Source organism: Syngnathus leptorhynchus, chromosome 2, assembly GCF_054491065.1.
Source record: "Syngnathus leptorhynchus isolate UIUO chromosome 2, UIUO_Slep, whole genome shotgun sequence".
NCBI lineage: Eukaryota > Metazoa > Chordata > Actinopteri > Syngnathiformes > Syngnathidae > Syngnathus > Syngnathus leptorhynchus.
In genome coordinates, this window is record NC_141196.1 from 10625099 (window position 1) to 10892757 (window position 267659).

General features: G+C 40.7%; 11 protein-coding genes and 1 long non-coding RNA gene across 25 annotated transcripts in view; 4 read left to right on the forward strand and 8 right to left on the reverse strand.

The window, feature by feature from the left end:
• The window catches only part of qdpra (quinoid dihydropteridine reductase a), a 10704-nt gene extending 7543 nt beyond the window's left edge, over positions 1–3161 (reverse strand). For all 4 annotated transcript variants that reach the window (XM_085905699.1, XM_085905701.1, XM_085905700.1 and 1 more), the window contains exons 1-4: positions 2979–3161; positions 2769–2861; positions 2033–2129; positions 1142–1282 (exon numbers count right to left, since the gene is read on the reverse strand). In XM_085905699.1, coding sequence (XP_085761825.1) covers positions 1142–1282; positions 2033–2129; positions 2769–2861; positions 2979–3062 — 415 coding nt within the window. In that variant the 5' untranslated portion in view covers positions 3063–3161. The remainder of the gene's footprint in view (positions 1–1141; positions 1283–2032; positions 2130–2768; positions 2862–2978) is intronic.
• A 17799-nt stretch (positions 3162–20960) lies between these two features.
• fstl5 (follistatin-like 5) lies at positions 20961–83141 on the forward strand. The gene is made up of 15 exons (XM_085906096.1): positions 20961–21089; positions 27345–27375; positions 33052–33300; positions 45322–45521; positions 47179–47299; positions 54437–54603; positions 59978–60098; positions 66640–66801; positions 67530–67664; positions 72837–72863; positions 73031–73149; positions 75055–75204; positions 77011–77118; positions 77369–77493; positions 81081–83141. The coding sequence occupies exons 1-15, from the start codon at positions 20961–20963 to the stop codon at positions 81781–81783; spliced, it is 2547 nt and encodes an 848-aa protein (XP_085762222.1). The 3' UTR covers positions 81784–83141.
• Positions 83142–105750: 22609 nt separating this feature from the next.
• Positions 105751–109744, reverse strand: LOC147060694 (uncharacterized). Its single transcript, XR_015065481.1, has 4 exons — positions 109547–109744; positions 108862–108921; positions 108727–108766; positions 105751–108534 (listed from the first exon to the last, which is right to left on the reverse strand). It is a non-coding gene; the product is annotated as an uncharacterized LOC147060694 (long non-coding RNA).
• Positions 109745–111743: 1999 nt separating this feature from the next.
• Positions 111744–179833, reverse strand: rapgef2b (Rap guanine nucleotide exchange factor 2b). Of its 7 annotated transcripts, none has more exons than XM_085904887.1 (31): positions 179328–179833; positions 179157–179261; positions 160893–160963; positions 159894–159950; positions 155780–155863; positions 149062–149137; positions 147473–147640; positions 131923–132054; positions 126954–127131; positions 124844–124980; positions 123579–123737; positions 122867–123019; positions 122621–122785; positions 122424–122531; positions 122141–122344; positions 120913–121021; positions 120354–120636; positions 119977–120134; positions 119873–119887; positions 118975–119215; positions 118176–118562; positions 117758–117969; positions 117556–117679; positions 117283–117306; positions 115939–116162; positions 115622–115789; positions 115359–115511; positions 114667–114859; positions 114035–114528; positions 113530–113942; positions 111744–112731 (listed from the first exon to the last, which is right to left on the reverse strand). In XM_085904887.1, exons 2-30 carry the CDS (start codon positions 179229–179231, stop codon positions 113572–113574), a joined length of 4923 nt encoding a protein of 1640 aa, XP_085761013.1. In that variant the 5' UTR covers positions 179232–179261; positions 179328–179833; the 3' UTR covers positions 111744–112731; positions 113530–113571. The 7 variants fall into 7 exon arrangements, with proteins under 7 accessions (XP_085761013.1, XP_085761017.1, XP_085761016.1 ...); XM_085904891.1 differs by having other exon boundaries at positions 113643–113942; positions 179328–179832; XM_085904890.1 differs by lacking the exon at positions 117283–117306.
• A 308-nt stretch (positions 179834–180141) lies between these two features.
• spmip2 (sperm microtubule inner protein 2) lies at positions 180142–182839 on the forward strand. The gene is made up of 5 exons (XM_085904899.1): positions 180142–180158; positions 180892–181079; positions 181389–181615; positions 181832–181890; positions 182526–182839. The coding sequence occupies exons 2-5, from the start codon at positions 181034–181036 to the stop codon at positions 182602–182604; spliced, it is 411 nt and encodes a 136-aa protein (XP_085761025.1). The 5' UTR covers positions 180142–180158; positions 180892–181033; the 3' UTR covers positions 182605–182839.
• Positions 181936–192706, reverse strand: etfdh (electron transfer flavoprotein dehydrogenase). 3 transcript variants are annotated; one of them, XR_015063666.1, is made up of 15 exons: positions 192467–192706; positions 191082–191240; positions 190350–190579; positions 189779–189860; positions 189563–189681; positions 189371–189448; positions 189152–189298; positions 188643–188783; positions 188402–188545; positions 187485–187659; positions 187073–187255; positions 186775–186996; positions 186425–186621; positions 183633–183978; positions 181936–182185 (listed from the first exon to the last, which is right to left on the reverse strand). XR_015063666.1 is itself a non-coding variant. In XM_085904897.1 (14 exons), exons 1-13 carry the CDS (start codon positions 192495–192497, stop codon positions 186458–186460), a joined length of 1875 nt encoding a protein of 624 aa, XP_085761023.1. In that variant the 5' UTR covers positions 192498–192706; the 3' UTR covers positions 181936–183978; positions 186425–186457. The 3 variants fall into 3 exon arrangements, 2 of the variants coding, with proteins under 2 accessions (XP_085761023.1, XP_085761022.1); XM_085904897.1 differs by having other exon boundaries at positions 181936–183978; XM_085904896.1 differs by lacking the exons at positions 181936–182185; positions 183633–183978 and having other exon boundaries at positions 184200–186621; positions 192467–192705.
• On the forward strand, positions 182870–186136 carry ppid (peptidylprolyl isomerase D). The gene is made up of 10 exons (XM_085904898.1): positions 182870–183056; positions 183688–183828; positions 183912–184018; positions 184307–184495; positions 184580–184702; positions 184888–184994; positions 185067–185223; positions 185304–185390; positions 185461–185503; positions 185826–186136. The coding sequence occupies exons 1-10, from the start codon at positions 182972–182974 to the stop codon at positions 185912–185914; spliced, it is 1128 nt and encodes a 375-aa protein (XP_085761024.1). The 5' UTR covers positions 182870–182971; the 3' UTR covers positions 185915–186136.
• Positions 192707–195573: 2867 nt separating the features above from the next.
• On the reverse strand, positions 195574–217002 carry rxfp1 (relaxin family peptide receptor 1). Its single transcript, XM_085905590.1, has 18 exons — positions 216910–217002; positions 212869–213009; positions 204809–204892; positions 204538–204643; positions 204270–204341; positions 203573–203644; positions 202630–202701; positions 202465–202536; positions 202310–202378; positions 201914–201985; positions 201527–201598; positions 201363–201434; positions 200972–201043; positions 200573–200644; positions 199861–200090; positions 197497–197907; positions 196603–196821; positions 195574–196001 (listed from the first exon to the last, which is right to left on the reverse strand). Exons 1-18 carry the CDS (start codon positions 216992–216994, stop codon positions 195703–195705), a joined length of 2292 nt encoding a protein of 763 aa, XP_085761716.1. The 5' UTR covers positions 216995–217002; the 3' UTR covers positions 195574–195702.
• Positions 217003–225042: 8040 nt separating this feature from the next.
• On the reverse strand, positions 225043–233326 carry LOC147060700 (transmembrane protein 144-like). Its single transcript, XM_085906484.1, has 12 exons — positions 233137–233326; positions 232895–233056; positions 232384–232506; positions 231298–231397; positions 231147–231227; positions 230558–230636; positions 229903–229982; positions 228775–228893; positions 228592–228711; positions 226917–227014; positions 225669–225722; positions 225043–225233 (listed from the first exon to the last, which is right to left on the reverse strand). The coding sequence occupies exons 1-12, from the start codon at positions 233213–233215 to the stop codon at positions 225150–225152; spliced, it is 1179 nt and encodes a 392-aa protein (XP_085762610.1). The 5' UTR covers positions 233216–233326; the 3' UTR covers positions 225043–225149.
• Positions 233327–235115: 1789 nt separating this feature from the next.
• On the forward strand, positions 235116–240909 carry gask1b (golgi associated kinase 1B). The gene is made up of 4 exons (XM_085905737.1): positions 235116–235874; positions 237175–237371; positions 239310–239536; positions 239974–240909. Exons 1-4 carry the CDS (start codon positions 235187–235189, stop codon positions 240179–240181), a joined length of 1320 nt encoding a protein of 439 aa, XP_085761863.1. The 5' UTR covers positions 235116–235186; the 3' UTR covers positions 240182–240909.
• Positions 240910–252749: 11840 nt separating this feature from the next.
• Positions 252750–256979, reverse strand: LOC147060702 (homeodomain-interacting protein kinase 1-like). 2 transcript variants are annotated; one of them, XM_085905505.1, is made up of 8 exons: positions 256753–256979; positions 256361–256552; positions 256116–256297; positions 255224–255347; positions 255029–255142; positions 254869–254955; positions 254556–254749; positions 252750–254424 (listed from the first exon to the last, which is right to left on the reverse strand). In XM_085905505.1, exons 1-8 carry the CDS (start codon positions 256954–256956, stop codon positions 253962–253964), a joined length of 1560 nt encoding a protein of 519 aa, XP_085761631.1. In that variant the 5' UTR covers positions 256957–256979; the 3' UTR covers positions 252750–253961. The 2 variants fall into 2 exon arrangements, with proteins under 2 accessions (XP_085761631.1, XP_085761632.1); XM_085905506.1 differs by having other exon boundaries at positions 254319–254424; positions 254517–254749.
• A 6666-nt stretch (positions 256980–263645) lies between these two features.
• Positions 263646–267659, reverse strand: part of gria2b (glutamate receptor, ionotropic, AMPA 2b) — a 29130-nt gene continuing 25116 nt past the window's right edge. The window contains exons 13-14 of one of the 2 annotated variants that reach the window (XM_085903055.1): positions 266585–266719; positions 263646–265254 (exon numbers count right to left, since the gene is read on the reverse strand). In XM_085903055.1, the coding sequence (XP_085759181.1) occupies positions 265090–265254; positions 266585–266719 (300 nt within the window). In that variant the 3' untranslated portion in view covers positions 263646–265089. Of the gene's footprint in view, positions 265255–266473; positions 266720–267659 lie in introns of those variants that run through there. The other variant, XM_085903044.1, reaches the window with a different exon arrangement.

Sequence of the window (267659 nt, forward strand, 5' to 3'; positions counted from 1 at the left end):
GGATGAGAATGCTTTCTAGCTGCAGCATCTGGCTGCACTAAAGTAGTGGCTTTCCAAAGAATTCCAAGAATTCCCGTCTGGCACGGTCGCGCCAATAAAGAACGGACCAATGAGAACGAGGGGAGTTTTCCTCCATGCTTCTTACCAACGTGAAGCCAAGCTAGAACGGATGCAACGGACTTGAGGTCACCCTGGGAACGCGGACTTCTGCTACTATCAGACAGGGTGCAGATTCAATCTCCTTGCTCTATTGACGATGACCTAATGAGCTCGTTTGTTTTTACAGTACAATCTATTTTAATGGCCAATAGCGTAATGGTGTCCAATGTTTCAATAAAGCGACAAGGGGAGTGTGGTTGGCAGAGTGCAGAAAAGTATTAGACTACAGAATACATATTTTTAAACACAATCTTACTTTTCAGACGCTATGCAAATAAGGTAGTCGAGGCTAGGAGAATTTATCTTCAACTCTATGAGGGTTAATCAATTTTCAATGCTATATTAATTACGTTATTTTAGTTTTACACTTAACATTATACTCAGAGTAACTATAGTTCTGTATCCGTTAACCTGATTTGTTTTAATTGCTGTAATTGTGCCTTTTCCTGAAAATAATTTCTTTTGGCTTCTGACTGGCTAAAACGTTCTGAGCTTCAATTGGAGCGCCACTTGACAGTCCATGCTCGTGGGCACAGAGTAATGTTTACGCTATATTTTTCATGTATACAATTTTTCAATAACTTCAGTTCAAAAGATTATTCTATACATTCCAAAAGTTTGCAGCAGAATCTCCCCACATGAACTCCAGCCTGCTTCTTTCTAAATATTGACTCGCCCTCCCTTTGCCAGTGATCGAAGCAAAGCGATTGGGTCGTGGCCAGGTCAGCGTGCTGGCTGACGGACAAACGGGCGTATCAGAGTATCGACTTTCTGTTTACGAAGGAAGGAATTGTCCATTTCTTCTCCCTTGCTCAGATCCATTTTATCGGCACATCTTCCGATAGGAGAGTCGATTCCCTGCAGTGCTTTCTATTATACGCATCATCTGTATTGACAGGCCGAGGGACAACACGCACAGATCAATAGACTCACGTGGATGAGAACGGGTAAACACACACAAACACACAAAAGTAGACCTCACCTCCGGTTCCTGACAGAGCGGCTTTGGCCCCTGCCAAAGTTAACAGACCTCCTGGCTTAAGGTGCACGGCCGCCAGGTGGCTGGAGATGGTGGAGGTCCACACACTCTGTTTCCACATTAGATCTGTGTTTTTGTACATATCTGAAGTGGAGAAAAAAAAAAAAAAAAAAACACAAATATGATGCCGTCAGAACAGACAAACAATATCTCAAAGGTGTGTCCAAGGGAAATGTTTGTATTTTAGAAGTGCGGTCCCAGGAAGATGGAAGAAATATCCACCGACACCAGTTTCATTGATGGAAATTGGGTCAACATGTCGATCCTAATAGCACATGCAATACAATAAAACATTATTTATATGCCGCATTTCACAACAGCTGTAGCTGTAACAAAGTGTTTTACACATAACATAATGGTTAAACCACAAAGACAGTGAAAAAATGCAAATAATGTAGTCGAGGCGAAATTCAAAGTAAGTAGTAAGTAGTATAGTAACTTAGTAAAGTAGAACAGGCACGCCCTTGGCCAGTGCTAGGCTACCGGTAGACCTTCCTGGTGGAGCCTGTAATTCTGACTTTTTGGAAAAAAAAGATGCGTTTTGGTATAGTAGGGCACCCAGAGGATGGTTGTTGTCGTTGCTAGCCCATGTCAGAGCTTCTTTAAAAGTCTTGTTGGGTCTCCATAGTGCTTGCCCACCCGTCGAGTGTGATTAATTTGCAGTAATTCTTGACCCAAATTCATCACAGATTTGGTTTTAAGACACCTAGGATCCACATTTAATTCTAGGGAAATGTCATGTACTTTAGTACTTTAACATGTACTAAAACTCACAAAAATTCTGAACCAGATTTTATTTGGTTTCAGTTTTGCTTGTTCAAAGCAACCTCTTACCTTTGGAACTACAGTTTCCTCCTGCCCATCCACCGGCGACGCACAAAATGGCGTCCACCTTCTGCTCTCCAAGCAGGCGCGCCACATCTAATGTGACCTAAGAATAAATCAGTGTTCTATTTTTTAATCTGTTGAGACATCAAAAACACATTATGCTCTCCAGGGCTAGACAGAAGGAGATTAGTAACTTTTTTTTTTTTCTGTAAATCTGTGTCAGCTGATAACGCTGGGTCACAAGGCATCTGATCAACAAAGGATGTTTTTCAAAGCAGTGAATTCACTGTTTGATTTGTTCACATGTGAATTTTAGCAGTAATGAACATTACTACTTATTCTAGTTCTATATACTGTACTATCTTTCATTATGAACAATTGAGGGTTTGCTTTTTTGCTGTATTTGACCAAACAACGTATTGAAAGAAAATAGAAGCAGGCGAAGCCTGATCAGGCGAGTTAAAAAAAAAAAAAACCCAAAAAACCACACACACACACACAGACGCACGCTCCTCACATGAACGCAACAAACGACCAGAAAAAAAAAAACATACATTCTCTAGGTAACTTGAACGCAACGCCTGCCGGTAACTCGAACGCAACCATGGCAGCCCCCCTCCTCCCCTCCAAACTAATAGGATGTTACCATTTACGATCAATTTAATATTTTCCGTAGAAGTGTATGATATTTATAGATGTATAAACTAAAAGAATCGTCTCTACGATGACTGTCATCACCCACCTGGCCAGCCTGCTCGCAGAAAGAGTCTGTCAACTTGACAATGACGTTTTCGTTGGCCTCCTCGTTAGCACCCATGTCGATATTGGCAACCCACTATGTTAAAAGAGGGGAAAACGTTTACAAATTGATTTGAATTCGGTGAACCGTGGGCTAGCTTTATAGTTAGCCGCGTTAGCGTGTTCTGCTAGCAACCCATTCACTGGTACTCACCCATCCTTTGGATTTGAAATGCTGGACACACTTGGATCCCAGTGCGCCTCTCCCACCGTAAACTATCACTTTATTAGCCGCCATGCGTCCACCTGTTGGAGTAGCCAAGGAGTGAGCCGGGGCAGAGGCAGGCAGCTGGCAAAGAGGGAAAGCGGAAAGAGGAGAGGAGGCGGCTCCCTAAGACGGCAACAGGTTGGTGGAGCAGAATCGAGGATGCGTTCACGAAACACTGTTACTTTTGCTTTCGTACGCTTTACAATTACCGTGTATGCACGCACAAACTAAAACGAGTGGTTTTATATCAAGTAGAGTAATCAAATGATGATAAGAGAAAAAAGGTTATCCGGTGCTTAACTGTTGCCGAGTAGCAATCCAGAAAGATCAAGTTGTAGTTTAAAGAGACCACCTCAGAAAAAGGACGTAAAATAACATATTTTCCAAACAGTGCAACTGAGCAAATGGGGGCCTCCTGGATGGTAAGTTTTATGCCAAAGAACCCTTTACACTGGAAACAAAATCACAGAAAATGACTATTTTGTTGCTGTTTTCAACCCTGTTTTTGTTGTTGTTGCGTTAGGATCGTGGATCTTTGATACATGCATTAAAAACCCGTCCGTCCGTCCGTCCATCCATCCATCCATCCATCCATCCATCCATCCATCCATCCATCCAAGTGTGTGTGTTTTAATTATGATAAATGATCAAAGGATTTTCTTTGGGGGGGGGTGTCCACAAAAGCCTGTGAGTATTGTATTTATTTTATTTCATTTTTTGTGCTTGTCTCAGTCTCATTTCCATTCAGCGGGCACTGCATAGTGGTGGTGAGATGCTGATGACATAGCTGAGATCAGCATCATTGTTGTCATTACCTGCACAACGTCAATGCTATATGCTACACGTCCATGAATTATACACACCATTGTGTATGCAAGGCTCTGATGTATGTATGACACTGCATAAGCACACTGCTTTGAATACAAAGGAATGGAAAGAACCTGCTGTTAAAGCTGGAAAGTGAATTTTAATTTGAGCACAAACATTTCCGACTTCTAATGCATTGGGAATTATTCTCCCCATAGACCGTTCGTTTTTGAGCTTGGGCTGTTTTCTCCTCCAGAACAGATGAGCAGTAGGTAGGTGTGTGCAATCCAGAAACGAGACACTCATTAAAGTGTCTGCCGGCTGCACCAGAAGGAGGCGAAGGGACATGGGTGACACGACACGGTGACACGGTGACACCGTCAGCCTGTCAACAAACATGAAGTTAGCCTTGACACCGCCCACAACAGGAACCCCAAGTTTGCATTAATGAAGACAGCGGCAGACTGCTTGTTATGCCCCTGGTCGTAGGAGTGGTGACACCTGTCGCAACATTAGGTCCACTTGCACAGTCTAATGGGATCCATCACAAGACTGCTGTCAAAAAAAGATGTCCTTGGTTTGTTACTATGGCTTTAGAGCATTGATGTCAAATTCATTTTCTTCGGATGACACATGGTAGTTATGTTTTTTTGTTTTTTTCAGAGGGCCGTATGAAAAACATACAGTATCGGTGATAGAAAGGATAGGTTTTTATTCATTTTTAGTAAGAGCAAGATCTGGTATTGGTCTGATGTTAGGTAAACACGGAGAAGACCGTGTTTAATTGTGGATAGTTCTCCCAATACTTTATTCCATAAATCCATATTTTCCATAAATAGCTTTAAATGGAATTTTTCTTTGCAGCTCTTGAAATGGGTTAACCTTTGTGAACACTAGATGTCCTCATGGGTCTTTACTAAAAGTCTTTGCCAGTGGGAAAAGCAAAGTCCTGAACACGTCAGAGACGCTGCTTTCACGCATGTTTAATGTGGGCTCAAGCAACAAGATTAATTGTTATGCATAATATATTAGGACCCTATTAAATCAGCATCATTTATAAAATTGTTTTTTTTTTTAAAGGATTAATTTGGGGCATTTGTTGATGTGACAACACAATTTCGCAGCCTGATCACGCCAATAATTAGAAATACTGCACCGGTAGTGTAGATGTTTGAAAATGATGATAAGTACTCAAGTGATGCTGTAACAAATTATTGAGGAGAAACGATGAATAAGCACATAATAGTTTGGGTTATGGTTTTATTTTAATTTGGGCAAATTAAACAAAAATAAAATCTAAATAATTCCCGATTTTTTTTATTGTGTTTCTACATATCTAAGTTGATGAATTTTGACTTATGTCCGTAATGTGGAAAAAGCATATATGAATAAGTTACATTTTCTTGATAAAAATCAAAAATGGATATAGCTGCTCCAAAGAGCATGTCAGACATGGGGGGGTCTAGAACAGCAATGCCTTCTGGATAGACAACCCTGTCCCAAAATTTGTCAGAAGTATGATTCAAAAACAAACACAGCATGATTAAAAAACAAACACAGCATTTGAAATTGATAAGGCCTGATTCAAAACCAATGACACCACAACGATCACACCCATAAACTGGTGTTAGAGGTGTCTTTCAAATCCAACAACGTCTTTGGCAGAGATACAAAACCATGGCTTCAATTTAGTGTCAGAAGCGAAATTTGAAACCAATAAAATATTTGGCATAAACCCGGGAGCAATAGATACGTACATTCCGTAAGAATAAAACAATTCTTGTTCGTACATTCATTTTCAAAAAATGAGTCACTTTTCTGAACTTTTGAACAAATCATCCTTGAATCATCAGTCCCACTTTGAGTGAACAAGTGGTTTGATTGGCTCATTGTGGTCATATAGTCGTCCTGAATATAGATGGGTCCAGTCTGTTACAGCAACCAATATGATCTGTAACAGCAAATGGCCACGTAAGACGTTGAATAGGTCCAGACCGCAGACCACCATTTGAATATACCCAGGACTATGCCCCTGACCCAAAAAGGGATTTGAAACCACTGACTTTAGCATAGACTACAACCCAACCCAGTATTTCTGTCAGAAGTGGGACTCAAAACCCAGCAATAGCTTCGGTAAAGATTACGGCCCTACAAATATGAGTGAACGTGAGCCTGTTTCGATTAGTAAGCTGCTCCCCAAGGTGTTGGTCACAGGAGGGTGCCATTGTGATTAAATGGAGATTGGCGGTAAATTGCAGGTAATCAGCAGCATCTGTGCGGGTGACTATTGGGGTCTTGCTTTTCCCCGTGTGTGCAGGGAAACAATAAAAAAAAACTCATTTGCAAAGGATCAAGAATTGGAATTGTTCCACGTTCCCGTGAGGCGGCACCCCTGATCCCGGAGAGAAAGTAATGTCTATGCCTTAACACAGCTTGGTGAATAAAATAAAATAAAATAAAAACAATGCGCTAATTCTAAAGACCCTCACTCTAACCAGCCTGATTCCGAACCTCTACCCTATAAAATGCTTGACTCACACATGTAATGAAGGATCAGAGAGAAAGTGAGTGAGATGCTGAAAGACGACTAAGAGTTTGCTGACATGTTTTAAAGGCTTCTTTGACTTTTGAGTTTTGTTTTTTTTTTTTCTTTTTTCATAAAGCGTTTGTTCAACTCTGTCGAGGCAGGTTGGCAGTGGGACGACTGATCCTCGGTATTAGAAATAGAAAGAAAGACATTTTTCTGGTAAGAGAATGTTCCATCTTCTAATATATGTTGAAAAAAACCTTGACATTTTCAAGTATAAACAAAAAACATCTGATGCAATAAGTGCTGAATGCTTGATTTATTTCTCCAAATGCCGGAATGTAAATGGGAAAATGACACACTGCCAACAATCTTTGATGGTTGACCGTGAAGCTTTATACAAGTTCTGCTTTTATCCTGGATAGTTTTCAACAACTCTTGGCACCTTCACCTTGAATTCTAACTTGTTGTAATATGTAACTTGAACACAAACTAGAGCTGCAAGTAGCTATAAAAGGGTCCTAACAATTCTAGTCACTTTGGGATACCGGCAAATTGGTGCAGGCACAAAGGACAATAACCCTCTAAAATAGAAAAGCTTTTGCCAGGCCTGATGTGTGTGCAAAGTTTGATGAGTTTTCACCCAAGTTTAGACCCTCTCAAACAGAATCTTTTTTTTTTTTGCAGACAGCACGTCGCCACGGCAACAGCGTGTGACACTATAGAAAGGATTCTCTAAGTTTTCACCTGAAACATATTCAGATGAAACACCCGGGTTTAAGATGGTTGGAAAAGTTTTCTAGAAGGAGTTTGCTCAAATATGACCTTTCTAAAAGGCCCCAAATGATTCCAAAGTCAACCTCCCAAAGTGCCCATATGTTAAGCACCTTAACCACTCCAACCCATCGCCCCAACCTTCACAGACCTTCATCATAATTATTCTGGTCTTCTCCAAAGCCAAATAGTTTGACACTATTGGCAATTTCATGGTATAAAAGATAATGTAACCTAATGCTCTGAGTTCTCACTGGAGTTGTGTTGTCTTATGTTCTTTTGTTGTTAAACATCAACATGACTTTCCAGTTTAGGAATTATGGGACTATATTAGTTTAAGAATGGGCATCCCAATATCTCATCCTGACCTGCATCATCAAGACATTTCTTCTCTGTCACACGTCTAAATGTCAATATTTACACAACACTCTCTGAAAACAACATTAGCACAACCTGCGCCAGCCCACCGGGGATGCTAATACAAACCGGATGAGGCTTGTCATCACGCAGTCATTTGCTATGAAAGATAACCCTCGCCCTCAGGCCCCCCGCTGAGGCAAAGTCCGTGCCGAAGCTGCCATGTTCGTTTGCTTTGCATAATGAGATCTGATGGCAATATGGACAGAATGCAGGCATGCATATCAATGCTAGTTGGAAAGGGCCGCTGAGACGGCGCTCCAGTGCCGAGGATAATCCCGACGTGTGTCATCATCTCAACCATTAGCTCTCAGACGTGCAAGCATTAACGATATTAGTTTAAAAAATAGAAATAAAATACATAAATAAAATATGCTGTACAAATATAACTCAAGCACTAACCCCGATCGTAACGACCACAACGGTAATTTAACGCAACCTTAATCTGAAACCCTCCAATAACATGTCAAACTCGAATCCTGAAAAGCCTCACCACATTTCTATCGATTTCTTCATTCTGTACACCCATTCGTAATCCTACAAGGGGTGTAACAAGAAACAATTTCAATTGGAAAGTCGAGTTTGATTTGACAAATCCAAACATTACATTTTCAAATCATTGCGCCCTTTAATCTTATCTTGTATTGAGAATCGTATCGAACCATCTTTTGTGGGGTTGCAGAATCAAATCCTACCCCTTCAACTCATAACTACTTTAAGATCATTTTAATCTGAACAACCCTAACTTTATCCCTAACCACCCATCTTTAATTCTATTCATCCTAACCGTTCTTCCCCAACTACCATAACTGATTAATAAAATCCATTTATTATTTTAGCTGTCTTTATTTGACTTTATGTTCCAGTACTTTGAATGCAACTGTGGTTGTTTTTAAAGTGCTCTATTAATAATGTTGAGTTGAATTGAGTTAGCTAGCTAGCTACGCCCACATCCCACACATGCATCTTAACATCAATAGTACCATCAGAAATGTCACGCTAATGTCCACAGCACCTTGATCATCATCTCGTACCAACGCTACAGTTAGCAGAGCTCATTAAATGTTCACCCCCTGTTGACTTTTTTTCAAAATAACCCATACGTCTTTTACGTCAAAGTAAAGTTTCTCTTTGGGTTTGTTTCTCTCCCGCTGTGATCAGTCCAAGTACACTCCCTTCGGGAAACACCGTCTTGTATGACTAAGCGCACTTCACAAGGTTACAGTGCTCATTTTTCCAACATGGATCAGCGTTGATGTGCGTTGTGCTTTTGTCCTTCTGGAAGATGTTTTTGATCACAGTCAGGGGTAGCTCAGATGTTCACTTTTAATCACAGCAAAGTTCAATCAAAAAATAGTCAGCTTCATTCTTTAGTGTGTGCTGGTGAAGATTTTCACTCAAATTTCAATCCCTATTTGGAAACCGTAACCCTGTCTCTAAGTCTTACCTTGATCAGCCAACTTTGGAAATTACTATTATATAAATCTTTATTTCGAACCATAACCATGACCCAGGTTTATACCCTTAATTTGAAACCCTAACCCTTGTTTGAAACACTAACCCTTTCTTTAAATTCTTCTTGAAACCCAATTTCTGAATGATTTAAAGGCCGATCCATATTTGGAACCTCAACTCAGATTTAAGACGGGATTTACAAAGCCTAACTCTGTTTTGATACTCTATTTTGGAAACCATAACTAATATGAAACCCTTTTTACTCTTTAAAACCTTAATCTATGCATGAAACACGTTTTTAAACACGTAAACAGAAGGTTTCAAAACCTAACTTAAAACCCTAACCCTGCCTTGAAACCATACTTCAAAAGGCTAATATTGACTCAAAAACCTATCTTGAAACCCGACTTTGAAACTCTAACCCTAGATGAAAACCATAATCCTGAAACCCTAGAAGTAGCTCATTTAAAAGCCTAATCTTTCCTTGAAGCCCTAATTCTAAAGTTACACCCTGACCTACGACCCCAATTTTGTCCTGAGATGCTCCTGGAAAGCCTTCCTCTGCCTTGAAACCAAAACTCCTTGCTTGAAACGCTAAACTTGCCACAGGAGGCTTGTAATGCTAATTTGTGGAATGACTTTGGCACGCATGTTAAGTAAAAAGCAGTGTGCGCCAGTGTCGCCAAGTTTTGTTTTCAGTACTTTATGGCATGAATGTAGTGGTGCTTGATACGAGAGCACAGACAAAGGCTTTCAGATCAATGGCTGCTGCATTATGGATGCCCTGGTGAGTTATTCCATTAGCGCTACTTCTCACTCGTCCACAAAGAAGGAAACACTCTCAAATGCAAAAAACTCAGCTGCATTGGAACATTTCAGTGGAGGAAACCAAAGTATATTTAGAGACACACCAAAGAGCTGAGGTTGGAAGTGACAACAGCTGAAAATGTAACCCTTTCTTGAAACCATAACCTGACGTTCTAATCCTGTCTTCAAATTCTAATTTAAATTTCGCGATTTCCAACTGAAATGTGTTTACTTTGAAACACTAGTCTTGGCCATGAAACCTTAATTTGAAACCCTAAAGCTTTCTTGAGACCATAATTTAAAATCTCACCTTGACGTACTTCCTCTGGTTTACAGCTCTACACCTGTTTTGAAACCTTACTTTCACACCATATCTTGAAACCTGGACTTTGTCTTGAAACCCTTTCTTGGACCCCCAATCTGGTGTAAAATCATGCTTTAAACCCATATCTAGAAAACATAACCTTATCTTGAAACAAAGACTTCAAACTCTAATCCTGTCTCGAAACCCTAATTTGAAATCATATGTTAAAGCCTAATCCGTTTTTCAGATTCTACATGTCTTGAAACCTTAGTTTGAAATCATACGTTAAAGCCTAATCCGGTCTTCAGATTCTAGATGTCTTGAAATTCTAATTTGAAAACATAAACCTTATTTGAAACCCCCACCTTATCTTGAATCTATGATCAAAACCGTGATTTCTTTCTTCACATCCATACAGTGAATTTAGCCTATCTTGAATCCTTAAACTTGCCTTGAAACATGAATTTAGTCTTAAAACTAACCAGATACAAAAGCACAATTTAAAACCTTACCTTTCACCCCTACTCTGTTTTACCCGGGGATTGGCTCAGTCCTTTTTGTAACCATCACTGTCTTAGCTTTTCCACCCTATTCGGGTTATATTTGACCCAGCAGTTTTAACAGAACCCTGTCTTGAAACAACCTTCGTGAAACACAATGGATTTAAATCCTAATAAAAAGTGACACGCAAGACTGCTCACAGTAAAATCTTCACCTCCCATTACACTCACCTGCACGCACGCACGCACACGCGCATTTACACACACGGACACACTAAATGTCAGCGTCAACTTTGCATAACATCTCCTCCAATTAGCATTCGGTACATTAACGCTTCACTTGATGAATTAGCAACGTACGACATGTACTTGCCGTTGGTTTATAAGCCCGGATGCCACCGCGCCATCTTCTTCACACGTGCACGGAATGTCAAGGGAGCGTCTTCTCCTGTTCATCCTTTTCCGTGTTTGTCCTACATCAGCTGCATTCATTTACGAAGAAGCGCATACAACAATAGCCAGTCTGTCAGCCACTTGTTTTCTACATAGGTGAAGTCTTAAAGTAAGACGCTTTTGTTTGGACTTTATTCTCATAGCTTTGAATTTTTCCACTACATCACAGATATCAAATTTAAGGCCTCGGGAGCCAGATCTGGCCCAGTGTAGCTATTATTTTGAAAGCAGATCATGTCAACTTCCGTGATCATTGTTAAAATCTGGTCAAAATTTCTAAATTGGCAATATAAACGTTTAGATTTTGCAATATTCTTGTGCCCTTTTTTTTTTACAGTAATTGGAACAATAATTGACAAACGATTATGTCTGATTTCAAAATTAGCAGTACATCACTTTGTTGTGTATATGTAACAATACGAGACGATGAAACATTTATTTACTGTCGCCGTCATAAAAGCTCTCTGGAGGAAGCCGTAACTACAAAATGGCCCGCAATAAGTGTTCGATACCCCTGTGCTAACATTTTTAGTGTGAGCCTGCCTACTCTTGTTCTCACTGGCTCAATTTGTAGACACAATTTACTATTTTGCTTCCACTTCACATCTATTTTGTGGCTACAATCTAATTTGTTTCAAGTCATGTTTGGAGCTGTGTGATTTTCAGCCAATAATCCAACTGTTTCATTTCTCTCTCTCGCAGCATCCCGCTCAAGGACAGTTTGCCTGATCCACTTGTGTCGCCTACTCCGGATTGGCTCCTGTTCCCCTCATCCATCCATCCCTCCCTCCCTGCCTCCCTCTCCCCGCGTGACTCGGCGCAAACCCGCTGGTGGGGGTGTGCACGCGAGCGGAGGTGAGCTCGCCGTCTCCCTGTTTGCTGGGGCACACGCGAGCAGTGCGCGGCCAAGGTGAGATCGCACAACCGTGCTGCTTCTCATTGGGAGCTGTCCATCCACTACTACGCTACACGAGTCTCTGTTACACCGCTACATTACTGGGAATTACCGGTTGGATTGTTGGAAGCGCTCACTTGCACTTCTTTTTGAATTTTGCGCGTGTGGATTATTTTTTTTTTTATTCTCCACGCGTGGATACACACACACACACACACACAGGTAAAGACATGATTATTTTTGTTTTACTAGTTTGCAGTCTCAGAAGTGAGTTATATCTGTGTTCAATAATCGGACACGTCTGATATATGTGGAACCTCTGCCTTCATTTATCAACCAAATACTTTGTGGGTGTCTGTGTGTGATGGTGGGGGTGGGTCGGCGCTGTAATCCTTGAGTGACACCGTTTTGGCGCACAGGAATTAAGACTTTTGTTTTTATCTTGTTGGGGGGGGGGGGGGGGGGGGGGTTGGGGATATGTCCTCTGTGCGTGTTTGTGTCAGTGCGTGTGCGCATACATGTGTATGAGTGTGTTTTAAGGGGTCACTTGATTGTTTTGATGATGTCGTTCTGGGAGTGTTTTAATCATTGCAGCAGATGGTAGTTGAAGTGTGTGTGTGTGTGTGTGTGTGTGTGTGTGTGTGTGTGTGTGTGTGTGTGTGTGTGTGTGTGCGTGTGTGTGTGCGTGTGTGTGTGTGTGTGTGTGTGTGTGCGTGCGTGCGTGCGTGTGTGTGTGTGTGTGGTTTAAAGCAGATTAACTTCTTATAGACAACATAAACCCTGAGTCCTACTGGGGTCATAATGAACTATATACAGTGGTGCCTGGAGATATAAGATTAATTTGGTTCGTGACTATGCTTAACATAAAAATTTAGATCTCAAATCATCTTTTCCCATTGAATTGAATAGAGATGTTTTTAACCTGTTTCGGTACCCCCAAAATGAACTTTGTAATTTTTTTTGTTTGTTTAAAAATAAAAAAGGGATAAGAGTACTCTACCAATATATTTTGTAAAAACATATAATCACGACATAATTAGAAATTTAAAGAATTAAATACAAAATAGTGCATTATGATTAAATCATCGTGGCGGCGACTCGAGTGTGCGACTCAGACATCAGGTGACAGCGTAACACAGTCATGCAGACAAAATGGTTTCAATGATGCCTGAGAGTTTTTATATCATCTGCCTACATGTGTTGCTGCACCATTTGTGTTAAAACATGTGTTATGCATGGTTTGATTACATTAAGCTATTAACAACTGTGATAAGGCAAAGCAATGGGATTGTTTATTTATCTCAAATGTATTCTCCGTTAATTAGAGGCTCTTTAAATGGTGGCAGATGTGTGCTGACTCCCATATGTTTTGTATGCAGTATATACTATATCTAAAATCACAAACCTGACATTTAACAGTTATGTAAATATATTCACTGTAAATCATGTGAGACAGGCAGTTACTGTCAATTGCAATGCAGTACAGTAATGTGGTAGGTCTAAGTGTTCATAAAACTAATACTATTGCAATCATAAGATTATGAATTATTAACACGGTGCCTATATTGGTACATATGGGAAACAAGTACCACAAGTGATTCTCGTAATTAACTTTGAGAGAATTGTTACAGTTAGTATAGTTAGCGTCTGCTATTTGGCACAGTAGTTTATCACGGCCCTTGTTGCATTTCCACACACATCTGGCATTTGATGGCGCATGTTTGAGCAGCAGCGAATAGCAATTGATGACCTACCCAACCTGATCTTTTAAGCCTTCTTACATCTGCCAAAACAAAAAACAAACAAAAAAAAGAGCCCCAAGATGGAGGAGGAGTTCACCCATCCTTAACATGGAAAACGCTCCTTGTTCGGCCGTCTCTATTAAACAAGCTTTTGGCAATAACAATCCAACAATCCACTCAGAGTTCCATCTCGGCGTGGCGCGAGGAAGGTCACGCTTCAGAAATTCTTTTGAAGACAAAAAGCCTCAGACTAGGATTGATCCTCCAAACAAGAGTGAGCAGGAAATACAATCTAAAAACATACCAGTGAGAGCAGTGCTAGTTATGAATGAGCAGTAAACATGCAACACTTCATTCTGCTTTTTTGTTTGCCTCCAGAAGCAAATGCACAAAAGCTTATTCAGATTTCGAGCATTTTGGCTAGTCTTTCAAGAGTCACAGAATATTTTGTTCTGTGGCATTGGCAATGTAAGCAACACATCTACTATAAGGAAGTTTATGTTTTATATGTCTTTAGTAATCAGCACAAACATAGATTGGCTTCACAAAAAGCCCTGACTAAAAGACAAGAAAGTGGGTGACAAAGGTTTCTGGCTTTTGAGTGATCCCATCCTATTAATACAATATTTACATGCTAATTATCCAATTAAAGATGTTTGATGATCTTCTGTGTCCAGGTAAAAGGACTGAAGGGACAATTCTTCCACCAAATAGTGTGTAAACACAACTCTGCGGGCCTATTAAAAAGTGCACAAAGTTGCACCGCTGGAGTCGTTTCAGATGTAATGAGTGCGGCGTTGCCTCCCTTATGAGCGCGCGTGCCAATGCTGGCAGCTCGGGCAGGCCAATGTGTGGATTTTGCCAATCCAAAAGTGGAAGAAGTGTAATTAAAGCTGCCTGCAGTGATACATTTCCATTTCAACTGTTATTGTTTCTTTTTTTGGTCAGGTGCTTGGAGAGTCAAGTTAGTATTAGAGTTTCACGTTTTATGGCGAGTCATCAAAATTTGCCACTATGCTCTGTTTGAACTAAATCTTTGCAAATTTGCAACACTCAACCGTCACATACGTGTGGTTGATCACTGGGACAAATGTATCCTGAGAGACCTCGACAAATGTGAAAAAATTGCACAATGTGGCAGCTTTCATCCAAAAGGCAAACTTCTTGTGTCTTTCAGTGTATGGCCTCTTGATACTTTTTTTGTTGATCTCCTCATGATAGATGTACTCACCAAATTGCCTATTACTAAGTGAAACTGACTTTTTTTTTTTATCTGGTTTTTTTTTATCCCTGAGTAGAAAGTTTATTAGAGTTTTGTGTTATATGGCAAGATGACAATTTTTTTTTCCCACCTAACCCTAACCCACATCCAATGACCAAAACTAACAGTCTGTCTTAAAAAAATGACCCTCAATTGGTTGGTGGACTCCCTGTGTCCTTTTGGGCCCGACTTCTTCAGAATGTTTTGTGTGCCTTAAGTCATGCTATAGCAGACATGCCTCCACAATGCCATATTGAGGAGCTGAATTTTCAAAACATTCCAAAAGTGCTATCTGAGTTTTTGATGACAGCAATGTGGTGATTTATGATAATGACAAAGAAATGAAGCAATTTCAAGAGGGCCATCTTACATAGTTTAATTGTTGACATTTTCACGACACAACCGCATTATGTGTTTTATGTATCTTTAGGTCACCGGGACTAGTAATCCAATTGTCACCCTAAAAGCTTTTTAAATTGAACATTCTTGTTGTTTCCTTATTTTTTATTTTTACTTTTTATGGCGCATCCATACAATTTTCATTTCACGGCAGAGTAAGCAGAAAATGCTCCGTGGAGAATGTTGCTGTTGGACCACATTTCCTCTCATGACTAATAAATCTTTCAGAAAGCGCTCGAACAGCTTGAAACTGCAGGCTGATGGTAAACAACATCTTTTGTTTTGGTAATAACTACAAAAAACTGACACATGAATGTGGGCTGAGGTTTGGAACAGACCCACACTTTTGCTGTTGTCCAGCAATTTAAGCCACCTGACCAGAAGGAACCCCTTGCACAACTTAATGAGATTCAATACGGACGCTGTATGAAAAATGTATTGCTGTATCATGGTTCCCTGCCTTAGACCTCATGGATCACATCCTGGTTGCTGTAGACTTGGTTTGTAATGTGGCCTAAGCTGACCTATTTTTGCAAACAAAACTCAAGTATAGTGGCCTCAGAGGGCTGAAAAAGATCACCGTTGGTTGAAGAGTTCTGTGCGCCATAGCAAATTGGCTACAAATATTTGGCAACTCACTTGTGATTTCTTCAACCTGTCCCAGATCTTTTAAGAGGTGCACTACCTTTGACACCCCCAGGGAATCACTGACCCTCATTTTTTGAGGAACTGTCAGGCTTTACAACATCCTTGTGCCATGTTTGGACTGAACACACACAGAGCATTGCTGTGCTAACACACCGCAGAGAAGAATACACCTTGAATCATCAGCCCGTGTATTATAGCTTTCAGCTACCTGGCAGGGGAGTCACACAAGGGGTTCTTGCATGCATATGTGGGTTTGATGAACGAGACCACCTGCACCGTCCTCCCCACTGCCCCAGGTCTCTCGCTCCTGCTTTTTTCCACTTTCTCCTATGTCTCAGCTGTCTCATTTTGTACATTTGTTGAATTACCTAGGGAAAAAGTGAAAGTTGTTTTTAGTTTGTCCCTCTTTTGTTGTTTTATGATACATATATATTGATATATTTATTCTTCTTCTTATTATTATTATATCCATTTTCTGTACCGCTTGTCCCCAACGGGGGTCAAATGTCCATAATACGTCCCCTAATCCAACAAGCTTCAGTGGTCCAAGTGAGGTCATGTCTCCCTCCCTTGCACACAATGTCTGTGTCATCATTGAGTCTTCAGAGGAAGATGGTGAGTGTAAATGAGAATGTGGTCAGGGTAACCAGAGTTCACATCGCTCAATAAGCACTGCACTAATGAGCCTCAGATGACTTTGGAAATGGACGGGCGGCTTTGTTCTCAGCAGGACAATAGTGTGTGTACCACAGTTTGAACACCCCAAAATTAAAAAAAAGGTGTCGCTTTTCATTTCATGAAGTTCAAACAAATATGTACAAGCAATGGACAGTTATGTTTTTGAGTTTTATTTTTGTGAGATCGACAGTCACAACATGGCCAGGATCAACCTTGACCAGACTTACCTGAACTTAGACCACTGGCTCTCACTTTTTACATCAAATCCTACCTAAAACTACTTCACTTAAAGTACCACCAAATATGATCAAAATAATCTAACATTATGCGCAGTTTCAATATCATGTCAAAAAGACTGTACTTAAATGTCAAACAATAAGACATACAAATTTATGTAAAAAAGTAAAAAAATTGTCCTAAATATATTTCTAAAAAATTCATTTAAAATATATTGCACTCTAGTTGAATATGATTTAGTTGTACTTAACAAATGCATTGTACTGGATTTAAAAAAACTAAAGTTTGCACTTCAGTTATATTTGATTGAGTGATCTTTTCGCTTACCACTAGAGGTAGCCCGCATTGCCTCACACTTTAAGAATTAGTGCACTAGACTCTCAGTGATACCAACTCTAATATGCAAGTATTTGGGCATGGGCCAAAAATAAACATTGGACGGCAATTTTATTAAAATAAAACATTCCCTGAGCTCTAATTGGAAAGAATTGGCACACAGATGCTACTCTGTGGCGTACAGAAGAAAATAGGTTCCACTGAAAAAAGGACAGTAGCAGTTTGGATCGGATATTATTACAGATTAATCTCGTGCTGACATTTTAAATTAATCTCTTCAAATTTGAACAAGATTCCTTTGAGCCTGAGCCCGCTTTGTGCAAAGAAAAATTGGCTGGGTAGCAGCACTCAGAAGTTTTTGAAAATTCAAGCCCCTGGAGCAAGTTTCACTGACATTTAATAGGCATGTCAATCAGACGGAAACGCACAAATTAGTCTCAAGAAGCCATTCTGCTTTGAAATGGCCATATTAGTGTCATTTTGACAATTTCCAGCGATCCTTCACAGAAACCCGCCGTGAGAAAATGTATCCTATTGCTGCCAAATTTTAACATTGCTGTGTACAGGCAATATGTTAAATCGACATAGGGAGGCAGTTTTTGTCCTAACGTGGACATGAAATCTAAGGCATGTCTAATGAGTAGAGCCACAAAATGTTTCAAAAAGCAATAATTGAGCAGACAGGAAGTCCTCCATTTTAGTTTGAAGCAAATTATTTAGTGTTGTTTTGCCATTTCCAGGTGTCCTTCAAAGTATTTTTTCCAATTGCGACCAAATTGTTGAACCACGTATACTAGACCGATGGAAACCAAAACATTGTGAAGCATTAATGTTTTTGTGATTACATCTGGGCAGAGTAGGGCAACCAAATTTATAACTCCTGCTATCATATTCTGAGAGTCTTTTCAAAATTAAAATTGAGCCGCCATAGCCAGGTTCATTTGGTGTGACAAAATTTGGTAGACATGTGTATCATGAGTAAACTCACAAACAAGTCTGAAGAATACCTCAAAAGGTGAAAGGAGTCCACCATGCAGTTTGACGTGGCCATCTTAGTCTTAGTTTTCCCATGTCCAGGCTCTTAAAGTCAAATGTATCCAAGAGATTTTGTCCAGTTAGTAATTTGAACCATGTATGATGGACAATCCAAAATTGCTTAGAATTTTTGTCATTGTGTGTGCAATGGATGGCAGCCAGTTTACAACTTTGGGTAACACACTTTGGAATTCTTCAGCCTCTAAAGCCCATTTCACAAAGCAACATGAAATTTGGTAGGCGTGTCTGTCATGAATAAACCCGCAAAAAAAAACCAATGGGTTGAAGCAGTCAAGGCTAACGATAGTCAATTCTGCTTATTTCCAGGAATCCATCACAGATGAACTTGTCCGAAATACTTTGTTATCAAATGAACGAAATCACATCGACTAGAAAGAAGAATGAACTAAACTGTGAATCCTTTGAATTTTCTTCATTGTGTCTGTAAAAAATGTCGCCAAAGCAGTTCGGAATGAGTTACGTAAAGCTCACAGATGCAGAGAGATGACAAAAGTCTGATGACATTTCACCCACAACTTTCTTCTGAGGAGAAAGAAAAAACAAATGTTGGAAGTCCAAACTGTATTACCTTTGTGGCAAACTTTAAAGGATCTACTTTAGTAAACTATTTGTGAATATGTGTGTGTTTGTGTGCATATCAGCCCAAGAGCGGCGTCATTAATAAGTCATTTAACACAAAGAGATTGATTGGCCCGCTGCCAGGAGACGATACGGATGGGGAAAAAGTAATCCGGCTCACTTTTATCTCCTCTATTGCGGCTCCAGCGAGGCGGAGAAGAAGCAGCTGCATGCGCCACTCCCGACGGGGTGGGATGCACCTCAACGGCGGGAAATAGAACGAGACCGGTGTTTGATAAAGGTGCAAGTCGGTCAGGCGAGCAGAGAACTTTCCCAACATTTTTCCGCAAGCCATCCCCAGAAAACTTTGTATTATTGTTCTGTTTGTGAAGATAAGAAGGCAAATGAGTTGGAAAAAACATTTAAAATCAGAATTACTACTAATGTATTTGACTACATATTGATATTGCATATTTCAAAATCAAAGCACATAAATGACAATAAACTGTGTGTGAATATTATATCAACTGTATTATGATTTAAACATTATTTTTATTTAAACTGATTAATATTTTAACATTGTTTTTATATTAACTTAATGATATTTAAACATTATTTTTATTTAAACTTAATTATTTTGCATAAAAATGACACAACATCACTCATGTCCAAACATTTAGTTGTTTTAATTCTTACAACTAGAAAAGGGTCCTTTTTTAGAAACCTCGTTTATCGTTCCAGGTTGTGGTTTTGCAGCAATTGTAGGCAAAACATTGTTTTTCTTTTCTGACAGCAAACATTTGAAAATGTTGGATTTCAAACGGTAATTCCCAGTTAGCAGCGTACTATCACAGCACCTTTGAACACTCCCAACAGAGACGCAACTTAATAACTAGTGCTGTGAAGGTTTTAAGACTCCAAAGAAGCAAGTTTGCTTGCTTCATTTATTACCTTTTTAGTTGTTGTTGCTTAATTGCCTTTATTCCTTAATTCTGTGCTAATTAGCAGCCACATAGTAAGCATGTCACTTCCATTCGTCGGGCATGCAGGAACAGGCGAGGGCGGAGATGCTATCTGGCTTTTTTAAGCATACGATCGAGAGCTTAAGTGCTAACACCAATGAGAAGTGTGTGTGTGTGTGTGTGTGTGTGTGTGTGTGTGTGTGTGTGTGTGTGTGTGTGTGTGTGTGTGTGTGTGTGTGTGTGTGTGTGTGTGTGTGTGTGTGTGTGTGTGTGTGTGTGTGAGCGTATGCTCCTATGTAGCTTTCATCGAAATTGAGATGAGATGTTCAAATGTTGTTTGGAAATTTAAATTTTGCTACTCTTGGCAAGGGTGATAGAAAAAGTTGGCAAAAGTCGCAATAATAATAATAACTCTTCCTAGCCTACAATAAGCATGATTAAGGCAACAATATCACAATTTCTGTCATCAATTTCAGCTATCATCAGATTTCAAGTCCATTTTGGAGTAAATGTGGACAAAATCAGTTATTTCACTCTAAGGGTGCATGCTATTTGATTTTTCGAATAAGAAATCTATGCCTCAGCTCCTTAAAGGTTTGGAAACACTCATTTGACAGATGTGCGGCCCTAAGTTGTTCAGGTTTTCATTAAAAGCTGCTGGCAGAGGTTGGCAAAAAATGCACAAGTGTTAGAAAATATTATCTCTCGCCACCAGTGAGTCTGACTGATTAGCAATATGACCTGATATTCGTTTCCCACCGTTAACACACTTTAGTTTTACACTTGTTGCAACATTATTTTGCCTCGGCGCGATGACTAATGGAGCGGTTCTCCGAGGACAAGTTGAAAGTGAATTCTTTGAGTTACTCCTATGAATAAAGATGTTTGCTCTCGACTGTGGAATCTAGGCCTCATTAACTCGTAAAGGCCTCGCTGTAATTGTCTTAATCCATCGTCTCGTTGTCTTCCCCCAATCTTCATCTCCTGGTGACGCGTCTATTTTTCCTCATAATTGATCTAATCACAGAGACCATATTTGATAGCCTCGCTTTAAAAGGGTGACGTTGCTCATTATGTTTTGGGGCTTGTTTTCCCCCAACAGGACAAGACCAATGACGGCGGTCGGATGGTGGTCAGCAGCCATTTTACTGGCAGCGCTGACAGCCTTCTACGCAGATGGGATGCCTAACAATGACCAGGGGTTGCATCCCTATCGGCCTGTCTTGAGATTCCGACATAAGGTATTGTTTTACCTAGTATGGTTACCATTAGATGACTGGATCTTGTGTCTGAATGATTAGCTATGTGTCATCAATTTCTATTTTGTGGTGATAGCAATTGGTAATGTTGTTATCACACCTAATCTTAGTGCCATGGACCAGTGGATCTTAATTTGATCAAAGTTAAAATGATGTACTTAAAGTAACAAAAACATACAAGTGACGTTGCTAGCGAGATTTGAATGTAGCTTGACTTCACTTCACTCTTTACTCCCTCTCTGGCATTTCTGCTAAACGAAACACCCAAAGACCAAAACCGATCAGTTTGATGTTATATTTTTTCAAATGTACAATCAACTAAAACATGAGAGGCTTTACCCGGTGACCCAAATGGAACGCTCACGTGGGCGCACGTGGTTGTTGCCTCAGATCCCAACATCATATGTATCCCTTGAGAGCCTCTGCGCCTTCCCATGAGCCCTAATGAACGACGACGTGTGCACTGCAGATGACTTGGTCACGCCTTCCATCTCTACTAAAATCTCTGATTGGTATATTTTATTCACAACATAATACGTTATGAATTAATAGTTAAAAATAATTAGATGCATAGGACGATGGCAGAGAGTGATGATTTCCCCCAAAACCAATTGAATAATATTCTACTGTCAGTTTAACATATGTAACAAGTGTTTTCATCACTGCAAGCTCCAACTTGAAAGACAAAAGAGAAAAAAAACGATCTGCCGGCAAAACCTGAAAAATCCTTTTAAAAACAAAAAGCCTAAAGCCTACAAAAATCCCTCCAGTGCACATTACCTACACTTGTATAAATATTGTATTTCTTATTTCAAGAACTTATTCAGAACCAATAATAACATCTCAATAACGCAACTGCTTGAAGCGAAAGCTCTTTCGCAAAAGCTGCCAGATCAGAAGAACGCTCCTGTCAACCAAAGAACAACCATGAAGTATTTTGCCTTGAATTGGGAGCTTTATTCTTGCTTTGATTGTAGTTTTTTTCTCAGTATAATCACAGGGTTAATACAGGAATTTTGCCGGAGGAAATCAAAAGCAAGAGTTGACGTTAGAATAACAGAATATAAAAAATAAAAATAAAACCCACATAGTTTTGACAAACCTACTCTTTATGAGTCAGAAGATAACGGAAGAAAAACGACAAAAGATCAAATTGTTCATCCGTTTCTGCCACTTCCAACAAATCAGTAACTTTCTCAGTTACTTATTCATCGTGACAGCAGTTGAGGCAAGCATTCAAAGCCATGCTATTGTGCGTTAACGCACGAGAACAGAAAAAGAATGTTCTGCTTTTGTCTCGCTGAATAGTGGTGCCATCCGTCATCGGAAACCAAATCGATCAAAGGAATGAATGTGCGGCTCGGACAAGACTGCAGAGTCATTCGTTTTTCTGCACAGATATCAATCGGAAGCTAAAATCATGGACTTTTACTGCAAAGGGGATCAAAGGCAGCATCTCTGATGTTCAAATATTGTTGTTCCCTGAGATAAGAGTTAGTCTTTCAGCGACCGCGATTGTATCTCAAAAGACATATACCTCAAATCATGAATGGAAATGATATGAATCCATTTCAGCCACCCTTTCCATTCTAAAAAACTTCATATCATGCATTTTCTAATGAGGGGAAATATCACTATAATAGTAAGGGGCTGTGACACTGGGACTATAGTCCTCGGCGATTTCTCTCGTGTTATACAAAACAAAAACAAAAAGCACATATATAGTCAACAGAGGAATAGTTTCTGCCATTTTCCAATAAGTTGTAATTAAAAAATATAACGTGGATCTTTTATATATGGATATATAAAAGCAACAGCATAAAAAAAGTTTGTATACCTTAATTAAGCAGTGGCATCATTCATTGGATGTTACGTCAATCAAGGGAGAAAAGGTAAATATCTGACCTATTCAGCAAGATGATTAAAAAAAGCATCACAGCCATCATTAAAAATTATTGAAACCCCCAAAGCAGATATGTGCCCTTTTTATTTAAAAATAAATCCATGTGGATTTGTCCAACATTGTAGTTATGAGCCGTACACAAGCTTGTACTTGCAAAAGAAACCAGCAAAAACAGCAAATATCAGCTTTTATCTCACTTAATAGCCGTGCCGTTGCTCATTGGATACTACATCAATCAAATGTCCGTTTCAGACAGGATTGCTGTATCATTAGTTTTCTCAATAGTGACGGAAATCGGAAGGTGAATATTAGACTTTCTCTGCAAGAGCAAAAATACAAAAAAAAGCAGCAAAGAAAAAAGCAAAAGTTCAATTCAATGGAGAAAGAAATCAATAGACTGTAATCTTTGAGAGATTTTGACCTTTAACAAACAAACAAAAACCCAAACTTCAAATCAATAGAGAAATAAATCAACAGACTGAGATTTTTGAGAGATTTTGCCCTTTTCCAAACAGTTTGCCTCCCAAAATCCACATGGATTTCTCAGACCTCTTTGTGGCAGATTTTGCTTGCTAAAGATGCTTGCCACATTACTAAAAGAGCTTGTGTCTTGTTTAATAGCAGTCTCATCACTCATACTACATCAATCAAAGGAAATAGATGCAGCTTGTGTCATTCATTCGATTTCTCTGTCCCGACACATATCAGAAGGCAAATATTCAGCTTTTTTGTTTTGCAAAAGGATTAGAAACAGCGAATTTAATGGATGTGAATTTTTGGATGTTGTTACCCTTTTCCAAACAGTTTTCATTAAAAAAATACAGATAGATGTAGCTTTGTAACACCTAAAAATATTGTTCTCACTGAAGCTAGCAACAACAACAAAAATCAGTTTTTATCTCCTTTAATAGCGGTATCATCACTCACTGGATGCTTCATCAATCAAAAAGAAAAATGTGCGACTGTGACAGAGCTGCTTTGTCATTACTTTTCACTGTTCGGAAGTTTAATGTGAGACTTTCTGAAAAAGATCAAATCCACACTGCGACTGCAGACTTATAAATAGTGGAGAACTCAATGAGATTGTTATTTTTGTGAATTCCTGTCCTTTTACCAAAATGTTTCCATCAAAAAACACTACGAATCATTTTCATTCTGGTGTTTAGTTATGTTCTCATCACACCATGCGATGACGTCAACACAAACAAAATGGAGTCAAAGGGCCAGCCGCGTGCTGGCGCAAAATCCCGCAGACTGCCGGCCGTGCCGCATTGGCCGGGCTACACAGCTAATCCAGATTAAAATGGACTGAGTGGGGATGGAAGAGAAGGGATGGACTGGGGGGTTGGGGTTGGGTGTTTAGGTCCGCCAGGGAGAGGCGGAATGTGATGAAGAGGCCAAAAGGCTGAAATGGAATTAGAAATAAGCCATTTTCATACAAAAGGTACAGCTACGAAAAAAGACATTTGGTAAAAATCATTAGGTGGTCTTGTTAAAGTGCTACAAATCTTCAAAATGGATAGAATTTGTTTGTTTTGATAATTATTACAAACAAAACGTGCCAGATTGGTCAATATCCAAACACTGGGGATTTATATATATATATATATATATATATATATATATATATATATATATATATATATATATATATATATATATATATATATATATATATATATTAACAAACATATATATAAGTGTATATATATACACTTATATATATATATATATATATATGACTATATATATATATATATAGTCATATATATATATATAAGTGTTTTATATATTTTTATATATAAAAATATTTATATATAATATATATATAAAAAAACACTTCGGAATGGAATATTTATGAAAAGATAGTCAGAGATTATGAGATGATGTGGGTGGTCACCCAGGGATTTGGCTGAATGGCGCCCCCTACAGGTGGGAGGCGAGCTGCTTCACTGCCCCCCAGAAGCCCCGAGGGAAATCACTCTGTTCAAACAAAATGAGTGTGAATTGTGTGTGTGGGTATCCTATGCAAATAAGGCTTGGGCTAATGTCGCCTCCACCTGTGGAGCTTTGCTAAATGTCAGCTGCTCAACACTGCAAGCGAGGAGGCAAGAATAAGATGCAGTCACAGGTGGCCACGACTGTGCTCAGCCGCCTTAGCCCAATAAAATGAAAACAGAGAGATATTCGTTTCACCCTTCACTGCAAGTAACTGTCCAACATTTGTCATCAAAAACCTGGATTTTTTATTTACTCTAGCAAGATCATTCCCATTTAATCAACTTCTGAGACGACTACTCTACTTTTTTGTCGTGCCCGCTAAAATCTGTTTACGATTGAACATATTAATCAATGAAGTTAAATGAATAATTTAACTGTAAATGTGCCACAAACTGCTCCAGCACGCCCACCTCCCCCGTGGGGTAAAGCAGTACGGAAAATGGATGGATGCCACAAACTATGACCCCAAAGCACTGCCAAATAAATTCCAAATTGATCCTACATTGCCCTTAAAAATCGTGTCAAGCTTTAAATTAAATAAAACTATATATAAGAAAAACAATGCTTGTACAGTTGGAGTGAATCATATGGAATGCCAAATCATAATTGGGGTGAATCACATCATATCATCATTGGAGTGAATTGTATTATTAAGCGAGTCATACCGTATTGTATTTGGAGCAAATTGCCTTGTATCATAATTGAATGAATTTTACTGTATTGTAATTGAAGTAAATTGTATTGTATCTCATTGTAATTGGAGGGAATCATTTCATATGCTAATTGGAGTTAATTGTATCAAGAGAGAATTGTGTCATTCTTGGATTGAATCATGTCGAATCCGCAGTGAATTGTGTCGTAGTTGGAGTGAATCGAATTTTGAATTGTATCGTAAATGGAGCGAAAGATACATCCCATTGTAATCGGAGTGACATTTTTTGATCTCGTAATTTGACAGAATTGTTTCATCATCAAAATCAATCTTTTTTTTTTTTTCTTTAAATGAATCCCATTGTAATTTCAGCGGATCATTCAAATGTCATGAATCAAGCTGGAGTTAATGGCTTTTTGTTGAGCGTGGGCTTTGGTGTTTTCCATGGCTATTTTCAGCAAGCAGCAACTGTGGCTGTTGATTATTGACCTGTTGCATAATGCATCTTGCTCTTCATAACACCTCCCCAGCCAGCTAGCCAGCTTGGACTTTTCTGAGCAAGAACAAGTGTAGCAGAAATCAAATATTTATGGCTGCTTCTTCCACATTCACGCATCACGCTGCTGGAGATGCTGCAAACTGTCTTTTCCAGCAGCATTAAATGCACCACTCCCTTTCCCCGAGTCACTTTCCACGGACTTGTGACTGAACTATTTATTCCTTTGTGGGAAATAATCAGGTGCACTGTGACAAAAATTGCTGCCTGCGAAGTTGTTTGGAAGATCGCCTTCTCGATGTTCATGCCCCGTCTTTACTAGGAAATGGTGGCTGAACGAAGGGGGAAACAACAAGGCCGTCCGTGTTTATCGAAACATAGGATTCAAATATATGTTTGCTGTTTTCAGTGTATTTTTTTTAATAAAAAGACATGATTCAAATGACATTGAATTTAGTCTTTCTTATGTGATTAGTAACTTATTGGCTCTCTTTTTTTTTTTTTTTTTTAACAGTTTTGAATATATGTTTTGTTCCAAGTATATTTTATATTATTGTAAGCCAACATTATTGCACAGTTTGAAAAGTAATGCTGTGCTTTAATACAGGAAAATGTAAAGACTGTATGAATTTGATGATTCATTAAAACGTGTAACATTTAAGAATTAATGAAAAATTTTACCTAAAATCCTTAAAAACAGTCTTGAGAGATTAAATACAAATACATTGAAATGAAATGTAACCAAAATGTACTTAAGCATGGGTTCTATCAAGTACCACGAGAGAATCCATATTCTAGCTTTTCTTATTATTATATACATTTTAACTTCTTTTTTTTGATACTATATTTGTTCTTTACATGCTATGTGTTTATTAACTATATTATATTTGGCGATTATTCATTCGTTTGGACACAGATACGAGTCCCGATTTGTTGGTATTTCTTGCATTGTTCTCATGTCTCAATGGCTAAAATGGTCTTTTTTGGATTTACTGTTTATAGTGCCACGTTTTGCATTAGAATCAGCTTCAGATTTATAATGATATGATAACAGTGCAGCTCGTATGTTGTGTCTACTATATGTCATGTAGCATAGCAGTAGTGGTTTATTTTATTCAATGGGGAAAAATGGTGCATGTCATCTTGCATGGTTTATTTTAACTCAGATTTTTCTTCATCCTGTAGGATGGAATCACCGAGAGCGTGAAGATGAAGGGTAAGTTTTCAATTTATGATTCCCTCACTCCTTTTCTGTCCCTAGCAACAAATGTCACGTGAAGGTGCTAAAAGGCATTTAGTAATGCAATGTATAGTGTAAAAAAAAAAATATGGCTATTATGTTGTGCATCAGTAGGGACGAGTGTGTGTAATTGTAATATTGTACAATATATACATTTTTTTTTATGCAAATAAGGGACAGTACTAATTGACTGGGAAAAGACGACTTCCATCCCACAATGGTGGACAAAAGTGCAAAGTCTCACACAAAACAACAACGTAAAAAAATTCCTTCAAGGCCATTTTAGATCCTTGTTTTCATCTGAGAGTGCACACACATTATGGAAGAAAGGTGGAAGCATAAACGTGGGAAAGAAGTCTGTAGTGACAGCGGCATGAATTCCATCTATATTTTATGGATTAGCAGCACAGGCGTTAAAATTGCTAATTGATCAGGTAAAAAAAAAAAAAAAAAGATCAACCCTTCCTCACCGGTCTGCATAAAAAAAGTAATAACAAATAGTGCCAAAATGTCCTCAAATGAGCATGAGATTCTCCTTCCAAACCGGACGTGGACAAGGTCGTGGCAGTAATTGCACAGGCCGCATTAGCATAACACGCCCGGAGGGAAAGTCTCACTCCGGTCTGTTTTCAGCAACTCGTTTGCAGCCGCCACATTGACGAGAGGAAGTCATAAATAATTCAAGCTTCACCTCACGCACATTCGCCGCCTTCTGATGATTACACAAGTGAGGTCAATTGAGCCTTAATGTCTCCCTTTTACGAGCTGTGTCCGGCTCTCAACTGGGATTTCACAGCAAAATGAAGCAGTAGAGTTCACACAGACAACAACCTAAAAAAATCCTCTAATCACAGAGCAAAGACTTTGGCCAATGTCTGGATGTATAAATGCCTACTCAAAGAAATGCATTTCGCCTTTAAGTCACGTAAGAACGGATTGTGACACTAAATCATTTGATTAAGCGCAAAAATGACACAAGTGCAGTCATTATTACCTCAACACACAATGACAAATTAATAACAGAAGTAGTATTTGTATAGCTAGAAAAGAAACATTGCAAATAAAAGAAAGTTCAATCGAATGGGCTGTAACAGAAACCGTCTTGAATTGGGAATGTGTTTTGATGAAAATTGTAGGTGGCTCACAGAGCCTTTATGTGTGTGTGATAAACTACAGCAGAGGAGGCATCTCTAAAACTAAATCCTGAATTCTTCATTTAAAAAAATCTACTAAGATATCTGAAATTGAAATCATCAGAATCGTCATGGTGGAGGTGATACAGTAGAATTACAATCCCCTTCCGAGGCTTTTATGTAATCGAGCGTGTTTGTGAGCAAAATGAATGGACACCAATGATATGTTTGGTTTTTGGCATGCACCAGGACTAAAAAGCCTTGGCTGTCACACGAAAGAGCAAAAAAAGGGCAGCCTCACTCGCTAATTGGGAGTCCCCGCACCGAGAGCTCGTCACGAATTCCTGACTCATCAATTTTCAGCCAATGTTTAGCTTGGCAGACCACCCAAAAGCTGGCTCACTGTCCACCCATACATCCAACCATCTGTCCACCAACCAACCCAACATGGCCTGATGCGACGTCATTGTCTGACTGATTTAAATGATCCTGCCCCTAAATTATTCAGCCCGAAAAAAAAAAAATACATCACTCCTCTCGTTTAATACAACATCCATCCGACAAAGTGCACATCTTGTGCTTTGGAAAGATTTAATCAATACCTTTTGAGCGGTGCACTTGAAATTCGTTGTTGATTTTAAGTAGCAATTTGAAATGAAAAAGAAACACAATTACGCGTGACAAAAGCGCGGTGGCGTAATTGGAGATTGTGCTCAGCGAATCGGGAAATATTTCCCACGTGATGGCAGCGCCGGAGACAATCAATGTGACTAATATGTTGAAAGACGCATCTTACTCGCGTCGGAACGTGGCCTCGAAGGGCACATCCTCCGATGAGATCTTGTTTACACGCCTCGGCGACTCGTTGTCTCGCTTTTCATCTGTCAGCCTCCATCTCCATCGTAATTACCTTCATTTGTATGCCGAGAGAGAGTTCGTAAGTAGAGGTTGAACCATTTCAAGCAATACATTGCACAAAATATTTTCTTGAATAGGTTTGTCGTTTTTTCTGTTATTTTTTTAACATTTTTCTCTGTTTTTATTTTCTCAAATACTTTTGTATTTTTTATATTTTGCCTCATTTTCTCTTCAGTATTTTGTTATACATTTTTGTATTTTTCTTTCTATTTTATATGATCTAATAAGTTGTATTGTGTTACATTCAGTTTTGTGTGTACTATTACTTTTATATTTTCTTGTCCAATATACTTGTGTATGTTGGCGGTTAGGGCTAGGGTTAGGGTTCTTTTTTTAGTATATTGTATATATTTTTTTTATTTTTAGTGTACCAGTATTTTGTTGACCAATTGCTCTGTAGTTTTAATATATATATATATATATATATATATATATATATATATATATATATATATATATATATATATATATACACACACACACACACACACACACACACACACACATACATTTTGTCTCATATTTTTCCCACTTTAGTTTTCAACCATAATCGTGTGCATGCGAGCAGATGCATATAAAAGGTTGCATACTGTGGAAATGCGGCAAACCCCCCCCGCTTGGTCTGGGCCCCGTATTTAGCGCATCTTATGAGTACAGCCATCAGCATGGCTCCCTGTTGTTCCGTCGTCACCACGCACGATGACAACTTTAATCACCGAGACGGACTCTGGAGCAGTGATGTTTTTGTATGGAAAAAAAAATAGTACATGCCAAAGAAACTACATCCCTCTCGTTTGTTCTGTGCTGTAACTACGCTTCAAGAAAATCAAAGTAATCGTGTGTCTGTTATGTGTTTGTATTTTTCATCACATATAGTCTAATTTCCTCCGATGATAATTGACAACACAATGAGTAAATTTGTAATTTCACTCAAAGAAAGTGAATGCGTTGATAAAACACAACATCTGAAAATCTCTACATCTCTGCAAAGGCGACTGCTATTGTTTACACAACTGCTGTTCCGCAGTTAGTCACAGAAGAAATAGTGCCTCACCAATTATGTTTGTGGTTAATGTGTTCTGCGCATGTGTTTGCTCAACCTTAAATAGGTTTCATTATTTGCTATGGCTTTTATGCAACAAAGCTTATTTGCGTGATACTGCACACAATTGTGGGATAATCTCCTCAAACATTTTTTTTGGGGGAAGCACAAAGGCAATTAGTCTAATTAGAACAATGAACATTTGAAACAGATGAATACATCTCATTCATGGCCTCCAGCATGCATAAATAATTCATTTTATGTTTTGCCATGAATGGAATACCTCCCTGTAGGAACAATATGTGATGATTTTACCATATAAATCAGATGTCTATTCCAAGTAGCCATTGTTCTTTTAAGCAGACTCATTTCCCCAAATAGTGGTGCCTTAGTCACCGGGTGCATTATCCACTTATGGAATAAATACCTCCTTTGCAATCACTGTTTCTTGCAAAATGCACCCTTTCCAATTAGAGGTCATCTCCCTTGGATTCACCAGTTTTTAACATAAAAATCGGTGCCACAATTGAAATGATTGAAATTATGTTTGCCCGCATCTACCAATTAAAAAAAAAAAAAAAGTTCATTAACATTTGAGTTTGCTTGCTGTTGAAAGCCTTCATGTGAATATGAACCAAAGCATTTTCAAACCCAACAACAGAATAGCTCCAGAGTAAACGCAAACTCACTATTTTCTCACCCTGAACCCAATGGAGAGTTGCAGATTTTTCTTTTCCACCGTTAAAAATAAATAAATAAAATAATAAAACTCAGACTCAGTGAGGTAGAAGTCATCAATGTTTCAAAGCCAAGCGACTTAGTGGCGTTCTTCCGAAGGGAAGGAGAAAGCTCTTAGGCCTCAAATAGCTTCTCATAAAATCTTCACGACTTGTTTATGCCAGCAGGAGCTCAAGTGTTGTCACTGGTGCAGCAATTAGCAGAGGGAGGAACCGTGTGAAGGGGGGTGAGAAGGGAGAGCTTTTTTTCCCCCCCTCACATTTTCCATCTCGGCTTGACGTTTGTCTTTGCTGAGTCTAAAACAGCTTTCCATCATTACTTTGTCAGCAAAGTGGCACCGGACTGGTTCCGTGAGAATGTGGGAGTGAAAAATCTGCGACCGAATGAAACCTGTGCATACATTAGTCCATCTTTGCATGACAACAGGTGCGCTAAAAATACACTCGCTGTGCACTCCAGCTGAGACCTGTAAAAGTGTCATGATATTGTCCGTGTTCTTCTGCATGTCCTCATAAGGGTGTGTCGGTGAGCAAACCGATAAAAAGGGGGTTTTGTAACATCACATTTATAATGAGCCAGGTTTGACAGTCAAAATGCATCTCTGACGTTGACTCTACTGTTTGATGCTAGTACCGTTTACTGATAATAGCGTTTCAAATTACACTGGTGCGAGTAAACCTTTCAAGATTCTTTTTTGTGCTGATTCCAAATCCACCCCTCTTGTTATCTCGAGCTCATCCGGTTTTCATGATAGTTATATGAAAAATTATATATCTATAATTATGTGAATAGCACTAAACTAATACACCTTTTATTGGCGACTGTCAATCACAACTGTGCGCATTATGTTCTCAAACAAATACTCTCGTATCAAATCTCATTAGATAATATTTGGGCATTATAGAACATTATGCGTCATGGGGAAAACAAGCATCTTCTCCCTGATGTCGTCCCAACAAAAAGATGGTCGTACAAGCGTCCCGGTGACAAATGAGGGCGCCCTTCAATGACCCAGCCGATGGCACAGGACGCTCGCCCCTGCCGTGGCGCGCAAATTCATGGAATAATCATTACGCAGGAGAGCCGCCGGAAATTAATAAAGTGGCAAATTGACTGTCTCCATTCCGGTCACAGCGCGCTTGCCTCTGTGTGTGTGTGTGTGTGTGTGTGTGTGTGTGTGTGTGTGTGTGTGTGTGTGTGTGTGTGTGTGTGTGTGTGTGTGTGTGTGTGTGTAGTAGGAAGGTGTCAGATGTTCCAAATCGGTTTGTTCACGCCAACAAGCATGCCCAGCGGTTGAGGCCTGCCATTTTAGCGAGTGCTTCTATTTTTTCCATCTGAAATAATATGTTTGGTGTTGCCATTATCAAGACTAATATTAACAAAAATGTTCATGGGTTACTGTGAGCCGCTACATATTTAATTGTTCATAGATCAATAAATGACCAAACATTACTACACCACAACACCATGTCTTGTTCTCGGCTCCTTGAAATCTCAAGTTTAATTTTGTTTTGGCTCTTGATTTGGCTGAAGCCTGAGAGTCTTGACTCATTTCAAACCCCTCTAAGTCTTGGCCATGATTCGGGTTCCCAACCCTTGAAAATCTTGTACTTGGTCTCTTCTCCTTCGAGTTTTGATCTTAATCTTCGAAATCTGGTTTCAAGCCTTGTAGTTGGTCTTGGCTCCCTTAATGCTTGATATAAAATCAATTTCTTGGTTTACCAAGTATGTTATTTGTGCATTGTGTGGGTATTAGGTAGATTTACCCTTTCTGACCATCTGCAGAAGTACAGGTTTGTTTCATCCCTTTTGCGTTTCCAGGTTTGATGAACCACCACAGCGACCCGCCTCCATGCGAGCACAAGTACTGCGGCCTGGGCCGCCGCTGTTCCGTCAATCCGCAGACGGGCCGAGGGGAGTGTAACTGCTTGGAGCATTGCAAACCTCACTATAAACCCGTGTGCGGCTCAGATGGGAAACTTTACCCCAACCACTGTGAGCTGCACCGCGCGTCCTGCTCGGAACATCGCAGGATTACCATCGTTCACGGCGAAGAGTGTTTCTACAAAGGTAGGAGCTCATGTGACCTTTGGTGAAGGATATGTGGGATTTACGGGGTATTGTATGCAACGAATAGTAACCTTTACAGATGCTGATCCAACATCCTGGTTGCCTTTCCGACTGGATTATACTGGGATTTTTGCTAATACCGGCAATAGAGTGATTTGAGGTGCTTCCTGACAGTTACGTGCCTAAATGTCATGGCTCAGCTCTGAAATGCTCACCAAACATGATTTTAAAACTGAAGCTATTAACTAGTGGAACCCCACTGGAGTTGTACAATTTGGAATTTGACTCGTAAGAAGTAAAATAGCTCTAAAGTTGCACAAAACGTCAGAGTTCAAACCATTTGATGTGGACTGAGGTGATGCAATTGAGAATTTGGCTAAATAGGGAAACTTGGCAATATGCAAAGTCATACGGAAGTGCCAGCACTGGAACTGCAAGATATCGTGCAAAAACACGTCATCTAAATTCATCACCATACGTATCAACGCTTTCTTTTCAGTTTGTCTCAATTGCTTTGTTAAATTATAATCTATTTGATAAAAAGCTGTAGCTTGACCTCAGAACTTGACGAGAAGTTGACTTTTCAATGTAGAACACAAACATTACAGACAAAGAGCAATAGAACTGATCAACAGCCAAACTTCAGCCGCTCCGCTCATCGCTTTGGCAACCTCCCAAACGTCATCACTGGCTTCTCGTCTAATCTTTGGTACTGTTGGAAGTAGGTTCCAATTCTGGCATGCAGATAGAGAAAAGTGCCGACTCTGGGCCTTTCTGACTTATGGACTGGATAAAACGGCAACGCTCCAGTAAAGTTGATGATGTGATTTCACACGCCGGTCAAAGACATTTTTATGGAGCTTGCTGAAACAACATATTACGAGGTGACGCTTAACTGCAGTTAAAGTAGGAAGAGACGGGATGATGCACTTGGAACGTTAGATTAGCACAACACAAAGTGTCTCGATATGAGCCAACGCTGCTCATGGAACGGTACGGCTGACAATCAATCCAAAAGTGAGGCCATACTCAGACAAAAACCTACCAGTCTGACTTTGCACAGTGATAAAAGTTTCATGCATAATAGCGTTAAGTCATCAAACTTCATCTCATCTGGTCGACGTCGCGACGCATCTTTGACAGTCCGTCAAAAGACGTGAAAATGATCTGTGGTGCACAAAAGACCAGGCTGTATTATCTGTTTTAAAATCACCTAGCGGTCTCATATTACAAGTCATAGTTGGGCAGTTAATTCCTCGAAGCTGCCATGTGGAAAAACTCAAACGGTTTCCCAAGGGCCACATCAACACGCTAACTCAATTGTATTCAACATTAATTTCTTGTTGCTGCTCTTCTTCAATTGCACTGATGACAAATACAATTGCAAATGAAGGCAGCGCATATTTCACACTTTAGTTTGACTCCCCAAAGGATGCAGAGACTATGGATAGGCTGAAAGTTTCCCTTGGGCACTACTTTGCCCCTGTGTGCTGTAAATTTGAACGTTCATCCGTGAGGTCGGCGGGTCAGGGGAAAAAAATAAAAAGGAAAAACAACAACCTCTGGTGCTCATATGAGAACCACACCAAAATGTTTATCTGCACCCCTGAAAATAGCAGATTTTGGTTTTGAGATTTTCTTTATGGCTGCACTCATGATAGAAAGTACACCAAACTTCATGTTGCTAAATTGTGTTTGACTGGAGCACTTTCACTCAAAGTTTTCCATCCCTGCAGCGTAAAAATCTTCTCCCCAATCCAAAATGTCCACAGGCACCTCGGAGAAAACATGGTTTTGATATCCGTACGTGCTTGTGCTCCCAATGCCTCAAACTGAATCCCTTTTACAAAAATATGATAGTGACCAGATGAATAAATCATCATGTTTTAATCCACAATGAGGCAGATGTGCTTTGCGTGTATAACAGATAACTCGCAGCAAGCAGCGTGTAGTGGCAAAGATAGAATGCCCAAAACAACATATTATGCATATCGCAAGACATTTGCGCCGTTTGTACGGAATTTACATATCCGCAGTCCTCCTCTGGTACTTTACATGGCCTGTAATCTGAAAGGCATGCATAAATACATAAAGCGAGCTATTAACATACTATATGAGAGTGGAATTACAGATGGAATATTATGTTGAAAGGATGGAAGTGTTTAGTAGCGGCACAGTCACACAAGACTTTGTTTGCTGTCTTGACGGAAGGCTCGAGTTAGTTGAAGGGTAGGATGTCACCAGATCATGTCAGTCCATTGTGCTGTGATATTTATTTGATGCGAGTTCTGGGGAATATTAAATTGCCAAAAGGGGAGGGGCGGGGCTGAACAGTTGATTTTAGGTGAGGTGTATTTTGTTCATTTGGTTGATTAACGTCTGCTGTATTATTTCATTGTTTATGCCAAATGGGTTTAAAACAGAAGAAATGGTGGAGGGTAAAACAGTTCATTTGAGGAGAGTTGGATATTCGTTCAAACATCAAATTGTTCATTTGAACATTTTTTATTTTGGAGAGAGAAAATGTATTTATTTGAGGAGTTAGTTCTTGTGATATGATGTCAATACAACTATAAGTTACATTGGTTGATACAAATTGTCTGCTTTTATTTTGGAGAGAAAAAACAAACGTTTATTTGAGGGGAGTCTTCTTTTTTTTTTTTTCTTTTTTTTTTGATGCACCCAGTGATTGTCAATATGTTTACCGGATTTATGCAAATATTAGTTTGGAGTGTGTGGGCATCAGTTAGGTGGGAGGCTTTTTTACTATTCCTTTTCAGCAAAACTGAAGTTTAAAACAAAAGAAGGGTGAGGTGAGCATTTAATCAAACACACAATTATGTTTCGTTTAATTCACACAGTGATTGAGGCATGATGCGAGGATAACGTGATACCTTGAGGTGTGTATTTACTCAGCAGAAAAGGCGTCTATTAGACGGCAATGTCGTAATCAGCAATATTTTCCCTCAGTGATATTTGTCACTAATCAAGTTTTATTAGGTGAAACTACAGTTTAAGGGTGGAGATGACAAGGGTTTATTTGAGGTGTGGCATCTTATTAGCTCTCGTGGATGGGAATGGTCTTTTCTCTCGTAGATTGTAGGTGTGTGTGTACGAATGGGAACATGTCTGAATGCTGCATGTTTGCATCAAACGATGCACATGCCGTACAACCACAACAAAAGTGACAAAGAGCAGTAATTAGGATCTTTCCAGAAACGTGTTGCTTCAAACACCCCTGGCAGCACCACCAAGAACATCAACAACAAGAAGCAGAGGCCCCTGGAGAGCCTCTGCTATAACGAGGCGTCTGTCTGTCTGTCCCAGTGGAGACAGAGAGATGACTTGCTCTCCTTTAATGACTTGTTGGCACTCTGTAGTTAATTATGAGGTCATCCTGCAGGCGTTGTCTAATGTGAGACAATGATTTCACATTGTACTGTACATATTTGTATTTCTTTATTATCCAAAACTTAAGTGTAATGAAAAATTGAAAAATAAGGTAGATGTTTATAAAACAATAATATAATGGAAAATCAAAACAGGGCGGCACGGTGGCGCACTGGTTTACCAATAAAATGTCGATTATTACAAGAAACGAAACGTGTGTACGGGTTAAAAATCCTCTATCTATTTTGAATCTGGAACAAAATCTCAACAGCACACTGACCAACACAAAGCCAAACTATTGTGAGAATAATAATACAATTTAGCCCCATCACTCACTCCTCACTGTACGTCCATACTTTGCTCTTCTCTTTTTTTTTTTTCAATGAATATTTCATGCATAGATTCGACACGCCTTTGATATGCACATGCTGGCAAAAGAAAACGTGCATACTGTAGCATTCGAAATCATTTACACTATACATCTCAATCTGACAAGCCTGTAATCTTATTTTCTTGCAGGCTGATAGAGGTTAGACGATGACTGTGTGCATGTGCGCACATGATCAATAGGCTTATTTATAGTGCCGGCCTTGAGACCTCGCTGTATCGATTTGCATGTTCATTACGGGGAGCGGAATGAGCCCATTATTCCTCCCGCCGAGCCCCAACAATCATATGACAAATTGGGCGATTTAGCGTCGCGGATTATTGTTCCCTCCCCAAAGCACCAAATGAGACATTTATGACATCCATGCGCTCACATTCATAGAAGGAAACGTCTGTGTAGCATTTGGATGTGCGTAGGATTTTCATTTTACTGCTTAGGCAATGTTTTGAATCATATTTTTAACAGTATTATCTCTGTCATACAAGTGTCAAAATGTAAAGTGTCTTGAAGAGTCTGCAATGGTAAAATTGCCAGCAACATTTGAATGCCGTTTCCCTTCATTAAGCTCTACCCTACTTGAGTATCTGACTAAAGACACGCACCCTCACAATCATGATTTTCACGAGTGTGATTCTTAAACATGGCCATGCATCATAGCATGTTGAAAGTACATAGTCATGTTAGTCAGAAAAAAAACATGTCCAGCTTTAAGAAAATAGCAGTGCTAGCTGAGCTAACATTAGCAGTGTAAACAAGCTGATGTTAGCCACGGCTGCTATGACTACAATTGAGATGTTAAATATCATTTCTCTTTGATGGCATATGAAGAGCAATTTCATCTCAGCGCCAAATTCTGATTGAATTACTTGAAAAAAAATAAAGAAATAATCATAACTTTTACTCTTGGTTCTCACTGAAATGAACTCGTCCTTCTATAGAGAGCTTCCAACTCTTGTTTTGTGTGACTTTAGAGACTTAGTTTCTTGAAGTGAAGCACTGGGCCTTGTTTTGGTGTCACTGTGATAAAGCCAAACAAAGAGTAGTATTTAATATTTGTGTATGTATTCATTATGCTAGTGATTTACAAAATGGAGCTGCATTTACCTCTGCCCATGTAATTTGTGTGAAATGACTATTCCAATATTTGTTCACCCATTTGTGTTTTCTTGTATCTGAGCTATTTGTTGGCATTTGTTTTGACGTAAACTGTTTTAAAAACACTTTCGTGTACCACTGCTGGACTCTTTGCTACCACACACTTGAGGAGGAGGAAGAGAGCTTTGACTGGGTCATCGTACCGTGGGCGTCTTCTCATATCAAAGCTATGAATAGTTCACTCCACGCCGTCCCCATCGCAACCTTTCCTGTAGAACCTTCCTCCCGTGTAATTAGACTGCACTCTACAATCCAAATGTGACCTTACCTATACCTCTCATAAAATCATCATTAGGAGATATTAAAAGTACCCTTCATATCAAAGCGTGAGTTCAAATTTCCATGGAGACCGTGTCGAAAGTGCAAGTCACTAACAGAGATACAATAGGCGTTGATTTATGAAGGCTTGAATGTTAAAATATGAATTAATTTAATTTAAAATGTGAACAAATCCATCAAATGATTATCAAGGACTACATTGTGAAATAGAATATTTAGTCATTTCATGATCATTTGATACATGACTATCATGCATTGTGTATGTTTCAAAGAGGCTTAATGTATAAGCGAAAGATGGATCCAAAGATGGTGTATGGATAGATAGATAGATGGATCGCTAGATAGCTGGCTAGACGTATCCAGGTCAACTGGACCATCAAATATTGGAGTCCAGGAGGTGCATTCGTTGGTCTTGCCGGATGAATGGTCGGAAATCGAAATGTTTGCTGATGTATGGAGTCATCTGCCGTATTGGCAGCCAGTTCCACCACGTCCCCCGCCCACTTGGCAAGCGGGAGGACGACAAAGTAATTTATCTACGTGCTGCATTCCAGGAAGGCAGGATGTGGAGTCCCTCAGGACGTGGATTTGGAACGAACACCCCATAAAATGACTGCAATGATCCACAATTTCAGATACATTTACTTCCATTATAGTATGTTATATTCAAACAAAATGGGGGGGGGGGGGTACACGTATATTTGTACATAGCATGTTTCAACAACTGAAATGTACTGAAATGACTGGTAGGTATTTGTAATTAAGCTCACTGTGATGAATATTTGGCTCAAATGCAGCCATAGCAAACTCCACGCAGACATTGGACTTTCTAGTTTGACGATTTTGTTTTTATGTATTTGTTTAGCCTTTATTTACGTAGGTATGGCCATTTAAAACTCATTGTAGTATTCTGTATAAATGAAGTTGAAATGAGTTGACTGGATTTTACTTTGGCTTCCTTCCACATTCCAAACACTTGCATGTTAGTTTCAGTGAAAACTGAATCTTCTGTTGTTTATACGTGCCAATGAGCAGTCCACCTGAGGAGCTGCATGCTTTTCTGGCTGTGTAATTTACATGACAACTTTGTTTTTATTCACCCAAAAGTAATATCCATGAGAGTTATATACTCAGATGGCTTACGTTGTAGCACTGCCGAACAAGTGGCGGGGGTTCAACGTCTACTCTGACAGAATCTCCAATAAGACCGCAAAAAGTCACAGGATTCTCCAGGCGCTAGTATTCACTCTCTTTGAGGAAGTGTGGTAACCCCACTCACAAAGCCGCCTCGGCAGAGGTGATAAAATATAAAAGGCAAGGCTGCTGAGACGGCGACCCTTCCCGTTAGCGTCACCTTTTTGTCAAGTCGACGGCTTTAGGAGGCGATCGATGAAGGCTGAAGAGGATGCCACATGCGGCGCAATAGATCTATGGGATTACATCACTTAAGTTCGGATGGATGGTGATGATGAGAGTTTGTGTGTGTGTGTGTTTGCGTGTGTTCACCTCTCTCTCAGAGAGGATTACCAGTCAACCTCAAGAGGCGTCTTGATAATCATTGTGTTTGCCAGTTTCCCTGCAACAGTGATCCACTTTTTGTGCGCCAGAAACCAATCGGGAGACTTTCATTTTGTGTTCAAATGATCATGAAAAATATCATAACCGGTCTTGATTAAGCCTATGGTGATAACAAAATTGGTAAAGTTGAAAAAGCCAACAGAGCTTACAGCATCACTCAAGCCCATTTTGAATTTTCTTTTTTTTCTTTAATGAAACTCTACTTTCTAAGTTCTTAGATGCACTTGAACAAAATACTGGTTAAATTACATAGCATTCATGGAAGTCCCTTGCTTGTCCAGCATAGGGGTGAACTTTATTAAGCCTTTAAATCAAACAGCGACCATGCGACAGCTCATCCCAGGAATGATTCCTCCATTGCAGAGAAGCTAGCATTTAGTTATTTGTGGCGCGGGCAACACAAACCTGAGTGCTATGCCGGTGTTTTTGTTTCAGTTGTTTTGGTTTCCTTCAAGTACCAATAAAGGTTATTTATAGTAATCGACACACGGCTACTTTGATGGTGTCTGAGCTGCTTTACGAGGCCGTGCAGTAAAATCCGCAGTGATAGATGCTTCTTAGGTGTTTATGGAAGTGAACACAATTGATTGAAGGGGGTGAGATTAAGTACAGTCGTTAACAAGTCAACTTGACACACTTTTGCTCACGACTAATGCTACTGACCGAGTAACGCTCTGCATTTACTAAAGTCAGCAGAGGATGCAATCAATCAATGCCTGGCTAGTTGAATGCCTAAATGGGCTGAAGTAAAATCCAAAATAGAATTTTGTTACGCAAAAGTGAATGAAGTAAGGGCCTGGTAAAGGGGTTGATGACCTAAATGGCATCTCGGAGGAACCCAGAACGAATGACGACATGCTATTGTGATGCTCAAAGTGTGTACAGGGGCGCCCACCAATGTTATGTAAAACAATCACTGCCCAGTTTGGTTCGAGTTAACCTTCGGTTGCAGTTAATGTTGAAGATCAGTACATTTAATCTTTACAAACTCCCAACTTATTAGCGGCTTGCAATTGTGACTTGAACACGTGTTAGCGCTTTCAAAACGTGTATATATTTTTTAAAACTAAATGAATTGATTACAACATAAGACAAAGGCGAAGACATTCAAACATTTCCCATCCACAAAATGAAATTCATGAAAACAAATAATAATAATCGATCGACGAGTTAAACTAACAAAAAGGACCAAGTATTGTAAAACAGCAACATATTCTGCTTGCAATTCATTTCTTTATTTGGGTAAATGTTAAGGGACAATGAAGAACGTTTTTCATTCATTATATTAACCAATCGGACATTCATTCAGATATCAGAATTTTATTCTGCCATATATCGTAATCAGCATCGCTATAAAAATATTCTGATTTGTCAGGCTCTAGCCTTAAAGAGATAAGACACTGGTGCTCTTGAAGTGAACTGTGAATGTGTGGCGTCATACGTTAGTTTACTGCCGAGCTCGGGTGTCGCGGCCCTCGCTCGCCCTTCAAGATTGCCATCAGTGACCTGCGCTTGAGGCCAGCTCGCTTGTCACCATGCTGATGGATGGTGGGAGCGGCTACGACCGCGGCCAAGGCCACGGGCGGATGTGCTGTTCGCGACTCACATTTCGTTCTCGGCTGTTGAGCCACAGATTTTCTTTTTGTGAGTGAGATAGAAGAACAAGTGTGATTTTGATTGTAGAGGGCTTTTCGGTTATGACCTTGTGCAACATTGTTGGTCATGATGCTTTGTGTGAGTTATCACAAAAAAGACATGGACTGCCTTGTCATTGTCACGTTGCATATCACGTAGAAGAAAATACTTTTCAAAAAAATTTCAAGGCAAGTTTATTCAAAAATGTATTAAATTATAATATATTATATATATATTACATCCAAAATGTATTATATGTACCAATACATACATAAATATCCACTGCATATATCTATCATAAAATGTAATATATTTTTGGGGGGACTCAACAAGATTTTGCAAAAATAAAGTTGGTTTTCCTTGAGAAAATAAGATAAAACAAAGCCACAAAATAAACTTTTTGGCCAGAAATTTTTTTTTGTCTTACAAGAATAAAGTTAATAAAAAAAAAAAAAATTAAGAAAAGAAAAAAACAATTAACGCCTACTTATTTTGTGGTTATGCGATAAACAATGAGATGAGGAGACAAAGGCAAGTTGTGTCTATTCTCCACACAAAACAGAGTCTTTCTAAAACAAGCCTGTTCTCCTTCATCCTTTTTAGATTGATCATCCCTTTGAACCCACTCACAGGTGTTAAGGTCTCTGACTTGGGGTCACCACAGTACTTTAACCAAAAAGTGGTTGGACCGTAACATGAAAAAAAAAAAATGTACTTTAATTTTAGGTTTTAGAAAAGTTTAAATTTTCTGACTTTTTTGATGTTGGTTTCCATGGCAACACCTTTTGTACGGTTAAAAAGACGAAACAAGAGGCTTTGTCACGCGTGACTGTATTTACAATCACATAAAATAAGGTTACATGTGTGAATAAATGTGCTATTACACTAAAGAACACCGCTGGGAGTCGTAGAGCAGACGCGTCTTCACAACCTTCACCTGCCTTTGTTTGGGTGGATCATGCATATTAGCCACTTCCAGCTATCTCATTTTGGTTTGGCACTTAGAATAAAAAGCCATTCATCTTTTTGATCCAGCCGCTTTTTGACAAAACAGAAAATATATCGCTTGGTCTCATTTCAAGTGCCTGTGAACCAACTTTAATAAAGACATCACTTAAGCTGCATTACAGCTGCAGTCCTACAAGACCCAAGTCAGGAAACATTTGTCATTTTTAAGAAAGCAAATATTTGCTGAACAAAATAGCTTTTTTTTCCTTCTCCCCGTGTCCGCGTGGGTTTTCTCCGGGCATTCCGGTTTCCTCCCACATCCCAAAAACATGCTTGGTAGGCCGATTGAAGACTCTAGGAATGAGTGCGAGTGCGGATTGTTGTTCGTCTCTGTGTGCCCTGTGATGGGCTGGCAACCGGTTCAGGGTGTCCCCCGCCTACTGCCTGATGACGGCTGGGATAGGCCCCAGCACGCCCGTGACCCCCGTGGGGATAAAGCGGTTCGGAAAATGGATGGATGGATGGATGTTTTATAGCCAATTACTGCGCATCGTTGCCTTTTTGATTCCACTGCTGTTTGTGTTCACCATAGATGGCCAAAATGGCCGCCATATGTGGCTTTTGCATTGCATTGTAGGATGTGGTGAATATTTACGGGAAATTGCTCATCAGAAATTTTGTTTGTAAATTCAACCGTTTGTCAACGCAGCTGTCCATCGGCTGAGTTTCCGCTGTAGACTTTGCGGAATACTGTTAGCATGCAAACAATTGTGTCAATCTCACGCATTTGTCTATTTCTCCATTTGCATTAAGAGAAAGAAACGTTTGGGATAGTGGCTAGTACTGTACCTCTGAGCCTGGGCGTGTGGTCGCGTGTGTGCTGCAACGTGACGGCCGTGACCTTCACGTTCCCGAGGGTCCGCCGACAGCCATTTATCTTTTATTCATTGTGCCATTTGCGAAGCGGGCGGCTTGTCTGATGCTGATGCTTGTCAAGAGATGTCACAACAGTCCTGTCATAGGCGAGCCATCACCACACACTTTTTACTCCTTTCACGACGCAAAGACTTATGTCCAGTCAGAAACACAGCGTGACGGCGTTCCGTACTATTCTCATTACAAAAGAACATTACACAGGAGAAAACTCAACATGTGACTTGAAACATTGAACGTCTTCTTGAGCACTTGTGGGTTAGATCTCTTCTCTCTTAGTTTCTTCTTAATCTTATTAAAACTAAAGCAGCCGGGGCGATCCTCTTCTTGCTTGGCATTTGTGCCACATTATTCATAGTTCAATTAAAAAATATATACTTATGGTGCTTCAATCCATTGTTTTTCCAATAATGCCTTGGGTGGTTGTTTTCAGTTGCAGCGAGTTGCTACTTTATATACAGTAGTGTGAAAACTTAACAATATAACTTATAATAACTTAAATATTTCCTATCATTAAACAAATGTAATTATTAATCAAAGACAGCACAAGAAAAGAGATTGCAGTTTTTCAACAAAGGTTTTTTCATTATTAGGAGAGAGAGAAAAAATATTCAAACCTCCATGGCCCTGTGTGACCAAGGGATTGCCTCTAAACCTAATTGGTTGGTTCACTCTCAGTAGCAAGTGAAAAGTGAAATCAAGCTTTTTCTATAAGCGGCAATGAGTCTTGCACATCTCTGTGGAGAACTTTTGTCCAGCTCTTCCTTACAGAATTGCTTTTATTCCGCATCATCGCATCGATAACATGGGTTTCTAGTAAGAATGGCCCTCAATAGTTTCTTTAAATCAAATCAGAATATAAAACTGCATTCTATATTTACTTGGGTTATCTTTGTTACGACTTTTTTTTCCTCTTTACATTACTATCTTTTTTCTTTGAAATTACAACATGTTTACTGTCCTTATTAAAAGGATCTCATTCAAGCTACTCAATATTTCAAATGCGGTTTACTTGCTCTTACAACTTTTATCTCACGACGCCACGGAAATTCAGAGTAAAAATAAAAGGTTGGCAGGAAAAAAAAGCTCTCTGAGTACATGTTCATAAAAAATCTCCCTAATGTTGGATTGAGGTGGTGACAGCAGCAGCAGATGTCGCGGAAGATCTGACAATGACTTTCCTTCGAGTTTGACTCACGACCTCCTTGTGGCCTCTTCGCGCCACTGATGTTAGAGCCTGTGATGGTGGCTTGTAAAAGTCAACACCTGATTTCTGATCCTGTCGCACGTCGACTATGGCGCCTCTGCCTCGACTTGCTACAAGGGATGTTGGCTTGTCACTAAAGCGAAGGCAATCAAAGTGTGTCACCGATTTGGCCAGTTTTTAAACAATATTCACAAAACTCATCAAGGACCCGATCAAAAATTAAACAGGCAGTCGGCCATTTTTAAATGCCGTAGAACTCTATGTTCGCATACTAGCTGCTAACTAGTTAGCTTTGACCTTTGACAAGACAGAGTGAAGCTGTCTCGCGCTATCTGTGCAGTTTTAAATTGCGTTTGTAGTCGAGATAATTTACGGTAATATGACTTGTGTCCTCCTGAACGATAAAGAGTGTTTCATTGTTTTTAACCTACTCATATTAAACTTAGTGAGTGGACTGCTTCACCTTTTAGTCCTCAATTAAACGCCACTTGTTTTTTCCTCTTTCTAGGTGACAGCTGCAGACTGAGTGACTACCGCCGTCTCAAGGCCAAGGTCTTGGACGTGTACGACAAAAGACACGCCACGACAAAGGTGGCGAGTGGGAGCCGCAAGGACAACATGGCCGCCAGGAAGGAGCTGGTTGACGCAATGTTCAGAGGTTTCGACGCAGACAGAAATGGGCAAATCTCAGCAAGCGAACTTTCACAGGTAAATGGAGAGCAGTCCGTTCATTTTCAGTTGAAGATAACCACAGATTTTTTTTTACCCAAACTCCTCATCTAGAATTTAGCCAATCACCAAATTTGAATTTGACATTGTTTGCCCAAGTCATAATTGAGTACTTTTAGAAAACAAGAAACATACAGTGAATTCAACTAACATGAGTCCAGTTGCCTTGATTCAACCTTTGTAAATTCCATCCATCCATTTTCTGTACTGCTTTGTCCTCACGGGGGTCGCGGGCGTGCTGGAGCTTATCCCAGCTGTCATCGGGCAGCAGGCGGGGGACACCCTGAACCGGTTGCCAGCCAATTGCAGGGCACACAGAGACCAACAACCATTCGCACTCGCACTCACACCTAGGGGCAATTTGGAGTGCTTCATCGGCCTACCAAGCATGTTTTTGGGATGTGGGAAGAAACCGGAGTGCCCGGAGGAAACCCACGCGGGCTCGGGGAGAACATACAAACTCCACACAGGGAGGGCCAGAGGTGGAATCGAACCGGCACCCTCCTAACTGTGAGGCGGACGTGCTAACTCGTGCATCACCGAGCCGCCCCTTTGTAAATTAATTATTTTAATTAATTTAAATTCATTCTAGCACATTTGTGGTTTTTTATTCAGTGCATTAGTGTTTTATGGATATGGTGACAGTAAATTAAAAATGACAGGAAATTATATTAGGTGGAGAAGATACTAAACACACGGGTGAGACAGGAAGTTGTGACCTTTCATTAGAACCTCTAGGCATAACAATAATGTTAGTCGTATATTTAAGAAAGTAAGAATTCAGAGAAAAAAGTTGTAATCTTATGAGACTCATGTTGTAGTTAAAAGGCAAAAATGTGTATCTTAAAAAAGGCGTAATAGTACGAGAATATGACTACTTATCTTTTGAGTCAGGATATTTAAGTAATAAAAGCCAACATCTTACATGTAAAACATTGACAAACTATTTTAATTTTTTTATGAAAAAGTCATACTGCTGCAACAAAAATGTGACTTTCTTTACATAGTAAAACGTTAATCTTATGAGAATAAAGATTTTTTTTCCCCAATTTTATTGGAATTGATCCAGCTATTCAATTATATTTCATTAAATGCCTTCAGAATTTAGGGAGTTTAAGGTAGGTTCACTTTGGTTAGCTTTGTTATCAGAATGTCTCTTCAGATCTATTTTCATGAATTCTTGCTGGAGTTCAGTGTCTTTCTTAGTAACCGTCTGCCAGTCTTGACAGCTCATTTTAATATTAACATATTTTGTACATGTTTTTACATTCTTGCCCCGCGCCTCTTGACAGCACGCAAGGAATGAAAGCTTGTTAAGGCAAAATATGTTGCAAAAGTTCGGCCTGTATTTTTCAACATGTCTTTGAAGACACCCTTCTCAAGCTTGCTTGATGCATTTTTTTTCTTCAATTTTAATTTGTCTTGAAAATGAGATTAATTAGTGAGACAGTGTTTGTAGACATGAGAGATTATTAACAGTGTTGAACAGATGTTAAGTCTCTGGGAGAAAATGCAATTAAAATCACTGTAACTATAAGTAAGTGATTTTTCATTGGGCAATGACAGAGGTGACGCAGTAGAAATAAAAAAATAAATGAAAAAGAGAAAATCTTAACAACATCTTTCCTTTCTCGAGGTGACAAAGCACCAAGGTCTGCCTAAGGACATTGGCGGGTGTGCATTGTTGGATCTGCTCAAGTACAACGACGTGGATGATGACCAGCACCTCACCAGGGAAGAATTCTACACTGCCTTCGGTAGGCTGGCCACGTTTACTTGGATTCCATATCAATCACCACTGGGAATAAAACCCTGACGTCTAAATAGCATCTTTATCTGATTGCGGCTGCTTGGTAAAAAGTTACAAATACTGTAAAGGAATTTTGTACTTTAAAAATAAAAAATAGGGTGAGAAGCTCGGTTAGGGTGAGAAGCTCGGTCATCCGGGAGAGACTCAAAGTAGAGTCCTCCATGTTGAGAGGAGCCAGATGAGGTGGCTCGGGCATCTCATCAGGATGCCTCCAGGACGCCTCCCTGGGGAGGTGTTCCGGGCATGTCCCACCCGCAGGAGACCCCGTGGACGGCCCAGGACGCGCTGGAGAGACTATGTCTCTCAGCTGGCCTGGGAACACCTTGGGATCCCCCGGGATGAGCAGGATGAAGTAGCTGGGGAAAGGGAAGTCTGGGAGTCCCTCTAAAAGCTGCTGCCCCCGCGACCCGACCCTGGATAAGTGGAAGAAGATGGATGGATGGATTATGAGCCCGCTGACCTTAGAACCCTCATGAATTCACATTCAATTCGCATTTCTTCATATATTCTAGACCGAAACCTTTGAGTGTTCCAAGACATAGTCAGGCTTTTGCCATGCTTGATTGGGAATAAATGGAAAGATCTGGACGAAAACAGTCCAATGTCAATACGTGTGTAAAGTGCCTTAGTTGCAACTTTACAAGTCTGTTAGTTCCTCACATCATTACATCAAAGTATATTGACTCTGTCCAGTGGGGGCAGGCAGACGAAGGCTGAACAAGTTTGACGGCTTAGCATTTGCCAAAAAGAAAGCAGGTCACACAATAACAAGTCGTTTAGGGCGACACAGGAGCTTGGCGAAGGCAAACACGCGTGCACTACTTTTCCATCCCCTTTGTTCCCCCTCCACCTCTTCACCATCATCATGGCTTTCATGACTCCCTTTCCCATCTGACATTTTGCAGCCTGCCTTGATATCTTTTGACAGGATCTGACATTTGGCTGGCGTGACACATTTAGTGGCAGGGGGCGGCAGAATCCCCTGCCGCCGCCTTCATCTTATCAGCCAATACAAAGTTGTGAGCCAGTGTGTGTGTGTGTGTGTGTGTGTGTGTGTGTGTGTGTGTGTGTGTGTGTGTACGAAAAGCTCTTCAGGACCAAACTGCAAACAATGTGAACTCGACTGTTGCCTTGAAGAAGCACTTGTTTGGCTGAAACTCACGAGACAAAATTATTATTTTTGAAATATTTATAAAATTCTTTCTGTAGTACTTTGAGATTCTTTTATGAAAAGCGCTTTACAAATAAAATTTATTATTATTATTATTATTGGCCTTCCCTTGAATATGTCAATCTGTTGCCAGTTGCTTCAACTTATTTTACGCACGCTTTTTTTATGAAAAGCGCCTTACAAATAAAATGTATTATTATTATAATTGGCCTTCCCTTGAATATGTCAATCTGTTGCCAAGTGCAGCAACTTATTTTACGCGCGCGCACACACACACACACACACGCACGCACACACACACACACACACACACACACGCACTTTTTAACCCTAACCCAGTGATTCAGCATGGAGGGCACAAAGGCGACTCAGCAATTTCTAGCTGTTGTACGCGAGCCGTAACTGAGGTGGGACGGCACCTCTGTGAAATGAAAGGTTAACCATCGTCAGGACTCTGCAAAGTTAATTTCAACGTTTTTACATGATAGACACCTCTCGGGGCCGCTCCCTTAACAGTGGCGCCTCAGCACACCTTGAGTAGCGTCCATTCATTATTTAAAGCAACGCCAGAATTTAAATTACATGGAGAAAACCACCAGGCACACACATCATCTTTTGATAAATGACATCAATCTTGGTGCTTGAATAATCTGCGGAGTCATGGCTCACTAATTTGTGGATAAGAAATTATGTCCCACGACCCAACACTGCATTTCAAATGGAATACACCATATAGTTTCAAACCTAGGTTATGGTTCCAAAGTCAGAATTCAAGGCACTAATAAAGTTAGAATGCAAGGTTTGGCATTCAAAATAGGAATTTAAGACAGGGTGGAGGATTCAAAGTTGGGTTTAAAGTCAGTGTTAATATTTGAAACGAGGTTTTCAAGGGCTTTGAATTTGACTTGCACGCTAACTAGGTTTCAAAAGCGTTGACCTAGCTGCTGAGCCCATTTGAACTATGTTGCTAAGCAAAATAGCAGCACCTGACGAGGCTCCGTGAACATCATCAACAAATGCCAAGTTGCTGAATGCCCTCTTCCCACCGTGAGAGTCCTTAATTTTTGGAATGAATTGTAAAAAATGTGAGGTACGTAACAGGGTTTCAAGTGGTAAAGTTACCAGCAAGTGTTAAGGTTTCATGGCAAGGTTTGGGTTTCAAACTGAGTTAGGGTTTCAAAGTATAGTTTATGACAGGCTCGGAGTTTTGAAGTACGGTTCCTGTAGTGGCTAGGTTTTCAAAAATCGATTTCTATCCATAGCTTGGGTTTCAAAAAAAAAAAAAGCATTTCAAGCGCTTGCAGCATTTTAAGACAGAGGATTCAAAATTCAATGGCTTTATTGTGTTCAATTACAGTGCTTGGACAGGGTTGGTGTTTCAAAGTTTTGGTTTGTGAAAAGTGATATGTAATCGCTTCTCTCTCCATAAAATGCTGTCAAGCCTTTTAGCACATCATATTATGGCCTCTGTACATAATGTACCTTTTAAATGTAGTGGCTTAGGTAGCAGTGTAAAATTGAGCCAATTATAATTTTTCTTAAGACTCGTCTTTGAGGGAATACTCGGGGAAAAAACTCAGAGCGGCGCCATGCAGCTGTTTTCCTTTCAGCAAGGTAGAGTTTTATTTATTATTGCAAGTGGACATTAGTATGCTTGTAGTGTGTGCGGGAGGAGGGACAAATTAGTCACTCAGCGACCTAGTGCATTTAAATGCACGCTTCCTTTGAACGTGTAGATATTTTGTCGATTTAAGAGTTGTGTGTTCTTCAAATACGAAAGTCTGACGACACCGTATGCGTGTCGGGATGGTAGTGGCTGGTGATTCTGAGAAATAAGAAGAAACAATTTGATTTAGATTTATTTGGTTTCTCATGGATCTGATTTGTTGGCTACACGTAGGATGAGTGATCGAATGCCCCCCCAGGGTCAAGTTTCAGCTACCATAAATAAATTGTAGTCATTTGGAATCAGGGCTGTTATTAGTGCCGGTGCTCATGTCAAATGGGATGTGCGGACTTGAATATTCACAAGTTGGCTCACTTCCTAATGTAAAACAAAACAAAAAAAACACCAATGGCTTGGTTACCTGTGTTATTTAGCCAGCATCTTTTCATCAGCAAATAGCAACATTGAGTGGCAAAACAAAAAGAGAGTATCAAAGGCAGACTTTTGTGGCCAATGAAGAATGTCTGCTTTCATTTGAAGTATCCTTTTGTCTATTAAAGCAGCTCGGAACAGGGGACAAAACGGCGGAAGCGAGACGGCATCGACATGTGGGCAAGTGTTGCTTTCTTGATTTGGACGCGGGGACTCCACATCAAAGCCAAAAATACAAGAAGGGAAGACAAAAAGGGAGCGCTTGTGTTTCCAACTAGTTTCTGTCTTTGTCAGAGAGGTGGCATCAAAAACAGAAACCCATCCTTTTTCTTCTTCTGGGAACCGAGGAGCTCTCTCAAATCAACTGAGCCTTTCCGAGATCACAGAAACCTTCCCTTTTCTGATCTTGCCGTCTTTTTTCCCATTCCCTGCATGTGTGCGGAAAAAGGCTTTTATCTGCACTCCGAAGCGTCGAAGTGGAAGCGTTGGTGGGTAACTTCGGTTGTTGATGGACCTGCCTACCAAAGCCACGAGGCGACGGAGGAGAGGGACGGGCTAAGAGCAAGAGCTGAGTTAAGCGACCGACCTGTAATTTGTCTTCATGCGGTGACCCTCCCGGCAATTTTAAATGTGGCCGTATCTCTCCGTCCCGCTCCTTAATTGCTTATTACAAGTTCGTCGTACGAGGTTGATCCTTCCCCGGGGGGGTCGAGTCACTCCTGCCTGGAAATCTTGCAGGGGGGGCAATTACTCTTTTAATAAATATCAAATGAAATGTTCTTCACATTCCAAAGGCTCACATTCAGTCGAGCTTCAAATAGTCACAGTCTTTTTGGAAGCTGTATGCAACAAGCTATTTTTATTACCAGGCCAAAGGAATAAAAGTACATTGGCGAATTCTTATGGCATCTTGGTATCCAGGAACTATTTCCGAGCAAGTTGAGGAGCTTCATTGTGACAAAAGTTATCCTTTTGTGGCAAAATACAAACCGATATTCCTGTTGGAAATTCTGTCCGAATAATGACGCTCTCCATAAAATCTTATGAGAAACATTTTCACACAAGACATATGGCTAGAGCACGAGACACTAACACTTCTTGCCTTATATGTTCCATAGGGAAAACTCAGTCAGAAAAAAAATAATCCCCTCCCAGAAGTTTACCAGGCACTCTTCCTCTGGGGATCAGCTGCAAATGGAGTTTGTAGCTTGTCGCGCATCCCGGCGGCATTACTCGACAAGATTGAACGGTTAGAGGACGACATTATGGGAATGAGATTTCGGATCAGCTGATCCACCAGCCAGCAGCTGGACGAGTCTAACTTTGTCGGGTTTCACTGTCTGCGAGGGGAAGAGACGGAGAATACATTGGCCCTAGCTCATCGGACGACAGATCCAATTTCCTTGCGTATTTACCTGGAGAATGTCGGATGAGTTTTACTTTCCCAGGACACAGTGAAGGGGGGAAAAAAGTGACCCAAGTTTCAAATTCAGGGCTCAGATTTCAGTGCTAACTTTGGATCTGTGTTCTGATTAGGTAATTGGCAGAAAAGATGAACAGACCAAACAATGGCTAAGCAATTCAAATTAGGATTTTCTTACACAATTACAGTAATCCTCAATGAGGGAGTGAGGACAGCAGCGAATAGTAAAAAGCTGCACGTAATTAACCCTGCCAAAAGATGTTTATAATTGCCTGTATTATTAGTTTTACTCTACCAGAAACTATAATCCCCAAAACACTTGAGTATCATTCAAGTTTATCTTACATTTCCCTTGAAAATTAATCAAATTTACTGAAAGATGATTTGACTTTGAAAAAAAATGACGTGTTCATGCAGCAAACATGGGGGCCTCAGCTTATTTAGCGAGTGACTGCCGATAGGTTCCATACCAAACCAAATATGCAATCAGAGGTTTAATCAATAAATATTGAGTGTGGTCATAATTTTTTGTCAGAAAAAAAGAATTTCATAATGCCAGTTTTTCAATTTTAAATACATTCCCATAAAATTCAAACTTTTACCTATGAAAATAAAAAGACATCTTTATCACAACTATTTTTGGAGCTTTAGGAAAATGGGACATTTTTGTTGCTGAATTAGGACTTTTTTTCTTATAATATTCCAACTGTTGTCAATATCATAATCGTATAACTTTTATGTTCCTCTATAAATAGTTTTTTCCTCAAAATAATACGACTTTGTTTTACAGATTATTAAATTTACCGTAAAATATTTTGTAAAATATAATGATAATGATAAAATTAACCAAATCATCTAATATTACTGTAGTACTGAGTATTTATTTCCTATTAAAGTTTTGTATGCATATTTATTGTATATAAATGTAATTGTAAACGCAAAATATACAATTATAATAAAATAGTAATATTAGTAACGAGAGTAATACTCCATCGTTGGTATTGCATCACAAAGGTATTCATCTTTAAATCATTACGGCTGTGCATGAAACACAACAATGATAATTCACAGCGAGGTGATGAAGGTTTGGATCACTGGGCGTTGTTAATCCCCTAATTTCGCTGCGATCCCGACGGCGCTTCAGTCGGCCAAGTGAGAGATTACCAGTCTTAGCTGTGAGCCTCGTCATTCTCTCCGCCCTCCGCTCCCATTGGTCAGTTGGGCTCTTGTAGGTCGGTTGAGGTCGCCAAGACGTGGAAGGTTAAGACGTAAATATGCGGCGGGGTCTTTAGGTTTGGATTTTACACCTTCAGGAGCACAACTAATGGAGTCTGTTTGGGAGCCAAAGCTTAAAGAAGGCTTTCTTTCAGACACGTGACTTGATGCAATTGCTGGACACCATGCAACCCTCCATCCACTATTGGGAACAGTACATTCTTGTATCTATCGAGAATGACTCCAGACTGACTATCTATCTATCTATCTATCTATCTATCTATCTATCTATCTATCTATCTATCTATCTATCTATCTATCTATCTATCTATCTATCTATCTATCTATCTATCTATCTATCTATCTATCTATCTATCTATCTATCTATCTATCCATCTATCCATCTATCCATCTATCCATCCATCCATCCATCCATCCATCCATCCATCCATCCATCCATCCATCCATCCATCCATCCATCCATCCATCTATTTTTTTTACTGTAAATAAACTCCCTCACATTTCCTATTATTTTCACTGTACTACTAATAAATGATTTGGCAGCTATGTTTTAATTTTTCTTGTGAATGTGCAAGTTTTGACACATAAGTTATACAGCTGAGATACTGAAAATGTAAACGTAATGCAGCTAATCCCAAAGACACACTTAGGCTCTGGATTTTCTCAATTACAAGTAGATAGTTAGGGTTTAGTTTGTTTAAGGTGGTTGGTTAGGTTTGTGGCTCCAGTTACCTTGAAGTCCAATTTGAAGCCCAAAAAAAATGATTTGTGAAGGAGTGTGTTTGCAAATGGTCGATATTCTTCAATTGCTTAGAGATAATTGTCCTGTGTCTTAGCAAGAACACTATTCATTAAGAATGATTGAAACCAAGATTAGCCTTGCTCCAAGTACACCTTTCTGACAATTTCCTTCTTCATTTATTCAGATTGTTAAATGATTAAACTCCTCTCCCTCATTAAACCCCAAAACCAATATTGTTATTCCAGATCAGACTCTGTAGCACATCAGCAACTAACCTTGTGTTTATTTATAATCACATTGTTTTATTCTCTCAGCACGGGTTTACACTGCAGGTTCGTTCCTATTCTGATTTCGTGTCTGTTTTGACTGAAACCCGCAAAACACAAGCTGGCATTCATGTCTCTTTGCCAACAGATGTGTACCTGTTGGATCTGCCGGAGAACCAGAGGGTGACGGTGAAGACCGTGACGGTGGGGCAAAGCGTCGTGCTGATCTGTGCCATCACGGGCCAGCGCCGCCCACCCATCCTGTGGAAGAGGCACAATCAGTATCTCAACGCCTTGAACCTCGACGACATCAATGTAAGTATGACGACAAGAAGATAAATGGCCAGTTTAATACTTAATGCAGAGACGTACCGGAGACATACTGAGACTCATTTTCACCCTGCGACTATTCGTCATGAGCCAAATTGTAATCTGGAGCCTATCGCGGTTGACATCGGGCGAAAGGGAAAATACACCCTGAATTGGTCGCCAGTCAGTCAGTCACAAATGAGCAAAGACATCCACATGCACATCGCCACTGAGGGGGATCAATTCCACGCTGCCCGCGCACAAGACAATTGTGGAATAACTGGAAATTTCTATCTTTCTCAAAAATGCAGAATTAGGATTTTTTTTCCCCGTCATTATTTCATCCTCATTACGAGTTTTGAAATATAACTGTTTCGATATAACATTAGAAATGTAGACTTTAATTGCAATAATCCGATTTTTTTTGTTCTTGGTTTGTTGGATGTGCGTTTAGCATGTGTGACTTTTGGTGCTTTGCATTGAGACACAAGAGACTGAGAATAATTCAGCACGTCAGCTGCTCGTCTCGTGCTCTGAGATGACTGCGGGAGATGGCAGGGGAAATTTGTCAAGTGAAATGAAGGTGGATATCGAGGGACTTCAAAGCACTTTTGGCATTTATTATTTGATGAAAAAATATGGCTTTTTAGTTTTTGTAAAAAAAAAAAAAAATGGAGTATTTTTGCACAAGTATGATTTTGGTTTTGAGAGCTTAAAATGTGACTTTTGGTGTTGAAGTTAGAAAAAAATATTGATCTGTATATTACAAATTTTCCGCATATTATTCTTGCAAGGAGTTTTGAAGTGTTAATATTACTTTTGTTTTTAGATTCTGACAATATGGTAATATGCCAATTTTCCTCCAAAAATAGAATAAAAAGAAAGAATAAAAAGTTTGTTTTAGTTAGGTTAGCCCCTCTAAATAAAAAAGGAAACATAATATTTTCGTCCATTTCAGCCTTCTGTACTTCTTTATGACTTTTGTGGGGATAATGTTCAACTTTTACTCTCTAAATATTTTTCATTTTCTGGACAAAACACGACAATACAAAAAATACAATGGTCAACAATGATTATAGACATGTTTGAGGCTTTTTAAATTCACTTACTATAGAAAGAATACAAATATCGTGAAAATGTAAAATACATTTTGTTTTCTTTTGCTCAATTAGAATTTAATTGTTTAGAATTAAAAAACGACACAATTGACTTTTTACTCTAAAAAAAAATCACTATTCTACACTGTTAGGGTTGAACAGATTAGGTTGATCATATTATGTTGGAATGTAATCAGTAATAATTAACCTAAGCTTGTCCTGTCTTAACAAAGTAGTAGAACAAAGTGCTAAGATCCTTTGCACTGATTGACCAACTGTAGAAAACGCAAAGTTGTTCTGTCTACTCAACATCGTAAAACAACCCCTGCTATGATGTGATCAGAGGCCAGGGGTTTCACCCCCACCTTGGCCACCACACATGCAAATTGTCACCCCCACCCTTCTTCTCTCAATAAATACTGTCTTGCATGAATGCAACGGCAGACTTTGTTCGGACATTGCTGTATCTACAGTAACGAACAAATTCTCCACTTGCAAGTGTTCAAAGGGCATACTGTCTCCCATGTGGTTCTTGCAAAATAAGTTAGAGTCGGAACATCTCTAACATACACAATTATGGTTTTATTCTAAATTGGATTTTGAGAAATGTGTTAAGATTACTGAAATAATTTACATGTTTGTATTGTTTGGTAGTTGTGGGTACTTTTAGTGCTTTGCGTTGCGACTTGGACAATAATCCAGCATGTCTTTTGCTCTTGTGCTGCTCGGAGATATGCTGGGAGGGCCGACAGGGGGATTTCAGGAACGAGAAAAGAAAATGAAGGTTGATACCAAGGAGGTTTCAAAACAACTACACAATGTTGGACTTTGTGCGTGTGTGTGTGTGCCTCAGTGAGCGCAGTGTGGGGGAGATACCAGATAAGACCTCCTTAATTTTTCGACTGTGTGCGCGTGTATGTGTGCCGCATAATAAAGTCAACAGCGTTGCAGTATAAAAGGGAGCCCCAGTGAAGCCAGCGATGTAAAACATTAAATCTTGATGACCCTTCAAATGAGCCACCCAGCTGTCCGCAGTCATCCTCCGACACTCCGGGAAGCAGTGTGACGCATTTAAACACTCAATTTTCACACGTTATATAACGCTTTGAGAATTTTATGGCGAGGGGGGAAAAAAAAAAAAAAGAGAGAAAGCTCAAGATGTAACAAAAAGGGAGACGTCAAGATAGATTATTTCTTCAGGCCGCTCTGAAGGATTTACGTGAGTGGAGAAAGTAAGAAGGTACTGTGAGGTTGCTAAACTTGGAAAATAAATGCTTTGTGTCTGAGTCGCGGCTGCTAAATGAAAATATGTGACAGGTCCTATGCGGCTATTTGTATTGGAAGCGCGAGCTAATGCATCCAAATTAGATTTAAAGGGGGTTTATTATGGAAAGTTGACTTTTTAATACAAACAGTTGGGTTCCCAAGGTAACTGCCCACCCACCCATCAAGTGTGAAATTACACAACCAGGTAAAACCTTTCTTAGTTGCCGAATACTAAAAAGGTGAATTTGACACAATTGTGACATCGCAATTTATGTAACAAGTAGTGCCCCCACAATTGAGATTTTCCACCAATGACTGACCAGTTAGGGTTAGCCAACATCAGCTGTTTTCAAGCAACGACACAGAAGCACTATCATATCAAAACTAAACGCTAAGCAGAGCTGTAGCGTTGTTGGATGCACAGATTAGTGTCTAATAAGCAAGCCTGTTTTGTTTGTATGCTACATGCGCCACATGCACAATCTTTGGAGCCTCTCGGCGTTGTGAAAACGCGGCTTATGGCATAATTCTATGCAACATTGCTGGCTGTTGCGTCATCACTCAAAGCCAGTCAGGCCAGCAGAGCTGCGCTGATTGTTGCAGACTCGAGCGTATTTGTGGACAAAATTTCTCTGGTAGATCGAGGGTTGCCGATTGGATGAGATTGGTGGAATAAAATATATATTTGTTTCAAAAAAAAAAAAGAAAAAAACCAGACAAGGTTACATTGTGGCGTGATTGCATGTTAAAGTTAGATGACAAAAATACAAGAACAGGCTGCTACAATATCTGATGGTTCATTGTCCAATGTTCGTTTTGTTTGTTTACTGTGAACAGTCGTGTGTACTTTTTTCCATGTATTTAAAGCTAAAAATATTTACCATATTTTTTCTAATATTGGTATTTTTAATATGCTATTAAAGCAACATTTTAAATGTTTGTATTATTTATTCTTATTTTTAAATTGATTGTATATACATATATATGCAATTTTATTCTGTGTAAGATTTTTGCCATCATATTTTTGCATTTTTTCCCCCAGTTGAAACGTAGCACAAATAAGATTGGTGCATTCACAACATTCACATGCGCATCATTCAATATGGTCAACTCTGACTTGAATGCCTCACTCATCTTCATGACACAAGCGAGGTTGATTTATGTGGCTGCGTTCTTCTTTAAAGTTGGAAAAGAAAATAGACGGCAGGTTTTGACCTCAGGAAGGCTGCTCAAAGCCAACGCTGTCGTCACCTTGCCGAGTGAAAAACGAACGAGTGTGACAAAGGCTGGCTTCGTCGGGCTGTCCGGTGCTGACTGGGCGCGTATAGCTGGGGGGGGGGGGGACACAAGGGCAAGGTGGATTTACCCTCTGGAGACTATAATTAATATGGCCGCCAGAAGCAACCTGCTTCAAAATACAGTTGACCTCATTGCACACATACACACACGTCTTGCATATACATACCTCAAGTAGAACAAAACCTAAATGTCCGAAATGAGCACCTAGTGAACAATTGTGTTGAGTACAGTGTTACCTTAACTCTGTGAGTTTTTCAGTTAGAAGTCATCACCATGTTGAGTGAAATTAAAAGAATGGAGCCATTCAGGGATAATGGAGAGCAACAGTTGCCTATGAAGTTTCCTGTTTTTGACGACAGAAGTGTCTGGAAAAGCCAACTAGAACATCTGAGCTTTAGTTCATGTTAATCATAGGCTCTGGGAGGTGTGTGCTGGCTCATATTTCATTTCAGTTTAATTTTATTGGTTGATTCTAAAAGCAACCAGTCTCAGTTACAAGAGGGTGTGCACACTTAGGCAATCGCATTATCTCAATTGCTTTTTTTTTAAATTTCTTGTCATACTTTTTTTTCACTTGAATTGTACTGGTTAAAGGTTTAGAAAAGTTTTATCTTGGTCTCTTAAAACACACACGCACACTCGGAATCATGCAGGCCTCAGCTATCTGGCCAATCCAAGGTATGAGGATAAACACTAAAATGGACGACCGGACAAAAGATAATCCCCATGTCATCGTTTGAGGAATGCTAACATCAACATAATTAATGAATGTGCTTTGTTTTCATATCAAAAGTAAACCTGAACAACAGCGCGAAAAAAAGACAAACATTTGCTAATAGCGAGAAAAGCCACCGCAAACTAATGAGCTTGTCAATAACGTGCTGAAGTTGGCCGGAAAAAAAAAGAGGGGGGGGGGGGGGAGAAAATTCATCTACCTCATATTTAGAGTGATTTGAATTATTCATACAGCCACCAAGGAATGTTTTGCTTTTGACAAAAACGAGTGTTGATTGTTTCCGAATTTGCTTGTTTTGCTCAGGGATATCTTTGAAGTAATCACCTCACATGCATTACGGTTATTTTATTCTTTACGTCGTGTTGCTGACAAAAGCCTCGTTGCTTGTTTTTGTCATTGTAAATTTAAAAGAATGCAGCAATTGGGAATATTTACACTGTTAATGACAAAACATTTCGGTTGCTTTGATAATGAATCAGAAAGTGCACAATTTACTGCCGTGATTCTCAAAGTGAGCTTAACAGGTTCTCTTTGGCCGTATGTAAATGAATCACTGACTGGAACGGAACCAATGCAAATCATATTTAATACAAGCAAAACAACAAAACATTACAATGAAGCTGCATGTTTAAACATTTTGAATCAAGCACATTATTTAGTGTATTTGTGTATATGTACTATGCACAAGTCATATTTCTTTACAATAACACATTCTCCCCCTCCCCACTAATCTGAACATGATATTGTGATTAACATGACATTTGTGCAATATGAATTAAGCCAAAAAATGCGCCCAATTTGAATCCATTTTACCGGGCCGACATTTTGCCACATATCGCAAGGCTCAAGTAACGAGTCACAAGTCTACAAGACCCAACTCTTGTATACAGGCCATTAGAAAGTCACTTTTGCATAATCGGTCCCTGCCAAAAAGCACATTTTGTTGGTTTCAACCGGCTGCGTTTGTCTTTGTTACAATCAGGACTTTGGCGACGACGGCTCCTTGTACTTCACGAAGGTGAGCGCCACCCACATGGGCAATTACACCTGCCACGCCGACGGCTACGAGAAACTCTTCCAGACGCACGTTCTCCATGTGGATGGTAAGAGGCCTCTTGTGTGGAGTGGCGACTTTTTTGTTCTCGAGGTTTGAATCAATTAGGCGTCACATGTAGCAGATGGCCCATTCATCATTCTTGCCAACTTAAAGATGGATTTTGAGCTCCGACTGAGCGCTTTGGCAAGGATACGCCAGTAGTCTCCGGACGTTTATGGAGGGGATTTACAAGGTATTTACACGAAGAGAAAGCTTTCCGACGGGAATCCCAAACATCTGCTGCTGTTGTAAATTCCGACCTCCCCAAAAATGTTTTTGCAATGTATCTTTTCCCAGGATATTCTTTTGATTAAAAGGCAGTCTCAGAGCACTATCGCTGATTCTGATTTGGGGTTTGCTTTGGCGAGTGGTTCGAAAATATATAGCGATATTTTTTTATTTAAAATTTCCAACAAAGAACAGAAGATAGATGGCCCCCAACGCCCCAAAATCCAGTGAATCAATGAATTTGCAAATGAAGAACGTATGTATGTAAGGTTCGCCGAACTGAACAAAACTGTGATTTACTGTGAAAGTTGGATCAAAGTGGAATTTGCCTGCTTCAAGGTGGGCTGTCTAATGGAAATGATAACCCCACCCCTTTTATTGAAAATACTGAAAAGGATTTTGTAATTATGGTGAATCAAAAATTCCGAGATGGAAAAAAATTGAGAACATTTTATTTTACTATTAAAAAATAAATTGTACGGTTTTGAGGAAATGACATGATATGAAAAGTCTACTCGTTTTAAAAATGTGGGGAACAAAAGTCATTGTCAAATTTGAAAACCAGAAAATACCAGAATTTTAAAATGAATTGTAAGTCATTGGAGGGAGCCGACAATTGGAGTTGCGTTGTGTGCTCCAGTTCAGAGGCGAATGGCAGCGTTTTACTAATTACTGTGCTGCCGTGGAAGATAAGCCTCACCTTTGCCAGATGCCTGCAGTGAAAAAAAAAAAAAAGGCAGGCCTTGAAAATCGCACTGAACAGAAAGCTTTTTATGCTGGCGAGTAGATTATATTGGCCGATATCAAGCCTTTTCAAAATAAAAGGAATCAGCTGGAGTTTTGCCCATTAAGCTCTGATATAATCTTACTCTCTCAGGAAATATCGCCAATGGCCTCAAAACACCCAAATAGGTTGGGCTCTAAAGGCGACAGCTCAGTCATTACTTCTTTTGTTTGAATTTCAAAGTACCAATAGTGTTCAATGTTGGAGGTTCTAGTGTACGCTTTCATCCCACTTGGTCTTCATTCACCATGAGGTGAAGAGTTTTGCTCCTTTGCTAATTGGGCTAACTTTGGGAGTGAAAGGAGCTCTTTATGGAGAAGGTAAAGGTCACGGGTGGGCTGTGGAATACCTGCTTTCCCTCCTAATGAGCTGGCACGGAGTTGAACAAACTTCCTTCTACATTTGACAGACAGCTACTTCATTAGCGTTCATTCAAAAGTCAATCGCTGTGACCGTTAATTGAAACACTACAGGGAGACGAACAATTGTTCTGTTTATGAAAACCCCCGGCGCCCGGAAAAGAGCGAAGAATCCCAGTCGTAATTGATTCCGAACCAGAACTTTTCAACATCACCACTATGGATTTCACATTGCGGGCTCCCCGAGGAGACGCTATCGCCTCCTGACGAAGCGACTTGACGTTTTCTAAAACTCAATTAGGCAAGAGAGCTCGATACCTAAGTGGATTTGGAACGCTGATCATTGCCACCGACGCATGAGAATGTGATGGACACAATTGAGTTTGAAGTGGAAGTAGAAGCATGATGGAGAATAGGTGTTAGAATAGTTGGGGTGTGTGTGTGTGTGTGTGTGTGTGTGTGTGTGTGTGTGTGTGTGTGTGTGTGTATATATATATATATATATATATATATATATATATATATATATATATATATATATATCCTGTATTGTCAGTCTGTCTGCGCTCACGGGCCTATTCCTTTATTTGACATCATTTTAATAACGCCAGTTTATTTTATACGCCAGACTGGCTGCTGCCATTCATCACAACCAAGACGTTTATCCATACCGCGACACCTTCGGAAAACGGTTTTCCCCAGACGGTCGGCCGTGTTTCATCAGTGGCACATGTGCTGCCGTAACAACACCAGCAGAGAAGGATTATTTGCATAAATATTACGAGAAATACAGTACAATGAATGCCCTTTGATTGTGATTGCTTCTTTCTTTTTTTTTTTTTGGTATCGTCTATAGGTTACTAGCCCTCCCACATGTATGAAACCTTTAAAGATAGAACATATTTTCTAAATATGTTGTTAACATACAACATACATTTATTACACAGTGACTGATGTAGTGCATTTCTGGGGATGCAGAAATATTACTGGTACAAAAACCAAAATAACCAGATATTGTGATTTTTTTTTCCCAGTGCAAAGGTCTCTCTTGCATAAAAACTGTCTTTCAAGGATGGCACTATACTGCTGAACAAGAAACCAACTCATTTTGTACATTTTTCCACCTCCCAAAATGCCCCCAAAAATGATTTGGCCTTCTCACGTTGTAATATGGTGCAGTAGTCGACTAATTTTAAGTGAACTAAGACATATAGCGGAAATGACATCATTTTTTAAACTAATTTTTCATAGTGTGGATTGTTCCTGCCACAACCCCTAGTTTTCATGGAAAACGCATTTTGACACTCAGAACCCGCTGGCCGCTAGTTGCTCATCTGATTACAGCATACTTGTCCCCCCCCACCCACCCACCCCTCTTGCCCTCCTTATTTTTGCATGCGCACATTAGCCACAGCATGTTGCCGCGCATGTGATTGGCAGCGCATATCTCCGAGGTACCTGGTGGACGACGTGCTTTTTGGCCGACGCCTCCAGCTTCTTTGTGTGATTGAAGTGGCTTCTTGGAATTTCACAGTTTGAGAGCAAAACAGCAGCGCTGCACGTGTACGCTGTGTGTGTGTGCGCGCACGTGTAAACCAAGTGTGCGTGTGTACGGAGACAGCGGCCTTGCTGGGTGATTGACGAGCGGCCGGCGAGCTGCATGAAGGACTTGTCAGCTATGTCGCAGTGAGCCTGCAGTGCAAGTGGTCTACATTCCATACGTATGGAACTCAAAGCATGGGTGGATGAGGAGGAGTGTTTGAAAAGGCTTTTTCCTTCACGATGCCCACGTCATGAAAATACAGACTCCAGTGCACCAGTTGTAGATGATCCATATTAAAAGCTTTTTTTTTTTTTTAATCATAGAGGTTGACCTTGGAATAGATTATTTCTACATGAATTATTCTCCGTTGGGAGTAATAGTTTTAAAACGCCACAAGACAAAAAAAATAAAAAAATTCCATCTCCTAAAAGACTTTTTGTATTCAATCGTCTCAAACTCCAAGTCGTTTGTTTGGATTAGAAGTTAAACTTCAAAACTTTTTGCATTTTTATTTACTTATGTTTTAATTATCTGAATTCCCAAAGACACCCTGAACCGGTTGCCAGCCAATCGCAGGGCACACAGAGACGAACAACCATCTGCACTCGCTCTCACACCTAGGGGTAATTTGGAGTGCTCAATCGGCCTACCAAGCATGTTTTTGGGATGTGGGAGGAAACCGGAGCGCCTGGAGAAATCCCCATGTAGGCACGGGGAAAACATGCAAACTCCACACAGGGAAGGGAGGAGGTGGATTCGAACCCGCAACCTCCTAACTGTGAGGCGGACGTGCTACCCAGTGTTCCATCGAGCCGCCTAATTTTATCATCATTAATTAAAAAAAAAAAAAAAAAAGACCATCATCCTCTAAATTTCTAAGAACATGTTTGCTAACTTTCTAAAACCGCAAATTTAAATTATAGTTTGAACTGCACCTTGTCAGATATAAAAAAATATATATTATTATGACACTTTTCCTGTTGTCAGTCTGCGTTTCTATGCTGCCCTACAGTCAGTGTCCTAGATTGTGTTTGTACCTTTTTATGGGTTGAAGCTGCAACATTGCAACTGCTTTGTGACCTTGTGTTTGCGATTATTAACAGCGGCCCATATGTGTGACTGACTGTCAACACGCCAACGGCACATTCCAAAGCCCGCCTGTACCTAATGGTCCAGATGGCGATGGTGGCCATTCCGAGAGGCCACCATCCACCTGGATACCTAAAGACAAACTTTTGGGGATGGGGGGGGCTTTGTCAGGCTTCTCAGCAAGAAAATAGAAAAATTATTAGAGGATTACGGTAGACTCGGAAGATGACCAGATGGAGTTGTGTGTTAGGATTTTGCTATTTTTGGATGCTTTTTGTGAATATTTCACACTGTGTGCTCTTATTCCTTTTAAATTCCTTCTATTTGAAACATGTTCTATGAAGCTGGATTAGCAAGACCTACGTAATCTCCTTTGTGTATCCTATGCATAAATGCATTTGATGATTAATATATCGCCTGCTTGGAAGTTCACAATGTATATTTTGATGATTTGCTATTGCCACAGGGTAAAGATTTTTTTTAAAGAGCCAAGTCAGGTACTAGACGTTGTGCTTCGTTTGCTTGCTGACAAAAGGTTGCTTGAAATCGATAGGAAGCAGGGAAAAAAAGTCAATGACCTCTTAATGGTTCTATTGCTCATTTATATGCGTGATTTGTCTACCCTCAATCGTACGGGACCAAAGGCTGCGGGGAAACAACGGAAACATTGATTGTGCTCTAAATACGGCACTCTAAAGCTTACCTAAAAGGTGATCCTAATAGAATACTAATAGTTTTTTCAATTAGATAGTAAATTTCAAGTTTACAGGACTTGGCACAGTTCTGATTAAACTGCGTGTGTGTGTGTGTGTGTGTGTGTGTGTATATATATATATATATATATATATATATATATATATATATATCCTCCCTTGCCGCCTCTGACCACACATTCCTGCCGCACACTTACCCCCTGAGTCGCCTTGACCCTATCCGATTTGACCTAGGTCCCGGTGCATCCTCGGCCTAGTCACCTAAGCTGGACTAGGGGATGTGAATATTAGGGGTAAGAATTTCGAGAAAGTCCCAATTCCCCATTTAGAGTCCAATCTTAACGTGTGTGGTGCCAGGTGTGCTGTAGCATGAGCGAGGCTAACCCTCATAGAAGACTGAGCCTCGATTAAGGTCCTTCCGCTCTGGACCACCACACCCTGCGTGCTTTGTTCCTAGAGTCGGAACTCAGGGGGGCCGCATACTTACCCCCTGAGTCGCCTTGACCCTTCGTTAACACCGCTAGGTATCCAGGTCAAGCCACTCAGGGCAGAAGAGCTGGGGATCAATCCACGCCGATCAGTGAGAACCAGCTGCGGTGAACCGCTGCCTTTCTCCTTCGATCAAGGTCCAAGAGCACTGGCGCCAGCTCTGACTAAGCAGTGCCTCCCCAGTGCTCTCCTCTCAGTTGTACCTAGAAAAAAAAAGCTTCTTTCTTCTAGAGCAATCTTCTTTGTCCATGACAACACACAACCTCAGGAGATGCTGGATTCATTCCTTCCACTTCGCAAACCTGCCAACAAAGTACCTAGAGGGAACTCACCTGTATTGCAGTAATTGAGGGAATGGCTGAAAAAGAAAAGCTAACCGTGTCACAAAAATGTTGGGGAACGCTGCTCTAGTGTGGCTTATTCATTATTTAATTTGAACTATTTTAATTAAAATCTCATATCAGCAGTCTTAACACATAAAAACACTCAATAAAGCACATCGAATCAAAAACTTGTTTTCGATCGTGCGTACCACTCCTTTACGAAGTCCCGCTGTCCGAATCAAACCTTTTAACTCCGGAGTTGCTCTTCCTTTACTGATGACCTCCTACTTCGACCGAAAATCCATAGTTGAAAATCGTTTGGATATGTAATCCTCCATTGTAAAACGAAATGAAAAAAACGGGGCGGGGGGAACCCGAATGTAAAACAAAATAAAATGGACGACTGCTCTTCAGTTGCTCACTGTAAATTTGAACTCGCGATCTCTTTCTTATTCTACAGATAGGCACATGAAGCATCCCGGGATCAGTAGCACCCCCTGCCATAAGGCTGGAGAACCTTTTTTTTGTAGCCTCCGTAAGGTCTCTTTTCAAAGCCGTTTTGTTAATCTAAATAAACACGACGCTCTCGATAGATGACAAAAACCGTAAGATATTTTATAAACCAGTTTATCTACGGAAATTAGTTAATATAACCAGTGTGTGAACACTTAAAACAGCGCCATAAAGACAGAGCAGTTCTGTCTAACTGCATAGCCTGTCAACATAGGCAGCCGTGTGATTACGCAATCTCAGAGGAGGCGAGGCAGGAAGTTGGCTCCTCGTCCTCGGTATTAAAATGACTATAACAATTCAGCGATTTTGGTTCAAAATGATACAAAACTATTCCAATTAAAAGGAAAATAACTTTCATAAAAACAATTGAATTTGTTTTTGCCCTTTTCTGACCGCACATCCCTGACACACACGCGCGCGCGCGCGCACACACACACAATTAAACCCAATTATTAATATTAATATTAACAGTGTATTGAAATTCTGATGGTGTCCATGCCCCCACAGTTCCGCCCGTTATCCGAGTGTACCCGGAGAGCCAAGCCAGGGAGCCGGGTGTCACCGCCAGCCTACGATGCCACGCCGAGGGCATCCCCCAGCCGCAGCTGACCTGGCTCAAGAACGGAATGGACATCACACCCAAGCTATCCAAGCAACTTACACTGCAAGGTAGTTACTTTCTTGTAAGGTAGTTTTATTTTCATCCAACACATTAGCGGTTTTTTTATTTTTTTTATTTTTTTTATTTTTGAAGTAATTGAAGGCCGTCAGATTTAAAATAAGGGATTAAGGAATTTAATTTGTTCTTGTTTGGGAGTTTCAACATTGTTTCCGTTTAATAGTTGCAATTTGTTCATTGACTGCTGTCAAAACTATGCATCGTTTGTGTTATTCAACAGTCCTTTTAGTCTTTGGGGATTTAAGGGAGTCATGCTAATCTACACAACTATTATTAGATTTTTGGTAGCTAAAGTTGTCTAATTTTATTTTCTCTAATAATGGATGGGATTTCAGGTCATGTAAATTTAGCCAGAAAAACTGGGGGGAGTTACAATAGTGCTATCAACCAATGCAATAAATGGCATTTTTTTGTCAATTTGTAAGTTAAATAAGTTAACAGTCATTTTACTTTAACAAGTTTAACTCTTAGCACATATAACGTCATATTATTTTAAATTGCATAATGTTTGGGGTATTTATGATAAATTAATCTGTTCAATTTCTGGTGACTTTAAGGTAGTGCTTGGCTATTTTAAACTTGTGTAAGTATTCTGTGGCATCTTATTTTGAATCTGCACAATTTTTGAAGGTGATTTGAATGAGTACTTTAACCTGAGCAGATGTTGGAAAAATACTTAGAGAAGCATAATTTTTTTGTGTCCGTCTGCTCATCCCAGCTAATGGCAGTGAGGTGCATGTCAGCAACGTGCACTTTGAGGACACCGGCGCTTACACCTGCATCGCCAAAAACCAGGCAGGCACGGATGAGGATATCTCCTCGCTCTTCGTCGAGGACTCAGCGCGCAAAACCTGTAAGTCAGCATAGAGACGTTCATTTGAGATGTCCACCCGTCTGCCCGCCCTTGATTTCCGATGCAGCAGTGACAGAAAATAACAAATAGCCTCAGACTGCGTCGACAGAGCCTGACAAAGCAAAAACAATTGGCACACTGTGAAGGGCATCTCTTTTGTGCCAGTTAGCAGCAGACTGTTGCCGTTTGAGGCACGGCGGACTGTTTAACAGGCCTGGAAAATAAGTCCTCTGCTCCCAAATGTACTTTATTGACAGCCAACTGGAGTAAAAAAATGGTTTGACCTTCAGCGGCGGGTATATCATTGCGTTGTTCAGTTTTTTTAGACCGCTGCTAAAAGCTTGGTGATTTACTGACCATGTTAAAACTGGGTTCAATTAGCTGTTTCACAAGGAAAGCAGCCAGTGGGTTAAAGGCAGAATGAAGTGCAGCTACATTCAAACTAGCGGCAAAATGGGATGAAAACGACAGCGCGACTCCTTCCAATTTCATTTTCCTCAGAGGAGGAATAAAGTATCGCGGGTGAAAAGTACACGACTCGCAGGCCATTGTTAAACCCAAAATGTAATGACGATAGGTACAATGAGGTATTTGAGTGTCTGGACCAGGAAAAAGAACTTCTGTGATTCCTGTCCTCTTGTCATTAACCCCTCCAAAATTAAATTAAATAACTTCTGCCAAATCAGCGACTGTCCATCTTTTTATACGGAGTCTTTGGTTCATGTCAGTTCCATTCAAACGCTGACACTGTAACTCTAATGTGGACAAACATCTTTACACATAATAGTCTATTACTAGCCTATGCTAACACATCATTGGAGTCAATATTTGTACAAAAATATTTCTCACCTATAAGTAGAAAAAAAATAAAAATTAAAAGAATAAAAAAACAAGTAGCATACTATGGTGAGAACTGTCTTCACACTTTGTTTATTGTGAGCTACACGCTGCTGCAACTGACAACTTTCTGTTGTTCAAGTAAAGCGCTAATGTTGGAAACTAATGAGGAGAGATAAAACGGTAGAGAATGAAACTGTCATTGCAAAAATATCTCTACTGATTTGCCGTACTGATTTACACTTCTTAGGTTTATTTGGCGAAAAGTATATGATTGTTGCTTGTCCTTCCACTGTAGATACTCTGATTCTAAAATCGATGGTAAAATCTACTGTGCACAAAAAAAATCCATATCAAAGAAAAACAAAACTGTCTTTGGAAAAAAGAACTCCATTGATATGCCTTCCCACGTTTTTTAACTGTAAAAAAGAGACAACGTGGGTGACTTCCTTTAACTGGTGTGTTTGTGTGTGGTTTGGGACCCTTAATTACCCTGAGGAGCGCCACGGCATACCGACAACGGCTCTCCAACCCCCAAACAACGTGACATTTGATAAAAGGTCACAGTTAATTAGGTTGCCCTCCTTATTTAGAAAAAAGCCTCTAAATTTCAATGAAGTAGTCTTGGAATAATGTTGTTTGTTGACATGTTGACTGGACTTATTCAAATAACCGCTGTCATTTTCAGCCTCGTTAAGTAGAGACTCACAACTCCGTTCAAAGAGAGAACCTGCAAAATGGATGCAGAACACACCATTTCACTTAATATACTCTTATTTTGATATGCGCTTTTTATTCTTTTTTTATTTGTATTTTCTTTGTATCATCTTATTTGAATATGAGCACTTTCAAGAGGTTCGGTTGTCTTCTTTTAATGCAAAATGTAGAACTTTTGGAAATATTTAAGGGAGTCTTAATTCAATATGTAGAACTTTGGGGGGATTTAAGGTAGTATTTTGACCTCTCCAACTTTTGCATGCCTATGTGACTTTGTACAGCTTAACTTTTGAGGGCTTTTGCTAATTTAAACTCGTGCAACTTTTGGTGGCTTTCACCATCTCCGTTTTACCTGTGCAACCTTTGATGCGTTTATGGTACTTTAAAAAAAAAAAAAAAATCATTTCGTTGCAGGCTTACTTTAACGCCATCATCGGGCTATTGCAAAGCCCCGCTCGTCAAAATGTCAGCACATCAGTGCTTGTGGATCGCCGTCTGGTCTCACGACTGCGCTAAATCCTCCCCATCAAACTTTATGACTCACAGTGAAGGTCTGTTAGATAAGAAATGACCTCAACGGGAACAGAACACGGCGTCTTGGAAAGCTAGTGGGCTGAAAAGTCGGGCGTTGTATGGAAAAAAAAAAAAGAAAATAGAACCCTGAAAAATAGGACTAGAGCTTTTATGCTGCATTTTTTCCAGGTTATTAAATGACCTTAACTTGATTCAAGATATCTTCTTAAGAAACTATTGAAATGAATTCAATACTTTTATTTAACTTGGCAGCCTCTCAGATAATGGACAAAAACAACAATGGTTAGAAGCTTCAATGTAATCCATACTCTGTTGGCTCAGTGCTGAGTGAAATGAGATGCAAGAAGTGTGTTGTTTATATTGAGATTGCACAGAGCAGGCTGGAAAGCAATGAAAAGACAACACTGACAAAACTGGGAGCAATTATGCAGTCACTACACATTTTTAAGTCCCTCACTAAATAGCTTTTGTTTACCTGATTCTAAAGACTTTTGCCAAATTGTTGTGTGTGGGGTTTTTTCCTATCCTCACTTGTTTGAGTTTTTTCTAATGCTCTGTCTTTAATGCTCGAAAATGCAACAAGTTGGTGTCAAGGAAGTATATTGAAATATGTATTTATATCTCAGGGAGTAGCGTACATTTAGTTGGAAGTTGAGGGGATGTTATTGCCGCATGTGCATGTACACGTCAGCGCATTTATTTGTTTATTTTTATATTTAGAAATTCTAATGATAACTGTTTGTGGTACATTTACACTGGACTATTAACAGGTAGTTCTAAACATTTTAGGAGAGCATCAGTTACTTACGAGCCAAAGTAAATCGAGGTTTAGTGTTATCATAAGTACGTTATGAATTAAAAAAGAGAATTCACTTATCTTTTAGATTAGTTATTGAATTAATTCAATATAAACAGCTTTAGTTATACATTTGTTGTCTGAAGCCAGAGGTCTAATAAATAGTTATGATTACCACATTTTTTTTTTTTTTAACCTCATACTATATGACTGGCCTGCCCCCCTACTTTTTCTCTACACTGTTTCTGGGCTAATTAGTGCCGTGAAAGTGTGTATGGTCTGTCCCGGGTCGCCATTGCCATGATCCAGTCACAGCGTAACCTTGCCGCTGGGCCTCCCGGGCGTGACGTCCCCGAGCTTTGGCGTCCAGCGCAAACAGTTATCACAAGAGAGCCAAACGACTGCCCGCCGCCGTTGGCCGGCTTGTTTTTGCTACTGTATATGGATGCTGAAGTTGATATATGGGCCCCTCGCAGGCGCACAACAGCCACAGTCTTTCCGACCCCGGGTGATGAATAGCATCAATATGGCGTTCGTACGACTCTGCTTTCTTTCCATTTTGTTTCCATCCCTGGCAAGCGCTGCCATAAACGCCATTGTTCTCCAGTTTTTCTGTCCACCGTCCATTTTGCAGACGACACGGCGCTACTTTTGTGACGCTTTTTAATGAGCTGAAAAAGATTCGCAAGAGTGCACAGGAAGGGTAACACTCGACACAGCGCTTTTTTTTTTTTTTTGTGACGATTACGTCTGACCCTCGACGCTTTGTCTCTTTGCTAGTGCGGGAGAATGAGTGCAGGAGGACAGATTAGCATCGGCGCCAATTGGCCCACAAATTGGACAGCCCGTCAGAAAATGGAAGATGGGAGTGGGTTGATGGAGGGACTGGCAGACAATAGGCAGAGAGGGTCGCCATTAAGGACACAGCGTTGAATTTGCATAAAAACTGAGTTTATATCACCATTGCATTTCTTCCTCACAACAGTGACCCTGTCACAGTTGTCCTCATACAAAAACTCATTTTCACTCGAAGGAAAGAAATAAGTCAGACTCCATCATAAAACGACACAGGCAAAGCCTTCATTCAGCCGATCTTTTTGTTTTGACTTGTGAGCAAATGTGACGTACGACCGCTATATGGTGGCAGTGAAACATAATTTTGCTGGCTTGATATACGTGATTCTCTTTTTGAATTGAACTACCCCAAAATTGTAAATTGCAATATAACTACAACAAAGTGGAATTACTCACCCTTTGAACAAAAATGCCTGACAGGCGTGATGGGAGGGGAAACGAAAAATGATGCAGTCACTTAGTGGCTTTTTTGCAGGTATTGCTGTTACAATAAAGAAAAGGTTTACCACCGCAAAATCCATCACCTGAAATGGAGTAAAACTACACCCCCTTTGAAGATATCTGACGGACAAAGTAATGATAGAGGTAACTGGTAGGGGTAGCTATCAGAAGCACTCAGGCTCTGGTCTGGCACTGCGAGTGTCATTAGCCATCTCGCAATGACTTTAATGGGAAGAAAAAAAAAGAGAAAAATCAAGGTCTGCTGCTTCTAAGAACAGAAAGATGGGCCATTAATCCATATTAATGAAGTATTAAAATTACCTTAGCATGAGAGATGATTGAGTCACCTGGGGCACCTGAGGTAACCCATATCACCTCGCACTAAATATATACTAAGGGCACGACCTTTAATATATTTGGAAAGTATGGTGATAATTAACGAGGGAACAAGCAAACGTTGTCTAGATCATTTCTCAACACTAAGCCGCCTAGCGAGCAAAACATAAAGCTGGGATCCCGATCACAAACGTCCATCTAATCATAAATATACAACTGTCAACCAAAATAATGTGCAACTGCAAACTTGATGTACAATTGTGACAAATAAACTTGCAATTGTGGATCACAAACATGTATGTACACTAGGAATACTGTTGGCAATTGTTCAGGTCAAGTTCCCAAAGTATTGTGTTGTTTATATGCTACATCAAGAGAAATGTAGCAAAAAAAGTCATCCTAGCTTGTCCACTGCTTTGCTAACATTTCAGGCTCATGCTAAATTATATTGTTGATTTAAGTCGATTCCCGTAAGCATAAGCAAACACAGTTGGCGATGTCTAAAACCAAACATCCTTATTTCCGAGCAGAAGACTCAATTATCTGTTGCATTGGATAGCGGGGCCCGGGCGTTCCAATAAAAGTCTCACAAATGTGATGTTATTGATTGTGGCGTTTAATGTTCAATGTGCTCTTTCTCTTTTTCTGCCTGGCAGTGGCCAACATTCTGTGGCGGGATGAAGGTACGGATCCGTGGTTGCATTCATTAAAGTGACTTAATTGAATTCCTGTAATAGGGTTAGCCAACTGTGACAAGAGGGATTAAATGATCGCACAGTGCCTTATTTACTTTAGGGTGTACAGTGTCGCTCCTATTTCACCGGGCGAGTGACGTTCTTTGTTGTTGCAGGTCTTGGTATCGGAAACATGTTCTACGTGTTCTACCAGGACGGCATTAAAGTCATCCAGCCGGTGGCGTGCGAGATACAGAGACACATCAAGCCCAGCGAGAAACTGCTGGCTCTTAAGGTGACAGACTCAATAGTACTGCGTGGATGGTTGGGGGGAAAAAAACAAAAATTAGCCTGGCCACCACTTCCACTAATTCCATGCACAAATACAATTGGCATGTCCATCATAAGACACATGAAAATATCTCATGTCCAAACTTGACTTTTTGATTTGAATCATTTTGAATGAATTCTAAGGGACGCTACTCTGACAAAATCTTACAAGGGGGGGCGGGGGGGGACACAAGCCACTTTCACCCATGGACACCAAATTGCTTTGACATGTTTATTCTGTCTGAAGAAAGTGTAATAAACCCAAGCCTAAAATTGAAGGGTAATTGAAGCTGCCCTTGCATCCTGAATTCGGTATCCCGGGTGGATAGGCAATGCTAAATTGCCAAGCCGAGCGTTTGTTTCATTGTTATTTCAAGGACTCACCAAATTCAGGCGTTCAGTCAAGATTGCAGATTTCCTGTGTTGTTTTCCTTTCCTGAGAATTTTTCAGGGTCTATTCATGATAGACACGCAGAAGAAAATTTGATGTTGCTAAATGAAACTTTACTGGGGCTTTTTTCATGTACTTTTGGGGTCTCTCTTCCACCGATCGACGTTAAATTGAACAAACGTCCATCATACAAGATAGTTCTGAAGAATAAACAGGAAGCCATTTTGGACAAATTCAAGTTTCAACTGCTGGTTAGTCGGTTTTTTATACACGATATTTTTGTATCCCTCCAGGAAGTCTCTATGTTGCAGAGACGGTTTTGAAGTTTTCGCTCCCTGGTGAGACGCTTTTGTGGATAATTGGATTTTGTTTTTTTTGGGGGGTTACGTTCACAACCAATCATAGGCTACAGTAGAAAATGTGGCAATAATTTCCAGTTTTGCCTTACCGAGAGTTATCTGGCTAAAATTCAATCTAAAAGACTTGAGGAAAGGCGAATTAAGACTAGTAATGCTGCATTAAGGATTTTAATGAATTCACAAGAAAAATATACTTCTGACTGTCAAAGGAATTTCACACAGAACAAAACCAAACATATTTGAGTCGCCCACACACAACCCCCACACAAAGTACAGTATGCAATGTGCCGAGACATTGCAGCCGCCTTTGTGCATACACCAGCTGCATCAACAAGAATGTTGGTAAAAGAAGAGAAAGAATACCTAGATTTAGATACATTTTTGATCTGCCGTGACTGCTCTCTTACATTCAAGTCCACTTCTGAGTGAAGCTGTGAAGATTACTACATTAGCTCGGAGCGGCCTTCCATTCGTGTTGGCTTTGCGTAAATAACTTCTGAACAATTGACTAATGTGGATCCTTTTTTTTTTTTTTTTTTTTTAATTATTTTTACTCTTGCCATGTATCTGAATCCATCTCTTTGCCCTGGAACGTCCATGGCTGCTGCCGTGCATCTGATTATAGATTACTGCGGTAGTTTCTAGTCCTAGCTGCTACTGCTATCGGTTTTATGTCACAACATTAGTGTTGGTGTAGATTTACTGCACTACTAGAGAAGACAAGAGCGGTATATGCCCCTTCTTAACCGAGACAAGTTGGCCAGCGGGAAGGCACCTGTCACCGCACTGCCTCTGTGGTTATAAATACACACGAGAAGCGTTAATTCCAACGTCCCGGAGCCTTTTTATTTCAACTCTCCTGGCCGGCAGCCGTTCTAAATCGCCCCGCAGAGTCTGGAACAGACGGCCGGGCAGGGGATAGCCACGTCAGCCAGCCAGGCAAAAAGCTGCCAGGGCCTGGAAGCTGAACATCCGTGGGAACGTGCAGGCTTTGTTGTGTGGATTATGCGTTAGAAAGAAAAAAAAAACTCATTTGTCAGTAGGCAGGAAAGGAACAGCAACACTGTTGATAAGATAACTGCAAACTGTCTTGCATGTGCGTGTGTGTCTGTGTGCGTAGGAGGAAGTGTGTCCTGCCTCAGAAGACGACGAAGTGCAGAAGTGTGTGTGGTCGGCGGCGGTCAACGTCAAGGACAAATTTATTTACGCGGCACAGCCCACGTTAGATCGCTTGCTCATTGTGGACGTCCAGTCGCAGAAGGCTGTCCAGGTAACTCAATTTACATGTTAACACTCAATTAACATGAATTCATGTCCCTAAGTAAACAGTTGGTATGCAGTCAAATTTGATAAGCCAACGCATCATTTAGAAGAAATGCTAACCGAGGAGGTTTGGGTAAGCCAATGCCTGCAATGATTAATAGCACACAAAATGCATTCACTTATTTAAGCAATAAGCAGTACAGCTGGAATACTAACTCCATATGTACACTGGAAAATGTAACACATATTTCTCATTATTTTTATGAGAGATTGCCAAGCTATATTTCTTGCTCTGTTAAAAATGTATGTATGTAATTATGTAGTGTGCAAGGCACTCAGTTTGTATTTAAATATTTTTAAATCTTAAACACAATTTAAAAAATATTAAATTGTGTACGTTTCAGAATATTTTATTGTTCTATTAATTACTAGTTTTAGGCGGCTCGGTGGCGCACTGGGTAGCACGTCCGCCTCACAGTGAGGAGGGCGGGAGTTCGATTCCACCTCCGGCCCTCCCTGTGTGGCGTTTGCATGTTCTCCTCGAGCCCGCGTGGGTTTTCTCCGGGCACTCCGGTTTCCTCCCACATCCCAAAAACATGCTTGGTAGGCGGATTGAGCTCTCCAAATTGCCCCTAGGTGTGAGTGCGGATGGTTGTTCATCTCTCTGTGCCCTGCAATTGGCTGGCAACCAGTTCAGGGTGTCCCCCGCCTGCTGCCCGATGACGCCTGGGATAGGCTCCAGCACGCCCGCGACCCCCGTGGGGACAAAGCGGGTTCAGAAAATGGATGGATAATTACTAATTTTATTTGACAATAAATGTGTTTTCTTGTTTTTTTACATTGTAACATTTCTTCAATTTCAAAACAAATTGTCCCTTTTTAAATCATGCTTTATTTCTATAATTATTTTTATTTATATATTATTGCACAATAGATGATGTTTTACATGTTATATTTCAGGAAATATACATGAAGACGGTATGACATTTGATCACCTATATTATGTTCTAATACGACATACAGTACAACTCGGAGATTGAACGAAAAGCTACATTGAAAGATTAAATGCACATTTTTTTGCATCAAAATCTCATTGCGACCCATCTCAGTTCCACACAGGGGCCATTACACTTATTAAATCGTCTTTTTGCTTTGCAGAGAGGATTTGTTGTATTTGTCATGGCTGCCACACAAACATCCATTATGCTTGTTGTTTTAAACTAAATGGCCGTGAGTGCAGTCATATGTGTCAGTGTTTTTTTTCTGGGTGTGTTTTGCAACCCCCTGCAGACGGCCGTTTACGCCTCGCCAGTCTCTTGGGGGGGAGGAGAGCCACTGCTGCTAAGCAGGCCGAGCTCCCCCGAAAACTGTCAGCAGCTCATTTATTCAGGCCGCCCAGAGGTTGAGCTCCACTGCGTTATATTAGCAGCTGTTAATTAAAGCACCTGAAACCTCCCGTTGCCTCCACGAGCACACACGCGCTGTAGTTTATTTCTACTAAAGTGTTGACTCCAACAATGTAACAGTACCCAGATTGGGAATCAATGAAAAGTTAAAAGTCCCAGATGGTGGTATGTTCCAGTGGCAGGCTATGGCGTTCAATTCTTTCAGCGGGGGCTAACCCAACTCTCAATACCAACGTAATTATATAACTCAGTCCATTGGGATTGCAGAAAGGCTGATAGTGTATGTGTGTGTGTGTGTGTGTGTGTGTGTGTGTGTGTGTGTGTGTGTGTGTGTGTGTGTGTGTGTGTGTGTGTGTGTGTGTGTGTGTGTGTGTGTGTGTGTGTGTGTGTGTGTGTGTGTGATGCAGACAGTCAGCACTGACCCATATCCTGTCAAGTTGCACTACGATAAGTCCCGTGACCAGGTGTGGATCCTCAGCTGGGGGGACAGGCAGAAGAGCTTCCCGACTCTGCAGGTAAAGGAAAGAAAAATCTCAGACTTTCCTTTTTGACTTTGTTCCCATGGATGAGAGAAACAATGTCAATAAGACATACTTGGAACAGGCATTGGGTGGATTAGGACCTGGATGTTTGTGATGAGCATTTTCATTCAAAAATCCGAGGTTACTTATGCAAATGCTAAGGTATTTTTTCAGGGATTTTGATATCAATGTGTTATTTTGGACATCTCTAATACACACACATACTCTTCAAATATTCTTGTAGGTGATCGGTGAGGCGAGCGTGAGGGTGTCCCACCACACCGTGCACATGCAGCCGGTGGGTGGGCGCTTCGACAGAGTGGACGACTTCTTCATCCCCTCCACCAGCCTAATGGTGGACAGCTTAAGGTGCGTAAGTACACCCCATCCGCGCACACGTTGGGCTTTCAAGTCGGCCCTTGGGAATGCTTAGGTGGTTTGTTTGCTGTCGTTTCGAACGGGCTTGCTTTTACCCGCCTGTCCGTCAAGCCAAGAGCGAGTAGGTGGCGTAATTACGTTGCCTGGCATCCGGCGTGGAGAGTACAGACAGGCTTATTTTAACTCATGTGTGTATGTCCTGAAATAACAGCCCCGCCCCCTCCCTCGCCCCCGCTATTTATAGGGGTAAAGCAACAAATGATCCTGACAAATTCTACACAAATAATGACTAAAATCAATGAATGCCCCACTCCGAGACAACCAAGGTTGACTGCAGCCCTTATTACTTATACAAATACTTTTTATGGACTTGACTGGTGTCAAGAAGAGAAGAACAAGAAACAAGAGATCGGTCACATATAAAAAGATGTTGCACTTTTTTGAAAATTTAAAGCATTTTACAGGTGTCGGTGACTCGCTTGACATCTCACCACGACATTTGACATAATAATGTTTAAAATGTTTTGGCATTGGACGAACTTTTCATTTCGCAGAATTTTTTATTTTTGTATTGGACCTCATTAAATCGAGCCTGATGTTGCGCGTTGCTCGGGCTAATGTTGCTGTTGGTGCTCGGTCGTTCGTGCTGCGTGTACAAATGCTTTTGCATATCTGAGGTATTTTCTCCCTTTGTTGAAATATCAACATTCCAAGAATTGCACTTGGCTCTATTCTCGTCCTTGGAGAAATGTAACCAAACCTTGGAGCGCTTCTGCCTCACAGGTGCCATCAGTGTTTACGTTGCTACACATGTTGCGTAGCATTAATAACGTGTAGTGACGTAATTTGTGCTGACTGGAATCGGTAAGGGAATTGTTAGCAAAATAGCAAACGATTCCAAGGAATTGGTAATGTGGAAACCGGTTCTTGTTGAGAATTCCCATCTCTACCTAGGGGTGTTCACAAATCAAAGCATTCAAAACGATCTTGTGATGAACACGGTAGTGGCAAAATTTAAAACGAAGTCTTTGTGTGAACGATTCATGACTCTCTTCCATGAATCAAAAACAGTGTTGGGAAACATCAAGCTCCACCTGCCATTGTGGCTGAAGGAAACATGCTGGTTTTATGACTGAATTGGAACAAAAGAAAAAGTGGACAATAGGCATGGTGTATTTATAGAAAATCTATAGGATTCACTCCTTGTGATGTGAAGAAGAGTTTGAAGGCCATCGTTGCGGATTGCTCGAGCTCCCGACAGAAACACTGATCGATTTGGAATGTGAGTGCGGCAACTTCAACCATGTGATGACACTTTTGTTCAAAATCAATTTGACTCAGGTCTGAATACCACACAAAAATCCATGAAATGCAACAGGTTTTAGTTTAGAGGTATGAGAAGTGTCTTATGGCAGAAGACAAAAAGTGGATTTACACTAATGTGAATGAATCCGATATTCTCAGATCGCGAGCCTGATATCTGTGTATACAGTGTAAAATGGACTTAAAACAAACAGACCACCACAAAAAATAAAACAGAAAACAACACGAAACGTGAAATTAAACCGATTAACCCTTTTGAGCTTCATATTTTTAAAAATGTGTCGGAGCAAACCATTCCAAATTCCGTCAGATCCTGACGCAACATCAATTAATTTGCATAATCCCGCCCCGAACAAGGTGCTTCAGTTCACTTGTATTTATCTTTACGTAAAACCCAAGATGGCAAACCCTAAACGTTACTGAAATTCAGAATTTGACCAGCTTTCGGTACATGTAAAAGATTGTTTACAGCCCAATAAATATGTCCCTTATCCATCTGCGGCACGTACAAATAAAGAGTTCTGGCGGCTGCCTGGCGACAGAATCTGTGGATCGATGATTGCCTTGACAGAAAGCCTGATAATATGCACTCAGTGTGTGCCCGCCACCTGCTGAATGTTCAAACGCCATAAAAAGATGACGAACGATGTCGAGATTGTGATGGCCGTCAGCCGGTCAAAAGGGTGCATACCGTTGCCTTCTGTCTGAGTGCGATGTTCCGTTCGCACATTCTTTCATTCTGTGGCAATGTCTTCTTGGGACAATGAAGCTCAATATGAAGACCGTCAGGGGCTACACTAGACATTGAACCATTAAAAAAACATCAGACAATGGGTTTTTTGTCCCTTTAGTTTTTCATAAGTCAGGGCATAACTTTTTCTTCTTCATGTTATTCAGTGGCTTTAATGGCATCCAGAAAATTCCAGGAACTGATGAAGAGAAGATCAAAACATGCTGATCTTTGAGCTCTTCTGTATTAGATATTCTAAACTAAAGTCAAAGATGGGATTTGTCCATTAAGGAATGGAATGGAATACGATACGATACGATACCGTACCGTACCGTACCGTACCGTACCGTGCCATGCCATGCCATGCCATACAATACAATACAATACAGTACAATAGAACTTTATTTATATAGCGCATTTCACAACTGCTGGGGATGTAACAACGCACTTTACATATAATGAGACAATGAAATAACCAAAAAGACAGTAAACGGTGAAACACCCAAAATGTGCCTTGTGTCAGACTGGCTACTTATCCAGTCAAATTCGCCTTTAGCATCAGCCATGTAATTAACTTTGTAAGACTTTTTTTTTTTTTAAATAAATCTTTATGGAGGTAATCTGTGCAATTCTGTCTTTGATATGTTTATGACTTTTAAACATCGGCGGAGAACTGCTTACCAACACAAGAAACTTTGTGGACCAGGTCCAAATAGGCAGATGCAGCAGTGTCGCATTGCAGGGACAATAACTAATGTTCCTTAGCACCAGACTGTTTGCTTGAATAAATGTAAATGTAGGGGAAAAAAAACAACAAAAAAACGAAGCATTATCATCTCTACTTCAGCCTGTAGCATTATTGCTCTGGATTGGATTATGCATTTCTCTATACTCGCTGCTGAATGTTGATGTGGGTTACCCCTAGGTAATTAGAATTAAGCCTGGAGGCATCGTAAATACGTGCGCAGAATGTTCAGACGTAGAGAAACGTCACAAGATCACAATCAGAACAACACAAAATTTTACATTTTTATTGTTTATCTATACATCAGACCTGTCCTCGCATATAGAGGTGGCGGCGTGTTTGAAATATTTTTCTGTACACTAGTTTTTCAGTTGTAGCAGCTCTCCCTTCTCAAATCCCTCTAGGCTGTGGTCCGCCTTTCATCCAATCCAAAGTATTGAGTGCATATTTGACCTTTGAGCGACAGGCAAACAATTCACAATCTGCCCTGTGCTAAACTGGCCTAAAACACCACCTTGGATAGTAGTCTAAAGCAGACCCTTGACACAATGAGCAGTATGAATTGAATAGCTGCATGGACGGTCCAGTATGTGACCCAAGTGTGTAGTTGTCTGTCTGTCCAAAATATGGTTGCGCTCCATCCAAAGAGTTGATGACTTTTCAGTCAAAAACAAAGCGACGACTGGTCCAGCCGTGGCAAATTACTGGTTCAAGCACAGAAATGTCATCATTATCTATTGATTCAATCTTTTGTGTTGTCTCTCCCGAAATTGCCAACAGATTTGGCCTCATCTTTCACCGAAACGAGCCTGTCCTGCATAAGATCGACTTGGACACGATGGCTTATGTGAGGAACATCAGCCTGCGGGACTTTAACTGCATCCCCAAGTCGGCAGCTTACACCCACCTGGGCGGCTACTACTTTATCAATTGCCGCCCCGACTCCACGGGCGCCACGCAGCCTCAGGTCATTTTGGACAGTGTGACGGACGGCGTGGTGGGCCAGAACCGCGACGTCACCGGAACGCCCCACGCGTCCCCGGACGGCCGTTACCTCGTCACCGTGGACGACGGCCACGGCCTAATGCGGATACAGACGGTCTCGGAGCGAGGCGACGTCGGGGAGCCCTTCGACATCCACACCAACCTGCACCTCTCCGACCTGGCCTTCCAGCGCTCCTTCACCGAGGCCCACCGGTACAATGTGTTCGGCAGCTCCGGCCGCCAGACCGACGTACTGTTTGTGGAGCTGCACAGCGGCAAGGTCAAGATGATCAAGAGCCTGAAAGAGGCCATCAAACCGTACGAATGGCCTTGGAGCGCCAGCAACCGGGCGGTGGTGGGCGGCGGGACTTTCGGCCAGTACCTCATGACTCCTTCAAGGGAGTCCCTCTTCATCCTGGATGGACGGCTCAACAAGCTCAACTGCGAGATCACCGATGTGGTCAAAGGCAACGTCTTGGTGTGGGTCGGGGAGACTTAATTGAGTTCCCATATTGCTGTACTGAATTTTGTGGGAGAGCAACAGATTTGAAAATGCCGAGCTCCATATTACGATAGAGCCAAAAGTAATCAGAGTCAATAAAATAATTACACTGGTCAACATTTTTTTTTTTTTTTTTAATTCAATCAGAGATGGAAGTAAACTTCTCTAGACAAACTGTTTGCACTCATTCCGAATCGGCCCTTGTTTTTTCTCTACCACATCACGTATTTATTCTAATAACAACAATAATAATAATATGAAGTGTTACAGCAACAGTTGTACTTGTTTTAAACATCTTAGCTATAAATGACAACATATGGTAAAGTCCGTGTTGTTCAAGCTTTTCTAGATAAACCTTAATAACAAAACCTGATGTGCTTCAAAAATATTAAAGACATTTTTTGAATCGGCGTCAAAATACTTGAAGGGACACATCTGTGATTAAAATTCGCTGTTGACCAAGTGTTATTTAATGAATGAAGAGATACCTTTGAAAAAAATCCAAACTACATCCAGACGTCTCTCGTAATTTACCCTGAACTTCTCTCCCGTGCCTTGAAGGAAAATTAATCAGTCATTTTTCTCCTTGCCCCTTCACATTCACGCTGAGCACCGCCTGATGCTGTCTGCTTTAAAGTGCAGCCCAAGAGTCTCATTACAGTCCGATGCTTACTAACCTCTAATCCAAAATAATAAGCATCATGTGGTCAATTTTAATTTGGTGTTTCATTTTTGTTTGTTACAGTCCAAAGCAGGAAAATCAAGTTGACTGTGATGTTTCTTTCAGCTTTAAGAAAGCAAAAATATCACAAAATTTCAAAGAAGGAACACCTTGAGAAAGAGTTAATAGAGCACCTGTCTGTATGAAAGATTAAACCTTGACCAAACGAACAGAAAGGAATTTAGACTAGACTAGGATGCGCCCTGGTGAGATTAGAGATTAGAGTGAGATAGACTGGGGCTATTTATGATATACAATGTTGAAGACAAGTTTCCATGCTGACAATGGACTCCTTTCTATGCATTAACAATCCCAATTGCATCTGAAAAATTCACAATGGACTTTTGGCGTGTGTATATACGATACGAAATCTGTTTTTCCTGTCTCACCGTGTGTCACGCGTCACTATCACATTTTCTGCCACACAATTTCGTTTACGCCCCGAGCGGCTGATTCGATTGGTTTGTTCCGAGTGTACAGATTAAAACACAAGTGATGGTCCTCCACTAAACTGCTTTCCACATCCATGGTATTCGTATCCTCTGTTTGTGTGTGTGCGCGTGCGCGCGCGCGTGTCCCTTTGTGCAATGGCCGATTGCTATTTATACATATATAAATAAAGCTTGTCCTTTTACCCAACAATAAAATCTATACAAATGAAACCATGTGTCATATCTGCCCTTTCAATCATGACCGCAATCTTCCGCACTAGATGGAAGACAAGTTGATCAATATAACATTTGCCCCTTATCATGGCAGCAAGACACGCATTCATCTGGTGGCCAAGATTCTTGTAATGTGGGATGATCACAACAAGAGGATGCAATTACGAGCAGAAGGGATTCTGATTGAGACTTGCTGTTCAACTGGCAGTAATATTTTTAGACATTCAACAGACATGATATTTAGAGTTAGACCTTTGACATAGATATGGATATGGGCCAATCATGTCAAAATTAAAGTTGTTCACACGTTTTAGCAATTAAATGAAAGCAAAAGTACAGTAGTGAGCCCCATCTAAGATGCATAATAATTACATTTTGGATTTGAATGATTTTCCTTTTTGAATGTAAAACTTGTGAGACAGCCAGGGGCTAAATAAAAAGTATTGTACATATTTAGTCATGAATTAATTAAACAATAGCAGCAAGTACATGTGGGATTTGAGAATGTTTGGGAAGAGGTTGCATAACTCCCAAAATGTTTTATTTTTCACACACACACACACGCACGCACACGCACGCGCACACACACGCACGCACGCACGCACGCACGCACGCACGCACGCACGCACACACACACACACACACACACACATAAAATCAATAAAGGGTGCAAATGCAGCGAGATGATAACAGCTTGGTATACTGGGTATCACAGCGTAGTTTGTAAAATTTAATATCCCAAAATGTCCATAGAGGATTGAAGAAGGTAAGAAAAAAACTAACAAGCTTGTGAAGAAATTAAAGCGGAAGAGAAGAAAAATGAGGAGGATGGGAATAAAAACCTTAGTTTGAAACCCGGGTTTTAAACACTAACTCTAGTTTGACACTCTAGCTCTAATTTGAAACCCTGCCCTAATTTTTTTAAACCGTAACCCTAATTTAAAACCCTAGTTTGAAACCCTGGTTTGAAATCCTAAACCTAATTTGGAACCCTAGTTTGAAACCCTAACCCTAATTGTCCAATCCTCTGCACGCCATTGCTATCGTCAACTGCAGACCGTGTTGGGTGGGTGGGGTCACTTAGTGACGTATATCCATTATTGGTGGTGGTACTCTGACCCCTCTTACCAGTGAATAGGATGACTTGAATGTACCTGCAAAGTTCTAATGAATGCATTCCTTGGCCACCTATCTCCATTTTCTATTCTCCATATAGCTACACAGGCTGGTGATTTATATGAATCCCCCCGTAGCTGGATGTCCCTTAATAACACAGCTGGAAATGGAAAGAAGGTGCTGGCACTTTCTTAATTATCTGTAGTCGGCGCTTTATCTCGTCTAGGTCACATGGGCAGGCGGCAGTCTCGCCTTTATCGGGAAACGTTAACCGGGACGCTTCATCGTGACGACTGATTGAGGCAACTGATGGGTTGTGGTTCCATGTGCCAGTCACAGCACTAACGGCGTCCCATGACACACAGGTTCTCTTCTGTATATAAAGAGATTTGTCATGTTTGGCCAGTGAGCAAAATGTGTCTGGGTTTAATCAAAATGAATAGTTTGTTATTCTTACCAACTGCATTAGCACCAGGAAGGAAGCGGCTCAGTGTTTGTCAAATTAACACCGTAAAGTCCACAACAAAAAGCAATTGAGAGGACCCGCTTCCACAATCAATATGTCAAAAAGCAAATACAGGCATGCTAATATTGTGAGTTAAGATACAGACTAAAATAAATAAAAAAAAACACTTTTGTTCATCATATAAAATGCTTATAAAAATAAACTGAAACATTTGAGAAAACAAAATGTAACTATAATTATAGTGAAAATGTCCTTCAGCGGGCAGCTCGGTGAACATTCTAATTCTTAAGGACAATCGATTTTGTGATGTCTTGCTGACATTTTCATTTTCCTGTTAAGTCGTTGCAAAAAATGAACATCTTGACTTTTTGCCTATGTCTCATCCGCATGGGTACAACATTGGCTGTTCTGCAATGGTCGCTGTTACTTTGACCTCTCATGAGATCAGAACATTTTGTTTCAAAACAATAATGGAAATAATGTAATCTCAAATTACATTTTACAAATCACACATACACACACACACACACCAACTAACCAACCAACCTGTCAAATGACATCTATTCAGCCTGACCTGACTTGCTTGTTACGAGTCTTGACGTGTTATGTCGTCCTCGTCAGAGACAAAGTCGCGGCTCGTTGCACACCAGCCAACCATTTTCTGTGTGCGTGTGTGTGTTTGTGATACTGTGATGTTTTATTCTCAGAGCTGTCTGATGTGTGACTACAAGAGCTTCTTCTCCCTCAAAAGAGGAAAGACGCTAACTTTCACAGAGCTCCATATAAGCATGGCGTTGGTGGATACGGCACAAACACACTTATTACCGACAGGAAAACGGACGAGGTGAATTGGAAGGTAATTCCAATGCAACGGAGCAAGCACACAAAAGCTGGCGTCACCCTGAAACAATAAAAGAAGCAGGCCTGGATTTGCCAGGTTCCTCTATAGAATGCTCGCACAACACTAATGTCGCCTGGGATCTTTTTCTCAGGGTAGGAGAGACGCTTTCCATCTGGCTGCGTGCTCATTATCAGCGGATGATACCTTGCACATATGCTCTGTGTGTGTTTTGGGTAGATGTGTGTCCGTAATTGTAAGTGGGCATACTATGTGAGATGAATATAATGCAAAAAATGAAAGCAAAGGTTTCCAAAAGAGGTATCATGAATGTCCTTTTCACACTTTTAAACTGTCCCCAGGTCTCTTAATATGACATGCTTTGTCCAATTGGAGAAGGATCGAGAATTACAAGCACACGTTATTTCTGTACACTTATAATGAAATTTCCCACATTATACGCCCGTTTAAATAGTCCAGAATCATTCATGTTATTGTTACATGACTTTTGCAGTATTTAATGAGGTAAAGTGAGCTTACTGTAGGTACAGTTGCACTCCAGTCCTGTAGGTGGCAATACTTGAAGTGGTTACAAAACGCTGTGCTCAGTCTGGATTTGATGAGACTCCACCAAACTTGACCTGAAGAAAATCAGATTGGAAGCATAAGTAGAAATACATTCCATAATTTGCACCAGACATGAATAGAGACCTCCAGAATCTAACCTCACGTTTTTCATGCTCGCAGGAGGTAATGATGCATAATCGTGTGCGTGACGAATACCACCAGTTGTTATGCTAATAGCGCACTTTTGAAAGCCTCACTGATTAGTTAATGGCCACGCACAATGTACAGCAATGAAGCATCTGGACTCACCAGGCAGTAGACAACAAAATGATGAACAATAATGATAATTAGGGCATTTCAATTTCCTGAGTGTGAATTTTTTTGCCGCCTGAAAACAGCAGTCTTTATCCACCTTTGTTCCAGGTTGGTGTTTTATATGAAAGGCACCAGCACACGAAGCCTATAGGCTTTCATTAGCGAGACCACCAGAGGTGGAGCTGCTTGTTCTAAAACAATCTGTAGACTGTGAAGAAAAATTGAGCAAGAAAGAAGAGTCAAAGCAGAGAAAGACATTTTCACTCACAGAAGAAGCACCAAAGAGCCAAATTACACTTTACTTTCAATAAAGTAGCAGGTCTGTGTACATGCAGTGGACATATTGTCACACAGAAAAAAAAAAACTTTGCCCAGAACAACAAATATGCTGCCGTCTAATGCAGCTCTGCTTACACTTTAGCTTGCTATGGTGTTGTTAACACCTGGGCAGGTAGTCAATTTAAAATAACAGATTTTCGATACACCCTAGCTTCCAAGTCATAGGTGGAAATGGGGATTACGGTATGTAAATTTGCTGAGTAGTGACATCATTAGGCAAAATTCCAATGGGTTACCATTGACATTTCGGACAGTAGGCAAAAAAATACTTGGTTGTTTAATTTCACACACTGCTGAAACTGCTGGATCAAAAACCAAAAAAAGTTAAAAATTGGACCAACCCGCCCCAACAATTTTTGGGGCTGTTTTGTACAAAACAAGCCAAAAGGTTTGGTCGTATTGATCCAAATGTTTTTGACCAAAATTGGTTTGTTCTTGATCCATTTTAAGAGTGCATGACTTTACTGAGTATTTTTTTTCCCGAATGTGAGCTTAAAGCCAAAGAACCCTAAACTAACTCACTTTGCACCTTCAATATGTAAATCGTTCAAGACACAACCTTTAAAAAGAAAAACACCTGCCAGAGTAGTTTGTTTGAACCAGCAAACAAAGGCAGACGCTCGGTGTGCTTTTGGATCTTTGTTGCAACACAGGGATGCTGAGCTTGCAGCGACGCATCTAGAAAACACTCGCACACAAACATAAATGTGAGCCGTAAACATTCCATGCCGTTATGAATTCAAACGTGGGCAGAAAAACTACACTAAGCTATTACGACTCTTTGTGTTTGGCCTTTTGCCACGGCAGTACAATGTTTTAAAGATCGTGAGTAACGCATTCCTGCCAGAGAAGACAAAGTCAAGTCTGTTTTTGCTGAGAATACAAAGTAAGCAGCTTTGGTGCGGCTGGATGCATTTGTCAAAGTCATGTCAAGGAATCCATAAGTTGGGGTACACAAAAAAAAAAACAATTGTATAAATGCGAGACCTTGGGAAAAAAACCTTACTGTTCTTTGGGCGTGTGGTGTAGTCCAGATTAGAGCTCAATCGATATGGATTTTGTTTTTTTTAGGCAAAATCCAATTTGGATGTTTGACGGAATAAAAGTCTTAGAACCGATTCTTTTGCCAAGTATATATAGTGAAGAAAAAAAAACATTTTTTTTCCCTTAATGGTTACAACAATAATAAAATGAATTACATCCTTTGTCCTTCAGTATTTGAAAACCCGCAATTTGGGCCCGCCTGTCGAAATGGCGCCCATGTTATAGGAGAAGCTGCAGCTGTTTTGGTGCCCTCCTTAATTGAATAGGAGTTTTATGAACAAGAGAGCCTCGTAAACTGTAAATCTTCCATTTGCTTGACACCTCGCGCGTGAAATGCATTCCTGTCTTTTCACTTGTCACCTCCGAGCTAGTCGCCCGATCGCATTAAAGCCTCAGCGAATGAGCAACGGAGACGAAATATCGTCAGACATGGTGCTAACGTAGAAGACGACCAGGTTGAACTGAACACTAACAAGATCTTCAGATTATGCTGCCAGACCCAAGTCATTTGTGACATCACATGAGACTTAAGTAAATCTAGTTTTAAAAAAAATAGACAAATTTAATCGTCCTCAGGAGGAAATGATAGTTGCCCCCACCTCATGTCCAAAATCAGCTTTGAAAGGCTCCAGCTCGTCCGCAACCCTAATGAGGACAAGCAGTATAGAAAATGGACAGATAAGCGTCTTTCAAGGAATCCCAGAATCCCCTTCCATTTAAATATCACGGCTCTTTAATAACACAAAAGATTTTCCCCACAAATAAGAGTTTTGTTGCCGAGAGGACATTTACTAAATGTAATCAGCAAAACTATTTTCTCCTCTCTTTTTGTGTCCTCCAAATGCTTGATTAAAAGAGTTGGCGCAATCACGGAGAATGAGCCGGCCGCTTCGCAGACAGACTGAGTGTATTCTGCATTAGGCGTGATTACAATGAGTCTCGCCAGCCTTTCTGAGAGCACATCACTTTGGAAGTAAATGAAGCCTGCCGCGCTGTTGGGAGACATTGGGCGGGTATTGGCAATTCCTTGATGCTTACATGTCATTCAGCCAAAGAGGCAGTTGCAAGGTTTTAACATTCATAGGAGGCTATTTTGCTTCATTCATTGCATATGCATAATAATAACAATAATTATTATAATATAACCAGAGGTGAGCAATCTGTCATTACCAATGGAAAGTCCGTTGCAAACAGGCTCACGTTTCTCCCAAGTGACATGAAGCTGTAGTCATGTGCTTGGCATGCAGTGGAAAGTGGCTGCAAACAGATCTATTTGCCTGAAGCTAAATAAGACAGTTTCCACCCTCTTAATAAAACATGGCCAACTTTTTTACTGTGCCGGTATTGAGCTTTTTAGAAGCGACAGAGTTTGTTATGTTGTAACTATATAATGTAATATATAGTATATATATAATATATAATATAACTATAATGTTGCTGGACACTCTTAATTTTTGTCCGCTTAAATCGCTAGATTAGGAGGAAGCTGCTTTCTCTTAAAAGCGAGCGTTCCCGCATTGTTAAAGTCGGAAACTGTCGTACGAAATGGAATCGCCACAACAGTTCAAATAGAAATAAAATGCTGGTTTTAGCCCTACCGGAAGTTCCGCCAACATTTCACGTAAAGGATCATGTGGTGTCGAGATAAGGTGGATTATCTGAGAACAAACTAAAGAAAACTATACTAAAGCACTAACTAACTCAGGACAAACTAAGGAAAACTCCAGTACTAACTAACTTAATGAACTAACCTAAGAACAAAAAAAATGTCAAAACCCTGATGTGCTCAGTAGACAGTTTTTAAGGGACACATAAATCCATCTCTGGCTCAGTGTATTCTTTAAACGTATCTATGTTTCCTACTTTAACAGGCCATAACGGAAAAATGGACTCCGATCAACTCATGATTGAAGCGGACTAAAGCTGCTTCGAAACAAAGCGGTGGTAGAGCCCGAACATGAAAGAGGCATCATTTCAAACAAGTACTTTCCATTGCAATTTTAGAGGTCCCTCTCTGTACGTGCATTTTTCCGAGCAGCCCAAATTATTTCCCGCCTGCCCATCTCTACCCATCGCGCTGATGCAGCTATTACTTCAACACTCCATACAACATTTATCAGGCAGGCAGAACAGAGGAAACGACTTCCCGTAGACTCGCTTCAGACAAAGGCTCTTACATCTCACTTGTACGTTCTGCTTGAATAGACTCGTCGGCCCGTTTTTTCTTATTCTTCTTCTTTTTTCCCTGTCTGAGCTCAACCCGGACCGCTAAAGAGAAATATATCTGCCAAATGCTCTTTTTCTCCAATTGCAAAAGAGACAAAAGAAAGAGCCGCAGGGTTGAGGGCACCAAGCATATCCTTCCCTTTTCTTCAGATTCCAGAGCTAGAAATGAGGTGGAAAGTGGACTTTCCATAAGTTTCCAGAGATAGGCTTCATGGTGAGCAGCTCGATCAACGGAATGTATCAAAAGTTCGTTTTCAGATGACATGAAAAATTAAAGTTACAACTGGCCCATGAACGGCCCATCGCTGCTCCTAAAGTTGAAAGGTTGAGCAGATGGAGGAAATGAAATGGAAAGAAAAGCTCAGAGTTATTGCGCAATGTTTCTGCGAGTAAAGGGCAGATATCGATCTCATCGCATTTCGCCTCTTTCATCATTGCGGATCTTTCAGTTAAACGTATCTACAAGCTTACTGCAGGTCTTCACTTCCCGATGTACGATCACTTGTACAATAACAATTACTGCTACGCATTCTAATGTTGGCATGTCAATCTATGGCTGTGCGAGGTTGCCCAACCAAATGACAGATAATAGACTGGATTTAATCACCAACTTCATTTCCATCAGGCGAGAAGTTTTATGAGGCTGAGTCGGATCATTCACATGCAAATGTCTTGTCGGGCTTTTGCCGGAAATTCCCAGCAGTGCAGGCGGCGGTGGCGGCCTCTGAATGTCAAGAATAGACAACCGCAAAATTACCCAGGCGCTGCTTGTCTGCGGGAAGGACAATTGTGGCGCTTCATCTGGGAGACTCAAATTGAGAGCTTCCCCACAACCTGCTTCACAAACTAACAAAGTGCCGTCCAGTCAAGATGTGTGTGCCGGCATGCCGGAAGGATTTATGCCCTCGTCTCTTTGAAGGGTTGCCTCACTCAGTCTAATGGTCTGGCCTTTGTGGACTAATTGCTTGTCTGCTGCACAGTCGCTTCTCGCAACTGCTCAAAGGCAAAATCATTTCTCCCGAAAAAAAACCAACAAAGAAAATCAAGTGAAGTTGTCGAGACAGCTCCGTCGTTTAAAACAGACATTTACGGGAAAAGAAAAAAAGTGTCAGAGTAGCTGGATAATACCCTCGCAATGAACACTTCTGTTTTCCTCCCATCCAAAACATGTTCGACTCAAAGACTTGATTAGAGTTTAAAGACAAAAAAAAACACGGCGTTAAAAGTGAAGACATTGTCGTTTTTGACACAAGGCTGAATGTCAGTCAGCCTATTGATGGAATGATTGAGGGCGTAGGGGAAAAAGCTTTGCAATTTAGTGTCTCAGAGATCAAATCAATGATCACTTGGTTAAATTCTCTAGTAGAAGTTTGTGAGCTTGAGAAATGGCTGCTTCACACGACACTTCCTGCTGGATTTCAGGCATGGATCCTTGAGGATTTGTGTTGGGTTATTACAGATCTGTCCGGGAAACTTCCTGTGGATGGTGAAGTTGGTGTGCACATTTTTTTTCTCCTAACTTTCCAGAGGGCTCAACTGAGTGAATGTTTGGGAGGCTGTTTACACGCCAATTCATGAATTTAATAAGAAGAAATAACACAGAGATTAAACAGAAATTCCACGGGGGGCCTCTGCATTTATTGCCTCGTGAAATCAATAAATTCATTGTGTCCACGATTGGGAGAGATTTTGGAAAATCCACTTTCTTAATTTATGTGAATGCTTGACAGTTAGGCTTCAGCCTTCAATTTGCTCAATACGGTGAGGCTAAAAATCATTAAAACCATTTGCACTAATAGCTCATTAGCATCAAGCCAGCTAAACGGCAAGAGGCTGATTGATTGGTATCACACATTGTCTACAGGGACCATGGATGCAGTGGAGAGAAATTTCCACAATAAGGTTACCCAGACATTTTATGGCTGGAAAATGTTGATTTTAGATGCCTAATTGAACACATTCATTGCGATGCAAACAAGTTGAAGGTTTTTGAGAAATAAATTTGCAATTCATGCAGGATAGGCATCGAGCCTGGCACAAATAGGAAAAAAAAACAATAATTAACACGACCACAACACTTTCTTTATTAATACGGTAGTTTAAATGCATCACGAGTTCCAAACTTATCCCAAAATTCTTTTCATATTTACCCTACGACATTTCCCTTTCTAGTACATCGCTTACGTTAGACTGAAGTGTTGAAATTATCAACACAGGCCCAGAGCGCCCTCATGCGGTATAGTGTGAAAATAACATGCGAAATTATATAATAATGTGTTAATAATTTCACACATAAATCGCTCCTGAGTATAAGTCACACCGCTGGTCAAACTATGAAAAAAACTGCAACTTATAGTCCGGAAAATACGGTACTAGCCTACTTTTCTAGTTAGCCCGTACTTTGGCAGCATCTTGTGAAAAACTACAAATGCGTGTTTTTCAGCAAATGGCTTAAGCTTCGTTCCACGGGGTGGGGAGGATTCAGAAGGAGAGTTCAAGAGTTCCATTTGTGTAACATGTTGAGCTCTGACAAAAGTGATTGTGGATAATGGTGGGTAACTTGTAAATTCTCGCAACAAAATGTCCAGCTCAGTTGGGCCGTTGAATGCACAATTTTCAAAGCTAACAAGAAACAAGTGGGAGGCTTTCCGTTTGACAAGCTAATTCACAGGAGGAATAGAATGTGTCAAAGGGAGGAGACTGTAATAGCCCCCTCTTTGATGGACTGTTTTGACGCCTTAAAGCACGGTTGAAAGGTCAAATCCACATAAAGGTTTGTCTTTTTGATGTTTAAAATGCCCATTGAGGCTCCCTCATACAAGAGCATCCCTTCTGGAAATGCACTCTGCACCGTTGTTGACACTCAACAGTGAAAGTCTTTTGCAGCTCACCACTCCAAGCAAGATTGGATCCGCAGCGGCGGCGTAAATAACACCGGCTGGGACTCGGGATGACGACGGACAGCAAATAAGAGAGACGATGGGGTGACATTGCAAATACAGCGACTGCAACTGTTCAAGTATACCGCATATGAACTCTCCCGATGAGAACAGACTATTCAAAATTCAGACTCGATGCTGAGAGAAACATATATCAGATGCAGTGTGATGTCTGGATTTTTCATACTTCTTACCGCCTCACAGTAATGCACCGGAACACCTTCTGTATTCGGAGTGGGGATTAGAAAGAAGCCAAGATCACTCTGGTTGCAATACAAACAAGTGACGTCCGAAAACATCTCAAGGACTAAACAATTAGTCAAATTCAAATTGACATCAAAATGTAGTAGAATAAAAGTTTCAAATGGCTGGCGACCAATTCGCAGTATGGGCATTATAATTTTAAAGATACTGTTCTAAGAGGAGTTTGGAATGATTTTAAAGTGCTTTGTGATTATATTCTGTGGTATGATTAAAGTTTAAAGTTAATATGGGCAATTATAAACATTATAGAGTAGACATCAATGAGTACGATTTTTTTCCTTAGCTATTCACGGACCGACATAGCCCAATTGACTACAATTACCCGAGGCGTCGATTTGAGTTAGGTGTTTATTTGTCTTAAGTAGATGACCCTCCAATTTATGGGGAAGACACTATTTAAGGAAATAGTGTCCTTTTACTAACCTGACCATGACGGAACTTAATCAATAGGATGCTAGCTTTCTTAATAGATAGCAGATAGCGTATGTGAATGTTAGCACGATTAAATTCCAGCCAATCTTTAAAATTCCGGATTCAATTTATGATGGTCGTCTTTTATTTAGAGCGTGCAGGTAGGAGGAGGACAAACTCCACTTTAAGTGTTAATTCATCAGCGGAGTCATTAAAGCTAACGACTGCTGCATAGCCACATCAGCATCTTAATGGCCTTGCACTAGTGTGAGTGAACCTGCTCAGATGTATTGTTTACACATGAAGCAAAACACCCTGCAGATAATTAATTTTTACACTGGCACCCCGCCTTCAACAATTACTCTTCTTTTGGGCCGCATTATAATGCTGAGACATGAATGTTATTTCCCAGCACTATGAAATGGGCTTGTATATTTTACTTGCAAATCGGCACACTAAACTAAAACCCAAAACTTTAAGAGCTCGATGACCAAATGCGGCTGCGTCAAATTTCAGCAAATAATGATCACCTTCAGCTAAAAGTGACAACTAAATGTCTTTACGTTGCTTAGATGCCGTACTGAGAACTAATATTGTGATGCACGAGAGCTCAGATAGATGACTCAACTACAGTTATTGTTACCCAATGGAAGACTGTACAGTATATAGATATACACTGTTCTGCTTTTGGCTGCAGTGATATTATGCAGTCAACATAAAACACATCAATGTGTGTGTGAAGGCACTTTCAAATCCATTTAGTCTCACAAAGCAATATCGCTTTATGGGATTCTTGTGCGGCAAAATGTGCCGTGCAAATGAGATTTGTGCTTCTTGATGAGAGCAAAATGCCTTTCAGGCATAACCATGGCGACGCACTCAAGGTTAGCAACCAACGGAAAGGGTATAACAACAACTTTTGTTGTTGTCTTGTGGATACGTATAATGCTGCATTGAATGGCCTTAGTAAATGATTCATTGAGAATTACAGCAAACCCTGCCTCACAGGAAAGTAGTAATCGGTGTCATGTGTAAGTACAGCGGAGGAGCTACGTTTAGCTTGTATTGCTAGTGGCCTAAATATGTTTATTATGTTGTTAAAGTCCTTGTGAAGTGAAATCAGATACGGTGGTATTTGATTGACTGTTAAAGAAATAATGGGCTGTAGTTAGACAAATTCTGCAGACAGACCCACAGAGCTTGAGAGCGGAGACAACGGCTTGATTTTCATTGATTTTGAAGCTCATTTTATATTTTGTGGAACCTTGGTTTAAAACATTTGTTTAAGGGCAAACTGGCATTTGAGAGTAGGACCAAAGAGCAAATTAAATTCATCAGCTGAGGTTGCATTACTTGTTATCATAAAATTGAGCAGTTTGGTCAAGTCAACTAAATTTGATTTATATAGCCCTGAATCATGTCTCAAAGGGCTTACCATGGCCACAGTTGACAGTTATTCTTAATTAACATTATTTATAATAAACTACCACGGTTGACAGTTATTCTCAATTATTATTACTTATACAGTACAAAAATCAGAAATGAAAAGAAAGTCTACTATATTAAAAATGGCATCTATTCCTAGTGCAAAAAGGACCAGGGTGAAGTTAAACTTGAGGTAGTTAACGACACTTTTCCGTGCTGTGACATTTTTACTTTCATCTTGACAGGGACATTAAAGTGTGAACATCTTCCAAAACTCATAAATGTCTAAACCATCTTACCTCAACTTTCACTTTCAACATGCTTCCACACAGCATGAAAAATATACAGAAGAACACGATTCAACGATTGAATCCACTGGAAAACATAAAAACACACAAATAGAAGCATCTGTTTACACAAATGTGATAATTGCTTGAGGAATCCCAAATGATCTGCTGATTTGTCTTTTGTGGGTTAGTTGTTGCAGCTCAAAGACAACAGTTATGAAGTTAGCAGTGCCACTATCAAAACAAGTGAAGTCACGCAGATTTTAAGATAAAAAAAAAAAAAGCCAAACAGTTTCTCGTTAAGGTTTTCATCAAGCAAATCCTAATGAGGATGAGCACCTTTTACATTTCACTGTGTGATATCTAGCAGACACACAAAGGAGATTGACATCAAACTCAAACGTAAGCGAGGAGGAGGAAGAAAAAAAACGGGTAAACATCATTGTGGAAGATGGAGATGTTGTTAATCTTAATCTTCTTTGCCTGCGTGGGTTTGTTCTTGGCCCCTCGTCTTGACATTTTCTATTTGAAATGAACGGCTGCCTATGGCGCGAGACATCACTTTCTCTTTTTTTTTTTAAAAGGCTACATTTTGATTAGCTTTGCCCATTCAAACTGTTTCATATGTGCTCTCCTCCAACCTCCATTACTTATTGGAATCATGCCGGAAAAGTCTTATATCACATATCACTCTATTTGAAAAATGTTGTCATCTTAAATTAGATGAATTTAGTAACAATTTATGCATAGAGGTGGTTGGGTACGGGAACAGGCAAAACAAAAGAATCATTCGTCTTTGATTCGGTTGTACTTAGCCACTTGTTGCCAGGCAGTATTCTGAAAAATATATAATGACCTGGGTAAAGGGTTTCTGTTTCATTGTTGAAACATGAACGAGGGCTGGGGACGACGCTTTGTGGTCACGGGTGTGCAGTAAACATCCAACTGATTAACATTCACGTATATTGATGTCTCCATCGATGGTTTGTATCCATCAAACATGCGCACATCTCCCTTAGCGTATGCATTTGATGTGATGCATGACAAATAGAGGCATAAATTCAGTGCGTCCGTGAGGGAAGATCAAGTTTTTATCTCGTAAAACCAGATGCAACCTGGTATTAAAAGGCTCTGCTGAAGGAAACGACTTTACTCAAAGAGAATACAGCCTTGTTCCAAACCACCAGTCAGCAGGCAGAAATCCCCAAAGTTAAAATCCATTGAGTAAAATAGAAAGGATTTAAAGCGTCTTCCCGTGCTGGCTTTCATTCACGCAAAAAGCGCAAATGGAACAGATGGAGGAATCCAAAAATGAAACTCCAGACATTAAAAGCTATGTTCACCAGCATGCTCATGAACAACTCAAGGCGTTTTTTCCCTCTTCAGTTTACGGTGTGTACGGAACGTGTTTGTGTGTGCATTCTGCTCATGCCGTACCCTGAGATAACCTTTGAATTTAATATTTGGTCAAACAATAAGAGATTTTGGGGATAGTCACAATACTCAATGTGGTTAAATGAAAAACTCTGAATAAAAAGGTGGATATACCGACCGTATCTTTTTAAAAAGCAGTAACATTGGATCTCATCGATTGTACAGGTGTACCTAAAAAAGTACCCACCTCGTCTGTGTGTCGCCGACGGTGAGAAAGCATTTCCATGGCAACTAAGAGAATTGGCTGTGACCCTGCCGTGACATCCTGCCTGTCAGGCACCAAGCAAGGAGGCACGCCATTGACCCTTGTCACCCATGCCATGGTAGCTTCGGGACGCCTTTGAAGTGCGAAGTGGGTTCCTCAGGTGAACTCAGTCGTGCCACTCGACAAAGAAAAACATGCCTTCAGTTGACTGCCAACAAAAAGCCCAACTTACGTGGACTCGTTTCAGCATAATTTCAATGTGATATGCGCGTCTCCAAACATTTTGCCCATCAATTTTTTTCAGATGACGAAACTATTACAGTTTGTAATATTATTCATTATGGCAGGAATGAATAGTGACAGGCACAACGGTTAAAATGTTGGTATAAGAAACTTTTATGATTACAAGATCATCATTATGATGATTCACTATTGCTATTAGTTTGGCGTTGATTATTCAAATGTGAAATAGGTGCACAGGTGCATATAAAAATTATTCTATTGACTTTCACAAACAGCGAACAAAACAAAACAAAAATCTCACTTGCTAGAACGGGTCTCGGAGGCACAGTGTGCTTCCTTCGAGCTGTCACTCCTAGTCAAGGTTAACATTGGCACATTAAAAAAACAGAGTATTCAACATCGTTAAATAAACACTGTTATGTTCAACCAATGAAAATCTGCTCTCTGCATGCTAACATACGTATAATGCAAAAAGTGACGAAAAAAACACTCTTACTGCAGCTTAATAGGAGAACCTGAAAAGTCATTTGACAGTCAAGTAATGTACAATTAGTTAAGAGCTTGGTCACAGAATAAATATAACGTGTCAGTCAAGGTTTCACTTTATGTGTTGCGACCGGCCAATATGCTTAAAAAAAAAACCGAACGGCCAATGTGAAAAACATATTTTTGAATGGGCTGTCATTCCATTATGATTGGTAAAGTCATTCAGACATATTGTCAACCTCACGGCATCATGGGCAAATTCCAGTTTGTGCATTTAGACAACGTTTTACCAGTACATTCCAAAAACTTTACCAGGGGATTCAAGCAACTTGACTCGACATTGGCAGGCTAACGCTTCTGTAAAAAAAACAGACTAACGAAAGCATTGTTGAGGTTATTCCCCTTGACTAAATGTCTGAAAAAGCAATGAAAAGGACTGCATGCTTTTTTTGTTATCACTTGTGCTTGATCATTTGCTTGGCTAGCTGGTTTCTTATCCCGAGAAAGCAGAGGAGTCAAAGCAGTGTGCCTCCATGCTGGTCTGCACGGCGTTAATGCAAACTGTCAGCTGTCTGCTTCACTGAAGAAGCAGTAAAAGGCAAACGGGCCTGCAGGCGTCGGGGTCTTTCCTAACCTTTTCTCAGGAAACAAGCGCCTCCTTAGCTGATGTGCGCTTTGATGCCAGCTTTAGCCTTTGGAAAATGTCACCCCTAATTACCTGGGAAATCCATCTGCGCCCACCGCCCGCCACCAGCAGGAACTCCCTGTTCTTGACTATCACGCTCAAGAGGCCGCTCACATTCTCTACCAAATGAGAGAGATTGCGGCTAATGAGAGAAGATGCTAACATAGCATTTAACATCTTCACTCAGTGCAACATCTTGTCAAACACAAACAGATGACTCAAATACACGACACCAGTCGTAGAAGATTCAAATCAAAGAAATGTGTTTACAAAACAAACGGCTTCTGGCTGTGAGAGCGAGCAACCCAACGGGAATTCAAACATAAGGACTCAAATGCACTACACACCATTCATAACCTCCCCCACAAGAAATGCCCTTGTCTTTTTTTTTATCCTTCATATTAGTCCCACCCCACCTCCAATTAAAATCAAGGCAAGACAATATATTGCAGTCATTTGAATTACATGATTTTTTTTTTCATAATTTATGGGCGCATCTAATTCAAATGTTATAAAGGCTTTCTTCATAATTGAGTTTAAAAAAAACATGCACCTTAATTACATCACGCTTATTTTAGCACACAAACTATTTCATCAAATCACAGCCGCTTTCCGTCAAATTTCCATGCCCGTTCTCAAAGGTCTCAAGAAGTCAGGTCTAATAAGACAAAGGAAGTTTTCTATTTCTCTCAGAATCAGCCATTTTTGTCAGAATCAGCCATTTTGGGTTTTTTTACATTTGCATCATGAAATGAATTCCTGGCGTCCTTAAAGAAAGAATTTGATGGAGAGATTTTGTCTGATCACCAAAGTTAAAATATATAAAATATATCTGAGAATAGTGTTTGTTTAGGTTATTGTGCAGGAGAAAGCAAGGCATAATTATTTGGTAGTCGTCTCTACCATAAAAAAAAAAGAGGTCCCTTCAAAACAACAATAACTGTGTTTTGTGATGGTGCGCCAAACATCAGATGCATTACACCGACTCTACTGGTGGTCTGGTTCCAATGCACATTTCCCCTTATGCCATTTCTAACCTTAACGCTATCACACTATTTACCTATACATGTGAAACAAGTTGCTGATGCAGTTTAAGAAAACAAAAGGCTCCGTTCAACGACTTCTCACAGTGTGTGCCTCCCCACTGGGACCTGTTACAGAGTCACATGCCGAGAACACCGCTGCACCATTAAATCTGCAAAACAAGAGGATGTATTCTTAGCTATTAAAAAAAGGCAAACTAAATCCTCTCGTCCTGTATTCTCTCCTTCCTTGACTTCACCATGCTCCATTAACTTTATATGTGGAGTGGCTATACGGATGAAGCACACCGAGCGCAAGGAATTACATCTCATCTCGTGACCTGGGCCGCGATGCCGAGGATTTGCATTCCGTGGACTCGTGAAACATGCGAGTAAAATATTCTCTCAGCCCCGATATAAATATATGATGTCTGCACGAACACGCTGGTTGGAAACAGCATCAATAAAGGGCACAAGGCTAGGGCGTTTGCACTTTATTTGTACTCTGTCCGCGAGCAGAGGCGGTAAGGTCGGGTTGTGACATTGTGAACAGTTTATCGTCACCTCTAGAAATAAAACAATAAAAATGCAGCGCCTTTTTTGGTAGGAGCTAAATTCACGACTGGCAACCAATTGCGAACAAATGTGACATTGCTGGCACGACTGCTTGAAATTGTCAATTAACTTCCCACTGAGCTGACAATTAGCGGCTAATGCACGTTGGCTAATTTTGGAAAGGTGCGCGGGAGAGGTGCGAATCCTAATGAATGACTTTGCAACCTTACACTGGTAGGCTTCGCTTCAGGCACGCGCAGACTTTCATTTCTGCTTATAGCTTTTTATTGCAGACGTTTACGTCATGCAGCTCGAGATGGATGTTGTCCATTGGAGCCGAGTCGATTTCAACTTGAAGGCTTTGTTTCGTCATATTTTTGCGATTCAGTGTCATCCATCTGTGTGGTAGACCTGATTCAAAGTTGGACATATACTCTCAAGGATTGACTGTCTTTTCAGGCAAGTTCTCTTGAGTTCTATTTTGTGGGTCTCCTGATGATTTTGTTCCCGAGTTAAACTGGCTTTGGGCGGCGAATTTTCAAGCAGTGACGTGTGTTTAATGGCGTCTCGGAACCTCAGCACCATGACCCACCTACACGCCAAACTGCAATTCGTTCTCTCTGAAGTAAACTCTAAAATGGCTTCTTCGAACTACAATGGGAGACATCGAGTGTGTCTACACCCATAGCTTCTTTTTTTGCACGATAGTCGTACCCACCTAATTCTATATTAGGTGGGTACGACTATCGGTGGGTTAAAGTGACTGTGGGGGACAAATTTTCTACTTTTCTACTTTCTGTTTTTTTTTGCAAGTGGAACCCGCTTTGAAGTACTGAAGCTGCCACAATCAATTTGTTGTAATGGAGTGAAATCTAGTGCGGCTGTTGAGACAAATAACATCTTAAGCAAAGTCTATTTTTAATGCATTAGCGTGTCAACCAAACAAGTGGACCGGCGAGATCGTAAAGACAAAGACTCTGACAGGCCCAATGAACATTTGAATTGGTTCGAAAAATCACTGGTGAGGACTCCAAAATGTCAGCGGGAGGCGAAACATGCCTGCAGTCATTTGTATTGATCAAGCACCACAATCTCCCCCCACGCATATCCAATTACGTTGCGTTCCGCTGTCTGCACTAGATGCCTCAAATCAAGCGGGTTAGTCTTTTAATAAAGAGAATGGGTGAAAAAAAAAACAAATGCACTGTTATTCTACTGCTATTTGACTTCAGACTTATCAATGACCCTCAGAGGCCTCCCCCCTTGGCCAAGCAACAAAATATAGATGTATATTGGTCATATTGGAATAGAAAGCATTTGTTTCATCTGAGAGTAGATTGTGTGGGATTAAATGAACGTATTTGTCTATTGTCCTCCATTCTCTTCAACGTTCATTCAAAATTGGACGATGCTACCGGGCGACGGCTTCCCGGGACACACATTTTGACAAAGAAAAACGAGTCAATTAATAAGTGGCTGCTTGCCGCTTTGCAAGGCTGTTAATGTGTACCGACCTTTAATTCTTTGCTGGGTTAAATGAATATTTGTTGGAAAGGGACACGGAGTCAGAGAGTCATGACAGGGTTCTGCATGATTACAGTTGAAAATACGTGGCGTGGTCATGACACAATTGTCCAGTTGGACATGGAGTAACGTTTTTTTTCGAAGACCTCTCAATAGCGTGGATGTTATTACAGTCTGACTAATGACAACTGGTGTATTCAAGGAACCATTAAGTGAGTACTTGTGGCATTTGCTTAGAACAGTATTTCTTTTCATCATAATATGAGAGCATATGAACTAAATTGCCCAAGATCTGGAAAGTCCTTACTGAGAACATGAATTGACATAGGAGTTAATTGATTTTGAGCTCATTATTATAGAATTTGATAGCACATTCAAGGAAAAACCAACATGTTTTTCACATTACATCCTCACATCAGGGTATATTGATTGATCAGTCAGCGATCTGAGGTGAGACACAAATTGATTTGCTGCCAACTGAGTTTGAAATGGTTATACATAGTATGTGGTGACTAAATAGGAAGTGGCATGACCGTTTCAAAGGGGCAAATTTCTTTTTCAGAGCTGAAAAACAATCATAATGCTATTTGGAGGTTTGACTTGACATGCTTTGTTGCTTATTGATTTTAAAAGCACTACGACTGGTAGCTAAATAAACAAGTGGCGGAAGCCTTGAGACAGTAAGGGTTGCTAACAAAAAATAAAAAGACAAGGAATTTCACTACAAACCGTAGTTAAGAAAACTGCACTTCATACACCAAGTCAACAAAACAATCTTACCAGAATCACTTAAAGGAATAAACATCTTAACAGAAACTATTGAAAACATGACAAAGTCAGGTAAAGTCGGACGACTGTAACAATAATCAGGTCAACTGGAGATAAAAGGATTCTACTGGTCTGCTTGGAGGAGTCTGGATCCGTTTCTCAGCCAATACAAGACCGTTTCAGTGAGTGATCTGATATGAAGGACACAAGAGTATATTGGGCCTTGCTGGCAAGATGATCAAGTTGCATCACTGAAGCTCAGGCCTCTTGTGGGCCTATGTCATATTTATGAAACCAAGTCATAATACGAAAACAGAAAGCAGAGGGACGTAGGCTATCGTGAGACCCACGATGCTTATCTTTACGAGCTCATTATTAGGACGTACAAAGGCGGCAGCGGCAGTCGCTGATCTGCGCCATTCATCTGGCCCAGAACAAACTGTCAATTAGCAAGTGCTAACCTGGTGGTGGATATGGAGGTGCGATAAAGAATTGAATGGCTCCATAAATTTCATATGCGAACAGACGCAAATCGGATGACTAAATGGAGACAGTCGGGAAAAACCTGTGTGACATTGTTAGCAAGATTTGCATGATTAGCTTGTTACCGCTAATAGTGGCTGGCCTATTAACAGACGCCACAATTAGTCTCCGTGTACGTCATCCGCTCAAGATAAATAAATGCCTCCCTCAAATAAACGGGAGGCAGTCGTAATGACCTCGGGAAACTATCCTCCTTACAATGACAACAATGCTTCTGTTATGTGCAACGACAATTACGCTTTAGCTTAAAGTTCACAGTTCGCTTCACGTTAAGTGCACTAAACAACATGTTTCAACTACATCTGTTCTTGTTCACACAAAAAATATTCTAAATGATATTTAAAATTCCCATTTTATTTTAAACTCCATTTTCACTTTGCCGGAGTTGTATTCCTGCTAAAAGTGTTAAATATTCCCAAAACGTGTTAATAAAGGCCTCCCGTCATCTGTGCTGATAGGTAATGAAAGTCCCCAGCCACTATTTTGGTGTGTAACTATTACATTGGCTCTCATCTCCATAACCGTACCAATAATGAGCACTCGGCCATGAAGAAGCCACGATGACAGTCATAAAAATAACGACATATTTAGCATCTCTTATTACAAGTATGGTTTAGTGCCTTTTGTTTTCTGTGTAAATGAAAATAAGGAATCCGTCCAGGCTAACTAGATACCAAGTGAAGCAGGTCGTTGTAGAAACACGGAGGAATTTAACCCAGAGATCAGGGGAAGTCTGGAATTCCGAGTCAGACTCATGCTTGTTGGCAGGACAAGCAACTTCATTTTCTATGGCATTAATCCTACTGAATCAACTCTCTTATGTACTGAAAGTGAAAGCAGTGTTTTTAGCATCGATAGTTCATGCATGAAGTATATGACTGCAGCATTTGAAACTTATTTTTACAGATGATGGATTTTGACATGACATACAATGTACTTGCAAACTGAAGGATCAATTTTGTTGCTTGCTATAAATACGGTGAATTTCTGTGAATCCTCGAGGATGGGTTTTTAATTATTCAGTGTCTCGTCGTGTGTTAGGACTCGTCACGTCTGGGGACGCGAAAAGAATAAAATAAAAAGACAGCAGCTGCTCAGAAGTGATGTGATGGATTTCACAGTTTAGAACAGCTGTAAATGAAGCTGTTACACAAGTTTCAAGAGAAGTTCGCTATTGTGAAATTAAGTGAAACTACTTAAGCAATACACATGGGCAGTTCATACTTTGAATCAAAAAGCTTTGTGAATACCCCAGAAATATAAATGATGGCCCACCAAAAAGGCTTATAATTACCTATTGATGCCACAACACGACTTTTCTGCAAAACGGTGCTTTAACCTGAATAAATAATGCTCCTCAATTCAAGTTAAAGTAGTTAATTGTCACCAGGATACCAGCAAAAATAGAAAATCCAAGGTCACTATGGCAACAACTTATCTTGCCGACTACTGTCGGTTATTTAAAAAAAAAATAATCATAATCACATACGGTTTTCGTTGCTTTAATTGAACAAACACGTCATGTGAATCAAATACTTTATTGTTATTTATTTTTGCCACAATGAATATTTATGACATAAGGTCTTCCGAGCAAAAGAAGAGTTTAGAAAAAGTTTTTCTCATTATGCAAACACTTATGATGTATTGTTTGCCCTTGCACTGGAAGGCATTAAAGAAATTAATGGCACCAAGGAGGAGAAAAATAATGAGCTGGACAACATGTGTTGTATTGTAGATGCAATCTAATGCAAATGATGCTTTAAAACCTGGCTTGGCTTAATATGGAAATAAATCTCACTGTATGTAAATGTTACCTACCTTTCTGACTTTAAACACAATTAGTCATTGTAAATAAATCTCACTGTATGTAAATGTTACCTACCTTTCTGACTTTAAACACAATCAGTCATTCATTTAGCTGGTCGACAAAGGACTCCGAGTCAATGTGAACTCTGAGTCCCAACGTAGCGTTTTACAACAGGAGACACATATACAGTATGGGATGAACAGGAAATGTCTTTGTTAACTAACACAGCCCAGTCATTTAAGTCTTGATTGCATTTCTTATAGTTATAGCTACCGAGTAACCAGACCTTTGCTATTTTGCAACAAGTTTCATTCCACTTTTCTTTGTAGAGCTGCTCTTCGAATAGAATTTCTGATATACAAAGTGTTTTGGAAAAGGTCCAGGAACGGTCTCACTATAGAAATTCTCCCCCTACAAAGCGGGCCAGAAAATCAACCGCCGTGTCTACAATCAGATGCTGTGGCAAGAAGATTTGTGGTTACCTGTTTCATTCAAAATGTTGAATGTAAATTACGTACTACTGCCACAATAAAACCAGAAAAATGACAGCTAAACAATTCTACTTTGTAAATGTTCAAATAATTTAGGCCAAATGCTTCAAACAAAATGGCTTTTTATATATATTTTTTCCATGCATGCGTAAGTCCTTACCCTGTGGTATTATGGAAACATTCAAACTAGGGTTGGGAAGATTCACCGATATGCATCGGAAAATCGATACGACCTGTAAGATGCAGTTGTATCGTACCGCACCGGATCGCATTGTTTTAAAATTAAATCGTACTGTATCGCACCGTATCGCAGGAGATGGGAGAATCGTATCACATCTTATCATTGGCAATTCCATGAATCGTGAATGCATCAAATCGTTGGCAGTGTATCGAGATGTGTATCGTATCGCTTTAATGGTAAAGATTCCCATCCCTAGTTCAAACGTATTTGAGTACATTTGAGGATTTGAGTACCTTTGAACGTATTTGTGATTCTGTTCAAACGCGTTTTCAAGTACGTTCAAACATACACTTGAATATGTTTGCCAGCCCCCCCAAAAAAATCACACCACATTGACAGCTCCGTGATTAATTCCATTTTTATGAATATATGATTTGAACCACGAGTGCGAGACTTCACTGTACTCTTTTATCGTGGAAAAAAAAAATATATATTCTCAAAAAAGGACAAAACGAAGAGCAAATGTGGAGTAATTCCTGCAGAAAGTGGTCACCCACTGTTAGCACATGCAAATGTGGAGTTGATTTTTCCTGAATGTGTGGTTCGGATTGGGTCCTGCCCTCGGGCGCCGTCGTATCCATATCTCCACCTCGGGGGCGTGTGTGAAAATATTCGCACTGAGAGCGACCGGGGGGGAATCCTGCGGAATGATTTCTGAAGCGGCGGCCGCAAGCCAATGAAAGCCTCTGCCTTCTCATTGACATTCAGCGTGAATTCATTTCGCCGTGCTTTCATCACGGGGGTGTCTCACAAGGCTTTGAGAGCAGATTAAAAAAATAAATAAAAAAAACAATGGGGGGAAAATGAAGTGAGATGCTGCGCATGCGCCCGCATGGCTGATGAGGTGATAATTCCCTAACAGGGGGGTTCTTTGAGGGTATTAAAAAGAGAGCATGTTATTCCCATGAATCTTGCGTCAAAGATCCCAACGGGGACGTTGATGTTGGTACATTTGGCACTTGTGTGGCTCCCTTTAATTATCGCCTTTGAAACTGTTATAAAGGCTACACAACTGTCGGTACTGCAAGTAACTAATTTCATTTGAACACTGCCCGCGTGGGGGATATTTTGAGAAAGAAAGAAAAAAAAAATCTTCAAAAGGAATTCTTCCACTTAATGTTGGTTCTCTGTACCAGTTTTCTGCCATCCTTGAATGGTTAAAAATAAAGAATAAATGGTTATCTTGTTTGCTGTAAATCTTGACATTTTGAACTTTCGACTAACTTCTGTGAAAGCCACTTTGAGAATTCACGTCAATCGACCTCTTGCTTTAAATGAGAGAGAATCCATCTCAATCTCTGACAAGATGCGGACAGAGTGGCCATCAGCGGCTTAAAGGTTTAATTGGTAACAGCGCAAGCATTTGGAAGGTGGAGAGCGGCAGGACTTATTTCAAAGACACCTTAGAACGAACCAAGCTCTTATGTGAGGAAAGAAAAAAAAAAAGGATAGTAAATTAGCAATTTTGGAGCCAATCTGTGAGAAAGCAGTGGGAAACTTATCCACACAGCGAGCCTAATTAGTTTCCCGAAACCATAAAAAAACATGTCAGAGGATAATTAGAGCAAATCCGGCACGCAGGCCTTTGCACGCTGTCCCAATCCCATAAACACCAGGAGCGATATATCATGTTGTGCCAATAATCAAAAAAGGAGGTCATGAAAAATGATTAAAGTTATTTAAACATGACATCAAAAAAATAGGCTGTTCTCAGAATTCCCTCCAGGTTAAATCAAGTTTATTTATACGGCCCTTATTGGTGTCATTGTTTGAACGGCAAATTATTTAGGACAACCAATCTTCCAAATCTATCAGGCTGATCAGGTCGGTGTAAAATGTACTTTTGACTGTGTTTTATTGACAAGACAAAATGTTTTCAAAGCTGAAAACAAGTCAGTTGTGTCCTCTAAAAGTACAGCGTCAGCCCATGGCTGCCAACTAAATTGTTCCTATTGGGATTGTTCAAACAGTTGAAATGGCATCTGCTTCACACCGTGAGTATGCGCCCGCGAGGGTAATTAGACAACGGGCCAAAGTCGAGCGTCTCCCTCCAGGCCAACGCCGTCTGCGGAGTGCTGATAACATTGACGGGGCGTCCTCTCGCTCTACGCCGGAGACAATGGCGGTTGGCCAGGGAGACCATGGTGATGGGTGAAGAGAAGGGCTGACCTTCCTCAATCCCCAAGTGTGGGCCACGTCAACGGATGCCGCTTTGACAATCACGCGACGTTAAGCGTGGTGTTTTTTCAGTCAGCTGGAGCCCATCTCAGCTGACTTTGGCCAAGCGGAGTGGGGTGCACGCTGGATTGGTCGCCGGTCAATCACGGTCAACCAATCTTTTGCACTCACATTCACACCCGACACACAATTTAGACCAGGGATGGACAACTTGCATGTTGGAGAGGGACACCATTTTCTATCAGTGCCGCGGTGGGAACATGGGACCACGCACACGACATGGATGACGGAAATGCTATATGGACAAAGTACGCGTGCAAAACGAGCACTCGTTATACGACAATTCTCAATGCACGTATAAAAGATCCAAAGGTTTTGAAGAGTCATGTGATTTGTTTTCCTCACGTTAAAGGGCTCACACATAAAAAAAAATTATCATTTAAGGATGGCACCAAACTGCTGAACAAGAAACCAACATTAAGATAAAGTAACATTAGGATTACCCAGTTTTTTTTTAGGACAGCTACACTACTCTTTGTTCATTGTGCTTTTAAAACAAAGAATAAAGTAACAACATTTTGAATGGGTTATATGCTTGTTTTGATTCTGGAATTTGTTCAAAAGTCACAAAATGAAGATGCGTGTTTTTCAATGTTCCAGCTTCAGATCAGAAATGGAATGAGGTGAAGAGTACATTGCCAGGCCGGGACTTAGAAGAACCGACACTCACAGACATCACTAATGATGTGATGGCCACGCGGCGTCACACATCGTCTGGACTTTTTAGATTCCTTCATTTCCTTCCATGAAACTTGAACTTTCCTTATAGCTGGTGAACCCTGTACGTATTTTTTTTTTTTCTGCTGAACTTTCCACCTCTTTCTCTTCTTCCAGTGCGCCTTCTGATAATGAGGCCCCACTGCTCTCCTTCATCCAGCGAAACCTTCAGACATACATCGAGTCAGAGCCACGGGGGGAAGCTGTCAGTGAGTCCAAGTCGAGTTAAAGCCAAGAAAACGCTAATTCCATTCCACCCAACCATGCTCACCCACCCCATAGTTCTATTCTCATAGTTTGAAATAATGATGTTTTGTTATTTGTTATTTTGTTCAAATAATATCTGATGAGTGTTTACCTTTAGTTTCACAGGCGCCATCTGTCTGGGCTCCAACAACCTATAGAAGCACAACAAACAATGCTTAGAAAAAAATGGCCCAGAAGGAAAATAAAAAACAATCACAAGGTCCGAAAAATGGTCTCTTTGACTCACATGATGAATATTTGTTTATCCAACATGTTGGTTGACATCAGGGGGGCTCTTGATGCGAACCTTCAATAAACATTAGAAGAAAACAATGAGTCAAAATGGCACTGCGTGACATCATGAGAAAACGACACAATACAGATGCAGGTTATCAGCATAACACGGGAAGGTTGAGAAACGTGAAACCCTGCCACAGTATAGATTATGGTCGTTTTTTCTAACAATTTTTTGGAAAATGGTTGGGTGCAAATTATTCAATGGACACCAGAAGAGGGCCTAAACATTTACATTTTCTCTCTCGCGCGCGCGAGCGCTCAAGCACTGCCCGCCACCCGTTGATAAGCACCACCTTTACACTAAGCAGTTTCGTGGAGGATAGTGCCCTCCAGTGGCTGATCTGGCACATGACACCGTGTCTCCTCTAATTGGCCAGGACGTGGACACATTTGTGTTCTTGGGTTTGTTTGCTCGTCCATCTCGACGTCACTCGCACTAATCTATCCGGTGCAGGCACAAAGTGTGTTTTTTCACAGTGACAGCTATTTGCTCTGTACACAAAGTGAATCCCCCAAAAAACGATGCATTTCTACACTTTAAAACCTTTCCCGACCGGGTGTTTTAAAACGCCAGTGGGTTTCCAATACCGCATAAGTCAGAATTTATAGAAAGGTTTTTCCACAATATTTCTTACCATGTTGATTTGTCTTGTTTTCTATTCTACTGGGATGACTGCTTTGTTTTCTACATAACGCGGTGACAAATTTGCTTCTCTTAATTGCTGCCCATTTCCTCATTCAAGTCAGCACATGCGCAGTATGAAAAAATGGCATTAGAAGGGAAGGGAGCAGAATTTGCATTTTGAAGTGTCCTCAATAAGTGGAACAATATATTCATTGCTTGAAACAAAGAAAATGAAATGAAAAACATTTTTTTTTTGACAAGCTTGAATGGAGGCAAGGGTTGAAATTTGCAACCCCCCCCACCCCTCCCCACACACACACACACACACACACACACACGCAAAGAAATCTCAGTGACTCAGTACTCTGTATGCAGGATTTATTGATTCCCAGCTTCATATAAAACTGGATGTTGAGGCATGAACATAATACGTTTGAACAAAAATAGAACCAATATTTACAATTATTGTATTAAAAATACAAAAAAACGAAACAAGAACGAGGGACACGTACTCCACCGATTGTCTTTGTAAAAGACATACAAGTGTGAGTTGTAGTAGAGGGAAGAACATCACCAGCTAAAATGTACACATGTATGTTATATCTTCATCATCACCATCATCATCATCTTCATCACAACAGTAGCAGTTCTACCCACGACATCAAACCGACACGTTTTGTGCAATGTCACGTCTTCAATTGCGGCCCGTACAAAACTAAACAAAAATATATCACACAGTAACAAAAAGAACTTTTTTTTTTTAGTGTTGTCGCAGCGGAAAACACTCACCCCTTCAGTCTAGTTCATTTTAATGATATATATATATTTATTTATCTTGTCACCAAACTGATCAATGTGATCAGCAAAATTCTGATTGGAGGACCAGCGATATCATCATTCACCCGAGGAGTCTTAGCACAACACTCAAAAGAAAACTACAGGAAAATGTTTCATTGGCAGAAAACCAAGTCAGAAAATTAGGACACAGAGTTTTAGCAGAAATCAAAATTTGACCAGAAAAGTTGTCAAATTATAGCAATACTTATATAATATTTTCACCTGTTTCTCACAATATTCACATTATTTTAAATGTAAAAATTCCAACTTTTCTGGTAATATTCAGATATTATTCTGCAAAAATATTTTTTGTGGTAAAATCTGGAGTTTTTTTCTTTTCCCATTAATAGTGGGATTTTATCCTCAAAAGAACTTTATTCTAACATTATGAATTGATGCTCATTTTTTCTCCACCAGAGATATTGTGGGCTCCTTTGCTTGTTCCTAGAACTTCAACTTCATTATATTATGTTACTGACATTTGTGAATTTTTGGTAACATTACCATTTTATACTTGCGATATTGCATTTTGTACAACTCTTATTTTGAAAGAAAGAAAAGGTTCCCCCTTAAATTTTGGATTTTGTTGTGGTAAACTTTACAAGTTAACTTCATTCTCATTAAACAAATAAGACTATTGCTACCCATAATTAAATTAGCTGAATATTTCAAGCTTTTTTTTCTAGGTAGCTTGCAATCTTGTAAACTTCCAACTGTTTAAAAATAAAACAAAAAAACAATACAGATTTCATATGTAATTTTTGTAACGTTTTATGGTAAGAACGTCCTAATTGCTGGCATCTGGTCGACACTCAGAGGTCAGAATTGAGTAAATTCTACTTTTCAAAATGTTGGCTATAATGATGTAATTGAACAAACGTGCCATTTTTAGGGTCTTCTGAAAAGCGGCTATTTTGGAGGTACAAAGCTTCACAAACATAATTCAAACGTTATTTTATTCTCGGAATGTTTCAACTTTACTGTTTCTTTGACTTCGAATTGATAACTAATCAATTATCAAATTATGCAATTATATTTGATAATCAATATTTTTTTTGTTTAGCTTTCAATTTGAAATTATTCAAATGCTAGCAATTTTAGCTTCTCGAGAGGTAATATCTCATTTCTGTAATCGTTCCTGAAAGTGGACTTTGTGTTGAACATTAATAAAAAAACAAAAAAACATCAAACACAGCAAACCAATACCAAAATGATGGAAATTAAATGTACCAATCCTATTCATTGATTATTTGATAGATTATCCCGTTATTGTTTTTCCGTTATTAGTTAGTTTTAACCTTATTTGATGTATTTAAGTTCTCATTTCTGTGTGGCTTTAACACTCCTCGGCATTGATCTCATTGGTAGCCTTATTTTTTTTATTTTTTTTTTTATTTCATTCCATTCCATTCCTTCATCACCGAAGTCTACAAAAACAACAACAACAACAGAAAAGTCCTTCAGTCAAGTCCTAGTGTTACTGATTGTGGTGATCTCCACTTTTTATATGTGTCTTTGTGTGTATGTGTGTGTTGGGGTGCGGGACGATGATGTCAAGAATGCGTTGAGGAATAAGGCATTTCACTCTGCTCATTGAAGTTGGGGTACACGTTGTGTGATGAATGTGCAGTCGTAAGGCGCTTTGAACATTCACGCAAAACTTGACTATAAATGTCTACGAGGGCCACTGATTGACAGCTTTCCAGTCTTCAGGGTGCCATGTCCTGGCTTTTTCAGATTCCTTCTTTTGTCATTATTGTTGTGCTTTTTGGATACCCAACAGCATCCCTGCAGATGACGGGATCCCGCCCCTCGTCGTCATCGTTACCCTGGCGTCCACGAGCGCGTTCGCAAGGTCTTGTGCTGAAAGTGCTCGTCAAGTGTGTGTGTGTGAGAAATGTTGTCCTTTTTGTGTGTGCGTATGTTAATACTGGCGTCATTGTTCCAACCTCCTGGAGCGGGTCAGGAGTGCAAACGTTTGATTGAGAAAGTCCTCAAAATGTCTGCTGCTTGTTTTTTTTTTTCTTCTCTTTATAGTGCAGATGGATGTCAACATTGTTGTTTTTATGTTTAAAAATGTCTTTATAACGTCGAAAAAGTGCCAGGCATGTTATCTTTTACCTCCTCATCATCTTCTTCTTCTTCACAGTATTTTCTTTGTTTTTGCATGCAGGGTCCGTCAACCCCCCATGATGCTTTAAGGCGGGGGGGTGGGGAGAAAGAGGAGGAGCCAACGAGGAATTCACCAATCAGGAGGCAGAGCAGGCACGTATGTAGCTTGACGATGAGTCTATTGGTTGCTTGAAAGGACGGCCAAGAGTTTGTTTTTGCCTCAGACCGCCGACACCTGCTCGTCATCTGCGGACAGAAAACAAAACAGTCGACATCAGTTACATCAGCACGCATTTGGTTCCCTCCGCCATCATCAAAAAACCATTGAGAGGAATTTGAATTTCTTCCACATGTACGAGGAGCAAAGTCAGCTGTTTGTGTGTGCACGCAACATGGTGAATGCGGCATGTTGCCCAGAATGTTACTTTTTCCTCTTTAAATGTTTTTTTTTCCCCTCAAAATATCAGTTTTTACAATGGCCCGATCAATATGGATTTTCTTTTTATGGCAAACTCTGATTCCAATATTTGGCAGGATAGGATTCTGATAACCATTTGATTTGATTTTTAGATTTTATTTAGATTAATATTCTTAAAAATAAATTTAAAAAAAATCGCCTTTTTTGTTAGTAATAATAATGGTAATATTTTAGCTTCGTAAACACTGATTTTTGTCTGGTAACAATCAAAATTACAACTGGCATTAATATAAATGTTTTCTACGAACATAATTAGACAGACTCCATCCACAGTGTGAGTGGGGCTGTGGAAAGTGGTGGGGTAAGGAGGTGGTGTGTTTGTGGGCAGGGGGGGGGCACTGTTTGAGGTGTGAGATGTTGAGCTTCTATTTATTCCATGCATTAAAATACCGCTTCACAAAAACATCGATGATAAACCTGGTAGTTGTTAGGGAATGAGGGGAGGGGTGGCAACCCCCAAGATGTAGCAGGAAGTAGTGAGTGGTCAAGTTTCAATCCAAGTGTGTCGGCATGCTTTGAGGTGGGGATAGGGAAGGGGTGGGACTATCTGATGAATCAGTCTTTACCTGCCATGGGGGGGAGGGGGCGCCCCTCCTGCAAACACACTGTCACAGTCGGGGGGGCCGGGGGGTACGCTGCGCCCTCGGCTTCCTCAGAGCGACTAGTTTAGGGGACTCACCCTCCTCTTCCTCCTCTTCGGCCGCCGCCTCGTCGTCGTCATCCCGGACGCACCGGAGGTTGCTGGTCCTCTGCTTGGACGCCGCTTGATGGGCCTGCGAGTCGGGGGATTGCGTGATCATGCGCGAGCGCTGCAGCGCCGTGGTGTAGTCGGGAGGACGGCGGCTTGTCGGCGTCGCAGATGTGGTGGAATTCGGTCCGGGAGGGGGCGGCGACTGGCCATCCGCCAGCTCGGAGATGGTCAGTGCTGTGTAGCCCGGCGGCGTTGGGGGAGGCTCGCGATATCGCCCCTCTTTCCGGGCTTCAGGTACACAACACAAAATTGCAACTTTAGCTGGTGATTTTTTTCCCCGTAGAAATCAACTATAAATTTTACCAATTGGAGAAACTCACATACGAGTCCTTTACAGGCAGCAGTAACAGGTGAGGGTGAGGGCCTCCCAGTCTGCTTGGCTTCCTCTGACCCGGTGGACGTGATGCTGCTGGTCTCGGCGTCTGCGTTGACGTCCTTACCGCCTCGCCTCTTGATGGTGCCCGTGTCACCTTCCGAGTCTTCGCCCCAGTAGGCGGCAGACGATGATGAAGAGGAGCCGGCCGAGGCCCAGCTGCCCCGTGTCTGCGTCGCCCACAGCAGGGCCTCCGGACCGCCGGCGGGCGGGAGCCCTCCACTGAAGGCCAGCGTTTCCCAGCTGCGGCCCTGCTGCATGGTCTGGATGTTGTCGTGGGAACCGGACGAGCAAGACGTCCAGGAGCCGCGCCCGCTATCGGCCGCATCCAGGGACACGCGGTCCCCCTGGTCTTGGGTCAGCTCCTCAGAGCTGGGCGACGACAACACCGTGGGGCAGCCCACATAGATGCCCCTACAGTCCTGCATCGACGAGTACGACCTGCCACCCAAACGCCATGTCACATCCTCCGGTGTAAGGCAATCGACCGTATTGCTTATCACCCAAATGCCACAAGACAATTCGCTTTCTTGATTGATTTTAGACGCGTGATTGCAGTTTTGCGACGTAATCACGTACCCTAGACTATACTGGTCGGGATCGGTGGCTGCTCGCCGTTCTAGGCGCATTCCACCGACATGGGACTCGGCGACACCACCTGAATGCCTCAGCCGCCGCTCGTCCTCGAACGACAAGTTGCTGAGAAGGCTAGAGCGAGACGACATCTCACTCTGACTGCAGTCTGAGTACGAGTCGCCCATGCGGTTGAAACCTGTAACACACGTCAAAAATAAGTCACTTTGCCTTTATAAAAAAAAAAAAAAAAGCCGTTATGAAAATAATTGTGAAGAAAAAATAGATACATTATTCCAAAGGAAATAAACAAAAAAGTCAAATGATTTTAATTCAAATTAATGTAATAAATGGGGCAAACAGTCAATATTAAATTAAAATAATTATTAAACAAAATTCTAAAATAACTCATCCTTAATTAAAATAAAGGCCAGTAATATATTGGAAACTCATAAAAATCGAAATGATACTGACAAAAGTATATGGTGGCATATCATTATAATGGTAAGGAATGAGTAAGAAAAATCCCAGCAAAACAGTAAATAATGCTAAAATAATTGTGAAGTAATGTCAAAATTGTCAAATATTCATTTCACATAGAGAAGTAACTGAATTCTATTGATCCAAATTGGGATGCATATGTGCAGCGCACAAGCCAAGCAGCAGGGGGAGGAACTATACCACATTGGTGTGTTTACCCTTCTTGGGGGAGCTCTGTGGGGAGCCCGGCGGAGAAGAGAGCTGCGAGGTGGCGTTGGACGCTGTGGCATCGTCGGGATGTCTGCGATGGCGCTCGCTGGCCTCTTCCGACAGAGACAGGATTTTTTTCAGCGACTGAGGGGAGCTGATGCCTGGAACAAAGTTGTCTGTCTCAATACATTTGACCACATGATGTACCTGCGAAAACGCTGAGAATTTCTATGATAAAACATTTGATTTCTTCTCCCACTATTAATCTTACCAAAGGGAGGCAGGTCCTTTACAGGCACCTTCTTGCGCGATGGGTACAGGGCCACGGCGGGCACCTGCAGGGCCTGGGAGCCTTTGGCCAGTTGCCCTCTCTGCTGGCTAGCCGCTCTGGACACCACGGGGGAAGTGTCGGCACGGCGGACCCCTGAGTTCTTGGGCACTAGGAGGCACATCGGACGTTAGGGTTTGTGACACATGCTGAAATGAGTCCGATGTATTACATGGGTGGAGTAGGGACTACATTTACATTTTGGATGACCAGTAACATAGCAAAAACAAATGTGTTCTTTTCTAGTGTGTGTAACTCACGCGTGCTGACAGAGGGTTCGCATTGCAGCGAGAGCGTCTGCAGGCTCTCCTCATTGGTCTCCAGACTGAGGTTGGCCAGGTACTGTTTGACCTTGCGAGCCATCTGCGCATCCTCGTACAGCTTCTTGGCGTTGAGGAAGGAACTGCGTCGCACGCGCTTCTTGTGGCCGCCCGCCTGGTTAACGTCCAGCACGGCTGCGTTGGCGCTGCCTTGACTCAAGGACCTACAGAAGACAGAAACACAGAAGAAATAGCCAAAGTAGACGCAATGGGTATTATTAATAAAGGGCGCTCTTGACTTGAGTCTTGTAATGCTAAACATGCAGAAAAGCAGCATTAGGTGCTCCTAAAAGAATTCCACAGTATTCCAGGTAGAAGAAAGTGGCTGTAAGTTTATTACTTGCCTTCATAGTTGACATTCTTGTGGTTCGTGTAATCGCTTTTTTATAGCGTAATTACAACCTACATTCCACAGGATTACAAGCTGATTTTCAACAAGTAATGAGATATGATCTATGGAGATAAACCTCCCCTAATTAGAAAACATTCATTACGTACAACAACTCGTGTTTTCTCCCCCAGGCTTGCCATTAAATGGTGAGTATGCGTACCACAAAAATGTCAAGAATGCTGATAGGGAACGTCATTTGTCAAGAGACCTATGATGGATTGCTTCAAAAATGGGGGTGGGAGAAATAAAAGGAACTATTTAGAAAGTAAATGTCGCCATCTACCTTAAAAACATATCTTATAAAATGTGCATAGAAATGCACGTGCATGACAAAAGTATTTTTACAGATATCGAAAAATACATAAATAAAAAAGTCTCAAAAGGAATTGTAAAATCTATTATAAAAGAAGACTTGGAGAGCAATGATGGGCATGCATAATCAAGGGATGACCGAGGATCAACTTTGCTGGTGGCAAGATGCTCGGAATGTTATTATCATACTGGTGTAATGAAATCTTATTACACTGTTAGAACAATATAATTACAATATTTAGCATTAACATTTCCTGTCAAGGTAATCGCCAGCAAAATGACCCGTGTTAGTGGTTGAGGGAATACAGTGAACCCGAGCTATTACCAAGTCTTGCCAGGAATAGTGAAAATCTGCAAATAATAGCCACTCCCTAAAAGGAGCTTCTAATTAAACATAGATGCCACAACATGGAGAATGCATCAACACCATGTGTCGAGAATGTGCACAATTAGGAACTCACGTTATAACTGAATGAGCACGGGTTCACTGTACTGTATGTATTATTTATTAGTCAAGCCATTCAAGTCAACCTGTTCAAAGGAAAGCCAGCAAAGAAATGTGGAGGCACATGTAAACTTACCCTAAACTTCTCCACTTCTTCTTCCTAGAGGCCACGAACAGACAAGCGTGGGGGGCGGAGGGTGGATGAGCAAGAGGAAGAAGACAAAACAAGCTTTTAAGGACAGGAAAGAGCACCAAAGACCACCAAAGAAAATCAAACGCCACCGCGTAGGAAAAAAAGCCACTGGAGAGGAGCTTAAAGACCACTTAATGGAAACACTGACATTGGTTTCATCAACAGGAGAAGCTTTCTGAGAGCTACAATATTTTTTTTCCCCCAGGGCTTCCATACCTTGTCCTGAACATGAGGTTAGGGTCCATGTTGACCGAGGCCATGCGGCCCACGTGGCGGATTTCTTTGGCGATCATTCGCAGCTTCTCAAAGTTCACTAGGCCGTCAACTTTGGAGTCGTTACCTGGAGCCAGCACATCACAAATTATCTTTAAAAACCAAATTGATGCAATAATTACAAGAATGTTTTCCCACGGCGTACCTTCGTGCAGGAAGGTCAGGTCCTTCTTGATGACAGGAAAGAGCGGGATGATGGGCGGCTGCAGGTTCTGGTTGTTGAGGACGTTTCGGTACTTAGCCATGTTCCTGGAGGGATCGAACAAGTCCTGCAGATCGCCAAAGAGCTTCTCGTACTTGCTGGGCAGCTTCTCCCACGTTCCTCGAAGGCGGGAGACGGGAGCCAAGTTCAAACCGCTGAGGGGGAGAAAATAAAAGAAAGAAAAATAATTAAAACAACCGCTTTAAGGGATTAAATTATTCTATATAAGTATTAACCAACCAGAAAAACAACTACCCAAGCAACTAACTACATAAGTGCCCAACTAGCTGCAAGTCATTAAATGACTGAGCAACAACCCATCTAAATGACAAATGTGGAAGGGGTACAGGGCGCATCCAACCTGATAATGGCAAACATGGAGTTGAAGTTCTTGCATTCGCGGCAGTGCAGCGCAATCTTGATGAAGTGCTTGATGGTCTTCATGCGCTTGAGCTGATTGGCCTCCCGCGTGACCTCTGTGGCCACCCAGAAGGTCTCGTGGTTGATGGCCTCCTCGAAGCGCTTGAGGCTGGCGGCGCCGCCCGCCTTGGGGCGCAGCTTGAACAGGTCGTCGATGTACTCGGTGGGTTCGATGGCACAGAAGAGCTGGAAGGCGCGCATGGACAGTTGCGTGGCCACCTCCACCGTGCTCAGCTGCAGCAGCGAGATCTGGCCCTCGCGAAGGAGGTCCTGGGCGTCCTCGTCCGAGCACAGTGTCTCAGTCTCCATGTTGCTCTTTAGGTAGTACCTGTTTGCGGAAAAATAAGGCATTACATGAGCGTTATATGACTTTTATTCTAGTGCTATGAGACCCATGTTTCCAGTTTGGTTAACGTCTTGAGCTATTTTCTTCATTACTATGTGAACTTATTGTTTTTCACGTAACAAATAAAAACGGAAAAATTTTTTTAGGAGACAATGCTTCGGTCAAGTTGTTTCCAATTCGCAACTAATTTATTATTTGTCACAAAAAACACAATATATTAAGTGTTTCCGAGTTTCAAATAAAAAGCGGAAAAAATTTAAAATATGAGATACATGTCTTTTTGATCAAAATCTTTTTGGGGCAAAGAAAATGCAAACCTTTTTCTATTTGAATCGGAACGTGTGTGCTATCCAACTACCAAATTACAACATGCAGTATATGCGCAAGTGTCTACCTTCCGCTTAGCTGTATCCTGTCGGCTAGCTTCGAGAGCTGGTCGGGCAACCGCCTCTGCTTGATGACTCCCTCGGGTGTGACCGATACCTCGCACAGCGAATAGGCCTCGGGCGCGGCTGTCAGCGCAAACTCGCGGATGGCCTGGGCCACCACTTCCTTGGCTGTGGTGTCCTTGCCAATCATGATGTAACGCGACTGCTGGTCCGCTTTAAAAACCCGCAGCACCTGGTCAGACATATCTGCAGAGAGAGAGAGTTGGTCAAAACGATTGTTCTAAAATCATGGATGGATGTTACCAGCAAACTGTACTGTTGTTCATCTGGGCTGGTTGTCTATGTAAAGGTGCTGTGGTTGAAATTGAATTCTAATGTAACAAAAGCAAAGTTGACAAAAGTCAAAGTACAACAATATATATGTTAGCAATATGTTATTGTGGAGCAAAAAACCAAAACAAGAACAGGCTCATGGCATAAATGTGTAATGCAAAGTAAACAAGACCCAATGTAAACGTAACCCAAAAAACGTGTGCAAATAACAGAAAATCAACAAATTCTCTTCATTGTATATTTTCACCAAATGCAGGCTGATCTGGAACGCAACTCCCATGATGAATGAACGCTCAGTATATTTGGATTCATGCTTCTCATTAAGACCGTTCAAGCAAAGAACATTTTTTTCTCTCCACCAGTAACCCAGCATTCCATGTGATTCCATTAACTAGTGTGATTAAAAGACACAAACAAAGACCCACGGGAGAAGAAGGCTGGAGCTTGGCTTGATTAGCCCCAGTGAATGCACAGGCTTTACGCTAAGTAAATTCGCAATAACCGCCAATGGCCATCAAAGGTGCAATTGTGCCCAGGGTAAAGGGATTACCAGGTACACAAAGTACTTACTCAGGCTGACCGGCACTAGAAGAACACAAATAACGTGTTGGTAAATATTAGCACAGATTAGCTGTTTTTAAAAGTGGAACGGGATTGACGATGACAAGGCTCACCGGGTTGGTTGTTGAAATCCAGGATGCGGTGGTGTGACTGGAGCAGGTCGGGGTTGGACGACGACAGGTTGCCGCTGACGGGGAGCGCCGGCGGGATCTGCTTGGACTGCTTCATGCCCACAATGCTGTCGTCCTGCGACTGGCCCACGCAAACTTCGCTGTGGTAAACAGACAGAAAGTTGCAGCATGAATTAGTTAAACATAAGAAGTTAAACATACAAAAGTGACTGGGTGTTTTTTTCTTTTGGGCTTTCTGTGATTGTAGACTTTTGTTTGGCTGGGGCTAGGGTTAGGGCTAGGGTTAGGGTTCGGGCTAGGGTTGGGTTAGGGTTTCCTAGGACCCACCTAGGAAAAGACACAAACCACGCCCAACTTACTTGTAAGGTTTGGGAGGCAGGATGCTGGTGAGTGTCTTGTCAAAAATCTTCTTGAGCTTGTTGCGTCCGCCCACCGAGTTGCTTTTGACCTTCTTGCTGGCCTTCTCCAGGCCTATCACTTGCTCCACATCAACCGCCAGATCTGGGATTGAGTAGCGGCTGGCTTTTTTTATGTCGCCAATCTTGGGCAGGTGCGGCGCGCCGTTCTTTCGGTCGTGCTCGTCTTCGCCATCCACGTCGCCGTGAAGCTCCTGCTCGGGTCTGGTTAGCAGCTCTTTAAACACTGCACAGGGTTGGGGACAATAGATTTGGTTAAGTTATGTCAACATTACTTTTTTTTTTTTCCCTAGCCTCAAGTTTAGTGGCTGGTTTCGCCAGCCTCCACAAGAAGCCGATACTCAAAAGATGTGTCCAAAGAAAATATATATTCCTCCTGTACACAAACTACAGGCTGGAAATTTGACAGCATCCTGAGATGTCAGCAATCAAAAGTCACCAACAGAAAAAGCTAAATGCATTTTGAATGTGCATGTGTTTTGTTTTTTTTTGTTTTTTTTACCTAAAAGGTTGGTTTTCACAGTTATGGACAAGTGCGTGTTGTTCTTCAGTATCTCATTGGCTTTGCTGAGTTGGACATTCTCAAAGTTCTGCCCATTCACCTCCAAGATCTTGACGGCAAGGAAAACAAGACACAGGAATGCTCAAGTTAAGACAATGAATCTTGGATGTTCTTTGATTTTAAAGCGTAATGTTTCTCTTTGTCGGGTTGCCTGCCTCACACACTGCATATAATGTTTGGACTAGAGGTGAGTGACTCCACCTAATTTCCATCAAAGATGCACAAATGTAGCCATTTCATTGAGATTGCAAACGTGTCGGAAAATTGTTGTCTACGACTTGAGAAAAGGGAAATGTTAAAGGATATTAACGCCAGCATATACTTGTTAGTTTTGTGATGAACCACAACATTTGGTTTTATTTTTTTTAAAAGCTGAACTAGCTGGTGGCAGCAGGCACTTTGCTGGCTTTCTCTTCAAAGCTGGACTTCGCAAGCTCTTTCGCTCTTGCCGATGTTCTGAGCTTTCCAGCTAAAGTCTCCTTAATCCTGGAAACCCATCTTGAGAGTGTCTGAATCCGCGTTAAATCTCGTCCGATCCAAACATTCCCTGCAGCTCTTCTTTCCGCGTGCTTTCCTATTTTTGCTCGCTAGCTAACTAACACGATCCACCGGGAGTCGGTCCCGACGTTCTTATTAGTCAGAGGTGAAGTTTAGTCATCCGCCTGTGGGTGCTCGTCCTTGGGCAGGGAGCAGATGCTGTGTAGTCTAGTTGGCTAATTGCTGTTGTTTGTGTTTTTACTGGCCTGAGAGGAGCGCAGGATGGCCTTTACTTAGACGGCGGTCCAAGGGGGACACGAAAGAAGCTTGTTAGCACACTACGTTTGATCAAGAAAGGTCCCCAAAGGTGGAATCAGGATCAAATTTGGGTGATGCTTTCAAACCAGAACACATTTTTTAAATGTCCCTTAGATTAAGGTCCGGATGTTCATATGTGGCTTAGCTTGTTACCTTTAGAGCGGGGGGGTGTGGGAGGCGGGCAAGCAGCAAAGAACAAAATACTGGATAGGAGAATTTGAGGATGATCATATACAATTTGACCTTGCGAGTGGAACAAATGGGGGTGTGCGAGACAGGAAATTAAAGAAAGCAATATTTTAAAAACTTGTTAATATTTAATATTAATATTAACCCAGATATGCAAAAAACAGGTTTTTGCGCGACTCTTTACCTGATCCCCTCGTTTGAGCCCGGCCTCCGCCGCCTTGCTCCCGGCCTCCACGGCGTCAATGAAGACCCTGAAGCCTTTGTCTTGTCCTCCCAGCAGGCTGAAGGCAAGGTCGGCCTCCCTGGACGCTTTCGTCAGCGTCACCAGGCGAGGTTTGGCTTTGGCAGCGCACGCGATGTTCAACAGCCGCAGGTGGCCGCACATTTTCTAAAGATGCATGCAACAACATACTGTGTGTGAGGAGAACACGTCTTACTTTTCATTATTTCACTTTTCAGACACGTACTTCTCTCTCAAGGTTGTTTTCAAACTCCTCCAGGAAGTGAGTCATTGCGGCGTCACCCTCAAAATCGTTGAAGTGGTTATTCACCCACAGCAAAACCACCCGTGTCACCTGGACAAAAAAACGAAACCAAAAAATGTCTTCAGCAATTTCTTTTAAAGAAAAAATAAAGAAAAATGAAATATCTTGAGATTCTATACCTTGTCCCTGAGACTGGGGTCGTGGAACCACTCCAGCAGCTTCTTGCCCACCACCATGGGGCTGGATAGGAATGTCCTGTACGTCAACAGGAAGTCCTCAATATAGGTGGGATCAACCACCGAGTGCTCCTCCACCAGGTGCATGGTCAGACGCTCCGGAGTGCCCTGAGTGGAGCAAGCGCGGCGGTGTTATAACGAAGAAAATCAACACTGCAAATCATGACGGCAATGTTTCTATGCAGTCACCTTGATGACTATGTGTCCTTTCCTGGTGCCAGTTCGGTCCAGTTCTCTGTGCTCCTTGACCATGACGATCTCACCTTCCTCTTCCACCTTCTGCATGTTCTTCTCCACTTGGTTCAGGATGCAGCAGTAGTCTTGCTGGGCTATGCACACAAACTACAAAGAAAGACATCCAAAACAACAAGTCAAATTTTCTTCACGTTTCATCTTGCTGCAAAAATACGACTAATTTTATACATTTTCTAACTTTAGTCGACACTATGTTCTGCCTGATTTGACATTACCGTTCACGGGTTTGCACTACTGATTTTATGTACATTTTTATGTACATTTGCGTGGAGTACATTTGAGTGTGTGTACGCTTTTTTTCCTTGATTAAGCTCATCGTTATTTCCCCGATAATGTCACCATCTTGAAAATGACATTGTTGCTATGGTGATATTAAACGCGTGACGAGGCTGAACATTGTTGGAAAAGGTGTTTCCTTTGCACTATTCATCATTTTCAAACAAGAGGTCATCTCGACCGTGCGTGAAAGCGCTGCCTGAAAATGGCCATTAAGTCGACTCCCTGGAGAGCGTCGTCAACAGCGAGGCCCCCAGGGGGTCGTTAGGAGGTGCCGGGGCGAGAACATTAGCTGCAAACGACCTCCACCATTAAGGAGCCTAACAGCCGTAGAACGTGCATGTTTGGTGGCATGTGAAGGAGACGCTACCTGGCAGTCGTCCACCTTGGTCTTCATGGCCCCCTTCATGTACTCCTTCTCCATGGTGGGCGACACCCCAAAACTGTTGCCCATGCACAGGATCTCCGTGCGCCCCTCGGGGTATGTCACCTCCACGGAGCCGTTCAAAATCACAGACCAAGAGTCGAGCTAGAGATGCAACATCACATCACATGATTGGTCACAAAGGCGTCGCTAATGCTACACACTAACCCATTCAGAGAAAACTCCAGCCAAGTGATTCCAAACTGCACAAATTTAAATTTAACTGGTCAGAAAATTAAGACTTACTTAAGATACATAGTATATCTTTGTTCATCTATTTATGCCAGTGAAATAAATATAATGACAAATCAAGTAGTGCATTTAATGCTCCTGATTGACACTGACAATGACACAAATGACTGGAAAATATCTTATAATGTATGGTTTTCAGCAAGATGGTTGGATACTTTTTAGAAAAAGGTGGAGCATAATGTGGCTTTTTTTTTTGCAAAAGAAATTGCAAGAGTACTGGTACAACTTGAGGAAATATTCATTTATTTATTTAACGCAAAAAAATGTTACGGGAGTACCATTGTAATTGTTTCAAGAAAACAATATCTCAAAATCATTACTTCTGAGTTTCGGGAGAAAAAGTTTATAAGAATAATGCATACTGTTACCTTTCTGGGAAGTATAATTGTTTTCAATCTTATAAGCATAACGTCAAAATCTTATTGAGATCTAAGTTAGAATTGTATTAAAAGAACTTTTTTGTTGGAAGAAAAAAGCATTCATTTTAGAAGTATAACATGATTATCTTAAAGGGACAAAATAAGTCATAATCGTATAACAATACTTTATTAATATTTGTGACCCAAAAATATAATGTGGGAATAAATTCATTATATTTATGATATTGAACATTCCCACAAAGAAAGGCTGGTGGATCTTGAAACAATAACACTATTTTTTTTACTTGCGTGACATGCGACTTACAAAAGTCAAAACGGCCGGTATATTTATCGAGGCCTTGATCACATTTGCCTTGGTTCATTTCTATTAGCTCTTGTGGTTAAAGCATGTTCAGTCAACCCACTGACTTAAGTTCAGTTGCGGGGCAAAATTGTGGCCATTGAAAGCAGCGTCTCGCTTCACCCGCCCGAGGAGCTCCACGAAAGACGAGACGCTCTGCATTCAGCTTTAATAGAGCGGAAAATACACCAAACGGGAGAAGATTCATTCAAGTTTTTTTCCCAACAAAATAAACGTACCTCCTCGCCGTCGTTGAGAACAATGGTACCGGCGCGCTCAACCACGGCAAACACCATGACGGCGCACAGTTCACGCCGCACTGACATGGTCATGTTGGCGAAGGCCGGCAGCTGATGCATGAACTCCAGTAATTGCTCTGTGAGAAAGGGTAGAAAAAAAAACAATGTTTACTGCAAAAGTTCTTAAAATTGTTTTCCTCCCAAAAGACTCTGCTAGGTGTCCTTAGCTTAATTCTAACACACAATGCTGCAAATGAGCTAGTGGAACTTGCATCTGTTGTGACATCATCAGCGTTTATGCAAGGGAGAAATAAACACACAATAAGACACTATTCAGAGGCCTATATTCTTCATCTTCTGCAAAAAAGGATTACTGCAACTTATTGGGCAGCTGTGACCGTCTTTGTGTATTTACAGTACGATATCTATTGCAATTATTTAATGTACTTGCCCTAGGGGCCGAGGAGTACACATGGAAAGGAACTGCACAATAACAAAGCGTAAAATAACCATGCACAGTGTTCAATGATGTCTTTTCCATTAAATTTGGTAACTGATATTTTAATTTGCCCAAACAATAATGTGGGGAGGAGTTATATCATATCAGGTATGTAGGCACTTTTGAGTGACACACAAATCATCCATCCATCCATTTTCTGAACCGCTTAGTCCCCACGGGGGTCGCGGGCGTGCTGGAGCCTATCCCAGCCGTCATCGGGCAGTAGGCGGGGGACACCCTGAACTGGTTGCCAACCAATCGCAGGGCACACAGAGACGAACAACCATTCCCACTCGCACTCACACCTAGGGACAATTTGGAGTGCTCAATCGGCCTATCAAGCATGTTTTTGGGATGTGGGAGGAAACCGGAGTGCCCGGAGAAGACCCACGCGGACACGGGGAGAACATGCAAACTCCACACAGGGAGGGCCGGATGATGATTGCAAATTATTTTGCAAGTTACAGCTCAGTTTGAGAACATGTAGCGTAGTGCTTGACATTCTGTCATCAAACGTGGCTCTCAGGTCCAACATCGATGCCATCGATGACTTGTGTGGGGAGCAGAATAAGTGCTGACACGTTACACTCTGTGACCTCACTGCAGATTTCAAAACACTGCATTGTACTATTCACTGACCATTTTTTTTGTTTTAAAACGTGGACTCACTAAGAAAGAGTAGGGAACTTATTAGGGTGTTTTATGGCCACAAACACAAAAAGTAACTACAAAAGTCATATTTTCTTGGGTTGTCCTCTTTGGGGGGATGGGGGGGGGGAGGCAGCTTAAGAAAAGGTTCCTCAAAATCCTCAAAATATTTAAACCCAAATTCAAAATTGCAAATATTTGCTCCATGCGTGAGGGTGTTTGCGGTGACCTGCGGTCGTCACAGCAACAAGAAGCAGGTCTCGCGTCTGCAGAGGCAAACGTTTGAATGTTTGATGCACTGGGCGAGGCGAGGCTGCAGGATGTGCCAGGAGTGACCTAGAAAAAGCCTGCTGGCTGGCATGGAGGAGGAGAGGGAGGGCTGGTGGGCTAGCTGCTGCGGGGGAGATTAACTGTAGAGATGGAGGAGGACGACAAAGAGGGCACTCGCTCTTCCTCGCACTACAGCCGACGCATCCTCCTCCTCCTCTTGTCAACATTAAGCCTCTTCAAACGTGGCTAACCCACAGCTTTGATGGTACGATACACCAAAGGTTCGTGATGGTATGATACACCAAAACTTCGGTGAAGCTTTGCAAAAACTACGGGGAAAGAGGCATTTATGGAAGGTGTGACAGCAATAGTTCTTCTCTATATTCAGAAAAGTCCATCAACAGTTTGCCATCTTTTTAGGTAAGTGCAAAATCAGTACAAGTACAAAATCAATTGTAAAAAAATATCCTCGTAAATAACCCTACAATTGAATCCTTCATTTTTTCTGCTCCCTACCAAATGTGTTCTGTGTAGGAATAGGTAAAGTCCTGTACAGTACTGCTTTGAAATATATGAAGCTATACAGCCATACGACTTAAGTCTTTGGTTTCTTGGATTTTCTTTTTCCGTGTATGACACTGACCACGTTTAAGTCTTAATTTGTGGCACAAACAACATCAAGCGCCGTCTCACCTATGTCGTCATCCGTCCTGTCCATGGGGTCCTTCTCCAGGCAGTCTCGGACAATGTCCCGGCTCATGAGAGGGTCTGACGCTCGCTCAATGTCTTCCTCATCGTCGTCCTCCTCAGAGTCGACGGCAGTCTCAGGCAGGCCGCTCAGGTCCATGTCACCCGATTCGTTCTCGGTGGCCTAGAAGGGGGAGAAGAAACCGTCATGGTTTTAAAAGTTGCCTGGGATTTTGGACGTGTGGTTGAAGTCCTGACCAATAGTAAAGCGCTATCCTGCCATCACTACTCAGCTCACCCAATCAATCAAAAAAATCAACAATACGAATCTACAGATTCCAACCAAACAGCAATTACAAGCTCATGCAAAACTGGGTTACAGAGCGTTATGTCTCAAGTTGTAAAGGAAAACCAAATGTTCTGAGAAAATGGGACTAAAAATAAATAGATACAATATATTCAAATATCACAAAAAATGGAAAATAGATTAAAGTACAAAAATAAATGGAGCAAAAATAAACAACTATTTAAAAAGACAATTGACTAAGACTAAAGACAAAACCATATTTAGCAACACTACATGAAAATAATTTAGAAAAATAAAATAACCAAATTTAGATACAAGAAATATAGTAGTAGCAATTGTCAATAAAGTAAAACAAAAACAAATTTGGAATAAATTATATAAATGAAATACATTCTGTAATATTAAAAACATGTCCAATTTGACTGACAAATATTTCCAAAATTAATGAAAAAAAAAAAAAGTACAACATTCAATATTTCTGAAAAACCCCCAAAAATATTAACTTCAAATATGCTCCAGCTTCCAGTAAAGCAACAACTCCAAGTCTACGCAAAAGTGCGTTGCAAAAACGTGTCCCATTTCGACCACTTTCTCAGCACACAACCACACGCCGGCTCTAGCGCTGCATGACAAACAGGCTGCCGCTGCCGCGCATAGAGACAAGCTCATTAACTCCCAAGCGCTTCCCAAGCCCCCGAGTCAGCGCCGAGCCTCCCGGCAACGTCGCGTTCTTTGAATGCCGTGATGCAATTAGTTCAGCTTTGGTGCTATCAAGTAAACAAAATACTGTAGTGAAGGAAGATGGCTGTCTTAGCATATTCTGCAAGCTCACCTCATTGGCCATGGGAAAAAATGCAATCTTGGCAAAATTCCCGCAAAATTCCAGTGCTAGACGCATTGTGGTCACAATTCACACTTTTAAAGGTAAGGAGTAGCCAAGAGCCCTCGTCTTCTCGTGTCATCTTCAAATGCGAGACAAGATCAGAGAAGCTCATGAATGATTCATCAACACCAGGTCGTCGAGGACGTTTGGGCGTGGACCCATCAGTGGGTGGGGCCAGCCCGTATGAGAAGTTTCAATTTTTTTGTTTTTGTTTTAATCACCATTAATGCAAGATAAACAGTTATGATAGTCAGTGATGTCACCATTATCGCGAGAGGAAATATATGACAGTGATTTCCATATGCAAAGGAAAAACACAAGTATAAATATTAGGTGTGATGATGCTCAAAATATTACATTTAATATTGAAAAAAAAATACAAACATATTTGAAAAATAAATTATAGGGGAAAAATGGGTTGAAATTCGGAAAAACATCCAATTATCACAATACAAAACTGCTCAAATATTCAACAAAAATAGTAGCAAACCAAATAGTAACAATACTTAATGTTAAGATTAGATATTCGAGAAATACAACATAAATAAGTATTATATTAAAAAAATGACATGATGTAAAATATGATAATAGGAGATAAAGACCCCAAACAAAAAAACATTTGGCACAAACTATAATCTGGACAAATCATAGCGTAAATGTCGAGTCACCTTTAAACAAAGGGTGCCTATCCATGTGTTGCGGGCCCCGCCTTTTGTCATCCTAAATCTATACCAATGTGCAGCCGCCATTTAAAGTTGGGCGTTAATATTTCATCAGGGCTATTCTTGGATCAATGCTTTCAACGGCTGCGTGAAGGACCAGTGTCATCATTTATTCAGGCACACGCAAGCACGAACGCACAAAATACACACATCCGTGTCGTGTTGTTGACAGCGACTGTAAGAACGCTTCTCATCAGTAATCAAGCTTTTTGGAGCGTCCCATTCAAAAATATCTCCAAAGTCAGCACTTTCCGACGAGGTAAGAAACAGATTGTTTTCTGGGCACTCAAGAGTAACTATTAAAAACCACACTGTATCCAATGGATCATTCGAAACGAGTTATGTTTTTATCTGAGGGGAGACTGCGGTCAAACAATAATACAAGTGGTGAATTTTAAAAACCCCTAAACTAAAGAACAGTACTTAGAATATTGGGATTTCGAACACTATATGAATATTTGTTTGTTTTTTCACTATTTTTGTTGAGTTTTCCATGTTGAATTTGACATACAGTGGATATAAAATGTCGACACATTCATATTCAAATACCAGGTTGTGTATTAAAAAAGGGACCGAGATGAATATTTTTTACTGCATTAATGTGACCTAGCTGGGTGATTATAGGTTATTTGGATTGATTTTGAAATCTGAATTAATGAACTGGATTATTGGAGCAGGTAAATAAATTCTTAAAATACTAGCGATGAAAAAAACAAAAAACAATAACTTCCTGTTGTGTGCACTTTGGCCTTAGGGCTAATGTGGTGCATGCTTTGAAGACGAGAGTAGTAGTTGTGACTGAACTTTATTAATATTGTTATTAAATTGATTAGGAAGTAAATATGTCTGCTACATGCTTGTGTGTAGGATTCTACGGTATTTGCATGCCAATATACATTTTTGGACAATAAATGCCTCTCATGAGTTCTAATGCTCGCTCTTGCTAGCTCATCAATTCACAGTTAAGCTGGCAATCTTTCCAAAACGAAGCTTATTTCAGTAAACTCCCACTGGGGTGTCATAAAACATCTTATGGCATGCTCAGGGAGAGGAGAATAACATGTCACATGGTTGCTGCAAGCAGAACAGATGCATTCAGGGTACTTTTACAATGCAGGAACTTGCTAACGCAGAGCGTTGTTTGGCACATTCATTTTTTCTTTGATTATACCATTATAATCATTGTAAGAAACCATGATAAGTTTTCGATTAACTGCCCTACAAACCTGTACAACTCAATAAAAAAATGAAATATTTGATGGGACTGAGATAGATAAGTGGTTGGAAAAGAGTGCCCACCCGCTTATCACTGGGCATGTGTCCGTGTTTAGAATAAATCAATAAAATGTTAAATGGGAGCGAGCGCAAACCATTTAAAGTGCCCGCTTAAACCCAAATACAGCTCAGATGTTCAAATAAACTTCCTGGGTGTGTAGACCTATCAGCCAACGAGCTTGGTGAAATGGGACTGTTGTCGTGGACTGGCTGGTAAGGGTAAACGTAGTCTTCCATTCTTTGAACAAGGTGTCATATAATCCCGTTTGTTGCGGAAATGTGCAATGGAGCCCCCCCTACTGTGGGCTCTTAAAAATAAACCGGCTGTGGGGTCAGGGGGTGATTATAGCGCAGCAATTACATGTTACTTGTCAATCTTTTTCTTTAACTAACAGTCATTTGTAAGCTGTCATTCTCAAACCCAATGTTTGATCTTGATAGACAATCCGCCTTACATGCAACAAATAAAAGACACAAATACGGTATCAGAAAAATATTGAATGTAATGCTAATACGGTGAGGTTCCCGAAGATAATATGGTATTAAATGCAGAAAAGCTAACATTAAATATTAAGATAAAAATATGACGTTAATGACAAAAAATCTACAAAAAATGACAAATTTAAAATAAAATATGAAGAGAAAATATAGAGGTATATGAACGATACACAAACACTTTTTAAATTACTGTACATAAAAGGCAAAATATACACAAAAAAATAATAGTGGTAATATTCAAAAATGTAAAAATAATAATAATAATAATGGTTGAGTTTAAAAGCAGCGTCAGGAACCGTAAACTGACTGTGTGCGCAATTGCCAGATGGCCTTAAAATCACTGTCACACACTGGCCTGTCATAACACAAGCACACGCACAAGGTTGATGTCGAGTGATGGTGTGTGTGTGTGTGTGTGGACTGTGAAATGGAACTCACAAAGAATGCGGCGGTGTTAAGATGCGTAGGAATTAAGAGGATTAGTTGGCGCAAGATTTCTGCGCTCACTTAAGCCGTTTTATTTATGCCGGCGGGGATGACGATGCTACTTTGAGTTCTTTTATTAAAAATACCCTTCATTAATCCATCAATTTCAAATGCTGCATCAGTCAAACCTTTAAAAGTTCTCACATTTAAAAAACGTGGAGAAAGTATCCATAAATAGAAAAGCTTTGTAATCATGAACATATCAAATATCAGCATTTAGAGATACAGTTGATGTTTTTTTCTTTAATTGTCATGCTGTTTCCAACCGCCATATTTGAATTGAATTTACGCAAAAGTAAAACTATTTGTCGCTTTTCCCGCCCCAATGCTTTATCCTCTGTAAACTTTACAAAAACACCAACCAGGAAAATACACAAAGACAAAGACAAGCATGACGTTTAAACAAACCACAACATATCGTCCTTTGCACTATATGGAGGTACTAAAATTCTCCATAGTTTCCCACAACAACTCGGGCTAAACTTAACTCCTCCCCGACATTCAAAGATCTCTCTGTCAAGCGGCAGAACTTCCAATTACGACCTTCCTCTTAGCCTTGGCTTTATAACCAGCTTGCAGAGAACAAGCTAAGCAAAAATCCAAGTGGACGCAAAACCGGTGAAGTCATTCATAGCAAAGCGCAAAAACGCGTGGGTTCACTCTACTTACCTTCACACCTAGCTATCAGAAAAGAACTGACCAACGCAAAGGAACGCGGCAGTCGGGACCGCCCGCCCGCCCGCCCAGCCGTCTGATGGAGGGCTTTTTGGCGGCGGGGCGGCCCCGTTTTCCCCCGTGCCTCACCTGATAGATATCAGACAGGCTGCTGCTTCCCGAGTCGCTGGTGATACTACATCCTGAGTGGCTGGAGGACACGTGCGTCACCTGTGGGTGCAAGCCGTCGGCCAGATGAAGTCGGCTGAAGTCTGCGGGTAACTGCACACACACACACGACACACGTCAGTATGGCGACGCAGGGCCTACAGCGAGGGACGCACTGGGAGACCGTGCGTAATGAACGTGGCTCTAACGGAGACAAACACTCACTGGAAGAATTCATACAGTAAAAAGGATGAAAATGAATGAAAAGGATGTCATGCGAACGATTGGAAGCATGTCGGCCTGCCACGTCTTCAATCACTAACGTACGCTACTGTGATAGCAAAGTTAGAATCAGATGAGTCAATTATTTCTACAAAAAACACTTCTAGGCCAAGAAAATAAAGCAATCCAATGCAACCCAGGCATTAAATCCATCACATGCCTTTTGTTACCTCCATGATCACGGCTGTGGCTATTGAATATTTTTAGAATTATGAATTATTGGGAAAAAATGTATTTGTCATAATTAACCACAATACCAAGTACTTGTGGGCTGCAGATATTATTTTTCTCCACTTGAGGTCTCACATTCTACTCGAGTGTCGTGACTAAGGCTTTGAAAAGGTGGATTCTGAACTAGCGAGTGATGTAAGCGTCAGCACATGACTGTATAGTTGGTTTGTTTGACCCTTTTTCATCTATCTGAGTAATTGTAGCAGCCTTTAGATTACTGAAAAGCACCTGTCTCTAAATTACGTCAGATGATCGTGAAAATAGAACGTGTAAATATATACATTTAAGACAAGCCGCAAAAGCAAACTGAAGACGCATGTAATCGACAATGGGCATCAACGCCATTCCACTCCGGTCCTTTAGAGGGCAGCAATGCATATTACATTATTTCAACTGTAATCCATGCCATTTCAACATCAAAACTTGGAAGATGGATCCAAACTGAATTATTATTATAGTTAGTAGTTATAGTATCTAGATTGAGACCTCTACAAAATCTAAGAGCAAATTGTACTTTTTCTTGTAAAAAAACAATGGCTTTATAATGTATTCTATTATCGTTGCACACGTTACAACGGCCCCCTTCTATCTGTGTATGAGCCGTGACGCAGGGGAAAAAAATGATTTACAGTTAGCGTTAAAGGGGCTTTAGTGCGCCAATGTGTTTTTTTTATATTGTCATTTGTTTTTACTTTCTTGGGGATGACATTATCAGGTAGTTTATCCCATGTAACGAACATTTCTCGCACTAGCACAAAAGTGTCTGGGGCGCAAAAAAAAACAATAATAACGGCACGCTCGGTCGACGGCGGTCCGGGTGTAGTGAAGCAGACGAGGAAGACAATGGCTTGAGGAAAGTTTTTGACCAAGGACGAATCGCTCCGGTCCACCAATTTGGCGAGTGCAGCCGGCCAGATAATTAAACAACATGGCAAATTTTTGACACCGAGCAATCACATCCAACCTCCAGTGCACGGGAGATGACTTGATAGCGCTCTCATTTTTTCCTGTAATAAAAAACGGGACAGTGCCCATGTGTGAGGAAATGACAGGACTAAAGTCTCAAGTTTTGACACATTTTTCAGATTTCGTTTTTTCTCCAGAAGACAAAGCCACTTTACTAATTTTTTACCCTCTATATCTAGATTATATGTGAGATTCAGCATATTTACTCTGGGGACATTTAGAAATTGGCCCATTTCCTGGCACGCCACATTTGGAATGGCGGTTGGCGCACAGATGTAATATTGATGGTGCACCACATCGCCAGACGCACAGCAGGCCTGCCTACTGGGGATCATCTCGATAAATTCGGTAAATAGAACAGCAGGCGGTGTGAAATATTCATACGCATTGACCCGGTGAACCACTTTTCAACTGTTCGATCACGTGATTCGCATGTACTGTATAGCAGTAAGATAAGCAGAACTGTTTTGCTTTTTAACTTGAGTAATTCTAAACAGATGAAATAATGTAGAGTTTTTTTTTCCCCCACTACCCAGCGTTTAAAATTACCACTGGCTTTTTTTAATCTAAACTAAATTGAACACATTACTGCAATACAGTACAATAAGTCGCAATAAACAAAGAGTGCACTAAATGGTTGAAGCTTTAAAAGTCATACTGAGTTTGTGTTGCCTAAATTTAAAATTGAAAAACATTGTAACCTGATCAAAGTGGAATAAACTCTCACAGTGCAATACTTCACATTAAAAAGTGTGCGAACCACAACTTAATGATGTTTAAGCATTAAACCTCATCAATTCATACTTTAGCAAAGCTATTTGAACACATTCTGATACCATAAAAGTTCATTCCAATGCGAGCTAGTTGAATAGCATTCAGTGTCTGACATGAATTGTGGTTATGTGGGTTATATGAGCACTATGCAAATTAGTAAGATGAAAGCTATTTTGGGGCAGAGAAGTTACCGTATTTTTCGGACTATAAGGCGCACCTAAAAACCTAAAATTTTCTCAAAAGCTGATAGTGCACCTTATATATGGACCAAATTCCTAAATTTAAACTGGCCCGAAGCATTGTGTCATGAAATCAATCTTAAGTGGCCCGCTGAAGACTATGAATCATGAATCAAAAAGACTATGAATCATTATTTTGTGATTATAAAGTAATTTGTTGCATCTGAAGTTGAAATAAAAAAGATAAAATGGAGAATGATTTGATTTGGATTAAAAATCTGACATGATGCATTAATGTACAACGTTTTGAAATGGGCCATTCATTGAAGGTGTGCCTTATAGTCCGGAAAATACGGTATTGTGCTTAGTCATCAAAGCAGTTACTGTATAAAATTCACTATTCATTTTCATATTTCATCGGTGCATTTCAGTGAGTTTTTTTTAAACTAACTTAGCTACAGTTGAATCAGTATCTCTACTTTTGTGCATTTTTACACAATTATCTCCGTGTTAACTCTGTAGTGAGTAGCATTTGTTTTTTTTTTGTGGCCATTGACAGCTGATATCACACAGGAAGTAGACATCTTAACTAGTAGGAAAGACTGGTCGCAAGGAGCCGGTCAATAAGAGTTTTCCCGACTGACCCGATAATTACAATCCCCCCCCTGCGTGATTTCCACAATCACAGTGAAAGCGTCCGCCAACCACGAGACCCTCCCCCATTGGTAAAGAGGATAATAAAACATTAAATCCTTTCTCTCCGTTCATTTAGGTCATCTGTCTGTGGGTCAATAAGCCGGCGAATGATAGCTCCGTAAGCATGTGCTCCATTGACCGCCTTGCTCGGACAACACGCAACAGAAACAATCGCCTTGATTGATCCTACCGTTACGAAGGGTGAGATGCGGTCCCGGAGTTTGTCTGGCAAATGGAAAAGCATGTGTCCAATCAGCTGTTACGGGGTGGCTCGGGAGAAAGTTGACTTAAGCCAGGCTCACTGCTACTGCTGGAGCAACAGAGCTCACTCACTAGCTAGCCGCGGCCTACATGTGAGCAGATGTGGTGCTCCTTAAATTACACTGCAGACCTAATGACCTAGATCAGTGGGATGGGAAGCGCGGGGGCTGCCTTTCAATCTATTTAGCACCCAGCTATGGTACCGGAGAATCACTGCGAGATGTCCATTACGGCCACGAGAGGCTAAAGTGAGCATCCAGTGAAGTGTGAGGGCAGGGCGAGGCAAGACCCATTTCCACCAGGCGGGAGAGCACACAATATTAGATTTTATAGCTTGATTGTCAAATTAAAGCTGCAAATAGAAGGGTGGGGGGGATTTATGGTGAATCATTAAACGTTGCCATTACGCAATGACGGAAATTAGAATGTTTCACAATTTTGTGTTGTTCCTCTCTCTGTCAAGAACAGGGGACGTCGAGAAAAATTGTCAATTGTAGCCATGTGAAGCCCTTTGAGGTGTGTTTGTGATTAAGGTCTATATAAATAAAAATGGACTTGACAGTATTTCCTACCAATGGCACGTTTTATGTACAACCCTCACGGCACAATGCCACAAAAATATCCCGAAAAGTATACATACTAAAACAATTCTAATTTTTTTTTCAGAAATTTGTCATTTTAATCTTACTGTGTACAATAATTTTAATGTTTTTGACTCTTTCTATAGTTCTGTGCAATTGAACAATTTGATGTTATTAGTAGAAAATAGATTTTGAAATTAAATACACCGCATAATCCTTCGTGGTCCATAACGATAGTTGGGAATCACTTGGCTCTGATACTGGTCTCAAAACTGGTACCAATCAGAAAAAAACTAAAGGACAAGTTTATTGTTAAAAGACCACTAGAAGTTAACCAAATGCATCAAAAATGCCCTAAACCAACCCCAAAACCCAAACAACTCAACCTAAAGTCTAGCCTCCAATCAATTATCACATCTCAAGAATTTAACCCTAATACTAAACCATAACCTAAAACCTGACCCACTCCAAGCTAGCCCCGGTTAGCTGTTTCTTTTTTCCGTCATCAAATTATGCCGCCAAGTAATACTGGCAGACAAATACTACAACATTTTACACTTTAACGTTGCCCATTAGAGTAGAATTATCTTGTTCAAATGTGGCAGCAATGAAGTAGAATGTTTTGGGGTGGGTTGAGTCTACTTGACGTACTTACAAAGTTCCAAGTTGTAAGTCAAACTGACTCTGGACTTACTAGTTTTGTGTTTTAAGGCAAGTGATCAAATTTGCCCAGCAGACTCAGCTCACACTCAAGGACGAAAACTAAAAATGGTTCACAATTTAATGTTGCCATCTGTGTCGTATATGTGGTGCACATTTGATAAAATCTCAACGACAACTTTGTCTTTGAAGGACTCGAGGAAAGGAAATGAGTGGCTGAATGAAAAAATGTTGAAGGACGTCAGAGTCTGGCAGAGTTTTCTTGACCGTGCGGTCGGCTGTCTTCAGCCTTAGGGATCAAGAGATTAACGCCTCTTTTGGCAGTATGTCTGATTAAATTGGCCCTATATGCTAACAGGGTTTTTGCCCTCTGTGTAATGGTCAGCAGGTAGCCAAATTGACCTTATGTGTCAGTTGTACCACATTTACATAAACTGCTTTGTGTTGAAGTTCGCATGACTAAACATGATGCCTTTAGTGACCACTTTTACCGTTAGGGGTAGAGGGGGGCAACTCTGTTGGGATCTTGTTGGTTGAAGGCAAATCTATCATCAAATCATTGAAGGTAGTTCCCAACCCAATAACACGGAGCTGCCACCGTCCAAACCGTCACTTGCATAACAATTTGACCGAATTGACATCTTTTTGACATATCGTCAAAAACCTTACTGCGTTAATGAAGCGTATGTATGATCAATTTAGGAAATTAGCCTTTACTGATTCTGTTTTGAAAACTGTGTTAAATCTAGGTTCTCTCCTCCACGTTGTCACGGTTACAGTAAGAAAGCTTCGGTGCCGGCCGCTGTTTACCCCTCGGCCCAACACCTTTCCTGCCGGGTTGAGCGTATATTTACACAAGCCACAATAAATATGCTAACGACACAGGGAAACAATCAAATGAAGGGAGTGTGACAGCTGATAAGCGGGCTCCCCTTGCAAACAAGAGCGGCAGAGAATAAGCCATGTGCAGCCACTGTGCATTATGTGCCCAATATTGTTTTTACACCAAGATAAATGTTACGGCAGCGCTCATTTTTACAGTTCCCTGGAAAGTGTTGAGTCAGCAGTCAAGGGTCCAGTTTAACAAGGGAAAATGACACCAAGTTTTGTCTTGTGGACTGTTTGTTAGGATTTGAAGTTGTCAACACAGCATCAGTGCGTACCCAATGCCTAGTAAAAAAACAAGAACCCCCTAAAATCCACCCATTAAGGCTAACCTTTAAATCAAGCCCTGAATCAAACATTAGACCCAACACGATGCTACTAATAACCCCTAACACTACCCATAAGCTCCAAAACCGTAACATGTTTTTGGCTAGGCTGCCTAACCATCACCCTAAATAGTAACTATCAACCAATTCATAACGCTACTCCACCAGCTAGTAAAAAATGAAATGCACAGGGTTCAGCGAACCACCGTTTATCAACACGGTGTAAAATCGACGGTGGTTGATTAAAACCAGAATATGTACGTACATACAAGACGCTTTTGTGGCCCCATCAAGCCTCTGAAACACACAAACTGCAGGGACGATGATGCATTTGCCACCATTACAGTGATTTGTTGTCACTTGTGAATGTCACTTGTGAACATGACAATATACAGGGGGGGGGGGGGGGACGGGGGACGACTTATGGCCTGCGTGGGCGGTTGGGTGTGACGAACACAGTTGTTGGTGTTGACAAACGACAAGAGATCAATGCCTTCAAGTGGTCTCAGAGCCTGGGACCAGATACGTTTCAGCACCAGGGATAGCGACACCACAGACTCTATGACCCTGATGGGAAGGAAACGGCCGTCATTATAAATCCTTACAAGGGTTAGAAAGTGATATCAAAGCCTTTTACTTCAACCATTTGACTCACATTCGGAACACTGGCGCAAAACCTCTATCTCTATACTCTAACTATATCACCTTTAACAGTTTTGCTTTTCGACACCATTGGTAGTAATAAATATACAATGTGTTACGTTGAAGTAAAAAAAATACGTTAGTGTAGCTATAATTACGACATGTCAAAATGTACGTCACGCTTACACTACCATGGCAACAGTCCAGTGCCTGCACTTTTCTTAAAAAGCAGATGATGTACGTGTGCAGAACAGAAAAGCACATGGTGTACGTTTCTACTACAACACTGACATACATAGTGGGCTAAGCCAGGCTTCTAGCATGATAGCTTTAAAATTGTGCCCCAGGAGCTAATTTCACTTAGCAACATGAGATTTGGTATACATGACTATCACAAGTACTTCAAGTTAGACAGTTAAGAGATTTAGTGCCCTTGCTACCGAATTTGAGCCAAATGAAGTAGTAATTAGAAATTATTCAAATTTTTTACCATTGCATATGGGTGGAGCATGATGTCAAAGTTTGATGCCTCACCATCAAAAACAAGACTATAATGAAGCAGTTTCTTTGACAATTCAGCCTCCTGCAGACACTTTGCAACAATCTGCTGGGTAGGCATGTCTATTATGAGCGGAACCACGGAAAGTCACAAAGTCTGCTATTTTCTTTGGAATCTGCCATTTTAAGCTCATTAGGTCCATTTCCAAAGGTTGCTCAAAGATGAAATTGTCCCATCAATTTGGTTATGTTGCTCCCCAATTTAAGTCACTGTCAGTTCGACTGAAATGTGCTCAGTCACAAGTAGGTTGTAATTTTTTGCGATAGGTTTAACTGGCATGCTTGTACCTTGAAGTGAGAAGCGCCTTGTCACTTGGGGTGGTGTCTTTGAAGGTTCTGCTTTTTTTTTTCTCCCTGCTGCTTTTTCACACCTTAGCTACCTACCATCTTTGCACTAGAGAAGGGTAAACAGGGATCCTTTGAGTGCAATAATTAGCCTACCATTGCTTGGATAAAATCAGATAAAATGTACAACCACCAAAAGAGCATGATATCAGCATTTTGATCTTGGATTCCTGCCACCTCCCTAAAAACGGCTATGAATGACTTGCGTGGCCGCGTAACAGAAAAGCACATGGTGTCCGTTTCTACTACAACACACTGACACACATCCCAGGCTGCGCCGGCCTCGTTCCCCAACGAGGGGAGGGTCAAGGACGCGGCCGGACGTCGGCATCGCGCTGCTACTCACCGGCGTTTTATCCTGCTGGCTCGGCACTCCATTGCTGTCTACCGCCGCTGCTGCTAACGGTTTCATGGTGATAACAGTCCTCTCCGGGGCTCAAAATGTACCAACATTTAACATCTCTCCTGTTGCCCCCCCCCCCCCCTTCCCTGAAGGGAGTATCCGCTAGATTACTAGATTAGACGCTCCAAATCGACAACGTTAAAATCCAGTCCGGAGAATATACCTCCCAAAAATAATGAGTGGGAAGCATTGAGGTTAAAAAAAAAAACGTCTTTCAGTCACTGCTTTTCCTCTGCCGCCTCACCTCCATGGCGACGGGAGAATGGAGCATCCTTCTAAAATAAAAAAACATTATAAAAGGAAAAGGAAAAAAAGCCAGCGGTTTGTTTGCCAGCACGGGGGGTGGATGGTTGGGTGGGTGGGTTCATATGTGTCACGGGTGGAGGAGGGGATGGCGGCTGTGGTGAAGTGGGAAGAAGGAGGAGGGGTGCTGGGGTTAGTATTTTAAGCGCCTCCTTCCTTACGGACGCCCCCAGACAGAAGGGATGGAAAGAGGAGCCGATACGGAAGAAGGAGAAAGCAGAGTGGGCTCTATTACGTCTCTTGGCTGGAGACGGTTGTCATGGCAACAATAAAAAAACGTTCATAAAAAAATCAGGTGCTAAAAAGAAGCTCGGTATAAAATAATTTTTGCAAGGAGCAATGATGTCACTCTGCCTCTCAGCTGGGGTCGTCCTGGCAACCGGCCCCTCCCGTCACTGCTTTGCACACCCTCCGGGAGACAACGGTTGCCGTGGCAACGGAAACAGCTAAGCGGGAGGGGACTGGGAGAAAAGTGTCACCTCGCTTCTTCTGTCAGCCAGAATTGGCGGGTCCAAAAATGGGGGACAACATTTGTCCTCGTCGAGAGCCGTTTGAAGCTCAGTTTGAGCATTTCCGAGGTTCATTAAATCTATATATTTGGGCATTTCGGAGGCTCTTTCAAATAAATATATATATGTATGTATTTTGTGAGAACCAAATTTGAATGTCAATTAATACTGCAGCATAGTTTGCAACGTCGTTAGACGACTCTCTACATCAATCTGCCATTTTGGATTGAAACGACCATTTTGGTCATCTCCAGGAGTCTTTCAAGAAGTTTTAACCTATCAAAGATACCTTAGAAGAAGAGAGACACGAACCTTCTGATGAGACAGATGTAGAACAAGGTCTTTTTGACATTGCGAATGCTAACGAGGTCTTCGAGACTGCCAATCAGTACAGTGCAGACCTCCGCCAAGGCCAAGCAATCCCAATTTGGATCGGCACCAAGCTACTTTTTTTAGTGCTTAAACAAGGCACGTCTCTCACTGTTAACAAGTCAAAAACATTCTGGATGCGCACCAAAATTGAATGGGTTTTCGTTGGCTGATGTCCCATCTATCCGTTGCATGGAAATGAGTTTTCCCTAAAACAAACGGCTACTGACAAAGGTAACAAATTGGTGGAAAGGCCCAAAATGTCTGAGCACATACTACATCATAAGAGCAAGGAAAGACTCATAGATAGATAAAACTTGTGAATACAAAACACAGAGGTTCAGAGCCTATTTTCCAACATCAAGCTTTTGCAGAAGATTGCTGAAGTGAAACGTCCCATCACCGCGCAATGTCACATCAAGTTTTCATATTTAGTGTCAAAATTAATCCCCCTTTAAGGATAAGACTGTCCCTGTCACAAACAATAGTTTCAAAACAAAAGTTTCTATCCCCTTATTCCAGAACAGAAAAGTATTAGAAATTCTAATTCAGTTAATGGTTTCATGTGTAACAAGTCAAAAAGTGCGCAAAAATGTTGATCGTTGTCTGAAAGTAGGTGGGTAGGTGGTTACAAATGACGTTTTGGAAAAACGCAAAACACTCTGCCAAATTTGTATGTGGATTTTGATCATTTTAATTTCACCAATGTATCTCAAGGATAAGTTGATGATAAAAAAGTATCAACTTGTTATTTTCAAGAATTGCCAAGTAAATGTTAATAAGTTAATTCATTGAAATATAAAAGAAAAAAAACACACACGCACACAAAAAAAGCCCTGTTCTTGTTCCTGTTCATTATAAAAGACAAATAATATCATTGTCTCTTCCAGTAAGAAAGCATGGCAGACAAAGCCTTGCTAGCCGACATTTGCGGATTGGGGGAAGGGGGTGCAGCTTGCTGTCCCCGTTAGCTCCCCCACCTCCACTCACCATGATGTAATGCTTCAAACCATAACAAAAAAGAGCTCAGGTGCTCAGGGGGGGTACAAGCCTAGCATATCATTATAGCGTCATCACTACAACAACAATGGAGGTGGAAGGGGGGTCACGCTGAGGGAATATCAAAACCTCCTGATGATGTGATGATCCCCTCTTGTTTTTTTCCGTTGATTAACCACCGGTTAAATGTGGAAGAGGAAGAGACAGTGATGAAAAATATGACACTTGGGTAGTCAGTTGTATGATCCCAGTCTGGCTCTCGACTGCTACCAAATTTAAACAGCGTAGTATGTGGAGACTTAACAGACGCTACATGCTAAACCTGACATAAATGTGATTTTAGGCCGATCATTGTGAAAATGTTTGATAACTCATTATCACACACAAAATTACAAGAACTTCCTGAAATTTTAGGAAAATTCATCCCTGACAGTGAATTTATGACATAAGATTTGGTAGGCATGTCTATCATGTTTAGCACATGTGCAGACGCGCACACAAATCACCATGTACAGTAATAAGTGTCTTGAAGCAGTGTTCTACCGTGCAAGTGAGTACGTTTAGTGTTATTACTTCCAAAGTTATCTTATTGGTTTATACGGAAGAAGATGAGGTGCCAAAACGGCACCTGCGTAAAAAGGACTTTTGATTTTCATGAGGTGAAGAAATCTAACGGAGACGTGGGAATCACTAATAATATTCAGACATGAATGAGCCCTGACCAAATCTCTCTCCCTACCTTTTACGTTTACAGCAGCATTTGATATACAGTAGTCTATTCCTGCTAACGAACAGAGAAACTTAATTTGACTAGAATATTTGCATCCAACTGGGGCTCATTTGGGTGAATTCTCTAAACCGGATTTATTGTGAGTTCTAGAAAGGTAGACGTAATAATATATTGGGGGGGAAAAAAAACGTGTTGATGGAGTGCTTTGACAAACCAACTGGACAAACTAACCAGAACACGAATCACACAATAACATTCTACGACCTACATCAAACACTTCTGGGCATGTCTGGCCCTCAAAAGCAAAGATTTGTGGTTATGTAACTCTCGTACACATCTAAATAGCGCTGTTAGCGCAAGAAAGACGACGTAATAATAACCAGACTGCGTCCCGTCCCCCAGGGACCACTTCATTCATCACGCTGCCATTGCCTGGAAATAATCAGCACTAGTACAGACAGCCAATGTTTTTTTTTTTTGGTTTGCCCCTTTGCAGGTTGACGGCGGGGGCAAACGCACGACCCGCCTGGTAGCATTAATCATCCACACAGGCAGGTAGTTCCGAGCCGTCGCGTTTCAGGTTAACATGTAACTAGAAGCTTCCGATTGGGGTTGCGGAACAAGGTGTGCTTAGGTCATAAAGCGGACGTCGTTTAGCTTTGCTCGGGGCGAAATGTTCTAGACTTAACTGAGACAAGGATGACTTTTAACTAGTGTGGTTAAACAATGCAATGTTTAACCAATGCAATGGGCTAAATGAAGCACAACTATTAGCCACGGCAACATGTAGCAATAGGAAACAAGTATTAATACAAACTGCAGTAGTTTGCTTCATTCTCAACTGCTCATCTATATACCTTCTCGGTACGTGTATATTTATTTTCATGACGCAAGTGACTAGTCTCACTGCATGTAAAAATTGCTGGTGTATATTTAATCCCGAACTGCATGGATACTATGTGTTACCATCTATATGTTTTTGCTACATTCGGTGCTTTTGACGAATCTTGCTGCTCTTCCCGTTCACATCTCTTCTCTATATGTAATCTAAAAGTGGCGGTGTTTTTTTTAAATTCTCAAGTGCTTATCTATAGATCGTTTCTTGATATATTGATAGTTTGATTGCCGCATACAATCCATTGCTGCTGACTATTCTTGCCCCAAGTACAATTCTCATGAGACTGCTGATAGCCCTGCTGGTGTTCATGAAATTCCCCACATAAAAATTATAGATTCTTTATTGATACCTGACACGTACAGTATTATTTTTAGCTACATTACATAAAATGCTGCTGACTATTCCTGCTGTTGTTCACTCTTGCCTGCTCATACAGTAGACATGTTGTTCTACATCCAATTCCGTGGACTGTTCATTACGCAATTCACACTCACAATAGAGTAACTCCTGGTTGAGGTACAGTTTGTCGCTATCATTCACAGTACCGCGCAATGCCTGATGTGAATACAACGACTACTTTTGTGTTTTAAAATGTTATTTCAACAGCTGTAAGACCCCAAATTATGGCTAACATACCGAACAATTGTGCCATAACAGCAGTAGCGATTGTCACCTCCTCCCTCCCCCCCCGTCCCCCAACTCGACTCAATAAATGTCATCTGACAAGCTTTTTGAAAATACATTGCAGTTAATAATAATAAATAAAAAAAAAAGCAGCTGAATGTCAACGGCAACATGAAACACACGTCAAATGTCAGGCCGGCGCGTTGGGAGACGAAATGGATGCCGAATTGCAGTAAAACCCCCTGCCCCTCATTTGCATTTTTGGCACTCATCCAAAAATATCTGTTCTATTTCTATCCTGGCTTTAATGTTTGATGGTGTGCTATAAATAAGCATAAACGTTGGTAGGGTGCATCTGCATATTTTAGCGACTTTGACACTAAAATATTGTATGCCACAGACAGTAAAGGAGACACCTTCCGTATTTTTAGTTTGGCATCACGTGACGAAAAGCACGCTTCAATCACTCTGCTTTTCACCGCCAAGCACTTCCTCCGCCGTATTTTCAAGCCGGTGCCGGCTTTTGTATGCGAGTCGTGCCCAGGTTCGTCACAAAGGACGGCGCTAAAAATAGAGCAGCGGCGGATTTGTTGTCGACCGTCTCGCAGCAGGTGTAGGCGCCAGACACCTCTATAAACGACGATGTGAGACTTGACAATGATGTTTATAAAAATCGTAATTACAGGATTATGGTCATTTAGCATTGATGCTATTGAAGAAGCTACTGATTGGGGCTGAGTTTGAAAAGGGTCATTGGAACCTGCCCAAAATGGCAGCTTCAAACTAAAATGGTAATAATAGACATTCCAAAGAACTAACTAAGTTCTGGTTGTGGGCTCATATTCAGCACAAACATTTTCACATTGAGTGTTTTCCAACATAAAAAATATCAAGCATAAAAGCATCCATTAAACAGCTGCATCAAGTTTGGATGGCCACAATTGGTAGCACGCTGTAACCACACCCACATACAGCTAGCAACACTCACAGCCTCAAGACATAAAAAACTATTTAGACGTGCCTCAATCAGCTAAACGGCGGCTATTATCTCCCCGTTTACAGGCCGCCACGAGCCATACAAGCGTATCGTCGCCATCCGTTCTCATATTCGAGCGAATGGGGCAGATCGCATAGCGGCTGAGACGAATGGGTGGACATTTTTTATTACAGTAAAAGCGGAGAGCTGGTTTATCTAGCTGGATGGAATGGAAGGTATACTGCTAGGGAACACAAACACAAACACGACACACACATGATTAATAGTGAAATGTATGGTACCTTATTGCATTCCTAGGAGCCATGAAAAGAAGAGAGAGAAGAGATGAAAGTTATCAAAACATTCCAAGCGGGCTCAAGCTTTGGAAGTAGCGTGAACACCAAACTGAATGTGAAAAGATTTGAAATTGTAGAATTTGATGACTCAATCGCACAGCAAAAGGTATGACACAAAAAGGTGAAATCAAAGGCCATCACACGAGGGTCAGAAAAGTATTGCTAAGAATTTTCCCAGGTTTTCTACATGTATAAACGTTAGCTAATGCTAACATCAAGAGGTTTAGATTTATTATTGAATAATTTTAAAATATAAATGAGTATAAAAAACAATATGTAATTAACTAATCCAAGAAATAAAAATAATTTGGCCACATAATCAAATTTTAGGATAAAATTAAAGTAAAAATAAATTTAAAAAATAAGAAAAGGTTGGTCATCAAAGACTCATCTGCCTTCATTCATTTGAGTTCAAATGCGAAACTAAATTAGAACAGTTACATAGGCATTTGTTAATGCTAATAACAAAATAAATAAAATAGATAGCACAATCTATATTTGAAATGAAAAAAATACTACATTAAAACAAAAGTAAATGTATACAAAAAAATTCATTAGTAACCAGAATATGTCTTTATATTACAGTGGCACTTTATTACGAGATTTCTAATTTGCTGTTGCATTTTTTGGGAGTGACAACATTGCAAGGTTTTAAGGATAAATTAACGAGAACATTTTCATTTTTGTGGGTGTTAAGCGTGTTGTCTAATTGCAGCTGCCTAAGACTTTCAAGCTCACGTTCCCCAACAGCAGATGAGGCGGGAACATCAGATTAGTGTACATTCAGTTTCTCCTTGTCACCATTTGGTTGCCATGGTGTCCTGCCTCCTTCCCATTGCTCTCATCCCTCGAGTGCAGCGTGCGACGAAGTGACCATGAGAAAGTTGAGTGCAGGCCTTTTTCATGACCAAAAACGCTGCTCTAAATTTAGGAAACAGGGCGCGGCCTCTCAGCCCTTTGCCGCATTCTTCCCCTTTTTGGGGAGAGTGTGTGTGTGTGGGGGGGGGGGGGGGGGAGGGGGGGGGGTGTTCATAGCGTTCCAGGAGGGATCGGGTACACGCCGGGAATGTACGGAATGCAGTGAAATTGTGCAGAACAGGAAAGGCACTATGCACAGACTGAACACTGTGAGAACGCCTCACTTCTTATTCCCAGGAAGAAAAGACTCAAAAGATTTTCACCATGCAGTACTGTACACTACAGTACAATGCAAAAAAAACTATATGTGCCCCAAATCTAAATGAACCGAGTTTACAGATGAAATAGCAACATTTCCATTAAGTTATGTGGCATTCATGTTTCAAGCATGGGCTTGTAAAGGATTGATAATGCAAAAAAACAGGTAGGAATAGTGACAAAAAAAAACCCCCACTATGATTTAAGCCGAAAAGAAACGGGCATGGATAAGGTAAGGAAAGAGATGTTTAGACTTACCCAGAAGATAACCAGGGCTGCCACAAACTACTTTTTGTTCAGTCAACTCGTCACCAATACTCGTGACTCACCTAATAGGTTCATGTGTAACATTGCACAGGCAAGCAGCTGTTCTTTTACAAACAACATTCCCTTGAATTCTTCCAAGTATGTAAATACTAAACACAGACAAGATATCACATTCAACTTTCAGTGAACTTTGGAACCCGTACAGGCATTTCTTACATGTTAGTGTTTACCATGTATAGAAATATGAGAGAGGGAGGCTCAAGCAAAAATACGCATTTGAACACAAACACACCTTAGCAGAAAAACTACAGCGAAAGCTATCAACACAAGTTGTTAAAAGACACTTCAATGAACAACACTGAGCATCTGGCAAGGAAGAGACAACTACAAGAACAACAAAAAACTACCAGGGTGAGCTGAGCTACTTCTAAAATCCTACAAAACAGCACAAACAACAACATAGCAACAGCAGCGGTGATATCCAGCACAGCAAGGGTTACAAACCAGCAGCCTATCCCCCCCCCCACTCAACTCACCGTGTGGTAGCCCCGGGCCATGGGCGGCTTCCCGGCGGGGTACGGATCCACTGTGTCGATGATGGTCTGCCGCTCGCCTTTCTGGTTGATCTTCCGAAAGCGGCGGCGGGACTGGCGGTGGGAGGCTTGTCTCTGAAAGTACTCCTCATTCTCATCCATATAGTCCACCTGGGAAACATGCAGAGAAGACAATTATGAGGGATGCCGGAGCAGGGGGTCGGGAAATGGCAGTGCCATGCCTGAACTTGTCTGTGATGGGAGAACTTATTTTTTAATCAAGCTGTTTTAAAAAAAAAAAAAAAAAAAAAAAAAAAAAAAGGTCTCAGCCCTGACGCACAACGATTTTGTGCAACCGGAGCTAACCTGTTATGAAACAAATTTCAGGTCATCTTCTATTTGCCATTGACTGATTTGGTTTTTCACTTTTTGATGACACATAGGCTGGATGAGCGCGACCTGCGCAAATTTGTACTGTTCACCGGCAGAACTGACGTGCTGTATGAACCAGAGGCAAAACTTGACTAGCGTACATTTTAGTAAACGTCAAAAACGATTACTGGAACATGATAGAACTGTAGTTAGTCACTGAAACAAATATGAACAGTCAGAAAATCAATTCAGTTTTATGAAATATTGTATCAAATATGTGAATAAAAAAGGCAGGTCGTAATTGTAGGCGTGATATTGAATGACTTTAGTGATAATGGTTGAAAGTGGAAAATTGTAAAAGCTAAAATCCAGGTTTCTACTTCATGGTAAAGAGAGAAAATTCAGAGTATAAAAGTGAGCCAGTCATTCTCTTTTCACGACTTCTATCTTCATTTTTCTTTTTTCTTTTGATTCCTCTCCGCTTCACATTCCGACAGCGACAGGGATTACACCACTGAAATCTCCCTCTTCCGCTACCATGACAACCGTCTCCGGTTGCAAATCTCGGTGCATGCAAAACGAGAAAGTGTATTTTTTTTTTTCCTCCCCTTGCTTTTGCACGTCTATTCCAAAGTTAGGGATCATCTGGATCTATTGCAATAGCATAGCATAGGCATCCTACAACAGCAATTAGAGAGGGCTGGATTGTACCTATTACAGCAAACAGCGGCAGCGAGTGTTATTCTTAGTAGGGGGAAGGGGGGCTTGGTGTTGGGGGTGCGCCGTGTGATAGCTCAGTCAACGCACAGCAATTACGGCTTGCGAAAGGGAGATTAGTGGGATCCGTTGCAATCTGACGCGCTGCCGGCCAGCTGTTATTTGGTAGCACTGCACGCCAATGCTTCGAGAGAAGCGGCTCGAGAGGCTACCATTACATAAACATGACGACAACAAGTAAGAGTACATGTTGCTCATGTAACCAAACCTAGTGGACCTATTTTGTTAACATCAAGCATTGAGTCTCGAGTGGGCCTAACGTGTATTTTTCTCAAACAGAGTTGTATGCTTTAAATACAGCATTTATTTTAAAGTTGTATGGTTTCAAATACGTAACAAGTATGTCGGTAAAGAACTTCGCCAACCACGACCAGCGGACGCATTCCAGCACGTATACCGTTAAATTTGCTTTGACCACAGACATTTCAGTCAGGGAGACTCACCACAATCATCTCTGATGGTTCCAGGACGATGCACTCACATCCACGCCTCAGACTGCCTGCCGATCGCTTGCCGAAACTGCCCACAAAAAAAAGCCCGAAATGATGAATAACGTTTCTATGACCAAGTATAGCATTTGACACTTGCTTGGCTGAAGCATCAAAAAGACTCAACTTTAAATTGGTACTTACCTTTAACATTTTAAAATATGCACATCAAAATGTATTATTGAATATAAGTGGTGGAAAAGTATTTTAGACGCACTACCAGGGCTAATAACTAGCTAGCATGAATAACATCAGTTTGCTTCCGTTCTGAAGTTGCGTCACAATGCACACAACAGCCGGGATGTACCAACTCAAGTGCTTTTACTTATTTAAGAAAGTGTAACGGTGTATCTATGGAGGGCATTCGATGGTTATTTCCACAAAAATAACTAAATAATACATTTTAGAGCTGTAATTGCAATACTGTAAATCTACAATATATTTCCTCAGTTAGCATAGCATTATACCTATGCATGTGAACAAATATTAAACGTCATTAAGCAAGAGTTAATGACTTATGACATGCTTCACCAAAGTAACGACTTGCTTGAAATCTGGTGGGGTCTCCTCATGTGTAATTTTAATCCCAGTAATTTGGAACTTGCTTGAAACTTGAAGGTTAAGACGATTTGTGCGCAATAGTTACATGCACATCTGTAAATAGTGTCTGTTTGAGGCCAAATTTCTAATCTCGCTTCTTACAGATTTGTTCCGGAATTTCTGCATCAAGACATTCAAAGAGCAGCATTGAAGTGGGGATAACCCCCCCCTAAATGGGAATGGCACCGCCACTCGCCTCTGGAAAACTCTACTGGAACGACGTCACAATTTGTACTCACAGCTCGTGAGGCGGCGAGCAAGAACGTATTAAAAGACCCCAAATATCCCAAAGAAGAGCAGCAGCAGTGGCCTAGGAAATTCTGGGGCGGTTTTGACGAAGAAGGCTGCCTTTGTTGGGACACAAGGACTTCCTTGTTTGATGCTTTTAAGACGGGTCTTCATTGAGACTGGGAGCGGGGCGTCGTCGATTAGCTGATCGCCTCGTTGGATAAACTTCGGCGACTCGATTACTGATGAACCCGAGTTGCTCCATAACTTAAATCCAGTTACAATATTTCCCAACTTATTGTAGCAAAGGCACATAATGTGGGGTGAAAATGTTATCATCTTATCACCATGACATAGTAAATGCTTGCGTGTTAGGACGTATCAGTAGCTAAGAGATTGCAAAACTTAAAACGTTGCCTTTTTGGACTGGCGTTGCCTATTTGAGAGCGCAAAAAAATGTCGTATGTTAGCATTTTAGGTATTCCAATTGAAAAGTGTCTGAATACAAGGCCAATTCATTGACTTTATGAATCAACCCAGGTTGTGATCTTGTGCTGTTAGAATGCTATCAGTTGTCATTTGAAATAGTACCTCAACACAGGCCAAGATTTAAAATCTCAACAATCTACCTCAGCAATTTTTGCACTCAGATTTTTGCTATATTGGTATGAGTTGGCCTACAAATTACTAGCATATTAGCTTTTTAGCAGTTGAGCATTTTCATAAGAAATCATATTTTCTAGTTTCTGTGGTGGGCTGAAGAGATGTAATAATTCAGGTTTATGATACCAGGTGCATTTTTTTCCGATGTACCGGGTATGTTTTGCGACGGTGCGCCAACAGATAAGAGGATGACAGTGATGAGGAAGGTGGCCAGATGCCGGTGCGGATCATAACTCTTTGAGAAGAGCGTGCAACTCTGCAAAAAGATTAAACTGTTTTTGTCACGCATCGCCAGCCAACATTCAGATGTAAAACTCTGTTAAGCCCGGCAATGCTGTGTGTTTTGCACAATGAGAGTGCGGCCTGTGACGGCACAGATGGACGTAGCAAAAATAATATCATCACATTGAGAATTTTTTTTTTTTTTTACCCCCCTCGAGAGATTGAAAATTTCTGCCTTATAAATGATGTTGCATCAATGACCTTGGCCGTCATTGCACGCAACTCTGCATCGACATTCAAATCGAGATAACTCTTAAAATAACAATTCCGTAGGAGAAGTCATAAATATCAGGAATACCAAAACAAGAAATTATGGAACATTTGGGAAACGAAGAAATGGAGTTGGTCCCTTATTTTGAATATCTCTTGCGTATCTCACATTTCAAGTCTATTTACGTTTAAATAAATATGAATAAAAACTGCTACACTATACGACCAATAGAAACATCTCCAGCCATAAACCTAACCGCAACCTCCCCCGCAACTTTAAATTCAAAAGGCCATACCTAATCTCAAATACATAACTCAAACCCGAACCCTGAGCCCTAATTGCCTAGCAACCGCAAAAGAAGATGAACTGACATATTACGGACAAATTAGGTGAACTCTGACAATTTCCCACAGCTCCCATGCTGATCTCTCATTGGACACCGGTGTCCGGCAGCACCTTGGTTGGGACTCGCTGCTCTCGGCATGCAGCACAAGAGATCGCTAATGTGTTTTCTCACTGTCATCAGACTGTATCGTTCATATTTGTAGACGAGTTCATCGCTCGATCAGGTGACCGGCACGGCACCCCTTTGGCGACCCCCTGTTATACAACGGGCCCGGGTTGTTTGGAATGTCACAGCGCATACATCAGCCGCCTTTTCAGTCTGTGAGCCCGGCGGCTCACCGCCAAAGCCTCAAATCCATTTTGCTGTCGGCGACTCGACCGGTACGCCGCCTAATCCCGGCTGGAAGAGGGCGGACGAAAAGGGAGGGAAGCGGGGAGAATTGGGGGTCTAGGCTTTAACGCAAAGCTGTTTAGTGGCGCGGTGAGCGGGTACACGAGCTTTTTTAACTCACTTGGGCCTTTAAGAAGGACAAAGATTAATCCTGTTGGTTACGAAAGATGAAGAGAAGGAGAATTAAAAACCCAGATTTGATACCACTGTAACACTGCACCCCCCCAACCTCGTTCAGGGTAGCAGCTGACCACCCAAGTGCCTTTCAGCTTTGTAAACACAATTCCTCTAGCCACGTGGAAGCAGATAGCTCACGGTTCGTACCTTCCGGAATAGACTCAGTCCCACTGGCAAGATTGTACCTCGGATGCATGACTACTTTTAGCTCCTCAAAATAGGCCAATGACCAAGCTTATCTAAGATGCTTTTGCTTTTTGTTCACTTTTTTTGGTCGAAATGTTACACATCCAAATTCATTTCAGGATTGTAGAAAATAAATTGGTCGTGACCTTAACTCAGAAAAACAACATATTTAAGCTGTGATATTAATGTTTGTTTTCCTGTATGCACATTATTTGGGACCCTATTTATTTTAGAATGGTAAAACAAAAACAAAAGGCACTTTCCTAAAATCAAGACAAACTATTAAAGGTAACACGTTGCACTTTCCTAAGCAGATGACAAAGTACTGATGATGCACGTTCCCAAAACAAAGACAAAGTATGGAGGCACCTGTCGATTTATAAAGACAAAAGGTGATTGATTTGACACTTTTTTTTTTTTTAAAACAGAACTACGTTGCATTTTCTCAAACAGAAATACGCAAGTGCTGTTGCAAGTTCCTGAAAAAACAAATTGACGTTTGGCTTTCCTAAAAACTATTTGTTGTGCATTCCTGAAAAGAAGAAAAACTAATACTGTTGCATTTTTTAGGAAGAAAACCAGCATTGTTGCACTTTTCCCAAAGACATAATGACAAAAAGAAAAGCTATTGATGTTAAGTTTTTCTGAAATTTAACTAGTAAGCTTTTTTTTTTGCATTGTTTACATTTTATTTGAGAATCTTTCATTCTTTAAAGAAGACAAAATACGGATAGTGCACTTTCCCTAATATGGACTTTGATGTTGTGATATCCGAAAAAAAGATTCATTATTGCGTATTTGTGATCTTAAACCCAAGACAGGCGCAGGCTGAGAACACCCCTGTTCATTAAAATATTGTAAAATCCATCAAAAGAGAGTTTGGAAACTTTTCTGGGTGGTATCAGTCAACTCTTGCTGCGCTTTGAATTTCCCGCAGCAAGGAACCTTGTCTTTTGACGTTAGGCTTCAAAAGCATGCTCCAATCCAGATCCAAAATAGCTCCTGCTGCGCATTCCACACCCTTGAAGACTTTACCCGCTCCTGGCTCACATTTTAACATCACAACCAAAACAAGCCCGTTTTTCCTAAGGCACTGGGAGTTAATTGCCGCTTACCCACCCGCCACCACTCTGCTGTCGGAGTGAAGCCGCCACCTGATAAGATTAGACGATCCCTCCTTCCTCTTCCTCCGGAAATATCCCGCAAGGTTAGTCCCTTAGTTAAGTCCCGCGGACATGTTCCAGGTCGGCAGATTGCGGCGTATGTCCCACTGTGCGCACCCCTTCACCACTACTGTGAGAATGAGAGTGCGTAGCTGGTAGATCAAACCCCCGCCCCCCCTCGTCCAATGGCTCGGCCCCTTTTACGCCAGCCCCCTTTACCCTTCGTAATCCGCTACGCAGCCGGCATTCCAGCATACAACTCACTTCCTGCTACAATGGAGTCAAGAGGGTGGAGTGTGTCATTTGTCATGGGGGGGTGAGGGAGAGCGGGAGGGAGAGAGGGGAGTAGGAATCCTCCCGCTATTCCGCAGAAGTTACTCATGAATACCATGTTGTAAAAACAGTCAATCAACCGGAATGATGCCTTGTGAAGTAAGAGCCTTTCCCAAGCTTTTGAAGCAACCCTCCCTTTTAAAGTTCAACTTCCCAACATTGGCGCACCCCAAAACAAAACAAAACGACCAACATCAGTAAAGCACTTCAGTAAGTAGCTAAAAATGTGTAAAATATGCTGAATACAGCTGGCCTTTTGTGTCAAAACTAAACAGTCTATGTCACACCAACATAATTGTAATCACATTAATAAATCATAGCAAAATATTTACTCTCACTTGTCACTAAGTGACTAAAAAGAATGTTCCTGACAAAAGATGCACACTCGCATATACCAACAAGTTTTGTCTGTCTGAATTTGCTGAGATGTAAATGATTAAGATCAAGCAAAGACAGAATCAAGTTTTTTTTTTATTTTTTTTTATTTTTTAAATAGCGTTTTCCTGGGTTGATGCATCGCGACTGACAAGAACCAGTGTGAACTCTGCTAACCTTTACCGCAGCAGGTCATGGCGTAACATTCTTAGTTCCCATCAGGCAGTTGATTCGCTTTCACTCATCACTTGACAGGAAGTGATGTACATATTTTCTACGAATTAAAGACCAGACCAGCGCCAGTCAGCTGATAGTGGAAATAAAAGTTAATAAATGTGGGAAGTGAAACCAGACTTAAAATAAGTGGAATTATTTTTATCACTGCTTCCTCTAAAAAAAAGAGAAAGAAGCTGGTAGAGCTTCCATTGTCAAAACTTCGTTAATATGTTTCGGAAACTTTACATATATTTATGCAAGCAGTAACTACCTAGGTACGCTGTAACTCTGTTAATGATGTCATACAAAGCGTAAAAAAGTGCAGCTACCAGCTAGCTTTGACAAAAAAAGGACAAACTACTGCAACGATGTCGTACGTATATAAATAAATTAATGCAGGGTGTGGCTCTTTAAAAAAAAAAAAAAAAGACATACGACTGATGTTCTACACTCTCCCAAAAAAAAGACAAATTACTGATTGTACACATTCTTAAAAAGGACAACATTTTGATACCGCACAATCTGAAAAAGATCAACCGTTGATGTTAGATCCGAATGTGTGTCAGCCACTCGTCAGGCTCGGCTTATCTGGGTTACGTTTGATGTTACACCGGCCTCTGGGATAAACAAACTTTTTCGCTTAACGAGTCAACCATTGTCAGATGGCTCCGCTGAGAAGCGCCGATAGAAGGCGAATGAAGAAGCCGACGCCACTATGCCGTTAAAATCTCCAGGAAGATATCTTCTCGCTGGACTCCTATAAGTTTTCTCATGTCAAAAAACGAATTCAGCCCTGAGGCGTTGTCGCGTTCCCTTGTCGAGTCATACAGACTTTTTCCAGAACTATCAGAGGTGGGGGATTTCATTTATGTGAGCAATTTGGGTTCAAATTGAAAAAGGCATAATAGTCTTTTCTTTTCTTCTTACCCTAGTTATTATTAAAACTTGATTTTGACTTGGTTGAATCAAGCACAAACTGCTGCCTCACTGTAAAAAAACGATAGCTTTTTACAGACATTTGAATCGCACAGCCATTCGTTATAATTAACATTTGACTTGATGCCAAGTTTAGTGGAAGTGACAAAACTGTGATGACTTCACCCCCTGTAAGAATGAGCAGCTAAAAAAAAGTATGAATAGTAAAATGAATAGTGTGCAATAAATTCTAATAATACCTGCATCACGCTTACAAGCATTTTCAAAGTTAAAAGGTTAACATTAACAGTTTTTTGGGCTTTCAAACGCCTCCCCAGCTTCATCTGAACGACCGGTGAGCAACTCCCACCCTCTCGCGGCACCACGACCCGGCAGCCCGAATGCTCTTTTGTGTGTTACGCAATGCACAAAAAAGATCGCCCACATTGGTCGGTTTGAGCAACAAAGACAGCTCTTTTCCCCCCCCCCCCCAACAATGCTACGGGTCTAATCAGAAGAGTCAATCACTTTAAAATAAACCCTCAATGATGCCCCGACACAAACAAAAGAAAATGGTGGACAACCTACCTGCTTCTGGGCAGGAACATGGATTCCTTGATGAACACAGAACCTGACAAAAGGATATACCAGCAGCTTCCAATGTCATCAGGGCTGCAAGGAGAGATTAGAAAATAATAAAATTAATAGAGGATTAGTGCTAATTCCGACATAAAGGATCAAATATATACATATTAACTTGCATCAAATAGAATAAATGAAATCCAAGGCAATGTTTGATTAAAAAAAAAAAGCGGGCAGGGGAATACTGAATAGAAAAGAGTAGTGGAAGACAAAGTGTAAACCACCAGCAAGACGGGCAACCTTTTTAACCATCTTAAGTTCAACTAGAGTGTGCTTCACAATGAAGACGTTTGCTGGAATTTTGTCAACAGTCTTATTTTTTTTAATTTTATTTTCTATTTAAAAATAAATGACCATTTGTGGTTTCACTTTTAGGAGCACTGATTGATTGATTGATTGATTGATTGATTGATTGATTGATTGATTGATTGATTGATTGATTGATTGATTTTGGCATGTAACAAGTCACACTTCATCACGGTTTTCCTTGTATGCACCAAACAAACAGAAGTTGCCGGAATGGGAAACGGGATAAAGCAAACTTGCTCATCGTTTCAACCAAGGATTTTGTTTCCAAGACACAATATCATCGTAGCATCATAATTTAGGACTGACAAATCGTCGCTGATTAGTATCATCCTCTTTGTTTTCTACAATTGATTTCATGTTCTGTGTTGGTTTGAAACAACACCTCTGAGACACTAAGCTAGCAAGTAACTATAATGATAACTAGAAAGGGTTTGAATTTGTAAATAAGAAGCTGTAAACGGTGTCAAAAAGTGCAGACGGGAGAACTGTGAATGAACCGGCAAGCGCGCCGCCATTCGCCCACATCTATTACAGCGCCCGAGGAGGCGAGGAAGCACAGACGGGAGTAAACTCGTGGTGACCCGGCGTGGTGACGCCAACGCCGTCGCTGTTGGCTGGCATATCCTTTTGCAGATAATTGCCAAACAAATGCGCACGCACTCTCCCGGCGGGAACATTTTGACAAGTTAATCTCCAGACTTTTCCAGTTCAAAAGCGGCTCCTGCGGTGAACAACTACATTAGTATTATTAGGGAGACACCCAATAAGCAACTTGAACTATGGAAGAGTGTGTGCAGAGTCTGATAAGGAATTTGCATGAGAAAGATTTCTTTGCACCGTTTACAAAGCCCCATTGCATCCACCACAAATCAAAACAATGGGAAACTTTGCAGAACTACGCTGTGAAAGTCGTTAAGGGAAAAACATATAGGAAAACAGACAAATATACAATTTTGAACGTTAGTCAAAATTACAAATACGTTAACATTGAAAAATAATAAAAATTACATCAATAGAAACAAAACAAACATTTAAATAACTGGCAATTATCGCAAATATCACAAAAATATTAGAAAATACCAAAAATGTACTAAAAACACAACAATTAATATAAACATACGAGTAAAAAAATAAAATGAACAAATTATAGGGGGGGGGGGGGAAGGGAGGAAAAAATACAAATACTTTGGGGGGGAAGGAAACAAATTCACACAAAAAACGCTGAAGCAATGTATTTTGGAAAAATGCAAAATGACATACAAAAAGCGGGAAAATATGAAAAATACAAGGACTTAAAATACACAAGCAGAAAACATTTTTAACATACACATATGTTTTCCTCCAAAATTGATGAACAAACACATTTGATATTTTTATATAAATAGTACGGAAAAAAAATCTATATATCAGATGAAAATGACAAATACCTCTGATTGTTTTTTTGTTTTTTTTGTTTTTTTAAGAAACAACAATTTGGAGAAAAAACAAGAAGAACTGCCGGTCGGAAAAGTTGCCTTGGCAACAGTCTGCCATCAACGCTGTAATGGGATGCCGCCTGTGAAGAAGTGTGTCTCGCGATGGTGGTACAGACACTTTTGTGAAGTTTGCTAACAAAGAAATTGTAGTGAGCGAACAAGCTGACAGCTTGACTGATTTGGGCCACGTGTACGGGAAGAGGCGGCCAATGCGGGGTGTCGGACGGGGGTGCTCGGTTTTCTTTTAACTGACTCGATCATTTTTGCTTTTTTTCAAGAATAATGTCAGTTTGTTGTTTAGGAATGACATGAGTAGTTCTATTCGGGATAGTATGACAACAATAGTTTTTTTTTTTGGTAAACACGCAGTATCAATTGTATTTCTTTTTACAAAATTGCAACGTTAGTACTTTGTCTTTTCAGGAAAGTGCTATATCAGTATTTATATTTGGACACTACACAGCACTTCATGACTAAATTAGTTTTTACTTTATTTGACTTATGTAGCTCTATTGCACCGCGGTTAACTTTGCACTACCTGTGACAGTTTAAAATGATAAAACAGGAACAGTTAATAACAGTTAAAAGTTTGATTATTTACAATAACAATAAAAAAATCTGTGCTCAAAAGTGAACAAGAGGTTTCTTCATTTTGGACTGAAGCAGCCATTTTGAACTCCTACTTTAATGGGTGCCTACTTGAGAAATTGGCCAAATGAGCTAAAAAGGAAAGCCAGTATCTGAGACTGGCTTAAAATTGCCAAGTTTTTTTTGTTTTTTTTTTGGCCTATGCTGCCTCGTGTGGACGAAGCACACATCAAAGTTTGATGATCATTTTGAGGATTTAAACGAACCCAGACACTTGTTTGATTGGTTGACACAAAATTGGGCGGACATGGCAACATACACATGAAAAAGACTCAAGGACCCAAGACTGAAATCGGTCATTTTGGTTTAACAGAGCCATTTTGCGAGACTTCCGGTGCTTGTACTTTGAAGAACACCAACAAGGGAATTCGTCCAAATGAGTTACAATTAAGTATCCAAGACAGATGGGCCAGGCTGGATTGTGATAAATGATTTTATTTCTCATTCTATTCTCAGAGCACAGTTCCCCCCCCCCCCCCCCAAAAAAGCTGGAGAATAAAAGCTGTTTGGACTGACAAGATGGAGAGACGTTTGACAGGAGTGTTGCAGCGCAGCGTCCGATGCGAACCAAAAGCTAAAAATATAACAAGAAAAAGTTTGTTTTCGACGCTTTCGCCATGAAAGGCGCATGGGGGGAAGAGTCTCGGCGTGGCAACGTTGTTGTCAAACTAACTTTTGAGTGTTCCGACAGCATCCACAAGAAGAAAAGTCTATCCAGTAATGTTTGTTTGGAAGCACTTTTGAATGCGCTGCAGGAACTTTTCCCCTCTTGCATTTGCATCTTAAGGAGAAACAAAGTGACGGCAGCTAGATTAGGCCTAGATTACTATTTTTTTGTCGTTGCTGCTCTAGAAATGCACCAAACTACACTTGAAAAATAACAAAGACGACAAGCAATGGCTGCCGGCTAGTGTACTTGCAAATGGCGACACTGAAGAGGTTAAAAGGCTGATCAGAGCATAGCAACCTCAAGTAAAAATGTGTCAGGTCAGCCTCTTATCTGCGAGAAAACTGTAATCATTGGACGGTAAATCCTGCAGGGTTCTGGCTCTTTTGCCATATAGGCACTTTTGCAGAAGCTTTGGATTGTGCGCGCGTGCCAGCGAGAGAGCGAAAATATGAGCACTTTTCCGACAATTATCCTCGTGTCGCTCAGTGACATCGGTAGCGCAAAGGTACGATGAGGTGGTTAACTGGGTCATTGGTCAAGTCAAGTCAAGTTTATTTGTATAGCCCTAAATCACAAGGTGCGTGTCGTTCTGTGTTATGTGATCTGTATTTGGGAACAAAAAGAAAAAAATCGGACTTCAAAAAGATCCAAATGTGGGACACCTCATAAGCAGAATGATTTGAAGCTGCACCACATTTTTGTGGGGTGGGGGGGAATACATGATGAACAAACACGAACTTTTGTTCCATTTTTTTTCAACACAAAGCAAAAGCATCCCCATTAGTCAGTGATAGACAGGAGGCTACGCATAGCCATGTTTAAACCTCCGCTTATCAAATCACGTGTGAGCGTTGGTGTGTCAAAGTGATGTACAGCAAGCACCAAATGCACTTCCATAAAGGTGTCTGTCAAATTATCAGCATCCGTTCAAACAACATCACATTAGGTTTGCACTTACTAGTAGAGCACTTCGTTGGCTTCGTGTCTCTCGTAGCGCACCGTCTCGCACATGATCCTGCAGGGGTGAAACGTAATTTCAGAATGAATACTTCCTGCATATAAATGTGGACGTGCCTCCAATCCGTCGGATTTTCACATCATTCAACACTTATTATTTGACCAACATTGCACCAGAAATATTTTTTCAATTTTTTAAGATAAAATTAAAACACGTTTTACTTTTATCTGTCTGTCTGCCAAAAGGACTTGTTCTCCCAAATTCAGCTTTTGGACTTGTCGATTTGTCCGTTTCGATAAAAAGCAAAACTAAATAACATTGAATATTTTTTAAATTCCAATTTTCATACCTTATATTTTATTTCTTTCATTTCAGCGGATTCTACGCTTTTCCGTTGGGCATCGGCTACATTTCGACAGAAATGTCATTTCTTAGTTGTGAACGTATTCAAACAAAACTGTATTGTAATAACATTCAACTTCATTCATTGCAACTGAAGTTCCGTGCGGGTAGTGAATTCCCTAGATGTCATCTGCATCAGGACCCCCCCCCCCCCCCCCTTATGGCCTCCAGAAACAACACTGCGACATCACAGAGTAGCTCATCTAAACTCAGCTGAGGGGCACACGCAAACAAACACTAGCCTGTCTGTGTGTGTGTTGGGGGGGGGAAGCAACACAAAAACAAGATCTTTAACATAATCCTTTGCTAAGTGTGGTGTCTGACTGGAAAGTGAGTGCTGGGAAAGGGTCAGTCACTGCATGGAATGTTCCAGCTCACAGGTCACGTACTTTACATTGTTCCCTCGGCGGGATAATCCACATGTATGCACACACACGAGGCATGCTGGAAACGCAATGGCTGCGGGGAAAGTCACGTGTATTTTCCACAAAGATGTTTCATTAGTTATTTGAGAAGACGCTGGTAAAATCCGAGTGTAATAGAGAGCCTTGACATGATTTTTTGATGGATTTCATAGTTGGAAAATGCACCGCCCACCTGAGCTGGTGCTCCCGCAGGTTGGACAAGGCCTCCATGCCATGGAGGTAGGAGTAGACAATCTCCAGGTCCTAAAAACAAACAAACAGAATAGTCAGAACGGGATGCATGTTAAGACATAACCTAAAATTGAAACTAAAAGCTGCAAGATGAGGCTTCCTTTGCTTCTCATACAGGCAACTCGGCATGACAAAGCACTTCTCCAGCGCCCCCATGTGGACAAAACCACATTCAGAAAGCTACAATGACTACAAAGCCACTATAGAAACATTTCTAAGTGAAGGAAGTGTATAGGGAGCACTATGTTATAATGTAGAAAGAAAGTGCATATAAACTCCCCATTCAAAGTCTTTATAAAGTGAACCAGTGAGTACCGGTGGGGGTATTTTGGAATGGGATCCCAACTAGACTGAGGTGAAACGAGCCACTGTGTTTGTTGACACACTCTGGGCCATTGACCGCGAATGTGAGCAAATGCTTACTGGGCTGTGCAGTGAACTAGGGCTGATGCCACCAATATTTTTAGGATCAAGCATTTTACAAATTGTCCCATCGATTAACCCGTTAAGTCGTTCTGCGTGAGTTGCGCTTGGCTATCGGCAGCTACTGTCTGAATGGTTATACACTGTTTTCAACCATTTGTTTAATATAGTAATTAAAATGTATTCCATGACTGATTCACAGTTTACTATTCACAAATGACACTTTTTTTCTATTCGATAGAAAATGGAAATTTTCTTTTGCTCTTTCTAGAATGCCCTCGAATTACCCGAGATGCCAGAAAAAAAGCCTTAGCTAATTGGGATGTAGTCATGATGAAAAGGTAGTGTTGATGTGATACAGTGCATCCCAACATATAGACTATATTTACCTAAAAATGGGGAATGGGTGATAGTAATTTGATTTCAATTAAGGTCAAAATAATTTCCTACTTGATGTATCACACATACTGCATTTTATTCTTCTGCTGGGTTCTATTTACCTAAAAATGGGGAATGGGTTATAGTCATTTGATTTCAATTAAGGTCAAAATAATTTCCTCCTTGATGTATCACACATACTGCATTTTATTCTTCTGCTGGGTTCTGTGCAAAAGAAAATTAGTGAATAAATGCTGAGTTTCTCTGACAACTCTGATGTAGTTATTTTGTGTAAAACAAAGAGGTAACACACATTCCCAACATTGGCACTACCAAGCTGAACCTTTCTTCTGTCCACAAAGCCTGAGGAGCCAGCTTTAGTCAGCTGCTGCCACCTGCTGGCACACAGAGCAACTTCACCCTTTAGGTGACCCTAATGATTTCAGACTTTATTATCCCCCTGGGGGCAATTTGTTTTGCAACAGCAGAACAACACAAAATCACCATTCGTTATTAATATTAATGATATAATTAATGAATGGCACTTGGGGTTGAACATGATTATAATGTACATTTTCTCCATACGTGTTGATTTGTTCGGATAGATTTTATGCAAGTTAAGGAAATGAAACGTGTTATTCCCACAGCTTGCTGAGGATTGCAAAAAACATTTTTAATTTTCTGTGCATTCATCGAACTGCTCAGGTTGTAGCTGAGGTGGCCACAAAACAGTATCTAATAAATGACTGTTTCACATCATTTAGTATGTGACAAGTGCATTTTTTTTGGACCAATCGCTAAAAGTGCATATTCAGGAATAAAAGGTGTAATATTACAGTTATGTTTTGAGATTTAAGTTTTAAAACTAAGATTTTCTTCCCTTGTTACACCTTAACCTTAAAATCATTATAGTCTTACTTTATCATAGAAATACAAAGTTTCATTCTTGCACAATTATGCATTTTTGGCCTGATTAAAATCATGAATATTTTTATTGAGAAAACTGTGACTTCTAAGATAAGATAACCTTTCTGAGTCCTATAATGGGGAAATTATAATAGTTCATTGATTTTTTTTGTCCCTGGCCCAACGTTATCCTTACACCAAAACGTTTTCCTGAAAGAATACTTGAAAACACGGTCAACTTTTTAAATCCAATGACATGGAGGAGTCCACACACACACTTATGTTTAATGGGTGTAAAAATATTGGCCCTGTAAGGAGGAGTCTCAGTACGTAAAGCAGACTTTAGAAATCCCCAAACCTGGGAGATGTAATTTAACATAGTCCACTAGATGGCAGCCTCGCCAAGTTACATGACAATAAATGATCCTCCACCAGCACTCAAGCAAGCAGAGTGAGTGAGCACAACTATATCAACCCATCAATTATGGCTTAGCTTTCCAATAGTTTTGAGATTGGTTGTATGGAAAGAATGTAAGGAAGGCCAGCTTTTCTACTTTCCAAAGTTGACTTTTTTTTTTTATTTTGTGTAACTGTCAGATAGACCCAATTGCCGCAAAAATGCTTGTGAATATTTGTAGAGTTGAGGATGCATGAATGCAACCAGGATGTGGGCATGTGTAGGAAAACCTCCTTCCAACTACTACAAAGACAAATATGAACATATTACTTTAATATTACGACGAGTGCAGATATAAAAAGATCACAATCATCATATTAATGATCATCATGCGTTCACAAAAGGTTGCTCGACCTCAGCCAAAGAGAATCGAAGCTAGCAACAATCACTCAGAGCTCCAACATCCATTCGATCGAAAAATAATAATCATAAATGTATCCACAAGAAGTTGCTCGATAAGAGTCTTGAGAGCAAGAATGTCATCCGTGACCTAAACACAACATTTAATCCCAAACTAATCCTTCCAGGAATACAGGTGGTCCTCGCTAGAGGAAAAGAACATTCCAGGATGCCGATGCGGATCAGGCCTCAGTACTGACATGGAGCAGGCATAAGTGCAGTGCTCATCAACAGTTTTTTTTCCCCTTCAGGTATTTACACAATAAATGTTAATACAAACAATATTTTAACACCCGAAACCTGTTCTTGGTAAGAAAAAAAAATGAAATCAACAGTTAGTTATATAGCATGAAAACATACAGCTCTCCACATGACCTGCCAAAGCTGCAAGCACAAAACATAACTGGACTTCTTCCCTTTCCTCATTCTTTGCGCGATCAATACCGTAAAGGCTCCTTTGCCCCATTGTACGTTTTAAACGAAGAGCCGACCTGCCCTCCACTATAGGTGAAAAACGGTCCGTCTTATCTGGGACCACCACGGGGGTCTGCCGGCATAGATTACACAAGGCTTCCCATTCACTGCGGCTCTGATGGTCAATCCGGGTATTCATTCAGGTTTAAGAATGAGAACAGATAGCAAGCAGCTCCCCATGCATCTTTTAGCCAGCAGAGACAAGAATCACACTGAGGCTTACAACAAGAATGGAGCCATTGCTCCCGGCCGGGGCTTGCAATTTGTAATGTATACTTAGATACTTGTCTTGTGGGTGGACTGATTACCATGGCTAATGAGATCAAGTTGGAATTTAAATGACGCTGGTAAGGCCTCTAAAATCAAACAATGTCGAAATTATCACGTTACAATCAATATCAATTACTACTCTAAATATTTATACACTCTCCTATTTGCAGCGCTCTGTATTTTTGTGCTCCATCTGTTATGTCCTACAATTGTACAGGATGGCGTCAAAGCACCGGATTACAAAGAATCTGTTATTTATGTCGATGAAGAACGCACGTCAGGGAAGAGTCAGGTTTAGCCCAGGTCGCTAGTTGATGTTTCGGAGTCTTTAACGTATGTTCATGTGGTACAGCATTTTTTGCAGGTCATTGTAATGTGTACCGATACTTCTCTTTGTACTTGTTAGAGAATATGAGCTCATCTAAGGTAACATCCAAAGAGTGTGTGGAATGAGGAAACTTTTAATGGAAAATGGGAGGAGGAGAGGATGAACACCCCACGGTGAGGCAAACTTGTAAATTAAGGATTTATGATGGGTGAAAATGTCTTAATTGTGAAGCGTGACAGTTTGGTCGAGTGAAAGCTCTTCGGTTTTGCCCTCCGTTGTTTGCTAACGGGTTTGAAATCAAAAAGCTACAGCGGGGGAAAGCGAAATAAGAAAATGGGCATTTTTACGAGCAAAATCTCTGCCTTGCATTGAATCCTGCCGCTCAAAAGGCCTTGAGGGGATGTTGTGATTTGTTCTGTTTTGGAGGGGAAAAAAAAAAAACTTGCCGGGGAAAAACACAAATTAATCCCCCAAGCCAGGACGGCCTAGTTTCTGTGACAATTGCTCACTTGTAAACTATAGAGCTGGGGGATTCATGTCTTTAACTTGTCCTGCTGAACTTTTACAAGGACATAGCGCTCGGCAAAACTAATTTCAAGGGAGTCAACTTTTAGACACAATTGTTGTGTAATCAAAAATCCGGCCCAAAAAAAAAAAATCTTTAATTTATAGTCTAAACGCTTTGCGTTAATTCATTCAAAATGTTCTCCCTGACTGTTTTTGTCTTCTTTTCAAGGAACCTCTTTCCCTGCTCATACGGAGGCCAAAATTCGGAGACATCAACAGGTCAAACAGCTCGGGCCCTGACACACTCTTCTTCCCTCAAATGAACGAAAAGGAAATTCCTGGGTCAAACAGCACGGGCCGGGGCCCTAACAGACTCATCCCCTCAAATGAACGACAAGGAAATTCCTTTGAAGCGTTGACCTCCTCCATGGTTGCTTTGAAAGCCTCCCCCGTTAAGAGTTGCTGTGGTATTCTTGGCAGGATCCTGTTACGAGGGACAGCGGAGAGAGGCCGTTTTGGGTGTTGAGGCTCACATTCCTCACATGACAGTGGGCCAGATAATGTCTTAGAGTGCCCAACCACACACGGGACCACCTCAGCGACTCGTAAAAAGACATGTCAGCGAGTCGTGTCACGCAAATGCAAAGTCTTGCCGCGCCGCTGAGACGGACGGGTTGAACCGAACCGGAGTCAGCATATTTGGTTGAAAAGCATTTTGAACAATTTATTTTGTATTTTTTTTTTACATGACCTATGAAAATCCCAACTTTTAACTGTGGTCAGTAAATAAAAATAGCCCCACCAGCAGAGCATGTGGGGATTACGTTAAGTCTGGCTTTCTTAAATGCATTTTCTGGTCTTCTGGCACGGAATCAAACGTCTTGTCGATATCAATGCAATTAGCGGCTCTTAACAGCCTCCGCTGGAGCCGTCCTAACGAGGTAAATGGAGCGCCGGGCCGCCAGCGTTGCGGGTCTGAAGGTCATCCGCTAATGACAATATATGGCAGTAAATTGTCAGCTCAGCAGCCAGAGTGCAGCGGCGGCACTCTCTTCTCTTCCAAATGTCAGCGGCCTCCGTATGTGCCCACGGGTGGGTGTCTTTGTTTTGTGCATTCCCCTGTTAGCAGCTGCCCTTGAGTCTCTCGATTGACAAGATGGTGTCGGGTATTTTTATCCATTAGAGCAGGTGGAGGCAAGGCAGGCGGCGGCAAGGTCACGACGTGACAACATCTGCCGTCTTTAAGGACATGCGGAGAGGTTTGCGAGTCACTTGCGCTATCGTTGGTGGATAAAGGGTTTATCGACCCCGGCGCGTGATTGTTGTCAAAGGGTACATTTTTTTTCCCATGCGAAAGTCAAAAGCATTCACTGGGATTAACCTTGAGCAAGCGATATGTTGGATCTGTTTGCATACCACTTTAAAAAGGAGGATTAATGGCTAGCAAAACAAAACAATAGATGGGGTGTAATGTTTAGAGGAATAAATCATGGTCTGAAGCTGCAAAATTGTTAGAAAATAGGCGAGAGAAAAAAAAGTCTCGTTCAGTTGGAACTTTACCAAGTGAATCTCAAAACATTTATAGTTTCATTTTAAACTGGTCATGTTGAAACCCGCATAAAACAAAATATATTTATATACTTTGTATGAAACATGCCAATACAGTATGAATATTTTCCCCACCCTATCGGCAACCATTTTTGGTCAACCGCGACATGAATGCGGTGTTGAGACTGAACTCGGTTTTAATTTTGTGTTTCTATTGTGGTGCTGACTCTGACCTCCATCCCAGTTGTGTTAATTGGTCAGAAGGGAGGGGTAGGGGGGGTCAAGTTCAACTATGGATTAAAGTGCGACCAAGTCCTGTTTCATCTCCCTTGTTTTATTCCTGGCTACTTTTGCAGTGAATCGATCAACATAGGTCACTGTGTAACTTTGGTGACGATGGCGCTTTACTTTTTGAGGCTTTTGTTTGAACCAGATGGAGCGAGTCTCATCAGGGCGGACGGGCGGCTTTGTTCTTCCACGACGACAACTACGTTCAGTTGATGACGGGTGGCTTAGAGGACCCCCTCTTTTTGTGCCCGCTACTGAAGCCACATTCAACACGCTTAAAGCAAATACACGGCAGCGTTTTTCCTCGGTATGTATTATTTATCTTCGCAGAGAGCAGCAATTCCCAAACTGTGCTGTGGTGAGGGCAATCAGCCAATGCCGCTTCATCGGTTGACTACAATTAATATATCGTCATTTCTGCCAGAAAAGTATCGTGACAAGCAGAGCAATTAATTTTCTTACACTAGATGGCACATGATATCAGTGTCGTTGGCTGCAGGAAACCAAACATTGGAAACCAAAACTAAGACTCTCCAGTAAGAAACATATTTGTTCCGTTGCGTTACATTCCCAGAAATATCTCCCATGGCATTTTTCCTTGTATTCCTTCCAGCATCGGCTGATTATAAGCTATTAGCTGCAGCCGTGTTCAGCACATGTGGTCTGTGCAGGAACCGGCGGTGGGATCGAGGGTCCGGTGGTCTGCGTTGAATGAGCTGTGGTCTGGGTGGTGGCTTTATGGCGCGACACATTGGTTTTATGGCATCTACATCAATGCTAGACCGTAGAAGTCAGCGTGCGAATGATCAGAACGGACGGAACCACTTCGAGCCCAATTTGAACTGGGGGGGGGAACATGCTGTTTAACTAAAAGGTGACAGAAAAAAGCTTCATGAAGATGTCATAATGCTGTATAAAAAAATCATTGTGCAAAAGGCTTTCTTTAGTTGTAAGCTATTAGCTCCCTTCTCAAGGGCGCGGATGGTTTTATGCTAGCAGGCCAAGTAGGTGTAGCTGTTAAGCTCATTCACATGCCTCCCTGATTCCTGTACCAGGACATTGCCATGCTGACCCAGCTGCCGCGCTTCACCGGGAAATAATCAACATCTCGCCCCCTAGTTCAATCAAATTGTGTTAGCGGTGGTTATTCTGCTAGCTCTCATTTACTTCCTGCGTGTTGTCTCGATCAACAGGTGCATGTGTAATTCAAGATTTCGCCAAGACCAGTGAGAGCTAAACACGTCGAGTTGGGACTTAAGCGCTTAAAGTCAGTAAGGAGGCTAATTAGCTTTGTGTACTGCGCGACGACTCCATTTGACCTAATAGCAGCCATGACAGACAGTAGAGGACTTTCTGAAGTCATAGTCATAATGACGTGGAAATATTATGGCAATTAAAAGTGAGTTTTTCTTGGACGGGTGAGGGGGGATAGTAACTAGTTACAAATGTAAAACAATCACACAGCAATATCATTATTGGGTAACATTAGCACTCATTGTACAGTATTGATATGATCGATATCAATATATGCACAAGAAAGAAAAGTTGACTCAGTACCTCTCTCTATACAATATAAATACGACAACGAGCTGTAGAGTCTCGTTTTCAGTAAGGCTATAATTTTGTATTGTATTGTTGGCTCTTGTGGTGCGATACGGATACAGACGGCAACATCAGATGTCCTGATTTGCCCTTGTCGTTCGTCTAAGCCCATGTGAAATATTCATGCTATTCTTCTACCATGTATCTTTTAAATCTATGCTGCCTCAGCCGTGCTCTCTCCAGTACTAATTAATTCTAGCATTACAATGCGACTCCTGGGGGTTGCTAGGCAACAGGCTGCTTTCGCTACGGCGTCGGTCGGGCCAGCCGCATTCCATTTGTTGGCACATTTACATGATTGCGTTCACGTTTGTTCATTCACAAAAAAAAAGGGAGCTGACATTTTATACATAGTAAAATTAAAAAAAAAAATCAAAGTATGAAACTCATAAAATAAGTCTTAGCTAACCGCTAACAAGCACATAATCAACCGTGTGAGGCACATTGTTACTTTCATTACTATTACAACGTCACATAAAAATGTGTCCTGCGTCGACACCCTCACAGAACAAGCTTGAGTGATTGCTTCACTGCGTCACACTGATGTCATTCTGATAAATGAAAAAATGCAAACTAATTAATACACAGCCACTTCTCAATGGGAGCTGTAGTCTAAGAGGCAGTTTGCCTGTAAATACAAAAATGTGCATGTAAACAGAATCATCTGGGTCACAGGTAAAAAGTTGAATAAAGGCAACAATTGAATTTGGAACTTGCATCTATTCGCATTGAATATGTGACAAATATTAATAGATGCGTTAGAGCCAGTTAAACATTGACATTTTCAAATTCTCTAACGTCAGCCTCTCAACTCTGCAACTTTTCATCAAAGGAGACCGATTAGCTCTTGTTTCATCAAAATAAGACATCTGCTTTTACTTTGGAAAGCAATATGCACACCAGTGAGTGATTCTGTTTCAGAAGGTCTGGTGAGTACATCAACCCCTCTTGTGCTTGTTTTTTAATCAATGAACAATACCAAATACAAAAGCACAATCATTTAACAGTTACCGCGAGAATTTCTTTCCCGATTAATCGATTAGTCGCCATTAAGGGGCTTGTGATTTGGTCTGTCATTCTGTGCTGGCTGACGGCAATCCTCGAACATCGGGTTTCTGCGAGGATGATCATTTCTTCGCTTTTCAATGAGGTGCTAAATTCCTCGTATTTTCTTGCGTCAGGGCTTCTGCCGTTCCTCAGCAAAGTTTCCTGTTTACGGCGCTGTGCACATCCCGCTCGGGGGGCCTTCCCGTCCCGGCTCGGGAAAACAAGAATGCCTGGGCCGCAGACGGGCGAGGGGTCTGAGGCTACATCCTCAGGATGTTGCACAAAAGGATCACAGAGGGATGGTGGGGCCATTGCCGTCAATTAGCTGGACTTCATATGGCAACGTCGGTCCTTTCCAAATTGAATGCTACCATTTTGTACTACATTTGATTTGTTAGTGCACCAATGCATCTGCAACAACAATACTGAGTGACAGGCTCTAAAACTAAATAGGAGCATATTTCCAATTCATTTTTTTTTTTTTTTTATATGGGGGGGAAAAAAAGGCCAATGACATTTATAAAAACGGGATTCGTGTGTTTTTCATCCTGGGAGTTGCGATTTCTCAAAACTAAACCGCCCTGGCAAAGGAACTTGAAGTAATTGATCAAATGAATTGATCTGCTGTGACTCCCGAATGCTAACCCCATACAGTATATTCATTTTGAGGCTTTATTCGAGCAAAGTGGTCGCAGCTGATACATTTTCAGGGTAAATGCTATTATTCCTGGCATAGCTGCCGTGTAATTGGCGTGACCTTAAGTGCTTTTGACGGGCAGAAGCTGGCTGTAACAGGGGCGTCATTGTGTCGGCTGCGCATCGCACAGGCGGCTGGACTCGATGCATCTTTGCCTCCAATTTCAATCGCATTTGGGCTAGCCATTTAGCGCACCGCCGCATAGCATTCCAGAGACCGCATTGCCGCTAATGCGCCTTCCTTTTCCCTCATCCGTACATAACTCACTTTATAAACACTGTCGTTCACACATTACTGATACGTTTGACGACATTTGAACACCGTTGATAACCATATCGCCAACACTGACACGAGGACTGCAATGTGTCCGCTTGATCCAAATTGTAACACACTACACAGCATCTAATAAACACTTCCGCCTGTCTACAATTGAGAAAATAAACTGTGTAGATGATTGTGCTAAAGTAAGGTACAAATGTATTGGGACTTGTGTACAGTATGAATGGATATCTTGCATAATACATCACGTTGTTTTCGGGTTCAAAAGTGATTCTTTTCCCCTCCACATAGAACCTCAACCGAATGATTGAATGGCAGAGGAAAAGCACACACTTCCTCAAGTATATTACACAAGCCCTCGAAAGAGAAGTGCTAATGTGGTGTTATGCAAGCAGCCTCTTTTTGAAACTTCTTTGTTCTGCCCGGTGTACACTCGCATGCATCCAAATGGAGATCGGTATGATTAATGAGACGAGGTTAGTGGCAGCGAGAACAGGTTAAGTGAGGAGGAAATGTGCCGCCAGATGGGAGAACGTAGGGTCAATCAAGGCAAATGTTAATTAGAGCGGTCAAAACCGGAAAACTGCGTCAATTGCGCATAACAAAGAAGAAAATCACACGACCGGCCAAACGAGGTGAACATTTTGAAACGTTCCTGGTTGTGAATAGGAATAAAAAGCATTCCATTCTAAACCCGAAAATCTTTGTGTCCCAGCGTTTGAGCTTTTTACACGTTTCAAAACTTCTGCACTGCGTTTATTCACCAAGTAGGTGTATGGCTAGAGTGCAACGCAGTTAAACTATTGGGAACTTTGCACAGCAAAATCTAGATACAAATACATGTACCATGACACTAGTGGACCTGGATCCTTTTTAACCCAGAGCTAGGAAAATGCCAGTACGCATGTGGAAATAGCCTTCGTGATGCCAAGTCTTCCCAACAAGCAGGAAGAATCCGGTCACGTTGAGTCATGGTCCATTTTCCTTTTTGGGCAATGGAAGACTACAGCGTACAAGAAAACGTGACCAAGCAAACCCCGAAGGATCAATTACCTAGATAAAAATTTTGACACGACAAATCTCGACAAGAATCTGCGCCACTGCACACGCAGGAAGTGGAACAAACACAATTTCTCTTACAAGGAGACAACAGCTTTTTTTTTGCTTTTTTTCCTCAAACTTTTTTTCTGATAGCGTGAATAAAAGACCAGCTGGTTTTGGGAGTCATGACCTGGCTAGCATGACTCGACACTTTTATTTCTGTCATTTAAGTGGCCATGCCTCCCCACACAAAGAATCCAATTATTTACTGAACAGTGAGTCACTTCCGACAAATACGATCCATCAAGAACAATGTTATGAGTAATGTCTACTTCCACTTTCTCTGTATCTACAGATTTTTTTCCGACATCCACCTTTGACGTGATGAAAATCTACGTCCACTTTTTTACATTATCTACATCGACTTGATGAAAAGAAAAACAAGACAGCTTTAGGGTGTTGAGCTACATTCATGTTTTAGTGTTGAACAAATCCAGATGGAAATATAGATAATCAAATACTGTAATCGATTTCCAGTATTTAATTATAATTCCATACAGTTTTGTGTCCATATGGCTGTGCGGTGGCATAAGGGTCCTAATTGGATGTCAGAATAATTTTTAAAACTGCTACTATGCGTTGATTAAACCAAAACTAAATCAATTGATCCAACCCACTGATACCAACATTGCAGCCCTATCAAGGCATAACCTTATAATTTGTGTCTCTCCGTTGTGAGCAGCGCTGTAAACAAGCATTAGAGGCGTGCCGGAGCCATATTCTGGGATTTAGGGACCTCTAATCACACTAAATTAATCAGCTCGCCATCTGATGCGCGTCATGTCTGAGCGGTTCGCCAAGAGGCAGATTATACTGCAGATTATGCGGCAAAGTGCAAGCCTGAAGCTAAATGACGGCTAACTCGTCATTGACTATATTTTATCGAAGCGTTAAAAGAAGAATATCTTGATCCACACTTTGATTATCTCGGATGGTGGTACCTGTTTTTTTTTTTGTCCAGCAATCAAAAACTCCAGTCTATCTTGACCCAATGTTTAGGGAGCAGATTTTTCTTTCGGTAGGACTCGATGTGACCAGCCTCTGTCCGATAATATACATAGTAGCCTATAGACCTCATTGACATTCCATTAAGCGGTCCAGTTCGCTGTGGTAGAATTTAGAGCGGCAAATCCTGATCTAGTTCAATTTTATGCTGTCGGCATTCTCTGTCCGCTAAATCTACAGATTGTGGTGTGCCTAACTGTCATTTAGCTACCCAACTACTAGGCTCATGTTCAACACATTGTAATATTGTGTGACTTGGATTGTGTGTGTGGACTTGGCTGATGGCTCAAGTTAGCGGCTGGCTGTGAACTGGCTAACCATAAGCCAGTCTTTCTGAATGTCAATTGTGAGCCTTTAATTACTCATCAATTCAGATCATTGATATTATGCAATGTTCTGAACTTGTTTCCATTTCATTTGTGAAATGTTTTGTTTCCATCTGCTTAATTTCTCCGAACGGCGACCTTCCTAAAACGTCAAATAAGAGCTGCCCCTACTTTCATGACGAGCCTCACAGTGTAACTCAATCGCGTCCGTGTAAACACCGCACGTCACACGGGGTTTATCCTCCGTGGCTTGGCGGGTCTTTGGGCTAAGTATGCAAAGATTGCGGTTCCTCCTCCGTGGTCGCGAACGGAGCTTCGGCTGCCACTTTCCGCCATGAAGGCCAATGGAATTTATGGCGCCTCCGACGGCCGAGTTGTTTTTCTTCCTACTTTATAAATATCACAAGGAATGCGAACAAAAGCTACTGGCGTATGAAACTAGTATGTGGGCGCGTGTGTGTTGTTATTGAGTGGGGTAGAAACAAAAACACAGTGTGTGACCCTGACGGTGACGAGATAACTGAACGCTAGCATTCAAATTTACAAACCAGCACAAGGTCGAGAGTGAAAATAATCACACGAGAAGAAGGCGACGCACATCAGTCGAGGCTGTTTGACCTACATATACATAACCCGAGAGGTTACAAAGTCCCTCCTCCGTTTGAGGCCGGGACATTAAAGCACAGCGGTGGAGAACAACAAAAATGTTTCCTTACAAGATATTGGGCTGTTGCGGTTTTAATGGAGGTAATTGTTCATTCCAAAGTGTTACTGTTCCAAATCCTGTTGGTCAGCTTTTCTCAAATTGGGGTCAGAAAGCCATAACTGGTGGGTAAGCACAATATTTTGCAATTTGAAAAGTACATGAATCAATGACATTTCCCTACCTTAGCTTTGGGCCAATAAAAAGCTTTGCTGTGATTGTGACCTCTCATTTAAATGGCATGTTTCAAAATGTTACCAACTGGCAAAACAAATCAAGAAGACAACTATTCAGCCAACTGTTAAAATGTACAACATTAACAAAATGTAACTAATATTTGTGCTACGACCCGCCGGAAGTGTCCAACTGCTCCCCCCTTGTAGATTTGTTGAGTTTTCTGCCATATTTAATGCTGTGCTTAACTGCTAAATTCAACTGACAACAAAGCCGCAATGTCATACACAGTCCTGTCAAGAAAGTTTACAGAGTACACTATACAACAGTGAAGAGACTACCAAATCATCCCCGATTCAAAAGAAAGTTGGCCAACTAGGAATGAAACTTGAAAAGTTACACAATTCAAGGAGAAACTAAGACTTGAAGCAGCAGCCAAGAATGACATCAAAAGTGTGTCGGCACGACGCATTCCTGAAGGAATATTTCACTGGGAGTGTAAATCACAAGTTTCATCACCTACTCCGACAAATATGCAACGCTCGCATAACTCAGGGAATCCGTTGAGCATCCACTCGCAGGATTGGAAAGCAAGCGGTCTCAAGAGACGCATTTGAAAATCACTTCATCGTGACGTTACCAATCGCGCGGCATGGACAAACGATGAGCTCATGAGCACATTTTTCAGGAGTTTCGCCGGACTGGCTCGCAGCGCGAGGCTCACATGTTGAACAGATGATCACGTTGCTTGCATGTTTTGCGAGCGCTGTCACCAGTAACTGATGATTGGCAGAAAACAAGTCAAAAAAGAGAGTTTGTAAGACTCATTTGTTGAAATTGAAATCATACGACCACAACCAGCTTAAAGGTTCAAACGAATTTTAAAAACAAACTTTTTTTTTTCGAAGGGTTCTGTGCTACAGTTGATGCATTGTTCGCTTCAACCTCAGTTTAAACATAAACTAGTGTGTGTATTTGTCTAGTCCCGTGTGGACTTTTGAGCACAAAGGAACGCTGGTGTTTGAGAAGCTGCAGTCAGGGTGAATGTGGGACCTGGTCACACTGGTGAACACATTTGACATTTCCGCAAAGCGATCCTCGCAAACTGCACAATCAATCATTTTCATTGAATAATCGTCTTTACGTGGCCTCGGGGGACGTTTTACGAGCATACGACGACCCCGGATGAGCGTGCGCAACATTTTTATACAAAAATCGTCTAAAAGCATTCCCCCACCTATATTTCAACAAGGTGGGAATATATCAGCGCAAGGGCCGTGGCATGCGTATGCAGTACAGTTCCAAAAAGAAGAATAACGTGACATCACTCCGAGACCCGCTAGAAGCTTGGTGAATTGGAAAATTGTCCATTGTCGCCTGGGCGGGATTAGACTTCTTCAAATCTTGAGGCTGCTGACAAAAGCGGACAAGGAAGGAAGTAACAAACCCACACCCAACTTCAGGGGGGAAAAAACGGAGGAAAGGTTGTTCTATTTAGCAGCACTTCATCCTGTTTGAGTTCCAAACGCATCCTGACACTTTTCCAAGTTACCCTAAATCCTTTTACAACCTGGGGAAACCACTTACTGTTGCTTTTTTTTTTTTTTTTTATTTATCAATTGTTGCTATTGGGATGCTAGTCGAGTATTGCTAGAATGGGGCCACCTCGGCAGATGACACCACTTGCGGCCTTTAGCTTTGGCCACCTGGCTGAAGACGACCAGACGTGAGAGGTGACGGGTCAAGGTAAGCTTCAGGACAGACTGTCAGCATCTTAAAGACTCTCTTACCCTTTGACAGTTTCTGCAAAATTAGAGCCGCCATGCCATGCCCTTTGACATTTATTTGCCTTTGCCATTTGCACAGAACCCATCAAACAAGATCATTTCACATAGGAGGGCGGGAGAACCCAGTGCCTGGTGTTGAATATCCATTTTGTAGCTACTTCCCTCCGCACGACAATAGATCCCCGGAATATGTACGAGTCATCTTATATTCCGTGTTCTCGCACAAACCAATGACGGTGTGAAGCTGTCTTGATCAGTCCTCGATTCTTAAAAAAAAAAAAAAAAAAAAAATATGCAGGCGGCAGCCAGAATCGCAACGGAACAGGTGTTCAACTTCACACCCCGTTACTGCCGTTACACAATTGCCTTTCACAAAGACAACAAAACAATCAAGCTAAAAAGTCAGGAGATTTGCATACCTTCTACACACAACAGTGAGCTAGTCAAAGCTTTGATCAAGTTACACTTGAAGCCAACAGATATATTTATTCGCCGTTGCCTTTAACACGGAATCCGTTTTTCAGTTCATCACCGGTGCGAGACCGAGGGTCAACCGGGGCCAGTCTTGAGCCTTCTGACGATTTACTAATCCCGCCAAATGGATGTCGTCAACACCTAAGAGATAACGCGGCTAGCGCGGCACGGTGGCTCCAACAGTCGGTCGGATAGGTGCTTCTATTCATGGGGGAGGCAAAGGTGTGCCACTTTGGCTCCACTAATGGTGGAAAGAGAAGTGAGAATAACACTTTCCGTATGTGAACGCACACCACCTTTTTTAGTGTTAGATTCAAACAACACTATGAAAAGATTAGCCTTCAATTGAAAATCTTGACTTGATTAACAAAAGCTCATTACAAGGAGTGTTTTGCTTCATACAAGCACGAGAGTTGAGGTTTTACAAATATTTTAATAATGCTAAGATAGCGATGGAACGTATTGTGCATTCACAGCGATGAAATTCCAAAGGGATTCATATTGTTGTTTCACTTTTTAATTGTTAATACCGCCGTATTTGTCGCTTGCCTCTCAAAGGAGTAGTTTTTTTCATATTCTGCCACCAGTTTATCTTCATTTTTCTACTGTCGATCTAATATTTTTATTTTTTGTCTAACATTAGATTTATTTTTTAAAAATGTCATTCAGTAATTATTTTCTTTGACAATCGAAGGCACCTCCGACAGCTCTTCGCTTTGGCCTGGACATCCACTTTTTGATTTCCATATTATGTATTTTTTGTGCCCTCTTTGCATCCATTGCAGCCTGGTGATCCTGAAAGGGGGATCCTTCCATCTGTGGTCCCTTCTCAAGGTTTCTCATTTTTCCCCTGGTAGGGGTTTTTGAGTTTTTCCTTGCCCTTTTGGGAGCCCAAGATCAGGGGATGCTTTGAGAATAATTGTCAATTGATTGTCTATGTGAAGCCCTTTGAGACTGCTTGTGATTTAGGGCTATACAAATAAACTTGACTTGAAACATTTATTTTTCATTAAAGTTTTTTTTTCCGTCTAGTATTTTGGGGGGTCTTGCAAAAAATGTATAGTGTTTTTTAATGATTGTGTATTTCCCATTGAATATTTTTTGATTTTTTTGTTTTCTTTTTGAGTATTTATGTATTTTGCATCTAATTTTTTATTCAAAATGTAGATCATGAAATGTTTATTCTTCAACTACGTACTATTTTTGTATTAGTGAAATATTTTGCTCATCTTATAACTGTGTATCGTTTTCTGATATTTGTCCTCATCTGAGTAATCTTTTTTTTAATGTTTGTGTTATCCGTCTAGAATTGTTGTTTTCCACTACTCTTGTATTTGTTATCACTTGAGGGGGGTATTCAAAATAATATTTTTAATAATTCATAGTATTTTCCTTTTTTGTCTGATAGCCAGGTTTAGTTAATTAACTGTATTTTTCGCATGCTATTTTCCCCCAAAAATTTAAGACTTTTGAGCATTTTGCTTCGGCTATTATTGAATATAGCCAGGAGTAAATCCCAGGTGTATTCTTTTTAGCAATTTTGCAATCATATTGCTCACTATAACTGCAGTATTATATTCATCTCTCCTGAAAGGTGTGACAATTTTTCTGATCATTTCAAGATGAATTAACCCAAAAATATTTGGTAAAAAAACTTGCATCCAGTCCTAATTGAGTGACCAAAATAAAAAAAACTGTTGACTACAGCTGTCCAAAGTAAGCAACCACAAGGGCCTTCTTAGCAATTATAGCAGACATGACATAACATAAAGCTTGGTTTAGCTTACAAGCCGGCACTGTTGCTTCTGAATGCTTTGCCGCCAGCAGCTGCTTCCCGCTGCGTCAAGCGGTGGCGTATTGATCGTCTATTGTGTGCAAAAGCAACATCCATTTGCAGTGCAAGCGCCACTCGTGCGGAAAGGAAGAACTCAAGCACGTGTGAGGGGATAGTCGCTGTCTAATGAAAAAGCATTCACCTGCACAAAATAAGATTTTTTTTTTTTTTAGGCAAAAACATGTTAAAGCTTGTTTAGTATTTCCCCCATTCAAATGCACAGTGATGACATCAGTGGTAGTTTTATTGTGCATCAATTGCCTATTTTACATATATAATTGGCAAACAAAATTCACAGTTAATAATATATTTTATCTTTTTGTGTAATGTTTGTTTTCTTCAGGTAGGCTGTCATGTGTTTAATTACATCTTGTTTTGATTTGTTCAATTTGAATTTAAAAATGTAGATTCATTTTATATTTTTGTTAATATTTTAGGGTTTTTTTTTTTTATTGATGTGGCAATTTGTTTTCAGTCATGGCATCTGTATTTTTTTCTTGAAGTTTGGAATTTTGACAGACAACGCCAATTAATCCGTTTCATCTTTTAAAGGAGAAACAGTCGTACCAGTGAGCTTGCAAACAAAGAAATCAATTCCCTTTTCTGTATGTCTGTAATCTGCAATGGTTGAATCCAGCCATAGGACTTCTCTTGTTTTCGAAATAGCTTCAAATAGGATTCCATCTCACACCTATAGAGAATTGAGGCCCCAATGAACTTTAAAGTAATGTGGGACCGGTTAACTGGTATCATACTAAACTCCACAAAAGTTGACCAGAGCCTAGATTCGAACATAAACTGTGAACCATAGGTCCAAAACACTTTCTGCACCTGGTTTCTCTATCATTATATCCTTTCTTATTGTGGAAGCAAAGTTTCACCAATGGCATCAAAGCCAGGGGGTAGGAAACCGGCATTGAAAGATAATATCCCAGCAAAAGAGACACCAATGTTATCAAATGAGCGATCTTGTTCGCACAGGATTAGCATTTAAAATGTTACCTTGAAGACATTGTATTGTTATTGGCAGCAAGTTGCACGTCTTGCTATGCTAAGCATTGGTCGATTATCTCTCCTGATAGGCGGCTTAAGCGGCATGGAACCATGCGCGACCCGAAACATAAACACTTAAAAAACCAACATGAAATACCTTTCGTGTGTTTTAACGGGTGCTCCGTAAAATGATAAAAGGTCAAACCTGTTGCGTTCTGTCCGCCGGGTTCATCATCACCGCTTCCCGAAAGCTGTTATCCACATAGGACGCCATTTTCATCGTCTTGGAAGTGGACGGTGAGATTTAATCCTGTTCAAAATGTTAATTTAACTCCAAAAAGACGGGAGGGGCAGAAAGATAAAGAAGGGCCTCCACCTCTTCCTCCAGGATTCGAGAGCCACTTGGCCGTCTGCCCGAAGAGACGAGTGGGGCTGGAGGCTTTGGGAGTGCCCCGGTGCCCCAGGCCCAAGGACCCTGCTTAAACCCCCTGTACAAACACTATCCTCTCGGCGTGGACTCCTGGCTTCAGCCCGGTACTGGACCGAGCGAATACCGAGAATCGCCAAACTTGCTCTTGACTAAGATCGCGTCCCCTTTTATGTACTGTTCACCGCCATTCTGCTCGTTGCTACAAAAAAAAAAAAAAAAAGACAAAAAAGGAGGGGGAGTGGGGCTGGAAAGACTAACCCGCCGACAATAACGCGGTACCCATTTTCCCCCTCTATTTTTCTTAAGAGGCCAAGCAACTCACGGACGAAACATGGTGCTCCGCTTAGGGACTCTCAGAAAAGTGCGATGCGCGTTAGCTCCACCGCCGCTCCCACTGTGCTGATCTGTTGTGTGCCACCATGGTGACTGAATAGTGGAAACGGCAGCAAGAAAGTCAAACACCGTGACTTGTTCCTGTACGTATTTTCGAAATAAACTTAGCATGAAGTACGTGTTTGAGTTCATAAGAATAATAAGATGCAAATACATCATGTTGGTTTTTAAATATATAAAATGTCGTTATTTTAACCACATGTGAAGGGTTTTTAATTCGGTAACATGGAACGTTTTGGCGTTTTTTCTTTTACTCTGAAAAAAACTTTGGTCATTTTCCGTCTTGGGGTACGTCGGTCGTCGTCTTACCGGTGACTACACGTGTTGAACCCTGTCTGATTGCGGCCGCGTCAAAGCTTGAGATAAACATTTCGAGCCATTCCGGTGACAATTTTACAATATAAACTACCAGTACTACGAATATTTTTAAGTATTATAATACATATAAGTATTATTATTCATCTTCGAAATAGATAAGTTTACAGTGTTCAAGAACAGAGAAATAGTTTGGAACTATGTAAACTAAAATAAGATGTTAAGGACGTTTCGTACTTGAAGAACCTTACGTGATGTCTACTGTACTTCAATAATGATGTAACTAGGGGGTAAGGGTGGGAAGCAGGTGCATACTTCTATTATACCTCGGATAGACTCTGTTACATAAAAATGGGAAATTACAGCTACAATTCACGGATCGACAGACAGAACCAGTCTTGAAAATGATTTCTAGTCGTGGAGAGTCAATGTTGGGTTTAATAATTTACTTTGAAAGAAACCTCCGGTCACTTCCCGTTTGGCAGGCGGCGATCTTTCTGCCAATCCCACACAGATGATTGTCACGGGGAGGCCCATAGACGAGTCCATCTAGCAAGACAGAAGAGGGGTGCGGCTGAAAGCAGGAAAAACGATGCTTTAGCTCAACCTAGTGGCAAGATATGGAACAAATGATAGTTTTATACTTATTTCTGCGTTCTGTGATCACGTAAACACGCGCCTTTTGTTGTTCAATCGTTTTAAAAAAATGCACTTTGAAGATAAAAAAACGTGTTTTTTACGTCATTTACTGGTCATTATTGGTGCATTTTTACGTTTACTAATTTTGACATGACTCCCCTAGTCACAAAGTAAATGAGGCCATGAGCAGTTCGGTTCCCATGACAACCGAACATGACCCATGGTCACAGAGGAGGGCCTCACTAACGTCATCTCTCAGCGGGGCCCAGTCCTGCGCCTGACAGAAACGTCCCGAGGAGGACATCATGCAAAACTGCAAAGAATCTGCAGGACAAAGGATTATTTTTACAGGTAAGAGCTGTCATTAAGCTTCAATAAAACGGTCTTATTAGAAGTAGTTGTGATGGTATAGTAAGAGTATAAAAGCATAAAATGATATTTAACGCAACTTCAATAATTTTTGCTGCCTAGATTGTATTAGTTTATTAGATCTAATTTGTTTATTTAAGATTGGACAGTTATCTGTCAGCATTTCTTTCTCATTTTTTAAGTCTTGATTGTTTTTTCTGCTGTGCTCAGAACAACCCTGACGACATTCAAGCTCTCCGATATAAGTAACTTGTATTAATTGGTGTAATTTTTCCTCACACGCTCATGAAGGGCCGGATGGTATCGGTGACTACCGCCCGAGGTTCAATCAGTCCCCATATGTGGGAGTGGGTGCATTGTCCCCTGGGCCCACGAGCAACCTGTCTTACCTGTGGAGGGCAGCCCCGAATGCGCCCCCGCCTTTACCCAAGAACGGCTACGTGGGTGAAGTGGGTTGGTGCTGGCAGTACAATTCAATGTTGAACTACAACACACTACGCAGTGGCATGCAAATTAGGGTAAAGCTTCAGAACACATATATTGTCAAAATGATTAATTAAATATGAATTACAATACATAACTGAAATTAATTATACCAAGTTGACATTATTTCTATTTGTTTACACGTGTTGCTAAATTCCTTTGAGAGGGGCATGCTTAATTTTAAGTCTGTCAATGTGAAATATATATATATATATATATATATATATATATATTATTTTTTTTTATTTCAGAAAAGCATCACACGAATGGAAGTAGAGGAGCAAGCAAGCTACAAGTTTTTGCAGAAATCGTAAGTCAACAAAGACCGTGTGTTTATTCGTCCACGGCTGTGCAGAATCACATGACGCATGCTAAATGGTATGGCAGTGTTGAGTGTCTTGCGTTGTTAGCTCAACTCATCCATAATGCAACGCTACGCTTTGGCATGCACACACGCGCAGAGCATCAGATAAGAACAACACAGCGGATAGCCAGCCATGTTTCCTCCTTCAGCGAGATTGAGTCATTTTCAAGATTTTGCAGTTTTGAAAGAGGTTGGGAACAATAAATCAGAAGCTTCTTTGCAGTCAAGTGGAGCTGATGGCCTGTCAAAATGGATATCGTGATGAATTGTTGTTGTGTATTTATCCTCAAGGGTTTGAAAATATTTTAAAATGAGGAAAAAGATCAAATCGGACAGCACTATCTGAACATGTTTAATGGAAATTTTAAAATAAGGAAAAACATTTTTTTAAAAATGCTTTAAAAAGAACAATATTCCAATTGAATGGAAACATCTTTGAAAATCATTGTTTGTTGATTTTTTTGTTTTTATATCCTGATTCATAATCAAACGGGCCATATAAAAGAGAAAATGTTCATTTTATATTTTAAATTCAACATGTAAAATCCCATTTAATCTGTATTTTATTTTCCTGATGCCAGAGAGAAGATGACAGCGATGCAGAAAACTCAAAACAGAGACTTGGCAGTAAAATGGCATGCAGGACCAGACACTGAATGATTAAAATGTTCTTTTCTTTTAACACCAAAATATATAGACACATGTTTGATAGCTCATTTTATGATAAGTGTTCATTCAGGACAGAGGGGACTTTTTATGTATACAGAAAAACATGTCTATTTCTGTGGACATTGTTATAATACTGTACATACTGTATACCATACTGTATGTACAACCACATCACGATTGTGTGACGCCTTCAAAATAAAGTTGTGATGGGCTGAAAACCGGTGTAGCTCTTATTTTGATGGAGTATACCAGATCTGCCACTTCCGGAGTACTTCCAGAACTTTCCCTATTCCAGTCACACTAGCCGGCCCCCGTGTAGCTAGCTTAGCATAGGCTAACGGTTAAATAGTGTTGCAAAATGTCTCACCCAGTGCCCACCAACAAGCCGTCCAATTCTGAAAACCCTCGCGTTTTCTTCGACGTAGACATTGACGGCACTAGAGGTAAGAAGACCCATACAATTTAATATAAAATGGTAGTAAATATGTTAGTTACCGCTAGCCTTGTTAGCTTAGCTGGCTCGTGCACAACGGATCAACTTGATTGTTCGTGTTAATGTGCCAACCAGTATAAACGGATTTATTTTAAATTGACTTCGTTTCCATATGGCTTGCATACGGTATATGAGTAATATTCCACTCCATGCACATGATCTGAATTTGGAGAAGCAGTGTGCGCTCCATTCATTTCCTTCCCCATTACTTTTCAAATGGAGAGCACTGGCGCAAGGTTTCCCAACTCGGTGCGCCTAGTGCGCACTCGCAGTTTTTCGTTCACTCTTAATAACTAACTAACTAACTACTCTGAGTTTCCGAACAGAAGTTAACCAGTGCGACCTCAGAGATATTATGTCCACCCTATGTACTGTCAGAGATTGTGTTTAACCGATGTTGAGATATTAACAAGCACGTATTAATTAATAACTATACACTCCGCAGGTTGCCGAAGGAGGTCAAATACAATAATTGCACTGAAAATATGGCCTCGTACATAAATAATAATAATGTTTCGATAAATACCTCACAAATGGAGCTCTTGTACTGAAGTGCATGTCTTTTGGTTGTTTTTCCTTAGCTGGCCGAATTGTTTTGGAGCTGTTTGCTGACGTCACTCCCAAGACGGCTGAGAACTTCCGAGCCCTCTGCACTGGGGAAAAAGGCCTGGGGAAAACCACAGGGAAACCTCTGCACTTCAAAGGATGCCCCTTCCACAGGAGTACGTGGCGTTACCGTGTTCAACATCCTGTCTTGGATTACTGTGCTTTTACGATTGAACTGTAAGTTGACTTTTCTCAACAGTTATTAAGAAGTTCATGATCCAGGGAGGCGACTTCTCCAACCAGAACGGCACGGGCGGTGAGAGCATCTACGGGGAGAAGTTTGAGGATGAAAACTTTCACTACAAGGTAGTAGAGACAACACTGGTCTTTTGTCCACAAAACCACAAATGTTACACAGCTTAACAGTATCTGTTCATGTTTTGTTTATAATGTAATGTTTTTTTTATTGTTGTAATTCTCTATTTGTCATTTTCTTGAGCGCATTGCACACAGCAACCAGATCAATAGCTTGAGTTTTGTTTAAAAAAAAAAAAAAAAAAAAAAAAAAAAAAAAAAGGGGGGGGGGGCAGTAATTCATCAAACGGGATAAAACCCCGTTTCAAAGCGGCATTATTGTGTGCATGTTGTTGTCAGCACGACCAAGTGGGCCTGCTGAGCATGGCCAACGCAGGGCCCAACACCAACGGCTCGCAATTTTTCATCACCACGGTGCCCACACCACATCTGGATGGCAAGCATGTGGTCTTTGGACAAGTGCTCAAGGGGATGGGCGTGGTTAAAAGGCTCGAGGCCATCGACACTAATGACAGCGCTCCTCTCAAGGTAAAGGAAGAACAAGGCCGCACCTTTGAGAGTGAGACCGTGGTAAAAAGTCTGAGAAGCGACCCGTGACTTTTCTTCTTTCAGCCTTGTGTGATTGCCGACTGTGGCGACCACAAGGACGGAGACAGTTGGGGCGTTGCCACCTGTGACGGCACGGGGGATGCCCACCATGACTTCCCAGAGGACTCAGATGTTGACTTTAAGGATGTACGTCTGCTTTTTTTCCCGTTATTTTTTTCCTAACATTCACACACACTTTGACTTTTTAATGTATTAAATTGTTGCATTAGCATGTAGCATATATTTATGTTAATACCATAAAACAAAATGGTGCACTTTGCTGATTCAAATGTCCTCAAAATTGATTATTTTCAACTGTTTTCCACCCACAGGTGGACAAAGTGGTGTCAGTGGCCGAGGACATTAAGAAAATCGGAAACGCCCTTTTTAAGAGTCAAGACTGGAATGCTGCTGTCGACAAATACACCAAAGCTCTCAGGTTTCTCAAGTTAAATATTCAACCACTTGTATTATGATTCCAGAAGACAACAACATGGCATCTTGTCCACAGGTATTTGGAAACGTGTGGCGAGCTTTTGGAGGATGAGGGTGAGGAGTCTCTGGCGCAAAAGAAGCTGGAGCCCGCTGTGCTCAGCTGTTACCTCAACACGGCTGCCTGCAAGTTAAAGCTGCAAATGTGGCAGGAGGCCATGGACAGCTGCAACGAGGTTTGGCGTTGACAGACTTGGCCACTAGATGGTGTTACTACGCTATAGGTATGCTCAATGGTCACAATTTATATTTGTAGGCTCTGGAGCTGGACATGGGCAACACCAAGGCACTTTTCCGCAGGGCTCAGGCCTGGCAGGGTCTCAAAGAGTATGGCCAAGCCATGGTAACATACTTCAAACCTCCAAATTGTCTGGAACCAATGCTTTGTGCTAAGACCTCCATTTTCTTTGCAGTCTGATCTGAAGACAGCTCAGGGAATAGCACCAGAAGACAAAGGTGAGTTTGTCTTTGTTAACAAACTGCAAAATAAACATGGCAGATCGAACGGAGCAGTTGTACATTTAATGATTAGGTCTGTGCCATATTTACACCAAGACCTCTGATTGACCCTATTTCATGAGCCAGGCACCACAAATGTAACATACTGTATAGACATTTGATGGTCTATGCACCTCCTGTGCAGGCCTACCATATTTACTATTCTCACAGCCCGAATGCATCATGTTCATTTTATGAAACGCGACCGATTCACAACAGCAAAGTGAAGAATGTAGAGCGCGACTACCAATTACTCATACTTGTTAACTTTCTCCGGCAGCCATCAGCAATGAGATAAAGCGTGTGCAGCTCCAAGTCCAGCAGGAGAAGGAAAGAGAGAAGAAAATCTACGCTAAAATGTTTGCCTAAATCATCCCTCTTCGTTTAACCCGCCTCCTGATGGAACGAAGCTCAAGTCGTTTTTCTATACCGAATGGAAAATGCGGTCACCATTTTGTAGTAGTGTCTTTGGAACGTATGACAAGGTCCTCAGCGAGCGCACGACAGTCAACTCGTTTATTCACTGATGTGACATTATGTAAAGTACAACAAAATGTACCAGGAATAAATGTTAACTTATCAAAAATCCTATCCGTGAGTCCATATTTAATATACTGGAAGGCCACCACTATGCAAACATGTTGAAGCCTCACTTTTTTTTGTGTGTGGTAGCAGTAGTGTCAGATCATAAATAAAATCCGGGCTCTTTAAACATGATTTGTGTCCATACAGTACATACATAGATACACTACCAGTCAAAGGTTTGACCACACTTGTGATACAATGAGACAGCATATCCAAACTTTATAAAAGCAACAATAGGCACGTTTTTACTGGCGAGAAGCCCTGAATATTTTTTCGTCCGTGGTTCAAGTTTACCGTATTTTCCTGAAACGGTGGCCGGGCCAGTCTTTACATTCCATTGTAGGCCGGTCCGCCTCCACCCTCTGGAACCACCCAGTTGATGTTCTGGCTGGGGTCCTTGATGTCACACGTCTTACAGTGTACACAGTTCTGAGCGTTGATCTGCAGCCGCATGCCGTCGCCCGATTCCACGGGAACGTACTCGTACACGCCTGAGGAAAAAAGTGGAATGCAAAGTAGGAGATCAGGACATTTATTGTAACTATGAGATCTAATTTGCCACATGGGACCTTGAATATTTAATGGTCTTTGCGCTTCTCACTCGGACCCCAGGTTATTTCAGGGTCTGTGCGCAGGATATTTACCCGCCGGGCAGAAGTGTTGTTCGGGCCCGTCGTAGATGGCGAGGTTCCTGTTGACAGGCACGTTGTCGTCCATGAGGGTAAGGTGGGCGGGCTGGTCCCCCTCGTGGTTGGTGCCGCTGAGCGCCACGGAGGAAAGCAGGTCAAAGCTGATCTTCCCATCAGGCTTGGGGTACTCGATGGGCGTGCAGTCTTTAGCCGGCTTCAGCTGGTCGGCGTCGCGGCCTTACGCGCACCCAAACCAGATAAGGCCATTGTGATAAGACGAGGTCGAACCATATTTCGGCGAATCGTGACTCACCGCAGTGTTTGAGTGTCCATGGCTCTTTGCCCCTCAGGATCCAGTAGAAGAGTCCTGTGTAGACCATGCCGCCATACAGGCCAAAGTAGTTATGGAAGGACGGACGGATGTTCCTAACGGCGTGGAGCTCCTTCCACACCCACGATGCCTTCAGGGCCTCGGCGTACTCGGGAACATGCAGACCTTAAAGGACCAAATTTCAACCCGCTGAAGAGTCTGTGCACTACTAATGTAACGTTTACATCTCATGAGCCTTCACAATTAATGGTTTGCAACCCCTCAAACGTGCGCTGACGTGAGCTTCAAATGGCCGGTGAACGTCCAATGTACCGGATTAATAATATTCAATGGCCAGTACATCAAATGTGCCTCTTCAACGGTCTGTGCAGCTCTATCGTATTCAATTTTGTACCTGCGGTCTCCGAGCCGTCGTTCTCAGCCTCCGCCACTAATCGTGGGAAAATGGTCTCCGCTGCCAGCATGCCGCTCTTCATGGCCGTGTGCGTTCCTTTGATCTTTGGCACGTTCATAAAGCCGGGGCTGCAGCCGATCAGTAGGCCGCCCGGGAACGTCAGCTTGGGGACAGACTGAACCAAGAGAAGAGAGAAAAAGCCAGTGTGCTTGAAGCGGCCATTTCAGGTTCCTTTTTGTCATCTTCCCTCAAAAATAACAACAGAAGTCAGCAAATTCACATCCAAAGCAACCACTGAGTCTAATTTTCTTTTCAGTGGTCCTTCAGAGAGTAAATTGTATATTTCTTCTGCTACTTCCTAACAAATTTGAAGCGCCGATCCCAGACAGGGCAGACAGCAATATTTTTAGTTTCCTAAATTTCCTGAAGGCAGTTCATAATGTTGAAGTTTGATGACATGACAAAATACAACACAAAAACAGTTTGTTTACCATTTTGCAAATCAAGCCCACATCCTTCAAAGATAATCTTGTCCCCAGGTCAGGCAGTTTCACTGATCAACACTCAAGTTAGTTCACCCTAACCCCTCCATGAGTTTTCACAATCAACACAAAAATGTGTTGTCCATCTTAACGGGATGTGCAAAAAGTCTTCATCACTCAGGCCTGCAATTGAAGCTCTATTTGATGTGAAGGGGCCATCTCGGGCAAATTCCAGCGCTTGTTCTTTAACAAACTCAACGAAAGAATTCAACAAATGAGCCACCACTCGAAGCAACTATCTTCGACTGTTTTGCGCCAATGTCGTCCAACATGGCTGCAGCGACAACATTTGAAGATCATTTTGAATTACAGCAATGAAAAAGTTGATGATCAGTCTTGTGTGTCGATGGATTTCTTTCATAGCTCAAACCTTACCTGGAAGCCACCCTCGTTCAGGGCGCGGGCTCCGTACGCGATCCTGTTGCCTCCCTCCAGTGTGGGGGCGACAAAAGGGTGATGCTTCCACCGCTGGAACTCCCGGAAGGGGCTCAGGTAAGGGTTGGAGTAGTCCAGACCCACCTGTGTGCAACCATCATGACCATTTAACACTTCAAAAATCCCAAGTGGTACCAAGAGATTGTTTGACTTCAGGAGAAAAAAAAAAAGTCCAACTCACCACAAAGCCCAGAGCCACCAGGGGCTCTCCTTCGTTGAGGTGATACAGGAAGGATCCGCCGTACGTGTTTCTGTTGAGAGGCCAGCCCACCGAATGCTCCACTCGGCCCGGACGCCACTTTTTCTCGTCGATGCTCCACACCTCAAATAAATGCAAACACACAATCATCATCCTGCAAAGGATTCACGCGCCAAACGTTGCAGTCCGTACGTATGCGTTGGTTGCGAAGTCGATGAATTAGGCGCGAGGCACTGGTGTGAAAAGGGACCACATTACAAGATGTCTTACAGCAGCCTTCTTAGTAGCAGTTTGCCGTTGCACTCCAGTTAGTTGATGTTGCAATAAAAAGTGCTGCGTTGCATCACTCGGATACTGACGATAGTCACAGTCAATGGATAGTTTCTCCCACCGGGTTTTGTGGAAGCAGACCCCGCCATTTAAACTAAACTGTGAATGGCAGTTACTGTACTGCACGGATGAGATGATTACACTGCCGAGGTGTCGGTTACCTCCTTGAGACCGATGGCGTACGTCTGCGGCTCGCAGTTTTCCCGCAGGTTGAAGTGCTTGTAGAGCTGCTTGGCGAGATGGCCGTGACATCCTTCTCCAAACAAGGTCACCTTCGCGTGGAGCTCCATGCCCCGCTCAAAGATGTCCTGGACACAGACGCTCATTGGCGGCAAATTCCTTACATAGCCAATAGAATTTGGCGTGTGATTGTAGGGTACCTTCGGTGAGCCGTCTTTGGCGATGCCGACGTCGTTGGTGGCTATTCCTTTGACGCTTCCGTCTTCGTGGAACAAAACCTTCACAGCACAAGAGACACAAAAGTGAACAAATATGACAAACCCACAGACAGAACGGGATGACATGATATAAAACGGATTGCTGTATTTCATTCAAAATGTCAAAAGCGTGACCTCGGAGGCGGCATAACCGGGATACAACTCCACCCCGAGCTCCTCAGCCTGTTCGCCCAACCAGCGGACAAAGTTGCCCAGTCGCACTATGTAGTTGCCATGATTCCTCATGGGCAGACCTGTCTCACACACACAAACACACACACACACCAATCCTTTTAGACTCTTATTGTGACAATATTGATACACAGCATATATGCCAGCGACCAACAGTACCTGGCAACATGGGCACAGGGATCCTGTGCTTTTCTGTCAAAATGCTGAAGATATCCTCCGTCACTGGCGTGTTGAGCGGAGCCTGAGGCAAGAAAGAGAGGAGACACACTGGTGTTTATCTTAAGATGATGATCGTATGCAAGGACAGGCACGGCTCCGAGTCAATACACAAGTGATGAAACATTCATTCAGCTCATTTTTTGGGCGGATTTAACTCAAGGATGGCCACCACCAGACAGAGAGAAACCTTATTTTACAATATGGTGGCGAAAAGTACTAAATGACGCTATAAAAATGTTACAATAGAGTTACTTCTTTTATTAATACTTTCATCTCATTCATTATGGTATGGTATGCAACTAGCGTTAGTGCTTCAAAACAGGCTTTCAAGCAGGGTTACAAAATTAAGGTTCAGTTTAGAAAATGGGGTTTCTAGACTGTTCTCAAATAAGCAACTTGTGATCTGTGTAAGCAGACGTTCACTGGCAGCAGAGGTGTTTCCAATCAAACTTGGAAAAGCCTCCAGTGCTTCAAGCTGCAAGAAAGAGTAAAGTCGGCGTCAGAAGCTCACCCCTCGTTCCTTCCAATCAGGGAAGAGTTCGTGGAGCGCGCTGGGCTCCAGGCAGGCCCCTGACAATGTGTGCGCCCCCATTTGAGACGCCTTCTCCACCAGGCACACGCGCAGCTCCTTCTCCTGCTCGTTAGCTAGCTGCTTGAGGCGAATGGCGGCCGAGAGACCGGCGGGACCCCCTCCCACGATTACCACGTCCGCCTCGTCCGCGAACCTTTCCATCTCCACGCCTGAGGAGGACCCACTTGTCACTGACAACTCTCGCATCACATGTGCAGAATGACTGACAGCTCATTACACTGGCTTCACCGCAGGCTTGTGTTAAATAACTCAGCGATATGGACTGCGACACTGGGATAAACCTGGGATGTCTACTTAGCTCAGGAAATGTTTCAGAATAAAATTGTCTTTCCAGTCACCTCCCTTACACAGTGCCCTATTCGCACCCCGTTTGAAGAACTATATACAGAAACCTGTAGAAATGGTTCACAGAATCAAGCTCCTCCTATGGCCATTTTTGTCCACAGACCTCAACCTTGCTGTGGAGGAATGAAAAAGTGGATACAAACCCACACACCCTTTTTTTTTTTTTTGTTCGGTATTATTTCGGAAAAAATAAGTACAGAGGGCAGTGTGTATGGACAGAGTAACAGCAACATCTACAACACACACATTGATGGACCCAGCCTCCGCTGGACACACTTCTCACAGGACCCATACACAGTGACTGACCTTCCCATCTTGGATCTTTGTCCCGAGGGTGTACGGTATAGTGTGTTGTGATGCGAGGCGCAGACGCCGAGGAGCAGCTCCGTCTGTGTAATGTCGTGTACAGCTGAGGTGACGTGTGCTCTCCCTGCACCATCTTCAAAGCCCTGATACACCTGTGGGCTACGTGTAGGAAGAGGACAACAGTTAAGAGCACATCGAGCTGCTTGCCAATTGGACCAGAGGTAGCCGTTTTATGATCTAGGGTCATTTTTGAAGTCGGAAAGTCCTCTGAGGATAGTGGCTCAGAAAAACAAGAGTACGACGCAGGTATCCAATAACAACCAATTCCAAAACAGAACTTGGATAATAATTATAAACGATTGTGTGATAAAAAACTAGACAGGGCGTTGGCCCGACCTCCTGAGCAAGAGCATTCCCCAGCAACCCCCCCCCCCCCACACACACACACACACTTACAGATAGACATACACTGTCTCTCAAACGATTGTTGATGATAGGGCATGAAGATATTCCAAGGGATCCGCAAAATGTGAGTAAGGAAGAGATCACGCCGTGGACCAAGCATCACAGCGAAGTATGCTATGGAGGTTGTTTCTAACATTTTGATCAAATTGGGAAAAAGTCCAAGTGCTAAAAATACATGCAAATTCAGAAGTGACAATAAAACTAAGAAAACAGATAATCTGACTTAAACATCTCACAGGTTAAATATTAACTTTGGAGTTGGGTTGAAAAAAAAACTGGGATTGTGAACGTGTTTACAACACTGAGCACAAAATCGTTAATTTAAAAATATAGGAATGACCAAGACTGTATGACTTAACATATGACTTGCTTGAAAATTACAGGAAGCCCCCCACCCACTTGTTTCATTTTTGCTACAGTAACTTGGGACCTGCTAGAAAATAAACAAGTTGCACTTGGAAATATGCAAGTAACTTTCTATCTTTAGATAACACATCCCACAATCTCAAGCAATGCATTTGATAACTGAGCAGGTGCAACATTGCAAAACACAAACTTTGTACTGGCCTATTTTTTTTGTTTTTTAATAAAAATAAATACAAACCCCTCCCAACAAGCGAATTATTTTACTGTTGACATAAACATATTAAAAGGCAACAACGAGTAAACGTGATATATGTAAGCAACGTTGATGACCCATATTCCAAATGAACTTTACCCTACATTTTAGCATGGTGCTAAAATACATGCTAATGCTAGTACATACTGCAGCATTTCTGTGCACGTCAAACACAATGACATAACTTCAAATAAATGTGATTAAATACAAGAGAGCTATTTAAGCTTCTAAAACCTGGCTTCGTTTCACGTCTCTGTGAATTAGCAAAGAATTTATTAAGTTTGCTGCTAGCCCGACGTACCTTTACTCGAGTATCTGCTAGCTGGGAACATCTCGCCACAGCTGGTCACTTTCCACTACTGTCTTCTCTTCGAGGACACGAGAAGCCTCTGTTGTCCCGTAGTGACCGACAAGTAAATTACGTATGCGGGTACGATTGACACGTTTTAACCTTAAGGATAGCTTGTCTCATAATACTGCCATCGGGGAGGAGTGGGGGCACGACGCATGCGCACATCTATAACTTTACAAAACAAGAGCCTGCTCGAACCGAGTTGTGGGGTCCTCCACGTCAGTGTCCACCGTGGATTTGATTGGAGAAAATCATCTTGTATTCTGAGCTTCACGTAGTCCTTAAAAACATGTCAAGTTGACTGTGAGCCAGAGTAAAACCTAGGTACTCAAGTGATATGTTCTGATCATTTTATACTTGTCAGAGCCCAAGTTGCATTGTTCCAAATGTGCTGGTCTTTTGAAGGAGTCCAGTCAGAAGACCATGACAAGTCTACCAGATATATAAGCATGGATAAGCTTCTTCTGGTCTACTCGGACTTTACAACTCTTCAGTCTGGATATCTTTGTCATAGATTATGCAAAAAAGTGTCATTACAGACAAGAAGACTGCATCCAACTGGGAGCCGAATCTATTTTTCAGAATTGTGCAGCCTCATTTTGTTTATTTAATGATTTTCGCGTTCGTTCACATTTTGCAGGCGTCTTCACAAGTGGTTGGAGGTTGCTCGTGTTTTTTTGCTTGACCATAATTTTGTACATTCCTATCATTGACTGCAGAGCCGGTTCAGACTTCCAGGGGGCCCTACGCAAAAATATGTCAAGAGACCAATTTTTGTCATTTTAATTTGTCACAGTACAGACAACAATTAAAGCCACAATACACATCAAATAAATCCATCAACAATTTCCACAGACATTAATTCAAGAACTAGCAGATAAACAGTCATACAGTAAAATGCTGAGCCTCATACACAAGGAAAACTCAGCAACAAATGTTTATATTTACAAAGTCTGGAGAGAAAATGATTTCCATTGGAATTCATAAAACACAGTGTACTAAGAACAAAGCATCCAATGCAAAAATATGTTGTCATGATCCACAGCCAAAGCCCAGTCCAGCTGGGGAATGTAACCAAAAATCCCATAAAATCCTATTAAAACATTTTGAAAGCATGAGCAAGCAATGCAATGAAATCTGTAGAAAAATAACCATCCCTGCTGGAGTATTACTTAAACTAGATTATTCACATTTTTTTGTAACTAAGGAGTTGACGTTCACTTTAAGTTAAATTAAAAGTTGTGTTTTGTGCAACTTCAGATTTGTCGTGAACAAATTATCGAACTACGTTCATCATTTTGTACGATGACCGCATTTCATTCAAAATATGTGAACTCGCTCTATCATTTGAGGTAATCCCTGGAAGCTTGAGGAAAATTGATTGACCAACATAGCGAGTCACCAAAACATCATTTTTTTATTTAATTTGACAAGATCTATTAATCATTTTGGACGAGCAGTTTAATAAGAAGTAAATTGGGTACGCTGCATTTTAAACACAACTGAAAGGAACAGTCATATATTGAAAATGCCACTTTCTGAGTTCCTTCAAGGCCGCTGTGGAAGCATTCCAACAAGCCGAGGTAGCTGCTGCTTGAATTGCAAAACAACAAAGAAATTGATTATATTAACAATAAATGTAAAAATCAATCAGAGTCGGAATGGAATTTGCCGGAGGCTAAAATATATAAGATGTAATTTCATTTGACATTTTTTGTCTTTTCCTGCAACACTCACAGGTGTGTCTTGCTACATGAGCACATTGGCAATGTTCCTATGCTGGTTAATGAGTGTGACCCACTAAATATATTCAAAACTAATGCAAAAAAATATATATATATATAATAATGAAAAGAAAATAGAAAAGAAAATGACGAGGCCATATCCTCGTTTTTAAAACCATTTAAAAAAAATACATAACTTGATCGAAATCATTTTGACCCCAAAAATAACACACGGGTTAAACCATTGCCTGTACAGTTATTGGGGTTTTTATGAATCTGGAAGTAATCTACTCATTTTATTTGTCTATTGTAACTTACAAAGTCACTAAAGTGTAATATTGTGAGTGAACGCAAAGCATTTGTTCTTCTTTCTAATCACCCGGTAGAAACCTGTATGCGGATTCTTTTGATAAAAAAATAAATAAAAACAAATCCTCCACTTTTGTGTTGTAACTTTGATTTCCGAACAAAATACATCAAGGTCAAATTCAGCGAGCACAGACGATGGTGGACATCTTGATTGAGTTGCCTTTCTTTTCTTAGCTTCCTTTTTATTGCACAAACCCAATTCCGTACAACCAAGGCTACAGTGAAATTGATTAGACATCATCTTTCCATGCATTGTGAAGCCTGAAAGAATGGTACATACCTATATTAAAAAGAACAAGAGACTTTATGAGTGAAAGTGGACGATATCAGTTGGGGTCAACTGTCCAAAGTAATGGAGAGTGTGGCAGAATGGTGGAGAAGAGAGTGCTGGTAGATGGAGTGGGTAGAGAAATGTGATTGGTGAATATCTGCAAGGATCAAGGGGGGAAGTCTACAAGGCAGTAGTGCGACCAGCTATGTTGTGTGGTTTAGAAATACTGCCACTAACAAAAAGACAGGAGGCAGAGCTGGAGGTGGCAGAATTGAAGATGTTGCCAATCTCTTTGGGAATGACGAGGATGGACAGGATTAAGAATGAACATATCAGAGGGACAGCTCAGGTGGAACGGTTTGGAGACCAAGTCAGCGAGACGAGAATGAGATGGCTTGGACATGTGCTGAGGAGAAGAGGGAGTTTATGGATGTGGTGAGGGAGGACAAGCAGGTGGTTAGTGTGACAGAGGAAGATACAGAGGACAGGGTGAGATGGAAACGATTGATCTGCTGCGGCAAGCCCTAACCGTAGCAGCTGAAAGAAGAAGATTAAAAAAGAACATAAAACGATGAACCATGAACTAGCTGTGCTGTGATAGGAGTCGCTAAAAAGACTCATGCTGGCTATCACACTGCTTTTTTTCCCTGATGTTTTGCTGACTTGCTGTCATGTTTGGAAGGTACCAACGTAGGATGTGTTGTTCAAGTCAACTTGCAAATTTGCCACATGATCAGGATTGCTCAACCTTAGACGAACGAGGTCAGCGCGCCACCAGTTCATTTCCAATCGAGCGCACTGCCGCTGACTCCGTAGCGGATTCACACGGGAACGCCGGTGTCATTTTCCACGTGGCTGACTAGCTTGGCGGGATTAGCCTCGGTCCCATCCCTATGACGTCCCTCCGCTGGACCGGAGTCCTGCAGTGGCCACATTTCCTGCCAGGTGAGCGAAGGCTGATGGATGGGGTGACTTGCTACCACCGGCCTACGCTGCCTATAGTTGGCCCACACCTGCATCAGGGTCTCCTTGAAGGGACGGGTGGTCAGGGTGTAAAGGATGGGGTTAAGGGCACTGTTGATGGGCAGGATGAAAATGACCACCCATGAGGTAATCGTGCCTACAGGGGCAAAAGAAAGGAGGTGGCACAAAAAGCTAATTAAGGATTATAAATATGGACTTACCTATCGCCCCATGTGGTCATTATGCTGTTTGCTTTGGAGGATACCTTTAATTAGGCACTTCACTCAAAAGCAATTTAGCCACATAATGAATCCACCACATCCCAATAGGGGTTCTCATTAAGAAGCATGCCAGGTAATAAATCAGCACTCCAGCTTACACCCCTAACCCATGCAAACACACTGAAAGTGGTTCTTGAAAAGGAACTGAGGCCCTTTAGGACACTCAAGGCACACATCTGCCAAACAGCACTTGCGCTAATCCTTAAAACGCATTACCCAAACACCACACAAAACACTTATCCTTAAAAAATAAATAAAAAAGAACTTACATGGACCCTTACAACACTAACTGTAACCATTAAAACCTCAAATTATCATTAAACCCAAACAATATCTTCTAAGGCCATTCAAGCAATCCTTAAAAATCCTCATCTCACCTAACATGAATGCTGAACACTGCAACCTTTAGAAAAAAAAACAAAAAAAAACCCCACCTATGTAGTACCCTTTAATTCCTAAAACTGCGGTATACTATACCGGGAATCTCCACCTGCAGCAAGGACAGTATCTTGAGGACGAAAATGGGGATCCAGCAAAGCGAGTCTGTCATGACGATGGAGAAGAAGCGTTTGGCGATGGTCACCTCCTTCTTGATGTGGTTACTGTATTTGGTGGTCTGCGTACCCGTGCGCTGGATGTTGTAGAACATGCTGGCGTATGACAGGACGATGATCAGGAATGCTACAAGGTTCAAACCTGTAGGGAGCAGTGCAGACAAGAGACACCCCATAAAATCACCAATGATCGCAGTCAAATCTTATTTGATGAGCCGGAATTGTGACAGGAACAAGAGGACAGATAAAGGATTGATCAAAGCCAGAACACAAAGCTCTTGAAATTCCAACTTCTAAAACCTTAACCTTTAACCAACCACTAATACTTAACCCTAATAGGGAAACTCCTTTAAGCACAGGTGTCAAACTCAAGGCCCTGGGGCCAGATACGGCCTGCCACATATACAAAATTTGCAAATTGTCTTCACTTTATTTATTTATTTTTTTATATTTGAACTGTTTTTACTAGTCTCTGATTTGAAAACTAGTTATTCATCGGTTTGTTTTGAAGCTTATACTGAATATAATATGAGGCGTAACACATTTATTTGGGTTGACAGTCAGAATGGCCCTCTATGACAAGAATGCGGCCCGTGACTAAAATGAGTTTGACACCCCTGTGTCTTTAAAAGCCTGCCTGACCCCTAACTAATCGTAACCCAAACTCTGAAATCCTTCGACATTAAAACAAAGTTAAAACACAAAGAGCACTATTCCCTTAAACCCATAACTCTTCAAATCTCGACCCGCTCTACTGTTATAAATGAACCTCAACATCAATCCTTGAACTCCAACTCCTACCTCTAAGCACACTCACCCAGGAAGATGACGATGGAGTAAACATGCGCCCAGAGCGTCTCGGGCTGCTCCGAGTGCAGTGGGAAGCACACACCGTTGGTACCATAGAAGTTCCGGAAAAGCCCCTTGAAGGCCAGGGGCAGGAATGCCATCATGAAGCCGAACACCCATATGCCCAGGAGCACCGTCACGGTACGGCGCCAACCTGGCGTCAGGTAACGGAAGGGGTACACGATGCAGATGTACTTCTCCAGAGTCAGGTAAGTGAGCAGCAGGACCGACACCTCGGTGGACAGCATGGCCAGGGAGCCGATCACCTGGCACTGTCCGCTGTCCATCCAGGCCTGGGCGTGTCGGTTGTATTCGCCGCGGAACTTCAGGTCGTACGCCCCGATCATGAACAGGTAGACGCCCATCAACCCATCTGCGCCTGACAAGGGAATGTGGGATGAGTATTCACCAGTAATCTCTAGCACGTAGAAGTCATTCGTTCGATTTATTGGATTCGAATGGCACGTTGTTGAAACCTGTGAAGAACGTCTTGCCATTGTCAGCCAACTGATGGCTTCTCGCTGGCAACACACATCAAACCCCCATATGGCGTATAATGTAGTAACAAGAAATGTCAAGGAAATAGGGGAAGCTATTAAAATGGTCTAAACCGGATGTGCTAATGCTGGCCCTTTTTTTCCTTCAAAGACAGAGTGAAAAAGAATAAGCTGGGAAATGTAATGATGGAGATAAGATAAAACTGAGTATGTCAAAGGTACGGCATGAAATGATATGGAGGAGGGGAAAGGGCTAAGATAAACAACGAAATGCATTTAGTGGAAATTGGTGTGATAAAAACTGGGAAACACCAAGAGAGAAGAAACCAGACATGCACACAATGCAGCACGTTACACAAACGTTTCTCACGACCACCACGGCACCTTCCACCACAGGTGGAGTTAGGATTTCTTTCCTAGTGTGTGTGTGTGTGTGTGTGTGTGTGTGTGTGTGTGTGTGTGTGTGTGTGTGTGTGTGTGCGTGTGCGTGTGCAGTGGTGGTGCGTAAGGGTTAATTAGGGTCGAGTATATCTTATAGGACCCACAAGACCCACAAAATCAAAACTAGGGGGTTAATTAGGGTTGATCATATCAAAACCAAAACTATTTTACAAATGCAAAAAGTCCTAAGTTTGTCGTTGAAACATATTTAATATACAGTCAGTCTGTTGACAGTGATGTATGTAAATGTTGAGGGGAAAGAAATCAGAAAATACCCACAAAGTCAATTATCTAGCCAAGTATATTCCAGTGCCATCCACATGCTGCTTCACCTCCGAAGCAGGTCTGACCCTTTTATAGTTGTCTCAAAAGCTAATATCTAAAACAATTGTAGCCCCCATAGTGAGTTTTATATAGAAGCATGAACAATTGTCTAGCATGTTATTGTACAAGATGATGCAAAATATTTCGATGCGACAAAGAACTCAATTTTCTCTGGGAAATGCAACGAAATCGTTTCCAGAAGTCATCTTTCTGTATTTATTTGAAATAAATAACCACTGTGACTTATGCCGTTGTGCAACTGCTTCTGCAATTTAAGCACAGAAAAATGTATATACAATTTAAATCACAAGAATGCTGTGATTTTTGCAAACCACCTTCATGATTGAAATTGTCATTCTGTACAAATGCTACTGTGATTATGATTTCTATCCAGATGAGTTTGGCTTGCGACTGAAAAACAAAAACGCTGAGACTGACAAGGAAATTGAATGGTTGACAATGACATAAATGAGCTGTCAAATAAACCAGTGTAAATCCCACACAGGCTTGATCTCTTTCTCTGGGCACAAATGGCTAAGCGTGATGATAATCTGCATTATCGGAGGCTGAACAAATAACAGTTCAGAGGGTTATTCTGTGCTATAATCACACAAATCTAGCATTCTGCTAAAAATGTACAGCTGTGGGCGTGACAGTGAAAAACGTTTATTTTTGACTTTTTTTGGGGGGAGGGCAATTCCATCCATCCATTTTCTGAACCGCTTCATCCTCACGAGGCGGTAATTTGCCGAACTGATGTCTTTGTGATAAAACATCATTAAAGACCTCTTTGAAAAACCAATTGCTCAATATATATTCCCTTAGCCCAAAATAAAAGGTTAGCTTTAACCTGGGAGGAATTTTCCAAAAATGTATGTCTGCTGTTCTAATTGAACTCTTTCCTTCCACTCCCCATAAGATCAGATCTGGATCAAATGTCTTGTAGGTGATGAATAATCTGCCCAGAAGTGATTCCTTTTGTAACATATATAGAAATGAATATCTTTAATTACGTAATATCCTTGTATAACACAGCCTTATCATAATCCATAATTGACATGGCAACTCACAGCAGAGGGAGATGATGCACATGGCGTGTAGCTTGTTCTCGGAGCGAATGTACGAGCGCATGCAGATGACAAAGATGTTGCCGAAGCAAGTGGTGGCCGAGACCACCCAGACAAAGACCCTCAGCACGATGTTGGCCAGCAGGTCTTCGAAGGACGAGATGCCGTCCGTGTTGGGCTTGCAGCTGCGCACGTGAGGCGCATAGCCGCAGTACTGGAACTTTTTGAAGTAGCTGCCAAGCACATGCGGGCACACACGTGTTCTAGTTAATTACGCAAAACATAAATAAACAACAATAATAAATAAAAAATAATTAGGCAGCCTTTTGTCGCAGTATATTCATTTCCTGTGGTGAGATTTTGAGTGATGTACTGGAAAGATTGAGTATTTGCGTTTCAATTATTTTTCCTAATTTTAAACATCACAAAAGTCATCCATGGAGCTGTAGCTCAATTACTTAATTAATAACATGTCTGGGAAACATTCTCGCTCAAATACCATTCAGTAAAAAATGTCACGCTCACAGGCCACTTTGGATTTGTTGAGGAGATAAAAAAATAAAATAAAAAAATACTAACAAATATATCTAAAACATTGTGGATAGGAGCGCTCAAGGACCTGAAGTGGTGACCCCCTCGATTACATTGTCTTCCTACTCTCCCGATTGGTGGAAATTTTGTACAGATGAGCAAGTGAGAACGGCTTCAAACTCACATGTGGGTCAAGTATTTAAGAGGCTCGAACATTCGTCGTTGGATGTTGGCAATTTCGATACCCTCGATGCTTCTGGAGAAAAGAAAAACACACGGAGACATGATTTAGAGACAAACAGACGCAAGCATCAATGTATTGAACGTATTCCTGATTAGTTTAAAGTTTGCCACGTTGACAAAATAGCAATTTTATTTTAAAAATAAAGACATTTCTAAGTGACTGTAGTGTTTATATATATATATATATATATATTATATACTATAAATGTGTGTGTGTGTGTGTGTGTGTGTGTGTGTGTGTGTGTGTGCGTGCGTGCGTGCGTGCGTGCGTGCGTGCGTGCGTGCGTGCGTGTGTGTGCGTGCGTGCGTGTGTTAGACAAAGCACAACGCTCATACTTACAAGGACTTTAGTTTAAGTAGCTTGTCAAAGTGGTCCACCTGCAGCTCTTTGATGGGATTGTACGAAATGTTTCTGTAAAATAAAACAAGGTCTCCAGATCTAGCTAGTGGTGCTACTATCTGTGACATTTAATACAGAGTAGCAAACTAATGCAGTTGGGTATGGAAACATGCCCACCGAGGTTGAGAGACTTGAAAGGCATTTAAAATGTCACATTTCTAAGTTAAACAGGCCTTGGGTTGAATTATAATTAAGAGACCTTCAGATGGCTATGACTTTTTTTTGTGCGTATACTCATGATTGACATTACTACCAAATTTCAAGTTGCTAAGAAATTGTCTTTGACAGAGAGAATGTATTAGATAACCCAATACACACAGATAAAACTCACAGTTGAAGCAAATCCCCAAGAGGGAAAAAGAGATTAAGTGGGATCTTCATCAGTCTGTTGCTCGACAGATCCCTGTGTATAAAAAAAAAGAAACCCATGTAACATCAAATAAATAATAAAACATTAAGAATATGTTTAATGACGACTAAAAGTCAAACTCTTACAACTCTCCAAGCTTTTGGAGAACCGAAAAGGCTTGCTCATGTATGTAGCTGATCCTGTTGCGCTGGAGAACCCTTAACAATAAAAACCATAAGGAGGATTTGTCATAATAAATAAAATAAAAACATTAACAGATAATAGAAGGAAAAATACTTCCAATATAACAAATATGTATAATAAAAAGTGATGTAAATATGTACTTTAATTAATTAATAAAAAAATATGTGCAATCGACTGAGTGTGAACTTTCCACTTGTAAGCAAATCAAGTCAAATGTATTTGTATATGTAAATCCTATAATAACTACTAAAGCGTCTCAAGGCGCTTCAAAGGCCCACACATCATTAATTTTGAAATATGCCCTAACGATAAACCTCAACATTACGTACAAGACTGTCAGCATACTGCAGGAGTAGAAGGACACATTCTCCAAGGTCTCGATCAAGTTTCCCTCCAAATCCCTAAAAAAAAAAATAGGATGCACATATGACTAAATACTGCATATAGTATGTAGTATTCTCTCTCTCTCTCTCTCTCTCTCTCTCTCTCTCTCTCTCTCTCTCTCTCTCTCTCTCTCTCTCTCTCTCTCTCTCTCTCTGGGTTAGTACATTGATTTTATTAAGGAATTTAACTGATGATAATTGGCCACAACTGTCTCCGATTCATCTTTTATTTCGTACACATTCAGCTTATTGCATTTTCTGATATTGTGGCGGCTTAGCAAAAAAAGTCAATTTCCCACCCAACTTGTGGCAGACAGTGTGATGATGACTTTTTGTACTTACAGCCAGTTGAGCCTGGCCATCTCGCAACAAATGTCATCTAGCTTTGTCAGAGTGTTGTTCAGCAAAGCCCTGTCAATCAAAGTGAGGACACACATATTTCAACTTGTCATACTTAATGATGCTTTCCAGGGTCAGTACAAAAGAAAGGAACTCACAGCAAGACCAGTGAGTTGAGCCCTGAAAAAGCGTTGGACGAGATGTGATGTATGTTATTGTTCTCCAAGATCCTACAACACATAATTTGTCTGTCTGATTGTATCGTTGAGTGTTTAGAAAGTAGTGGAAGGGAATGAGTGCTATTCAACATTCAGCGGACATACAACCACTCCAGTTTATGCAGGTCCCTGAATACACCGGGCATCAGCATGGAAATGCGGTTGTAGTTCAGATATCTACAAAAAAAATACATCAAGAAATAACATAAGATTATATTTGAAATGTAATCCTCAAGCATTCTTTAAGAAATCTCTGGCCTCTACTATACCATAGAAGCATGAACACTCCCTGCTTTTATTTTTATTTGTCATAATTTATTCTGTGGGAGAAAAGCCCTGCTGTTAATCTTTGAAATAAATGTGAAAAACACAATTAAAGGTGATTGTTTTTTCCTATTAACTCAAAGGTAGTGTTGTGGCACGCAACGTATTGTAAATTAAATAAAAACTAGCCCTGGAGCCGACTGCTTTTTTTTTTTTAAATTCTCATCAGGATAGACACACATTTGTAACAAGTTTCGTCAGTATTGAGGCACCTCAAAAAGGGTTTGCTTGTGAAAAGAATGAGAAATTCCTGAAATCAAGGCCAAAATGGCTGCTTCAACCAAAAATGACCAACTTTCTGTTCAAGTTCAGGCATGGGTCTTTGAGATATGTGCACTCAAAATGTCGAGACTCAGAGGTAATATTCGAAAACTAAATGTTCATGTTTTTTCTGAAAGTTTATGCTCACAAAAATGCAAACAATCAAACAAGACATGCTTGAAAAACTTGGGGATGTTTTTTTTTCTCTCTCTCTGAGAGGACATCATCAAAATACGAGTTCTGGAATTCACCGTAAAAAGTTACTTTCAAGCAGAATTGCAAACTTTCTGTTCACTTTCAGACAGACACCTCATGACTTTTTTTGTGCATCTCTTCATAAATGACATGCCAAGTCAATTCCGTTTCCATCAGTGAAACTGTCTTGGGTGGATTTTTATCTCAACTCTTCAGTCTTTAACAATGTCCCCGGAATTGTTTTTTCATGCGATACGATGAAACTTACAGCCTGGTGAGATTGTACAGTCCTCTGAAAGCAGTTGGGCTGACCTCTTCAATCTCGTTGTGTTGCAGATATCTTAAGAAACACACACACACAAACCAAAATACAAGATGTACGAGCAACCGCTCACATGAACAGTGTATCTGGAAATTATTTTTTTTACGTTACAGCCTCATTCCACAACGGAATCAATTCATTCTTTTCAAAGTCTCGTAAAGGATTATCACATATGAGGAGGAAAATTTGGTCTTTGGCCAGGTAGAAACCAGCACACATCAACAATGACTCTAAGCACACAGACAAGACAAGCAAGGATTGGCTTTGGGACAACTCCGTGATTATCTTTGAGTGGCCTAGCCAGAGCCCAGATGACAATCCAATTGAATCAGCTCTTTGGAGAGAACTGAAAATGGCTGCAGGCGGCAATTTCTGCCAGAATTACAGTCAGGGTCATTGAGCAAAGGCTGTACTTGTCGTTTAATAATTGTCATTATGGGGTGTTGCATGGAAGAATTTTCAGGAAAAATCAATCTATCACATTTTGGGATGTAACATAGAATGTGAAAAATTAAAGAAACATTGTCTGTGAATATTTAATGCTATTAGTTTCCTATCACCCAATTGGCAAATCCAGATGGTCTCGCAGTTTAGGGCTGAAATGGACCTGCTTGGAACAATTTTTGTGCAATGGAAAACTCACAGTTTCTGCAGGTTCTGGTAAATGAAGAAAGCGTTTGCTTTCAGCTTCTGCAGATAGTTCCTCTGCAAGGACCTGATAACACGAGACATGCGCACATCACTGTACGCACAAGACCGTGGCAGCTCACATGTCGCAAATCTATACCGAAAGGGGATTTGATCAAAAGCAAAGCAGGATATTTGATGGGTGGGTACACAACATGTCAAGTTCGATTTTAGAAGGCACGTGTGGTCTTCAAAGCAATTAACAGCGAGCCCTCCTTACTCACATCATGGTGACGTTCACAGCCACCACCGGCACGTCTCGGAGCTGCGCGTCGTCACAGTCCAGCTCCAGATCCCGACACTGGCACAGGTCGGGAATGAGGCCAAGCACTGGTGGGAGGGAGAATTGGGGTCAGAGCAATCACATGTGTGATAAAGGAGGAACCAGGGTTGTTAGCACTTATGGAGTCTTCAATGCATTTCAACGCAAACAAATATAAAACTGTGTATTTTGAATTTAACAAAGCGAGGCGAAAAAAAAAGAAAAGAACTCACGGCACATGTTGGACTTTGTTCTGTCACTGTGGCTCGGCATTCCAAAGTACTTGTCAAAGAGATGCGGCCATCCGTTGTTATCTCCTGAGGAAGGATGAGACCCATTCCATCATTTTTAATTTTCAAAAAACGTCAAATGCTTTTTGGTGTCAAGTTCTCCAACAACTGCAAACAGGTATTTGATGTTAACTAAATTTACACAAAATCTTTAAACTGTTAAGAGGTTGTTTTTTTTTTAAATGTAAAACTCATGTTAGGGTCTGTGAAGACTAATTTATCTTCTACGTTTACAAGCCCAGTTCAATAGAAGAGTCTTTTATGTTGACAAATACATGTGTAAGCATTACGAAAGATTCTAAATGCTCTTTGATGCAGAACATGTCTGAATACAAAATGATCTTCTACCATATTGTATAGAGGGTAACTGTAGTTCAAGGTGAGCATCAATAGAAATCACTGTCTGCTGTTATTTCTTCTTTTGTCTTCTTCTTGGCTTTTTGATCGAGTGTGTCACCCATCACGCTATTCACATTCATCAGGTGCCTGTCCTTCATTTCCTATCTGCCAACAATTAATCACAGCCCAGAGCAAGGCTTTTCAATTTGATTTGTGCTTTTGCCACAGGGACTCAATGAATGACGAGAGATCCAATAATGTGTTGGATTTCTTTTTTTTCTCGATTGAAATTGGCTTCAATCTTTGCAAACATATACAGTCCTTTATTTTCTTTTTGAGGGGGGGGAGGTGCTGTGCCTAATATCCCCTCTCAGGTGAACCCTGTTGAACCCCTTGGAACAATCCTTCAAAAACCTTATCGAGCCAAGGAAAAAAAAAAAAAATTTGAAAGATGTCACCATCCAAAAAGTCACAAATTGTATATGTAGGAACATTACGACGGTTTCATTTCAATTTGCTCCCAAACTCAGACTTACTCCATTTGAAATGTGAATCATTCTTCAAAAGCATTTGTGGTACTTTTTGATTGCTTTACTCTTTTGTGGTTCATACAATAGCCTACGCTTTGACAAGAAAGGCATTTTTTCCCAAAGAATGAATCTCCTTGAAGCGAGCCGTGGAAAAATGTGGAAAAACGCACAATGAGCGCAATATTTCAAGATATTTGCTCGCCACCGGGAATTTTGCATGTTTGATACAGCAATGGCATTGCTTGTATCGTTAACTCACAGAGATCTTCTGGTATTTTTTTTCTCTCCATGATGCAAGGCATGCATAATCATTGCATCTAAAGATAATCTGAATGCGGTGAAGACAATGGCTTTGCCTCGCTGAAATTTCTTCCCTGGAGATGTAAAGGTTTTATCTTCTTATTTATCGCTGCGGTGATCTCAAAGCCCATGTAAATTGAATCTTGTATCCCAACATTCACATGCATACTAATTTATTTGTACTTTGTATGGATGCAGATTACAAAGATGTGAAAGGCATGGAAATGTACTGAATAACGGAATTCTTTTTGATGTGAACAAAAACATGTATATGTATGTCAGGTTCATTGGATGATTTTAAATGGTTTTTGAAATACTCAAATACACTGCGTTTGCTTTCTTGCAAATGTACGGGACTGGGCTAAATCATTCCATTGGCAAAAACAAAAGTAGAGTGTCACTCTTGTGTTATTTTTAAAAACAATACAGTTGGTGAAGTGAGAGGTAAACAAGCAATCTAATATTTGACCTTGAACTCATGTAAACAATTAATTAAGTGCAACTGGGTTTTTTTAAATTATGCTTTTACTTTTTAATTATTTCAAGCACTCAGAAATTAGGTTGGATTAATTACTTAATGCAAATGTGTAAAGGAACGTGTTCAGGTCAAATGTATTTCATTGCATTCCTAAGCATTTCAAACATGAATTAACATTCCGTAACACCCGTTTCGTGAAGCTTAGGTATTAACACTCTTGTTGATGGGGTGTTATGAACAACTAAATCATTTTATTCTGACAAACAAGTGATTCAGTGAAATAATAATTTTAGACCTGGTGCCTCCACTTAGCAGGAACATAATAATTAAAATAACCTTTAACCCGCCTAAGAATAATGGAAAAACACCAAACAAATAATAATCAAGCGTGAAGTTCAAACAAAAAACGGATCTGAATTTGTCAGTGCTGAATAGGGTGAAAAATTATTCATATTGAAGTGAATGTCATACAATGCTTTTGTCAAATGGCTCCAAATTTCGGTCCTTCGGTACTGTCTTTCATATACATTCAAGGTTCATTTGCCTCGATTTTAGACTAACCTCACGTAGAATACATTTGAGAGTATATCGTATATCGTTACAAATTCAGTTGGGCTAAATTTTCAACAGAAGAAAAATCAGCCCTAATGGTGAACTTTTAACATGTGCGGGTTCGCTGTAAAAGCACCAAAAGATGGAGTAGCCTGCAAGTAATAAAAAAAAAATCCCAGAGCCCGCTTTGCCCCATTGTTCTGCTTTCCGATCACAAGCGCTTTAAGTTGTTCAAAGTTAAAAAGAACTTTGCCGATCTGTATTCCCTCTTGCTGCCTTTAATGTCTTTCGGCGGCCCGATGGCCAAGGCGCACATCTTCATTTCCATATTGATGGACAAGTGCTGCAAAAACAAGTGCTTGCCTTTACTGAAAGTGTGATAAAAAGGTACCGACCGCTATGCGGCCGCATCTGCAGGGAGAACAAAGAAGCATGTTTTTTGTTGTCATTTTTTTCTTCTTGATTATAATCTGAATATATTGCTAGGCTTTAATTTCGGTTGTTGCCCTTATCAGAAACGGCATCTTCAATCAACCTATGTTTTTTTTTTCTTCAAACATTAATGACAAGACTCTATCGTCCCGGTTCTGTCAAAGACTTCACTTCACTGATTCGCTTCACACTGAGACCTGATTAATCCTCTAACTGAGATGGATCAGACCACCATGGAATACTCAATCCAGATCTGTCGTCGGAAGGACACATAAAACAAAAAAAAAGGTTATTACCTCTGACAGACAGATTTGTTTGGCATGGACGGCTGCCTCTTTTTAAAGTCGTCATCATTTTTAATATTCATAATGACGTCAGACGTCTTGAAAGTTTAAGCATTGAGAACTTTTGGATGGTTTCTTTTCTGCATCTGATTGATGAGCTAATTTTTCTCCAAATTTCCACTTTTTAGATGTTCACTTTCTCATCAAATTCTAAAGATATAAAAGCACAAAGAGGCTGACGCACCAAACCAATAACTGGAAACAAAGAGGGCAGGTGGATTATCTGCAGTAGCGCTGGCATGAAAACACGATTTCTATTTTGCACAAAAACTCATTCCACTTGATAACAGCCTCCCCAAACACACACGCACACACGCACACACGCACACACACGTACAACCACTGCGATCCATTTCTCAGAAAAACACGTGAAAGCGAGTGAAAATGAGTGCAGATAAAACATTCACGGCTTCCTCGCCGAGCACCTGCCCCTCTCACTGAAATGTGATCATTCCTCGGGCTGTGGATAATCAGATGAATCTTCATCGTAGATTCACTTTCGACCGATGCCATCTTTTTCAAAAATTATGAAAAGAGCTGCCCGACGCCTCGGGGGGCCATGCGCCCATATCAATTACCATGTGGGTTTAGCAGGTCAAGACGGTGGAATCACAGTAGGGATGTTCCAGATGGCAAAAGTAGCTTTCAACTCAGCCTTACCATGAACTCGACTTACATGACATACTTACATACATTACATGAAATTTGAAAACTCCAAGGAACAAAAAAAAAAAAAAAAAAAAAAAAGGATTGATGTTAGGAAAGTGTATTTTCCTGGCCGTAAAGTTTGAGTCTCAACGAAACCAGAGCATACAGTATCTCTGTAAACAAATTAATAAGACATGAGAGCCTTTGATTTGTCTTTGATGCTTTTGAAAACATTTTGGTTCCATTGAAGGGTTAACGTGTCTTTGATATTACCTAATACTTCAAAGAAAGTCAAAGAACATTACTGTCTTTTTTTTTTCAAAAAACCCATTGAAACGTACATGCTCTTGTAAGCATCAAAGACACTTCAGTCAAGGATCAATTGCCTCAACTAATCCTTGTATATATCAAAGACCATTTCTTTCAGTCTTCAATGAATATAACATCTTGTAAATATCTAAAAAAAAAAAAACATTTACAGTCTTTTCCTGTGCAGCTACTCAAATATAAATGTTTAAGAACTTCAAAGATTTTTCAATCTTGGACAAACCTAGTGTAGTTTCTGTGAAGATCAAAGACATTTCAAATATTCAATTGCCCTATCACGTATGCTTTTTAAACGTCAAAGACCAGATAGTCTCCAATGACATTTGGCCAACATCAAAGATAAAAGTCCTTAGTGAATGTAGCATACAGTACATATCTTCTAAAGATGAAAAACATTCTTTTTTTTTTTTTTTTTTTTTTTTTTTTTTATCAAATGAGCCCAGGGTGGCTCGGTGGCGCAATGGGTATCACGTCCGCCTCACAGTTAGGTGCGGGTTCGATTCCACCTCCGGCCTTCCCCGTGTGGAGTTTGCATGTTCTCCCCGTGTCCGCGTGGGTTTTCTCCGGGTACTCCGGTTTCTGTGTGCCCTGCGATTGGCTGGCAACCGGTTCAGGGTGTCCCCCGCCTGCTGCCCGATGACGGCTTGGATAGGCTCCAGCACACAAAGCGGTTCAGAAAATGGATGGATGGATGGATGGAGTTCTAGTAACTACATTCACTGTACATGCATGTTTATCTAACCATCAAGGGCAAGCCCCCAATCAGATGCGAATCGACCGAATCCACAACCCCCTGCAAGTATCGTTGGACCTCAATGACATGAAAATATGAATAACCGTAAAGCCTCATCGACCTCATTGCGCCATTGCTGCTTTTCTCTGGGAACATTAGCACAGCAATTCCAAAGACCAGATTCAAGTGAGCAGCAGGTGTCCGCACACATTACGGGATTAATTTGAGTGGGCTTGGTTAGACCCCCTGAGCGTCTTTGGATGGGGGAGACTCACCACGGCGTGATCTTTTGTCGCAGCATGTTAGGTCAAAATCAAAATGCGCCCTAAAATAAAACCCCGGCTGTCTTTTGTGTGAGTCACTGTGGCGATATACAGGTGAGATACAAATAAGTGACAGTAGGTACGCCACTTCAAATAGCCTATGAAGAATGCTACTGAAGACTTTGAAGGCATAGAAAGTCATCAGCTGTTTATTTGTTCGTTCATTTGTTGATTTAACTTGCTTATCCTCTCCTAACAGAGCCATTTTTTTTTCTTTGAGAAGACAAAGGTGGAGGCAAAACTGTTGTTTTTCTTCAATGTACTGTATTGATTTTCTTTTTTCAAACTTACTGGAGACAAAAATCAAGGCAGTAAGAACAACAAAACGTCCCTTCAGGAATCCGTAATTGCGGAATTTACAGCAGACTTCAAAGCCCCCCATGGAAATCAGAGCAGTCCATGGAAAGTACGGTGAATATTTGGGTTTTCACTTACTGAAGTCCATGGAAAGTACGGTGAATATTTGGGTTTTCACTTAGTGAAGACCAAGGATGGATGGATTCTTAAATGAGTTGATTTTTAGAATACATTTCCCTGTATGAAAATGGAACTTAAAGCAAGCAATGCCCCAAACAAGCGGTTCATAAATACATTTTGATGACTTCAGGTGTGAAAATGTCAAACCAAAATGTCACGTCAAGCTATACTGTGTGTGTGTGTGTGTGTGTGTGTGTGTGTGTGTGTGTGTGTGTGTGTGTGTGTGTGTATGTGTGTGTGTGTGTAAGAAATCACAGAAATAAATGTAATTAATGGATGCTGGATGTTTGGACTCGACCAATACAGTGAAAACTCTACTTCCGACCTTAATTTGTTCCGTAATCTGGTTCATCGGTAGAACGGTTTGTAGGTTGAAGCAATTTTTAGAATGAAGGTCAAATATAAAATTAATGTTTAAGAGCTTTACCTTGAAAGATGTGACAAATTGCTATAGAAGTAAACAGCAAATCATATACAGTTTGCTTAATTCCTACATTCGATACAACCTCTTCTAACTATGCTCGACGTTATTTGCAGTAGCTTTCTTAGGAGTGACTATAACACTACGGAGGAACTATAGAAGAACTTTCCAATATGCTAACTCGCACACAGGAACACTGGAGCTGGCCGAATGAAGGGTCGAGACACGCACACGTCACAACGTCACCTGACGCTCTGACAATCGCTCACTGGTTTGGATATCGAATTTATTTTGTAAGTAGAGGTAAAAAAAAAATCTCCAGGCTCCCGTTCGTATCTCTAAATGTTCATAAGTATAGCCATTCATACGTAGAAGTTTCTGTACTCACATTAGTATCGATTCTATGGATTCTTGGATCTATCCGTGCAGCTCTAGGTTACATAGATTGCGAGATCAAACGTGGCTTTGCACATGACACCACCTTGCAAAAATTAATCATCATCACTACTTAAAGGTCAGTGAGGAAAAAAAAAAAAAGCTCCACATTCATCACATTTGGGAGGTATAATTGGCCTTTCATGCCGTAGGCGGGGAAATTCAACAAGCGTAATTAATTCACTGGTATGATCAAACCTTCATTTAACTGCACTGACATTGTTTTAACTAAGGGGAAGAATAATTAGCCTTCGGTGCCTTTTCGGGAATGGCTTGTTGGTGCTTTTTGGTGGATCCATGCATGACTGACAGGCCAACCAAATTTCACATCGATAAGTAAAGGTTTAGGGGAGGAAATTTCAACATTGAAGGAATTTATTGAATTTAATGAATTTGCTGAATTTAGAGTACAAATTAAGCCTAAAAATAACAGACGCCTTTTGTTACTCTGGGCAAGGCTTTCAGAAGATTTATGGAAATCTATTCATCATTTCACATTTGTTCATTCAAACTGGGTTTGTATGCTGAATTCTCAAAATAATGAAGTTACTCCATTAAGAGTTCATAAGAGTTGCATTCAGAGAAAGACTAAAATGGCTGCTCGAAAATAAAATGGTGAACTTCTTGTGTCTTTCCGGGCATGTTACTGTTTTTTAATGCTTGATGTCATCTTGCATATTCCCACCTGTTTCTTTTTGAGCATGTCTTTTTAAGACTATTTTTGTGGGTCTACTCATAATAAACATTCCCACCAAATTCCATGGCGCTAAGTCACCAGGATATCGTTTGTTGTTGACAAGTCAATGCTGCCTTTAGTCTAAATAATAATCTACGTTATTACTTGATAGACATTGATGCGAAACCTCCAGAGAGACAGCTGAGTATCATTTGTTCCAATTATTTTTTTGCCACTGCTACAAACTAAACACACCTCCATATGAGCATCTGGCGAAACCTGAAGATAATACAGGTTTACCCCCTTATAGAGACAATCGATCGCGTTTTGTGTTCTTGTTACCAAGCAGCGGAAGATAATGTGCTCCTGTGACATCCTGTGCAGGAAAGCCGAGTTAGTTTTGTGTCATGGGCAAGAGAGGGTAAAGACTGAGAGGACAAATGTCAACGTATACGTGTAGGGTCAATATCAGTCATTATACAAAACAAAGGATGTGTCCCACTCCTGTGGTGAATTCCAGAATAAGAACCAGGAGCCAGTCGTGTCTGAAGGATAACCCTGACAGTCAACCTGGGCCCTAATGCTAGGTATACTCCAGAGTTTCCATTTTGTTCCATCTGACCATCAGTCTCCTCTAATATATGTTTTCTTTACTCTACGAGCTCTCCTTCAACCCAACAATGTACCTATCTATGCCAACTAACCTAGTTAGTGTACCAACCTGCCTCTTAACTAAATTATATACCAAGCAACCTGCCTAGCTATTACACCCACGCTCCTACTTCAGGTATAATTACCTACCTGGCAACCCATAGGCACAGTGTTCCGCTTATTGATTGACAAGAAGGAAAACTAATGTGAGCGAAGGAGAGATCAAAAGCTTTGGCTGAGGTAATTACGGTTAAATCCGAGCACACGGATGAAAAGTGATGACACATACACTGTATGTGGGAAAAGAAGTAGTTGGGTGGCGGGTTAACTGGCTCACCGCAGTTCTCCTCGTCCGCTTGGTTCCCACAGTCATCGGCACCGTTGCAGTGCAGCACTTGGGGCAGACACGTGGTCAGGTTGCCGCACGGGAAGAAGCCAAGTGGGCACGAGGGCGACACTTCTTCCGTCACGTTAGCAGCTGGAAAGTAAGCAGCGATGAAGGATAGGTTACTAATTGGTAGGCATTGTATGTAAGCAGGGGTTTGTCACCCGATTGCAAAGTATCAATACAACACACATCAATAATATTGAAGGAAATATTCTCTATTGGAGTAAAATGGCTTAAACAATCAGAGTGAGACTGATTGTTGTGGCTGTAGTCATGCAGAACTGCAATTGATTTGATTCCCTCGCTGTCAGAAACAATCAGTTCAATAACAATATTCCACATTCACATTCCACTTCTCCTAGGAAGCAATGCACATAGATGAGAAGACAGGTTGAAGATTGGTAGTAGGTAGGTCAGGAGCCAGATAGTTAGCTAGGATGAGGTAGGGAGATTGGTGTTTCCTTAAAGACTAAAAAAGCAACTTTTATTTTTTCCCTAGAGCAGGGGTGTCAAACTCTTTTGTCGCGGGCCACATTGTCGTCATCGTTTCCTTCGGAGGGCCATCATGATTGTCAACCCAAATAAATGTATGAACGCCTCAGATGATATCCAGAATAAGCTACAAAACAAACTGACAAATAACTCGTTATCAAATCAGACAAGTAAAAACTGTTCAAATATTTTAAAAAAATGATTTTTAAAAGTGAAGACAATTTCATATTGACACATGAAATTGATGCACAATTTGTCTTCGCGGGGCACATCAAATGATGTGGCGGGCCGTATCTGGCCCCGGGGCCTTGAATTTGACACCTGTGCCCTAGAGGGTTCCAAGATGCAAAAAGGTATAAAAATCAGAGTAGTGTGAAACTGCACATCCAATTTGTGTGCTTTAAAAAGCCCCTACCCCAAGAGCTTAATGTAGGAAAGAAAAAAAAAATCCTTCTAGAAACGTTGGCAGAATGGCGAAGCAGGCCAGTAGTAAAAATATCTGCATGCACTCCCTTCCTTTCTAGGATGTGCTCACTCTTCAAACCGTCTCAACAAAAGTGGCGAAGGTCCCCCCCACGCCAGCCATAGTGGATACAATTCACACGCTTTCAGGCCGCTTTGTATTGAACGTCGATTTTTTTTTGCCCTTTGAGCGGAAAGTCTTACTTTTATAAGTGTGTATTGATTGTTGTGTGTATCCATCTGTAAAGTTTATTAACTCTAAAGGCCATCTTGTAGCACTCTGAATGGTCAAATAAGTTAAAAAAATTACATGACTCATTATGCTGTATGTCCTGTTGACTCGAGGGGGAAAATATAGATTTAAAATGTTCCATGAGGAAAAAGAAGAAGAAAGAATTCCTTTTGCTGGTTTAATATAGTTGGGGGAAAAATGATCAATATTTTGTTTATTTTCAGTTAAAGGTTGTTGACCAGTATACGAATTCTGGGAAGACTGAAATAAAACAAACAGTATTTTTTTTTTTCATCTCCATTTAAGCTAACTAACAAAATCACCAAGTCCACAAAACAACTCATGACCTGTCATTTCTTGATCTGAATTTTCCAGGTTTGAAATTGCAAATAAAAAAATCTTTACAGCTTGCATTGAACTTGCTGTTTTTTTTTTCTACACCCTGTACAAGTTTTAAAGTGAAAATATTCCCTAAAATTTTACAAAAAAAAAACACCTTTTTTTCTACATTACACCCAATGACAAACTCATTCACAGAAAAAATAAACATGTCACTACAATTAGTATTTTCACCACCGTCTTCTGTATTTTATGAGTCATATGTCCAGATTAGTTGAAAATTACATTGAAAATGCTTTTTCCCACTCTATAGACGCAGCAATTTCTATGGTCAACTAAAGGTCTCGCCACCAATATTTGCTCAGCTTTTCACAAGCCTGTTTCTGTACATTACTGCTGCTAAGAGTCCAAGCAATGTCTGAAACTTCAAAGATTGGCCTTTTCAACATCCAACGACCTCATCAGCAATCTTATCATCTATCTTCATCCCCCCCGCGCTTTCTTTGTGGCATTAAGCAGCCATAAGAGCATCAAATTGTGCACTCAAAAGCTCGGGGATGAGCAAGGATGAAATTGTTACGGCATCCCGCTGCTTGTGGCGTATCGGCGGCATTGCGACGTCAAAGAGTGACATTCTCTGCGGGATGCATCTCCGCTCTTTTTTCTGGCTGTATTGATGAAAGCGTCGTAATAAGTTGTAGAATTTGCAAACGTTTGAGGGTGTGTAAAAAAACAAAACAAAAAAAACAAAACCTAACCCACAACTGAAGGCAAGTAAACTTTTATCAGTTTTCATTGGTTTCCTTGACGTAGAAGCGAAATGCTAACTGGTGGCACTAATGCAACATGATGCTGCTTTGTTATCCACTTATAATAGACAGATAGATAATAGGAGAAGGAAGAAGATATTTCAGTGTTTGTGGGTACTGTATGTGTTTACATTTTTTTTTTTTTTAGTACAATACAGTTCAGTCTAATTCTCTTGTGAAAAAACATTAAATAAAAAAAAACAGCTGTTGGTTTTGGCAGGCTTCTGGAATGAGATAAATGAGATTGATTCATACTATCTCCTAAGGCAGCGCTGCAATTTTTTTGAAATGACACCTCTCAATTCACGTCAACATAGCTCCTTGATACCCAAATGGCACCCAATGGCTCCAAAGTACTACTTTTGTCACAATGGAGCTCCTCAATTCACTTCAACATAATTCCTTGGCTCCAGCATTCCACAAGATGGTGGTTTGCTTTGGCACAACTTTGGTCTGAAGGGAGCTCCTCAATTAACTTCAACATTGGCTTGTGGCACCTAGATTCCCACATTAGGGTGGCAAAGCACTGCTTTTATCAAAATGAAAGACATCAACTCTCGTCGACATGGTACTTTGACAGCAAGATGCTACCTTAAATGAAGCGCCCCGATTGACTTAAACATAGTTCCTTAGCACCGAGATGCCACGAGATCGAGTCAAAACACTACTTTTATTGTAGTAGCATCAGCACAAATGTATGTATTAGGGTTGTGGATTCAGTTGCAGTTTTTAAATCACAGCATTTCCAAAATGATTAAAATGAGTGTAGTTTTATAATTGAAACCTATAGAGCATATTTTGTGGTGCCGCCTCATTGTTTAATTAGTGGGTAAGTGAATTGGTAGTTAATGTGAGAGTGGCCTTAAAATAACAGTGCTGCACATTCAAAATCAATCGAACAGCAGGATTTATCGGAGGTATACACTATTTAGTCGAACTCAATGCGGTGCCTCGAAGTAATTGCGATGCAGGTGGTCATCACTCATTACAGTGCAAAATCAATAGTCCTTAAAAGACTTAGCAAGGCCTAAATGTCTTTTCAAAAGCAGAGGTCTTGACAATTACGTGTTGTTACACCCTTCAAACAGCTGGGTTAAAAATTGGACCGACCGACCCAGAAAGGTGGATGATCAATTTGACCCAACTTTGGGTTGCATTGCAAAATAACATCTCCATCCGTTGGGTTGTTTTGTGCAAAACAAACCAAGAGGCTAATTTGCTGAAAATGTTTCACTCTTACGTAAAAAGCAACAGCTCAAAATGTTTCACTCTTACTTAAAATGCATCTGGGGTCTTGAGATAATGATACTAGGACGTAACCATAAAGTAACATGAGTGAGGTATCAATTAAAGCACAGGTGTCAAACTCAAGGCCCGGGGGCCAGATGTGTCCCGTCACATCATATTATGTGGCCCGCAAAGACAAATTTTGCATCGACTTTGTGTCATGACTAAAATTATAAATTGTCTTCACTTTTTCAAAACAGAAATATTACTAGCAATTTTTATTACCATTCATCTTTTAAAACAATTTGAACAGTTTTGACAAGTCTCTGATTTCAAAACTAGTTATTCATCAACTATGACTACAATGCGGCCCGGAAAAAAATGACTTTGACATTCCTCAATTAAAGGCATAAGAAAAGTTGAACTGACCGGACAAGACGCAAGCCACAATAAGGAGCACATAAACTTGCGCCACGCCAGACGAATATCCTGCGGGGAAAGAGATCATCTCCATCAGCAGGTTGTCTGTTACACCTCCCAAAAAAAAATGGAAAGAAAAAGTGGAAAGAGCAAGTCGGCGTGACTCGGACTGCCAGTGCAGCAACCTGCTGGTTGAGTGCAGCAACCGATGCGCGCACTCGAAAGAGTGAGCGCGAGCCGTGACGCACGAGAGCAAGTGCAAAACACCCTGAGTGGGTGGAGGCATATGGCTTTATTGGAGGAGGGGGCGTGCAAAAAGGCTCTCCCTGCCGCAGTTACATGAACTACTGCTCACTGTTAAAATATAAATACCTCTTCCTTTCCTTCAATCAGTAAATTAAAATAATAATAAAAAAAACAGACGCGCCCATAAGGATAGGATAAGGAAAATAAATGTGCAACATATTCAATTCATTTTGTAAATGGCTTCCTATGGCCTCATTCCGTGTTTCAAGGGAGGTTAGATTTTTACCCCAGACCGCGTAAAGAAAAATAAATGCCTCCCATAAAAACTGTAAATATTTAAGCATTTAAAGAGTGGACATTTGTAGCATCATTTTTCCACGTTGTAAACCAGCCTTGATAGCTTTGACGTCAGGTTTAAAAATAAAAAAAAATAAAAAATCAGTTCTACCTATAAACATCCCTCAAATACTAAATGCGTGACCCCTGTTCTCCAATAAGGAAAATAAGAACGGGTCACAACGTATGTTGGAATTGACTTGCTTGAATTGTGACAATCTGAGTATTAGGAGAAAAAGTATTCTAATGAGAAAACCATCTGTGAGTACTTGAAACAGTCTCTTGAAAATGTTTGGTATAAATATCGCTGAATGACACTGACAACTTTCCATTGAGAATGCACGTTGTCATAGCAATTTTCTGCCTTCAATGGGCTCTATGTAAAAGCAATCTATAAGACAATATCTTCTGTTACGGTTTTGATGTGGCAAATTTTGTGGAAACTCCCAAAAAATGTGATGAGAACAAAAAAAAAGTCTGTTGTCGGCCTGGGGGAACGTTTCATTCAAGTCGGGTGGGCCTTGCACCAGTGTTAGCTTTTCAATTAACTTTCAACACGCGCCCATGTTGGAACAAAGTCAACGCTTTGAGGGATATCTAAATCTGATCGCCTTTTTTGTTTAACCCCGGTTGGGGATAAGACGTCCCACGATTCCTTTAAAAGACGTTTCACAGTCTGTCACTGCAAATTGGGAGAGCCAACAGGATAGGTTTGACAGCAACCGACTGAAGTCAGTTATTTTCATAATCCATCTGCATGCCGTTAGAAAGACTGACAAAATCCCTCACACTCAGCCTTGTTTAGGATTATCAATCGTTATCTCGTCATATTTATGGATAAGATCCACAAAGCTTTATCCGCACCAACCAAAAATAAATTTTGTTGATTTTACGGTAAAGTTCTTGAGTAAGGTATCTGGCTCCAGATTATTTTGTTTTGAACAGCCAAGTCCTTCGTTATAAGCAACTATCAACTGTTATACAACACAAAACAACTTTATTTATATCACACTTTTCTCGCCACCTGCAGCTGTAACAAAATACTTTATAAAGACAATTTGGGGCTTGACTTTCTACCAATTCCCTGTGGATTAGTAAAAGAGGTGTCAGGTGATTATTATTATTTCAAAACAAGCATTAATCATCAACATCATGCTCTGCTAGATAGACTAAAAGAAACCATCTTGATGCAGCATTGCCAATCTTCTTCTGATTGGGGGCTCATTTGCGCAAATTATTAAGAATTTGTCGAAAAAAATCACGAGTGACTCCCAGGTCAGTTTTTAGCAGGTCCTCTTACCTGAAACATGTCTCTTTTTGCTTGGTGAAACTGGCGTCGTCATTATTTTGACTATTTTCCAGGGCGCATTACTGAGTGAGTTTTGTTCTTTTACAAAGCGGTGGTCTAATATGCATTCGTTAAGAGGAAAGCCATTCATAAAGCAGAAATGAGCTTTCCACGAAATTGCAAGAATTGTAGAATGAATGTAATCATGAAATCCTTATTCGATTAGCCCAAAAATATGTCTGCTCATTTGGTAATCAACACAACCACCAGCCAAGGGTTTATAATCATTTCATTTGAAGCTGTCAGTTGATTACACATTACATGTACGCAGTTTGAGATAATCACATTGTGATGACTCATAATCAAAAGTAAATTGTGTTTGCTGTTGCCATGGCCACTGCAGATCGGCTACTTTTTTGGTGCTTTTGTCATCTACACGTATGATACACGTGTGATAAGAAGAACATTGGAATTAATATTGGTTGCGAAAACACGGAAAATGTAGGCAAAAAAAAAAATGCTGCAATCCTCAGAGGGTCAAACAAAAAATGTATCTAACCACGCTGTGTCGACATTTTTGACATTTGAAGTTGACGAGTGTCTGATATATTTTCTATCCAGACAATTTACCAAAGGGATTCAACTCTTCGATTTTTCTGCTGCTGTCACCAAACCCGAGCAGTATTTCTCTGTTTCCCTCTTTCTACTTTGTAGAAATGAAAAAAAGAAAATAAAAGTAAAAAAATAAATAAATAATTAAATGGTGGCATTTTTTACTTTTTTGTAATCAGCATCAAAACAATAACAGTTGTGGATTTCAAAGGAAGATAATCAAGACCAAAAGTCACTACTGAATGGCCTCATCAAAAGGAAAGTTGTGTGGTTGTTCTAAATAATGTGTCATTTTATTCGTTTTATGCCGAGTTAGACAGTAAACAAATATTAACCTGTAACTGTTAAATGCCTGATCAAGCAGAGTAGTCCAGAACTTCAAGAGGCGTTGTTACATTGTGAGGCTGTTTTGTATAGTGCATTGGGCATCTTGAACCCACGTGCAGGGTACAGCAACATCTTAAGTTGCTTTTTGCTATCAACAATTTTGTCCTAGTTTTTACGGCCATGGCGTTTAAGTACTTGCACTGGATTTTTGTAGCCTCAGTTTGTCAGATGCTAAAAGCCCCGAGGAAGACTAGATGGAGGGGGCATGGGGAGAAAGGGATTTATCGGAAAAGCTCCAACAGCTTCCTGTTGAATTAAGACTTTCACCAAATCTCCTCACTGATCTCAGTAAAGCAGATTGTGTTTTTATTTTTATCCTCAATGCCGCTTTACAATCAATGTTTGTTTACACGCTGCTGAGGGGAGGGCTGGGGTGTAGGACGTGATACGTGGAGGCTCTTGTTGGCCCCTCCTCCAAAAAAAAAATAAAAAAAAATTGCTTACATTTTTTACTGTAATGGGGCAAAAGAAAAAAAGTCCATTATCCATCATTTATATTCTGAATCACTGGCATTGCTGGAGCCTATCACAAGTGTCTTAAGGCAGTAGGAGGGGTACACCCGTAACTGGTCACCAGCCAATCACAGGACAAACATTACCTCTCGATTATTCAAATCGGCTACAGCGCACCGCATGCTTAATACGCCGTTAAATTAGACCAAACACTGAAATGTGGCAACATGGTTGATGGAGCGAAATCAGACAAGCTGAAAAGAGGGATTTAGCTCCATCGCTCGCCGCCGTTAACGGGTTCTGCTGGCGCGACAATGCGCACAAATCGGTTGACTGGTCAGTTCTGACAGGCTCTTCAGGGTAATTCATCACTCGCAGAATGGTCGGGTCAAAATTTTAATCATGACTGCCATCCACGTGTCGGGTAGGCCACTGGCGCCAGCCAACGCGATGGTTTCTCCTGTCGATTGCAGAGTTCAAAACGTGGGGAGAATGATTTCATGTCCGATGGAGTTTTAGACTGTTGAAGTTATCAAGAAGAAGATATTGAATCTTTTAATAGAACTCCATGGATTATGTCACCACTGATTTGAAAGCATCCTTATCCCACATTGTTGGTAGCCTTCAATGAAGAAAATTTGAAACCATCGTCATCCAAAATTGTTGGTAGCCTTCAATGAAGAAAACCCCTACAATGGTTACTAAAATAGGTGAATAGAAAAGGTGACGCAATCCTCAGCTGCAATAATATTACCCATTCTTCACAGAAGATAAATAACACATTAATAATTATTATATTATTATATAATAATTATATTATTTGGGAGCCCAAGATCAGGGGATGCTTTGAGAATAATTGTCAATTGATTGTCTATGTGAAGCCCTTTGAGACTGCTTGTAATTTAGGGCTATACAAATAAACTTGACTTGATAAAATAACACTATAATAATCAATTATTATAGCCTGTTTATGCCCCTCCCACATCCATAATAATGGTTTAATCCAAAGTCATGTTTGTCCCGCAAAACAATCATCAGCGATTGCTCGACAAATAAAAATTTTGCTTGCTGACCAAGATGTACTTGGTACATTTTTTATTGTTCTTCATGCTATCCTAAGTGCACGTGACTAAATTGTTTGTTTTGTGGTAACTCCTTGCACTATCCTTTTGTCGGTTTGTTTAATCTTCTGTTCATCCTTGTTTTTTGCCTGCACCTTTTGTTATTTTCTCACTCTTGTTTAATGACAGTAATTTGTAAATTGGATTAGGTTTGCTCCAGGATTCTGTTACTTGGCATTGTTGGTGTCCTGACAAAAAAGATTTTTACGACATGCAAGATGATCATGTCCTTGGTTTAGGTACTAGAATGTTTTTCATATTAAATAAAACACCCAGATATATTCAAAACAGTTGTATTATTTAGTTATTTTATTTTACTTTATGACAGATGCTCTTGTTTTAAAAAAGAAAAAAAATACATATATATATATATATGTAAAATATGAAACAGTGTATTTTATGTTTTGATTATATTTTTATTACAAATGTATGTCCTACTGAGTTATAAGTAATACATGGAAATAAATTCCAATAAATAATTGACATTGAATTAATTCACAAGAGTTATTTTGCTCTGCAGCAAGGGTAAAAAAAAAAAAAGTATGGTAGTGTTCATATCAGTTCCATCTTACATGTGAGAAAATGTCTGCGTATGAAGTTTGAAGCAACTGGTTGATCGATGATGGCAACAAACAAATTTGTGAAACTTTCTAAAGGTTTCATGTGTCAATCAAACTGCAGCTGAGTAAACATTGGATTTTCAAGTGATGTATTGTATATGACTGCGTTTTGATGGACTAACTTGAAAAGCTGAAGTTGACATTAAGCAAGATGATTTTCTCTTTGAAAAATTGGCATAATCCACTTTTTGTGACAGTGCTTTTAATCTAAATCATACTCGTTGCAGTCCCTCATTGTGAAATTAATGTGGTGGATTTTTTAATTGATGATTATTATGATTATTACGATTATTGTATTATATATTTTTATTTAGAAGAAAACAAGAAAAACTAAATATGACTATAGAATAGCATTTCAGCTCAAAATAATTGATTTTTGTTTGGCTTTTTTTGTAATATTTCAAATGAGCTTGAGATTTATTGTAGTGGTGGCAAAGCACAATTGAAACAAATTTGGTATTTGATAGCTTGTTTGATGGCATTTCCTTTTTTTGTGCGAGCTTTAAGATGGCAGACTTTAAGTATTGTGATTGTTTTAATTTATATTTCCCCTCCTGCCATTAATTTTTAGCTCTGTCCAATGGCTGCTTGTTCTCAGAAGATTTGAGTTCTTCGTCGTGGGTTTAATGGTTAGTGAAAAACTGACAAATTTACAACCTTTTAAGCCAGGCAAATTTGTATGGCACCCTAAAATTAAAAATTTCAAAAATAAATTACAATCAAGATTCTTTTCACACACATTTGCCCATAATGAGCTTCGGGTTTCGAGTGGTTTGAAGAAAGTCCATTATACGCTGTCATTTCTTATTTAATAGGCAACTCATTAAATCCCCAAGTGGTCTGCAAAAGGGACATTTTAACAAGCTACTCCTCATCGGTGAACCGCTCAGTTTCAAATGAGCAGGTAATTATCTGACCTAAAGCGGGGTTGATTTTTTTTTTATTTAGGTACAAGTGAAACATATTGACAATATCTGTAATAACATGATTCAACTTTTTATGTAATTATCACATCACTCTCCACCTCATGTTTTGTATTATAAAATAGCAAATATTGAAGCCATAAGCCATTATTATCAAGTTCCCCTTTACTTAAGTTGATTTCTATCAAGCAGCTCGGTGACACACTGGGCAGCACGTCCGCCTCACAGTTAGGTGGGTGCGGATTCGATTCCACCTCCGGCCCTCCCTGTGAGGAGTTTGTATGTTCTCCCCGGGCCCGCGTGGGTTTTCTCCGGGCACTCCGGTTTCCTCCCACATCCCCAAAACATGCTTGGTAGGCCGATTGAGCACTCCAAATTACCCCTAGGTGTGAGAGCGAGTGCGGATGGTTGTTCGTCTGTGTGCCCTGCGATTGGCTGGCAACCAGTTCAGGATGTCCCCCGCCTACTGCCCGATGATGGCTGGGATAGGCTCCAGCACGCCCGCGACCCCCGTGGGGACTAAGCAGTACAGATAATGGATGGATGGATTTCTATCAAATTTACACCACAAACAGTTGTATAAAACCACTTAGTCAGCAATTCTTACAAACTAGGGCTGATTTTATTTGCATCACAAATCAATTGAATAGGCAACATTTTGATTTACAGGTGGTGTATTTTTTTGTAGCACATACCTATACCATAGTACATACCTCATGGAACTTATGCTTGGTACTGGTTTGGGCATATCTGATGGAAGGAATATTAGTCATAACACCAGAACACAAATGCTATACATGAGGCCTGCAATGGTGTTTTGTATTTTTAACATTCAGCTAAACAGACCTAGACCAATGTGCAATTCTGTTTAGTTTGACAGTGAAAACCCATTTGGAGTGGCAATAAACAGCTTGAAGCCTAGTTTCTTGGGAAATTGTTTATAATCTGCCACACTGTTACGTTTTTTGTGTGGCGTCAAAACTCCAATTTGAATCTTTGCTTGAACATAATTGCCTCAGTGAGCTAACAAAACAGCAGACGAGTCCTGCTGGAACCAGTTAGCTGACTTGATTTGACCAAACAGCATGTTCAGAGCCTTTTTTTCCCCCTGGAGATCACTCCCCACTTGTTTTTTGTCACGTTTTAATTTCCTCAAGTGCAGCTACATGAGTGCTCATCTACTTCAGGATTGCCAATGACTCATCCAAGTGCCACCGCAGGCATAGTAGGTTGCACGTTCACCGCTTTAATAATGCAGCGCAGTGGCTAAAATTATGCATTCTTAAATGCCCTCGTTCACTATCGTTAATGATACAGACAGTAATAAAACGCGTGGCGCAGGGACAACAGTTTGTTATTGTGTGCAAGCTGACAGAGCATTCGAGAACCTTGTAAAATGTAATCAACACATGCAATGAACTAGAGAGGACAACACTGAAAACTAGGACACTTGTAGAACCTACGAAGAGGTTGACTGTCTCCATGGCATTTGTAGTAGATAGTGCAAGAAAGGGGGACGGGGGGGGTCTGGAGAACATCCAAACTTTATTTACGGTGAATGAAAAGCACTTCAATTTGAAATGAGTTTCAATGTGATTGGCTAATCTTGAACACAGGCACATCTAATAAGTGTGTGCGCACTTCTACAAGCATGTCTTTGAAGCTACTTTTCACTTTAGCTGAAAAATGTGGATTTAAAAAAAAAAAAAAAAAAAAAAAGGCATCTGAACAGAGGTATGTAGACTTGCACAATATTTGCTATATCACGGTTCACCTATAGAGGTCCAACTGGATGGTGTTTAATTGTATTACAAAACTAATACCGTGCGTATTAAGAATGATATAAAACAACTAGTATGGATATGGTTTGAAATATTTTCATATCAAGCCACATTTGGAAAAAGTGCCTCAAAGTAGTACTTAAAATTGTGTGTCAGGGACTGATTTCCATCACCAGCCAAACACACACACAAGCTTCAGTTTTAAAACAGGTCAGCACTTCAAAGCCAAATGAAATATTAGCCTTTAAATGTAACCAGTGAGCGTGACTGTTGGCATTAATAAATTCACAAATAGACAGCTCAGAGAAAATATTGACGATGTGGTTTTTTTTTTTTTCCCTTCACAGAATTGGTGCAAAAACGTGACAATTTAGACACTCGGACAGATTTGTTGACGTTTATTAGTCAGAAGCTTTTGCAAGACATTCCATGCGCTTGCAATGCACTCCTGCGATTATAAACCACTTGTATATGCGTATAAATTACAAATTGGAGATGGCTGTCAACAAGGAGCCCGTCAACACCACGCAGGATGCCAGGCAGAATATTAAGCAGTTCATTAACCCCTGAGGACACGATAAAAACAGTCACTTGAGCATCTTCAACAGGGTAGGGGCAAATGTGACATTCATTGAAAAGTGGAGTCTACATCTAAAAAGGTATGAAAGGAGGCAGTGTAGAGCAAAGAAGCACCGCATGGAAGGAAGGAAGGAAGGAAGGAAGGAAGGAAGGAAGGAAGGAAGGAAGGAAGGAAGGAAGGAAGGAAGGAAGGAAGGAAGGAAGGAAGGAAGGAAGGAAGGAAGGAAGGAAGGAAGGAAGGAAGGAAGGAAGGAAGGAAGGAAGGAAGGAGAAGAAAGATGTCATCACAGAGTTTATAAAAAGGAAGGAAACACAGCTGGTGGAATGACAGATGGCATAATGAAGGGAAATGGGAAGCAGTTTGTGCACAGAGATTTAAAATTAATACTTTGGGCCCAAGGTGGTTTTAATGCATTTCTCACCTTAATCTCCCTGAACAGCAGACTTCCCCAGAGTGCTGCAACAAGCCCGTTTCCCTGTAGAGGACATTCACAAAAATTAAAAACATTATCAGCACACCAGTGACGCTAAGCAAAGACTTTGTTTTTAAATCAAGAAATATGACGCTTGCCAGCGTGCGTGACAAAAATAAAAGAATTAAAATTAAACATTGAACCGAGCCGAGCGTGACTTGATTCGGGTTGGTCGAATTTGAGGCAATAAAAAGGATCGGGGCGCTGGTGGATTGAGATAGTAGCGCTGGACAGCTGGCATGAGGGCGAAAAGAATGCATTCCAAAATAGACTAACGCGGATAAATAAGCATGCAGTTTATGTTTCTTTTTCAAAGGCTGGTTCACCTGGCAGCAGTCTGCCTCACAGCCAAAAAAAAAAAAACCCAATCAGGGTATAAAACAAACAAAATCTTTAAAAAGACAACTTGTATGAAATTAAATACAAATGTAGCATGTTTAGTGCAATCAAAAATACCGCAGCAACTTAATTTAAAAAGCAGAAGCATGTAATGAATAAAAAAAAGAAAATAAATACATACTATAAATAAATATGTATCGAAATGAATTTAAATAAAGAATGATTTAATAAACATACATCTAAACTGAAAATATGACCATAAACAAGCCAATATCAATTGTATCAAGTACAATGTGAAGAAAAATACATCAGAAAAATTAAAAAATGAAATACTTCACAAATAGTATTTTTAATATTGTGATGCAATATTTTACTGCATCACAATATACATGAAAAGTTAAAATGGGTAATATAATTTCAACAATGTTGACACTGAAAAAAATAAAAGAATTGAAATGCAAATGAAAAATGATTTATGTAAAGTAGAAGTCGAATACAATACTTGATTAAAAAAATAAAAAAATGCAATCCATGCAATTTTACATACATTTCACATTTGCATTACTTTTGACCTCAAGCATGTTCCACAAATAAACTTGACTTGACATGCACATTATCTTTCATCATTTACATTTCAACCCAGTGTCATTACTTTTGACCTCAAGCATGTTACATGTACATTATCTTCCATCATTTACATTGTATCCAGTGATCAGAAAAATACTACTACTTTGACTTGAGTACAAAAAACGGCCACCAGAAGATTTTCAGCAAATTATGAAGGATACAACTTGTGACATCACAAATATAAAAGGGATGACACCAACATGTAATTGAACAGCTTGCACGTGTACTCACTGCTGTCACAATGGGAATGGTGACCACGACACTCAAGTAGTTGTTGGCCAGAGTCCAGCAGTACGTAGCCAGCACCCACATTGATCCCGACAACAGCCCTGCAAGCAACAAAATTCACATCTTTAAAAGAAAATTACTGCAATTAAAAACCAGGCGTGTTAGCATTATTATTCTTATTAAACGCGTTCTTTGGACTTTTACTCATCATGAACTGCTCCGTGATGAAGATACAATAGCCTACTCAAGCTCATAAAAAAAAAATTAAAAATAAAACTTTGAGGGGGTCATATGCTTAGAAAGGTAAAATATATTTAACCCAATGTTTAGAAAACTTGAGTGAGCAAGATAAAGAAAAAAACTAAAGTATAGCTGTATTTTCCTCAAAATAAAAAAGAAAAGATCTTTAGCAGAAAATGCTAACAAATGAAATTAATTAAATTAACAAAACATGTATCATAGATCAAATTGTTTCAATAAATTGTACTGTGAAAAATATGAGGGCGGCACGGAGGCCAACAGTCTGCGGGTTCAGTTCAATCCTTCCCGTGTGGAGTTTGCATGTTCTCCCCGTGCCTGCGTGGGTTTCCTCCGAGTACTCCGATTTCTTCCCACATTCCCAAAAACAAGCATGCTAGGCCGATTGACCACTCCAAATTGTCTGTAGGTGTGAGTGCAAATGTATTTTTTTGTCTGTGTACATACAAATGCATAAACATTTCAAAGAAAAGGTGAAATAACTAAAAAAATATTGTTCTTTTTAATAATTAAATCCGTGGTTCTTAATCTTGTTGGAGGTACTGAACCCCACCAGTCTCATTTGTGCATTCTCCGAACCCCTCGTCAGTGAATAATTTTTTTTTTTCTAATTCAAGACATCGCTGTTTTTTACTGGTGCACAAAACAAGCCATGCATGAACATCACCTTGTTCAAAGAACAAAACCAACAATGCATGAACTCACAACAGATTACATACGGGCAAATCAGAATTTACACAACAAAGCAGGTTTGTTCGGAGCTCCTGGGTGGAGGCTCTGTCGAACCCCTGAGACCGACTCACCGAAACCAGGTTAAGATTCACTGACTTAAATGATGGCGAAAGCTGAGGTAGGCACATGAAGTATGGCGGGCCTGCTGCCACTTTGGAAAATAACTAGCACAACAAGCGGACAGAAGCAATGACGATCACAGTGAGGGGGAGCAAAGCTTACAAAAGGCCAGCTGACTCAATTCAGTCCTCTGATGAACCATGAGGAAAATATATTTAAGGACTTCAAACCCACTCTATGAATGAAGTTCATTTCACAATCCAATCACTGTGTCGGTGTGTGTTTTATGAACGTGTGCGGTAGTGACGTGTCTCTGTTTTTTGGCCCCATGAAGCACGTCCAAACAAAATGTACCTCTTGTTGTACCAGACATTTGAAACAAACAAACAAGAGTGGTCTTATTGTTCTGTGGCTATTTATGCAGCATGTCTAGACATTTAATGTGTGTAGATACTTTCAGTAAATAAGGGTGATGATTGCTAGTGACAGTTTTTTATGGGTATCACTTGAGAAAAAAAAAAACATTAAGCACTCTGTCTCCATCGAGTGCCTACATTTGGGTATATACAGCAGATCTTTGATGAATAATTCATCCAGCGTAGTGTAGTACCACAATTATAGGACCGACCTGGTAAAATGATCCTGGAGTAGATCCTTGGCCTGCTCTTCATGACAACACAATAGATGGCCAAGTACACCGTGCTGGCCACAAATATCCCACAACATTCTGCGAAGACATAATCCAAGTCTGCGGGGAGCAAAACGAAACGGTTTTTGGACATATTAGCACACCGTGTCCCAAAATACGCACCGTAAACGCTGGCTCCGTGGAACATGCTGTCGCGGCATGACGAATGACTCTTGATGTAGAGCATTGGCGTGAAGGAGGAGCCGAAGAAGATGCCAGACAACCCGGCCAACAGGAAGCCTCTGAAGGTGCAGACAAAGGGCCCGTGATGGATGGATCCAAAAGGGCCAACACCAAATTATTATAGAATGTGGTATCTACATTTGATTATTTATTAAGTAAACCAATATATTAACTGCACGATTTAAAAAAAAAAAAAAAGTTCTCATAAAATCCCAAGCTCTATTAAAGCACCTCTGTATGCTTGAATTGTCCAAAAGCATCCTCTCTTCTCAACAGAGGTGGGGGTGCGAGAGATGCGTTCGATCATCCCTACTGTCAGATATTATAGAATTTATGCTTAGCTAGCATACATTTTACACAGCCAGAGAAATTATTGACAATGTTTTGAAACAATTGACTTCTGAGAGACAATTAAGGCCTGGAAATATCAATACATGGTCAATTCAACCTTTGACAACTTTTTCCAGAAACATGTTTACTGACATTATATGTTTCACTAACAGACAACCTGGATAAAGAGCAAATGTGAGGGCCAGTTGCTGTCACTGGCTCAAGCTAATATCACGCATTCACACTAGAATGAGGGTTTGTAAAACTCAGGCCACAGTGGAAAATTGATCATTGGGTTGGGGCCATCTATTAATTGGACAATTTCACTTGGGTGCACTAACCTTTGTGGCCAGTACTTTAGACTTTAATGACTGCAGTCAACTTAAATTCAACTGTGCATTTTAGGTTTTTAGGTCCATTCTAAAGTTTGACCCGGAAGCCCGGTATCACTAAGTTATGTTTAAGATGTTACTGATAATATGACAATATTAGATAATATGTCAATTGATGGAAGGAAAAGGAGGGGACCAAGCATTGAACCCTGCAGCACACCACTTACTGTAGCAAAGTGGGGAAACTGGATATGGCCTCACCAATGAAACAAAGAAGGTATAATTGATCAGTCAAGTCAAAGGCTGGTCTTAGCTGTAGTGTGATAGGCCAATCAGTGTCTTTGAGGCATAACTTAGCCACATTTGAAATCTTTTGGGGAAATTGAAGGAATCAAATTCATCTCACATGAAGCGTCTGCGTCTGACTCCGACAAAGTCAATCCAGAACATGGATGAAGTCGGGCTGTAGGAGCCGGAGTTGGTTCGCTACGAGACAAAAAATATTACATTACAAGGGTTAGAAAAAAATTAAAAAAGGCCCTCTACCTTTGTGAAGCATTTCCACCCAGGTCAATCCAATCCAATATATCGAATATAATTAATGGGGTTTCTTTTTTTTGAATTAGCTTCAATTTCTTAAATTTACAAATTTACATTTGCAAACTATTTTTCATCCTGAAGCGAAGCTAAATTGATTTTTAAAAAGTTCTGCTGTAACATATATAAATCAAATCAAAATATCATTAATTTGTTCAATGTTCTTATGTAAAACCAAACGAAAAAGAATATGTGAACTGTTAAGAGTGGTAATGTGTTCTGTTTTGAATGATGAGCTCTTTTTTTTTTTTTTTCAATCTTCAAATCGTTTATGGTAGGCGTAAATGCATCCAAGTTAAAACCTGTAATTAAAAAAATTCTTAAAATTCTGCAATATAAATATTTTCATTAATTTTGTCTCACATCAAACATGATCATTACATTATGTTACAATACAAACAAAAATGAGCCCAGATTCCCTCTCAATATATGTGGGAATGATGTCATGAGCAACATGTACCAACCCTGTCGATGAGTAACGGGACAATTTCGGGATCAGGATGAAGCTGCACGTCTGTTTTCACAAAGAAAAATATCATGCCACTGAAAAAAAAAAAGAAAAGAAATACAAGTCAGGTCGAAAAGTGCACTGATCATTTTCACATCTGACAAAACGGGAGCAAGAAAACTCCCCAATGATTTTTGAGACTAATGCTAACTGACAAGTAGCTGAAAGGAGCAAGGGGTCAGTCACATACAGAAAGCAAGGCAGATTCTCATGTGGAATAATATCCAATTAATATCCATCAAGACAAAACCAAGCTTGATTTTCCCATTCTTGCTCTGTCAGTGTTAATACCCTGCTGATACTGAAGGATATATTGCACTGTGCATCCAGATGACCAAGACCTCAAACAATAAATTTGTATTCAAGAATTACACACAAAACCAACCATTTTGTAAAATCCTAGGGATTGTTTTTGAAGGATAAGAGCCAGAATATTTTTTTTCTTGCCGTGAAAGAAGACTCCAACATAGCTACTTTATTCAATTTGAAGATGTTTTAGAATAATAAAATGGTGCTGGGGGGGCTACCAAAAATCAATGGATTACCTGAGCAGACACAATCCAGCGCCGCAGTAATTCAACACCGGACGCTTAACATCCTCGGCTGTGATCCCGAACCATCCGAACCTGAGCCGGGTCGAATGCCAATTAGACAGGTCTGGCAGTTTCATATGAATTTCAAAATAGATCACGTCACCTTGAAGTGGCCCAGCCAATCAGCAAACTGGAGGAGCCCCAGATTAAAACCCCCAGACTGAGCCCGATGGCTTTGACGATAGTGACAACCATCACGCAGCCTGAAAATCATGCACGAGGACAAAAAGGCTTCACTTTATGCAAGAAATGATCAGATTGTCTGCATTCATACGGATGATAAAGCAATTAATATTGTCTGTTTTGATGAAAATTGTCACTTTTAGTGTAAATTATTGATGGACACACACCACACTCCAGTGTGCTCACCCCAGCTTCCCATAAAACGAGAGGACAACCATGAACACTCGAGTTCAATTTGATTTTCCATGGCTCCGGCTCTAGCATGCATATATATATGTGGTTCATCTGGAAGGAGGGGATGTTAAATCTGGATCATATCCCAATTTCAGAACCATGAACATAACATGGGGAAGATCCACAAATGAACACATTGAGGTTTAGTTTTTTTTTTTTTATTCTGGGGGGGGGGGTCTCAGTATCACAAAAAAAAAAAAAAATTATATCGCATCTCTTAACTGGGTATAATATTATGACACTTAAGATGCAATAATGTTGAAATTGCCTATGTTATGAGAAAACGGTCAAAATAGTCTGAAATAATAGTCAGTCATGAAGTCGATGTTTTGGGAATTAAGTTACAATCAGCCATGGTATGCAGCAAATATTGATAACAGAAAAATCAGACAATACTTTTTATTTTGAAAGCCCACTAGAACACGAGACTTATTTTTAATTTCTTTTTGAATTATCATCACTTTAGATGGTGACAACTGTGCTGATTTCCTTTCCTCATCAATTCTAATGTGGTTGTGTTGGCAAATTCTGAACACAGCTACAGCCACTGTTACAGCAAGAGGGTGTGCACACTTATGCAACCACACTGGATTAATAATTTTTAGTACCCCCTTGCTTTCCAATTACATTTCACAAGGTATAGGTCACATGAATGATTTTTTTAAATTTATCTTGGTCGTTTTTTTTCTTTATACCCCAAAATGGTGGCTTTAAACAGGGGTGTGTCGACCCAGTATATCCGCTCATCACACAGATAGAATCAATCTCATACCTGTGGCCCAGATGACACCCCCAAGCATTGCTAAAGGATGGAATTTGGGAGAGCGGAGCATTACATCTCCGATCATGGCCACCAACCAGATGCCAGCACAGTACACCCACTGGAAAAACATTCCTGTCCAAAAGAGTACAAGGAAAGTCACAGAGACAATTGTGTGCAGACAAACAGCCATCAAATAAATGATCCACTAGTACATGCAATTAGATTGGAGGAGTACCAAAACAACTGTACTCTAATTTTATGATTTGGGCTTGCAATCTTTTGGTCCAGCAATCCTAAGAACCCATAATTGATCAGTTGGAGCTAGAGTGGAGTCATTCTATTTTGGTCCTTTTAAAGTCAATTGAAGAGAAAAAAGTGGAGCTTTCAGATGAATAGAGGCTTACGAGAATCACAACAAAAACAGGGGAAGAAAACAATTTGAGGAAACAAAACGGGAATATATACATATATTCTCCAATTTAAGGCCATATACCTGTTGATCATAATCAAGGGTACTCACCATCTCCCGATTCGATCCGTTTAACGGGAACAAAGCTGCTTCCGTATAGCACCACGGCGGCCAAATTTGCCATGATTCCACAGGTGAAACGTGTCATATTATTGGTGGAGTTCAAAGCGGGTGTTCTACTTTTTGCTTCAACCTCTTCATCTCCAACGCCACCTTCAAATGGGGAGAACCAAAATACATCTTAAAAGAAAAGTAAAAGGTCTAGCATCGATGACATTCGTTTTCTTTCAAACCTGATGCCTTTTCATGTGTGCCATGGCAACAGGTGATCAAAAGGAAGACGACAAGTAAAGCGCATTTGGCCATATGCATGTTCAAAAATAAAAAAGTGATGTCCAAGCCGGTCCAAGTTCGATCGGGGTTCAATTCAGCAGAATGTCAGTGGAAGGCTGAATGCCCGGCAGGTGCTGTCCATCAATCAATCAATCAATCAATCAATCACAGTCTAAATAGCGCCAGTAGGGGGCACAAATCATTGGATCATGTCACTCAAGTTGCATTTTTTCTTTTTTTTTTTCTTAAAGAAACAAAAGTCTGCATGTTAGCAGTACAGATTGGAAATGAAGGCTGTTAAATAATTCTGGAACATGTCATGTGGAGACACAACCAACAAGTTAAATGTGGATTGGATCCAGGTTGTAGATTTGTTGACAGTGTAAACTCATTGTAGGGAAAATCCCATTGAAAACATTTAGTGCACAAGCTATGTAGTGGTACTTTTGTGTGATTGTATATAATATATATATAATAATATAATATATATATAATAATATATTAATAATTATATATAATAATAATAATAATATATAATATAATAATATTATGTTATAATCTGACAAAAAAAAATGGTTTGCATCAGAGCTGCGAGCAAAAAAAAATCTGGTAAAAGTATAATACAAATCACAATTGGATGCAGCACAAATATGTCACAAAAATGCAAACGTATTATTACGAATGTTCCCACAAAAGATGTCAAGAGACTGATGAGAACATTTTGAGGGAAAAATGTGTTGCAACGTTCTAAGAATATAGTTGCATTATTTTACAAGAAAAAGACTATGTCTTAATATTCCGAGCAAAAAAAACCCCCACCACTTTTCGCAGAATAATGTAACAATGCCACAAAAGGCAACTCTAAGATGAGAAGGGAGCGTCCGCCCACCATTTTCATTTTCCTATACATCAGTTGCGAATACAGTAGTGAGGTGGCGTCTCCATGGAAACAAGAGCATATTGACACTGCGTTGTTTTCTTTCATGTTCTTGATTTCTGAGCTAAGACATTTTGCTCGTCAAACTATTGGTTTTGTTGTTACTGATGAATTCTGCAAATAGCAAAGGCACAAACAACATGCGTCTAAATTTAAACCAGTTTACAACCACTTCAGGAAGTCCTGTAAAAGTGCTGCCGCAGCCTTTCCTCTCGAGTGAACTTCATTTATTTATCTAGCAGGATATTTTTTTAAGTGTGTTGAAATATTTCCAACTTTTTGCCCTTGTTAATTAATTCAATATTCACCAGTAGATGTCGCTTTTAACGCAACTGACATAAAATCGACGTGCAACCAAGCACGAGCAAATGGAATATAAAACAATTGCAAATAATATTGCCCTCTCAAAATGTGTATAATTGCCTAATTACTCAAATAATTTGTAATGTAATCAGTAAAGTAACAACGTAAACAGCAATTAATTTGATTTTTGAAGGTAAACGTGACAACGCAAATTACTAAAAGGTTACACGCGACAGTCGCAATATAATGAAAATAAAGCTACTGTTATAGAAAAACGTTGCGAATGTCACAAAAGTAGTGTTGCAAGATTAATATGACCACAATATCATATATATATATGTATATATAAAGAAAAAACTTTGTATCATTGAAAGAAAAGGGTAACAATCACATACTATATGTCACGACAGTATGAGAAGTCAAAATTGTAAGACAAAAATAATTTAATGTTACCAGAAGAAATCGACTGTATTGCAACGACAAAAGTTGCAATATGATGGAATAAAGTTAGAGCGCTATAGAAATGCTTTCTTTTATTGAAACCACTTTTTTTCTCTGTTTAACTGATCTAATCAGTGTGTTGAAACGGTACTGTTGTAAAAGCACATGTCAATGCGAATCCGCGGGGTGGGAGTACAAACTTGAAAAAGATTTGGTTGGTCCATATGGGTCAGGAGTGAGCTTCGATGCGCAGTTGCATCCTGTCAACTCAACACTCCCCAAATTTACTCGGTTCGAGTTCGGCTCGGTCCACCATGCCGAGAACATAAATGGCTCGAAAGAGTCGCTTCTACCGGCCGTGCGTCTTTTTTCTGTCCGGACTCTGGCCCCGGCGGAGGTGCATTCTTCCCAAAAGAACTTTAACAGTCGCACTTATATGCGTCCTATATCTGTTTTTCACCCAAGTGGACGTCTCTCTAAGGAGTCCCACCTGGACTACAGCCAGACAGAACCAAGTCACGGCAAGGGGTGCGTTGGATTTGGGTTTATTGAACGAAGACTTGGCAGTTCCGACCCGCTCCAATGTAGTGTACATCACCCTCAGATCCAAGCGCCTGAAGCCGGTCAACATTCGCGGCACAGTGCGACCCAAACTGCGGAGGAAGGTGAGAAGAACTACGCTTCCGCATTCGAACTCACAGACTGGATCCGAAACGGAGCCTTCCGTGAGTTCTATCCGGATATACAGCCGCACTCCCCCGCCGTGGCTGAGCGCGCACGACGTGGGCACCATGCGCGCACTCGCCGGTGCCAAGGTTTTACGCGTCGAACAACCACAGGAAACTTCGTGGCCCCTCTTGATCTTCGAGGGAACCCGCCTGGAAGAACCGAACGCGGTGTGCGGACTCGCTCTCGGCCCGATGGACTCGGTGGAAGTGTTCGCCTTCCATTTGGACAGAGTGCTCGGACTCAACAGAACTTTGACGGCTGTGAGCCGGAAGTTGGCCTTTTTACACGGTGCGCCATGAAAAAATAACAAACATGAGACACAGTAAGATAAAAAGCACTTTAGTACTATAAGTATATATACTTGAGTGACAAATGCTTGACATTTTCAAAGTAACTCGTTTACTAAAGTCAAATTAAAAAGGTGATTTTGATTGAAAAAAAAAACACGCACGCGCGCGCGCGCACACACACACACCTTTAAATGGTTTCTATCCATGTCTGCATTTACATTACCAGCAAGCATGTGTTTGGAATGTGAAAAGGAAACGCCACACAGGAAGGCACCAGCTCAAGAGTCAAACCCCCTAACCCAGAATTGTGAGGCGAATATGCAAACTCCTCCACAATGACAAACACAGAAACAACAAAAACAGCTACTGTAAATTGTGAAATTATTATCATCATTAGAATCATCTATCAATAAATGTAAGGGAATCAGTTGCATTAACCATTATTATTATTATTATTTAATACCTTGATAGGAGTGTCGGTGATGAGTAATCTAAATAGGAAGTCAGCTGAACCAATAGATTTGCTGTGGATAGCAACTCAAGTCAGAAGCCAAGAAAACAGTTAGCTTGTACATCACTAGATTGGCACAGGTGCCAAACTCAGGCCTGGGGGCCTGGCCTGCCACATCATTATATGTGGCTCGCAAAGGTAAATCTTCTGCATCAACTTCCATGATTCTTGCTCAAGTCTACCAAGATTTCAAATCTTAATACATTTTCATCTTCAGATCAATATTGCATTATTTTTGTTACCAAACCCCATTTTACAATAACTTGAACAACTATAGGCTAACCGTTGACTTTCAAAATGAATTGAAATCAATCAAACCAAAATCAATTGAATTTCAAAATGAGTCATCTCGTTGCAATGATTTGGACACTCCTGTTCAACAGGGAAGTAGCAGTTTAATAAGTAAATAGCGAAATAGCTCATTAAGATGACAAGTTAACTCGCTGAAGAGGTGAATTGCTGTGTGAATCGTAATCGTAGTCAATAGCTACATAAGTAATTAGCTAAATAAATATACAGGCAGCTAGATAGAAGGGATCAAGATAGAAGAAAGGTAAACAGCCAGCCATCAAAAATGTTGAGTAGATACCAATTCAAGTAATTAGCTGAACCGGTATGTCTGTAGATAGCACACAAGTTGCTAACTTGCTGACCAGATTTTGTGAATAGGTCGGGTTTATGGATAGCAGTTAGTTCGCTGCTTATGGACATAATAGTGATATTTTGCAAATTGCTATATTAGGAGGTATAATATGGTGGTAATCTTTCTGTTGGCTTCCCTGTCTAGATGGCCAGCCCAGTCCAGTGGTGGCCTGGGAGGCATCTCTCTACCCAGATGACGTGAGCCTAACATGGGCCGAGTACCAGAGATCCTTAAAACAGAGGTGCTGGGTTCAGAACATGGCCCCGAAGCCTGAGTCAGGCTGCTCCGCGGTCCATCACTACGAGTGGAGCAAACTGGCACTTTTTGATTTTCTCTTACAGGTAATACAATGTTGAATAGCATTCAAAATATAAATGCCCAGGCTAGTCTCGGATAGTGAAAATATGAACCATCTTTTGCAAATGCTTTGAAGTCAGTGTAGTCCAACAGCTGTTTTGTACTGAGAAAAAAAAAATAAAAAATCTCAGAGGAAATGTCTTTTGGCTGGACAATTTCCTGTGTGGGAGGCCTGAATCACCAGTCTGGATTTTTGGCATCATGAACAACTAAGGGAGGGAGAGAGTATTGTTTTTGTTGGGGGTCAGACAACTTTGGCTTTTAAAAGTAAAGTGTCATTTTATTAGCTTTCTTGGCAGAATGCTACAGCAGCAACGCCCTAAAAATCGAAACATTTGGAGATGAACAGATATTTTTTTAATGAACCTTGCAGAGGCTCCCACTGTGACCTTAGGGGTGTCGCTTTGGGGACATTTTCAGGCCCCCGAAATAGGAAGTTAATTCGTCAGAACGATAACGATAAATTGCAACATTTCACTCAACTCAAATTTATTCATAGATCTCTTAAAAAAACCGTAGCTGAAAAAAAGCGCTGTACATAATAAAAACCAAGCAAATCGAAAGACAAACGATCGCAATTTCAAAGTAATAAACAACCAATGTGCTGCTGTGCAAGAAGCTTCACCTTCGTCAGCTCCCTGAGGTTAAAAAAAAGATCACTGTCACTGAAAGCCAAAGCAATCAACACATTCACTCCTAATTTGACGGTCTCATAGTTTTAACTGCGCTTATTCAACAGCGAAAAAAAAAACAAATTCTCAGTTTTCACTGCAGTTCAAAGTCCAAGTCAATTATATTGGTCCACGGACAAACAAAACATTCAAGTAAATCATTCAAAAAGTAAAAACAAGAAATCACTTAGAAATGTCCTTATTTCTAAAATCAAATCAAAATGTTTCCTAACATTAAACTAATTGGGAATACACTTTATACATTGTTAACGTGATAAATGACTATTCTATCTGCAAACATTTCCATCAACCAGTGTTCTAATGGTCCATATCGTTTGTTAATTGTGTTAGACGGCTGATGGATGATTAGAAAACCTTTCTTTTGCAAGTATGTTAGTTTTCATGGAAAACACTCAATTGTCTGGGCAATTTGAACGGTAGTGTATTTTCTGACACCTGTGCTCAACTGCGGAATGGATTTCTATCAGTCTGTATCTGTGTATATTATGTGTGATCCCAATTATGGCGAAGGCAGTACATGATTTGTATCACCACAGCAGACCCCCCCACAAACCGCTCCGAACATTATCCGACAGGTTTGTCAATGCGTCCTAATAAATCCTCTTCTCCGATTCAGCCCAAAGAGCATCATCATCCTATATATATGGCAGTCAGGTGCAATCTGATGTTCCATCTGTGTGGGCAAATCATATATATCCATCAATTGTCAGGACATGAGCAGGGGAAGCGAGTATAGCATGTTGGTGAAAAATAAGAATCCAATTCCCGCTGGCTCTTCCTTTCGGGTTTTATTAAAGCGAACAAGGGTCAAGGTTGTCATCCCGAGCAACGTTGACAGGGTTGACAGCCGTTCCGCTTTGTAATGTGCTACCAAAATGCAGAGTTGGCAAAGGTACTCACTCTGTGCTTTAAGCAGGAACAGAAATACTGATTGAAGCCTTTTACGCAAATCAAAATTAATCAGTCGATCATTGTCTCAAAATGGTTGACCTCACTCTGTTTAGATCTTTTTCTGTCATCAATGGCGGAAGTTGAACAAAGTAGTGAGTCTATTTTGACAAAAGAGGAGTAAGCACAGAATTTGTGTGTAAATATAAGAAGCAAAATATGGAAGCGTGGATCTGCCAACACGGAGTAAAAATAGTTTGGCAAATTTAAGTTAGCCTCAAAGTCCATGAACTTAACTGACAACGAACTAACTACTTGTTCCGCTTCCTTGTCTCGCTGCAGATTCACAAGCGTCTGGATCCCAGCTGCTGCGGGTTCAAATCCCGGCAACAGGACGGGTGCCGTGAACCTGGCCGCCATTTTGAATGCATGCAACGAGACGGTGTCCTATTGGCCAACATAGTGCGCAGCTGTCATGACCCTCGCCACTTGGTACTCGCCATCAACAAGGGCTACTTTGACCGCAACGAGGACAACCTGGACTTCAGGCTACTAGAGGGGATCAAGGAGTAAGTGGATTGGATTGTGTTCTTGTCCTAACACCAAGATTTTTTTATTTCATTCTTTTTGCTAGGCTAATAATTCTATATCCAATTAACTGTATGTTTGAATGTCACTAATTAGCAGTGAATAGAAGACGTTTTTGAAAAAACATAGCTTCCCTTTTTTTCAGTTGCATGTTAAATATTTTTACATCATGTAAAACTTAGCTTTCTCAATGTTGGCAATTCACACTCAAAGTTGAGTCAACTTTTTTTTTTTTTAAGTCGTACTATTTTTGAATTTCCCCCCAGGGATCAATAAAGTATCTGTCTGTCCGTCCGTCTGCTACTTTTGTCTAAATGAAAATCCTGAACTCCATAGGAGCTTGTATTTTTCAATACGGAGAATCGGATTACAGATTCCTTGAAAATCTGCAGTTACCTATCTCATTACTTTGATCCAGGTTGCCCGTGAGTGCCGTGTCGGTATTGACGAGCGGTCGGCTGCGGGAGAAGCTGCTGCAGTCGCTCTTCCTGGACCAGACGTACTGGGAAAGTCAAGGCGGGCGGTCCGGCGTCGACAAGCTCATCGACGTCATTGAGCGTCGGGCCCAAGTTCTCCTTACGTACGCTAACGCTCACGGCGTCCATGCGGTCGACATGAGCGAGTGATGGCGAACAAGATTCCATCATCTACGAAAAAAAAAAAATCTGAGCTGCATTCACAATCATTCACTCATTCCTTACTCCTTGCTGACTGTCTGTAAAACTACAAACACAAAATTTGTACTGCATTTTAGATTACAACCTCGTAAAGACAAGATTTGTGACACAATTCTTATCTGGTGTACACTCCAGTATTTCCATAAGCTCTTGTTTTCAACTAAACATTTGTTTTTGGTTTTTTTTTTTTACTTAATCTTTGTACTTCATTTGTAATTGCTCAAGTAACGGTCAATAAAAACCATTACACACAGACTTATCAATAACAACAAATGTAAAAATTACACTATGTCTCAGGCTGCTTCGAAAATCTATGGAGGCTGCGAAAGCCGAGTCTGAGTGAAGCGTCCTGTGTGCTCTGGGAGTCCGAAGGGGCTTTGCGGGTTATTTTCTAGCGTCGGGAACGGTCATTCATGCGGTTGTTATTTTAACCCCTCTGCACCCGCATTAGTGCGCCAGCCGTGTCCCAGCTCTTACATGTTTGTCTTTCAAAAGACCCCATCAAATTCCCATACCGCTGCCTACATAACAGTGATTACTGTACGGGATCCACGCTTGCGCCAATATGAGACCTTTCTCAATGTCATGCGGAGATTCGATTATTTATTGTGTCAGGACATTCAATCTCTGAACATAAGAATGCTAAACTGCTATGATTTGTACACATTTCATTTAAAGTGTACCCCCACAGATTCCACATTTGAGATCTTGATGAGCAATAAAATTTGGTCAATATTTGGTGTCCTGATTTTTGAGTCTTATATTTGCCAGATGCCCTTATAATAAGCTGCCTTAGAAACCACCATCATTCCCGCAATTTTGCAGCGTCGATACTGACAGAGGTTTCAGCAAACTGTCATTGAAAGGCAGAAGAAAAAAAAAGCCCACTGCCCACCAGGCAGGTCGCAAGCAAGATCAGCGGCGCCCCCGCTGCCTGCTTTCTCATTCGACATGAAATCTCCTCAGCATCCGGTTGTAAGACAACATCAGCCCTACATATGAAATAAATCCAAGGTCATATGCCACATTCAACATTCAGGATCGAAATAATAAATAAGTCAGAGTCCATCGATAAACACATGTCCAAGGAGTAAATAATAAATAATCAGAGTCCAAGTTGAGCGTGGCATCTTGACTGAGATTTATTTGTTTAGCATGTGGGGCCAGTAGCGAGAAAAACTCAGATTTGGTAGACTCTGTTTGACTAGCCACGTGGTTGCCATGGAAATCTCATGCTGGATGAGGAAGCAGGCGGCAGCCTTGCTCACAGACTGGCCGGCAGTGGACTCTTCTTTTACTTTCTTTTCTTGAATGGCAGCTTATAAAGGTCACCTATTGATTAAAAAAAAAGAGGAGTGATGTGGCATATAAGATATCTGTTCCCAACATGTTGCCGTTATGGGCTTGACAAAAAATGGGAACACAAGATAAGTATCAAACTTTACAGTTTTGCTCCCTTTCCCCATTAAGACCTCAATCTGGGATCTCTGGAGGTACACTTAAAATGTTTTTTTTTTTAAATGTATTCATACAAATACAGTGAAGCCTCAGTTTTCGACCACAATCCGTTCCAGAAGGCTGTTCGAGAAGTGAATCGTTCGAATTCCGAATCTTGTTTTCCCCTTACAAATAATGGGATTTTTATTTTTTTAATCCGTTCCAAACAAAAATAACCCCGCCTAATTAGGGTTTCAAACTAGGGGTAGGGTTTTAGACTGGGGTTTTAAACCAAAGTTCGGCTTTCAAACTAGGTTTTAAAACTAGCGTTAAGGTTTCCAACGAGGGTTTCAACCTACTTTTAGGGTTTCTAAGATTAGGGTTTCTAACTAGGCTTTAGGGTTAGGGTTTCCGACTAGGGTTTCCAACCAGTCTTGGGATCGCTAATTAGGGTTTCAAACTAGGGTTAGGGTTTCCGACTAGGGTTTTAAACCAAGGTTCGGCTTTCAAACTAGGTTTTAAAAGTAGGGTTAGGGTTTCCAACGAGGGTTTCAAACTACTTTTAGGGTTTCTAAGATTAGGGTTTCTAACTAGGCTTTCAAACTAGGGTTTCCGACTAGGGTTTCCAACCAGTCTTGGGATCGCTAATTAGGGTTTCAAACTAGGGTTAGGGTTTCCGACGAGGGTTTTAAAGCGAGGTTAGGGTTTCAAACTAGGTTTTAAAACTAGGGTTAGGGTTTCCAACGAGGGTTTCAACCTACTTTTAGGGTTTTTTAAGATTAGGGTTTCTAACTAGGCTTTCACTAGGGTTTCCGACTAGGGTTTCCAACGAGTTTTAGGATCGCTAATTAGGGTTACAAACTAGGGTTAGGGTTTCCGATTAGGGTTTTAAACCAAGGTTAGACTTTTAAACTAGGTTTTAAAACTAGGGTTAGGGTTTCCAACGAAGGTTTCAAACTACTTTTAGGGTTTCTAAGATTAGGATTGGGGTTTTGGTTAGAGTTAGGGTTAGGGTTATGGTGAGAGCTAGGGTTGCGTTTAGGGTTAGGAGTTAGGGTTAGTGCTGGAGTTAGGGTTAGGGCTAGGTTTAGGGCTAAGGTTAGGGTTAGGGGTTGGAGCTAGGGTTAGGGTTAGGGCTGGGGTTAGAGCTAGGGTTAGGGCAAGGGCTAGGGTTAGGGTTTAGGGTTGGGTTGAGAGCTAGGGTTAGGGGGTAGGGTTAGTGCTGGAGTTGGTGTTAGGACTAGGGTTAGGGCTAAAGTTAGGGTTAGAGCTGAGGTTAGGTTTAGAGCTAGGGTTTGCGCTATGGTTAAGGGTTTGGATTAGGGTTAGGGTTAGGGTTGGGTTAGGGTTTGGGTTCGGGCAAGGGTTAGGGTTGGGGTTACGGTTAGAGCTAGGGTTAGAGCTAGGGTTAGGGTTAGTGCTAGGGTTAGTATTAGAGGTGGGTTTAGGGTTGGGGTTAGTGTTAGTGTTAGAGCTAGGGTTGGGTTAAGGTTAAGGTTAGGGCTAAGGTTAGGGTTAGGGCTAGGGTTAGTGCTAGAGTTAGGGTAAGGGCTAGGGTTAGTGTTAGGGTTTAGGGTTGGGGTTAGAGCTCGGGTTAGGGGTTAGGGTTAGTGCTGGAGTTAGGGTTAGGACTCGGGTCAGGGCTAGGGTTAGGTTTAGCACTGAGGTTAGGGTTAGATCTAAGGTTAGGATTGGGGTTAGGGCCAGGGTTAGGGCTAGGGTTAGATCTAAGGTTAGGGTTGGGGTTAGGGTTGGAGCTAGGGTTAGTTCTCATTTCTCATTGTTGTTATTAATACCTTTCATTATGATTCATAAATTTCTTTTACTACTATTTCTCTTTTGCTACTTAGAGTAAATCAGCCAATTATTTATAATCAATTAAAATGTTAGCTATGCTGTATATATAAACAGTTGTTAATATTCTTTCTTTTATTTATGATGATGATGATGATGATGATGATGATGATGATGATGATAGTACTTTATTCATCTCTCAGCAGGGAAATTTACTTTTCACAGCAGCGCACAAGAGTGCAAGAATACAAGTGCCAAATTTAAAAAATATATAATTAACCAACAAAGTTAAACTTTTTTGAGTGAATACTGAAAACATGCAAAAACGCATATATGAGATTCATTGAAGAGGATACATTCTGCATTTGTGCGCATGTTAGTGCGACTGGCTGTTTGCCTTTATGCTACCTTTGATTGATTGGCAACTAGTCTTGCAACAACCCCAATGAGGACAAGTGCTATAGGAATTGAACGAATGAGAAAAAGGCGGAGTGGGCCCTTTCTGTAAACTTTAATTAATATCGTATATCATATACACCATTGCAGATAAATGAAACCAACTGAATCCGCAGTGACAGATAGATCAGAAGGCTTGTTATAAAAAGGGGAGGGGGTGCCTGAAGCTGGAAAAGTTGCTATCCAGCCGCTTGAGACTTTTGCTTTATTCATTTTTCGGGAAAGTTGAAAAGTATTTCAGGATTTGCCTTTGGGCGGTGAGCCAATGTCTGAAGTTTGACATTAATTTGTCTTCGCCCGAACATGTTCACTCTTTTTTTTCCTCTCTCTGCGTGACCCACTTGTCTTTATCGTGGCATTGCCCCGCTCACTGCATTATTGATTGTCAAACCCAACTTAGCATGGTTCAACAAGCATGGAGAATTATTTGGTACGCTGTTGATCCTTTGAATCAACTCCGTTTGAAGGTGAGCAAACGGAGCTAAAATAACAGCAGGTTTAGCAATATGTCACGTCCACAGATCATATCATGATCCCATGAGCCTCCAAGGAATGCGTCCGTCACCAAATATCACTGCAATCACTGGTTTTGTTTCAGATGAAGCATGACGTGATGTCATCATTATGAGACGTCTACCTTTTTTTTTTTTTTTTTTGCTAGCAAAGCTATACATTCTTTTTTTTCAAAGTATCGTAATTTTCGGACTATAAGTCGCGTTTTTTTTCATAGTTTGGGTGGAGGGGCGACTTATACTCAGGAGCGACTTATTTGTGATTTTTTTCACAAATTTTCAAAATTCAAAAATCTGCGATGTAGTGAAACCGCGATAAACGAACCGCGATGTAGCAAGGGTGCAACTTATATATGTTTTTTTTTCACTTTATTGTGCATTTTATGGCTGGTGCGACTTATACTCCGGAGCGAAAATTACGGTACATTCTGTGGAGCCTCAGTCTTGATGAATGAGGGGGATCATGCAATTGCGAAGAAAACCAATAAAACGAGTTTCATTGCAACCTCCTAAAGCATTTTTTTTTTTCATTTGATGGGCTTGTCAAACACATTATGCAGGTGCCTTGAAAATGACTTTCATCAATACACATACAGGGTACAACAAGCCTTTCAACCTTTGATCCTTACTTATTTGATTTGCTGGAAAAAATGTGTGATTATCCCATCATCTCATCCCCCTGTGGCAACTAGAGTGTTTTGAGGTCACATAAATGTTTTCAGTAAATGTCACATGGTTAATACATGAGTTAATGGGACATGAGTAAATGAGCCCTCAGAGTCACAACATGATGGCTGCGTCTGAGCATGCCGACGTCTTAACAAGCCTGGTTTCAGCTGTCTGTATGTGTCAGGAAAAACAATGTCCATATCTGTAGGAAATTCCCATGACCACATAAGGAGAGGAAGTGAACTATGTATTGTTTGCGTGTACGTTGCCGCCAGTCATGATTGAAATTCCACGAGTCGCTCAAGGGCAATCCAGGTCGAGGCGGATGCAGTTGTCGGACTATTTTTGAGTCGCTTTAATTCATTAGGTGTCAGGAGATGGCTTACCTGAGTAATTCCTGCCTGTTGAGTCCTGATAATGGTTGACCCTTAGAGCTTAAGATCTATTTATATGATGCATCTTGGTGGAAAAAAACAAAACAAAAAAACACACATTTGATTTTTTCTGTTTGAAGATTAATGGAAACAATTTAGTCCAGCATGGAGCTATGACATAATCGCAGCATGATGTAAAATGTCATTATCCAATAAAAAGTAGTTTCATTGTAGGGAAAAATAAATAAATCAGCCTCTTACTCATACAATGTTCCAAAAAGATTGGAAAAACAAAAAACGTTTTTTTTTTCAGAGAAAGAAGTATGTCATCGGGTTATTAACAGTCAATGCATCAAACAATCAAATTTCTTCTTGCCTTTTCGCCCCAAGAATAATACTTAATAATACTTGGGGGATCTGAATCTATTACGAGTAGCCATATTTTTTTTTATTCCTCCCTCACCTGCCTTAAAATTCACATTTTGAGTGATTTTTTTTTCTGAAATAAAGTTGCATGTGCTTGAATACAAACAACACTGTATAGATTGTACCAATAAAATCCACAAAATAATGGGACCACAAACCCTGAACCAGCAATGCAGAGGGGCTATCACAAGCAGCTGCACAGCACAGAGAAATGCTACAAAAAAAATAAAATTGATCAAATTCTGTGGAACAAATATTCAAATGTCTGTTTTGTAAGTTCTGTACACACTTGACAAACAAGCTATCAGATGATGTATTTGCTGCTACAGTCTGTCCTAGCTGGCTCCCTAATCCTAACCACAAACTACCACTGTGCATAAAATTGTCCGCCTAAACAGGTTTGAAATTGAAAAGTGACTGGACCACATTTGTTGGCAGGTAGAGCTGGAAAGATCCACAAGCTCCAATTTTCCCTTCAAGTGTTCCTGTGTGGATGCTGCTTTTGAACCTTGATGGAATATATTGGAAGCATAGCTACAAGATATCCTTCCACTTCCTAACCAAATTGGGATATGGAGGAACTGGATAGGAAGAATATTCCGGTGAATGTGAACTAGAATCTAGAAACAGGAAATGAGGGATTCCCGGCAAGGCCTCGGGGTGTGGCCTGCTCCCGAGTCCACTGTGAGTTGTGGAGCTGCATTGTATTGGACTTACTGTTGTTCCTAATGTTTGGCCCATCTGGCCAAAACTATTAGGAACACTTGTCAAATAATGTAAAGTAGATGAATAAAAGGTTTCAATTATGCTTCTTTTATTAATTCTACTTATTTACCTTAAGAAATTAGTGGATTGATTTATTAAATATCATGACGTAAAAATATTAAAATAAACTACAATAAAGACATCCCTTTCCTGCTTTAACCTCATATACGCATGAGGTAAAAAATGCATCAAGACTATTTTTCATTTGAACAATTCCTTAATTAATTTTCATGAAATGAAGAATATCTATAGTTTCAAATTTCGTTTTTCCTGCTTTACTGCGACAGATGCAGTTCATAATCATAGAAACAGCGATGACGTCACTGTATGAAACTACCGTATACACTTTGGAGCCATGTTGGAAGTGGTACTCTGCTGCCCTCGAGAGGCGAAACGAGATAGCACATGTTGAACAGGCCACAGCGCTTTTCACTCGCTGCAGGGGGCTACTTAAATAGCATCCATCCATTATTCAACCTCATTTTACCCACAGCCACACCGAGGACATATTTTCATATCTGCAAGCAAATTATCCCAATTCAAACTAACTCGAATTCAGTGTCAAAGTCAGTTTCTTAGCAACATAAACATGTCCAGTAGGAATAATAGTAGAACCAAATGATACCATATTAGAAATACAGATAAAAATGAAAAATGTTCATTTTTGTTATTGAGTGTGGGCGGATCGAGAATAGCATCCAACAAATAAAACACAAAACTTTTCAGAACTCCGATTGCCTTCATACTCAATTCAATCAAGTCACAATGTTTGCCCCTGCAAAAACGACTCGTGATGAAAAATGCATGCTGGACCCCCCCCCCCCCCTCCCTCCCTCCCCTCGCTCTCCGTCCTCCTGACAAGATTCTCCGGGGAGGCGCGACACCTGAAATATTGTGGCCTCCTTGTGTGGAGCTACCTATTTCTCTGTCTCGCCTCTGACTGCATATTTCTGGAGAATGTCAAGTTGCAGACAGTAGAAACTTTACTTTTAGATAGATTTAGAACACTAGATTCGAAAGTGCATATTGTGCATATACATTTTGGGACAAAGCGCTCACCTTTCTGGGCTACCTTTCACAACACTACGGACTCAGAAGCGGCCTGGATTTTTCACGCCATTTTCAGGTTGTGTCCTAAAAATGAAAATAAAAGCCCCGCCCCCACATCAGTTTTGCAAATCAACAAGTACGTGTGTGGACTCGATTATCATAACAGGGTGGAAATTGGGTGCTTATGTCTTTCATTATAAGACGAATGATAAAGTCGAAAGGTCCATTACCCAAAAGCAAAGTGGAATTCTGCCATTTTGGTTCAAATGATTCAAGATGGCTCAATTTCAATGAGGTTTCATACTGATAAATCTGAGGTTGGTTTATGCCAATTTCAGCTTCAATCAATATGTTTGCATATATAGCACGGTCCTGTCCGTCACCTCGTGGCATCTCTCTTTCTTTCTTTTTTTTTTTTTTAGCTTGATGTCAATGCAATACAAAACAAATACCAATAATAATCCCTACAAAATGAGTATTTGGCTGTGGGGGAACATTATGTGCCATGTCAGTGACAACAGCTGTTAAAGCAATAAATATCACTCATACTAGAACAAGACTAAATGAGCAAAACGACTGGGAAAACAGCAATGAAAGTTAACAACAATGGGGTGAAATAGGGCCTGTGAGAGCTAGAATTGAACTATTTTTTTTTTACTTTATCATGGAGCGACAGTAGAGAGCACTAATGAGCATCTAAACAGGAGATTGCGACAAAGTAAACCACTAGATTGCGCTGTTGTATTCCAGTTCGTGGGAAAAGGAGTGTAATTCATTGAGGAGGTGAAAGAGGGGGAGGTGGACTCCAGCTGACAAAGCTGTGGCTGCATGAGAAAAATGACAGCGTGCAAGCATCATGTTATTTACATGCAAAAGAGTGATTCAGCATTTTTTTTTTTTTTGCCATGTTAATCATCTGGCTCTCCAGTCAGGACATGAAGCATTCATTCATGATACATGTAGCATTTATTAAAATCAGTACTTAAAGGGTGAGAGCAAATCTGAATAAGATTTAAAGCAGCAATGATTCATCCTTGAAATGATTATCAGATTTTTCTATGGATCTACTGTACTTGCATGTGTATAAAATGTCTTTTTGGGAGGTAAAACTGTCTTTAGGGGCTGAATTTCCGTTAAAGTAACCCTGGAAACAACCAAAATGACACGAAAAATTGCTGCGTTCAACCAAAATGACTTTGTGTGGCTTTTGGGTCCTTCAGACTTTTTAGTGGGTCTCCTCATGATTGACATACCAACCAAATTTCTGCCAAGTGAAACTGGTCTTAGAAGCTGATTTTTTTCTTTCTTTCCAGGGCATACTATTGAGTAAATGTTTGATATAGTCATGCTTGAGACTCTTAAAATACATTTTCACCAGGACAATCTACAATTTGAAAATTCAGCCCCTAAAGTCGGGCTTAAAGTAGTTATTGTCCCTGAATGGCTGCTACAAACCAAAATGGTTGACTTCCTCCTCATTTTCTGACATAGGTCCTTGAGACTTTTCCATGCATCTTGATAGACATTCCCATTGACATGCAATTCACGTCAATAAATGTGGAGTTCAGAGTGGATTGTCTTTTCTCACTTTCTCGGAGGCGATTGCAAATGAATTCAGAGCTTTAATGCAGATGGATGAGTCACTTATCCAAAGTATCGTGCAAGATTCATAATGGGGATGATATTTCTCCAGCATCAGTCACATTCAAACTGATCTCCAAGGCTGCGCCAAGGCTGCGCACCCACACACACACACACACACACACACACACACACACACACACACACACACACACACACACACACACACACACACACACACACACACACACACACACACACACAAACTTAATTATACGGTCTTGCGAGAGCGGGGATTGTGGGAGATGTAGGAAATCAATGTGTCATACAATGCGACTTCAAACTTTGCCACCTGATGAGATCCTCTAGAAGAGCTGTTTCCAAAAAACGTCTGTCTTTATGAAGGTAATTTTAGTGTGAAAATGTAGGTCTGCTTAAATTGGGTCATAGGTGCCATATGATTTGACGGGAAAATTCACCTCAAAACTAGTTTCACTCAGCAACATAAAATCATCAGTCGAGGCTGAAGGAGCCATGCCTGCAAAGACAGGAAGTCTGCCATTTTGGTTCAAAGTGGCCTTTGTGTGGTTCATTTGGTGATTTCCAGGGTTCCTTCAAAGGCAATGTAAACCCCATTATTTGATTATTTATATGATTTCAAAGACATGTGAATCCATTTTTGGCCATGCTAACAAATTAGAATCACGTACACAAGACAGATAGACAATGCTTATTTTTTTTTTTTTTTTTTGAGAGTGGGTTGGGCACCGGCAAAGTTTGATGACTCACCCATAAAGCTCAAACTTCAATTAACTCAAGTCCACAAGGTCAGAGGCTGACCAAAATGATGGCTGCCATCCCATAATAATATCAGCCCCAAACACCTCTCTGCAAACATGGACACAAGCCAGAATTCAGAGGTGAATGAAAGCACAGAGTCGAGTGGTGGTCTCTCGAGACGCAAAGCTGATACAATCAACTCTGCCTGTCAAGCTCAACCGTCGCACACACATGCAGACACACTCACACTCAAACTTACCACCAGCAGGCCTTACCGGAGCATTTTACTGAATAATGTTAAAAAAAATCCCTTGTCGCCGGCGAGACATAGCTCTCAACCAGACAAACATTCAAGAAATCACGCCAGATATATGTACAATGTCAACATTTTAAACAAACAAACAAACTGATAAACAAGCAAAACAAACAAATGATTATATAAATATATTTAAATATCCTTTTTAAAAATTACTCCTAAAAAAAGTATTTTGGATTAAAAAAGAAACCTCATGAGGAAAAGTTATACAGTAAATTGCTAATGGATAGATGAACACAGCACGTAAATATGTTGACAATTAATTTTAATAGTAGATTTTTTAGAAATATAATAAAATGAAAATAAGCTTTGTTTTTAAATTATATTGGAACAGTTTTATGGCCATGATTTTTTAAATCTTTCTCAGAACCCTTCAGAATATTAAAAATATTGAATTTAGAATAAATGGTTTGATCTTAAATTTAAAACATGAATTAAAAATGGATCAGATTAAAAGACATTGACGAGAAAAAAATAAGAAGTAGACAATTTAAATTGTCTTTTCGAAGTCAAAGTCAAAGTCCGCTTTATTGTCAATTAATGAAGTGTTTTTAAAACAGTTATTTTGACAAAGTTAAAAAAATTAAAATCAGAATATTGTTTCACTTAAATGCTTTTTGAAAATCAAAATTTTAAATTGTGTTTTTTGATCATGTAAAATGCTAACACACGAATAACAGTTTGATCAACATTTGTAGCATATTTCATTCTTTTTTCACTGCAGTCAAAAGAAGCATTAATGAATAATTTTTACAATGAGTGTAGGGTTTTCAAAATATTGCCTGTACAGTGAATTACAGTTTTAGAAGTGACATTAAACTTTGGACCAGATTCTTTCTTTTTTTTTTTTTTTTGGTTTAAAAAATGCATTTTGACTTCTACAAAAATGTTTTAACCTACCCATAGATGAGTATGTTTGTCAACATTGTCTGTGGTCGTAGCCTCGATGGTGTAATTCTCCTAGAAGTTGGCTAAACATATGACTCACGACTGAAAAAATATTTTGCGCAGTGTGGGTGTGGGCCGATTATATGCTGGAATCAGTGTGTCATAGCCCAGTGGCCCTCAATCTTTTATGCGCCACGGACCGGTTACATCCATCCATCCATTTTCTGAACCACATTGTCCTCACGGGGGTCGCGGGCGTGCTGGAGCCTATCCCAGCCGTCATCGGGCAGTCGGCGGGGGACACCCTGAACCGGTTGCCAGCCAATCGCAGAGCACACAGAGACGAACAACCATTCGCACTCACACCTAGGGACAATTTGGAGTGCTCAATCGGCCGACCAAGCATGTTTTTGGAATGTGGGATGAAACCGGAGTGCCCGGAGAAAACCCACGCGGACACGGGGAGAACATGCAAACTCCACACAGGGAGGGCCGGAGGTGGAATCGAACCCGCAACCTCCTAACTGTGAGGCGGACGTCCTACCCAGTGCGTCACCGAGCCGCCGACCGGTTACATGTCAGACATATTTTCGCGGACCGGCCTTTATATAAATAATACATTTATATCTAAATAAATAATGATGATAAATATATAAATAAAATGATACGAGTGGCATAAAAACAAATATAAACCACAAAAATCAAACTCACCATTACGTTGAATTAGTGGGAGCACTGATGCTTGTTTCTCAGAAACGAGCCGGTCCCATCCAGGCGTAATCGGAGACAATGACACCCAAAGTGTGCTGTTGATGTTGATGTTCACGTTTTTTTCTTTCAAAAAATTCCAAAGGTGTGTCTCTTAATGCAGGATGCTTGGTCTCCATGTGCGGAAGCAGTTTTGAAGGCTTCAATGCCTCGTTAGCCTGCCTCTCGCCACATATGATGCAAAGTGGGCTTGGCGCGTCAGAGTCACCTATGGCGACAAATCCATATTTTAAGTAGGACTCCTGAAATGCTCTTTTAAATGCAGCTTTCCTTTTCTCAGAAGTCGTAACCTCTTCTTCTTCCGTCTCCTCATTGGGCTTTTTCCCCTTTCCGAAGCAGCTTTCCAAACATCTTTGTTTCTTGCTCATTTTTGCTTACTTGACCGGGGTGACATGTCATGTGACCGGGACGAGCGTCCGCGGCCCGGTGGTTGGGGACCACTGTCAGCCCACCCGGTGGATTCTTGACGGGAAAGTCGAGCTCGTTTTTTGCTTTTTCTCATGTGTTCGTGCCTCCTTTGTGTTTTAATGAAACACAAAAAGGCATTCACTATATGTAGATGGAACCTTAAACAGTGACAATTGCTGACTCTTCCTGAAATTAATGACATTAAAACAACAACAAAAATCATTTTATACACTCAACACAAGTGTGTAATTGTTAGTCTTTATAGCATCTGTACAGAAACAACAATGTAACATTTTGAAAGAGAAGATTAACATTTCAGGCTTTGCCTTTTTTACGTCAGCGAGCGAGCGAGCTAAAGTGACACCGGACAGTCGGAGGTGCAAGGTTGTCCCGTTGGATTTAATCTGAATTGGCAAAGTGTTTTTGTATCTTCTTAATCCGACAAAGAACAAAGCGAAATCGCTCGAATGCACATTTTGCCGCCCGCCACTTTTTCAAATGTCAGTTTGGATCAGCACCTTTGCTCGCCACCTAAGCCTGTCCGCCGGGCCAAAGCGCACCCGTGTGACATTTGGGTGTCCTCCTCTGCCGGATAAATAAAGCTGCTGTTTTCATGTCACTTGATCAGAGACTCTGAACATTTTCTCAGTTTTAGATGAGGTGAGGTAACTACACGGTTAAATGAGATGAGCTACGAGCTAAACGAGAGGAGCCACTGCCAAATAAGCTAAAGCTAAATTACTACTAGAGCTAAATAAGTTGAATTTTTAAATGCAGTAGATGGGGGTTTGCCAAACTTGTAGTTAGCCAGCTGCTGTGAAATGTTTTTTCCATCAAAAGGCCGCTTCTTAAAAACCTATTTTGAAACCCTAACACTGGCTTGAAACCCTACCTTGAAACCACAACCCTGTCTTAAAACCCTAGAGTTAAACCCTAACCTTAATTTTACTCAACAGAAAACCCTGCATCCAAACGGTAACATATGTGAAACGATTCTAGGCATCCCTTCCATCGCTCGATCGTTATACTGGTGAGCGCTCATGTTTTAAGTGCGCGTTGATCTTAGTGAACAGGTAACTATGACATATAGTGTTTTTGTCTCTAGGTGCAACAGTTAATCAAACAAATTGACTTTCATGTTAAGTGATAATTGTTGATCATCAATCATTTTGAGACTTTAATTTAAAATAGTCCAAATCCTTGGAATCACAGCCTCTCAACAGTATATATATTCTCAGATTTCTATAGTGTTTCAGACTTTTTGTTGAATCAAAATAAAGCATTTTCAAAAGTCAGATTTTACTTTGCCGAACAATGGCCAACATTTTTGCTAATTTTCGGAGACATTACGAAGCAAACCAGTAACTGAATGTTTGTGCATTTTCTGCATTGTCAATTTGAAATACTGTATCTCCTGTTTTTAATACAGGGCTAGAAATTAAAAAATGTTAACCCGATTGACAAAATAATACAAAGATTAATCGATTATTGAAAAAAAAAAATCGTTAGTACTTTTGTGTTAATAGTACACTTTTTGGAATATTTGTTCCTGGTTCAGGACGGCAGTGGTGAAGAACTTGGTGGTTTTGAGTTGGACCACTTTGAAATATCTGGTTCTCATCCATCGCACTTTGCTCCTCCATGAAGCGTGCCGCAAATCTAGTTTTCAACTTGATGTACTTTGCATCCTTAGACTTAAGTTTTGAGGGATTCGAGGGCGGAGAGAGGCTTATTTTGGAAGCAGGTTGTATGGCTTGATTGGCGTGGTTGTCTTCATCTCCTGTTTTTACTCTTTTGGGGGGATTAAATGTGGCATCGTGGGACTTCTTGTGGACTCTTGCACTGGAGTTTCTCTTCTTCTGGTTTCTTTTTGTGGAAGTTCTTTGAAAGGTTGTAGAAGATTTTCTTTTGCTAGCACGAGATGTTTCCCTTTCGCAGTAGGACATCAACTCATAGCATGACTTTGCCCTACAACACAAAGGCGTATTTATATTACAGGCTGGAAACCATACTTTGAAAGCATAACCTTTGCTTGAAAATGTATAATCCAGTCTCCACACTAGTATTTGAACCCTCATTCCACTCGGCTACCAACGTACTCCTGGCTGACATCACGATGAGGCTTCAAGTGGCTCATGGTGACAAACTGATGCGCCAGGACCTGACGTGGAGTCAGTCGCTGGGACGCATTGAGGTGGAGCATTCCCTTGAGCACCTCCACAAACATTTGCTTGTCGTCTGCGTGCACATCTTTGTCAGCTGGGTACTTGGTGTCAAAAACCCAAGGCTGGAGCTGAAAAAAGTCAAAAATCAATAGTACGATTATTGGTAGTTTCTCTTCATGGCAGGGCCGTCCAGGTGCCGGAGGTTTATTGCACAGTACTGGCGAGGTCTTTGATTTTTATGACATACTTGCTGAAGGTGATTGAGGGAAGTCATTTTAATCTTTCGGGTGTCTCGTGCCACGAATCCTGTCTCTTGTTGGTAATATTCTGGAGTCTGGGGAGACATTTTTGTGGTTAGCCTTCACGTTTTCTTTAGCTTCTGACATCCAAAATTCAAATGAAGTTGCCTTCAGTCTCCAAGAACTGGTTTTGTTGTCCCTAAGGAAAAAGTCCCCAGTCTTCTCTCCAGAAACCAGGATGTTCTCTGGAAACGGACCTTGAGCCTCCATAATGTACCGTATCTGAAGGCACAACACGGAGACCGAGATCAAGAACAATTTCCTTGGTCTTACTTTAGTGGGAAATATAATCTGGACATTTACAGTTTCATATTCCCTTCTGCCTGGGTACATGTGAGTGGCGATGTAGAGGAAAGCCGCCACGCAGCCGACAGACCACATGTCCGTGGCCTCGTTGTATGGAGCCCCCAGTAAGATCTCTGGAGACCTGTGAGGGGATGAATGCTCAATGAAATTCATCGAAACTCATTACCTCTAGATTTTATGCCATCATCCAGTCTATCCTCTGCACCTCCATCACTGTCTGGTTTGGATCGACCACCAAACAAGACAAGCACAGACTGCAACGAACAATCAGGTCTGCGGAAAAGATAATTGGGACCAAACTCCCATCTATCCAAGACTTGTACCTGTCCAGGACCAGGAAACGTGCAAGTAACATCTCTTCAGACCCTTCTCACCCAGGTCACAGTCTTTTCAAACTACTCCCCTCCGGACGGCGTTACAGTACGCCAAAACCAGCAGGCACAGACACAGCTTCTTCCCCCCGGCTAGGCACAGACACAGCTTCTTCCCCCCGGCTGTCGCTCTGATGAACTCACACCACTCAGAGACTCAGAGACATCCCCGTGCAATAACATCCTGCTCTCGCCACCTAAATGTTGTTAGTTGCCTGAATGTTGTCAGTCACTTAATGTCGTACAGAGGCTAAGATCAACCGGAGTCAAATTCCCTGTTTGGCATCCACAAACTTGGTCAAGAAAGCAGATTCTGATGGTGGGCCTTTGCGTGGATTGGAATAAGCAAATGAAAACCCTAACTTACTGCCAACATTTAAAGCGATTTTTCTAAACAAGCCAAAAGTAACCGATATGTCAGAAACATCAAACCAGTACTCAACCGAGGCAAGATTCACCTTTTGTTCTTAAACAAGCTAGAGACGGACAATTCACAGTCAGGTTTTCGGGGTTCTTACCGGTATTTATGACTCTGACCGTTGGAGTTGGCTTTGGTGGCTGACGCGCCTTGGGCCAAGCCGAGGTCGCTGATTTTGATTCTGAACGGTTGCCGCTGGTGATCGATCAGCATGACATTGTCCGTCCTGATGTCAGCATGAATAATATGAGCGCGCTTCAAGTGGTCCAGTGCGCTGGCCAGCTGCAAGGTGATAAGGAACGGTTTGTCAATAGTCTTCCTATCCTATCCGATTGTCCAACATACCTGATGGAGCACCGGTCGAATCTCCTTCACTTGAAGATGTTTGAATTGTCGTTCCCTCATGAGGTCATAAAGACTCTTGTCAAGGTAGTCAAATTCTAGACAAATGTGCCCCATGTCGCTGAAGACACGTTTCCACAGAAGCAGATGTCTTTTAGAGTTGTGCATCATTTTTACTTTCTGCAGCGTGTCAATCTGCAGATTGGACATGAATCAAATGGAAAGTGTAGCAGGGTGAAAACAACTTGCATTCAATTCAATCTACGCTAAACCACAATCTTTTTTGTTGTGTGGGCGTTCTTTTTTTCGTTTTATGCAGTATGATCTCTGATGTTCACGGACTGCGGGTGGTTCTTCTGGTACGAATCTCAAAAACAAACTGAATCGGACTCTACCTCAATCTTGGCCTGTTCTGCAAAGCTGCCTTGATTTCTAATCATCTTCACCGCCACCGTCTTGTTGCTGTCCATCTTGCGGCATTTGGCCACTTTCCCGAAGTTACCGCTGCTGAGCAACGATAGCACCTTGTAGCTGGTGGACGCCGAGTACAGCCGGGCACCGGGGACCAAGCGGTCACCAAATATGCCGTAAGAGTCCATTTCTGCTGCTTTACCTGCGCACTTGTCTTAGTAGCTTATTCGTAAATGAAGAGATGCAACAAAAACGTGCGGCGGTGGTGAATACCTTTGAGGGTGCCATGATGCTGCGTGACATCACAATCACATAAGCGCACAGGTCATGGAATAGGTCATTTGACTGCGATGATGTCTACAAACGGCATCATCTTGAAAGCTGTCGAGAACGAGTGCATCTAGTGGTGCAGAAAACCGATCAATTGCCGGAAGGAATTGTTTTCAGGATTACCTCGCTCACACGCTCCTGAAAAGCTCTCAAATAGTTCTGTAAGGATGTGAAACTTTCTCACACAGAAGTGAAATCCTCTCACACATCATACAAAAATATGCTCATATAAGAATTATTATTGATCGAAATGCGGCCCGGGAATATTCGTCACATGCAGAAAACTGAAAATGAACAAAATGAAAAATGTGCAATCCTATGACAATAATGTCACAGCAGTGAACTGATAAAGTCCGGTTGTATTCTTTATTTTTTGTGTCTATATCATCATGTTCTTGGAAAATTAACTTTTGTTGAACAGAAATATCTTTTTTTCCTTGGGGTTTAATTCACATCTAGCAGATTTTGAGCTTGTCTAAAACGTTTTGATCATCCTTTAGGCAATATCCCGAGTCTTTGACGAACATTATGCACCAAAACATGCCGTCTAATGCTCAGATTGTCAGTATTCTGCAGTATCCTTGCAGTTGCTTTGAAGGGAGATTTTAGAAAAAAAAAAAGAAAAGAAAGAAAAGCTGACTGCATTATTTATTCTGATATTCGTGGCAAGAGAGTGATGCAAAGAGCTTTATGCCTCCCTGCTGTACTTATCAATTAATGTATTTAAATCTACAACTTGAGACGTTTTAAGGCCTGAATATCAGCTCCAGAGGAAGAAGTGTCTCAATCACAACTATTCCACACCATGCAATGGATAGAAAAAGTCGACACACCCCTGTTTTCATGAGCTGTAACTCGGGCAACTGGGTTCAGTCAAGGTGGAAGGAATTATGACCAGTCGGATTTACCGCAAACAAACTGTCAGGGAAAACCTACAAATATAGCTCAACTTTATTTGGGGTAGATCAGAAAAATGTTTTGAAATGATGATAGACCCAATTAAACCAGGCATGACACAGCTCAATGTCCAAATGGAATCCTGGAATGTCCCTAATGGGGCTTCGTGCTTTCAGTATTGTTGATCTCAAGCATATTTTCTTTTGTTCATGTCAATTATTTAAAATAGCAATCTTTGCTTATTCACGATTTGTGTTCGTCCTTGCCTGGGTGTCAACTGGAGGTGCGAACATTGAGGTTAACGTGTGTCCCTCTCAAACAAATACGAGCAGAATAAAAGAGAAACGCCTGGCCGGGTTTGGTGCACGATGTTTGCGTACGCGACCATTTTGAACGCCTGATTAGATTTGATGCACACATTGTTTGTCCACCATTGAGTGCCCCAGAAGGCAACCTGGCATATTTGCTTACTATAGCCTGAGTACATTCAAAGTGTGTGTGTGTGTGTGTGTGTGTATATGTGTTAGAATGTATTTGTATACATTTAAACTTTCCATTTTTTTTAATTACATTATTTTTTGTAGTTTGAAACTTTAGAAACCAGAGGCTTCAAATATCCTTTAATAACTTCCCTTTCTTCCCAACCCTCTAAATATTTCACATCACAATTTATTTTTAATCTGCTGTCTTTCTGCAAATCAGAGTCATTCAGTTCCATATTGCGGCTTCTCGGGGGGGTTGGGGGGAGGGCGGGGGCACTCCTGCTTTTTTAATGACCACCATGACCACCATGTGGAAACGCAACCGGGACATTTGACATGAATAATTATTCACATGTACACATAGTAAAAGTCATTGTTCGTGTTTTTTTTTTTTTTGCTTTCGTTTGGATTGGGTCAGGATTGTTTCTGAACTTGTAGTTAGCCTCAAGGCGCGAGATGCCCATCACGCGACGATATGATGACTCCTTGTGGTAATAGTAAATGCCGTAGATATTTATAAGGAGACATCCTCTGCATGTTTTATTTATAGTGGGTACGTATATAAAGTCTATACACCCTTCAAAATGTCAACTTTTTGTGAAATAAATTCATAAGAGCAAGTTAAATAATTCTAAAATGTTTTCCGCCATTAATATGAGGGCATATTGTTGCATAAGTATAAACATCTTCATAACCAGGGATGTGACTGTGGTAAGATCAAATGAATGACATTCAAAGTCATGTTAAAAGGGAGTCAATATACTTCTGCTACCTCAGATTAACCCCAAATAACATTCAGATATTCAATTCAGCGGGCTTTCCCTGGCATCTTTCGAAACAAATACATTTAAAAATCTGTTATACCTCACCAAAATCCTTATAATTGGAGAAAGTCCAAAATCTGACAAACACCAAAATTTCAGAAAAAATAAACAAGAATCGCCATGTATAAATGACCACGATATGAACGTCTCCGATTTTATTGCCATAGAACCCTGCAAATGACAAAAATGAAGTTTGCCCATTCCATTCCTTAGTGGCTTAATTGCCGTCCACAAAAGGAGAAACATTACAAGCACGACAGCGTGTGAGCCAATAAATATTTCAATATTTCCCTCAGTAAAAAGTTGAATTATTAACACACATTACAACCACAATGGATATTTTTAGTCAGGACCAAAAAGTTTAAATATTAATATCATTCTCCAAAGCCGTCTGTCACGTAGTAAACAAAGAGACCTTTTAATTGAACGCAAAGCAGTGAATTTACCAGCAATGCGGCAGCCACGTGACAACAGCAAAAGCAGACTTGCATACCGACGAATCGTTCTGTCGTTGACTGAGGCTGCGTGAGAAAAATCTTGATATTTGCCATTTTGGGTCAAATTTGTAACGTTTCATGATTCTAATTTAACACAATGTGTATAATAGGAAATCCACCCAGGCACGGGGTGAACATGCAAACTCTACACAATAAATTTGACTTGACACACAGGAAGGTCAAACCTGCACCTCTGAACTGTAACAAGGATGTGCTAACACCCGTGCTCCACCATATTCTTTCATGTCCTGATTAATTCACATTTTAGTTCATTTGATTTGTCATCACCAGAGCCAGCAAAGGAGAGGAATTCAATTGTTGCCGCCGCTCTTCATTGATAAAAGCGTCGGCAACTTTGAACGACTCCCTCACACCTCTTTCTTGTCTTTCAGCCTTTTAAATGAAAAATACTTCGTATTGAGTCGCAGTGATACAGTATTCCGTCAGATATGAGCTGCTTATTCAACGCTTTGTGCAAAATGTAGGAGCAAGCCGAGTAATTACATTTTTGGGTCACATCCCTCAAAACCCAGTTAAACCAATACACAATACAATACAATACAATACAGTGGACCCGGAAATACGGGAGAAAACCGGGCCGGAAGGCAAATGGTGATTTTTTTTCTTTCCTAACCACACCGCCATCAACATCAAGGCCTGAGTGCACCGCATGAGAATGTCCCCGATCAATAAATAATGAGCGTTGCGCTTAGCGCGGTGGAGCCATGGAGCGTGCTGGGACGCTGCTGTTAAGGTGTGTTAGGTATCAAGCCGCCTGGCGATGTGCCATTTGAATCATGAATGACGCAGAGGAAGTTCAAACCAGGAACAAGAACACGAGAACGCTCGAATCACAATTGAGTGTTTGGGGCTAAATTGGGAGAATTCACACTGGAAATTACAGACTTAGATAAAGATTGGATCACATGGTACGATTTACATTGGTGTTATATTTACATTCGAATTTCACGCCAATTCATTCAAGTAAGGTCATTTCAAAGGCTTTGGATACTTTCTCTTGCAACTTTTCCGGACACACTTAAGTGCTGTGCCACAGTCTGCTCGAGCAGACACAAATTAAGGGCGAGGTGTCGAGATGAAAAATGGACTTTGGACATAAATAATTTATGTATCTCTACAGACATGAAGGTGCTTGGACGTGGCTGCCATGTTTGGCAATGAGATTGGTGAAGGCAGATAGCACCTGGACGGGGAGCCCGCTCCCATTTCCACCAGTTAACACCTCACATCTCTCATTTACACCATCAAGCTTTCATTCAACTCCTTTCGGGAAGAAGGAATATGATACATGGATGTTTTAATTTTGGACTGTTTTTTGCTACACAGATGGCAACTGACTTGGACACCCCCACCTAACATCTGTTGCATCATTTGTCGCCTGCAATGCTGTTGACTCATTTGAAAATAACATCATTAAGTTGGGCTCCAGCACAGTCACACCAAGGTGGGAAGTTTGATGGGCATGTCTATCATGAGTATACTTTCAACAAGGTAAATTACTGGAAGCGGGGAGGCTGCTCATTTACTATCGTCATTGATTTATTTATTTTTTTTAAATTGTAATTGATGTGAACAGTATCGTGTTTTTCCATGACAGTATATTACCACAGTGGTAATTTTACACCACATTTATTTCAATTTGTTTAATCTTAATAATATATGAATGTGTTTTGGATTAGAGTATGTATTGTGTGTAGGCAGAGCATAGTGGCAATCTTGCATAAACCAGCAAACTACTCATTCAGCTCCACAAAGTCAGTTTCACCTCGCAACATTTATGTGCGTCATCTCAACTGTGGAAACTGCTGCTTATATTATTATAATTATCACCATTATTGATTGTATCCGTGACATTTCCAGGAGAAATGCCAGGCTTGGCGCAAGCGTCTGTCCGCGGGCAAAAGACAACACGACAACATCTCTCCATGCTCTGTTGTCATGGCGACGTACACTCGTTTCCGCTGCATTACATAATCTGCCTGCCAATGTTTTGTTCTCACAGGCGACTTTCAAATGTATGCAATACCCCTTTTTGATCCATCCTTTTCGCTATCTGGAGGAAGCTGTTGCTATGACAACCCAGACTCGGGATAACCGTTTCCTAGCAGCTGCCAACTTGAAGATTGCTTTCACAACCACATTGTTGTGATCGGTATTTCCGAACAAAACAATTCAACCATGTTAGTAGTCGAGCATAATGGTCTGTTTGGTTTCAACCGGTATCAGCGTCGTTAGATCGTAAGGATGCCGTGTGTGTAACGTCTTTTACAGAGAGATCTTCAACTTCACATCCCTGGTGTACTAGCTTTGATACTGCCTATAAAAAATTAACGAGTTGAGCCCATCCTACCATTTTGTGTTGAAAGGACTGAAAACAGCACCCTCAGACTTGTTTTTACTGCAACAGATAATAAAACTCACCTGACTCATTTCGTCGTATTTAAAAAAAATGTAGTGAGAGATTCTCTACAGGAAGGCTGCAGTTGCATAGATTCAGCGTGATTTTTGTTTTACACATAGGCACTTTCCTGCTCCGATCCTTCCTCAATTTGTTGACTTTGGTAAAAGACTTTGAGAGGCCATATAAAAGGGGTCTGCGATACAACTCTAGTATTGGATCTCGTCAGACTCCAGTAAACCCGCAGCGTCAAAGTCCTGCTGGAGTTGACTGCTCATGCGGGAGCGGAGATTAATTTGGTTTAATCATCCCCGGCCGAGCTAACGGCTCATAAGGACTCTTGATTACATGAAAGTGCCCGTGGCTGACTGGTGGAATGACGATGATGGTGTCTCTCCTGGGGGAGCTAACATCAATAAGTCATTTCCACAACAAACACTTCTCAGTTCAAAATCAGGCACCGCTAGTGAATTCCTCTTGAATCTTTGAATCTTGAAGATTTGAGGAATCCTTACATGATTTAGCAGCGCTCAAGAGTTTTGGGTAAAATCCAAATGATATTCCCGAAATTCTCACACGATTTAAGAAAATCTTGTATGATTCCAAAAGTGTTACAAGATTTGCGTATGTCTCATTTGAGTTGGGGGAATTTGCACATGTTCTGAGGAAGTCTTGTGTCATCTAGCATAATTCTCACAAGATTTGACCAAGTCCCATGCAATTAAATTGAAGGCTTGCTAAGATTTCATTGTAACACAAGACTGCATTATTTATCTCATGAGATTGGATAAATTCTCATTTACGGAATCCTTGCAAGATTTGAGAAAATCTCGCTTGATTTTGAGAAAGCATCACAAAATTTGATGTTTGAGTTCCTCTCCAATTTTGAGAGGAATTTGATCAGAATTTGATCAAAATTTGATCTTGAGTAATTTACCAGAAGTCCTGCGAGGGTTTGTACTTAGTCTCGCTATTCTGCTTCAAAAAGTAGATGGCTAACATGTTTTCTTTATACTTTATATCAGATAAACATGTATTGTGCAAATTTAGAGGCAGTTCCCCGGAAAACGTTTTAACTCCAAAATACTTTTTGATTTGACCTTGTTGCATCACAAACGAGACCCAACAAGTCACAAGACGTCAGCCATTTTTTTCAAATTTATTTAAGAAAGAGTCCCAAAAATAAACAAGTTAGCACACATTCCATAATACAAAATGTCAGTGAGAATAGCCTGAATTTACGCCATATGGAACTTAGAAGCGACTACAAGTATATGCGTGTTATCTATTGTCAGAATACAAAAACAACAGCCATAGTAATAATAATGAGAATAATAAAACAGATAATTATTATTATAATTACCCCATATGTATCATACAGGGGCTCTTAACAGGTCATAAAAGCGATAAAGTGAGTCTTATGAATTTAGAAGTGCTTATTTTTAGAAAAACAACAAAACATTTTCTGACGTCTCCGTTAATTAATTAGCTTTGACACTATCATCAAAAGGGGGCTATGCTTTTTTTAAAATTTCACCTTTTTATACAAAATATATGTTTATATATATATATATATATATGTATACTGTCTGTATGTATGTGTACCTTTTTTCAGAAAATTTAAAACACCGTCACGACTTCTACGTTCAAATGTAAACGCTGTTGTGTGTGTGTTTTTAATTTTTGGGCAGTAACGAAAACAGAACAAAAGTCTTGTCACAACAGCGGCAAACGACATGCAGAAACCGCTGCTACGTCGTCGGGTGGATGCAAAAATACAAACAAATACAACAAAAACAACCCCGAAAAAAAGGCTATTTATTTATCATTATTAGCAGTGTCATCACTACCGACTGTACATCTATAGTTTACAAAAAAGTCATTTACATTCACTGAAATGACAGTGAGTGATTATATTAAGACTCTATATTCATCATCTACTGGCACTAAGATTTGGCACCCGTCACTTATTTGGCATTTGGGCATTTTCCGCATGGTGAATACTGATGCCTCTTGAACGCCCTTTTCTACTGTTTAATGTTTTTTTTGTATGTGTGTTTTCTTAAGATATATATTTTGCATTCATGGCGTGTAAACAGGTTCACTTCCTCCTGAAAGCGCAACAAACGACCCTGGTCCTCGGCAGAAAAGAAAATACAAACAGCGGGCAGAAGAAAAGAAAATCACCGAAGTTTAGAAACATGAGTGAAAAGGAATATTCCAAAAGTGTCAAGCATTGACATATAGTTTGTATCGACACCAAATGTTAATGAATAAAATATACAGGAATTTAATTACATGACGACGGTTGTTGTTTCCTATTTTTTCGTTCATCTCCACACACATGTTTAAATCCAGCCGGCGAGTTTCTTTAAAAGCTATTTTGTGAAAATACATAAAAATAGTTTCTTGTTGTCTATTTTCTTGGGCTTTTCTTAAGAAAAACTTCAAAGGACTATTTCACATTTCTTAAAACGTGGATGTGCTTCATGTTTAGGATGTGGCGGTGGCAACTGATTCACAAACACAAACACACACACACGCGCACACAGTTCAGATGATTTGCGCAAAACGACTGTCAATCAATCCTTCGCTTTCACACATTTAGGAAGGGAAATAAAACTCCAAGATATTCCAGGATTGCCTTTTTTTTCACGTTGGGGGTTAATAGCGACCAAGAACCAAGTCTTTGCAATCTCTGACGTTCCCATTCAAGAAAAAAAGTGCCAGAACAGCGAGAGCAGGAAGTGTCAGGGATGGGGGGAGGGGGGGGGGGGGGGACAAACCTTTTGGAAGAAAAAAGAACAAAAGCGCTCTTTTTTTTTCTTTACTTTTTGAAACCATGGTAAGGCACTCGGAAGTTGGTCTGGGATCAGGACAGGTCTGTCAGGCTGACGTTGAGGCCCATGTCGGGCCTGACGTACGGGACGGCGTGGACGGCCTTCGGAAACTCCGGAGTCATCACCCGACCATTCTCCCCAGTGCTCCCGGTGACTGAAAGTCTCGCTTTGTTTCTCATGGCGTCTCCGAAAGTCATCTGCGGGGTGGGGAAGAGGGCAAAGGGAAGGGGGACATTCCCACAAACGAGAAAGTTAAGCAAGTTGTCCCCCAAGTGCTCCACTGTGAAATATTAATATTTATATATGGATAAATATGTATGGAGATGAGAACTAAAGCGTGTGTGTGGAGGGGGCAACACGACGCGAGGATGAGCATGTGCTTATGGTATGGGGGCTAGCATTAATTTGAGCATGAAAATGATTATTTTACTAGGAGAGGCATTGACAAGCGTGGCCGTCAACAGTCATACATGAGCATGGTCTCAAGGGAACTTAAATGGACAGACAACGTACGAAGCAGAGTCAGCGCCATCACCTCAAAGGCAAAAAAAGAAAGAAAGAAAGACAACTGAACAATTCCAATGATATTTTTCATAAGGTGCACAATCTAGAATAATACAAAATAAATGCCCATATTCGTTTTTTGATGCTTTTTATGGTGACTATCGTATCAAGGTGTCTACAAACCTAGCTAGCTACCTAGTTGGCGAGCTAGCTATCTACCAAGATGGCTCCCAAAAATTCATGACAATTATGATCCAATTTAATTTAACTACGACAATACGATTTCCTTCAACGATGATACAATAATTCAAATTACGATGCGAGTCACTCCAATTCTGGCACGATACAATTTCGCTCAACTAGAGTAATTTAAATTGCAAGATTATTCATTCCAATTACAAGCTTCGATAACCTAACTTCGATTCCATTCACTCCCCCATGTGATATTTGTCATCATTTGAATTAAAATCTTTAATCATATAGCACCTTTTCCTAATAAAGTAACAATGTTTAACAAGATATTACCATGTTTCCTTTGTCTCTCGATAAAATGACTGTGCAAATCTCTTCTTGAGGATTTCACAAAATGAATTATGCATTTCCTCCATGTAGTGAAAACCTTTCTGTAACTAATTTGATATTAAAAATATTATAATTTCTCAGGCAATTGAAATGAATGTTTTTTTCCCCTTTTCAGCGTGGCACTGACACTCCTTGTTCCAAAGACGATCATTATGCTTGAACAAAAAGAGAGTGTGTGTGTGGCTGGCATGTCTTTCTCTCAGTAAATCATAATACATACGATCCTTTGGCCAACCTCTTCATTCACTAACACTGAAGGATGGAACGGAGGATGGAGCCAAAAAAGCGTGCAGTTTGGGGTAATTTATGAAAACCTCGTGTCCCTACCCCCTAAATTTTTACACTTTCGATCCCATATACGTTGTAACCTTCCTTATAAGTTGCAAAATTCTGTGAATTCTGCGAGGAAGTTGGGTTAATATTCTGTGCATTCTTTGCCACCTTCATTCGTTTGGCCTCGGCTCGGGACTTGTAACAGAACTCGATCAAGGCCACCAGCATGGCCAAGCCGAGTCCTCCGACCAGAATGTAGAAGACCCCAGCCACGTTGCTCAGGCTGAGGGCGCTGGTCTTCTCCTGGGGGTGGAATGCACACGACAGAGCAGTTAGAGGAGAAATGACAGCGTCAAAAAAGAAAATTAAAAAATCCAAATGAAAGGACACAAAAACAACAGAACCACATACGAATGCACATTGAATCTTTCACTGTTTTGTTACAAGAATATCGAATAATCACAACAAAAAACAAGACAGAAACGTGATTGGTCACTTGGGGTAAGAATTAAAGCAGTAGTAGTATTGAGGGTTGAGGTTAGTCAAAATGGAATGCAGCAGCAGTCATTTACTTCACAGCTGGATTTACACCACATAGTTCAAGAGACAATTCCGACAATGGAAATGTTTGCGTTTTCCCGACACTAACTGGAAAGACAAAGTCCTGACTGCAATACTAACCCAAATTCTTTAGGTATAGGACACTTTCCTCATCCTGTTGGGACACTACACAGGGATCCTAAACCCTCATTGATTTTGGAAGATTTCATTTTCCCTGACTCTAATCCCAACATAAAGTATTTCGCGATATGTCATTTTTCTAACCTGAACAGCATGATTTGAGTCTTTTGGAAGATGTCGATTTCAAAGCTCCAATCCGAATGCTCACGCAAACTATATTTCTTTTGGAATGTTTCGGTTTTCTAACATCAACCCATCCTTGAATCAAAGCACGAGTAAAAGCCAAGCTGACAAATGACCAGTTTTACTAAGACCCAGATAGCGGCCGCTGAATTGGGTGTAGCTGTTGGTCACAGGTACAAACGTGGTGGACATCATCGCATTCAAAAAAGATTTTGCGTTTTTGCTAGGTGCGGTTTGTGCCATGATTTTCACAATTCCTTTAGAGTGTTGGAAGCTCCAACATCGCATTGCAGAATGATGCGATGAGCTTTGTTTCTGGGATTCCAAAAATATTCACTCTAAAGTGGAATTGGCCACTTGGACCTGCAGTGTAAATCCA

What these genes read in the sequence shown, in the direction of transcription:
- fstl5 (XM_085906096.1), top strand. Translation starts at nt 20,961, where the DNA reads ATGACGGCGGTCGGATGGTGGTCAGCAGCCATTTTACTGGCAGCGCTG. An exon ending in CGAAGAGTGTTTCTACAAAG is followed by an intron (nt 33,301 to 45,321) that starts GTAGGAGCTCAT and finishes TCCTCTTTCTAG; the next exon opens with GTGACAGCTGCAGACTGAGT. An exon ending in CTAATGGTGGACAGCTTAAG is followed by an intron (nt 77,494 to 81,080) that starts GTGCGTAAGTAC and finishes AATTGCCAACAG; the next exon opens with ATTTGGCCTCATCTTTCACC.
- rapgef2b (XM_085904887.1), bottom strand. Translation starts at nt 179,231, where the DNA reads ATGAAAATGGCGTCCTATGTGGATAACAGCTTTCGGGAAGCGGTGATG. An exon ending in GGCTCAAACGAGGGGATCAG is followed by an intron (nt 121,022 to 122,140) that starts GTAAAGAGTCGC and finishes CTTGCCGTCAAG; the next exon opens with ATCTTGGAGGTGAATGGGCA. An exon ending in CCTGACCTTCCTGCACGAAG is followed by an intron (nt 117,680 to 117,757) that starts GTACGCCGTGGG and finishes TGCTGGCTCCAG; the next exon opens with GTAACGACTCCAAAGTTGAC.
- spmip2 (XM_085904899.1), top strand. Translation starts at nt 181,034, where the DNA reads ATGCAAAACTGCAAAGAATCTGCAGGACAAAGGATTATTTTTACAG. An exon ending in ACAAAGGATTATTTTTACAG is followed by an intron (nt 181,080 to 181,388) that starts GTAAGAGCTGTC and finishes ACGCTCATGAAG; the next exon opens with GGCCGGATGGTATCGGTGAC. An exon ending in TACAAGTTTTTGCAGAAATC is followed by an intron (nt 181,891 to 182,525) that starts GTAAGTCAACAA and finishes TCCTGATGCCAG; the next exon opens with AGAGAAGATGACAGCGATGC.
- ppid (XM_085904898.1), top strand. Translation starts at nt 182,972, where the DNA reads ATGTCTCACCCAGTGCCCACCAACAAGCCGTCCAATTCTGAAAACCCT. An exon ending in AGACATTGACGGCACTAGAG is followed by an intron (nt 183,057 to 183,687) that starts GTAAGAAGACCC and finishes GTTTTTCCTTAG; the next exon opens with CTGGCCGAATTGTTTTGGAG. An exon ending in AAGAGTATGGCCAAGCCATG is followed by an intron (nt 185,391 to 185,460) that starts GTAACATACTTC and finishes TTTTCTTTGCAG; the next exon opens with TCTGATCTGAAGACAGCTCA.
- etfdh (XM_085904897.1), bottom strand. Translation starts at nt 192,497, where the DNA reads ATGTTCCCAGCTAGCAGATACTCGAGTAAAG. An exon ending in CTGATTGGAAGGAACGAGGG is followed by an intron (nt 189,861 to 190,349) that starts GTGAGCTTCTGA and finishes TTCTTGCCTCAG; the next exon opens with GCTCCGCTCAACACGCCAGT. An exon ending in CCCTGTGCCCATGTTGCCAG is followed by an intron (nt 189,682 to 189,778) that starts GTACTGTTGGTC and finishes TGTGTGAGACAG; the next exon opens with GTCTGCCCATGAGGAATCAT.
- rxfp1 (XM_085905590.1), bottom strand. Translation starts at nt 216,994, where the DNA reads ATGGAGATGATCTCTTTCCCCGCAGGATATTCGTCTGGCGTGGCGCAA. An exon ending in AACAAAGTCCAACATGTGCC is followed by an intron (nt 204,644 to 204,808) that starts GTGAGTTCTTTT and finishes CCCTCCCACCAG; the next exon opens with TGCTTGGCCTCATTCCCGAC. An exon ending in GTGCATCATCTCCCTCTGCT is followed by an intron (nt 197,908 to 199,860) that starts GTGAGTTGCCAT and finishes TTCCCTTGTCAG; the next exon opens with GCGCAGATGGGTTGATGGGC.
- LOC147060700 (XM_085906484.1), bottom strand. Translation starts at nt 233,215, where the DNA reads ATGCATATGGCCAAATGCGCTTTACTTGTCGTCTTCCTTTTGATCACC. An exon ending in ATTGGCTGGGCCACTTCAAG is followed by an intron (nt 231,228 to 231,297) that starts GTGACGTGATCT and finishes GACCCGGCTCAG; the next exon opens with GTTCGGATGGTTCGGGATCA. An exon ending in GTCAGACGCAGACGCTTCAT is followed by an intron (nt 228,894 to 229,902) that starts GTGAGATGAATT and finishes CTGCACCTTCAG; the next exon opens with AGGCTTCCTGTTGGCCGGGT.
- gask1b (XM_085905737.1), top strand. Translation starts at nt 235,187, where the DNA reads ATGGCTCGAAAGAGTCGCTTCTACCGGCCGTGCGTCTTTTTTCTGTCC. An exon ending in GAAGTTGGCCTTTTTACACG is followed by an intron (nt 235,875 to 237,174) that starts GTGCGCCATGAA and finishes TTCCCTGTCTAG; the next exon opens with ATGGCCAGCCCAGTCCAGTG. An exon ending in TTTTTGATTTTCTCTTACAG is followed by an intron (nt 237,372 to 239,309) that starts GTAATACAATGT and finishes GTCTCGCTGCAG; the next exon opens with ATTCACAAGCGTCTGGATCC.
- LOC147060702 (XM_085905505.1), bottom strand. Translation starts at nt 256,956, where the DNA reads ATGGACTCTTACGGCATATTTGGTGACCGCTTGGTCCCCGGTGCCCGG. An exon ending in CCAGTTCTTGGAGACTGAAG is followed by an intron (nt 254,956 to 255,028) that starts GCAACTTCATTT and finishes ATGTCTCCCCAG; the next exon opens with ACTCCAGAATATTACCAACA. An exon ending in CCCTCAATCACCTTCAGCAA is followed by an intron (nt 254,750 to 254,868) that starts GTATGTCATAAA and finishes GACTTTTTTCAG; the next exon opens with CTCCAGCCTTGGGTTTTTGA.